This window comes from Nomascus leucogenys, chromosome 6, assembly GCF_006542625.1.
Source record: "Nomascus leucogenys isolate Asia chromosome 6, Asia_NLE_v1, whole genome shotgun sequence".
NCBI lineage: Eukaryota > Metazoa > Chordata > Mammalia > Primates > Hylobatidae > Nomascus > Nomascus leucogenys.
In genome coordinates, this window is record NC_044386.1 from 40,082,262 (window position 1) to 40,370,619 (window position 288,358).

Here is a 288,358-nt window from a genome sequence, read left to right on the forward strand (position 1 = left end):
ACCGCCAGCTCCGCATAGGAAGCGGAGCCGCCAGACAGCACCCGGAACCTAATACCAGCGAGGCTAAGACCGAGCTCGGCCCCCTGCCTCCTGAGAGAATGAAAGTCAAGGCCGGGCGCGGTGGCTGAAGCCTGTAATCCCAGCACTTCGGGAGGCCGAGGCTGGCGGATCACGAGGTCAGGAGATCGAGACCATCCTGGCTAACACGGTGAAACCACGTCTTTACTAAAAATAAAAAAAAATTAGCCGGGCGTGTTGGCAGGCGCCAACTAGTCGGGAGGCTGAGGCAGGAGAATGGCCTGAACCAGGGAGGCGGAGCTTGCAGTGAGCCGAGATCGCGCCACTGCACTCCAGCCTGGGGGACAGAGAAAGATTCCGTCTCAAAAAAAAAAAAAAAAAGAGAATGAAAGTCAAAAAGCACGAATCTGAGACGGTCAAAATTAGTAGAAAAAAATACATAACATTGAAATAAAAATAAAAATGTGAAATAATGAAAGTCTGAAATGCAAGTAAAAATGAAGAACACATCGGTAACGCTGTCCTCAGAGCAAGACACAAAAATAATTTTAAGATAAGCAAAAATTACAGAGAACCAACCCTACAAAGAAGAAATTTCAAATATGGCTAAGCGATGCAATGCCTACCATTAAAATATTTCTGTCAGATCTAAACCCCTGCAGGTTGCTCCTGTCATAATTTGCTACGACAAATTAGCCACGGTTAAACGTGTTTAGCTACGTCTAAAAAATCGCAGTAGCTGCTATATCCCGATTTGGTCTATAGGAGGAAAAAGTCTCAATGGGCAGGACTTGCTATTGTCAAAGGGAGCTTGGTAAAACTGAGAAATCGCGTTGGTAAAACTGAGAAATAGCCACGGTTAAACGTGTTTAGCTACGTCTGAAAAATCGCAGTAGCTGCTATATCCCGCTTTGGTCTACAGGAGGAAAAAGTCTCGATGGGCAGGACTTGCTATTGTCAAAGGGAGCTTGGTAAAACTGAGAAATCGCGTTCGCCGGCATTTCCTGACTTCCACGGGAGTTTTAAAACACACAAGCATAGCTAAGACGGGACTCGATATTGCGAAACCAAACTTGGTATAAGAGCTCCCAACACTGCTAAACTGGTCATCACTAAACTTTAAAAAAAAAAAAAAAAAAAAAACGCATTCGCTGGTACCCATATTTCCACAGGAGTTAAACATTTCTTGCGCAGCTAAAGCAAGTCTTACCAGGAGGAAACCGGAACTTGCTAGGACTAAGAAACTTGAGGCTAGGCTGACTCCATGGTTGCTATGATTAGAAATCCGAGCCTACTGGAAACCCGGAGCTGCTGACAAACGAGTCACAGAGTGACTTCGCCTTCGCATGGGGAAACGTTGACTTCCTACGGCCTAGATATCGCAGCCAGGGCTAGACCGGTGTTTGTCTGAAGTCAGGACTTGGTTGGGCTGAGAAATCACATTTTGGCTATTCCCCTACTTGGGCAGGGGGTGGAAATCCCAGGCGCCGCGAAATCGAAACTTGCTAGGACCAAGAAGCCAACGACGCGCGAAACCGTGGGGTCCTGCGGCAGAGACGCCAGCGGCGCCGCCACAGGACTGCGTTCTGGAGGCCGAGCCGGAACCCGTGCGGCGGCGGCGGCGCTGGGAAGAGACTGTGCCCCTGCAGCTCCCCTGTCACCGGCTCCGAGGAGCGTCGGGCCCCCCCCCCGCCCAGCCCTGCAGCACCCATCCGACAACGCCAGACTGGGCGCAACTGGGGCAGCTGCGACTTTGAATCTCCCACATCCGCGGCCTGAGGGCTGCCGCCACCGAGAAATGGAGGCACAGAGCTGTGAACAAGAGACCACGGCTCGGCGAAATGGCGGTGCCAGGAGCCTGAAAGGGAATGCAGCCGGCGGGGTTGTCAAGGACGACATTTGTTTTGGCGCGACCAACGGTGCTGTCACCAAGAAACCGTCGACTCTGAGAAAAAAAGAGAAGTTCGGCTGCCGAGAAACTCCGTGCAACAAGTGCTGTGACAGCAAAACCGCCGGCTCCGCGCCGCTGGCGAAAGAGCCAACGGAAACGCCGGGTGCTGCGACCGCGACGCCGGCACGAGAGGGCCTCGGATGGAGAAAGCCCGGCACCGAGACGAGGAAACTGTGCACAGCACAACTACCAGTTGACACCAACAGAAAAGTGTCTGGTCTGCTCTCTGGGAGAAAGCGCGGATCAAAACCAGCAACTCAGTGGAGCGAACCCCGCAGCCACTGAAGGAGTTGCCCACGTGGCGGTGGGGCCAGGGAAACACCGCGATGTGGACGATAGCCGTGGGGGATACGACAGAGAAACATGCGCGGCCACAGAAGTACATCCAGCTCCGCGCAACCAGTGGTTCTGCGATCCAGAAACCGCCAGACGGGCTCGACTAGAAACTTCTAAAAAACTGTCGTCCCATAGCAGCTTTGCTACCCACGACAGACAGTCGCCTTTAGAGAGCACCTAACGGTGCTGAGACCGGCCTGGGCCAGCAAAAGCGCAGAGCGGTGCCGGTGCCAAGAAACGCCGGACTTGGTGAAACCAACCTTGTGACCACCGATTCCACTGGCTTCGCAGGACGCAACGGGCGAAGGCGCGGCGGAGAAACCGCAGGCTCCCTTCACCGATTATGCTGCGGGCTGGGGATGGTGGGGGGCACCCGCGAAGTTGTGAAACCAGCGGCGCTGGGACCCAGCGATCACCTGCCTGTAGCAAATGCCTGTGCAGTTGCAAAAGACAACTTTTGGCGGAAAGAAGGCTGCCGCCAGAAAGCATGGGATAACGCTGACAAAGGCGTGGCGTTGCCGGTGAGAAACCGCCGGCGCTGGGAAAGGAACGGTGCAGCGACCGACCAACTGCCCACTCGGTGCCACCAAAGTGCTATCGGCTCTACCCACTCTGTCCCCCACGGGCTTAGGGAAGTCTGTTGTCTTTTTCTTTTCTTTTTTCCTCTGTCGCCTAGGCTGGTGCAGTGGTGTCATCTTGGCTCAGCGCAGCCTCGACTTCCTGGGATCCAGCGATCCTCCCGCCCCAGCCTCTAGAGTACCTGAGTCCACAGGTGAGTGCTACCACCCCCGTCTAATTTATATATATATATATTACATGTTACATATATTATGTAATATATAATATATTACATATTGTATATAACATGTAATATATAATATAATTATATAATATATAATGCATATAGTATATGATATATAATTTATATATCATATACTATATAATATATCACATATTATATATTACATATAATATGTCATACATGACACATCATGTTATATATAATATATGATATATAATATATAAATTATATCATGTATTATATAATATATAACATATTGTATATGTAATATAAAATATTATATAATAAACATTATAATATAGTTTATTATATAATATAATAAACTATTATATATGATGTGTCATATATGATATATTATATATGATATATCATATTATATATGATCATATATCATGATATATGATCATATATATCATATTATATATGATATATATGATCATATGATATATATATCATATATATCATATGATATATGATCATATATATCTTATATGATATATGATATATTATATGTGTATTAGTGACGGGGGTCTCGCTACGTTGCCCAGGCTGGTCTCAAACTCCTGAGCTCAAGCGATTCGCCCGCCTGGGCCTCCCAACGTGCTGGGATCACAGGCGTGGGCCACCGAGGCCCGCAGGAAGTCTGTATTGTTCTTGCATTCCACCCAGTGCATTGCGCAGGAGGAGAGTATTCGGCTTATGCGCCGAGAACCAAGCAGATCCTGTTGGTCCCAGGAACAAAGTATAAACCATTCTGGTCGCCAACAGCTTCCCATGCCGGTAACAGCCATCCAACCTCCGTGATTTGGCTTTTCCAGGCCACCCCTCGCTCCCAGGCTCTCCTCCCGGTCCAGAGCCCACAGGATCCTACAGGAGGGGCCGACAAGGGCTTGCCCTTGAAACTTGAAAGTCTCGGGCTAAGGTTCCCTAGGAGCGTAAAAGGCACAGCGTTTTCTGATCGCAGCTTCAGGTCTCCCCGGCCTGTCCCGGTACCTCTCCTGCGGGACGGAACTCTGTGGGAATCGCTCGTTGATTCTGATGGTTAACTCTGTCATATGTCCTTGATATTGGGCATAGGAGTTGGAAGAGGGCAGGAGAGAAAAATGAACTGCAAGACTCCAGCACAAGAGGTGGGATTGATGGCAGACGTCTGCTCCCTCTCCAAACCTAATGAACATCTCAAAGTGCCATCCACTTTCCTATACCCTTGATCTGTGAAATGGATCACTGACGCTTTCTCTGTCTTTCTAGAAATGCAAAACAGGTGAATTTTCAAGCGCTTGAATTCTCTCTCACACTTTTCAGTCAAGAGTGGGGCTATAAACTCCTTCCTCATAGGAAATAAGGAACTGCCACTGCTTGGAAGAAAAACATATTTTTCCCATAAGCTTTCACATTTCCCCCAAAAAAATTACACATCCAGATGTAATCCCCCCAAGAGACTTACAGACCCTACCAGGAGCGTTCCCACGCGAACGCATCATCTCCCAATCGCATCCTGAGAACACCATGCAACCAATTCCACCCTTTTCTGGATGAACCTGGGCAGAGGACAGGTGCAGAGGAGCCCAGAGATGGGCCTTGACAAGTCAGGAGACCCAATTTGGGGTCGCAATTCTCACTCCCCAGGCGTTTGCTTTGAGCTTCCCCTCCCACTATACTACTACTTCTGCTACCTGGTTTCTCCCTGGTATTTGAGTATCCTCCAATTGCCTTCTGGTCTTATAGACGGGAGAATAAAGGAAAAATGGCATCGTTTCCACCTTAAAAGTTACAAGCACTTCACCAGATGGAATAGCCTAGGTAGAGCCTTTTTAAACAAATGGCCGCCCACTGCTTCACCCTCCTCATTTCCACCTCAGCAAAGCATTTTAGCAGAAAAGCTGACCCAGAGCAGTAGCTCCCTCCTGTAATCCCAGTACTTTGGGAGGCTGAGTCAGGAGGATCTCTTTAGCCCAGAAGTTCAAGACCACCCTAAGCACAAAGCAAGATCCTGCCTCTACCAAAAAAAAAAAAAAAAAATGAAAAATTAGTCGGATTTGGTCTTGAGTGCCTGTAGTCCCAGCTACTCGGGAAGCTGAAGTGGGAGGATCTCTTGAGCCCTAGAGATCCAGGCTGCAGTGAATGATGATCTGAGACTGCACCACTGCAGTTCAGTCTGGGTGACAGAGGGAGACGTTGTCTCAGAAAATAAAATAAAAAATAATATAGCTGGGATTACAACCTCTGTAAGAAGGGGTCACCTGAGACATTATTACATATACCATTAACAGAGGAAAATGCTGCAAATTATACCGTGTCCCAATGGTAAGAGGCCACCCACTTAAAAATATGTACATATTTCAGAGATACTAAATGAGAAGGCCGGGCGCGGTGGCTCACGCCTGTAATCCCAGCACTTTGGGAGGCGGAGGCGGGTGGATCACAAGGTCAGGAGATCGAGACTACAGTGAAACCCTGTCTCTACTAAAAAAAAATACAAAAAATTAGCCGGGTGCGGTGGCGGGCGCCTGTAGTCCCAGCTACTCGGAGAGGCTGAGGCAGGAGAATGGCGTGAACCCGGGAGGCGGAGCTTGCAGTGAGCCGAGATCGCGCCACTGCACTCCAGCCTGGGCGACAGAGTGAGACTCCGTCTCAAAAAAAAAAAAAAAAAAAAAAAAAAAAAGAAAAAAATTTACCCTAGAATTGATTAAATTCAGGTATCCACTCCTTTATTTTCAATCTTTAGTGCCATTTTTTAATTTGTTTATGTCTTGAAAATAGCATAGAGATTAGAGTTGTGATTTTTTATTTTTTAAATTATTTTTATTTTGTTCACTTGTTTATTTATTTTTGAGACAGAATCTTGCTCTGTCGCCCAGGCTGGAATGCAGTGGCACGATCTCAGTTCACTGTAATCTCTGCTTCCCAGGTTCAAGCCATTCTTGTGCCTCAGCCTCCAGAGTAGCTGGGACCACTGGCTCCTGCCACAACACCCGGGTAATTTTTGTATATTTAGAAGAAACGGGGTTTCACCATGTTGGCCAGGCTAGCCTCAAACTCCTGGTCTCATGTGATCCACCCACCTCGGCCTCCCAAAGTGCCAGGATTACAGGCATGAGCCACCATGCCAAGCCGAGTTGTAATTTTTTGAAACCTATTTTTTTATTGTATTTGTTTTTTTCACAGTGTAGCTCAATACACTGAAATGGTTGAGTAAGTGGGAAAATCATCTTCCCCACTCCTCCAGTATCTGTAAGGTGCAATTTCTCATAAACACTTTCAGCTTCCTGCCTCTCCTTTTAGTTCTCCTCACATACTGTGTGGTTTGTGGCATGAAAATCATTATTTGTGACAGACACCATGCAAACTATATTTTGTGCTTTATCTTGTTTCATTCTCAACCGAAAAATGTGGTGAGTACATGCTTTGTGCTGGGCTTGCTTCTCAGTTCTCTCCATTTTGTAGATGCACAGCCTCACTTAGGGAAGTTGGAGTGTATATAGCTCTGTCTGTGGCTGAATAGATAAATGTAATTTTAGCATTCGGAGTTAAGAAATCAATTATTGGTGCAAATTTAAGGCTCATCTTCTAATGTAGTGTGTGTGTTTGTGTGTGTGTGATTTTACTGTGTCCCTTCTCCCTAACACTCCAGTTCAGGATAGTAACCTACGTTCTGAGTTGATTATTCTGGACACACTCTCTCAAAATATGACTGTTGGACACCAGAATACACAACCCCAATATACCAATATACCAATATACCTCTGGCATATTGATTATTTCAGGCCTAGCATGGTAGCTCACACCTGTAATCCTAGTGCTTCGGGAGGCCAGGAGTTCATAAGCAGGCTGGGCACATAGGGAGTCCCATCTCTACAAAAGTATTTTTTAAAAATTAGCTGGGTATGGTGGCATGAGCCTATAGTCCTGGTTACTAGGGAGGCTAAGGCAGGAGGATGGCTTGAGTCCAGAAGTTTGAAGTTACAGAGAACTATAATCATGCCACTGCATTTCAGCCTGGGTGAAAGAGTAAGACCCTGTCCCTAAAACAAAAACAAAATAGAGCTGGGAACTGGTGGCTCACGCCTGTAATCCCAGCACGTTGGGAGGCCGAAGTGGGCAGATCACTTGAAGCCAGGAGTTTGAGGCCTGGCCAGCATGGTGAAACCCAGTCTCTACTAAAAATATAAAAATTAGCTGGGTGTGGTGGTGCATGCCTATAATCCCCGCTACACAGAGGTTGAGGCACGAGAATTGTTTCAACCCAGGAGGCAGAGGTTGCAGTGAGCCCAGATCATGCCACTGCACCCCACCCTGGGCGACAGTGCAAGACTCTGTCTAAAAAAAAAGAAATTAAATTTTAAAAAAACAAGATGAGAGAAAACCTTCATCTGTACTGTACTGCTGTACTCCTTACTCCTCTTTATGACAGAACAACACAGAAAGATAAAGACAAAGAAAAGATTATTCTGGGAGGAAAGGGGATGAAACAACATGATTCATACTACAAAGTACCAAAAAGTACACCAGAGTTGATACACCAGCACTAGTCCCACAAATCCTTTTCTCCCATCAGTCAATATTTTGGACAGGAAAAATACAGAGTGATATTTACTGTCTACTTCACCACATTCCACAGAGTGGGGCCTGGAACCTGCCTGGTAAAAATTCTTTATCCTTATGCTGGCTGATCAGCTCCTGGTTTCCCTCAACTGTGGGCTTCCAAAAGAGCCAAACTTTGGGTTCCTGCTCACAGCACCAAATCTTCAGGGGCCAAGGGAAATCTTTCTCTTAGCACTCTGAAAGTTTGCTCTAAAATCAACTCACAGAGGCAGATTAATAGGAGAAAACACATATAAAATGTATGATTGCCCAGCCCCTCAGTGAGGTGCAGGAGGTTATATACCATCTTGAGGTTACAGAAAAAAGTGCATCATGGTAAAACAGGTTATAGGAGGGAGAAAATTTTTACGGTTTCAGGCTCTGTTAATCCTTCCTAGATCCAGACAAGAGAAGGCCTGTATGAATCAATGCAGATTTTCTACAGATGCAGATTTTTCCCACAAACCACAGCATTGCAGGGCTACTTATTTTGCTGGTTCTCTGACAGCCATCTGAAAATATGTCAAATAAACATATTTTGGGGTTAAACATTTTTATTTCTTTCAAGATGGAATATTAACTGTGTATGTCTCTTATAGATACAGCTTTAAATAAATAAGGGAATCCACTTTTCTAATTTGTTATGTTTTGTTTTAATAATGACAAGGGGTTAAATTCTTAAAAGATTTTCTGCATCTACTGATATTATCACATGGTTTACTTCCTTTTTAATGTTAATGTGTTGACTAATATTAACTGATTTTCAAGTGCTAAACCAATATTGAGTTCATGGAATAAATCCCACTAGATCATGATGTATTTTTTAAAACATATATTGCTGGATTCAGTATGCTAATACATTATAATTTTTAACACCTGTGATCATGAGCGCTCTTGGCTAACCAAAAAATTGGGGGATTGACAAGAGTGATATACAAAATGGGCATACAAATATTCATACTTGCTTGATACTTAAAAGGGCCTTTTAATTTTTCTGCCCTGCTCAGGCAGACTTATTAAATACTGGCATCATGTCTCATTCGGGGCCATTCAAAGGTCAATAGTGACCTGAATCATTCTATTTTTGTAGGCATCCTCATAATATTTTCAATACAGATTGAATTATTTAGGATTCAGTCCGGAGAAGAAAAAAGTCAAAGCATATAAGGTAAACAGAGAGGAATATTTTATTGGCCTGGCTTCCACAGGAAGCATTAGCTAAAGTGAAAACTTACGTGACACTTTTAAATTCAAAAGTGGTTTTTTTAAGAAAGTGGGACTTAAAAGACAGGGTAATTGGAATAGGAAGGAGTAAGAGACAATTCAATGGTGTGCTACTGAGGCAAAAAATTTAAAAATAAATATGCATTCATTCACTCCAAGAAAAGTAACAGGCAGGGCAAGGATTAAAAAGAAAAGAACAAGTTTTCCTCTGCCTAGCAAGCTCACTTCAAGGACAGTTATAAGATACCCCTGTCCGGAAAGCCAAGGCCAAAGGAATGGGCTCCAGACACCCACCCCTGCTCCAGAGAAAGGTTGAATGAAAAAAAAAAAAAAGAGAAAGACAAATTCTTTTACCGTTACTGCTCTTCCAGGCTTCTTAAGCAAGATTATGTTTTATAAATGTCTGTATTTAGCCAGTTCTTGTTTTTCTTTCAATACAGGCACAAGACCACCGGCTATGCAAGGCCACAAGTTATGCTATGCTATAGATTATGTGACCTATCATATGATTAGCTGCTTTTGTTTTACTTTTGTAAGCCAGCTTATAAAAACCCCACTCTGTCTTTGTTCTAGGCTCAGCTTTTTGGATGCAAATCCACTGAGCCAGTGCGTACCTAAAATAAACAATCCTCCTGTTCTCCATATCAGTCTCTCTGGTCCTCAGTTTCCCACAATACTACCTCATTGGCCCATACTGGGTATCACGCAGGGTCAGAGGCGAATTTACCATGCAGCTAAGGAAGCTTAGCTTTTAGGATCCATTTGAACAGGTCTGTAATTTTGTACTCAAAATTTTTATTTTTTTTCTTAAAGAGAATCCCCCACTACTTTTATGAACACTGGGTTCTATTAACTGAACCTACCCTGAACACAACAGTTTGCCTGATCACATGGAACCATCTTCTGGGAAGCCCTGTCTATGACAGCTTCTAAGAATAATCCACTTAGGATGAAAGAAAGGGGAAGAATATATCCACTGTGGGAGAAATAAAACAATCCTGACAACAAAAAGACCCCTGTGTACCCAATAGAAGAGAGGGAGAACACTAGTATTGAATTAGCCTTAACAGATTTACATGCATATAAGGTAGCATGACAACTATAAAGCTGGGTCATATCTCATATGCTTTGAACAAAGAATGGGGAAGAATGAGAACTACTTTTACTGCTTCAAAAGAAAAGAGGGTATACCTTGTGACAGTTTCCCCTATACTGAGAAACCCTCAGCTCATCCTTGGAGGTGCTGTTAAAAAACATCTGGATCTTATTTTCCTATGGCCTTAGGTACATTCTGGAGACCGGGCTTAATCCCTAGAAAGATTATATTTCCACTGTTAGAACAAAGACTCAGAGTTGTTACCATGTTGAATGTAATATCACTGTTTTCTTTCTTTTGTGGTTTTTAGGAACAGAAACAACACACTCAGACTTGAGAAACTGGTCTGGTTTAAAAGGGTTCCTGGCCTTACAGGTGAGTAAGAAATGTCACTTCCTGGCAGGCCAAGGAACATCAGGATATTTGGAGGACCTTGACAAGGGAAGAATTCACTGAAATCTATAGGTATTCCAGGCAAAGTGTGATAGCAAGATCCTGGTATGGTTTCCTAGCCTTGAGAGGCTTTTAAAAGTCTAATTTGAGATTCCTTATTAAGAGATCCAGAAAAGCCAACTTAAAGACAGCCTATGTGGTAAAACACTATTCCTGCTGCACTTGTGTAAATATTAGGCCAATTTTAAAGACACTAAATTTATTTTGCAAACAAATTACTCTTACTAATACTTTGATAATGTTTGATAAAAAGGGAGTAAGTATAGAGAAAAAAAATTTCAGAGAAAAAATCTATAGTGCACCTGTTATTAGACTCTAGCTCATTGTTTTTGAGGTTTTGTCATCTACCTGAAATCTAGACTGGATCTTGAATTTTTTGTTTCCTGTAATATCTGGCAATGGGCTGCATGTCAGAGCTCACACCTGCAATCCCAGCACTTTGGGAGGTCGAGGTGGAAGGATTGCTGAAGCCCAGGACTTCGAGACCAGCCTGGGCAAAAGGTGAAACACCGTCTCTACAAAAAGTTCAAAAATTTGCTGGGCATGGAGGCATGTGCTTGTGGTTGCAGCTACTTGGAAGGTAGGTGGAAGGATTGCTTGAGCCAAGGAGGTTGAGGCTGCAGTAAGCCTTGTTTGTGCCACTGCACTCCAGCCTCAATTACAAAGCAAGGACCCCATCTCAAAAAGAAAAAAAAGGCTGGATGCATTGGCTCATGCCTGTAATCCCAGCACTTTGGTAGGTTGATGCAGGTGGATCACTTGAGGCTAGGAGTTCGAGGCCAGCCTGGCCAACATGGTGAAAACCCATCTCTACAAAAAATACAAAAATTAGCTGGGTGTGGTGGTGCGCGCCTGTAATTCTAGCTACTCGGGAGGCAGGGGCAGGAGAATTGCTTGAACACAGAGGTGAATGTTGCAGTGAGTGGAGATGGTGACACTGTACTCCAGCCTGGGTGACAGAGCAAGACTTAACCTAAAAAAAAAAAAAAATCTAGCTATGGCTCTTAAAACTAATATTTCTGATTTTTCTTCTACCCTTCTGCCTTGAACTGCTGAAATTAAACTACACTTTTCCTGAAGTCTTGTCAGCTGAAGCTGGATGGGTTAATAGAGACTGCAGAGAAATATCACCACTCATACATGGACTACTCAGAAATTTCACCAGAACACCTCATGCAAACTGCAAACCAGGAAATTCTGTCAGACTGCCACTGCCTGCCCCCATTCAAACTGAAGATACTTCAAGCTCAACATCTAAAAATTTCTGACTGGCTGCCCTCTGGACTAAAAAAACTGAGTTTATAGTCAGTTCCAAACATTAACCTTTGTTTTTCTCGTTTCAATGAAATTTTTTTTTTTTTTTTTTTTTTTTTTGAGACAGAGTTTTGCTCTTGTTGCCCAGGCTGGAGTGCAATAGTACAATCTCGGCTCATTGCAACCTCCACCTTCTGGATTCAAGCGATTCTCCTGCCTCAGCCTCCTGAGTAGCTGCAATTATAGGAATGTGCCACCACGCCTGGCTAATTTTGTATTTTTAGTAGAGACAGGGTTTCTCCATGTTGGTCAGGCTGGTCTCAAACTCCCTAGGTGATCCACCCGCCTCGGCCTCCCAAAGTGCTGGGATTACAGGCACGAGCCACCACACCCAGCTGGAAATATCTCTTATTAAATGAATGATTGCTTAGGCCTAACTTTGGTGGATGCCATTCTGCAGTCCCACCACCTGACTTGAGACAGTCCTGTTAACTGTTTAACTGGACTGACCTATTCTCAGGACTGAGAAACTGGTATAATGACTAGATAATACAGCGACCCAGTTCCTGAACTGAGAAACTTTATAAGGAGGTTTCATGGTACCTTGGCAATTGAGAAAACCACAGAAGCAAGAAGGTCAGTATTACCACAACCACTATGCCTTTCTGTGTAGCAGCTGGCCATAAAGGAATGCTCTGACCTACCTCTCCTGAAAGTAGGGCATAAAGCCCTTATTCCAGAGGAGTACTTCCTTACCCAGAAGCCAAAAGAATCTGAACAGAGAGCCATTTCTGGGTTCCCCAGTGTCCATTTATTAGCACTAGATAATACACTTATTGTCCAATCATACTTCTACATGACTTGTCCATAGAATCCAAGCCTAAAAATACATACTTTTCATTGGGTCTTTGGTCCTCATTTCTGAGGGCTCTCTTGTCATGGAAAACTTTGTTAAATAATTTTTTAATGGTTTTCTCTCGTTAATCTGTGTTTTGTTGTAAGATTGCAAGCCATAACCCTGGCAATGGGTGACAAAAAGCTATTAACTTCTTCTCTCCTACAATAGACACTGTTAGTAACTGGACTCTACCCTCCCATGGAATTTCCCTCACTTCTTCTTTCTTGCATGATTCAATCATAACAACCCTGCTGACTTTCAATTGTGCCTACAATTTTCACCTTAATCCTACCAGGTCCTGAAGAAATTTTTCCAGAAAAATTAGTGATCATCTCCCAACTATTTGGATTTTGGTGTCTGCCATTCTGTATATGACAGAACATACTATAAAAGCACAGTCTGTACTGGACAGAATCATATACTCCCTTTCCTAGACAAGCCACATAGCTTGGCCTGATCTGGAGGCTAAAATATGGAGCCCCATTCATCATCTTTGGAAGAGCTGTCTTGAAGGCAGCATGTCCAGAGCCCCACATGCCACCTGGCTTAAGCCTAAAGTAAGCTAGGATTGGACACAGGACAACTTCACTGCACTGAGCCACCACTGCCAATGTCCCCAGTTCTGTGCACATATGAAGTGCAGTGCATTCAGGCTGCCATGCTGGGCTTACATAGGCTAGAGTCACTTCTGAAGTTTAAAGGGGACGAAAATGTTGTTGAGACCCACACTCTGGGGCCAATGGCTGAAACCACAGAAGAGCTACACTCACTTGAAAAATAAGTGTATGCTGAGATCATTCGAAGATGGCTGAATAGGAACAGCTCCAGTCTAAAGCTCCCAGTGTAAGCAACACAGAAGACGGGTGATTTCTGCATTTCCATCTGAGCTTTGAAGAGAGCAGTGGTTCTCCCAGCACGGAGTTTGAGATCTGAGAACAGACAGACTGCCTCCTTAAGTGGGTACCTGGCCCCCAAGTAGCCTAACTGTGAGACACCTCCCAGTAGGGGCCGACTGACACCTCATACAGCTGGGTGCCCCTCTGAGACAAGGCTTCCAGAGGAAGGATCAGGCAGCAACGCTTGCTATTCTGCAATATTTGCTGTTCTGCAGCCTCCACTGGTGATACCCAGGCAAATAAGGTCTGGAGTGGACCTCCAGCAAACTCCAACAGACCTGCAGCTGACGTCCCCGACCGTTAAAAGGAAAACTAACAAACAGAAAGGAATAGTATCAACACCAACAAAAAGGACATCCACACCAAACCCCATCTGTAGGTCACCATCATCAAAGACCAAAGTTAGATAAAACCACAAAGATGGGGAGAAACCAGAGCAGAAAAGCTGAAAATTCTAAAAATCAGAGCATTTCTTCTCCTCCTAAGAATCGCAGCTCCTCGCCAGCAACTGAACAAAGCTGGACAGAGAATGACTTTGACGAATTGACAGAAGTATGCTTCAGAAGATTGGTAATAACAAACTTCTCCGAGCTAAAGGAGGATGTTCAAACCCATCGCAAAGAAGCTAAAAACCTTGAAAAAAGATTAGCCGAATGGCTAACTAGAATAAACAGCATAGAGAAGACCTTAAATTACCTGATGGAGCTGAAAACCATGGCACAAGTACTATGTGATGCATGCACAAGCTTCAGTAGCCGATTTGATCAAGTGGAAGAAAGGGTATCAGTGATTGAAGATCAAATAAATGAAATAAAGTAAGAAGTTTAGAGAAAAAAGAATAAAAAGAAATGAACAAAGTCTCCAAGAAATATGGGACTATGTGAAAAGACCAAATCTACATTTGATTGGTGTACCTGAAAGTGACAGGGAGAATGGAACCAAGTTGGAAAACACTCTTCAGGATATTATCCAGGAGAACTTCCCCAACCTAGCAAGGCAGGCCAACATTCAAATTTAGGAAACACAGAGAATGCCACAAAGATACTCCTCGAGAAGAGCAACCCTGAGACACATAATTGTCAGATTTACAAAAGTTGAAATGAAGGAAAAAATGTTAAGGGCAGCCAGAGAGAGGTCAGGTTACCAACAAAGGGAAGCCCATCAGACTAACAGTGGATCTCTCAGCAGAAACTCTACAAGCCAGAAGAGAGTGGGTGCCAATATTCAACATTCTTAAAGAATTTAAGAATTAAAGAATTTTCAGCCCAGAATTTCATATCCAGCCAAACTAAGCTTCATAAGTGAAGAAGAAATAAAATCCTTTACAGACAAGCAAATGCTGAGAGATTTTGTCACCACCAGGCCTGCCTTACAAGAGCTCCTGAAGGAAGCACTAAACAACTGCTACCAGCCACTGCAAAACATGCCAAATTGTAAAGACCATTGGTGCTAGGAAGAAACTGCATCAGCTAACAAGCAAAATAACCAGCTAACATCACAATGACAGGATCAAGTTCAAATACTAACCTTAAATGTAAATGGGCTAAATGCCCCAATTAAAAGACACAGACTGGCAAATTGGATAAAGAGTCAAGACACATCAGTGTGCTGTATTCAGGAGACCCATCTCACCTGCAGAGACACACATAGGCTCAAAACAAAGGGATGGAGGAAGATCTACCAAGCAAATGGAAAACAAAAAAAGCAGGGGTTGCAAACCTACTCTCGGATAAAACAGACTTTAAACCAACAAAGATCAAAAGAGACAAAAGAGAAGAAGAAGGCCATTACATAATGGTAAAGGGATCAATTCAACAAGAAGAGCTAACTATCCTAAATATATATGCACCCAATACAGGAGCACCCAGATTCATAAAGCAAGTCCTTAGAGACCTACAAAGAGACTTAGACTCCCACACAATAATAATGGGAGACTTTAACACTCCACTGTCAAAATTAAACAGATCAACAAGACAGAAAGTTAACAAGGATATGCAGGACTTGAACTCAGCTCTGCACCAAGCGGACCTAATAGACATCTATAGAACTCTACACCCCAAATCAACAGAATATACATTCTTCTCAGCACCACATTGCACTTATTCCAAAATTGACCACATAATTGGAAGTAAAGCACTCAGCAAATGTAAAAGAACAGAAATTATAACAAACTGTCTCTCAGACCACAGTGCAATCAAATTAGAACTCAGGATTAAGAAACTCACTCAAAACCGCAAAACTACAGGGAAATTGAATAACCTCCTCCTGAATGACTACTGGGTACATAAAGAAATGAAGACAAAAATAAAGATGTTCTTTGAAACCAATGAGAACAAAGACACAACATACCAGAATCTCTGGGACACATTTAAGCAGTGTGTAGAGGGAAATTTATAGCACTAAATGCACACAAGACAAAGCAGGAAAGATCTAAAATTGACACCCTAACATCACAATTAAAAGAACTAGAGAAGCAAGAGCAAACACATTCAAAAGCTAGCAGAAGGCAAGAAATAACTAAGATCAGAGCAGAACTGAAGGAGATAGAGACACAAAAAACCCTTCAAAAAATCAATGGAATCCAGGAGCTGGTTTTTTGAAAAGATCAACAAAATTGATAGACCACTAGCAAGACTAATAAAGAAGAAAAGAGAGACGAATCAAATAGATGCAATAAAAAATGAAAAAGAGGATATCACCACAAATCCCACGGAAATACAAACTACCATCAGAGAATACTATAAACACCTCTATGCAAATAAACTAGAAAATCTAGAAGAAATGGATAAATTCCTGGACACATCCACCCTCCCAAAACTAAACCAGGAAGAAGTTGAATCCCTGAATAGACCAATAACAGGCTCTGAGATTGAGGCAATAATTAATAGCCTACCAACCAAAAAAAGTCCAGGACCAGACGGATTCACAGCCGAATTCTACCAGAGGTACAAAGAGGAGGTGGTACCATTCCTTCTGAAATTATTCCAATCAGTAGAAAAAGATGGAATCCTCCCTAACTAATTTTATGAGGACAGCATCATCCTGATACCAAAGACTGGCAGAGACACAACAAAAAAAGAGAATTTTAGACCAATATCCCTGATGAACATCGATGCAAAAATCCTCAGTAACATACTGGCAAACTGAATCCAGCAGCACATCAAAAAGCTTATCCACCATGATCAAGTTGGCTTCATCTCTAGGGTGCAAGGCTCATTCAACATACACAAATCAATAAACATAATCCATCATATAAACAGAACCAAAGACAAAAACCACACGATTATCTCAATAGATGCAGAAAAGACCTTTGACAAAATTCAACAGCCCTTCATGCTAAGAACTCTCAATTAACTAGGTATTGATGAGACTTATCCCAAAATAATAAGAGCTATTTATGACAAACCCACAGCCAATATACTGAATGGGCAAAAACTGGAAGCATTCCCTTTGGAAACTGACACAAGACAGGGATACCCTCTCTCACCACTCTTATTCAACATAGTGTTGGAAGTTCTGGCCAGGGCAATCAGGCAGGAGAAAGAAATAAAGGGTATCCAATTAGGAAAAGAGGAAGTCAAATTGTCCCTGTTTGCAGATAACATGATTGTATATCTAGAAAACCCCATCGTCTCAGCCCAAAATCTCCTTAAGCTGATAAGCAACTTCAGCAAAGTCTCAGGATACAAAATCAATGTGCAAAAATCACAAGCATTCCTATACACCAATAACAAACAGAGAGCCAAATAATGAGTGAACTCCCATTCACAATTGCTTCAAAGAGAATAAAATACCTAGGAATACAACTTACAAGGGATGTAAAGGACCTCTTCAAGGAGAACTACAAACCACTGCTCAATGAAACAAAAGAGGACACAAACAAATGGAAGAACATTCCATGCTCATCGATAGGAAGAATCAGTATTGTGAAAATGGGCATACTGCCCAAGGTAATTTATAGATGTTTTTTCTGTTTTGTTTTGTTTTGTGAGATGGAGTCTCCCTTTGTCGCCCAGGCTGGAGTGCAGTGGCTCGATCTCGGCTCACTGCAAACTCCGCCTCCCGGGTTCATGCCATTCTCCTGCCTCAGCCTCCCGAGTAGCTGGGACTACAGGTGCCCACCACAATGCCCGGCTAATTTTTTTGTATTTTTGTTTAGTAGAGACAGGGTTTCACCGTGTTAACCATGATGGTCTCGATCTCCTGACCTCATGATCCGCCCACCTCGGCCTCCCAAAGTGCTGGGATTACAGGCGTGAGCCACCGCGCCCGGCTGGTAATTTATAGATTTAATGCCATCCCCATCAAGCTACCAATGACTCTCTTCACAGAATTGGAAAAAGCTACTTTAAAGTTCATATGGAACCAAAAAAGAGCCCATATTGCCAAGACTGTGGGGGACAGAAAGAGAGATCAGGCTGTTACTGTGTCTATGCAGAAAGAAGAAGACATAAGAAACTCCATTTTGTTCTGTACTAAGAAAAATTCTTCTGCCTTGAGATGCTATTAATCTGTAACCCTAGCCCCAACCCTGTGCTCACAGAAACATTTGCTGTGTTGACTCAAGGTTTAATGGATATAGGGCTGTGCGGGATGTGCTTTGTTAAAAATGTGTTTGCAGGCAGTATGCTTGGTAAAAGTCATCACCCTTCTCTAGTCTCGAGTACCCAGGGACACAATGCACTGTTGAAGGCCGCAGGGATCTCTGCCCAAGAAAGCCTGGGTATTGTCCAAGGTTTCTCCCCACTGAGATAGCCTGAGATATGGCCTCATGGGAAGGGAAAGACCTTACCATACCCCAGCCCGACACCCATAAAGGGTCCGTGCTGAGGAGGATTAGTGAAAGAGGAAGGCCTCTTCGCAGTTGAGACAAGAGGAAGGCATCTGTCTACTGCTCGTCCCTGGGAATGGAATGTCTTGGTGTAAAACCCGATCGTACATTCTATTTACTGAGATAGGAGAAAACCGCCTTATGGCTGGAGGTGAGCCATGCTGGCGACAATACCGCTCTTTACTGCACCGAGATGTTTGTGTAAAGTCAAACATAAATCTGGCCTACGTGCACATCGAGGCACAGCACCTTTCCTTAAACTTATTTATGACACAGAGTCCTTTGTTCACGTTTTCCTGCTGACCCTCTCCCCACTATTACCCTATAGTCCTGCCACATCCCCCTCACCAAGAGACTAGAGATAGTGATCAATAAATACCAAGAGAACTCAGAGACCACAGCTGGTGTGGGTCCTCCATATGCTAAGCGCTGGTCCTCTGGGCCCACTGTTCTTTCTCTATACTTTGTCTCTGTGTCTTATTTCTTTTCTCAGTCTCTCATCCCACCTGACGAGAAATACCCACAGGTGTGGAGGGACTGGCCCCCTTCAAAGACAATCCTAAGCAAAAAGAACAAAGCTGGAGGCATCATGCTACCTGACTTCAAAGGATACTACAAGGCTACAGTAACCAAAACAGCATGGTACTGGTACCAAAACAGAGAGATAAACCAATGGAAGAGAACAGGGCCCACAGAAATAATACCACACATCTACAACCATCTGATCTTTGACAAACCTGACAAAAACAAGAAATGGGGAAAGGATTCCCTATTTAATAAATAGTGCTGGGAAAACTGGCTAGCCATATGTAGAAAGCTAAAACTGGATCCTTTCCTTACACCTTATACAAAAATTAATTCAAGATAGATTAAAGATTTAAATATTAGACCTAAAAACCATAAAAACCCTAGAAGAAAACCTAGGCAATACCATTCAGGACATAAGTATGGGCAATGACTTCATGACTAAAACACCAAAAGCAATGGCAACCAAAGCCAAAATAGACAAATGGGATCTAATTAAACTAAAGAGCTTCCGCACAGCAAAAGAAACTACCATCAGAGTGAACAGGCAACCTACAGAATGGGAGAAAATTTTTGCAATCTACCCATCTGACAAAGGGCTAATATCCAGAATCTACAGAGAACTTAAACAAGTTTACAAGAAAAAATCAAACAACCCCATCAAAAAGTGGGCAAAGGATATGAACAGACACTTCTCAAAAGAAGACATTTACGCAGCCAACAGACACATGAAAAAATGCTCATTATCACTGGCCATCAGAGAAATACAAATCAAAACCACAATGAGATACCATCTCACACCAGTTAGAATGACGATCATTAAAAAGTCAGGAAACAACAGATGCTGGAAAGGATGTGGAGAAACAGGAACACTCTTACACTGTTGATGGGAGTGTAAATTGGTTCAACCATTGCAGAAGACAGTGTGGCAATTCCTTAAGGATCTAGAACTAGAAATACCATTTGATCCAGTCATCCCATTATGGGGTATATACCCAAAGGATTATAAATCATGTTACTATAAAGACACATGCACATGTATGTTTACTGCAGCACTATTCACAATAGCAAAGACTTGTAACCAACCCAAATGTCCATCAATGATAGACTGGATTAAGGAAATGTGGCACATATACACCATGGAATACTATGCAGCCATAAAAAAGGATGAGTTCATGTCCTTTGTAGGGACATGGATGAAACTGGAAACCATCATTCTGAGCAAACTATCGCAAGGACAGAAAACCAAACACCACATGTTCTCACTCATAGGTGGGAACTGAACAATGAGAACACTTGGACACAGGGTAGGGAATATCACACACCCAGGCTTGTCATGAGGTTGGGGGAGGGATGAGGGATAGCATTAGGAGGAATACCTAATGTAAATGATGAGTTAATGGATGCAGCACACCAACTTGGCACATGTATATATATGTAACAAACCTGCACATTGTGCACATGTACCCTCGAGCTTAAAAGTATAATAAAAAAAATTTAAAAAAGAAAGTAGCATTTTAAAAAACAACTTCCCAATAAATAGCCTATAAACAAAAAAAAAAAAAGAAAAAAGAAAAATAAGTGTATCCTATAGACAACATAATGGGCCATGACCCAGCCAGGAGATGCCAACCTGCGAAGCTGGACAGATAGATGCCTAGAGCAGAGCCCAGGCTGCCCACAAGAAATTGCTGAAAACTAAGGCTTAGGACAGAGTGGATCCCAGAGAAGAAAGGAACCCCAGTCTTGGTCATGACTCATGGCACCACTCCTTTATAACAATGCCCTGGAAGAAGCCCATGCACCCCAGTGGGAGCCCTCATGCAGTTCTTGGGGACTTTCATGGGACTGTGCCCTGCCTTGAGCTGGAAGTCTCTGCAGTAGAGATCCTTCCATATTTTGTTCTTCATCTTCTGAATGCTTTCAAGGTTTTTCAATTGGAAAAATTCTATCTGCATAATCAACAATGTGCTAAGGAACTCTACTTTCAGATCTTAGAATTCATAGTTCTTTGTACATGAGGATTAAAGCATTCTTCTATATTCTCCACCTGTGAAATAGATTTGAGGTTGGTGGAGTCAGGATTGTAAACACATACAGGTGGGCAGGGGCATGAAAGGGACTGGGGCCCAGATCAGAGCTGGAGGCTGAACTCCAGGGAGCCTTTGAATAGCTATGGATATCACCAGGGTGGGAAGGGACAGTGGTCCACTGTCCTGGGATTCTCTTGAAACTGAGCTTGGCCTCCCTGCTGAGAGCAGAGAACAACCGTCAATAAATATTCCTTCAATGGTCTGAAGTTTACGTTTACAGGGTAGAGGTGGAAATTAAATTTAGGGGGCCATGAGGGAGACCCCCAGCCCTGTGCTTTTTGAATTGACAGCCATGGCATTTCAGGGCATCAGCTCCAGGTCAGGCATTCTCAGGCAGTTGCATAATTCTGCCAATGTGGGTCCCGCCCACCTCAAAAATCCACATGGATTGGATCCAGCAAAACCAAATATTCAGCAAAACTTCAAGATCTGGCAACACTGAAGGCTCAAGTACATCACTGGTGCATACTTGGCCCAAGGAGGCTATTCTCTCACAATCTCTACCCATCTCGGGGCCTGCAGCATCTGAGACTCACTCCTTCCTGCAGGTATCCCAGGAAAAAGATTTATGCATCCTCATAGGTTCAACCTGCAGTGTGTCATGTACAGAAAAATGGTTGCCTTCAGAAAGAGATGAAAAAACATGCAGTAGCAATCACCCTTTGGACTTTGAAACTTTTCTGTGACCTTAGATGTCAGAAACTAAAACCCAGAAACTTGGTGTTGGCATTAATTTGGCCTAGCTATGAAGACTTTTTTTTTTTTTTACATAGTGGCAGTTCTGAATTTGAATATAAAGGAGCTTAGGTGCTACAATCTGAATGGAACGTGGGAATAAAACTGTCTTTGCCTTGTACTTCTTGTTAGATTAATTAAATACCAATTATCAGTATAAGAAAATGGCAATAAGTTGTCAAAGTGGAATTGGAAAGTGTTTTTGTGATTTGGATATGAAGCAGGCTTCCCATGTGACCATTCTCTCTTCCTATTCTAACAGTCTGCTTTTCTTTCTCTCCCTCTCTTCATTGATTCTTCTAGTGGCTGGTGTTTGGGTACTCTGGGAACTGAGCTTTCATCTCCTATGTTAGCCATAGAGATGAGGGCTTTGAGGGCACCATGGAATCCGATTGTTGGAAATGGCTCATAAATCACAGGCACTTAAGCCCAACAGAGCTTAAAGGAAAGGAAAATTTAAAAATCAGGTGCAACAAAAGCAAAATGAGAAAACTGCTAAACTCTACAATTCTATAAAGAAGAATTGCATAAAAAGGAAATAACAGAAAAAGGTAAGAAAATTTAAAAGGATATCAGAAAATATAGCATACAGGGTCAGAAAGATTTGAGAATCTGACGAGATGGTTTTAGAAGGCAAGATGGGGCCGGGCACAGTGGCTCACACCTATAATCCCAGCACTTTGGGAGGCTGAGGCGGATGGATCACGAGGTCAGGAGATGGAGACCATCCTGGCTAACACGGTGAAACCCTGTCTCTACTAAAAATACAAAAAAAAAAAAAAATTAGCACGTGGTGGTGGGCACCTGTACTCCCAGCTACTCGGGAGGCTGAGGCAGGAGAATGGCGTGAACCCAGGAGGCGGAGCTTGCAGTAAGCCGAGATCACGCCACTGCACTCCAGCCTGGGAAACAGCAAGACTCCGTCTCAAAAAAAAAAAAAAAAAAAAAAAAAGAAGGCAGGATGGGCCGGGCGCGGTGGTTCACGCCTGTAATCCTAGCACTTTGGGAGGCCGAGGAGGGCCGATCACCTCAGGTCAGGAGTTCGAGACCAGCCTGACCAACATGGAGAAACTCCATCTCTACTAAAAATACAAAACTAGCCGGGCATCGTGGCGCGCGTCTGTAGTCCCAGGCAGGAGAATTGCTTGAACCCGGGGAGGGGGTGGGGCGGAGGTTGCAGTGAGCCGAGATCTCGCCATTGCACTCCAGCCTGGGCAACAAGAGTAAAACTCGATCTCAAAAAAAAAAGAAAGAAAGAAAAGAAAAAAAAGAAAGGCGGCAGGATGGAATTTGGAAAAAAATAACATTTAAAAAATAGAAATGTAAAGGCGGATGGCAGGACAGAAACTGAACAACAGGAAATGGATACCATGCATCTCTGAAATAACTGTTGAAAATCGGTGTGTCATTTTTAAGGTTTAATGCATTATTATAAACAAGTGGATAAACAAATATAAGTGCATATACCAGTTATGAAAACATGTCTTAAAATAAGGACTATGATTAGGACTTATCTATTACTCAGTGTCATGCTTCTAATGGCCAGTTGTGTGTTTTTTTTTTTTTTTTAAAGAAAGAAAAGCCCCTATAAATGTGGCTCCTAAATATCCAACCCTCGACGTTGTTCCTTTGCAGGAGTCTCTTCCTTTTGGCCGGCTGCTGAACCTAGGGAGGCAGCGTGGGATGGAGTTGGCACACATCCTGCAAGTCCACGACCCATGAAGAGCCGCTATGGTACCACTAGCAGTGCTAGGACCCAGAAACTAGCGAAACTGTTTAGGAGAAGCTGCGGGCTGGACCCACCAGCGGTGCTGCCAGGGACCGCTCACTTGTCAAAGCAGGATTGACCTCCTGCTTTGACAAGTGAGCAGTGCTGCAACTGAGAAAGTTCCAGTCTGAGGAACCAGGGGTACTGGGACACAGGAAAAGGAGTTAGCCAGCTTGCTTTAGGCACACAGTAAGGGAAGGGTCTCCAGAGAACCTCTGGAATAAAAGAACTTGCACAGGGGCCTGGCCTAAATATGCCCTTGCTGACTAAGGGCTCGCATATGCACTGGGGGAATGGGGGTGGAGCCACCAGGAATTCGCGCCTTATACAAACAGGGAACCTAGCCCCATCAGCTTTTATATAAAAGCCCTTGTATTTAAATATTAACGGGGCAACCAGAAACCTGCTCTCAGGACCCCTCTTTTTGCTGTGAGCTTTCCTTGTCGCTTAGTAAATTCTACTGCATTCACTCTTCGATATCTGCGTGCCTATTTCTTCCTGATGGTGAAACAAAAACCTGAACGTAGACGGGCGCAATGGCTCACGCCTGTAATCCCAGCACTTTGGGAGGCCGAGGTGGGTGGCTTACCTGAGGTCAGGAGTTCAAGACCAGCCTGGCCAACATGGCGAAACCCTGTCTCTATGAAAAATACAAAAATTAGCTGGCAGTGGTGGCGTGTGCCTGTAATCCCAGCTACTCAGGAAGCTGAGACAGGAGAATCGCTTGAACCCGAGAGGCGGAGGCTGCAGTGAGCAGAGATGGCGCCATTGCACTCCAGCCTGGGCGACAGAGCGAGACTCCGTCTCCAAAAAACAACAACAACCTGGACTTAGCTGAGCTGAGGAGCCAAAATCCTGCATCAATATCAAGTGTCACACTTAATAGCGGTGTATCCTGCGGCAAACTTTATTTTTGGCGCAGTTAAGGCATTGCTACTAAGAAACTCGTCTCTGAGAAATATCGGTGGTTGGAAGGTTGTAGGGTGCTTCCACCGAGAAAGCGCCTACCCAGTGAAATACGCCTGTGACAGAAAAACCGAGGCCAAGCCCTGCCAGCAGTCTTGCCCAATCACGGTGCTGAGACAGTGAGACAGCCAGCCCGGGGAAAGTAGCCGTGCTAGGACACAGGAAACGATACCACAAAGAACGTCTGAGTCTTGTGAACGAGGAATGTTGTTTTGTTCAGCGCTACCAAGAGCGCAGCAACCAAGAAAACACGGAGTCGCCGCTAGTGGCCAAAGTGAGGATGCGAAACCGCTGGCTCGGCAAAAGAGCAGAGCCACGGAAGAGAACGCTAGCGGTGGGGCACCAGTTCGCCTTCAGTGCTCACGGGAGAAGGCAAGTTAGAAAGAACCTGAGACGTGACACTGAAAATCAGTAGAAGAAATACGCCACATTTATTCTACCGGGGAAGTCAGTGGGTAAGAAAAAAATACCGTAACATTTAAATTAAAAAATAATTAAATTTTTAAAAGCAAATATAAATGAAAACGAAATACACCGATAACCTCGCTGCCAGAACAAGATACACCAAAAAAAAATTTTTGAGTATGCAAAACATACAAAGCATCCTACAAAGAAATTGCAAACAGTGTCGAATGGTGCGATCCTACCATTATATTTGTTAGCACTAAACCCGTGCCTCTTGCGCCTATCCGAAGTTTCCTCGGATTAAGAAGAAACAGCCATGGTTAAACCGGTATTTGCGACACCAACAATTATCTGTAGCCTACGTACCCCAACTTCTACATGACTGAAAAATCGCCAGCATAGCCAGGGCGAGACTATTGCGAATTCTAACTTGGTATGATTTAAAAATTCCAGACACTGCTAAATTCTTTTAAGTTGCATTCTCCAGTACCTAGATTAATACAGGAGTTATAAACCGCACGCATGGCTATAATGGGGGTTCCTATTACGGAACAGGAATTTGCTGCTACTAAAATTATGTAGGCATGGTTAAAGCCAGAATTTTCACAACTAGAAATCGCAAACTGGAATAACTCTCAACTTGCTACGGTAAGAAATAGCTAAACTCTGAGTTGGTCAGATTAAGAAATCAGGAGTTTGAGACCAGCCCAGGCAACATGGCGAAACCCTGTCTCTGGGAAGGATACAAAAAATTACCCGGGCGTGGTGGCGCGTGCCTGTGGTCCCAGCTACTCCGGTGGCTGGGGTGGGAGGATCGCTTCAGCCCGGTTGGCGGAGGTTGCAGTGAGCCGAGATCGCGGCACTGCACCCCACCCTGGGCGACAGAGCCGGACCCCGTATCAAGAAAGAAAGAGAAAAGAAAAAGAACCAAAGAAAAAGAAAAGAAGTCACCATCGCACAGTTAAGTCTGCCTTGCTACAGCTAAACAGTGACTTCCTAGGACCAAGAAATCGCAGCCAGGACTAGACCGATGTTTGCCCTAAATCGGGACTTGCTTAGGCTGAGAAATCACTTTTTGGCTAGTGATTTGGACAAGAGGTAGAAATAGCAGGCACGCGAAATCGAAACTTGCTAGGACCAAGAAGCCAACTACGCGCGAAACCGCAGGGGCCTGCGACAGAGACGCCAGCGGGGCCGCCAGGGGACTGGGTTCTGGAGGCCGAGCCAGAACCCGTGCGTCGGCGCTCGCGGCGCTGTGAAGAGACTGCGCCCGCGCAGCTCCTCTGTCTCTGGCTAGGAGGAGCGGCGGGCTCCCCCGCCCAGCGCCCGCGTCGCCCGGGAACCCCAGACTCTGCGCAACTGGCTGCGACTCCAAATCCCTCAGATCGGCTACCAGAGCGCTGCCGCCACCGAGAAAATGGAGGCACCGAGGAACAAGCTGTGCGGCGACCAAGAGAACTCGGCTTGGCGAAATGGCGGTGCCAGGACCCTAAGAGTGACGCCAGCCGGAGGAGTTCCCAAGGACAACACCTATTTTGGCGCAACCAAAATGTCAACGGAGAAAATGTCGACCCTCGGAAAAGAGAGGTTCTGCGACCGAGAAATTCGGTGCAACAAGTGCTGTGACAGAAAACCCCCCGCTCGGTGCTGCTGGCGAAAGAGCCAACAAAACGTTGGGTGCTGCCACCGTGACACCGACTTTAGGACACCGGCCTCGGATGGAGAAAGGAGGGCACGGAGCCACCACATAACTTCCTAATGTCTCCAAATAGCGAAAGTGCTAGCCGGAAACTGCTGGCTGGGTTTACCTATTGGTGCTCGCGTGGGACCAGCAGATTCGAGAAACCAGCGGGACTGGAACCTAGTACACTTCGGCAGTTGGGAAATGACTTACCAGGACAAATACTGCTTCTGGCTCGATGGTGCTGCCCATGAATATCCGCCGGCTCTGAGAAACGAGCTGCACTGTCAGTGAGAAACCGTGGGCACTGAGAAACGAGCGGACTGCAAGTGATAACTGCCCACCCAGTGCCACTACGACAAAGTGCTGCTGGCACTAATCCCACCCTCCGTCCTCAAATCAATCCCCTCCCGCCTAAGAAGACCTTTATTTTTCATAGCGAAGTCATACTGGGGGCCCCATCAACCGACCCCTTGCGATGTGCATGGGAAAAGGAGGCAGTATAGGGACCGAGAATCGGGCGGATTGGGCTGGCCCTGGGAACAAAGTAAAAGCCATCCGGGGTCGACAACCGTCTTCCACTGCAAGAAACAAACCTTCCAGTGGCTGGGCTCCGCCCTTCTCCTTGGTCAGAGCCCTCCAGGCTCCTACGGGCGAAGCCAACACCTCATCCCTTTGGAACTTGAAGCTGTCAGTCCAAGACCTCCGTGGAGAGTGAAAGACACAATGCCGCCTGACCCAGGCTTCAGGCCTGCCCCGGCAGCTAGGTACCTCTCCCTCTCCCCTTGAAATCCTCAAAGGGCAGTTCCCGATTTCTATCACCTTTGACCTTTGAAATTCATCCCTGATGTCTTCTCCATCTTTGGGAAGTGCAATGCAATTTCAAGCTCTTGAATCTTCCCTCTCCCACATTTGTCAAATATACTGATGCTACAAACTCCTTTCTTACAGGAAGCCCCAAACTGCCATTGAGCAGAAGGAAAACATCCCTTTCCAGAACCTTTCTTGTTTTTCTAAAAATCTGCACTTTTGGAAGTGATCCCCCAAAGAGACCTCCAGACTCTACCATTAGTGCCTCCCGCTGAACTCATCATGTCTAATCCTCACCCTAGCTTATCCTGTTCAAATCATTTCCATCTTTTTCTGGATGAACCTGGGCGGATGTCAGACCAGAGAAGAGCACAGAATGTACCAGAGAGGTAAGAAGACCCATTTTGGGCTGTCACTTCTCACCCACTCCCAAGATGGTCACCTCCAGTCTTCCCCTCTATACCTTACCCTATCTTCAGCTAGCCAAAACCTGCTCTGGTACTTGAGGCTTCTTCAATTGCCTTCTTTTGCAGGCAGTAAAATAAAAGAAAGAGGGCAGTGTCAATAAAAGAAAAGTTACAGCCACTTTATCTAATTGAAGATACTGTGCAGAGCTTTTGAAAAAAACAAAATATCTCACCCACCATTCCTCTCTCCGTTTCCACTCTAGTTCCTATTTTAGCAAAAATGCTGGGATCAGCACCTCTGGAGGGAAGGGGTCACTCTTCCAGGTTAGGAATGTGGACAGGAGTTATGGAGCTTACTTCCCTAAAGGAGGGGGCATTCTAGTTCCGGCATTCAGATTCTGTATGATTCCAGTATGGTGTTTGTGTGGGGTGGTCAGAGAAAGGGCAAGTCGGGAACTGTATATTCCTCAGCAAGAGACTATAAGACATTTGCATTTGGAAAGTCAGGAGAGATGCTGATATAGTTTGGCTCCGTGTCCCCATCCAAATCTAACCTTGAATTGTAATAATCCCCATGTGTCAAGGGTGAGACCAGGTGGAGATAATTGAATCAAGGGGGTGGTTTTCCCCATGCTGTTCTCGTGTTAGTGAGTGGGTCTCACGAGATCTGATAGTTTTATAATTGTCTGGCATTTTCCCCTGCTGGCACACATTCTCCTGCAGCCCTCTGAAGAGGTGCCTTCCACCATGACTGTAAGTTTCCTGAGGCCTCCCCAGCCATGCAGAGCTGTGAGTCAATTAAACCTCTTTCTTTATAAATTACCCAGTCTTGGATGTTTCTTGATAGCAGTGTGAGAACAGACTAATACAGATGTGGTAGAGTTGGGTGCTGGGTGGCAATGTCAAGTGTATGCAGGTTCTAGACACCAGATCAAATCTAGAATGCAAACTGTGGGACACAAACCACAAATGATGTCCAGCCTTTAATACTTTCTTTCATTGTTTGTCATATAGAAGAAGAAACAAAGAATAAAGAAAAGCAATTTTTTTGAGACAGAGTCTCGCTCTGTTCCCCAGGCTGGAGTGTAGTGGTACAATCTCGGCTCACTGCAGCTTCCACCTCCCAGGTTCAAGTTATTCTCCTGCCTCAGCTCCCAAGCAGCCAGGATTACAGGTGCACACCATCACACCTGGCTAATTTTTGTATTTTCAGTAGAGACCAGGTTTCTTTTTTTTTTTTTTTTTTTTTTTTTGAGATGGAGTCTCGCTCTGTCACCCAGGCTGGAGTGCAATGGTGTGATCTCGGCTCACTGCAACCTCCGCCTCCCGGGTTCAAGCGATTCTCCTGCCTCAGCCTCCCAAGTAGCTGGGACTACAGGCACCCGCCACCACACCCAGCTAATTTTTATACTTTTAATAGAGACGGGGTTTCACCATCTTGGCCAGGATGGTCTCAATCTCTTGACCTTGTGATCCACCCGCCTCGGCCTCCCAAAGTGCTGGGAATACAGGCGTGAGCCACCGCGCCCGGCTGAGACAGGGTTTCACTCTGTTGGCCAGGCTGGTCTCAAAGTCCTGACCTCAAGTGATCCACCTGCTTCGGCCTCTCAAAGTGCTGGAATTACAGGCATGAGTCACAGTGCCCAGCCGCAAAGTATATTTTTGTAAAATTTTATCAAGATAAACCTAGCTAAACCAATTAATAATAACAAAACTTGGGTTATTATTGACTAAAGGAAGGTGGCACAAAATGGAAACATTTTTAAACATTCAAAAAAAAAAGACTGGTCAGGCGCAGTGGCTCACACCTGTAATCACACTTTGGGAGGCCGAGGTGGGCAGATCATGAGGTCAGGAGATCGAGACCATCCTGGCTAACACGGTGAAACCCCGTCTCTACTAAAAATACAAAAAATTAGCCGGGTGTGGTGGCGGGTGCCTGTAGTCCCAGCTACTCGGCAATCTGAGGCAGGAGAATGGCGTAAACCCAGGAGGCAGAGCTTGCAGTGAGCCAAGATTGCACCATTGCACTCCAGCCTGGGCGATAGAGTGAGACCCTGTCTCAAAAAAAAAAACAAAACCCAAGGGTAGTCTTTACACAGAAGTGGTATGCACAGGTGAATTGTCTGGGAAGTCAGGATGTTGCACAGAAGCTATGCAAGTCATAGATTAGAAAAGCAAGAATCCACATTCATGCTTTCCAGCATAGATGAGGAGATACTTTTTCTCCACCTTCTTAGATTCAATGGCTGGGCAGGGAGTGCTGTGAATTCATCTGACAACAGGCAGATTAACAGGAGAAAAGGAATATAAGTTTTTTAATTTTTTTTTTTTTTTGAGACAGTGTCTCACTCTGTCTCCCAGGCTGGAGTGCAGTGGTGCCATCTCGGCTCACTGCAAGCTCCCACCTCCCGGGTTCACACCATTCTCCTGCCTCGGCCTCCTGAGTAGCTGGGACTACAGGCGCCCGCCACCATGCCCAGCTAATTTTTTTTATTTTTTAGCAGAGACGGGGTTTCACCTCCCAAAGTGCTGGGATTACAGGCGTTAGGCACCATGCCCGGCCAAGTTTTTTAATGTTTAATGTGCATGGAGGCATCATAGAAAGAACTGAATATCCAAAAGTGTGGTGAAATTTGAGACTTTAGATACCATCTTAATGATAGTGGCAGGAGGCAGACAAATCCTAAGGAGACAAGGGTGGGTCCCTGGTGAAACCCCACCTTCAAACCAAAGACAGTTTAAAGCATGAAAGCCAAGCTATAAGTCTCCAGTAAATCCATGGACCGGATTAAGAATCTCTCTTCCCCTTTAGCGCACTTCCCTCTGATTGATCCACACACTTCACCTAGTGCACTTTCCTCTGATTGATCCCCACACTTCACCTATTTTACATATACCTGCCCTTCCCTAATTGGTTTTTTACACAGTTGTGCCCATCTTTGAGTGGTGCCTTTGTTTTAGCCTTTTTTGCATATGCACAAACCAATCAGCATGCACTCCCCCATTCTGAGCCTATAAAAGCCCGGGACCCAGCCACATTGGGAAAGAGGCCATCCAACTTCTGGTGGGGAACCATCGTTGAATCCCCTCTCCACTGAGAGCTGTTTTGTGGCTCAATAAAACTCCTCTCTGCCCTTCTCACTTTTTGATTCTCAGCGTAACCTCATTCTTCTTGGATGCAGGACAACAACTCAGGACCCACCTAACATGGGTACAAAGAAGGCTGTAATACAGGAAGCAGCTGTTGGGCCAAGCCAGCCCTGGAGCTGTAGGCCAGAGCGAGACCACAGGACTGACAGAGCTGTTAACATGCTGACATCTTTTGGGCTGCAGAGGGCGGGACTGAAAGAGCTATTAGCATGTTGTAACACCCATTCTGGGGCTTTGGGGTCACGGGCATCCCTGTTTGGGTGCCATCACATTCCCCTCATCTGGATGCCAGAGTCCACCATAGGAGTCACTTGCAACATGCCTGGTCCAGCCACAAGTCCCACACAGAGCCTGCTCCTGTGCTGGTGCTTGGAGCAACCAGTGGAACCCCACACTCACTAGCTCACACACCCCTCCTGCCAGGGGCTGAGTGCACAGTCGCGGTGGCCATAGGATCTGCACCAGAAGGCATGCCAGGCACAGCCCAGCAAGCTGAGTAGATGGGGCATCTCCTGTGGTTAGCCTGGGCTCCAGCAAGGCCTGGGTAGGGCATCACCAGCCAGACGTCTCTGGCTGGCAAAGTTGCCGAGAAAAATCCTATGTCATTAAGGAGATGGGGAGGGGCAGAGGGGCACTTATGGAAATATGAATTTTTTTTTTTTTTGAGACAGTCTCGCTCTGTCGCCCAGGCTGGAATGCAGTGGCGCGATCTCGGCTCACTGCAAGCTCTGCCTCCAGGGTTCACGCCATTCTCCTGCCTCAGCCTCCCGAGTAGCTGGGACTACAGGTGTCCGCCAGCACACCCAGCTAATTTTTTGTATTTTCAGTAGAGACAGGGTTTCACTGTGTTAGCCAGGATGGTCTCGATCTCCTGACCTCGTGATCTGTCTGCCTCAGCCTCCCAAAGTGCTGGCATTACAGGCATGAGCCACCGCACCGGCCACAAATGATTTTTTGGAAGATAAATGGTCCTTTAGAAGAATAGATAAAAGATATGACAGTTTTTAGAGAATCTCTTTTTTGGGTAGGGTGGGTGTAATCACCCAACGGTTTCATCTTGCCCATTGTCCACAAAGGCCAGTGCACTGAGAACAGCAGCTTTTTTGCAGCAAAGAAAGACTTTAATAATCGCAGGGCTGGCCAAGTGGAAGGACAGGAGTTCATTCTCAAATCCATCTCCCTGAGAATTCTTTTTTTTTTTGAGACGGAGTTTCACTCTAGCCCAGGCTATAGTGCAATGGCACCATCTTGGCTCACCACAACCTCTGCCTCCCAGGTTCAAGCGATTCTCCTGCCTCAACCTCCCGAGTAGTTTGGATTACAGGCATGCGCCATCACGCCCAGCTAATTTTGTATTTTTAGTAGTGATGGGGTTTCTCCATGTTGGTCGGGCTGGTCTCGAACTCCCGACCTCAGGTGATCCTCCCGCCTCAGCCTCCCAAAGTGTTGGGATTACAGGCGTGAGCCACGGCACCCGGCCAGGCTGAGAATTCTTAAGACAGGATTTTTTAAGGATTGTTTGGTAAGCACGGGGCTAGGGGATGGATTGATGTGTTGGGTACTATGGGGAACATGGAAGTGGAGAATAGTGTGGACTTTTGACAGGATGTCTGCCTAGGAGTGGAGTTGGGCATGAGGACAGGACTAAAAAAGAGTGAGTGAAGGAAAAGGTATGCAGGGAGGAGAAGAGTGGAGGGGTGGCTCGGGGTTTGGAGACTTGCTCGTCAATTCCCACAACAGAGACTTGGGAGGACTGGGTGGGTCCTGAAAAATTAGGTAAAGCAGAGTAGGTTGCCCGGTATTAAATAAGAAAAAATACTGGCCTACCTGCCACCATCAGGGTTACCCTTGTCTTAGATGAAGCAATGGTAGTTGCCGGGGCGTCCGTTCCAGGGCACCATCAGTCTTCAGTGGCAAGGCCGGTGAGATCCGAGTAGGAGGTTTTGGCCAGCTCAGGAAGGGATGGGAGTGGTCCTTGCGGGGGCTGCTCACAGTCCAACTTCCAGTGGGGTCCTCTGCAGAGAGGGCGTGGCCTGGTGGGCTTACCTGGGTTTGGGCATTGTCTAGACCAGTGGCCTTCATTGCCATACTTGAAACATGCGCCAGGTGGAGGTGGATTGCCAGGAGGCTTCAGTGTGGAGCTGCGGCCCTGTGGGCCTGCAGGGCCCCTGATGGCAGAGGCAAGCATTTGAAACTCCGCGTGTTTTTGCCTTTAATTTTCCTTGTCACGATTGTTAAAGACTTTGAAGGCTAAATTAAGAAGGTCTCGTTGTGGGGTTTGAAGGCCATCATCAGGCTTCTGAAGCTTAACACCGAATATCGGGTGGATTGGGAAATGAACTGAAGGTTTTAAATAGTGGTTCCTTCTGGGCTGGTTGGGTCTAGGTTGGTATATTTTCTCATGACTTCAGTTAAACGAGAGAAAAAGGGCTGTTTTTTCGTCAGGATCTTGGGGGATTTCTGAAAGTTTTTCATAGTTTATCGCTTTATGGACACCCTTTTTGAGTCCTGCAAGGAGACACAATCGTGGTCTCAATGGCGGCGTCTAGAGGCCCTGTCTTGATAATCCCAGTGGGGGTTCTGGTTGGGGACTGCCTGTGCGCCAGTAGGCTGGACAGGAGCTTGGTGATGAATTGATCAGCATGCGCCTGAACTAGGGTCCAGATATGGTCCCCGTCTTCTGGGGTGAGGGTGGAAGAGAGGATAACGTAGAGGATATGCCAGATTAGTTCATAAGACTCGGTAAGGTACTGAAACTCCCTAATATAAGAGGTCAGGTCTTCTGGAAATGAACGGAGTCTTTTGTTAATTTGAGAGAGATCAGTGAGGGAGAAAGGAACATGAACTCTAACAATACCTTCAGTTCCTGCTACTTCCTGAAGGGGGCACTCTAGCACAGGCACTGAAGTAAGGGCGGGACATGGCCAAACATGGCACCTGAACGAGTGTGGACAGGAGAGAAGGAAGAACCTGGAAGTGGTTCCTGCTGAGTGAAGGGGAAAGGGGGGTTGAGTTAACAAGCAGTGGAGGATAGATAGGGGCGTAAGGTGGTGGGATGGGTTTACAAGCCTCAGGAGAGGGCAGTGGGTGAGGAGAATGGGTACAGGCAATACTAGAATTGTCCTGAGGAGGGGATGGTGTAGGAAAAGAAGCAGATACTGCTGACTGGGAAGATGGTTGCTGGGAAGATGGTGGCTGGGAAGATGGCGGTTGAGAAGACAACGAGGAAGCTTGGGCTAAAGTAGACGGTTGAGAGGAAGAGGCAGGGGTTGGGAGGGGTGGACAGCAGTCTGCTGGATCTAACGAGGAAAAAGAGGCAGGGTTGGGAGGAGAAAGGCAATCAGGGTGGCAAGAATGGAGGAGAAGGATTTGAACAGATGAGCAAGAATTGCAGAGGTCGGGTTGTGATCTGAGTGCAAAAAGGCCTGGACATAAGGAATTTCTCCGCATTTCTCTAGTCGTTGGCAATAATTGCTTAAGTCAGTTAAAATTGTAAAGTCGAATGTTCCATTTGCAGGCCATTTGGACCCATTATCCAATTCGTATGTGGCCAGACTGAATTGCAAAAAAAGACAAGGCACTTAGGGTGGATATTTTGCCTGAGACCTAAGGTTTGAAGGTTTTTTATGAGGCAGCCTAGAGGGCTGTTTTTTGGAACGGAGGACCGGGAGTTTCCCATAACAGAGGGTAGGCTTGGGAGAACAGGAAAAAAGGAGACCGTCCTGGACTGCCAGAGGGAGACGATAAAAGGAGCAATCATCACTGCTGCCTTTTTCATTCTTGGAACGGGATCAAATGGATTAGAGGCATCTCCCTAAGACCAGATGATCAGATGATCAGCGAGTGCCTGGCACACTCTGGAGCCTTGCTGGACCAACGTTGGATTTTTGGACCGTAGAAACCAAGAGAGGCCATGTGGCTTTTCCCTTGTTAACTGGGCTCCTAGGGAAACTTACCAATAGGCAAGATCAGTGACCAATGTGCATGCACAGAGAGGCGACTGGAGGCTGAGGAGCTTCCTTTGTTCTGCTGCTGTGGCCTGTTCTCCAGGGTGGAGGGGTAGGTCCATGGGGGATGTGGACCAGAGCCCCTCCCTGGTTTTGGCACTAGATGTAAGGTTCTTGTATTGGTTCGGACCCCGAGAGCACACGAAAAGACAACACGAGGAGGTGTGGAGCAACATGCTGTTTTAATGAGCATGTGGGTGCAGGTGGGCTGAGGCCTAAAATGGCATCAGCCCCAACTGAGGACGGGACAAGGGGTTTATAGTCTTCTGTAAACAGGAAGTGTCCCAGTCTACCGTGGCTGCTAGGTAGTACGCGACGGCCTCTTTCTCGATCTTCAGGGGTATGTGTCTTCTGGCCAGGGTACGTGTCTTCCTGCTTCTGCTATCTTGCTGACACACGCTGCTGGCGCAAGTGGCCTTGTGCCTTGGGACTGGGCCTGAGAAGGGAGGAGTTACTCATCCCTTCAAGCTTTCGGTTCCCAGGGAGAATCTTTCAAGTATGAACCTGGTCTTGTGAAAGCAGAGCTCCAGTTACAGTGTATCCCGAATCCATGAATATTATGATGGTGCTAATTTGAACCACTAAGAGGCCTTGTGAGAGTCTCTTCTTTCACAGAAAATGTGGGGAACACAGAGAGTGTCTTTCTGGATAGACATACCCAAGAAACTTCCGCTGAGGAAAGTGAAAGCAAAGCTACAACTTATCCCAGAAAGGGGAGTGCGTATGTAGATGGCGATAAGTAATATAGCCTGAAGTATTCACATGGATATAATTAGAGTTAGGGTTATAGTTAAGGAGGAAGGGAAGGGAGACAGAAAGAAAGCAAGTAAGAAAGGAAGCAAGAAAAGATAAAACTGTGTCCTAGTTTCTTACTTGTATTAAAGTATTTTTCTAGATATCATTAACCAAGATAAGGAATGCCTAAAGAGAGGCAGGCTTGATTTAGAGTTGTCTAAGGGCTTCCAAAAGAGCTGTCTAGTGAATAAGAAGGAATCCAACCATGGAGCATCGGAGTCTAAGTTGGATGTATAGGTTTCTGTGTCTTCGGTATTGTCTTGTATTTTAAGACAGAATTAGATGTGCCCATCAGAAATGAGTGTATGGCATGAAAAAGTTGCAGATGGTAGGCCGCAGTGAACTCCAATTGTTTGGAAGGCTTAACTTGAACCTTCCTAGGCTAGAGAATTTTAAATGACTGAGATGTTTCTAATGTGCCTAGAACTTCTTTTCTAATGAGCCCAGGGAGGGCTAGAATCTCTTATCAGAGTTAGTCTGAGATGTAAAGGGGATCAGGATGTGCCACCCCAATATATGCCACTTTAGCCTATGGATTATTTTGAGCAGTTAAAAAATTAGAAATAGCAGGCCTGGGCCGGGCGCGGTGGCTCACGCTTGTAATCCCAGCACTTTGGGAGGCCGAGGTGGGCGGATCACGAGGTCAGGAGATCGAGACCACGATGAAACCCCATCTCTACTAAAAATACAAAAAATTAGCCAGGCGTGGTGGCGGACGCCTGTAGTCCCAGCTACTCGGAGAGGCTGAGGCAGGAGAATGGCGTGAACCCGGGAGGCGGAGCTTGCAGTGAGCCAAGATTGCGCCACTGCACTCCAGCCTGGGCGACAGAGCGAGACTCCGTCTCAAAACAAAACAAACTAACAAAAAAAAATAGAAATAGCAGGCCTGGTGCAGTGGCTCATGCCTGTAATCCTAGCACTTTGGGAGACCGAGGCAGGTGGATCACCTGAGGTCAAGAGTTCAAGACCAGCCTGGCCAACATGGTGAAACCCCATCTCTACTAAAAAAAAAAAAAAAAAAAATACAAAAATTAGCCAGGCGTGGTGGGGCACACCTGTAATACCAGCTACTCAGGAGGCTGAGGAAGGAGAATCACTTGAAGCCAGGAGGTAGAGGTTGCAATAAGCCGAGATCGTGCCACTGCACTCCAGCCTGCGTGATGGGAGCGAGACTCCATCTCAAAAAAAAAAAGAGAAAAAAAGAAATTAGAAATAGCAGACATATGAGGATCTCTGACCTCCCTTTCCTGCTGAAAAGCAGGGCATACATTTTGCTTTTGTAAAAAAATTTCCATTTATAAAAGCTTCCACCTCTCCCCTACCTGGAAGAGAAGGAAACTCTTCTACTCTAATACTTGAAGGGGGCCTGCCTCTCCACACCTGTGGGTATTTCTTGCAAGGTGGAGATGAGACACAGAGACAAAGTATAGAGGAAGAAAAGTGGGCCAAGGGGACTGGCGCTCAGCAAGTGAGGACCTGCACCGGCACTGGTCTCTGAGTTCCCTCAGTATTTATTGATCACTATCTCTACTACCTTGGCGAGGGGGATGTGGCAGGACTATAGGGTAATGGTGGGCAGAGGGTCAGCAGGAAAACGTGTGAGCAAAGGACTCTGTGTCATAAATAAGTTTAAGGAAAGGTGCTGTGCCTGGATGTGCACATAGGCCAGATTTATGTTTTGACTTTACACAAACATCTCAGTGCAGTAAAAAGCAGTATTGCCGCCAGCATGTCTCACCTCCAGCCATAAGGCGGTTTTCTCCTATCTCAGTAAATAGAATGTACGATCGGGTTTTACACTGAGACATTCCATTCCCAGGGACAAGCAGGAGACAGATGCCTTCCTCTTGTCTCAACTGCAAAGAGGCCTTCCTCTTTCACTAATCCTCCTCAGCACGGACCCTTTATGGGTGTCGGGCTAGGGGATAGAGGTCTTTCCTTTCCTACGAGGCCGTATCTCAGGCTATCTCAGTGGGTGGAAACCTTGGACAATACCCAGGCTTTCTTGGGCAGAGGTCCCTGTGGCCTTCCGCAGTGCATTGTGTCCCTGGGTACTTGAGATTGGAGAATGGTGATGACTTTTACCAAGCATACTGCCTGCAAACATTTTTACCAAGGCACATCCTTAAATCCATTAAATCTTGAGTCAATATAGCACATGTTTCTGCTAGCACAGGGTTGGGGCTAGGGTTACAGATTAACAGCACCTCAAGGCAGAAGAATTTTTCTTAGTACAGATCAAAATGGAGTTTCTTATGTCTTCCTTTTTCTTTTTTTTTTTTTTTTTTTTAATTTATTTTTTATTTTTTATTTTTTTTATACTTTAGGCTTTTAGGGTACATGTGCATAGACACAGTAACAGTCTGATCTTTCTTTCCCCCACAATGCTTGTTTGAGGACATGTATTATCACCAGAGAGGACTTGAGACTGCATAACAAACCTTACTTGCCAGACATTTCCTAATCACTTTCTCACTGTTTACTCCCTCCCCTGATAATCGCAAAGCTCCCTTTTCCTTTGACTATTCTATTCTCTTCACAATGTATCACCCGTTGTTAAATGGTGTATAGGCCCCTAGCCCTAAACTCCTACTTGGGTTTTCACTTCTCTTTTGTGAAGCCTCCTTATGTATGCAAAATAAAATTTTTCTACTGTTAATCTGTCTTTTATCAGTTTAAGTGACAGGCTGGGCTGGGCGCGGTGGCTCACACCTGTAATCCCAGCACTTTTGAGAGGCCGAGGTGGGCAGATCACGAGGTCAGATCAAGACCATCCTGGCTAACACGGTGAAACCCTGTCTCTACTAAAAAATACAAAAAATTAGCCAGGCGTGGGTCGGGCACGGTGGCTCACGCCTGTAATCCCAGCTCTTTGGGAGGCCAAGGCAGGCGGATCACGAGATCAGGAGATGGAGACCATCCTGGCTAACACGGTGAAACCCCGTCTCTACTAAAAATACAAAAAATTAGCTGGGTGAGGTGGCAGGCACCTGTAGTCCCAACTACTGGGGAGGCTGAGGCTAGAGAATGGCGTGAACCCCAGGGGACGGAGCCTGCAGTGAGCCGAGAACACGCCCCACTGCACTCCAGCCTGGGCGACAGCGAGACTCCGTCTCAAAAAAAAAAAAAAAAAAATTAGCCGGACATGGTGGCGGGCACCTTTAGTCCCAGCTACTCAGCAGGCTGAGGCAGGAGAATGGCGTGAACCCCGGAGGCAGAGCTTGCAGTGAGCCAAGATTGTGCCACTGCACTCCAGCCTGGGCAACAGAGCGAGACTCCACCTCAAAAAAAAAAAAAAAGTGACAGGCTCTACACACTGAATTTAAGAAGGTAGAGGTCAGGTTTTTTCATCATCTACAAAGGTATTCTGCTTCTAAAATGAGTTAGAACAATAGATTTGACCACAATCAGATGGGCATTAAGGGTAGGAAAGAAAAGTGGCTCAAAGCAGCCTAAGGAATGTAAAGTATGCAAAATTTATCAGGCTCAGAGAGACTTGAGCCAGAGCCTTTAGTCACATCCCTCTCAGCCATACCCAGGAATAATTGTTTCAAGGCATTTTGACAGGGGCAGCAACTCAGCTCTTGCCTGTAATCCCAGCTACTCAGGAGGCTGAGATGGGAGGATCACATAAGCCCAGGAGTTTGAGACTGCAGCAAGCTATAATCAGGCTACTGCATTTCACCCTGGGCAACAGAGAGAAAACCCATCTCTAAAAAATGTTAAGATAAATAAAAAATAAATAAGCAAAAAATAAATTTGGGGCCAGGCGCGGTATCTCACACCTATAATCCCAGCACTTTGGGAGGCCGAGGCGGGTGGATCACCTGAGGTCAGGAGTTTGAGACCGGCCTAGCCAACATGGTGAAACACCGTCTCTACTAAAAATACAAAACATTAGCCAGGTGTGGTGGTGGGCGCCTGTAATCCTAGCTACTCGGGAGGCCAAGGCAGGAGAATCACTTGAACCCAGGAGGTAGAGGTTGCCGTGAGCCAAGATCGCACCATTGCACTCCAGGCTGGTCAACAAGAGCGAAATTCCATCTCTGAATAAATAAATAAATTTTGGTGTTTTTTTTTCTTTCCTGTTGTTTCCAGACTAATAGCCTAAAATGTTACCACAAGTTGGGCAATGTGAGGCTCACCCATTACCTTCTTTTTCCTGAAATTAGTGACATAAAGAAAAATGTATAGCCAACAATAGCTTATGTTATTTTAATAAACCAATGTAAAATTGTGTTTGTTTGTTTTGTTTTTGAGACAGAGTCTTGCTCTATCACCCAGGCTGAAGTGCACCCAGGCTGAAGTTGGAGGCTACGGTGAGCTGCACCACTGCACCACTATGGGAGGCCGCGGGGAGCAGATTGCCTGAGCTCAGGAGTTCGAGACCAGCCTGGGCAACGTTGTGAAACCCCATCTCTACTAAAACACAAAAAGTAGCCAGGCCTGGCGGCATGTGCCTATAGTCCCAGCTACTCAGGAGGCTGAGGCAGGAGAATTGCTTGAACCCGGGAGGCGGAGCTTGCAGTGAGCCGAGATTGTGCCACTGCACTCCAGCCTGGGTGACAGAGTGAGACTCCATCTCCAAAAAAAAAAAAACAAAAAAAAAACCAAAATATAAGGTGAAGAGCCAAGCAGGGTGGCACATACCTGTTGTCTCACCTACTCAAAAGGCTGAGGCCAGAGGAGGATTGCTGGAAGTGAGTTCAAAGCCAGCCTAGAGAATATATTGAGACTCTGTCTCTAAATTTTATATATATATATATATGGTGAATTCACCTTTACCATATCTTTTATGTACAAGCAATGGGATTGATTAGCAAGTAATGGGACTCTGAAATCAAAGGGGTAAATTTGGGTAGATCTTTATAAATATAATAATCATGAACCCCACAAATCTCTCTAAGCTTCCTTTAAAAAATAGACTTTCTGTCTGAGTAGGTGGGTCCTTTTTTTTGTTTGAAGATACTAGAAAGCTCTTACTTGAGCAGCTCCTAAAAGAATGTCAATTCAACGGAAGTCTCATAGCCAGTATAACTAATTCTAAACCCCTAACTAGAGTCAGATACTAGGATACCCCTAAGGGACAACAATGAAATCTGAATTTGGGTGTCATTGCTTACATATCAAAACAGTTGCAAAAGATAGTTAATTTATTAGAAACCATATGAATTTGTATGAAAATGATTTTTTAAAGTGCTATATCAAGAAGACTAGAACATAATGCAGAACAAATAAAATTTACTTATATGGGTGCCAAGAATAGAAATTCTGGGTTCCACATACATCAGCATCTAGAATAATCTGCAGTAGGTATGGATGGTTGATTGAGGACTTTATTCAATGGTAGTCTACAAAGAATAAGACTGAGAAGTAAGAACTTTCCTGTTAAAATGGAAAGAAACAAGTTTAGGAATATCTCATAATCCACTGATTCCATTCTTAGGTCTATATCCAAGGGAAATTCTTGCACATGTACACAAGGAAACATGGAAGAGAATGTCCATGTATGTACTGTTCACAGTAACAAAAATTTGCTGAGGAGGAAGGAACTGAAAGTCCAACAATAGAGCAGATAGAAAAGAACATATTATATTCACAGAATGGAATATTTTACAAAAATCAGAATAAACTACAACATTACTTAAAATCATGGCTGCATTATAGCAACATAATATTAAGAGAAAAAGTTTAAAAGACTACATAGAACTGTCAATTGAGGAAAATGACAAGACAAGTCTCAATCATTTTAGGAGGTTTATTTGCCAAAGTTAAGGACATGCCCGGGAGACAGGTCTATGCCTTTCTCTGATGATGATTTTGAGGGCTCCAAATTTAAAGTGGAAAGGGCAGGATATTTAGAAGCGCACAGTTTTCACATAAACCAAAGGGGCAGAGGAAAAATATGAGGAATCTGCATTTTACATAAGATAACAGACAAAATGGGGTAGGGGAACAATCAGATATGCATTTGTGTCTGGCGAGCAGGGTGACTGCACATGTAAAGATAAGCTATCAATTTGCATTGCCGTGGTGAAGTTTTAACAGCTCACCAGGAATTTCCTTGTGGGCAAAATATGGGAGAGGTATGTAGCTTTTCATCTTGCAGCCATCTTATTTAGGAATCAAAAGCGGGAGGCAGGTTTGTGTGACCCAGTTCCCAGCTTACCTTTTCCCTTTGGCTAAATGAGTTTGGGGTCCCAAAGTTTAATTTCCCTTCACAGAACACAATTTTATTTTATAAAATTAACAAAAACACACAATATGTAGATACATATTGATAAAAATAAAACTATGTAAAAAGGTGAACAACAGAATATTCAATTTAGTAATAAAATAACCAACTGTGGATGGTTATCTTGAATTGAAGGGTTGGAAATAAGGGATACAGGAAAATCACACACAATAAACTAAATTGGAAGATGGGCCTAATGCTAACACCAAAAATGGACCTCTTGACACTGAACGGCAAAATTGCATTTATCTATCCAGCCTCAGGAAGAGTTACACAACCTCAAGTTTCCTCAAGTGAGGCTGTGTGTTTACGAAATGTGGGGCATGGAGAAGCAAGCATAGCACAGTTTTCCAGGAGGAGTTGGCTTAATAAAAGAGGGTGGAATGTGAGGGGCCAAACTTTTCATGTGCAGATCCCCTCTCAAACTCTACAACCAGATAATTCATTAGTTTAGTGGTGAGAACTAAAAGATGAGACATGAAACTAAAATTATTCAGGTATAATTGTACCTTATAGAAACTGGACAAGGGGGATGCCACTTTTCCCACTTATACAATCAGTGTATTGAACTACCCTGTGAAAAGATAAGTACAATTGCATTAAGTAAGTAAACTACAGCAAGGTATGGGGTCACACAGTTGTAGTCCCAGCTACTCAGGAGGCTGAGACAGGAGGATTGCTTGAGCTCAGGAGTTAAAGGCTGTAATGAGTTATAATCATGCCACCGCACTCCAGCCTGCGTGACAGAGTAATACTTTATCTCTTAAAAAATAAAGAGAGAAATAAATTATAGCTTCAAACTCTATGCTATTTTGAAGACATAAAGTAAAATGATAAAAAGAGTTGAAAATAAAGGAGTGGACAAAGATACATCGGAATCTAATCAATTTTTTAAACTTTTATTTTAGGTTCAGGGGTACATTGGGTACATTTTAGGTTCAGGTGGGTGGAGGGATGTCTTTTAGTTCTGTCCTTTGTCCAGTACCCATGAAGATAAGCTGTTAATTTACATTGTTAGGGTGAAATTCAACAGAACTATTTTAGGGTAATGATATCAAAGTCCACAAGAAATTTCCTTGTGAGCAAACTGTGAAGATGGTATATAGCCTTTTGTCTTTGTAGCTATCTATTTAGAGGAAAAAATAAGAGGCCATTTTATGTGACTTGGGTCCAAGCTTGAATTTTCCCTTTGACTTAGGGAATTTGGGGTCCTAGTATTTTTATTTTCCCTTCCTAGCTGTTATATGTAAGTTGCTCTGGTGATTTTTCCTGAAGTTTATATTGCCTAACTTCAGTTGGCAGGGCTTTAAGAAAAAGCACAATTTTAATCTTTAGTGAGTCTAACCAAGAAAAATGGAAACATCAGTTCGGAGACTTGTAGAGACAAAAATATTTAGTATTTGGTGTAAATTATAGCCAAATAACAAAAACTCAAAAACAATGGGCAGGGCTAGAGTCTAATAACAGGTGTACTATAGTGTTTTTTCTGAAATGCAATTTTTTTTTTTTTTTGAGGTGGAGTCTTGCTGTGTCACCCAGGCTGGAGTGCAGTGGTGCTATCTGCTCACTGCAAGCTCCGCCTCCCACGTTCACGCCATTCTCCTGCCTCAGCCTGCTGAGTAGCTGGGACTACAGGTGCCCGCCACCACACCTGGCTAATTTTTTGTATTTTTAGTAGAGACGGGGTTTCACCATGTTAGCCAGGATGGTCTCGATCTCCTGACCTCATGATCCGCCCGCCTCGGCTTCCCAAAGTGCTGGGATTACAGACTCGAGCCACTGCGCCCGGCCCCCGCAATTTTTCTTTCTTTAGTCTCTCATTTATACCAAAGATAAATCATAGTAAGACGAATTTATTTGTAAAATGTTTTAGTCTTACTATATTTGGCCTGATTATTTGCATAAAGTATAGCAAGAATAGTGATTAGTGATATAGGCATTTTTCAAGTTGGTTGCTAGAACTTTTTCTTTCTTTTTTTTTTTTTTTTGAGACGGAGTCTCGCTCTGTCACCCAGGCTGGAGTGCAGTGGCGCAATCTCGGCTCACTGCAAGCTCCGCCTCCCGGGTTCACGCCATTCTCCTGCCTCAGCCTCTCCGAGTAGCTGGGACTACAGGCGTCCGCCACCACGCCCGGCTAATTTTTTTTTTTTTTGTATTTTTAGTAGAGACGGGGTTTCACCGTGGTCTCGATCTCCTGACCTCGTGATCTGCCTGCCTTGGCCTCCCAAAGTGCTGGGATTACAAGCGTGAGCCACCGCGCCCGGCCTCTTTTTTTTTGTTTTTGAGATGGAGTCTCTCTCTGTTGCCCAGGCTGGAGTGCAATGGTGCCATCTCGGCTCACTGCAAACTCTGCCTCCCAGGTTCAAGCGATTCTCCTGCCTCAGCCTCCCAAGTAGCTGGGATTATAGCCACCCACCACCGCACCCGGCTAATTTTTATCTTTTTAGTAGAGACGGGGTTTTGCCATGTTGGCCAGGTTGGTTTTGATCTCCTGCCCTCAGGTGATCTGCCCACCTCGGCTTCCCAAAGTGCTGGGGTTACAGGCATGAGCCACTGTGCTCAGCCACTAGAACTTTTTCATAAGGAATCTCAGGTCAGACTTTTAAAAGCTTCTTAAAGCTGAAAAGCCAAGCCAAAGATTTGCCATCAGACTGTGCTTATAAAACCAGTGTATAAAACTGTATAAAGTATGTGTGTATAAAACCAGTGAATTCCTCTGTTTTTGAGTTTCCCAAAATATCTGGAGAGTCCTGGGCCTGTCATAAGGTGATATTATTTACTTACCACAAGGTCAGGAACCTTGTAAGGGAGCCGTGTAGATGAGGCACCAAGCCAGTCTTTCCAAGTGGGCTTTTTATTTGCTCCATGAAGACAACCTAAATTGCTCAAAGCAGTCTGGTCATATCCAAAAATATATCATTTCAGTTAAAGCCTTGGTAAAATAACCAGTATCCAATTGTGAGCTGTTACAAAAGAAAGCAGATTCTTACTGAGTGTATGCAAATAACTATATTGCCATAAATTAAGAATACTCACAAATAGCTTCTAAATTTTGGAGAAATCAGGTAGAGAAAGGTAAATGTTTCCTTTTTTTTTTTTTGAGACGGAGTCTCACTCTGTCACCAGGCTGGAGTGTAGTGGTGTGATCTCGGCTCACTGCAACCACCACCTCCCAGGTTCAAGCAATTCTCCTGCCTCAGACACCCGAGTAGCTGGGACTACAGGCACGTGCCATCACACCTAGCTAATTTTTGTATTTTTAGTAGAGATGGGGTTTCACCATGTTGGCCAGGATGTCTCCATCTCTTGACCTCGTGATCCGCCTGCCTCGGCCTCCCAAAGTGCTAGGATTATAGAAGTGAGCCACCATGCTCGGCAAATGTTGCAATTTCATTCACAAAAGTATACTCTAACCAATTGTTGTAAACTATAAATATTAATGTTTAAAATAAAAGTTTTTCTTGACTCAAAAACAAAACACGAAAAGAATCGGCAATATTTTAAGCAAAAAAGTTACAAAAATTATTTTAGTCTTTTATCAGTTTAGTTCCATGTAATTCATTCCTTTTCTGCTTGAAGTTATCAACTTTAATGAACCTATTAACTTCGTTTACTAGAGTCTTGAAAATTTTCATGTTGTTCAATGTTATGATCTCCAAAGTTATCAAAAACCTGTATTCAAGAGTACTTGTCAGGATCCTTATTATGAATTTTTTTGAAGAAGAATCAAATTTTGGACTATAGCTGATTATAAACTGTCTTTCAAGAAGAATAAAAATAAAACAATAAATGTCTATGGATGGCAAAAGACTTAGAATAGCCGTAATTAAAGACACAATTGACGGCCAGGTGTAGTGGCTCATGCCTGTAATCTCAGCACTTTGGGAGGCCAAGGCGGTCAGTTCACAAGGTCAGGAGATCAAGACAATCCTGGCTAACATGGTGAAACCCCATCTCTACTAAAAATACAAAAAAAAAATTAGCTGGGTGTGGTTACAGGCACCTGTAGTCCCAGCTACTCGGGAGGCTGAGGTAGGAGAATGGCATGAACCCGGGAGGTGGAGCTTGCAGTGAACCAAGATTGCGCCACTGCACTCCAGCCTGGGTGACAGCGAGACTCCATCTCAAAAAAAAAGAAAAAGGACACAATTGACAAGAAAATTTGCTTATTTCTCTGCCATATAACAATTTAACACAATAATCATATGACTCATAACATAGGCCAAGACATATCATAATTTTAGGAATCTCATACAATTTTGGAGCACATATTAATAACACATTTCTGCAAATGTAACTCAAAGTTAAACACCACTTCTATTTGACAGTGTTTTCCGTATGATTTTTATATACCAAAATTAAAAGTTAGTTTCAGGTCAAAAAGACTTAATTTTAGAATATAAAATTTGATTTTGAGAAGTTTGTCAACTATTAAAGGCTTAAAACACTTGATAGGAAAATAAGAGAGGTTTCAAACCCTGTATCAAAATAGAATTACACATAAGTAATCCTTATCTTACACAAATAAGTTACTCATTTAGCCGAAGTGATAATTCAAAGATTTCAAAAAGCAAAAACCCTTACTCTTTGATAGAGAGGAGACTCAGTTCTCTAAACAATCAAAAAGACAAAGACAGCATGAGGCAAACTCTCTTTTTTTCTTTTGCAATGTATTTAAAAGGTGAACAAAAAATCTTGTATTTGTTATCTCTTATATGGAAATGTTGTTAAAAAATTTTTATCTCTATATCAGTATATTATTAATGCTAAAGCTAATTTTAGTGAAACCTTACGAACAGGTCTATCTAACCTCAGTTAGTTTTGACCACAGAAGATAAGATTTGTATAAACCTTTTATAACCTTTTATAATTTTTTAAATTTAGTTTTATCTATCATTAACTATTAAAAATTTAAAACGGTAAAACATCTAAACTAAGCTAGGTGTGGCAACTCACACCTGTAATCCCAGCACTTTGGGAGACTGAGGCCGGAGGATCCCTTGAGTCCAGGAGTTCAAGACCAGCTTGGGTAATAAACTGAGATCCCGTCTCTACAAAAAAAAATTTTTAATTAGCCAGTTATGGTTGTGTGCACCTATAGTCCCAGCTACTTGGGAAGGTGAGGCAGGAGGAACCCTTGAGCATAGAAGTTTGAGGTTATAGTGAGCTGATAACACCACTGCAGTCCAGCCCGGGCAACAGAGTGAGACCCCGTCTCAAAACCCACAAAACTGAACAACATTTTTCTTACCAACAACTATATTTTTATGTCTTTAAAATAATTTACTCCCAGGAATAGGCTGAGATAGAAAGATTCTTGTTGCCACACGTGGTTAAGGATGCTGTTTGTGCATACAGTGCCTCTGGTGACTTAGAAATTTGTGGGGATCACCAGTCACAGACCTCTTAATTTGTGACACCAAGTAGGCGGATAGGACTTTTCTAGCCCTAACCAGGCAACAAGGGTTGAGGCAACAAAAACCCTGTAGAGATGGGACTTTTTTATTTTTATTTTTTTTGAGACAGAGTCTTGCTCTGTCCCCCAGGCTGGAGTGCAGTGGTGTGATCTCGGCTCACTGCAAGCTCCGCCTCCCGGGTTCACGCCGTTCTCCTGCCTCAGCCTCCCGAGTAGCTGGGACTACAGGTGCCCGCCAACACGCCTGGCTAAATTTTTGCATTTTTAGTAGAGACGGGGTTTCACCGTGTTAGCCAGGATGGTCTCGATCTCCTGACCTCGTGATCTGCCCGCCTCGGCCTCCCAAAGTTCTGCGATTACAGGCTTGAGCCACCGCGCCCAGCCAAGATGGGACTTTTAAAGACAAACTACCTCGAGAGCTTGACACATTTGGAACAAAAAGTGTATTGCTTCAAATCTTATATGACTCTGGTTCCCAGCCATTTTCAGACTGGCCACCAGACATGATCCGAAAATCGTGCCACCCAAATGACGGAGACAGAGAGTGCTCCCACTTGGTCACAGGTCAAGCTCAAGGACATAAAACAAGACAAGAGGGGAACCTCATCCAGTTTTTATTTTGGAGACTCACAGCAAAGTTTATATGCTGCTCTGATCACAATCAAAACTGACCAGTTTTCAGGGTTGGCTTGACTAACGGGCTTATAGGAGGTTTAGACCCATGTTCCACCCTATGGTGTCCTTTATCACAGAACAACACAAAAAGACAAAGAAGAAAACTGTTTCTGGGATGAGAAAGACCAAACAATATGAATATTCATACCAAAAAGTACATCAGAGTTGTTAGACCCACTACTAGCCACACAAATATTTTTCTCCTATTAATCAAAATTTTGCAGAGGAAAAAGAGACATACAGTGATTTTTGCCATCCACTTGACTGGATTCCACAGAGAGAGAGACAGAGAGGCTGGTTGGTAAGAAAATCTTACCTTTCTGCCACCTAGTCAGGTCCTAGGTTCCCTTCACTGCAGTTTCCAGAACAGCAAAGAGACTTTGGGATCCTGCTGACAGCACCAAAACTGTAGAAGCTAAGGGAATATTTCCCTTCATCCTCTGAAGGTTTGATGAAAAATCAACTGACAAAAGGCCGATTACTAGGGGAGATGGCATAGAAATTTACTAGCATGCACTGGGGGAAAGTCACAAGTGATTATCCTAACAATGGGGCATGAATATTTATATACCAACTTAAGGTTACCAGAAAGAATGGGGGCTTAAGTCTGGCTACATCAATACAGGTTTTCTCTACAGATGAAGGTGTCTCCCCCACAAAACAGTTTTTAGGACTACTTCTGTTTGCAGGCCCTCTGAACCACTATCATGAAGTATGTCAAACAAATAGATTTTGGAGTGAAATGTTTTTATTTCCTCAGGAAACCAGCCCTAACAACTCTGAGGCAAGAAGAGGCTTCAGGACTGGATATGGGACTTATGTGACAGAAAGTCTCCTACCTCTTCAAAAGCGCAAACACGCTTTATTTCTGTTAAAGAAAAAAATGTAACACAGTTGTTAAGATGGTAAAGCAGACTTCATTCAGCATTATTGCCATAGGTGTACTTTGCAGTAGAGGATATACATTGGGATCCCAGCTCCTAATACAAGGAAAATAAGGGATTTACAGCCAAAGACTGAGAGGTAGGGATGGAACGTGGGGAAGGACAGGGGTTAGTGAATGGAAAATTACTAAAAGGATAGGTTAATTTTTTCTAAAGTGACCTAACAGTATTCTTGCTATAGGCAGACCAGGGTGATCAGATATCAATTAGAGAATAAGGAATGTGGTCAGATATCGAGGGTGAATCAGATATTGAAGATAGGGGATGCTGGCTAAAACTGGGCTCTTGAGGCAATGTCCAAGGTCCAAGCATAGGTGGGAAAGGGGAGAGGAGACTGTGTCTAGGGTTTGGCCAAGGAGGGTCTTTGTCAGTCCCTTCTACTTCACTCTGTAAAACCCCCTAGTAATTTTATTGGAACCTTAGGGAAGGTGTTACACAAACAATTTAAGCTCAAGGTTGCCAGGAGATTTTGACCCCTTCATCCTAGAAATTCATGTGGTGGCCACTGTGATGAAGGAAACCCACATATCTTGGAAGAGGGAAGGCTTTGCCCATTTCTCACAAATCTGCTCATCCAGAATTGGTCTCACCAGTTAGGAGACTCAATTCATTTGGACCAATGCTGTCTTTCCACTAGAACTTTCCTGGCTCTCCTTAAGCCCGTTTTCCCCACATGTGCTCTTCCGGAACTGGCCTCACCAGTTAGGAGACTCAATTCATTTGGACCAATGCTGTCTTTCCACTAGAACTTTCCTGGCTCCCCTTAAGCCCATTTTCCCCACATGTGCTCTTCCGGAATTGGCCTTGCTTAGTGACTTCTTGGTTCTCTCCGCTTCTTCCTCATGCATCTTCCCAGTTCAGCATGAGCCACCACACTGATCCTAGGTTGACCCTTTCTTCAACACCTGGAACAGCATCCAGGAACCTAGACAGAAGTCAATTTGGAGATTTGTTTGGCATCCTGGTCCCCACCCAAAATTGAGGTCCTAGCTCTGCAAACCCCGGAGTATTCTGGTATCTCCATCCTGCACTCCTGGCTTCTCTTTCCATTCCCAGCTTTCCTGTGGCACAGGAAGGTGCCTCCCCTTTGGCCCCACATCCCCAGTAACTTACTTGAGACAAAGTTGCAATGTAAAAAGCCATGTTTGCTCATTTCTTTTGCCAGCATAATTTCACAAAGCCCCTGACTCTGTGATGATGTCCTTCTATCTGGGAGAATGCTTTAAAAACAAAACGGGCTGGGCACAGCGGCTCACGCCTGTAATCCCAGCACTTTGGGAGGCCGAGGCAGGTGGATCACCTGAGGTCAGGAGTTTGAGACTAGCCTGGCCAACATGGTGAAAGCCCGTCTCTACTAAAATACAAAAATTAGCCAGGCGTGGTGGCAGGTGCCTGTAATCCTAGATACTCGAGAGGCTGAGGCACAAAAATCACTTGAACCCGGGGAGGTGGAGGTTGCAGTGAGCCGAGATCGCACCACTGCACTCCAGCCTGGGTGACAGAGTGAGAGTTTGTCCAAACAAACAAACAAACAACAACAACAACAAAAACAGGCAGGATACAGCACATTGCCCCCCACATCTCCTGTCTGAGTCACTATGTTCCTTAAAAGATAAATGGGCCGGGCTCAATGGCTCATGCACGTAATCCCAGCACTTTCAGAGGTCAAGGCAGGTGGATCAACTGAGGTCAGGAGTTCAAGACCAGCCTGGCCAACATAGTGAAACCCCATCTCTAACAAAAATACAAAATTTAGCTGGGCGTGGTGGCGGGTGCCTGTAATCCCAGCTACACGGGAGGCTGAGGCAGGAGAAACGCTTGAACCCAGGAGGCAGAGGTTGCAGTGAGCCAAGATCACGCCACTGCACTCCTGCCTGGGCGACAAGAGCAAAACTCCATCTCAAAAAAAAAAAAAACACATAAATGAACTCAGTCCTTGCACATAATATGTGACACATATTTTCCTACAGATAATATGTGACAGGGTTAATGATTATGCTCTATAATCTATAACCAGATGTACTCTTGCACCCAAGCATTGATGTGATTCTGCTTTAATGTAAAATCTGAGCAAGTTTGATGTAAGTTCTGAAGGCATACTGAAACCTCCATGACCTGTATATAAGTTATGAACAGAAACGGTGTTACTAAGCAGTCTGCAAAATCTCTCTAAAAGACTCCTCCAGGGCTATAAGTCCTCAGTCTGTAGTCCTCAGAAAGACTTCTAAATAAAACTAAATTTAAATCTTTAAAAGCTTGATTTTTTTTCTTTAGTTGACATTAACAAAGATTATCTCCTTGACCAATCTCTAGACAGGTTCCTGGGAGTACTCTTTACTAAGCTTCAACCTTGGTCTATAAAGACTTGAAAAACACTAACACAGTGTCTAACAGCTCCAGGCCACAACTCTGGGATGACCCTAGCCCTCCTTTAGATGCCTGACTGAGAAAGATCAAGGCTGCAAAAAGAATATACTGTGTGTTCCAGGCAAGACCTGAAAATAGGGCTCCTGTCTCCCAGCCTCTGTGGGAGGGCAGGAGCCTCGCTTTGTTTAGCCCCAGTTAGGAGACTCAGTTCATATGGACCAATCCTCCCTTTCCACTTTCTATAATTTTTCACTTTCCTGTTTCTACTCAGGTCTTCCTCACTCACACCCCACCCTATTCCCTCCGTCTCCCTTTAAAACACCCAGCCACCTCTATACAAATAAAAGTTGTGTTCATGCTGGACTCCTCCCTATTGCACCAAGTGCCATGCACCTGTCCTGGCCCAGCCCCCGGCCACCAGCTCCTCTGCTCCCTGTCCCTCCTCAGCAGCCAAACCAGAAACATGCATGGGTAAGAATTTTGCATTTTTGCACAGTTTTATCACGTGGGCAAAAACACATGTACAAAGTCCTCTGCAGGCACGATCTCTACCATTGTGTTTGAGCAAACCTAGAGGTGTCATGGTAACAATGCCTTTTGGCACAGGATCAGCCATTGAAGAGTCTCAGTGAGAGAAATCTCAAGGAGGCCAAAGGCAGGTGGCAGAGGCAGCCTTGCATCAACTCAGCCACTGCTCCTGAGCTCTACTGCCAACAAGACTTGGAACATTGGGTGGTGGCTGTTGGGAGGCAGGAGGAGGGTGATGCTTGGTAGGTCTCCATCATCTGATTTCTCAGGCTCCGGTTGTCTGTTCCTGGAGCAGGGTGATCCAGCCAAGTGAGGCAGTCAGGGAGTGCATTGGCAGGGCTCAAGGGAGGCTGTGACTTGGGGGCATCTCTGGGGGTATCTGTGTCTCCTCCTGGGTTGCAGTCATCGGTTCCTAGGTGGGTGGTTCTGTGCCCGGCCTAAAGGTGCTATGCACTCTGGGTTCCTGTCTCAGGTGGGCCCATTTCAGAAGTCCACAGGAATGGGAAAGCAATTCAATGTCCTGGTGGTCCCAAGAGAGGTGGCCCAGCTTTGGATAGAAAGCAGGCTGCCAGGGACTTGAATCGTCTGGTACACTGGAACATGCTCTACGGAATCCCAAGCCTCAAGCACAAGTTGTTGAAAGTGCTTCACATCTGTCCTGTTCCAGGTGACAAAGGATGAGTGCCCTTTTTTTGTGGTCTTCTGGCTGATTAGGCAGTCCCAAACAGATAGGGGCAAGCTGGGTGGTGACAGGAAGCCCAGAGCTGATCGCAACAGAAGAATGGTCTGGTGTTATAAACATAAAAGCCAATCACCTTTGATGAAATTTTCTAGAATGAAATCCTTTTGGTGACAGACTGGGTTAGAAGTTGAAAAGAAAAGTATTAGCTTCCTAGAAGGAAGCTCTTTTGGAGGACACTGGCTTGTAGAATGCTGATTATTGCCCCAAATCATGTAGGTAGTTCTGAAACCCAGGTCTCTTAGCAGAGGAATTCCTGAGCAGATGCCTAAGGACTGGTTTGGGTTTTGGATTAGAGGTGGGGCAGAGATAGTTGTACATTCCTAACTTGGACTTTCACAAGCCCAGTTTTGGCTTTTACTGATGAATTGCTAAGTTAGAAGGATTTCAGAATGTGTGTGTACATGTGTAATAGCAAGAAACCAAGTTCTCCGGCTGGCTGACTCAGTTATTTTATCATCTCTGAAATGGAAGTGAAATTTGCTCTCATTTTACAAGGTGGCTTTCATGAAGGCATTCCATATAAAAGTGAATATTCAACAGAGCATAGCAGAAAATAATTTGCTATTAATACTAATATCATTATTATTGATTTTATCATGGATTCAAAGATAAAGTAATGAAAACAAATGTAAAACAGTACCTTTCTTAGAGTATTCTGTCTGAAAGTGGATTGTGTTTCCTTCTCATATCATAGCCATAATGAAATTGTATTGTAATATGTTTTCATCTGAGTCAAACATTCTGTTTGCAAAAACATCAAGGGGTATGAGAACTAAAAATAAAATCCTAAGGCCTCCAACCAATTGAATGGACCCTCTATTGGCCAAGGGGACCCCGGAGAAACCTGAGTTCCTAGCTATGACAAGACAGGAGGTCAGACACAGCTTGTTACACCTACTCCCTTTTGCAGTTTAAACATGACTGACTAGCATTATTATTACAACAGGGATCATGAGACTGACAGAACAGACTCCTTGTAGCATAAAGACACCAAATTATAAATGAGACCTAAGGCTATGCCGGGCAAGGGTTAAATCACACATCTCTACACTTAAAAAACAAATTATGTTCTAACTACCACAAGGTTTTTTTTTGTTTTTGTTTTTTCTAGCAGCTAATCAAGCACTGGCCTCGAGATAATCACTATTAAAACCATTACAGTTCATCCATCGCCAGACAGTGACTAACTGAGGCCCTTGTTCCACAAGCTGTAACTGCAGCTTTGATTGGACAAGAGACTGATTTCAGTAACTTTCTCCTAATAAGAAGACCACCAGCATGGACTGTTCACAGAGGCTGCTCACTTGAGTGCCTTCATGTCCCTGCTTCACCTTTTGACATATATGGCCTAATTGTAATATATTTGAATGTTGTCTCCACCCCAGAATGAATATGGACTATATGTAACAGGCATATTTATTCAGTACACATGCATTAGGAACACATTCGTGAATATTTATATGCCTCCTGTAACCTGTTGAATATGTATACTTGGTCAACCCATTCAACATAAATCCCTGTTCCACCCTCCACTTCCTCAAAGTGCCTGCTTCTGTCTTTGGCTGGGGACTACACTTTCCAGCCTGTCAGAATAACCACCCTACAGGCCGTAACAATTTATAAGAAATAAAATTAAGTCTGGGCATGGTGGCTCACACCTGTAATACCAGCACTTTGGGAGGCCAAGGTGGGCAGATCACTTGGGGCCAAAACCAGCCTGGAGTTCAAAACCAGCCTGGCCAACACGGCAAAACCACGTCTCTACAAAAAAAAAAAAAAAAGAAGAAGAAAGAAATAAAGTTGTCCGGGGACAGTGACTAACACCTGTAATCCCAGAATTTTGGGAGACGGAGGCAGAGGGGTCACCTGAGCCCAGGGGTTTGAGACCAGCCTGGGTAACATGGAGAAACCCCATCTCTACAAAAAGTACCAAAATTAGCCAGGCATGATGGCACATGCTGGTAGTCCCAGCTACTAAGGAGACTGAAGTGGGAGGATCTCCTGAGTCTGGGGAAGCTGAGGCTACAGTGAGCCATGATTGTGCCATTGCACTCCAGCCTGGGTGATAGAGTGAGACCCTGTCTCAAAAAAAAGAAAAGAAAATCTCCTTTCTAAATTAATAATTGTGTGACTTTTTTAAGTTGACAGATACAAATACAGATTTTTTTGGTCAAATATCATTCTTAATGTAAAAGTCTGATTAGTTTCAACATTTCACAAGCATGTGTTGATATCCTTCCATATGCCAGATGCGGTGATGGGAGCCATATACACAAAGATGAAGGACTGGCTACAGCTTTCACACATCTTACAACCTACTGAGAGAGCAAAGACACAGTGAAGAGACCATTTGGAATACAGCCAAACTCCAAGATCATTGGGAGAGCTTATTTGAAGACCAGAAAGGTTACTGAACATGGTGACTCTCTTCAAAGCCAGACCTTTGTCCTTGAATTTAGGGCTTAAAAAAGCAATAGTAGGGCCGGGCTTGGTGGCTCATGCCTGTAATCCCAACACTTTGGGAGGCCAAGGTGGGCAGATCACCTGAGGTCAGGAGTTCGAGACCAGCCTGGCCAACATGGTGAAACCCTAGAAGTTTACCTAGTTGAAAGATTTATGAGACACTTAAGACAGAAGAGCTCTGCCTAGCTGGTTAAAATGGTGGGACAGACAAGATTTATTTGAGCTCAGCAGCACTTGAAGTCCACTGGAGAGGTGTAGAGCAGCTAGCCCATGTTATGGTTGCAATGGAAAAAAGTCAATAGGGTGAGAATCAAGAATGGATCCATCTTGTGGATGATGACATCATTCAGCAACAAGGTGCAATTGCTACAATAGAGGATCATATTTCCAAGCCAGGTCCAAAGAGGCATCAGGGCTGTCAAGCTTAGGTATAAATGTTGACAGAATCTTCCTTTGAATTACCTAAGGCTCTGAATTTCTGGGAAGATCTTGATGCCCTCTAACCACAGCAAATTAATGCTAGCTATACATTGAATCTGACAGTGGCAGCTCAAACAGATTTTAAACACATTTTGTATGTATCCATTCGTACACATTTACATATTAAAAACATGTCTTCAAGTTTGAGCTTTCTTGGTGTATCTTGGATACCTTTTGACATGGTTCTCTTTTTATTGTATATACTAATAGAGTGAGAACCTACTTATTACTTGGGGACTGCACCAAGCCATTCATGATAGCTCGACCCCCATGACCCAAACACCTCCCTTTAGGTCCCACTTCCAATATTATCAAATTCTTTTTTATTTTATTTATTTATTTATTTATTTGTTTGTTTTTTGAGATGGAGTCTCACTCTGTTGCCCAAGCTGGAGTGCAGTGGCGCGATCTCGGCTCACTGCAAGCTCCACCTCCCGGGTTCATGCCATTCTCCTGCCTCAGCCTCCCGAGTAGCTGGGACTACAGGTGCCCGCCACCACGCCCGGGTAATTTTGTGTGTGTGTGTGTGTGTGTGTGTGTGTGTGTGTGTGTGTGTATTTTTAGTAGAGACGAGGTTTCACTGTGTTAGCCAGAATGGTCTTGATCTCCTGACTTTGTGATCTGCCCGCCTCGGCCTCCCAAAGTGCTGGGATTACAGGTGTGAGCCATTGCTCTGTCCCGAACCAAATTTCAACATGAGATTTGGAGGGGGACAACTATTCAAACAATATCATTGAGATTTAAAATTATTAGGGAAGTTTCAGGGTTAGAGCCATGCTTCAGTTTAATCCTCAGTATAAGAATTATGTAGAACTAAGACAAAATGATGAGGAAAAGATTGCTAGAATAAGGAATTGTTATATATCATGGAAATATTGACACAAACCTATCAAAAATAATTGAGGGCCGGGTATGGAGGCTCATGCCTGTAATCCCAGTACTTTAGGAGGCTGAGGCAGGCAGATCACAAGGTCAGGAGATCGAGACCATCCTGGCTAACACGGTGAAACCCCGTCTCTACTAAAAATACAAAAAATTAGCTGGGCGTGGTGGCAGGTGCCTGTAGTCCCAGCTACTCAGGAGGCTGAGGCAGGAGAATGGTGTGAACCCGGGAGGTGGAGCTTGCAGTGAGCCGAGATGGTGCCACTGCACTCCAGCCTGGGTGACAGAGCAAGACTCTGTCTCAAAATAAATAAGTAAATAATAACAATAATTGAGGCTAGACGTGGTGGATCATGCCTGTAATCCCAACACTTTGGGAAACCAAGGCAAATCTTTGGTTTCTGATGACCCAGAAGTGTGAAAGTACAAAACTGGAAGACTATCGCATCCTTCTCCTCACTCTCAGCACAGATGTATTGTTTCACCATCTAGGAACTTGAAGGTTTGAAGGACTGTATGTTTATCTGCATGCAAGAACAGAGATCCCAGGTTACAGCCTGCCTGCACAGGACAGAAGTCTGGACAGCTTCCACGTGCTGAGTGATACTCAGAGAACACCCAGTTTTGCTAAGATGGGAACTACTCTGTGTGCAGGTAAATGACTGGGACTCAGAGACTTTCACATTGCCATGAGCATTTTGGGAGGCTATCCAGACAGGTCTGTCTGTGGACAGATGTCCCAGTTTCAAGTGCCTTCAAGGGAAGTGAGTGCTACAAACCACGTGGCTGAGTGAGACTAAGAAAAGCCAGAAGACCCAAGAGCTGGCAGACATGAGAGACTAGGGTCATGTTGTCCATGTGGACAGGGATCCTGGAACTGTGCCCTTCTCTAAGGGCTTTTCTTTCCTACGTAACGTCCCGCCTTCTCAGCACTGGTGCTATAGCCACCAGCCTGCCCAATGCTGAGTTCTTTCTTACTGCACATGCCACCTCTTGGATATCTTTCAAACCATGTATCCCATTTTATTTCCAAGGGCTTAATCATTTTGGAATTTGCAGTTGCACTCTAACTTATTTTTTCCCAATCCTTTACTGAAAAGCACATTTGGGCCGGGCACAGTGGCTCACGCCTGTAATCCCAGCTCTTTGGGAGGCCGAGGCGGGCGGATCACAAGGTCGGGAGTTCCAGACCAGCCTGGCCAACATGGTGAAACCCCGTCTCTACTAAAAATACAAAAATTAGCTGGGCATGGTGGCAGGCACCTGTAATCCCAACTACTCAGGAGGCTGAGGCAGGAGAATCATTTGAACCCAGGAGGTGGAGGTTGCAGTGAGCTGAGATACTGCCATTGCACTCTAGCCTGGGCGACAGGGCAAGACTCCACCTCAAAAAAAAAAAAAGGAGAAAGAAAGAAAAAACAAAAGGTCGGGCGTGGTGGCTCACGCCTGTAATCCCAGTAGATTACAGTAGTAATCAGTAGTAGAAGAAGTGTGACAATTCTAAATAGATCTACAAGCAAAGTTCTTTAGTACATTAGTACATGTCATTCATGAAGAGAGTTTTTCTAATTGAAAAATCTTTAAGTCATTCAGAAGAATAAAATTGAAAATGTTTCCAATAACTGAGCCCTAGAAGCTCTTAGGTCTGAAGGGTTCACTCCCAGCAAAGTCCACAAGGGCAATATGAGGGCCCTCACTGGGGTGTCTCTGCATGGGGAAGCGGGCAGTACTGTGAGCCAGGAGCAAGTCTGGGGTTCCTTTCCTTCCTGGTTCCACCATGTATTTAGCCTTTCTTCACTGCTTCAGGGGTGGCCTGTGCTCTCCAAGGCACTCTGGACATGTGTCTGTCCACCTCCCCAAGTGCTGGCTTTTAGCTAATGTAAGCCCCATTGGGATGCAGCATCTATATCTTCTGGAAGGAACTGCAGCATCTTGGCAATTTCAGTCATTGATTCTTAGGCAGGTGGGTCTCAGTGTTTTGGCCTCTCTCAACTCTGGGAATGTCTCCTTGCCCTGTGTATACCAACACAACAGCCAACATGCACGAGAGTTCAAAAAGGGCAGCTGGGGTGATACTTACCTGATTCAGTGTTTTCAAATTTCTGGCAGTTTCACCCTTAGGGAGCCAGTTTGCAGTTTGGTTCTTTGCAGTTTGGTTCTGAGAGCCATTCCTGAAGTTCAGTTGAAAATCTGCCTTCACCTTTCCATCAAATTTTAAGTTATCTTTAACCCCTAATAAATCTATATGCTTAAACTATTTGAGTGTGCTGTTTCTTCTCCTAAAAACCAGAAAAGGAAATATGAGTGATATCACATTCAATTTTATGTCTATAAACTTATTACATCCTTTTTAAAAATAATATTCTTAAAGAAATGAATCTAGGCCGGGCACGGTGGTTCACACTTGTAATCCCAGCGCTTTCGGAGGCCGAGGCGGGTGGATCACGAGGTTAGGAGATTGAGACCATCCTGGCTAACACAGTGAAACCCCGTCTCTAATAAAAATACAAAAAAATTAGCTGGGCATGGTGGCAAGTGCCTGTAGTCCCAGCTACTCTGGAGGCAGAGGCAGGAGGATGGCGTGAACCTGGGAGATGGAGCTTGCAGTGAGCCGAGATCGTGCCACTGCACTCCAGCCTGGGCGACAGAGCAGGACTCCATCTCAAAAAAAAAAAAAAGAATCTAGATTCCTTAATAAAACATGTAAATATTCAAGATATATTTTGTTTTTAGGATATTTTGAGAATGTTTATTTTTTATGATCACAACTTTTAGATAAGAAAAACACAAAAGAAGAAAAACTCTCAACATTTCATCTTGAAAGTTTATAAATATTTTTTCTTAATGCTCTCCCACAAAGAAGTAAGTAAAATATTTAAATGGACATTTTGATCTCTTTTGTACGTGTTAATTCCTGTCTTTTTTATTTTTATTTTTTTCATTTTACTTTGTGTGTGTGTGTTTTGACGGGGGCGGGGGCGGTGTCCCCGTGTTACCCAGGCTAGTCTTCAACTCCTGGCCTCAAGCAATCCTCCTGCTTCAGCCTCCCAAAGCCCTGGGATTACAGGCATGAGCCACCACGCCCTGCCAAATTCCATGAACACAGCGTTCAGAACAGGAGCAAGGAGCTCCTCCAATCCCTGCTGAGCACCGAACTAGTCCAGAAATGGGGGCATCAGGAGTGTGGTGTGCTTAGGAACTGGGAGTGCTCGTGGTTGGGTGGGGTGTGGGAGAGAACCATGAAACTGAAAGTGAAACATGAAGTTGAAAGTGCTGCTTCTTAGATGAAAATTGTCCAAGGAAAGGTTTCCCACGTAACCAGATTCCAGACCTACCCCAATCCCAAGTCCCAGGTGTACTGAGATTGTATGATTGAATTTGAGATCAATAATTACAGCTCCATTGTCACTGACCATGCTGGAGCCTCCCACACACAATCCCTAGTCTACAGGCCTACCCTGCCTGCAAACAGAAAAATGTCATTCTCTAAACCCGTGCTTGGATGACTGCAGAATAGGCCAGAATCAGACGTCTGTCCCCTACCACTTGCTCTTCTCCAGCCCGATTATTTGATCCAAAGCATTAAGAAGCAGGAGAATGGTAGAGATGGCAGGGAGAGCAACAGGAAGGCTTCAGAAAGGCGCCCTGACACACTCAGACTAAATGTTAGGAGGACCCAGTAGAGGCATTTCAGGGCTAAGCACAGTTGCGGGGGCTGTTGTCTGCTGAATCTTTTGGCAGCCCAACCCATGTCCGCAATTTTGACTTCTGGCAGCTCTCTACCCTTGGCCGGCTTCCCCCTCCCAGAAGCCCTCAAACCCTGACCACAGACAACCCCACCACACACCCCTTGGCCAACAAAGCCAGGATACCCAGGACCAAGGGCCAGTTCCCCCAATGAGCCTCCCCACCACCACCCACCCCGCCAATCTCCTCTTTCCTCAACAACCAGCCAGGAACACAAATGTAATCCCAGCACTTTGGGAGGCAGAGGTGGGTGGATCATAAGGTCAGGAGTTCGAGATCAGCCTGACCAACATGGTGAAACCCCGTCTCTAGTAAAAACACAAAAATTAGCCAGGTGTGGTGGCATGTGCCTGTAATCCCAGCTACTCAGGAGGCTGAGGCAGGAGAATCGCTTGAATCCGGGAGGAGAAGGTTGCACTGAGTCAAGATTGCACCACTGCACTCCAGCTTGGACGACAGAGCAAGACTCCGTCTCAGAAAAAAGCCTACATGAGTCCTGATGATGGCCTTGGAAAAGATGATGAGGGCACAGGATCTAGGAGCTATCCGAGCAAGTGAATCTAGGGAGAAAAATAATGTGGAAGAAAGAAAACTGAGAGGACAGGAAGCCTTGGTTGGGAAATATAAACAACAACAAACCAGGAGAATTGAAGAGTGAATCAAACTACAATGGACATGTCACCTTTTGTCCACTAGAGACACTACTGCCACATGCCCTCCCTCCCAACGGTAACCTAATTCATTTGCGGGGGGGCGGGGGAGTGGGGAGAAAGACAGTTTGGCTTTGGGTTCCTGCTGGTAGATCCATTCTGTCCTTGGTCCTCGTCCCCTTGGTTTTGTATCTTTGAAAGCAGGGAATGGCACTGAAGAGGACTAGCGGTGCGATCCTGCATTTCAGTTGAAGGACCAAATCTCATCTCTCCCAGTGTTGGGCCTGATGACTCCTGCACTACTTGATGATCTCGGGTGCCTTGAGGGGAAGACCATGGACTTCGCTGGTTTCAGCAGCCCAGCGGATTTCAGCGTTTGATAACCTGGAAGTTTTGCTGCCCACTCACTGTGGGAGAAAAGCAGTGGGTCCTGCACGGGCCGAAGAACCACTAGAGGGCAGCAGCACACCAGGCTCCATAAGACTTGCTGCGTGTCGACCCTGGCCCATACAGTGCTAAGAGAATTGATCAATGCTGTCGTTCTAAATTCAGCCACGAGGAGATGGTGCTGCTTTCCACAGACTGGGATGTTTCTAGAACTTTCTAGGACTTTCATGTCTAGCATACACCTGAGATGACTCTAGAAAGTCCCTCAATGAGTCAACCCTTGGTTTTATCCCTAACAAAATGGGTTCATGGGGTCAGGAGTTGAGGTATTTACTGCCTTCCCTCCCACTCCACACACACATCCTTTATGCTTAGATTTTTCCATACCAGAAATTTGAATCATGTTGGGAAAGCATGAAAGACAATCATCCACTGTAAGTTTAGTAACAGTTTGGCAAAGCCTGAAAATTATGTGTAAAATAGTGCTTTAGGAGTTCTAGAAACTGAATAGCAAACTCATTTTCTGGTATCTTGACTTTCAGAAGGCAAATGAATCATTCTTAAAACAGTTTAGTTTAAAAACAAATGTCAACAAACATTTGTTGAGTGTCCGCCATGAAGCAACCACTATACTAGGCTCGTAGTACAAAGATGAATAAGACCAGGGCCAAGACAAGCATTTGGGCTGAGGGAGACAGCAGGCACATTTGACGTGACACTTCTTATATGTGGAAGGCCTCACAGATAGTGCTACAGTGACAGGACTGAAAATGCTAATTCTTCAACTTTAAATTTTTGTCCCCCTAGGGCATGATGACTTATTAACAATATGTCCTTTCTTAGAATTCTGAAAATTAGCTTTTGAAAAGCATGATTATATTGTATTATATTCTGATTTGTGAAAAAGTAGAAATTTGTTAAACGTAAATATTTAAAATAGGCTACAATTTTTGGAAACTTGGGATTTCTTGGTGTTTTTTTTTTTTTTTTGAAATGAAGTCTTGCTCTGTCCCCCAGGCCGGAGTGCAGCAGTATGACCTCGGCTCACTGCAAGCTCTGCCTCCTGGGTTCACGCGATTCTCCTGCCTCAGCCTCCAAAGTAGCTGGGACTGGGACTACAGGCACCCGCCACCACGCCCGGCTAATGTTTTTGTATTTTTAGTAGAGACAGGGTTTCACTGTGTTAGCCAGGATGGTCTCAATCTTCTGACCTCGTGATCCGACCGCCTTGGCCTCCAAAAGTGCTGGGATTATAGGCCTGAGCCACCGCACCTGGCTGATTTCTTTATTTTTTAATATACCAGGAACCTCTAAAATGAAAGTGGCCCTGATGACGTCTAGGAGACCACAGAGAAGATATAGTCTCAGTTTCCTCAAAAAAATTCTAATCTAGGGGAGAGAGACACATTAACAGGCCACTTTAGTACCGTGTAAGAGGAAGCTTTCTTAAGCCCATGCATGAATCCTTTAAGACAAACCAATACCAACAATTTGCCAAAAACATGTCCTAAACTGCACTGCTCAGTGCTGAGAGAAAGCATGCTGAATTTTTAAAAATTTTTTTTTAGTCAGAGCCATGAGATTGCTGAATTTTATCATTCTATGTATTCTTTATTTTTCAATTAATTCCATGTCCTATTCTGCTATTCTTATTTTTTCAGTAAAGATTCTAAATGTGTTGATAACGGCTACCTTGTCTGTTTTTATGTAACTAATGTCATCTTATTAAGTGATATTATTAGTAATCTCTATTTCAGGAAAACACAAGTTATTTGATTAGAAGTATATTCAAATCAAGGGCCTGCACTAAAACCATCCAGATCTTCTCCCTATCACAGGTTATCAATACAACCCTCAATGTCTCTATCTTCACCACTATAATGTTATTTTTTGGCCAAGACTCTGTTTGCTTGGCCCTCAAAGAAAACAACAGGAGCTTAAAAGATTCAGAAGAACCCAATGAACATATAAGAAAGTGTTACCTTCATCACTAAAAATAATGCTCTGGACTCTAAAGTTTACACACAAGGGGTGATGAGAGAGGGAGCCTGACTAAACTCATGCTTTCTCATTATCTCTCCCTGGTTTTCTCCTAGGCTTTTGAAACTCATTGATCACTATCTCTATCAAGCTAGCCATGAGCATGGGCACTGATTCCCTCTTAACTCTGTCTGACCCAACTAAGGACAAAACATTGATTACCAACTTACACAAAAATGGAATATTTAAAGGAGTCTTTAGTGATAACATCTCAGAAATGAACAATGAGAATAAATCCAAACAATCTTTTTTTTTTTTTGAGACAGAGTTTTGCTTGTTGCCCAGGCTGGAGTGCAATGGCGTGATCTCAGCTCACCACAACCTCCGCTGCCTCCCGGGTTCAAGCGATTCTCCTGCCTCAGCCTCCCAAGTAGCTGGGACTATAGCATGCACCATCATGCCCGGCTAATTTTGTATTTTTAGTAGAGACAGGGTTTCTCCACGTTGGTCAGGCTGGTCTCGAACTACTGACCTCAGGTAATATGCCCACCTTGGCCTCCCAAAGTGCTGGGATTACAGGTGTGAGCCACCACGCCCAGCTCCAAACAATCTTAATAAAGAGGAGGCCTCAGATGTGGGTTAAAAGCCTAAGGTGCTACACCTTAGGAATAAAGGAGAACTGGTAATAAACTAGTCCTCAAAAGGAAGTAAGTTAATCTTCGAATTATCTCCATTTCTTTATTTTTTATTTTTTTTTTTTTGAGACAGTTTTGCTCTGTTACCTAGGCTGGAGTGCAGTGGCGCAATCTTGGCTCACTGCAACCTCCACCTCCTGAGATCAAGTGATTCTCCTGCCTCAGCCTCCCGAGAAGCTGGGATTACAGGCATGTGTCACCATGCCCGGCTAATTTTTGTATTTTTAGTAGAGACAGGGTTTCACCATGTTGGCCAGGCTGGTCTCGAACTCCTGACCTTGTGATCCGTATGCCTCAGCCTCCCAAAGTGCAGGGATTACAGGCGTGAGCCACTGCACCCAGCCGAATTATCTACATTTCTAAAATTGAATTAAGGTTATCCCAATTGCCAATACCCCTAGCTGCCAACCAAAAGCAAAATTCTTCTATAGAGAAAGATAAAATTATTGCAGGCCTTAAATTATTTGTAAAAAATTTCACATACAGTGTCCAGCATTCAATTTAAAAAAAATGATTAGGTAAGTAAGACAATAGAACAACATGAAGAAACACTGAGAGAAGCAACAACGAAACAGTCTCTAGATACTGAGACATAGACTGTAAAATACCATTCAATACGAATAAGAAAATAAAAGACAAGATTGAGAAACTCATAGCAAATTAGAAATGATAATAAAGAAGCAAAAATAACTAAAACATAAAGCAGCCATGGCCAGGCACGGTGCTCACGCCTGTAATCCCAGCACTTTGGGAGGCCGAGGCAGGTGGATCACTTGAGGTCAGGAGTTTGAGACCAGCCTGGCCAACATGGTGAAACCCCGTCTCTACTAAAAATACAAAAATTAGCTGGGTGTGGTTGTGGGCGCATGTAATCCCAGCTACTCGGGAGGCTGAGGCAGGAGAATTGCTGGAACCTGGGAGGCAGAGGCTGCAGCGAGCTGAGATTGCATCACTGCACTCAAGCATGGGTGACAAAGTGAGACTCTGTCTCAAAATAATAATAAATGAAACATATAGCAGCAAAATCAATAACTCAATGAGTTTAACAGAAGATTAGCACAGCTGAAGAGAATTAGTGAACTGGAAGAAAAATCATAAGAAAATGTCCATGAGGAAACAAGGAGAAAAGACAAGAGATGGGAAATACAGAACAGATGGGAAAAGACATAGAGTGTACAACAAGAAAGCCTAATAAACGGGTATTTGGAATCTCAATAGGCGGTTGAGAATTGAGCAGCAGCAACATAAAAAATATTGTGCCACTTCCTTCTGTCCTCTGTGGTTTCTGATCAGAGGTTTGCTGTCATTTGAACTGTTTTTCTCTGTAGGCAAAGTTTTGGGTTTTGTTTCTTTTTCTGACTGCTTTCAATAATTTTTTTTGCCTTTAATTTTTATAAGCTTAATTACGTTTCTTGGTGTTGATTTATTTTAGTTTATACTTTCTAGGGTTTGGTCAGCATCTTGAATCTTACCAAATCTTACCAAATTTGGGATGTTTTCAGCCATTATTTCCTCAAGTACTTTCTCAGCCTCACTCTTTCTCCTCTCCTTCAGGGTTTCTGAGAACACAAATGTTAAATCTTCTATTACAGCCCCACAGATTCCTGATGCTCTACTTATTTTTGGTTTTCTTTTTTTTTTTCCCCCATCAATTTTTTCTCTGCTCTTTAAATTGGGTTGTTTTGATTCTTTTGTTTTCTACTTCACTGATTCTCTGTATTCTCTAGTATGCCAGTCAGCTCATCCACTGAACTTTTAATTTCAGTTATTGAATTTTCAGTTATAAAATTTCAATTTGCTTCTTCTTTATATTGTCTATTACTTTACTGAGGTTTAAAAAAATTGTTTCGGCCAGGCACAGTGACTCATGCTTGTAATCCTAGCACTTTGGGAGGCCGAGGCGGGCGGATCACGAGGTCAGGAGATCGAGACCATCCTGGTTAACATGGTGAAACCCATCGCTACTAAAAATGCAAAAACAAAATTAGCCAGGCATGGTAGCGGACGCCTGTAGTCCCAGCTACTCGGGAGGCTGAGGCGGGAGAATGGCATGAACCAGGGAGGCCAAGTTTGCAGTGAGCCAAGATTGTGCCACTGCACTCCAGCCTAGGCGACAGAGCGAGACTTCATCTCAAAAAAAAAAAAATGTTTCAAGCATGTTCATAATTTCTCCTTGAAGTATTTTTTATCATGGCTTTTATCATGATTTTGTCTACTAATTACAACATCTCTTTTATCTGTTGGCATGTATTTATTATATTTTACATTTAGTTTGAGAGTTTCCTGATTTTTGCTTTGAAGTATGAGTGATTTTAAAAATTGAAACCTGTATATTTTCAGAAGTTATGAGCCTCTGAGTTTTCTTTGAACCATCTGTTTTACCTGGCTTTTTATGACACTGCTCCCATAGAGGAAGGAGGTGGGATGCCAGCTCATTACTGCTACATGGAGGTAGAAGTCCAAGTTTCCCACCTGACCTCCATTTGACACCCAAAGAGGAGGTTGCACCTGGTTATTACTGGGCAGAGCAGGAGTTCTGGCTCCCCTCATGGCCTGCATCAGCACTGCAAGTGAAGATGGTCCTATTCCTGCAGAATAATGGTGAAAGTCCTGACTCTCCATCAAGCCTCCTCTGACATTACCTTAGGAGAAGAGGAAAGAGAACCTTGTTACTGCTGGGTGTGGATGAAAGTCTGAGCTGCTACTTGGCCTCTGACACCACCCTAAAAAGGTGGGAATTGAGGTGCCTTGTTATAGCCTGAAGAAGGCAGATGCTTAGGCTCCTCACCACAACAGGTCTCGCTCTGTCACCCAGGCTGAAGGGTACTGACTTACTGCAGCCTCAACCTCCCCGGGCTCAGGTGATTTTCCCACCTCAGCCTCCTGAGTAGCTGGGATTACAGGCGTGCCACCACACTTGGCTAATTTTCATGTTTTTGGAAGAGATGGGGTTTTACCATGTGGGCCAGGCTGGTCTTGAACTCTTGAGCACAGGCAACTCGCTGGCCTCAGCCTCCCAAAGTGCTGGGATTACAGGTAGGAGCCCCTGTGCTGGCCACCACAGCCTTTCTGACATGGATGCAGGTGGGGTCACATTTCTTACTGTGGTATTTGGCCTCAATACTATGACTTTTGTCTAAAAGTTTTGTTTTGCTAGACAGCCCCGTTCCTGAGCCTTTGGCTAAGGAGCAGGCTTTCGTTAAGGGTTTTGTTTTTGCCTGTGCTCATTGGCATTCCTGGCTTGCCCAGCTTCTTTAACTCAAAGTCTGTGACATGTAAAAAGAAAATTCAAGGAGTTTGCCACTGTGTCATTCTTCAGATTCTGAGATGCCTATAGTCAGTTTGCTTTTTTCTCTCAATCTTTCGGGTTTTTTTTTTTTTTTTTTCTTTTTTCACTCTGTCCCTCAGGCTGGAGTGCAGGGGTGCGATCTTGGCTCACTGCAACCTCTACCTCCAGGGTTCAAGCGATTCTCCTGCCTCAGCCTCCGGAGTAGCTGGGGTTACAGACGCCCGCCACCACAGCCGGCTTATTTTTTTGTAGAAGTGGAGTTTCACCATGTTGGCCAGGCTGGTCTCAAACTCCTGACCTCAAGTGACCTGCCCACCTCGCCCTCCCAAAGTGATGGGATTACAGGCATGAGCCACCGTGCCCAGCCAATTTTGTTTGTTTTCTAGATCATATCCTCTGCACTCCGGCCTGGGCAACAGAGCAAGACTGTCTCAAAAAAAAGAAAAAAGAAAAAAGTGATGAACTGGGGCACTCCAGCGCTAAGAGGTAGAGGAAAAGAGGTTGATCCACAAAAAGATCAAGGAGCAGGGTCCAATGAGTTCCATGTTTGCAATAAAAATAAAACAATAAAGGCAGCAACACTTGGATATTAGTGGACCCTTTGACAATAACAACATCCTGGAGGTCTCCAATTTAGGAGAGCAGCAACTATTTCCACACCTGGTTGTTAGTGCATTTCATATTATTATGCCAAGATGGGACAAGAGCCAAACTTGGACAAAGGATTTAGCCGCCACTGGGAACAACACTGCTGAAAAGAAAACGTCTGGCCTGGTGTGCAATCCCTATTTAGCACACTGTCTTCTGTGATTTTTGCTACCTGGGCCCTGTCCTGCCTTCTTTCCCAGCACCACAGGAATGATGCAGTACTCTCCAAATTGGGAGTTTCCAAGCCAGAATTAGTTTACTAAGTAAAGGCCAATATCCACCAGCTGGGAAACAACTAAGTAACTTTCCTTAAGTGTGTGCTACTTTCCTGAGTCCAGCAGGTTGCCTGAAAAAGAAAAGAAGGAAATAGCCCTAACAATTGTGTCAGTTTCTTACTTGTGGCATATGTAAAATATCATGTGCTCTTCCAAAAAAGTTTGGACCTGTCATGATCCTTTTTTCATCTTGCTGCATCTGAGGGCTCATTGGGGATGCCCTGAATTTTCAGTTCCTTTGGGCAAACACAAAGACAAGCTAATTTTTTGTTCCATAAATGCTTTTTTTTTTTTGAGACGGAGTCTCACTGTCACCCAGGCTAGAGTGCAGTGGCGCAATCTCAGCTCACTGCAACCTCCACCTCCTGAGTTCAAGCGATTCTCCTGCCTCAACCTCCCGAGTAGCTGGGACTACAGGCGCGTTACCACACCCGGCTAATTTTTGTATTTAGTAGAGACGGGGTTTAACTATGTTGGCCAGGCTGGTCTCGAACTCCTGACCTTGTGATCCACCTGCCTTGGCTTCCCAAAGTGCTGGGATTAGAGGCGTGAGCCACTGCATCTGGCCACTTTTTTTTTTTTAATCCAGCAGGTAGAATGCAAATTTTATGCTAGAATACAACGATAATGACCGCTTGCTGAAAGCTGATGTATACTAGCTATTAATCCAAGTGTTTCCTGTATGTTACCTCATTTGCTTCCCACAACACTGTTTCAAAGGTGAGGAAATGGAAGCTTAATGCAGTCAAACTACTTGCCTGAAATCACCCAGCTATTAGGTTGAAACAAGATTTCAACTCAGAATCCCAAACCAACCTTCTTAACCACTCTGTTATTTCCTTCCTAATGTTGCCTTAAAACCTATAAAAGTGCCTGGATAAAACTAGGATAACCAGAACTGTTTGTTAATTCTAAGTTTGAATAATCTATTTTGATTCCACAGAAAATCTATAAACCTGCTTATTAACTGGCACAACATCTGCACCACAGGGAACTGTGTTTTAACACTAACTAATTCTAAGTCATTTACCATGTACCTGACTACGAATGTTACTAGTGGAAATCATAATGTCCGGCAGATTGCTATCATATAAATTCCTGGCCACCAACTCCTACTGCATGCTATTACTGCTGTGCTTCCTGTTGATGCTACTGTGTTACTACTGTGTCCAGGGTCCATTTCAAATCCTTTCCATTCTGTTCTGTGGTAGGCAGCATCTATGATTGTTCTCAATGATCATGCTTTCTGCTATTTCTGCCTTTGTGTCATTACTTTCCTTTAAATGTAGGCTGACCCTGGTGGCTTGCTTCTAAAATATAGAATATGGCAAAAGTGATGGAATGTCACTTCTGAGATTGGAATACAAGAAGACTTTGGTTTCTGTCTTGCTCACCCTTTCTTGCGCTCTCACTCTGATTGACTCTAGCTGCCATGTCCTGTGGAGAGCCTGGCATGAACAGAGACCTTGCAGAGAACTGAAGCCTTCAGTCTAAGAGCCAGGGAGGAACTGAATTCTGTCAAGAACCACTTGAGTGACCTTGGAAGCAGATCCTTCCCCATTGGAGCCTTGAGATTAAAGCCACCTTACCTGACAACTCGATAGGAGCCTTGTGAGTGACCCTGAAAGCCCAACTATGTGACACTTAGATTTCTGACCCACAGAAAGTGTGAAATAATAATATTGTTTTAAGCCACTAGGATTTGGGGTAATTGGTTACATCGCCTTCGATAACTAATACATCTTCCAGTCTCAAACTTCTCCATCCCCAACACATAAACACTTTTTCTCTCCTATTCTTGACTTTTTAGTAGATGACCTGACCATCTATTTCAGGAAGAAAATAGAGCTCTTCAGTTTGATAGGAATTTCCTTAACTTCTTGAAAGCAAATCTACACTCCTGATAACTTTCAATCCATTAATCCCTCTCTTGTACAATTAGCTCCTTTTCCTCTTGTACTTTCATTTTCTTCCTCTGCTGGATCCTTCCCCCACACCATTTAAATAGCCTAAGTCTCTCCCATCCAAACACACAAAAATAGTAAAACTGGCTAGACTCTATAGGTACTCCTTTCAACTCTTCTCTCATTTTTAAATGAAAGTTCTAAAATTGCTGTCCCAATTTTCCTAGCTATTCCTTAACCTACCTGAATATAGACTTCTCACCTCCCCTCTCTTCCCCTCAGAACTCCATTAAATCCTTTCTTGCTAAGGTCTTCTGCCAAAGACATTCATGATGCTAAATATACCAGACCATTTCCAATCTTTTTTTAGCTTGACCACTTGGCAGCATTTGGCACTGCTAACCACACCTTTTTTTTTTTTTTCTTGAGATGGCATTCTGCTCTTGTTGCCCAGGCTGGAGTGCAATGGCGCCATCTCGGCTCACCGCAACCTCCGCCTCCTGGTTTCAAGCGATTCTCCTGCTTCAGCCTCCAGAGTAACTGAGATTACAGGTGCCTGTCACCACCACACCTGGCTAATTTTGTATTTTTAATAGAGATGGGGTTTCTCCATGTTGGTCAGGCTGGTCTCAAACTCCTGACCTCAGGTGATCCTCGGCCTCCCAAAGTGTTGGTATTATAGGCATGAGCCACTGCACCTGGCCCACACCCTCTCTTTTGAAACACTCTCCTTTCACGGCCTTATTGATGTCATACTCTTCCAGTTTTCCATCTTTCTTCAACTGCAGTACTCAGTCCTTTCAGCTTCTTCCTTTTCTACTCAATCTATAAACATTGATACTTTTTAGATAAAAAGTCCTACACTCTCTTCCATTCTGACCCTATAGACTAGGAGTCCCAAACTCAAATGCCTTTAGGGACTAAGCAAATAAGGAAAATGAATGATAGCTGAGTCTAAAACATTAGAAATTGGTGGGGATTATAGTGAACTGGACAGCTCAAATCCTATGTAGAAAAGGGTTCTCCACTTGGTTAAATTCAATTGCTGTAAAAGAACAGTGGCCCTATATACTGGAATTTCCAAAAAGCTTATTTTTGTGTCCAATTTCTTCATCTTAAGAAATACCGTGGCCAGGCTCAGTAGCTCACGCCTGTAATCTCAGCACTTTGAGAGGAGGAGGCAGGCGGATCACCTGAGGTCAGAAGTTCGAGACCAGCCTGGACAACATGGCAAAACTCTATTTCTACTACAAATACAAAAAATTAGCCAGGCACGGTGGCGGGCTGTGTGAATAATAACAATTATAATATTTAATTTAATTTATGTGTTTTTTTTTATTTTTTATTTTTTTGAGGTGGAGTCTCGCTTTGTCACCCAGGCTGGAGTGCAGTGGCGCGATCTCGGCTCACTGCAAGCTCCGCCTCCCAGGTTCATGCCATTCTTCTGCCTCAGCCTCCCCAGTAGCTGGAACCACAGGTGCCCGCCACCATGCCCGGCTAATTTTTTTGTATTTTTAGTAGAGACGGGGTTTCACCGTGTTAGCCAGGATGGTCTCGATCTCCTAACCTCGTGATCTGTCCGCCTCAGCCACCCAAAGTGCTGGAATTACAGGTGCAAGCCACTGCTCCCAGCCTATTTTTTTTTTTTTTTTTGAGATGGAGTCTCCTCTGTCGCTCAGGCTGGAGTGCAGTGGCGCGGTCCCAGCTCACTGCAACCTCCGTCTCCTGAGTTCAAGCGATTCTCTTGCCTCAGCCTCCCAAGTAGCTGGAATTACAGGCGCATGCCACCATGCCCGGCTAATTTTTGTATTTTCAGTAGAGACAGGGTTTCACCGTGTTGGTCAGGCTGGTCTCAAACTCCTGACCTCATGATCCACCCGCCTCGGCCTCCCAAAATGCTGGGATTACAGGCATGAGCCACCAGCTGATGATAATATTTTAAAACACCAATTCAATCTACAAGCTGCTAGCCTGTCACTCCTGCAGACTCTCTTTAAACAATCCCATCTATTCTTAACACTTCAATATTCCCTTTATGCTGTAAACTTGCAAATCTCTATCTTTACGGTTAGTCTTCTTCCCTAAACTATATATAGGCCCATATATCCAAGGGCCTCTAACATTATCTCCTTATAATAACACCTCTCGTTCCATCCTCTACCCCCATCCAGCTCCGCCAGTTGTATTTCCTATTTTGGTAGATGGTACCAACAATCTACTGGCTCAAGCCAGAAATCCAGGAGCCATCTTTGACTATTCCTTCTCCCTTGTCACCAATATATCCAGCAATATTTATTTAGTATCTATGGCATGCTTTACAGCCAATGTTGGTTCTATCTCTAGATTTTTTTTTTTTTTTTTGTGAGACAGGGTTTCACTCTGTTGCCCAGGCTGGAGTGAAGTGGCACCATCTTAGCTCACTGCAGCCTCAACCTCCCTGAGCTCAAGCGATCCTCCCACCCGTCTTCCAAGTAGCTGGAACAATAGATGCACACCATCACTAATTTTTTTGTATTTTGTAGAGACGATGTTTCACCATGTCACCCAGGCTGGTCTTGAACGCCCGGGCTCCAGCGATCCTCCCCGACTGGGCCTCCCAAAGTGCTGGGATTACAGGCCTGAACCACTGCGCCCAGCCTATCTCTAGATTCTGACCAGCTCTCTAATTCCATTTTCCCCCATGGTTTCATCTACATTACTAACAGTCTCCCACTTGATCTCTACTCCTAGCAGCTTGTCCCATTTAATCTGTTCTCCAAATTGGGGCTAGAATTATCTCTTTAAAAAGTAAATCTTAGGATGTCACCATGCGTCAAGGATTCCCCTTGCAAAAATAAAATCTAACATCTTCAGCCTGTTTATAAGGCACCCTTGTGCGTCTATCCAGCAACACTGTTTCAGTTTCCTGACTGCTATAATCTTGGTGCCTTCTCATGTGCTATACTTTTGGCTAAGAACACTTAGACTTCACATCACTTAAAAACATTTTTTGTTTTAATACAGATGGGGTCTCGCTATGTGCCCAGGCTGGCCTCAAACTCCTGGGTTCAACTCCTCCTCCCCAACTCGGCCTCCCAAAGTGCTGAGATTACAAGCGTGAGCCACCGCGCCCGCCCACATCTCTTCTTACAGGTCAGCTGGCTTTCCTTGACACCCAGTTACTTCGTTCTTCAGGTGTTGCAAAACTCATCAGTAAGCACCTAGGCAATTACTGTTCAAAATATCTATGCACTCTACCAGACTTAAGGTTCAGAAAGGCAGAAACCACATATACCTTGTTCACAGCTGGACTTCTCAGTGCCTAGTACTAGGATTCTCAATACATGTCTGTTGAAGTTATGACTACATTATTAGCATATAGCTATTTGAGTTCCTCCGTAATCCCAATTCTCAAGTTCTTTGAGAGAAAAAAAACAAGTAAATCTCAATTATAGAATTATCCTCAAAATGTATTTATATATAATATTTCTTTGGAGGAATTAAGGAAGCAGTCACATGCAGCTGACTGTGAGTCACTGGACTTTTTCTTTTTTTGAGACGCAGTCTCGCTCTGTCGCCCAGGCTGGAATGCAGTGGCACTACCTCAGGTCACTACAACCTCCACCTCCCCGCTTCAAGCTATTCTCCTGCCTCAGCCTCCCAAATAGCTGGGATTACAGGCGCCCGCCACCATGTCCGGCTAATTTTTGTATTTTTAGTAGAGACGGGGTTTCGCCATGTTGCCCAGGCTGGTATCGAACTCCTGATCTCATGTGATCCGCCCGCCTAGGCCTCCCAAAGTCTTGGAATTACAGGCATGAGCCACTGCGCCGACCTGGACTCTTTAAAGGAGTGGGGAAGGCCTGCAGTAAGGGGATCCGGTGTAAGTAATTCTGAGCAGCTCCAGGTCCTGAGCCCAGCAAGCACGTGCTGCGGCCGGGCGCGGGGAGGGCGCGATTCGCGGAGGAAGATTCCGGGCGGCCCGAACGTGCTCGCGCCCGCCGCTGCCGGCGCCGCGGCCGCCCGGGTGCCCAACCGAGCGCACGTGCGCCAGCGGGGCCCAAGCAGAGGGGGTGCCCTGGCTCTCACGAAGAAAATGGAGGGCGACCCACAGGTTAGGGGTCAGGAAAGGTGTGGGGCGCATTATGCCCTGGGAGGGGAAAGCACGGAACAAGAGGCTCTGAGGGACGGAGAGGAAGGAGGGCGGCTCACGAGCTAGGTAAGGCGGGCCAACCTAGGTCTTGGAAGGAAGGGGGCGGGGCGGGGCGGGGCGGGGCGGGAGGGGCCGCGCAGCAGCTAGGCTGTGAGGACGGTTGGCGAGTTCATTCTGGGCTCGGGTTGGGAAGTGTCCGCCCCTGGAGTCAAGCTGGGGAGGGTGAGAGGTGGAAGGGCGGCGACTTAGGTTCCCAGCTTCTAGCACTGCCAGGCCCTGCACGAGCCCAAGCCCAAGAAACCGCTGACCGGTTTCTTTTCAGAGAGCAAGCCCTCGCCCTTCGTGAGCGCCAAATCCCCGCGCTTGGCCCCGCCCATCCACTGAGGGGTGTGGGTAGGGGCGTGTTCCGTTCCCTTGCTGGTCGGCGCCCGGAAGGCGTCCGCGTCAGCCGGAGCTCGACGCGGTGACGGTGTGCGTCGACGTAAGTGACGCGCAAGCCTGGGCCGCTCCTCCTTCCCTCAGTGAGTGCCGGCCCGGTCGGGGCGGGGGAGAAGAGGGGGGGCGGGGGAGGGAGAGGCGACCCGAGAGTCGTTGTGGGTCGCGGGCCGGACCGGGTCCCGGGGCGGTGGGAGCCCCGGCCGGGCAGAAGGGCTTGGCGGGCCGTTAGAGGGCCGCCACGGCTGTCGAGTCCCCTCCCTTGTTGGACTTGCGCGCCCCGGCGCTCGGAGCCTCCGGCGCTGTGCCCACCCCGCTCCAGCTCGCGTCTCCCGACTCCAATTAGGTCAGGCTCGGAGTCCCGCGGCCGCGGCTCCGGTCTCAACGCGCCGCGGCCGCTTGGCTCGCCTTTCTTCCCTCGCCTTCCTCTCCTCTTGCTTCACCCTCCCCCCTTCTTTTCACGTTGCTGGGTTTTTTTGTTGTTGTTTTATGCTTTAGGGGTTTTGTTCCCCGGCTCGAGCTCATGGGTGTACATTATCATGCTCTTCTTTTGTAGAGCAGCCCGACGGCCATGGAGGCTGAAGAGACGATGGAATGCCTTCAGGAGTTCCCTGAACATCATAAAATGATCCTCGACCGATTGAATGAACAGCGAGAGCAGGACCGGTTTACTGACATCACCCTAATTGTCGATGGTGGGTAGGGCAGTGGGTAGAGGAGCAAATTTTTGGCTTCAGTTTTTTTCTGTCCTTCGGACACCCGCCTTTTTTTTTTTTTTTTTTTTTTTTACCCATCCTCTATGGTCTCCCTACCGAAGTCTGCAGAGTGTGTGCACTGGGACCAGATTGCACTTGTCAGTGTCCACTCACACAGAGCGTGCTGCAGAAGGCTGGTTGGTCAGTCATGCTTTCCACGTAGTCTGGTGTTCATCTCATTTTAACTTCTTACATCCTGTTGAGTGCAAGATGATGTCGTTGGGGACAGGATGTCTCAAAATGTTTGGTTGATAGAATCTTGTTGGTAAGCTTTGAGAAGTCCCTTACGGGAGTCATTTGGGAAGTGTTGATTTCTTTTCTAGTTTCCCAAATGGTCTTGAAGGGAGAATGAGGGAGATTCCTTTGCAGCACTCATACCCCCTTTGAGAATCTCCAAAATAAAATGGGGTCTTTACCAGTCTTAGGAGTTGCCTCTATAATGGAAGGAAATCCAGCTTGGGTATGTTTTCTGTTTAGTGAAAATAGGTTTCTCAAGTAACCTGTTTTTAAAATTATGGGTCTACCATAGATGGAGCTTCCAAATATTAGGCATATTAAAATGTTTTTCATAGGAGACATATCCAGCTTTGTGCTTACGGCTTTTTCTCTCTTTCCAAATGATAATGCGACCTTTTGGGTTGTCCTTTTATTTAGCAGTTTCAACTGAGTTGGATATGCTTCTCACTACTTAATTGGAAATAACGAAGTGTCAAGAGGCTCCTTACCTACTGTTGTAAATTAGCCTTTTTAAAACTAAAGGGGTGTGAAGTGAAGATTTAGCTTTATATCTAATTGAGATTAACATTTGCCAAGATAGCTGCCAAGAATATCCTGCATTTAGTTCAATAATTTCTATAGTTATGCAATGAAGGAAGACCTATTTTGCTTTATATGATTTTTAAGTCTTTTTTATAGTCAATACATTTGATTTTCGTGCTTGTGTATGATTTTCTTTTTTTTTATTTTACCTAGGACACCATTTTAAGGCTCACAAGGCTGTTCTGGCTGCTTGTAGTAAGTTCTTCTACAAATTCTTTCAGGAGTTTACCCAAGAACCTTTGGTGGAGATAGAAGGTAAATGATTGTTGTTTTTTTTTTTTATTTAATAAATCAAAGAAGGCATTTTATTTAAATGCTTGTTTTAAATACAATGCTTAGCAAACAATTGGTGGAGCAGTTTTAGACAGTTTAGCAAGACAACCATAGGAAATAGGCATCAGTAATTCCTATAGGTAAAGGTGGATAAATTGTTCTTTTGATACCTGAGAAGTCTTACTTTCAGTGAAGTGCTTGGTTGAATGATCTGCCAGGAAAAACTTAGATGGTAGATGTTGGTCTTTTCCATTGTGGAAACTGGTGGTCATTGTCTTTTGAAAACACGTATTAAACGTGAATTACTATCTTTGTTCAGTGGGCTTACGTTTCAGACTGGTGGAGATGCTGCAGGTTACAGTAGAAGCTTCTACTGTACTCTAGCGGAAGTAGTGATGTACTAGCAGAGGTACAGGTGACATGCAGTGTGAAGTGGGCTGCCATAATAGGGAGAAAGCTAGGAAAAATGAGCTGAAGTAGCATTTAGAGGAAATTCTGACTTTACAGTGGGATGGATCACTACCTGTTACCTTGAAGCAAAAAGTGATTTTTGTACTTTCTAGACATTTTTCTAATAATAACCTGCCAAGTGCCAGGCGTTGTGATATGTAGTTTTGTGTATCGTCTAAGACTCACAGCAACCTTTGGTGTTGGGCAGGATGGCTTGTGCTTGTAGTCCCAGCTACTCGGGAGGCTGAGGCAGGAGGATTGCTTGAGCCCAGGAGTTCGAGGCCAGCCTGGGGCAACATAGATCCTGTCTTGTCTTGTCTTGTCTTTTCTCTTCTTTTCTTTTCAAAAAGGAAGTGGTGTTATTTGTAATAATTTACACTTCAGGAGACAGGCTCTAAAAGGTTACTTGCCCAGGGTTGCCCAACTAGCAAGGAATTAAGTTTGTGCTATTAATGACCATGCTTTTTCTTCTGCTGCTGCAGTAACTCCTCCCCTACCACCAGCATCAAAATCTAAAACAGCGGGAAATAAGTGTTTGCCTACGTAATTACAGAATTTTAGCTTCTTTTAGGGTTCTTGGGTTTTGGTTTTATATCTGTTTCATTGTGTACATATTCTTTGTTCTGAATGGGTTGTGTAGAAACATTCTTTTTTTCCCTTTGATGCCTAGGGGAGTAAAGAAAACAAAAAAGAGTTAAGAATATTCTTTAATTCTGGTATATTCCAGTTTAGCATTATAGCTGATATATTTGCAGCTAGAGTATCTTTTAATATCTATAATCAGGACAGAGATAAAATTATGAAAATCCACAAAACTTCATAAAGTGAGACTCTTAACTGCCCAGATAGTGGTTTCTACTACAAAGCAATCCTCCATGAATTCATTCACACCTGAGGCTTATTAAATACGTGACCCCCCAGGCCGGTTACTTTACCTCAATTGCATACTTTTCTCCTCATCTGAAAAGTGGGTTCATAGGATTATAAAGACTAATTGCGATAACATGCAGAATGCCTGGCATAATATTTGGTGCATTGTCAAAACTTGATAAACAGGGTCCGGTCTAAGAAACATTAGGGAGACCTCTTCTCTACAAAAAATTTAAGAAATTATTAGCTGAGTCTGATGGCACATGCCTGTGGTCCCAGCTATTCAGGAGGCTGAGGCCTGGGAGGATTGCTAGGGCCCAAGAGGTCAAAGCTGCAGTGAGCCATGATTTTGCCACTGCATTGTAGCCTGGGCGACAGAGCAAGGCCCTATCTCAAAAAAAAAAAAAAAGTCAGTTTATCATATTGAATACCTATAATATATTATGTACTATGTTAGGACCCAGGAGATGAAGAATTAATGAATAAGATGTCCCTTAAAGAAGTCGGAAAATTTCATAGCAGGTGAGCAACAGGCAAATAAAGGAGTACAAAAAGTATTGCAAAGACTATTACTGTGAAATGGTACCACTGAAGAGGGAGAATGAGTGGTTTGGTCTTCCTTAGAGAGGAAAGATTTCAAAGAGGAGTTTTGAGTCTGAGCAGAATTTTTTTTTTTCTTTTTTTTGGAGATGGATTTTAGCTCTTGTTACCCAGGCTGGAGTGCAATGGTGTGATCAGGCTGGTCTCGAATTCCCCACCTCAGGTGATCTACCTGCCTCTTCCTCCCAAAGTGCTGGGATTACAAGCGTGAGCCACCATGACTGGCCAAGTCTGAGCAGAATTTTTAAGTCTTAAAAAATAAGTGGCCTGGCCGGATGCGGTGGCTCATGCCTGTAATGCCAGCACTTTGGGAGGCCGAGGCGGGCAGTTCATCTGAGGTCAAGAGTTCCAGACCAGCCTGACCAACATGGTGAAACCCCGTCTCTACTAAAAATATAAAATTAGCCAGGCGTAGTAGCGGGCACCTGTAATCCCAGCTACTCAGGAGGGCCAAGGCAGGAGAATCGCTTGAACCTGGGAGGCGGAGGTTGTAGCGAGCCGAGTCACGCCATTGCACTCCAGCCTGGGCAACAAGAGTGAAACTCTGTCTCAAAAAAAAAAAAAAAGAAAAAGTGGCCCAAGCTGGAATATTTGTTGCTGGTAGAATGAGCACACATTACCTGGAGAAGTAGAAGTAGAGCCTGGTCTTCTGAAGACTAGTCACCTTGAGATGTGGCACGCATAAGTCTTCAGTATTTGAACTCTAGATAGATAAGAAAGCAAAACAGACACACACTTTATTTCTGTCATTTGGTCAGATTCAGGTTTAAATAATTAATTTGGCTCAGTATCTTAAGCCCTTAACTTTGGGGTTACTGTACTGTCTAGCAAGGTCACCTGGCTGTGGAGAAAGCCCTGGGCATATGGTTAGTTAGAAAACTGAGTTTTAGCCCTGGCTCTAACTGTTGGTGTGTTGTGTGACCGTAGACATCTTGGCTTCCTTTATTTTTCATGTCACGTAATTTTGGAGTATGTCATGGACATTTGAATATTTTGTTACAAAACTGGATACTGTTAAAATCCTCTGGAAAATATTTTTGGTTTTTTGGTTTTGCTTTAGCGGGCAGTTAACCTGGTTAGGTTCAGACTGCCTCTGTGGGCTGTGGATCCAGTTTGAACTTAGTTTTCAAAATATTTGTATTGCCGTTTAGGTCCCAGGTGTGCCATCCATGCCATTGTGCAGTTCTCAACGCCTTTGCTCTGCTGCCTTGGGTCAGTTCACACATGGGCATCTTGGTGGTAAACTTGAGATTGTATACACAAATTTAGAGGACGTTTCTCCTCTCCATGACTTCCCTTGTACACAAGCTCCCAAGAGTTTCTTTTTTTTTTTTGAGACGGAGTCTCGCTCTGTCGCCCAGGCTGGAGTGCAGTGGCGCAATCTCAGCTCACTGCAAGCTCCGCCTCCCGGGTTCACACCATTCTCCTGCCTCAGCCTCCCGAACAGCTGGGACTACAGGCGCCCGCCACCACGCCCGGCTAATTTTTTTGTGTGTTTTTAGTAGAGATGGGGTTTCACCATGGTCTCGATCTCCTGACCTCGTGATCCGCCCGCCTTGGCCTCCCAAAGTGCTGGGATTACAAGTGTGAGTCACCGCGCCCGGCCAGCTTCCAAGAGTTTCTTTTCGTGGTTCTTTGGTGAGAAAACTGGGATTTTAACTTTGTGCTTTCATATGTTTTCTGTAGAGGGGCTCATTTCCTGGACAAAATGGAGAGAGAGAAAAGTTAGAGAAAAAAATAAAATGAATTCCGTCTTCCATATTCTTCTGATCGTCGTCTTTTTCCTAGTTCTTTTGTCAGAAGAACTTTTTAGAGTTTAGGAGACAGCCACCAGCCACAGGTGTACAGACTTAGGATTGGGGCTTGCCTTGAGGCAGAGCTAAGAGAGAAGAAAAATTACCAGATACCCACCCCTCCCCATTGTCCCTCTCCCACTCATCATCTTTTCTGGTTCTCTAGCCAGAAGGAGTTTCTCTTGGAACTTTGTCTTCACTCACTGCACAGTTAGTGAGATTTGGGCTGTCCTCAAGTCTAAGCTGACATATGTGGGAGAAAAAAACCAGGAAACTCACTACGGTTTTGAGTTTTGATTTCTCTCCCCAGTCTGCTTGCTTCAACTTAACTTTTCAGAGTTCTTGTATATTTGTTTTATGTATTCTTTCCAGGATTTTTAGTAGTAATCAATGGACAAGATAGGGTGGAATGGTGCTTTCTCCATCTTAGCTAGAACTGGGACCCCATCCCCCACTCGTAAAATATAAATAATGACTTTTAGCATGGCACATTAGATGGACATTAGAGACACCAGGGAAGCTATTACAAATATAAATGCCCAGGTTGTATCTCCAGATAATTAAAAGTCTTTCAGGAGTGGGATCCAGGCAACTATATTTAAAAATTCTCTAGGTTCTTGATATGTAGGTTTTGGTCTGAGGACCACTACATGGGGATCATTTGGAAACTTGTTAGAAATGTAGACTCAGGTTCCATTCCAGACCTGCTGAATTGGAACAAGATCCCCAGGTGATGCCTACGCACAGTAAAATTTGAGCAGCACTGCCCTAGCATGATTCTAGTGTGCAGTCAATGTTGGGGACCACTGTGTTACAGGATTGCGTAAAAGCAAATGACGTGTATATAAATTTAGATTGTAATATTCTCTATGAGTATAAACTCATTAGGTGCAAGCTGAGCTCACCCTCCGTGTTTTCTGTGTTCCTGGTTAAAGTAAGTTACCTTTGATGAGAACCACAGGTTCATCTTTGACTTCAAATCAGATTTGTTGCTATTGAAGCTAATTAGATCCCAGCTCAGCTTTGTGGCTTGGATTCACACCATATAAAATCTTCAGCAGACATTCATTCCTTTGTTCAGAACACACAACCTTCTAACCCGAACCTCCAGTTTTCTAAATTCATTCTTTTTCTACTTCACCTGAAACCACAGATCCATGGCACTTAGTTTCTCTGTAACAGCAGCTCTACCATAGTGTCCAGAAATTTTAGCCCCTGCTATCAAGGACAAAACATCCTTGTACATGTTTATACATCTTTTTGAGTAGGAGTTTTCCACCAGTTGCAGGGATTCCCTGAGTCTAGAGTAATGCCAGAATGCTGCCCCCTTTTACTCCTTTCTAAGCATTTCTGTCAGGGAGAAGACTCAGATTCAGTTGTTCACTTTAACATTTTCCTTAGATACTCTCTTAGAAAAGTTGTATTCTGCACACTTCTGTTATGAAGGGAGTAAGGGATTGCTGAGATTTGTTAAGTTACCAAACTAGTCTTGATAGACGTATAATTATTATGTATCTACCATCACTTCATTTAGCTGGGCAAGTGTTAATCAGTTTGGTTCATGTTAGCTAATTAGGTCACTGGTTTGTTCCTAGGACAGTGTTGGGCTGGTCATATAAGTTAGAAGCACCTGGGGGCCAGGCGCGGTGGCTCATGCCTGTAATCCCAGCACTTTGGGAGGCCGAGGCAGGCGGATCATGAGGTCAGGAGATCGAGATCATCCTGGCTAACAGGGTGAAACCCCGTCTGTACTAAAAATACAAAAAAAATGAGCTGGGCATGGTGGCGGGCAGCTGTAGTCCCAGCTACTTGGGAGGCTGAGGCAGGAGAATGGTGTGAACCTGGGAGGCGGAGCTTGCAGTGAGCTGAGATGACGCCACTGCACTCCAGCCTAGGCGACAGAGCGAGACTCCATCTCAAAAAAAAAAAAAAAAAAAAAGCACCTGGGGTGCTCATAATAAAAAAACAAAAACCCAGATATTTATCCCAGTTTTGATTCCAAAGATCAGGTACCAGTACTTTCTTTTTGGAGACAGGATCTTGCTCTGTCACCCAGGCTGGAGTGCGGTGTACCATCATGGCTCATTGCAACCTTGACCTCCTGAGTTCAAGCAGTCCTCTCACCTCAGCTTTCTAACTAAAGGCACATACCACCAAGGCCAGCTAGTTTTTGTATTTTCATTTATTATTTATTATTGGTACTATTTTCGAGATGGAGTATCACTCTGTTGTCCAGGTTGGGGTGCAGTGTGGTGTGATCTTGGCTCAGTGCAACCTCCGCCTCCCGGGTTCAAGCAATTCTCATGCCTCAGCCTCCCAAGTAGCTGGAATTAAGGCTTCCGCCACCACGCCCAGCTAATATTTTTTGTATTTTTAGTAGTGACAGGGTTTCACCATGTTGGCCAGGCTGGTCTCAAACTCCTGACCTAAAATGATCTGCCTGCTTCAGCCTCCCAAAGTGCTGGTATTGCAGGCATGAGCCACCATGCCCAGCCTAGTTTTTGTATTTTTTGTAGGGAACAGATCTCACTACTTTGCCCATGCTGGTCTTGAACTACCGGCCTTAAGCAATGCTCCTGCCTTGGCCTCCCATAGTGCTAGGATTACAGACATGAACCACCACACCCAGCCCTTGGTACCAATACTTTATTTAGTCTATAGGTGATTCTCATCAGTCAAGACAGGGAGCTAGGTCCACAATTCCTTATTCAAATCTTCTCGGAGGCCAGACATACTTCTCAACATTCCAGATTTTAGAATTTTTCTAAGGGTAATGAGAAACATAATACAAATACTAATAGTTTAGCGGCATAGCATATTAGTATTCACTATAAGTGGGATAAAGACGACATAGCCTCATGTCAGTTGAGATCAAATTTTGCTGCCAGATTTATGGAGAAACTTCTTTTTTTGTTTGTTTGTTTGAGATGGAGTCTTGCTCTGTCACCCAGGCTGGAGTGCAGTGGCACAATCTTGGATCACTACAACCTCTGCCTCCTGGGTTCAAGCGATTCTCCTGCCTCAGCCTCCCGAGTGGGTGGGATTACAGGTGCGTGCCACCACGCCCAGCTACTTTTTGTATTTTTAGTAGAGATGGCGGGGTTTCACCATGTTAGTCAAGCTGGCCTCAAACTCCTGACCTCGTGATCCGCCTGCCTCGGCCTCCCAAAGTGCTGGGATTAGAGGCATGAGCCACCACACCGAGCTGAAACTTCTGGTTTTAAGAGAAATGGGAGGCCAGGCACGGTGGCTCATGCCTGTAATCCCAGCACTTTGGGAGGTCGAGGCGGGCAAATTGCCTGAGCTCAGGAGTTTGAGACCAGCCTGGGCAACACGGTGAAACCCTGTCTCTACTGAAAATACAGAAACTAGCTGGGCATGGCAGCGTGTGCCTGTAGTCCCAGCTACTGGGGAGGCTGAGGCAGGACAATTGGTTGAACCCGAGAGGTGGAGATTGCAGTGAGCCGAGATGAGGCCACTGCACTCCAGCCTGGGCGATAGAGCCAGACTCTGTCTCCAAAAAAAAAAAAATAAAAGAGATACAGGACGGTAGAGGCAATGTGGCTGAGAGATAATAAAGCAAAATCAAAAAGATTTGTCATTGATTCAGTATGGTGGTGAGGGAGAGAAATAATGTATGCGTATTGTGAGATGAGTAATATAAGAGTAAGAGCAGATTCAAAATGATATTTTTGCTTTGATAACTTTCTTCTACCATCAAAATTAGTTTTCCTGAACGTTAATAGTGCTGGTTGTTAAATGAGAAAAGTTTTGAAGTGGTTGATGCTTCGATTCTTTTACCACATTTGTTAATTTTAATTTTTATTTTTTTTGAGACAGCGTTTTGCTCGTTGCCCAGGCTGGAGTGCAATGGTGTGATCTCGGCTCACCGCAACCTCTGCCTCCCGGGTTCAAGCGATTGTCTTGCCTCAGCCTGTCTAGTAGCTGGGATTATAGGCATGCGCCACCATGCCCGGCTAATTTTTTGTATTTTTAGTAGAGATGGGATTTCTCCATGTTGGTCAGGCTGATCTCGAACTCCCGATCTCAGGTGATCCACCCGCCTCGGCCTCCCAGACTGCTGGGATTATAGGCATGAGCCACCACGCCCGGCTATTTTGTTTTTCGAGATGGAGCCTCACTCTGCCGCCCAGGCTGGAGTGCAGTGGCACGATCTCAGCTCACTGCAACCTCCGTCTCCCGGGTTCAGGTGATTCTCCTGCCTCAGCCTCCTGAGTAGCTGGGATTACAGGAGCTCACTACTACACCTGGCTAATTTTTGTATTTTTAACACAGATGGGGTTTCACCTTGTTGGCCAGGCTGGTCTTGAACTCTTGACCTCAGGTGATCTGCCCGCCTTGGCCTCCCAGAGTGCTGGGATTACAGGTGTGAGCCACAGCGCCCAGCCTCCAAGCTTACCACTTTTTTTATTTTGAGATGGAGTTTCGCTCTTGTTGCCCAAGCTGGAGTGCAATGGCGCGATCTCGGCTCACTGCAACCTCTACCACCCAGGTTCAAGCGATTGTCCTGCCTCAGCCTACGGAGTAACTGGGATTACAGGCGTGCACCACCACACCCGGCTAATTTTTTGTATTTTTAGCAGAAATGGGGTTTCACCATTTTAGCTAGGCTGGTCTCGAACTCCTGACCTCAGGAGGCTTCCTTGGCCTCCCAAAGTGCTGGGATTACAGGCGTGAGCTACCGCACCTGGCCCTTACCACATTTTTTGACCACTTTTGTGTTGACATGGCATATGAAGTTTTCTCCAAGTGGAAGATCCCCCTCAAAAGATTGTCAACAAGTGTTTGGACTTGAGCAGGAAAGCAGAGGAACAATCATGAAATTCTAATATATTTGAGAATCCTAGTGGTATTAAGATTTTCTAGCTAATATAGTTTACATCCTTAGCATGTGGTTCCCTCAAGAGTTCAGCAAAGTCTTTCTGGTAAAAATATTAATAAAGGTCAAGATGTAAATTGGAAGAATAAGCAGTAATTCACCCATCCTACCACCAGAGAATAACATGGTAGGCATATGTGCGTGTGTACAAAAAAATAAAATGGGGGGACTTTAGAATTATGAGTAAGAGATTGTGAACCTATAGTGAATGAGAACATGTATCTTCAAACTTTTCCAAGCAAGAAGGAAAAGTTTGAAGTTTTTATCCTGTTAGTATCCTATTTAAAATCTTTGTCATAGACTTAGGAGTCAGACCATCTGGGTTTTATCACTTTATAGAGTTGTTATGAGGATTAAGTGAGTTAATGCTTGTAAAGTATTTAGAGCCTTGCTTTTTATATATATAGTAAGTGTTATGTATGTGTATTTGATTAAAAATCAAAATTTCATTCTACTTTGGAAACATTTACACATTGTTTTAAAGAGGATTTTTCTTGTGCTTTTAAACTTTTGGCCAAAACTTCTGAAAGACAGCAAAAGCTAGTTGTGTTTTCCTTGGGCTACTGTCATATACTAAAGAATAAATGAAAGCAACAAGGAGAAAAAATACAAAGGGAACCAAATAAAACTAGCCCTCAGTGAGTCCAGTTATTTTTGTTTGCTTATTTGGTAGTGTAACTCGGTCTTTTTATATTTTATGGTGTTTCTCAATATTCAGATTGCTTTTAGACGTTTTGAAAATGAGTTTGCTGAGGCTCAGAGGTTCTGAATTGCCCCAGCTCACTCAGTTCATGGAAGAGCTGTGAGTAAAACATGAAAGTTCTAACTTCCTGAATGGTATCCTTTCTTTTTTTTTTTTTTTTTTTTTTTTTTTTTTGAGACAGAGTCTCGCTCTATTGCCCAGCCTAGATTGCAGTGGCATGATCTCGGCTCACTGCAACCTTCACCTCCTGGGTTCAAGCGACTCTCCTGCATCAGCCTCCCCAGTAGCTGGGATTACAGGCACGCGCTACCACACCTGGCTAATTTTGTTATATTTTTGGTGGAGTTGGCATTTCACCATGTTTGCCAGGGTGGTCTCGAACTCCTGACCTCAAGTTATCTGCCCACCTCGTCCTCCCAAAGTGCTGGGATTACAGGTGTGAGCCACTGCGCCCAGCCAGGAACCTTTCTTTACACAAATAGAGGATGCCGCTTTGAACACTTAAATGATTTTCCACCAGCATTCTTAGTGTTGTCCTGAGGGCCGCATTCAGATGTGTAAAACAGATGGGAAGAACATATTTTTGTGAATTGCAGTTTTACCTATTGTGTGCAGTTTGGACTTGGGCATTTCTTAGCCTAAAATCTATGTTAAATGTAGATTTTCTTTTTGTTTTTCTTAATAGTGTCTCATAGCCTTTCATTAGCAGACTGAACCAATAATATATAGCATTGAGAGATATAAAGAAACAGAGTATCACTTTAGGACTAAATTTTAAACACAAAACCGTCAAAAGTATCAATGATAAATGCATAATTTTGAAAGTGACTTTAGGCCTGGCGTGGTGGCTCACACCTCTAATCCCAGCACTTTGGGAGGCCGAGGCGGACGGATCATTAGGTCAGGAGTTTGAGACCAGCCTGGCCAACATAGTGAAACCCCATCTCTACTAAAAATACAAAAAATTAGCCAGGCGTGGTGGTGGGCACCTGTAATCTCAGCTACTCAGGAGCCTGAGGCAGGAGAATCGTTTAGATCCAGGGAGGCAGAGGTTGCAGTGAGCTGAGATCACGCCATTTCACTCTAGCCCAGGCAACAGTGGGAAATTCCATCTCGAAAAAAGAAAGAAAAGAAGATGACTTTAGTATTTATTCATTTATTCCTGCTTTGTGTTCTTGCATTTTTAGGAAGCACTGTTAGGTACTGTGATGTGAGTATACAGATCAAAAATCACTTTCCTCAAGTAGTTTACAGTCAAGAGATGTCCATGAATTGTCATTATCAGAATGGGTACAGAGTTTACAGAGTTGAACCTTGGAGAATTAAAGAATGTTTAATGGTTAACCCATTTATGCCTGAAATCGCAGTTTTTTGAATTTGAAAAATCAGACCTTGGTGATGACCTGGAGCAGTAGAATATTAATAACTCCCACATACTTAGCGTTCAAATAATGGAACACTAGGCATAAATGGATTAAATAATGGAAGGAATAGAAAGTGTGAACAGACCTACAACTGCCATAGAGCTTGTATCAGTTGTCAGAAACCTTCCAACAAAGAAAAGCATAGGACAAGATGGCTTCATTGATTAATTCAATGAAATGTTAAAAGAAAAATTAATGCCAGTCCTTCTCACAGCCTTCCAAAAAAACCGAAGAGGAAGGAGTATTTCCAAATTCATTGGTAGGCCAGCATTACCCCAGTACCAAAGCAAGACAGGCCACAAAAAAGAAAACTATAGCCCAATATCCTTGATGAATATAGATGCAAAACTTTGCGGTGAAATACTAGCAGACCGATTCTAACAGCAAGGTACAGGTATCATATTCCATGACTAAGTGAGATTTATCCTTAGGATGCAAGGATAGTTCAACATACGAAAATTAGTTAATGTTATGTACCATACTAACAATAAAGAAGCAAAATGACATGAGCATCTCAATAGATGAAGAAAAAGCCTTGGAGAAAATTTAATACCCTTTTCCAGTAAAAACTCTTGAACAAATGAGGAATAGAAGGAAATTATCTCCACATAATAAAGGCCCACAGCTAGCATACTCAACGGTGAAAAACTGACACTTTTTTCTCTAAGATCAAGGAACAAGACAAGGATGCCTACTCTTATCACTTCAATATAGTACTGGAAATCCTCGCTAGAGCAATTAGGCAAGAAAAAGAAGTAAATGCCATCCAAATAAGAAAGGAAGAAATCAATCTCTTTTTGCAGATGACATCTTATATATAGAAAACTTTAAAGACGACACAAAAAACTACTAGAACTAATAAATTTAGTAAAGTTGCAGGGTACCAAATCAGCATACAAAAGTCAGTTGCTTTTTTTTTTTTTTTTTTTTTGGAGATGGAGTTTCACTCTTGTTGCCCAGGCTGGAGTGCAGTGGTGTGACCTCGGCTCACTGCAACCTCCGCCTCCTGGGTTCAATGATTCTCCTGCCTCACCCTCCTGAGTAGCTGGAATTACAGGCGCCCCCCATCACACCCAGCTAATTTTTTTGTATTTTTAGTAGAGACAAGGTTTCACCATTTTGGCCAGGCTGGTCTCGAACTTATGACCTCAGGTGATCCATCCGCCTCAGCCTACCAAAGTGTTGGATTGCAGGCCTGAGCCACCACACCCAGCCATCAGTTGCGGTTTTTTTTTTTTTTTGAGACCGAGTTTTGCTCTTGTTGCCCAGGCTGGAGTGCAGTGGCACGATCTCAGCTCACCACAACATCCGCCTCCCAGGTTCAAGCAATTCTCCTGCCTCAGCCTCCCGAGTAGCTGGGATTACAGGCATGCACCACCACGCCCGGCTAATTTTGTATCTTTAGTAGAGACGGGGTTTCTTCATGTTGAGGCTGGTCTCGAACTCCGGACCTCAGGTAATACACCCACCTCGGCCTCCCAAAGTGCTGGGATTATAGGCGTGAGCCACTGCGCCCGGCCATCAATTGCATTTTTATACACTAACAGTGTACTATCTGGAAAGGAAATTAGGAGAACAATCCCATTTATATTGACACCATAAAGAATAAAGTAACTAGGAATAGGCTTAACCTTTCACCTTCTTAGGTGAGAGACATGCAATATGAGAATCATAAAACATGAAAGAAATTGGGCTGGGCACAGTGTGGCTCACGCCTGTAATCCCAGCACTTTGGGAGGCGGAGGTGGGTGCATTGCTTGAGGTCAGGAGTTCAAGACCAGCCTGAACAACATGGTGAAACCCTGTCTCTTCTGAAAAAAAAATACAAAAATTAGCTGGGTATGGTGGCCCATTCCTGTAGTCTCAGCTACTCAGGAGGCTGAGGTTGCAGTGAGCCTAGATTGCACCACTGCACTCGAGCCTGGGCGACAGAGTGAGACTCCGTCTCAAAAAAGAAAAAAGAAACTAAAGACACTTAATAGATCTTCGTGGATTTAGAACACTTAGTATTGTTAAATTGTCCATACAGATTGAGCATCTCAAATTTGAAAATCTGAACTGCTTGCCAGGTGCAGTGGCTCACGCCTACAATCCCAGCACTTTGGGAGGCCGAGGCGGGCATATCACAAGGTCAGGAGTTCAAGACCAGCTGGCCAACGTAGTGAAATCCTGTCTCTACTAAAAATACAAAAATTAGCGGGGCATGGTGGTGTGCCTGTAGTCCCGGCTACTCGGGAGGCTGAGGAAGGAGAATCACTTGAACCCGGGAGGTGGAGGTTGCTGAGATCGCACCTCTGTACTCCAGCTTGGGCAACAGAGTGAGACTTGGTCTCAAAAAAAAAAAAAAAAAAATGAACTGCTATAAAATTTGAAACTTTCTGAGCATCAACATGACTCAAAGGAAATGCTTGTTGGAGCATTTTGGATTTCGGATTTTCAGATTTGGGATGCTCAACCTGTGTCAAGTATAATGCAAATATTTTAAAATCCAAAACAGTTGTGAATCCCAAGCTTTTCATATGAGGGATATCCAGCCTGTATTACAGAAAATGGGCTACAGATTCAATACAATCCCTCTCAAAATCCTGATGGAATTTTTTTTCTGTTTTATGGAAAGAGGAAAAGCAGTTCTAAAATTCATACGGAACCACAGAAAATCATGGACTAGCCAAATCAGTCTTGAGAAAGAACAAAGCTAGAGGCATCATTTTTTTTTTTTTTTTTTTTTTTTTTTGAGGAAGTCTTACTCTGTTTCCCAGGCTGAAGTGCAGTAGTGTAATCTTGGCCCACTGCAGCCTCGGCCTCCCCAGTTCATATGATTCTCTTGCCTTAGCCTCCCAAGTAGCTGGGATTACAGGTGCGTGCCACCGCCCCCAGCTAATTTTTTTTCTTTTTTCTTTTTAAGTAGAGACGGAGTTTCACCATATCGACCAGGCTGATCTCGAACTCCTGACTTCAGGTGACCCACCAGCCTTGGCCTCCCAAGGTGCTGGGATTACAGGCATGAGCCACTGCGCCCAGCCAACATCATACTTCTTGATACCAAAGTATTTTACAGAGCTACAATAACCAAAACAGTATAGGACTAGCTTAAAGAGACATAAAAACCAATGGAGCAGAATAAAGAGCCCACAAATGAAAACATGCAGATAATATGGTCAACTGATCTTCAAGGATGCCAAGAATGCACAATAAGGAAGGAATGTTTTCTGCAACAAATGATGTTGGAAGAACTAGGTATTCACATGAAAAAAGATGAAATTGGACCCCTATTCTCTACCATAAAAAGAAAAAAACTCAAAATGAATTGGAGACTTAGACATAAGATCAAAAAATGTAAATCTCCAGGAAGAAAACATGAGGGGAAGCTTCACGACATCATTCTTAGTGATTTCGTGGATGTGACATCAAAAGCACAGCCAACAACAGAAAATAAGACAGGTGGGATTACATCAAACCAAAAAGCTTCTGTACAGCAAAGGAAACAACTGAGTGAAAAGGAAATCTAAGGAATGGGAGAAAATATTTGCAAAACCAAATAAATGATAAGGAATGAATCCCAAAAATATATAAGAAACTCCCACAACTGATAGTAAAAAATATCTGCCCAATTAAAAACAGTCGAAATGATGCAGAAAAAAATTAAATTAAAAATGTTTTTTTAAATGTGCTAAGAACTTGAATAGACATTTCTCCAAAAAGAGCATACAGATGGCCAACAGATACATGAAAAAAATGGTCAGTATCACTAGTCATCAGGGAAATGCAAATCAAAACCACTATGAGGTATCAGTCACTTCACACCTTCCAGGATGGCTATCAAAAAAAAAAAAAAAAAACTGGTATTGGTGAGGATATAAATAAATTGGAATCCTTGCACAATGTTGGCAGGAATAGGTGCAGCCATTATGGAAAACAGTATGAATGTTCCTTAAAAAATTAAAATACCATACAGTTCAGCAATCCCACTTGCTGAACATTTATCCAAAAGAACTGAAATTCAGGATCTTGAAGTTTTAGCAGTCCTATGTTCATTGCAGCACTATTTACAATAGCCACAAGAGGAAATAAATACTCATCAACGGATTAATGGATAAAGAAAATGTAGTATATGTATCCAATGGAATACTATTCAGCTCTTAAGAACAAGGATATTCTGCATATGCAACCATATGGATGAACCTTGAGGACATTATGCTAAGTGAAATAAGCCAGTCACAAAGACATACACTGCATATTTCCATTTATATGAGGAATCTAAAATAGTCACTTTCAGTCATATGAGCTATCTCAAATAGATTGAAAGAGTGGAATAGGGGTTGCTAGGGGCTGGGAGGGAGGAGGAAATGGGCAGTTACCAATCAGTGGGCATAAAGTTTCAATTGAGCAAGATGAATAAACTAGAGGTCTGTGCAACATTGTACCTAGAGTCAACAACAATGTACACTTAAAAATGTGTTAAGTGGGTAGATATCATGTTCTTATTACAATAAATGTTAAAAGGTTTCATTGAACATGTGATATTAAAGTTGGACCTTTAAGGGGTGGGTGGTAGGATGAGTATAACCAGAGATAAAATGATTAAGCATCCAACTAGGAGGGTATTAATAAAGGCAAGTCAGGCTGGGCGCGGTGGCTCACGCCTGTAATTCCAGCACTTTGGGAGGCTGAGCGGGCAGATCACCTGAGGTCGGGAGTTTGAGACCAGCCTGACCAACATGGAGAAACCCCATCTCTACTAAAAGTTCAAAATTAGCCAGGTGTGGTGGTACCTGCCTATAATCCCAGCAGCTCAGGAGGTTGAGGCAGGAGAATCTCTTGAATCTGGGAGGCAGAGGTTGTGAGCCAAGATCACGCTGTTGCACTCCAGCCTGAGCAACAAGAGTGAAACTCCGTCTCAAATAAATAAAGGCGAGTCAGCTATTAGTGCAGGGTTTGTTTGAGAAATAGTATATAGTGTGTGTGTGATGTCGTTTAAAATTTGGAAGCTAAATTGGAAAATAATGTGAAGGGCCTTGAAATAAAGTCAGAGAGGTACTAAATTTTGTTTGCTAAGTTGTGAAAAGCTATTGAAGATTTTGGAGCTGAGTTGGCACAGCTGTAATCTCCCTGGCAAGAAATGTAGCATGTCTGACATGTAATAGCCAATTCATATATTTGAGTGATAGAATCTTACTGTTCTCCAAGAGCCTCAGGAAATCTTCCGGAAAAATATTAAAGTAGTTTAAGATTTTCCAGCTAGGTAGTGCTGAAATTTGGCTGTAATATTACTGTATTGCTAATGAGAATTCTTCCAGAAAATAGTTTTCAAAAATAAATACTCATCAAGCTCCAAGCCCTGGGCTTTTCTTTCTTTACTAAACATTGTAAGATTTGAGTCAATATGATTACATGCTCTAATGTACATCTTCTTTACAGGTGTTAGTAAAATGGCCTTTCGCCATTTAATTGAGTTCACATATACAGCAAAATTAATGATACAAGGAGAAGAAGAAGCCAATGATGTATGGAAAGCAGCAGAGTTTCTACAAATGCTAGAAGCTATCAAAGCCCTTGAAGTCAGGTACTTAATTTCTTTAATGGGTTTCAGATAGTCATATTCAGTCATGTTCATTCTGTTAGTGAAGAACTTATAGTATGTGTCATGCCATGAAGAACAAGAGTTCTTCAGAAGAATTAAGAATATTTAAGGATCTATAAAAAATTTTTCTGGATACTGATTGTTCTTTCATTTGACTTTGATTTTCTGTTCATGTGTTAAAACTGCTAATATTAAAGTAGCATCTTTGCTATGTAATAAAATAAGTCTAGACAGCTTTTTAAGGATCTGGATCCTTATAAACTGTTTTGTTGGATTCAAGTTATTGTTTGTACCAAGCGTTATCCTACAAAGGGTTTGGCTTACAAAGATTAACATAATACTGTTTAAGGAAATAGGTGGAAATAAATAAATTGGTGGAATAAGGAGATAATCATTTCAAGTTAGAAGTATGATAGCCAAAAACGCATACCATAAGGTCTATAGTAGATGCGCTAAATCTAGCCCTAAGTGCACCTAGTTCAAAGAAAAAGAGTATTGAGTTACATTATTCCTTGTTAGAAGATGAGAGCAAATCAATTGCTGAGGAGCCATTCCTAGTATTAAAATTTCTCCTGAGAAGTATTAAGAAAACATTAGGCCAGGCCCAGTGGCTTACGCCTGTAATCCCAGCACTTTGGAAGGCTGAGGTGGATGGATAGCTTGTGCCCAGGAGTTCACAACCAGCCTGGGCAACATGGTGAAACCCCCTCTACAAAAAACACAAAAATTAGCTGGGCGTGGTAGTGCATGCCTGTGGTCCCAGCTACTCAGGAGCTGAGGTGGGAGGATCACCTGAGCCTGGCAAGGTTGTGGCTGCAGCGAGCTGTGATCACGCCACTGACTACATACCAGCTAGGGGAACAAAGTGAGACCCTTTTTAAAAAAAAAAAAAAAAAAAAAAAGAGTAAACATGAAAGGATATAATGAACAAAGACCTCAACATCCTTACTTGATGAATAATGGCAGTGTAACATAATTACTAAGAACAAGAGCTCTGGAGTCAGTTTCCCTGGGTTAACATCCTGCTTCTACCACTGTGTGGCCTTAATTAAGTTATTTAACCCTCCTGTCAGCTGTGTCCTCCTCTGTCAAATGAGAGCAATTAACGGTACTTTCTACATGGGATTTGATTAGTTGTGAGGGTTGAATGAATTAATGCATGCAAAGCATTTTGCATGGTGTCTGGCTAAATGACTCTGAGTACTCTAAGTATGAACTATTACCTCCTGGTACTGTTTTTTATGTTTCTCAATACAGATCATTGGCGTGATGCCAAAACAGTTTGGTAACATCAGTTTCACATGGCGGCACAATGATTTAATCTTAACTCACTGTTGTGGTTTAGTTAAAAGATAAAATTTATTTCTCTGAGGACTCTACTGGAATTTTATTTTTTTGAGATGGAGTCTTGCTCTGTCTCCCAGACTGGAGTGCAGTGGCACAATCTCGGCTCACTGCAACCTCCACCTCCTGGGTTCAAGCAATTCTCCCTGCCTCAGCCTCCTGAGTAGCTGGGATTACAGGTGCCCGCTACCATGCCCAGCAAATTTTCGTATTTTTAGTAGAGGTGGGGATTTCACCATGTTGCCCAGGCTGGTCTCAAACTCCCAACCTTAAGTGATCTGCCCGTCTCAGCCTCCCAAAGTGCTGGGATTACAGGTGTGAGCCACCGTGCCTGGCTGAATAAAAGTTTTTTTAAGAGATAAAAATTTAGATGACTCTAAGAATACTGAACTGTACTCGTCCATAAATATCATCTATTAGTTTGACAGTTCAAGATTGAACCTTTCTGACAAGAGCTTGATACGTATATATATTCTTTGATGCTTAGCACCTGGCATATAGCAGGTGTACAGGAAACATTTGTGAATAGATAGATGGATACATGCCAATTAAAACCAGATCAGTACTCTTGCAGAGAGACCTGAGCATGGATGTCAAAATAGAGATGCGTTCTGACGATATAAACCTGATCAGGCCATCTCTTCTCAAAAAGATTAAAGGAAATATATATGGATGGGGCGATGTCAGATTTGTGGTTAAATCTTGAATGAGAGCCTTCCAAAAGAATGTTCTCTGTGGCCCTTTTGCTGCTCATGATAGTGAGTGGTATGTCACTTTGGAGAAGGTTCAAGACTGGGATCCCAAGCTTGGCGCAGTGGCTCATACCTGTAATCCCAGCACTTTGGGAGGCCAAGGTGGGTGGATTACTTAGACCTCAGGAGTTTGAGACCAGCCTGGGCACCATGGTGAAATGCCAACTCTGAAAAATACAAAAATTAGCTGGCACTGTGGCATGCACCTGTAGTCCCAGGTACTCAGGAGACTGAGGTGGTAGGATCGCTTGAGCGTGGGAGACTCAGAGGTTGCAGTGAGCCGAGATTGCACCACTGCACTCCAGCCTGGGTGAGAGTGAGACCGTCTCAAAAAAACAAAAAAAAAAAAACAAAAAAAAAAAAACTGGGATCCCAGTAGTACCTAAAACCGTCAGTGCTTTTCAGTATAAACACAGTAACATGTTGAATTGTTTCTTGAACCAGATAGGCATGTAATATGTTCTGAAGAGTTCCCTTTGAAAAGAGGAAGACAGTAGTATTATATGTTGGCTGTTTATAATAATGCAGTGTTTAAGCTTCTACAGGGATGGTTTCTGTTGACTTTTTTCCCCGTGCATGAGCCGTATTTTACTGTTTCTTTGTATGTCTCATCATTTTTTTTGTTAAAAATCAGATTTTTGGCCTGGGCACAGTGGCTCACACCTGTAATCCCAGCACTTTGGAAGGCCGAGGCGGGTGGATCATGAGGTCAGGAGTTCAAGACCAGCCTGGCTAAGATGGTGAAACCCCGTCTCTACTAAAAATACAAAAAAATTAGCCAGGTGTGGTCGTGGGCACCTGTAATCCCAGCTACTTGGGAGGCTGAGGCAGAGAATTGCTTGAACCGGGGAGGTGGTGGTTGCAGTGAGCTGAGATCTCACCAGCGTACTCCAGCCTGGGCGACAGAGAGAGACTCTGTCTCAAAAAAAAAAAAAAATCCAATTTTCAAAATGAAAAAAAAAAAAAAAGTTTTTTTTTTTTTGGTTTTTTTTTGTTTGTTTTTTTAAGATAGAGTCTTGCTCTGTTGCCCAGGCTGGAGTGCAGTGGCAGATCTCGGCTCACTGCAACCTCCGCCTCCCGGGTTCAAGCAATTCTCTCCTTCAGCCTCCCAAGTAGCTGTGATTACAGGTGCCCACGACCACACCTGGCTAATTTTTTTGTATTTTTAGTAGAGAGGGTGTTTCACCATCTTGGCCAGGCTGGTCTTGACCTCCTGACCTCGTGATCCACCTGCCTTGACCTCCCAAAGTGCTGGGATTAAGTTTTATTTAGATCCCGCCCCCCACCTTCCTCACCCCCATTCTGTCTCTCAGACGTGATTTGTTTGCGTTTGGTTTGGTTTTTTGAGACAGGGTCTCGCTCTGTCACCCAGGCTAGAGTGCAGTGGCACAGTCTCAGCTCACTGCAGCTTCAACCTCCCGGGCTCAAGAGATCCTCCCACCTTAGCCTCCCAAGTAGCTGGGACCACAGATGCTTGCCACCATGCCTGGCTAATTTTTGTATTTTTTTGTAGAGACAGGATTTCACCATGTTGCCCAGGCTAGTCTCGAACTCCTGAGCTCAAGAGATGTGGCCACCTCAGCCTCCCAAAGTGCTGGGATTACAGGCATAAGCCACCATACTTGGCCAGACATGGTTTCTTGCTTTTTTTTTTTTTTTGAGACAGAGTCTCACTCTGTTACCAGGCTGGAGTGCAGTGGCGTGATCTCGGCTCACTGCAGCCTCTGCCTCCCGGGTTCAAGCGATTCTCTTGCCTCAACCTCCTGAGCAGCTGGGACTACAGGCACACACCACCACGCCCAGCTAATTTTTGTATTTTTAGTAGAGATGGGGGTTTCACCATGTTGGCCAGGATGGTCTCGATCTCTTTACCTTGTGATCCGCCTGCCTCTGCCTCCCAAAGTGCTGGGATTACAAGCATGAGCCACTGCGCCCGGCCCCAAGCTTTTATTTAAGTGCAGTGATCCAGGATGGATTTTAGATCTTGTTGAAAGCAGCCACATCCATTGACTGCACATAGTCCTCAGAAGCAGTGATCTGCATCTCCACTGTTGCAAATTTATCATCTTCGACTACACACTGTATTTGAAGTTTCTTAATTTCCTATCCCACTGGAACTAGTTTAGATGAGGCAGACATCGTTTCTTATTGTTACTGGTTTAGCGACTTTCCTGGACTTCTGTAATTCCTTTCACGTAATTCTGTACAGTCTATATTTTGTGTGTATGGCCATTGAAGTCTCTGCATAGGTAGTTTACTGAACAAACTGATCATTGGACAGAAATTTTCTTAAATGTCTTAAAGCAGTACGTCTCTACATTTTTGTTGGGGAGCTCTTTATAGAGCACACTATCAGTGTCCCATCAAGCAGTTTATAACTGCTTTAGCCTTTACTTGCTGTGTTAACAGAACCTCAAGGTCAGATAGAGATGGGAGTTGCTAAGATCTTTCCTGGACATGTATACAGCTCTGTACATGTGCATGGCCTTCTAGGTTCTCTGGAATGTGTCAGAGCCTTTTTTTTTTTTTTTTGAGACGGAGTCTCGCTCTGTTCCCAAGGCTGGAATGCAGTGGTGCCATCTCGGCTCACTGCAAGCTCCGCCTCCCGGATTCACGCTATTCTCCTGCCTCAGCCTCCTGAGTAGCTGGGACTACAGGCACTCGCCACCACGCCCGGCTAATATTTTGTATTTTTAGTAGGGATGGGGTTTCACTGTGTTAGCCAGGATGGTCTCGATCTCCTGACCTCGTGATCCACTCGTCTCAGCCTCCCAAAGTGCTGGGATTAGAGGCATGAGCCACTGTGCCTGGCCTTTTTTTTTTTTTTTTTTTTTTTTTTTTTTTTTTTTTTTTTTTTTTTTTGAGACAGAGTTTTGTGTTGGCATGATCTCGGCTCACTGCAACCTCCACCTCCCAGGTTCAAGTGATTCTCCTGCCTCAGCCTCCTGAGTAGCTGGGATTACAGGCGCTCACCACTATGCCCAGCTAATTTTTTTTATTTTTAGTAGAGTTGGAGTTTCACCATGTTGGCCAAGCTGGTCTTGAACTCCTGACCTCAGGTGATCCACCCACCTCGACCTCCCAAAGTACTGGGATGACAGGCATGAGCCATCGCGTCCAGTCTGTCAGAGCTTTTTAAAGCCCCCTATGAACATCTCATTCTTCAGTTTCTCCTTTCAGTTTTTGTTCAGCTTCTTGATAGCCCAAACTTGTAATGCCACCACAGTAGTTGCAATGATAAACAGTTGCCATTGATTGTTTTTTGACAAATGTCTTGTGGTTACGGCTATTTGAAAAGTGAGCTGTGAGTCAGATCAAATCTCCAAATATTTTATCCTTAGATTTATCTTTTAAGGAAGTAGTACATGTAAAGCTCTTAAAACAATATCTGCCACATAATAACATGATTATGCATATGTTCTTTTCATTTCTTGGAATGCCATCTGTCTGCTTGTTCATGGCAAAATTTTACTCATCTTTCTGGTCTCAGGTGAGAGCCAACAACCTGTTCTCTGAAGCTTTTCCTTACTGAGCCAAGCAGGTTGACTTAGGTACTTCTATTATTCTGTATTTTTATGTTTTACATTTTCCATTACAACAATAATCATATTAGTGTTCCCACATTTTTCTAATAGTCTCCAACCTCTCTGAGGCAGGGATTATCTGTTTTTTTTTTTTCATCTTCAGGAGGCATTTGTGGATGGGTTTGAAAAACTACCTCGAAATTATGCCTCTTAGACTCAGTTGCCAGGTTTATGTCCATTCCCTCATAAGCCTCTAAAATCTCTTTCCTTGCTGTTCAGTTGTGAATACAGGCTGGCTTATCCCACTCTGCAAAACAAAAGCCTGGTAGCAGCGCTTTTTCTTGTTCTTTAATTATTCCTGTTTGGGATGGGGATCTGAGTTCAGAGGTCATACCTATAGTTAAGACAAGCGTAAGAAAACTGGCTAAGAAGTAGTTTACGGCCGGGTGCAGTGGCTCATGCCTGTAATTCCAGCACTTTGGGAGGCTGAGGCAGGTGGATCACTTGAGGTCAGGAGTTTGAGACCAGCCTGGCCAAAATGGTGAAACATCGTCTTTACTAAAAATATAAAAAATTAGCCGGACATGGTGGCACGCCCCTGTAATCCCAGTTTTCACAAGGCTGAGGCAGGAGAATCGCTTGAATCCAGGAGGCGGAGGTTGCAGTAAGCAAGATCGCACCACTGCACTCCAGCCTGGGTGACAGAGTGAGACTCCATCTCAAAACAAAAAAAAAGAAGTAGTTTACAATTTACCAACACTTGTACTTGAACAAAAAGAAACCATACTTTTTCAACATAAGATGCACAATTTTTTTCCTCATTTTAATATATTTCAAATAGGAATTCCTTTTAAAAGTGAGTGGCCAGGCAAGAGTTAACAGTTAGTTTCAACTGTTAATAAATTCTAGTAGTTATTTGTGTTAGTGATACCCGACAAGTTGAGTTTGTCATTTAAAATGTCTTCCAACTGATTATACCGTGAGTTGATCCTTAAGCGGAAAGTTGTGGTAGAATTGGTATTGGAGCATTCCAAAGTAGGGTATTAATTTCATATTAATGGAACAAATATTTGTCATCAAAGGAATGACCACAAAAGCAATAACCAAGGGCTTCATGGGACCTTAGGAAGACATATGATTTAACAGGCTTAACAATTTAGGAATAAAAATTAATTTAGCTGGACTACTTAAGGCAACTGTATAACTATTTTGCAAATACAGAAGGTGCATAAGGTGCTCTTCTCACATATGCAGTATGGAATTATTTTTGGAATATCGTGTAAACTTTTTGAATGACACCAAAAAAGAAATTAGGACCTCATTTTGCTTTGCTGAAATTACATTACTGTTAACTTAAAACTGTATGGCCGGGCGCAGTGGCTCACGCCTGTAATCCCAGCACTTTGGGAGGCCAAGGCAGGCGGATCATGAGGTCAAGAGATCGAAACCATCCTGGCTAACATGGTGAAACCCTGTCTCTACTAAAAATACAAAACAAATTAGCTGGGTGTGGTGGCAGGCACCTGTAGTCCCAGCTACTCGGGAGGCTGAGGCAGGAGAATGGCGTGAACCTGGGAGGCGGAGCTTGCAGTGAGCAGAGATTGTGCCACTGTACTCCAGCCTGGGCGACAGAGCGAGACTCCGTCTCAACAACAACAACAACAACAAACTGTATGAGTCGGGCGTGGTGGTTCATGCCTATAATCCTAGCACTTTGGGAGGCCGAGGCAGGCAATCACCTGAGGTCAGGAGTTCGAGACCAGCCTGACCAATATGGTGAAACCCTGTCTCTACTAAAAATACAAAAATTAGCCGGGCATGGTGGCGTGCGCCTGTAGTCCCAGCTACTCAGGAGGCTGAGACAGGAGAATTGCTTGAACCCTGGTGGTAGAGGTTGCAGTGAGCCGAGATCACACCATTGCGTTCCAGCATGGATGACAGAGACTCCATATACACGTATATATACATATATATGTATATGTATATATACAGTGATACAGATACGACCACAATCAAGATCAGGGGAACACTTTTATCATTCTAGAAGCTTGTCTCATGATTCTTTGCACTTGATCCTGATCTCTAGCCCCAGGCAATCATTGGTCTGATTTTTATCACTAGTTTTTCTATAGTGTACCGTACAAAGTTCATGTTTGACTTTATTTACCTTAGCATTGTGCTTTAGAGATTTGTCCAGGTGGTTGTGGATGTTATTTTGTTCCTTTTCATTGCTGAGTAGTATTCCACAGTGTGGGTATGCTACAGTTTATCTGATGACTTTTGCGTTTTTTTTTTTAAAGTTTTTATCTATTAAAATAATGCTGCTGTATACAAATCTTTGAGTGGATATATGCTTTCATTTCTCTTAGTAAACATCTGGAAGTGGAATAGAACTTAGTTGTTTGGTATGTGTACGTTTAACTTTGGAAAACAGTTTGGAAGTTTTTTAAAAAGTGGTTTTATGGCTGGGTGTGGTGGTTTATGCCCGTAATCCCAGCACTTTGGGATGCCGAGGCAGGTGGATCACCTGAGGTCAGGAATTTGAGACCAGCCTGGCCAACATGGTGAAACCCATCTCTACTAAAAATACAAAAAAAATCTGGGTGTGGTGGTGGGCACCTGTAATTCCAGCTACTTGGGAGGCTGAGGCAGGAGAATCACTTGAACTTGGGAGGCAGAGGTTGCAGTGAGCCAAGATCGTGCCATTGTACTCCAGCCTGAGCGACAAGAGCGCTTTTTTTTTTCCTCAAAAAAAGAAAAAAGTAGTTTTATATGCTGGGCATGGTGGCATGTGCCTGTAATCCTAGCACTTTGGGAGGCTAAGGTGGGAGCATACCTTGATCCCAGGAGTTCAAGACCAGCCTGGGCAACATGGTGAGACCCTATCTCTACAAAAAAAAAAAAAAATTTTAACTAGCTAGGTGTGGTGGCACATGCCTGTAGTCCCAGCTACTTGGGGAGCTGAGGTAGGAGGACTGCTTGAGCCCAGGAGGTTGAGGCTGCAGTGAGCAGTGATCGTGCCGCTGCACTCCAGCCTGTGCAACAGAACGAGACCCTGTCTCAAAATAAAAAGTGGTTTTATCCATTTACATATTTGAGTGCAACACAACTACTTATACCCTGTCTTCACCAGCACTTGATATTGTCAAAGGTTTTTTAAACTTTAGGTCAGGAGATGACAAACATTTTATTAAAGGGACATAAATATTTAGACTTAAATGCCATATAGTCTCTGTTGCAATTACTCAGATCTGCTGTTGTAGCAAGGCGGCTATAGACAGTATGTAAATGAATGGGTGTAGCTATGTTTTAATAAAACTTTGGCATAAAACATGCTACTACTGTTAGGCCAGAGTTTGCTGACTCCTGCTTTAGTCATTCTAATTGGGTATATAGTGGTATGTTATTGTAGTACTAATATTTTTAAAACTTTAATAAGGTATAATATATAATCTGCACATATTAAAGTACACAGTTTGATGACTTTTAACATGCATGTACATTCTTGTGAAGCCATTATCACAGTGATAAACACATCCATCACTCTCCAGTTTCCTTGTGCAATTTTGTAATCCATTCCTCTCTCCCTATTCCTATCTTCATCCCTACAATTTTATGTGCATGTAATAGTATGGTAGTGCTTGTCTAATTTCTTCCACTTGCCATAATTATTTTGAAATTCATGCCGGGCACAGTGGCTCACGCCTGTAATCCCAGCACTTTGGCAGGCTGAGGCGAGCAAATCACCTGAGGTCAGGAGTTCAAGACCAGCCTGGCCAACATGGCGAAACCCCGTCTCTACAAAAATTAGCTGGGCATAATGGCGATGCCTGTAATCCCAGCTACTTGGGAGGCTGAGGGGGGAGAATCGCTTGAACCTGGGAGGCAGAGGCTGCAGTGAGCTGAGATCGTGCCATTGCACTCCAGCCTGGGAGACAGAGGGAGAAAAAAAAAAGGCTGGGTACGGTGGCTCACGCCTATAATCTCGGCACTTTGGGTGGCCAAGGCGGGTGGATCAAAAAAGAAAGAAATTCATGTATATTAGTGTGCGTATAAGTAGTTCATTCCTTTTTCCTGCTAAGTATTCCGTTGTATGGATATATCACCATTTGTTGATTCACCTGTTGATGGACATTTAGGTTGTTTCCAATTTTTGGCTATTACAAATAAAGTGGTTATGAATGTTTGTGTAACAAGTTTTTGGATATATTCTTTCATTTTGCTTGGTAGATACCTCTTAGAATAGCCGGCTTGTATGGTAAATACATGTTTAATATTTTAAGATATCGCTAGACTCTTTTTCAGAAATGGTTGTGCCATTTTACATTCCATTCTGCAGCCTATGAATGTTCCAGTTTTTCACAGCCTTGTTAATACTTGATATGGTCAGGCTTTTTTATTTTAGCCGGGCTGGTAGGTATATGGTGGTTTAAATTTGCATTTCTCTAATGACTAATGGTGTTGGATATTTTTTAATGTGCTTTTTTTGCCATCTGTTTGTATTCCTTGGCAAGGTGCCTGATCAAATCTTTTGCCTATTTTTTAAAATGGGGTTATTGTCAAGAAGGGGGCAGCATTGCAGGGGTCTGATTTTTTTATCCTGTTTGCAAGGTAGTAACTTTATAGCTAACAGTTTCATGGATGCCGGCAAGAGACATGAGACTCTTGAGTCAGAAAAGGGCTTGATTACTTAAAGCAAAGCAGCATGAGTTCCATGTTTGTATCAGTGTTTCTTGTTCCCTGTCCTCCTAGTCCCACAGGGGTGACACAGTGGCCTAGGTATGTACCGTGCTCACAGTTGTTTGCATCACAGTTGAGGAATTCTGAGCTTTAGGAAACCCAAATCTTCTATAATGAGCTGCAAGCAAACCTGCCTAACCTTTGCTGTAGAAGAAACATTATTATACTGGACAATAAATAAACTTACTCTCCACTCTGGAAGAGGACAGGCTCTGTTTTCCAAAGTCCTTTTCTATACAGATAACTTTGAAAAGATAGTCCAAAATAAAAGGCTCTCAATGTCTTTGTTTATAAGACATGCAGGAACATGAGTATCCATGGAGAGTGGTCTTGTTCCATATCCTTGTTTCTGTATTATACTGGCTGGTACTGAATTTTCCCCATAAGTACAGCACTTCTTTAGCCACTCTGATTAATCTGACCATAGGGACCAGGACCTGGCTGGGTGCGGTGGCTCACGCCTGTAATCCCAGCACTTTGGGAGGCCGAGGTGGGCAGATCATCTGAGGTCAGGAGTTCGAGACCAGCCTGGCTAACGTGGTGGGACCCCGTTTCTACTAAAAATACAAAAAAATTAGCCGGGCTTGGTGACGCATGCCTGTAATCCCAGCTACTCAGGAGGCTGAGGCAGAAGAATTGCTGAGGCTGCAGTGAAATGAGATCACGTCATTGCACAATGGCTTGGGCAACAAGAGTGAAACTCTGTCCCAAAAACAAACAAAAAACACAGGGACCAGGACCTAATCCATTCAGTTTTTCTCATACTGGATTTATTTAAGGATTTATTGAAGTCAACAGAACTTCAAGCAGCAGGATTTGGCCACCCTGCCGTGTTGACCTTAATCATGCACCCACCACACTAAGGTTCATTCTGGACTCAGCCAACTGAACAAATCCCTAGAAAAACAGGTGACTTTCTTTTTCGGTTTCTGTATTGACTTTCCCACTTAGCCCTGGGCATTAATCTAAGTATAGCAAGATGTTTTACAATTGTACAGGCCCACATTGTCCCGTAGGGAGGATGTCTACTAGGGCAAGTTTTTCATTCATAATAAACCTGGCCCCAGTGGCTTGAAGCTGACATAAATGCCTTCCAGAGCCCAAGTGATACCAGTGAACATATCAGCTTAAGTCATGCACAATGTTGTACCACTTTTTTAATTGGATTACTCCTATTAGGGAAAACTGCCCACAGGATGTGCATAAATAAGTTATTATTCTAGGAAGCATCCTTTTGAGAATTTCTAACCAAGAGTATCCTTAAATGAGACCTCCACAGTCACCCGAGGGCTGCTTGATCTTCCTTAAACACTTGATGGTCTCCTGTAACCACCTCTTAGGTGTAAGTCATCATTTTGTTTTGTTTTTTTGAGACGGAGTCTCACTCTGTCACCCACGCTGGAGTGCAGTGACGCAATCTCAGTTCACTGCAACCTCTGCCTCCCGGGCTCAAGCAATACTCCTGCCTCAGCCTCCCTAGTAGCTGGGATTACAGGCGCCTGCCACTGCACCCTGCTAATTTTTGTATTTTTAGCAGAGATGAGGTTTCTCCATGTTGGCCAGACGGATCTCCAACTCCCGACCTCAAGTGAGACACCTGCCTCGGAGTCCCAAAGTGCTGGGATTACAGGCGTGAGCCACCGCGCCTTGTGAGTCATAGTATTTTTGTGAGGCAAGGAAAGTAGTACCTGGCTTCCACGCAAGAAGCACAGTCCCAGGGGCACATAGGAACCCTGAAAGAAAAGTACTGTTTGCAATTGTTCATGCCTCCAAAGTAGGACCTGCATTAGTGTAGAGGCACAGATTGACATGGCCTCCAATGTAGTCTCCTTTCCCAGGTCAATTAGAATGGTAGTCTAGTTCTGGTTTTTGGAGAGACTGTGAGGACAGGACAGTCAGTTGACTTCTTTCCTATTTATTTATTTATTTATTTATTTTTTGAGATGGAGTCCCGCTCTGTCGCCCACGCTGGAGTGCAGTGACGTGATCTTGGCTCACTGCCTCCACCTCCCAGGTTCAAGTGATTCTCCTTCCTCAGCTTCCCCAGGAGCTGGGACTATAGGCACGTGCCACTAGGCTGAGCTAACTTTTGTGTTTTTAGTGGAGACGGGGTTTCACCATGTTGGCCAGGCTGGTCTCGATCTCCCGACCTCAAGTGATCCGCCCACTTCAGCATCCCAAAGTGCTGGGATTACAGGTGTGAGCCACCACGCCCAGCCAAGTCTGTCCTGTTTATCACAAGTTCCTGAATGCCAGCTGAGTTGAGTAGTAACTCCACCTCATGGACTGATCTCAGCTATGAGAATGGTAGTGGAGCATGGTGTTTTGCCTGCCACACACAGGAGTCATCCCCAGCTGCTTTTAGAAGACATGTTGGTAAAGTTAAGGGAAACCACTTGGCAGGGAATGACAAACACAGCAGTCAGTTTAAAAATGCTTATAGCCGTTGGAGAGACCTGCAACTGAGCATTTTTCTTAACTTGAAGGGTTCTAGAGGCAGTTCTGAAAGACAAAGTTGGTTTGTTTTGTTTTGTTTTTGGAGACAGGGTCTCACTGTGTCACCCAGGCTGGAGTGCAGTGGTGCAATCACAGCTCATTGCAGCTATAACTTCCCAGGCTCAAATGATCCTCCCACCTCAGCCTCCCAAAGGAGCTGAGACTGTAGACATATGCCACCATGCCCAGCTAATCTTTTATAATTTTTTGTAGAGATAGGGTCTTATTGTGTTCTCCAGGCTGTTCTTAAACTCCTGGACTCAAGCGATCCTCCTGCCTCAGCCTCCCAAAGTGCTGGTATTATAGGTGTGAGCCCACCACGCCCAGCTTGACAAAGATTGTTGTCCCTCCCTGCCCCATATCTTCTGGAGTCGTAAGATGTTTCTCTCCCTAGATGGCAAGGTTGTCATTCCTCCTTCACCTCTTTTCCAGTCATCCCGTCCTCTTACCCAGACCTTTCATCTGGTATGGTCAGGTACAAGAAGGGCAAGGACATTTAAAACTTAAGAGACCCATTATATTTCCCACTTTGGCTCACATGGGCTATTATAAGTGAGTGTACTTGGCAAGCAGTGAATTCAATCAAGTGGTCAGTATTCCTATAAGATGATGTCACTCCATTAAGAGAATCCAGATGGCTGAAGTAGAATGAAGTTCGAATTTTCTAACCCTGGCTTTGACCAGGCTGTCACCTTTAAGAGGTACCAGGCTATTCCAGGATTATTGTTGGGAAAAGAAAATGTTTAAGAATGTTCAGGGCGGGCCAGGTGCGGTGGTTAATGCCCGTAATCCCAGCACTTTGGGAGGCTGAGGCGGGCAGATCACCTAAGGTCAGGAGTTCATGACCAGCTCTGACCAACATGGTGAACTCCCATCTCTACTAAAAAAAAAAAAAAAAAAAAAAAAAAAAAAAAAAAAAAAAAAAAAAAAAGAAAATGCAAAATTAGCTGGGCCTGGTGGCACGTGCCTGTGACCTCAGCTACTTAGGCTGAGGCAGGAGAATCAGTTGAACCTGGGAGGTGGAGTTTGCAGTAAGCCGAGATCGTGCCATTGCATTCTAGCCTGGGCAACAAGAGCGAAACTCAATCTCAAAAAAACAAAATACATATTCAGGGCACAGAATCCTACTTTTTCAGATTGGGTTTATATTACTTCCCTCCCCTTCTGTCTTCATCATTATCCAGGAAGTAGCCAAGAAGACATGATCCCTTTCTAGGGACAGCTAAATTCAGTGATCAAACTGCTTTACTCAGATTTTTGGACAAAGAGGAGGTGAGGGAAGTAGAGTCGGAAATCATTTTGAGTCAGTGTTTGAGAAAGCTGTTGCCATACTCAACAAGGTACTCAGTATCTATGGATGGTGGCATGAAATGTCCATCAGTACCTTGACTGTTATTCATTAGCTTTTGTGGTCATTTTTGTGTATGTGATAAAGCTGAACCATTATCAGACTGCAGATGGTCTAGAAAGGTGAACATAAGACATAGATTAGTTTCAAGAGCCACAGTAGTGTGGCCAGAACCAGCTGATGAAACTGGAACAGCAACAGTGTAACCTAAAGAAGTGTCAGCACGGTGGGGTGGAGAGGGGCTCACACCTGTAATCCCAGCATTTTGGGAGGCTGAGGTGGGCAGATTGCCTGAGGTCAGGAGTTTGAGACCAGTCTGACCAACGTGGTGAAATCCTGTCTCTACTAAAAATACAAAAAAATTAGCCAGGAGTGGTGGCATATGCCTGTAATCTCAGCTGCTTGGGAGGCTGAGGCAGGGGAATTACTTGAACCAGGGAGGTGGAGGTTGCAGTGAGCTGAGATCACGCCACTGCACTCCAGCCTGGGCTACAGAGCAAGACTCCGTCTCCAAAAAAAAAAAAGAAGTGTCAGAAATGTCGGCAATGGTGAAGCACCACTGATAGCCCTGCAGTGGGGTCACAGCTTCAGTATAGTCAGTCTGCAGGGAACAGTCAGAGACAGTGCTCTGTGACTGTTATGTGATCCTTTGCTATGAGACAAGCAGACCAAGTTGTAACAGGTGTCAAGTCTGACGTTAACAGTGGCAGACTTCTGCATAAGAAACATAGGGTCCTCTAATTTGTGCCCAGTCTCTGGTGGTGGTGCATGTGTTACCATATCCAGAATAATGTTGGCTGTAGGCTTCATTAGTGGCAGTCTGGGCAGTGCAGGCTTGGTTAGCATCTTGATTCCAGTTGGTCTCATTAGAGAATAGTCCCTTATCTTGCACATCTAAATGAGTGACCCAGAGAGTTCCGGCAACAGCTGCTGTTTTTTACACAGTTGTGGCCCCAGAGGCGTGGATGTCTTTAATTTGCCAAGTCTTCCAAGTAGCAGACTAAACAGCTAGACCATTGGCAACAACGTAAGTGCCAGTAAAAATATAGCAAGGTTAATTTGGGGGAATGTTGACCAGAGTCATGAGGACAGCCTTGAGTTCTGCCCACTGAGCAGAATGACCATGTCTGCTTTGGGTTTTCATTGTTGGTGCAGAGGCTGAGCACTTGCAGCAGCCCAGTGAACACCATCAAATTTCAGCTTAGCCAAGCCATCAGTTAATTAAGGGCTCCATTAATCTAGTGACTTTGCTTTGGGCAACAGTTGGGGAGCTGCTTTTTCATGATGGCCAAGGGGGCCCACTACTTTCTTAAATATACCATTTATATTTGACAAGTGATACTTGGTGGGCATTTCTCACCTTGTTAGTCATGAAGTTTGAGTTGACTCACCCCCAAATGGGAGTATTAGACTGGAGAACCTCAGGGCCTGCATGGGTGGTTAGGGATCAGTTTCAACAAGAGCCCAACAGCAAACTAATTTTTTTTTTCTCAGTTTTGGTGTACTTTGGGAGCTGTGTCAGGGTTCAGCAAGTCCAAAACCCAAGGAATAACCGTTGGGTAGAGGCTGCCTCCTTTTGCTAGAAGCTCTAATCTACAAAAGCATCAGGCTCAGACTAGTAGCTCAAAGGGTTCATTAGCATTGTGGGGCCCTAAAGGTAGAGAGAGAATGCACTGCAGTTCGATTGTTAACTTCCAAAGCAGCCTGTTGGTTGGAGCCCCACTTAGAGGTTGCTGTTTTGCTTGCAGGTTAGCTGATAGAAAGGAGAAAGTAGAATGCCTAGGTAAGGCACATACTGTCCAGCACCCAAAGAGTCCAATAGGATGCTGGGCTTTAGTTTTGTTGGGAGGAGAGTAGGAGAAGAAACAGTTTTTCTTTTACTGCTGGATGGATGGAGTGTTGTGAATCTATAAACTTTACCTGATGAATAGGCCTCTGAAATTTGCTGGGGTTTATCAGCAACCCCTGCTGATGGAGGTGTGATAACATTGCAGTCAGTCTTTGAGACTGAGACTTCTGATTTACCAGTCAATAGGATATCATCAATATAACATAAACTAGACATCAGAAGATAGAGACACTGCACTAAATCCTGACCTCACCACTAGTGGCAAATGCCAGGGAGGTTTGCTCCACTGTTCTGTTAGCTTTTCTTCCCAGTTGGGGTGATTCCCTGTGGTACTTCTGGGATGAAGAAGTATAAATGCACTTCCTGCTGTACATTCACATGTTGAAGCAACAACAGTATACATAGAATCAGCCGTACCACAAGGTCAGGATAGCGTCCCGTTGCTGCTGTGAACCATGCGCAAACCCCATCAGTTAAAAAATGCAAGTCCATCCTCTCCCCATGGAAAAGTGGTATGGTGAGTTTGGCACCTTAATCTGACATAGCCATGGAAGTTTGAATCCTCCCATTCCTGAGTTTTCCCCAGTATACTTGGATGAGTATATTGCTTTCAGTCCCCTTTGGGAATAGGGAGAATTTGGCTCCACTCCTAATTATCTTTCTCCTAAAAGCACTGAAGTCAAAGGAGAGGGTAGAGGAGGAGGAGATGTGGAGGGAGAAAAGTGACTGTGCCAATAAGTAAGGCACGTTTACTTTTGGTTTCAAGCAGCACAGAAGCTGCATGTGGCTTGACTAAACAAACCTCCAGTGTTTTCAGCCCACCCAGTGACCTCAGTCAGTGTAATGTCATCCCTGCTGACACCCATCTATTTCAGCTTCGGGGATTCCTTGATTCATCGGCTCCCTGCGTATTACTTTGCAGTTGGGGTTATGAGGTTTATGTCTTTTTGACTTGACTCAGGTTTGACTTGGACAGTAGTGACCAAAGAGTACACCTTGGTGAGGCGCAGTGGCTCACGCCCATAATCCTAGAACTTTGAGAGGCCAAGGTGGGAGGACCACTTGAGCTCAGGAGTTTGAGATCAGCCTGAGCAACATAGTGAGACCTTGTCTCTCTACCCCCACCAAAAAAAAAAAAATTACACCTTAATTCTGGACATTGCTGCCCTGTTGTTATTCTTTTGCCTGGTTTTAACATAAAGGTTAGGGAGCTTTTCAGCAGCATTGACCACAAGAATTCATATTACTTTGGATCCTTTTCTCATTCCCCAGTGAGAATCTTCATCAGCATCGTAAACCCAATTGGACTGGAAGGCTCTATATATTCAGTATCTTATCTATGGTTTCCCATAGGAGTTTGTCTCAAAGAAGAGGGCCCTTATAGAAGCCAAGACTGACTGCAAAAAAACTTGGAGACCTTTTACTGTCCTCTCCAAATGAATCAAAGGTGGGCATGATAAACTGCAGAAAGGACAGAGCCCAAAGCTGGCCCAAGTTTTATCATTCTTCCTCGATAAGCATTACGTTCTCCCCTCATCTCCCATGTGAACAGTCCAAAGCTGTGACTCACCTGGCTTCTGCCTATAGCAATCGCAAATTTCCCTTCTTTTACATTCATTGTAGGTGCATGTTATTGTAACTTGTCTGAAAAGAGGCAGAACCTTCTGTCCCACCCACCCATTCCCAATGAATCTTAGTATGGTTGTTAACCATGGGGCAGACATGGTACCAGATTGATAAAAGAGTCTCTCTTTTTCCCACAGAAGAGTTTGCAATAACCAGGGCACCATTTCAGCAGCTATTCTTGAACTTGCTGCCCAATACTCTTCCTGCAACGACCTTCCAAGTTTTGCTTCATTAATAGGTACTTTTGTTTCCTAAAGCTACTACTGTAACAAAGTACCATAAACTGGGTGGCTTTAAACAACAGAAACGTGTTGTTTCTCAGTTCTGAAGGCTAAATGTCTGAAATCAAGGTGTTCATAGTGCCATGATCCCTCCTCCCAAGACACTAAGGGGAGCATCCTTTTTGCCTCTTCTGGCTTCTGGCTAAAAGGTGTTTCTTGGCTTATGGTAGCAGAACTCCAGTCTCTGCCTTCATCTTCACATTGCCATCTTCTCTGTCTTCATAATGGCTTTCTCCTGTGTCCAGGTTTCTTCTTCCTTGTGGAGACACTAATTGTATTGAATTAAGGCTTGTCTTAATAGCCTCATTTTCTTTTTTGAGACTGAGTTTCAGTCTTACTGCCCAGGCTGGAGTGCAGTGGTGCCATCTCGGCTCACCGCAACCTCCACCTCCTGGGTTCAAGCGATTCTCCTGCCTCAGCCTCCCGAGGAGCTGGGATTACAGGCATGCACCGCCATGCCTGGCTAATTTTGTATTTTTAGTAGAGACAGGGTTTCTCTGTGTTGGTCAGGCTGGTCTCAAACTCCCGACCTCAGTTGATCCGCCTGCCTTGGCCTCCCAAAGTGCTGGGATTACAGGCGTGAGCCACTGCACCTGGTGTTGTTTTTTTGTTTTGTTTTTTTTGAGACAGTTTCACTCTTGTTGCCCAGGCTAGAGTGCAATGGTGCGATCTCGGTTCACCACAACCTCCACCTCCTGGGTTCGAGCGATTCTCCTGCCTCAGCTTCCCAAATAGCTGGGATTACAGGCATGTGCCACCACACCCGGCTAATTTTTGTATTTTTAGTAGAGATGGGGTGTCTCTGTGTTGGTCAGGCTGGTCTCGAACTCCCAGCCTCAGTTGATCCGCCCGCCTCGGCCTCCCAAAGTGCTGGGATTACAGGCGTGAGCCACCGCGCCCGGCCAGACATCATCTTAACTCAGTTATATCTGCACACTTATTTCCAAATAAGGCCTATTCAGAGATACTGGGGCCAAGACTTCAACATACCTTTTGCGGGAACACAATTCAACCCATAATAATAGGCAGTAAAGTAGAGGGCCATTTATTGCTTTGTTGACTGTACAGTGTAGTCAACATGTTTGCGGCTGGTTCCCGTGGACTTCCCTCAAATCCGATCAGTTGCTCTGTGATGCCTTATCCTTCCTTTTCCAGAAAGCCTTTTTTTTCCCCCAGCATCTTATTCTCAATGCCAGAAAACTGGCAAGAGCTATGAGGGATCTGAGATTTTACTCTACTTGCAAGCCTACAAGTTTTCCTGCCACAGTGTCATGGATGCTGGAAGAAGACACAAGAGTCAGAAAGAAAGGACCTTATTACTCTCTACATAGCAAGCAATATAAATTTCATTTTTATACCAGTTTTCCCTTCCCCTCAAGTCCCACAAGAGTGACATAGAGTGAGGCCGGGCGCGGTGGCTCACACTTGTAATCCCAGCACTTTGGGAGGCCGAGGCGGGCGGATCACGAGGTCAGGAGATGGAGACCACGGTGAAACCCTGTCTCTACTAAAAAAAAATACAAAAAATTAGCCAGGTGTGGTGGCGGGCGCCTGTAGTCCCAGCTACTCGGAGAGGCTGAGGCAGGAGAATGGCGTGAACCCGGGAGACAGAGCTTGCAGTGAGCCAAGATCACGCCACTGCACTCCAGCCTGGGCGACAGAGCGAGACTCTGTCTCAAAAAAAAAAAAAAAAAAAAAAAGTGACGTAGAGTAGCCCAGGTGAATGCATATGATTGATTTATATTACAGCTGAAGAATCTCCAGCTTAGGAATCCCAAATTTTTTATAGTGGGCTACAAACAAACCTGCCTAACGTTTTTCCCAGAGTGGGGGTATTCTCTTTATTATATTGGACAATAAACCTGCCCTTTCGTCTCCTATACTATACTGCAAACATCCAAACCAAAAGTTTTCAATTCACAAAATGTGAGGAAACTGAAGAGGCTCAAGAATTGTCTCCCAACAGGTGTTGTCTTTTACTGAGTTTATTGAGTTGTGAGAATCCTTTCTTCACTCTAGGTATAAGATCTTTAGGCTGGGCACAGTGGCTCTTACCTATAGTTCCAGCACTTTGGGAGGCCGAGGTGGGCAGATCACCTGAGGTCAGGAGTTCAAGACCACCCTGGCAAACATGGTGAGACCCCGTCTCTACTAAAAAATACAAAAATTAGCCAGGCATGGTGGTGGGAGCCTGTAATCCCAGCTACTCGGGAGGCTGAGGCAGGAGAATCACTTGAACCCGGGAGGCAGAGGTTGCAGTGAGCCAAGATAGTGCCCCTGCACTCCAGCCTGGGCCACGAGAGAGAGATACTCCGTCTCAAAAAAAAAAAAAAAAAAGATCTTTGACAGATATTTTCTTCTGGCCTGTGGCTTGCTTTTTTATTAACTGTATTTCAGAGGTCAGTTTTTAATTTTGATGAAATCTATTTTATCAATTTTTGCTGTTATGATTTCTGCCTTTTGTATGCTGTTTAAGAAATCTTTCAGCTGGGTAGGCTGGGCGCGGTGGCTCAAGCCTGTAATCCCAGCACGGCGGGAGGCCAAGCTTGGGCAGATCACAAGGTCAGGAAATCGAGACCATCCTGGCTAACACTGTGAAACTCTATCTCTACTAAAAATACAAAAAATTAGCTGGTTGTGGTGGTGGGTGCCTGTAGTCCCAGCTACTGGGGAGGCTGAGGCAGGAGAATGGTGTGAACCTGGGAGGCAGAGCTTACAGTGAGCCAAGATTGCGCCATTGCACTCCAGCCTGGGTGACAGAGCAAGACTCCATCTCAAAAAAAAGAAAAGAAAACAAAAAAGAGGTCTTTCAGCTGGGCACAGTAGCTCATGTCTGTAATCCTAGCACTCTGGGAGGCCAAGGCAGGAGGATTACTTGAGCTCAGGAGTTCAAGACCACCCTGGGTGACATAGTGAGACCTCGATTCTATGAAAAATAAAATTAGCTGAGTGTGATGGCATGCTTCTGTAGTCCCAGCTGCTTGAAAGGCTGAGGTGGGAGGATCACTTGAGCCCAAGAGGTTGAAGCCACAATGAGCCAACATGACACCACTGCACTCCAGCCTGGGTGAGAGAATGAGAAATCTTTCACTAACCAATGTCACTAAGGTCTTCTCCTGTTTTCTTCTAGAAATTTAATAATTAATTCACATCACTTGAATTTAATTATTAAATTTAGGTCTGTGATCCATTTTGAATTAATTTTTCATGTATGATATGAGGTAAAGGTTGAGGCTTTTTTTTCCCATGCACATAATTGTTCCAGCACCACTGTTAAATGATTACCTTGAAACTTTTTTCTTTTTTTTTTTGAGACAGTTTCACTCTTGTCGCCCAGGCTGGAGTGCAATGGTGTGATCTTGGCTCACCCTAACCTCCGCCTCCTGGGTTCAAGTGATTCTCCTGCCTCAGCCTGCCGAATAGCTGTGATTACAGGCGTGCCACCACACCCGGCTAGTTTTGTATTTTTAGTAGAGACGGGGTATCCCCATGTTGGTCAGGCTGGTCTCGAACTCCCAACCTCAGGTAATCCACCTGCCTTGGCCTCCCAAAGTGTTGCGATTACAGGCATGAGCCACCGCACCTGGCTGGCACCTTTTTTCCCCAAAAAAATCAGTTGACTAAGCGTGGGTCTATTTCAATGGACTTTATTCCATTAATCTTCGTGTCTATGCTTTCACCAGTACTATTGTCTTAATTACTGTAGCTTTAAGTCTTGAAATCAGGTAGGATAAGCCCTGCAGTCTTGTTTTCTAACTGTTTATATAAATTTTATTGCCACTTTATCAGTTTCTTCAAAAAAGCCTGGTAGGATTTTCTTACAGATTTTTTAAACCCCTACGTTATGTATTTCAGGAACAAAGAAAACTCAGCTCCATTAGAGGAAAATACCACAGGAAAAAATGAGGCCAAAAAAAGGAAGATTGCAGAAACTTCAAATGTTATCACTGAGTCGTTGCCATCTGCAGAATCAGAACCTGTTGAAATTGAGGTAGAGATTGCCGAAGGCACCATTGAAGTGGAAGATGAAGGCATCGAAACATTAGAGGAAGTGGCTTCTGCCAAGCAGTCTGTAAAGTACATACAGAGCACAGGTTCCTCTGATGATTCTGCTCTAGCACTGTTGGCAGATATTACCAGCAAGTACCGTCAAGGTGACAGAAAAGGGCAGATTAAAGAAGATGGCTGTCCATCTGACCCCACGAGCAAACAGGTAGAAGGTATTGAAATTGTGGAACTTCAGCTGTCACATGTGAAGGACTTGTTCCATTGTGAGAAATGTAACCGTTCATTTAAATTGTTTTACCATTTTAAGGAACACATGAAATCACACTCCACTGAGAGTTTCAAGTGTGAAATATGCAATAAACGATACCTTCGAGAGAGCGCATGGAAACAGCACCTAAATTGTTACCACCTTGAAGAAGGTGGAGTCAGTAAGAAGCAAAGAACTGGGAAAAAAATTCACGTATGTCAGTACTGTGAGAAACAGTTTGACCATTTTGGACATTTTAAAGAACATCTTCGAAAACATACAGGTAATGAGCAAATACTTTGTTAAGATTTTTTTTTCCCACATGCACTTCAAATTTAAATATCTAAATCCGTTTTTAAAAAAATAGTGCCTCAGAAGCCATCTAATGTATTATCTCTAATGTGTAGTCTAAGTACACGTTGTTTTTATAGTATTACATGTTCAAATATTGGTGCTTTAAATGCAAATCAGTATCAACTTTGGAAGTAATTGTTACTTTTATGCCTTGCCCAATTTTTATATTTTTCAAAGAAATAGAGAAAATAGTTTGTGATTTATTTCCTAAAGATTATAAATAATTAAATCGTATAGTGAGACATTACCATTTCTATTTTTACATTTCTTGTGTCGTGTTACTTAGAGTACATTTACAAGCAATCCCTGACAGCCGGGTGCGGTGGCTCACGCCTGTAATCCCAATACTTTGGGAGGCTGAGGTGGGTGGATATCTGAGGTCAGGAGTTCAGAGACCAGCCTGACCAATATTGTGAAACCCCGTCTCTACTAAAAATACAAAAAATTAGCTGGGTGTGGTGGCAGGCGCCTGTAATCCCAGCTACTTGGGAGGCTGAGGCCGGAGAATTGCTTGAACCCGGGAGGCAGAGGTTGCAGTGAGCCAAGATCGCCATTGTACTCCAGCCTAGGCAATAAGAGCAAAACTCTGTCTCAAGGAGGAAAAAAAAAAAAAAAAAGCAATCTCTGACATGTTTATACTTCTTTTCTTTTCCTTTTTCTTTTTGGGAGATGGAGTCTTGCTCTGTTGCCCAGGCTGGAGTGCAGTGGCACGATCTTGGCTCACTGTAACCTCCGCCTCCTGGGTTCAAGCGATTCTTCTGCCTCAGCCTCCCGAGTAGCTGGGACTACAGGCGAGCACCACCACGCCTGGCTAATTTTTGTATTTTTAGTAGAGACGAGGTTTCACCATATTGGTCAGGCCAGGGTGGTCTCAAACTCCTGACCTCGTGATCCACCCGCCTCGGCCTCCCAGAGTGCTGCGATTACAGGCATGAGCCACCACATCCGGCCCATGTTTATACTTTTTAATGTACATTGAGTTACCTGCTTTGGCACAGCAGGTTAGTAGGCAATGTATGTCCATCTCTCTCTACCTTTTCAACAGCAAATATGTCAGGACTGGCGGACATCCAGGGAGCTGAGGAGAATAAGATATTTTATACTTCTCTTGGGAGCCATGCAGGCTTGATGGAAATGTCCCGAGAAATTTACCTCAGGGCCTCGCCCACATAGTTCTTCATCCACTATTCCAGTCGTCTCCCTGTCAAGAGTCCCTGACCGTGCTCAGGTCTCTTGCTTGCTTCCACTCCCCAAACAATCTTTGCTGGGTCTCCTACACCAGACACAGTAGCTACCACCAACGAATTGAATCTTGGATAGTCCCTAAACCTACTATTACAAGGGTATGGAGAGAGCAGTTAATACAGCATGCTAAGTGTCAGACTTCTGGACATCTGTTCCCAAGTCTTTGTTATATGTGGTGGTTAAGGCTGTTTAGACTTAATACAGTAAATATAACATAGATATCCTACAGTATTCAGAATCTTTCTCTTTGATGCTGGAGTTTGGAGAGCTTCTGGTAAAAGTTTTTTAAAATAGGTTTGTCACTGTCACTTGGTATACATCACTTGAAATTAAGGAACCACATAGATTCAGATGATGTTACCCCCCTCACTGTCCAAACTTACTGTCAGTATTCGAGGACTGAGTAAATACAGGAATAGCAAAGGGATCTTGTACTTAAGGCTCAGTATGGATTTAAAAGTCTTTAAGGTACTAGTTTGGATAACTAATAGGCGTTTATGAAATCTTTTGGGAAAATGCTTTCTGATTTCAAACATAGGTATATAGTCTACTTTTGAACAACATGGGTTTGAACTGTTTGCATCCACTTATATGCAGATTTCATTCAACTAAATATAGATCAAAATTATAGTATTCCCAGGATGCAGAACCCATGTATGTAGAAGACCAGCTTTTAGTATGTGTGGTTCCACAGGGCCGGCTGCAGGACTTGAGTGTGCGTGGATTTTGCTATACGAACCAATCTCCCGCATATACCAAGGGATGCCTACCTGTTTTATGTAATTGGAAACTGCCTATAGTTATAATTTTTGGTCCTTAGAAAACGAATAATAGTCTGTTGGTGAACATTTTTGTGGTAATTGGGTTAATTATGCAAAACGATTGTTATACCAGCAGCACAATACACAAACGTTGGTAAGTAACTTGCAAACTTTGATAGCAGTTTCCAATACCCCAGCAGATAATCAGGATAATCAGTAGCTTTTATAGCCTATGAATGTGAAAGTAGCTGCAGTTACCTCTTTTACCCAAAACATTGCCTACTGACTTTTACCTCTTAGAAAATAGGACAATATGGACCACTTTGGACGTCTTTAAATGTGCCTCTCAGGTCTTAGATTTTTTATTTTGGATTGGACAGCAGAATATAGGGTTAAAGTACATTATGTTGTATGTCTTTGTCTTTCCCTTAGAAATGATGTGAGATAAGTAATTTAAGTAGTTGTTATAAATTACTGAACCATACCCATTGGAGGAACAGTTGAGCACATTAAGCAAACCGAACCCCCACTTCATTGTTTTTTAACTTCAACCAATTTCTATACTGGTAATTAGTTCTAAGATAGTAGTTGTTCTCTTCTCTCCTCTCTCCTCTCTCTCTCCTTTGAAACAGGGTCTTGCTGTGTTACCCAGGCTGGAGTACAGTGGCGCAATCATGGCTCACTGCAGTCTCGACCTCCTGGGCTCAAGTGATCCTTCTGCCTCAGCTTCCTGAGTAGCTAGGACTACAGATGTGTGCCACCATGCCCAGCTAATTTTTCTATTTTTTGTAGAGACGTGGTTTCACCATGTTGCCTAGGCTTGGAACATAGGCATGAGCCACCATGCTTGGCCCTGTATTTCTTTCTTTTTTTTTTTTTTTCTTTTTTTTTTAGCTTTAACAACAGGAATTCATTTTCTCACAGTTCTAGAGGTTAGAAGTCCAAGATGAATCTGTTGGTTTCTTTCAAGACGTCTCTTTTTGGCTTGGAGATGGCTACCTTCTCTCTGTGTCCTTACATGGTTTTATCCTCTTTGTGCATGCATCTCTGGTGTGGCCTTGTATTTCTTAATAAGACTGGGAAGTCAAAATTACTTCTTGATCTGTGGGCTGCAGAATGGCTGTTGTGTTTGACGAAAAACAATATTAATCTCCTTGTACCTCTCCCTCTGAACTCTTGGGTGACCAGCTGCATTGTCAGTGAGCAGTAGTATTTTGAAAGGAGTCTCCTGAGCAGTAGGTTTCAACAGTGGGCTTAAAATAGTCAATAAACCATGCTGTAAACAGATGTTCTGTCAACCAAACTTTGTTCTTCCATTTCTGTAGCCCAGGCAGAATACATGTAATAAGATTCTTTGGGACCCTGAGATTTTTGGAGTGATAAATGACTGATTGGCTTTAACTTAAAGTAACCAGCTGCATTAGCTCCCAACAAGAAAGTTATCTGTCCTTTAAAGCTTTGAAGCCAGTCATTGACTTCTCCCTATGAAAGTCCTAGATAGTATCTTCCAATACAAGGCTGTTTTGTCTACATTGAATATCTGTTGTTTCATGTAGCCACCTTCATCAGTGATCTTAGCTAGGTATTCTGGATAACTTGCTACAGCTTCTGCATCAGCATGTGCTGCTTCGCATTGCACTTCTATGTTATAGAGATGGCTTCTTTCCTTAAATTTCATTAACCTCTTCTAGCTTCTACCTTTTCTGCAACTTCTTACCTCTGTCAGCCTTCATAGAATTGAAGAAAGGGCCTTGTTCTGGGTTAGGCTTTGGCTTAAAGGGAATGTTTGTTTGGTTTAATCTTTTATCCAGGTTACTCACTCTTTCTCCATAAGCAGTAAGGCAGTTTTGCTTTCTTACCATTCATATGTTCATTAGTGTAGCACTTTTAATTTCCTTAGAGAACTTTACCTTTTCAGTCACAACTTAACTACCTGGCATGGGAGACCTGGCTTTCAGCCTGTCTACTTTTGATATGCCTTGCTCTCACAGGCTTCATCACTTCTGCCTTTTGATTTGAAGTGAGAGACACGTGACGCTTTTCTTTTCTTTTCTTTTTCTTTTTTTTTTTTTTTTTTTTTTTTGAGACAGTCTCGCTCTGTCACCCAGGCTGGAGTGCTGTGGCGCAATCTCGGCTCACTGCAAGCTCTGCCTCCCAGGTTCACACCATTCTCCTGCCTCAGCCTCCCAAATAGGTGGGACTACAGGTACCCGCTACCACTCCTGGCTAATTTTTTGTATTTTTAGTAGAGACAGGGTTTCACCATGTTAGCCAGGATGGTGTGATCTCTTGACCTCGTGGATCCACCCCCCTCGGCTTCCCAAAATGCTGGAATACAGGCAAGAGCCACCACGCCCAGCCATGACTCTTTTTTGACACGGAGTCTCGCTCTGTCGCCCAGACTGGCGAGCAGTGGCGTGATCTCAGCTCACTGCAACATCCGCCTCCCGGGTTCAAGCAGTTCTCTGCCTCAGCCTCCTGAGTAGCTGAGATTACAGGCACCCAACATGAGGCCCGGCTAATTTTTTTTGTATTTTTTAGTAGATACGGGGTTTCACCATCTTGGCCAGGCTGGTCTTGAACTCCTGACCTCGTGATCCACCCGCCTCAGCCTCCCAAAGTGCTGGGATTACAGGCATGAGCCACCGCATCCGGCCGAGACACGTGACTTTCACTTTAAACACTTAGAGGCTGTTGTAAGGTTATTAATTGGTCTAATTTCAATATTGTTTCAAGGAATAGACTTGAGAGAGGGAGGGAAGAGAGAAAAGCTGGTTGGTGGAATAGTCAGGATGCATACAACATTTATCAGTTAAGTTCTTTGTTATAGGTGTGGTTCAGGGCACCCCAAAACAATTGGAGTAGTAACATCAAAGATCACTGATCACAGGTCATTATAAGAGATAATTTAAAAATTTAAATTTAAATTTGAAATATTGCAATAATTACAGTGACAGACATGAGGTGAGTACATGCTGTTGGGGAAAATGGCACCAATAGACTTGCTTTACACAGGGTTGTCACAAATCTTCAGTTTTTCAAAAAGTCCAATAAAGTAAAGCACAATAAAATTAGGTCTGTTTGTAAGCAGTTTTAAACTATGTTTAAGTTAATAAAAAATGGTTCATTTTTCCTTGTAACAAACTGTGAAGACAGGAGACAGTCCTCTTCCTGTTTCTTATTCTCAAAACATATACCCCATTAGTTTCGTATTTTGCATATTTTTATTAGTTTAATGGTTTGGTTTCTTGTATGTTCTTTTTTTTTTTTTTTTTTTTTTTTTTTTTTTGGGACAGAGTCTCGCTGTCGCCCAGGCTGGAGTGCAGTGTCGCGATCTCGGCTCACGGCAGGCTCTGCCCCCCAGGGTTCACGCCATTCTCCTGCCTCAGCTGGGGGACTACAGGCGCCCGCCACCTCACCCCGCTAATTTTTTGTATTTTTAGTAGAGACGGGGTTTCACTGTGTTGGCCAGGATGGTCTTGATCTCCTGACCTCGTGATCCGCCTGCCTCGGCCTCCCAAAGTGCTGGGATTACAGGTGTGAGCCACCGCGCCCGGCCTCTTGTATGTTCTTAAAGCGTGCACTGTAATCCGTGGCTTGATTTGTAAAATTTTAGCTAATTTTTGTCCTCTGAATTTATTTTTATTTGGAAAATAGTAATGATAATGCCATATACCACTAGGCCATGAATATAAAACAGTTTTAGAGTCCCTGCCTAAAAGGAGCTCAGGATATGCTGGTGGGGGACAAGCATGTACAATCTGTGTAACATGTTAAGTGCTGACCAAAGTAAGCAGAATCCCGTGGGAATGCCTGCCTGGGTTGCTTGTTTGTGATGGAAGAGACAAAGGTGATATCTTAGTCTGTTCTGTTGCTTATAACAATACCTGAAACTGGAGAATTCATAAAGAAAAGGAATTTATTTCTTACAGTTCTGGATGCTAAGAAGTTCACTGTTATGAGGCCACATCTGGTGAGAGCCCTGCCAGTGGCGACTCTGCAGAGTCCTGAGGCCATGCAGGGCACCACATGGTGAGGGAGTTGTGCATGCTAGCTCAGGTTTCTCTTACTCTTCTTTTAAAGCCACCCATCCCATTCCCATGATAACCCATTAATTCATTGATCTATGAATGGATTAATCTCTTCATGAGGGCAGAGCCCTCATGATCCTATCACCTCTTAAAGGTCCTACCTCTCAATAGTACCAGATTGGGGTTTCAGTATTAACCTGAGTTTTGAAGGGGACAAACATTCAAACTATAGCAGGTGGCTTCCGGGGGTCGTTACCCTTTGATGACTCAGAAAGGAAAAGGAGTTAGCCTTGAAACAGGTATTCCAGGCAAAGGAAATGAAACATACACAGTCACAGAGGAATGAGAGGAAACAAATTGTTTGGATCGCTGTTAGTAGGGCATTATGGCCAGAGGGTTAGGTTCAAGTAGAGGAATGCCAGGAGATGTGGCCAGAGGGTTGGAAGGGCTAACCATGTGACATGCACTTGGCCATCATATGGGAGATCTAGAGTGGAGTAAGGGTAAGAAAGAGGGAGAGTAATGAGAGATGAGTTTGAGATCATGTAGTTATTTTCATAAATATCATTAATGAGTTTCAATAATATCTTGGAAGACTGGGTCATTTTAAAGGAGTTTCAGCCAGGCAGAGATCTCATCAGATTCATATTCTAGAGAGATGACTGGCAAGATAGATTGGAGTGGGTTGAAACCTGTTAGCTCAGTGAGGAATCTTGAAGTTGTCTAAACCAGAATGGGAGGTTGGGTAAACGCAGTGTCAGTGGAAAAGAGATATTTGAGTAACATTAGGTAGCCTGGATCAATAGGATTTGGTGGTCGGTGAGGTGTAGGAGTAAAAGAGCTGGTGAGTCCCAGCTTTCTGATTTGGATGGCTGTTTGATTGGAGGCTAATTAACTTAGAAAAAAATATGTAGAAGAGTAAACAGATGGGGAAGGAGGGAAATACCAGACATGTTGACAGATATACCTGTGGGACACACAGTGTCAAACAGAACCTAGAGGTAACCTTTAGCCATGTTTTCAAACAATTACTCCCTAGTTTCCAAGAAAGGTAGTGTGGAATCATAGAGGGAGTGTGTGTCCAGAAATCAGAATTTCAGTTCCATCTCCAGTTCAGCATTTGCCAGCATGATGAACTTGACCAGTCACTTTGTCTTTGGGCTTTTCTTGTCTGTGTAAATAAGGATAAAGATACCTACTTTATAGGGTTGTGACAAATAAGAAAACGGTGAAAGCACATTGAAAACTGTACTGTCCACACATCTAAGATAATATGTTGCTATTTCTACGTTTTACTGAGCTTACTAAATTTTTTAAGTAGGAAAAAGCTCAGATGGCACACAATGAAAATTGAGTCTCGTTTCTACTCAATTAGATCCCTTGAAGTAACTAGTGCTATCCTTTTCTGATTTATCAGATACATTCCTTGCATTTTCAGGTAGCCATAGAGACTCAGGCACGCATGCTTTTGGGAAAACAAACGAGCATGCGGTAGTACAGTATTATGCCATTTAATTTATCTTGGAGTCATTTTAAAAAATATGTAACTTGAGTATTTAAATTTTCTTCCTGTGGCTGCACAGTATTTTAATCTATGGGTATATCATCAACTACTATTGATGAACATTTAGGTTGTTGCTAGGCTTTTGGTATTACAGACTACGCTGTAGTAAGCATACTGGTACATATGCCTTTTCATATGTTCAAGTAATTTCTTTTAAGAGCAGAATTGCCAGGTCAAAGAATATGCACTTTTTTCTTTTTCTTTTTTTTTGAAACAGAGTCTCGCACTATCACCCGGACTGGAGTGCAGTGGCGTGATCTAGGCTCACTGCAACCTCCACTTCTGGTTTCAAGCAATTCTCCTGCCTCAGTCTCCCAAGTAGCTGGGCTTACAGGCACCCGCCACCACACCTGGCTAATTTTTTGTATTTTTAGTAGAGACGGGGTTTCACTATGTTGGCCAGGCCAGTCTCAAACTCCTGACCTTGTGATCTGCCTGCCTCAGCCTCCCTAATATGCACATTTTATATCTTGATAAAGATTATCAAATTGTCATTTAAGGAGAGGCTATGCCAATTTGTTTCCAGGTCTCACTGATAATGAAAAATTATTCATTGATATGAAAAATTATTATTGATAAAACCACTAAACCATTTAATAATAATATTGCCAATTTTGGGAGTTGCAAAGAGTTTCTGTATTACACTAATTTGAGCTCATTAGGTCTTTTCTCTCAAATTAACTTTTCATCACATAAAAATTGTACAAAATAAGCTATAAATGTTTTGTCAGATAATACATATAGCTCAATTACTTGACTGTGTCATTGTATTTAAGTGTGAGGCTCACGTCTAGGACCTCCTCATTACTGGGGCTCCACCTTCCATCCTGGAATCATTCAGTTATTTACTCCTACCCGCTGGTTGCTGAGCATTGCTGTAGAAAATTCGTATCTCAAACCTTAAGTTAAGCACTTTAGTGTCTGATTTATCTCTTTTTCCTAATTGCTATTTCAGAGCTTCCCCATATATTCAAGACCTCTGTCCACACCCCATCTCCAGCAGATTACTTATCTTCCAACCCCCAACTTACCTGTAACAGCATTCATCTTTGTCCCCTCTGTTTTTTTTTTTTTTTTTTTTTTTTTTTTTTTTTTTTTTTTTTGAGATGGATTCTCACTCTGTCACCCAGGCTGGAGTGCAGTGGTGCAATCTCGGCTCACTGCAACCTCCGCCTCCCAGGTTCAAGCGATTCTCCTGCCTCAGCCTCCCGAGTAGCTGGGACTACAGGCGCCTGCCACCATACCCAGCTAATTTTTTTTGTTTGTTTTTGTATTTTTAGTAGAGATGGGTTTTACCATATTGACCAGGCTGATCTCGAACTCCTGACCTTATGATCCGCCTGACTCAGTCTCCCAAAGTGCTGGGATTACAGGTGTGATCACTGCACCCAGCAATTTTTTAAATTTTTTTTAAAATTTTTTTGAGACAGAGTCTCGTTCTGTTGCCCAGGCTGGAGTGCAACGGCCTGTTCTCGGCTCACTGCAACCCCTGCCTCCCGGGTTCAAGTGATTCTCGTACCTCAACCTCCCAAGTAGCTGGGATTACAGGTGCCCGCCACCACCCCCAGCTAACTTTTTTTTTTTTAGTAGAGACGGGATTTCACCATGTTGGTCAAGCTGGTCTCCAACTCCTGACCTCATGTGATCCACCCGCCTTGGCCTCCCAAAGTGCTAGGATCACAGGTGTGAGCCACCGCACCTGGCCTGTCCCCTCTTCTTTTATTCTAGAGAAAGAGGTTTCCCTTTTCTTCAAAGCCAATTCTAGATCCCATGCCTTGATGTCCCTCTAAAACCATGTCCCATCTGTCATTCCATCTCCTTTCTCCTTTGCCTCTTTGCCCAACAACAAATAAATAATGGATGTCTCTCCTGGCTTAAAGAATCCTGTTATTGGCTGGGCACAGTGGATCACTTGAGGTCAGGAGTTCAGGACCAGTCTGACTAACATGGTGAAACTGAGTTGAGATCATGCCATTGCACTCCAGCCTGGGCAACAGAGCGAAACTCCATCTCAAAAAAAAAAAAAAAAAGAATGCTATTATTGACATGCTCCCCTCTAGCTAGTCATCTCTCTTGTAGGCCGTTTTATTTTTATTTTTTTGAGATGGAGTCTCGCTCTGTCGCCCAGGCTAGAGTACAGTGGGGTGATCTCAGCACACTGCAACTTCTGCCTCACGGGTTCAAGCAGTTCTGTCTGAGCCTCCCAGGTAGCTGGGACTACAGGCTCGCGCCACCATGCCCAGCTAATTTTTGTATTTTTGGTAGAGTCGGGGATTTGCAGTGTTGGCCAGGCTGGTCTTGAACTGACCTCAAGTGATCCACCCGCCTCGGCCTCCCAAAGTGCTGGGATTACAGGCATGAGCCACTGCACCCAGCCGGCCGTTTTATTTTTAAATAGAGATGGAGTCTCACTATGTTGCCCAGGCTGTTCCCATCAAGCAATCCTTCTGCCTTGGCCTCCCAAAGTGCTGCTGGGATTACAGGCGTAAGCCACCATGTTTGGCCTTGTAGGCCTTCTTAAAGGAATTTTGGTACTGACTGTTTTCATGGTCATCCTTCTCACTCACTTTTGCCCCATGGCAGTGGGCCTTCTGATCCAATTACATCACTGGTTAAAGTAATTTCCTTGTTTTCTTTCCTTCTACTTCTGGCTATTTCATTTCCTTCACTGGCTCATCTACCTGCTGTTTTAACTTGGTGTTTAACTGGGTTCTGCCCTTGATTTTTGTTATCATACAACATCCTCAGAAATGTTTTCCTATCTGGAGGTTTTTACTGTCACTTAACCCCTAATTTGGCCAGGTGCGCTGACTCACACTTACAGTCCCAGCACTTTGGGAGGCCAAGGCAGGCAGATCACCTGAGGTCAGGAGTTTGAGACCAGCCTGGCCAACATGGTAAAACCCCATCTATACTAAAAATACAAAAAAATAGCCGGGCGTGCTGGCGCACACCTGTGATCCCAGCTACTCGGGAGGCTGAGACCCAAGAATCACTTGAACCCAGGAGGCGGAGGTTGCAGTGAGCCGAGATTGTGCCACTACACTCCAGCCTGTGTGACAGAGTAAGACTCTCAAAAAAAAAAAAAAAAACCCTAATTTATATATAAATCACCCTCTATTTGGCTCCAGAATTACCTTTACAGCTGTCTACTGGACATCTCCACTCTGTTCTGAGAACCTTCAACTCAGCAGACACAAAACTGAATTTATAGTCTTTCCCAGCATATCCTGCTCCAAACCTACGTGGACTCCTGTGTCCTGTTTCTTTATTCTCATTGGTATTTTAAGCCAGGGATCTGAGAATCTCCATCACTGATTCCTCCCTCCTTACTCCTCACCCACCGTACTGTTTTATACCTTCGTGCCTCTTTTTTTTTCTCCTATTTCGTTCCAGGCCGAATTGACCCCCTCCTCTGTGCTGCTGCAGTACATACTCCATCGCTCTTTTCTGTGACAGATCTTTTACAGTGCATTGCATTTGTTTATTTTCATGTATTTCATCTTTATACCTTGGCCTTTGATAGGAAGTTTTTTGCAAAGAAGGGCAGTTTATCTTCTTACCTTCATCACCTAGCACATGGTCTAGCACATGGTAAGTGTGCAAAAAATGCAGAAAGGATAATGATGCAATTCCGCAAAATAGAGATTGATCATGATTTTTATCTAAGGGAAAATAATTTTTTTAAGAAGTGCAAAGATGTGGAACATAATTTAGATGCAAATTGTATTTATCTTTGTCAAAGCATATATACAACTAAATATTAAATTTTATTATTTTTGCTACCTCTAGAAAAGTCTTTGGAATATGGTGAAAATATTTGAATTATGAATTGTGATTTCTCCTTTTAGCAATTTAGTATTAAAATTACCCAAAAAGAAAAAGTAAACGTTTAAAATTATTTGCTCTTAGGATTTTTCATAATTTGCCAACGTATCTTTTTTCCCTTCTAATAGGTGAAAAACCTTTTGAATGTCCAAATTGTCATGAACGATTTGCTAGAAATAGCACTCTCAAATGTCACCTCACTGCATGCCAAACTGGAGTAGGGGCAAAAAAAGGAAGGAAGAAGCTCTACGAATGCCAGGTATGTGCAGATAACATGCATTCAGTTCTTAACAAAGGAGTCTTGTCTTTGCAGTCATCAAAAGCAAAGGGAAACAGAGTCTCAAGCAAAGGTATAGGGGCTGACGGTCTGGAAAGAAATGAGAATAAAGAACATTATTGTCTTGGGGACTAAATTAGTTTTTTTTAACCCAACCCTAGATGACACCAGTGTCAATAAAAATTATGTCCTAAATAACAATCTGGAACTATAGTTAACCATGGAGCAATTATTAAAATTTGGGGTAGGGATTGGAGGAAGCATTTCAGCTGTAATTAGATTTTTTTCCCCCATGATTAGTGTATTTTTATATCAAATATCAAACAATTATTACATTATTTGATACAAAAATACAAAAAATACATTATTTGATAAATGTTCTATGTTATGGGAGAAATTAAAATATTGTTACTTTATGTTTCTAGAATTTATATGATGTTTAAACAATGAAGGCAGTATTGAAATGTTTCTCAAAATGTATTTAGGTGGCCAGGCACGGTGGCTCACACCTGTAATCCCAGCACTTTGGGAGGCCGACGTGGGTGGATTGCCTGAGGTCAGGAGTTCGAGACCAGGCTGGCTAACATACTGAAACCCTGTCTCTACTAAAAATACAAAAGTTAGCCGGGCGTGGTGGCAGACACCTGTAATCCCAGCTACTTGGGAGGCTGAGGCAGGAGAATCCCTTGAAATCAGGAGACAGAGGTTGCAGTGAGCCAAGATCGCACCATTGCACTCCAGCCTGGGCGACAAGAGTGAGACTTTGTTTCAAAAAAAAAAAAAAAAAAAAAAAAAAAAAAATTTAAGTTACTAGCTGTGTCAGCTAGAAGTCCAAATGAACCAAAGAATTATGAAATAGCTTGGACTAGATTCTATTGCAGGTACCATATTTATAACATTTACAGAATAAGCCTTCAACCTTTTCTTTACAGAGAATAAATGCATTCATATTTCCTTCAGTTTGGATATAAGTATTGTCTACATCATGTTTTTGGTTATTTCAGGTCTGCAACAGTGTGTTTAACAGCTGGGACCAGTTCAAAGATCACTTGGTAATACACACTGGAGATAAACCCAACCATTGTACTTTATGTGATTTGTGGTTTATGCAAGGAAATGAATTAAGGAGGCATCTCAGTGATGCTCACAATATTTCAGAGCGTCTAGTAACAGAAGAAGTTCTTTCAGTAGAAACACGTGTGCAAACTGAACCTGTAACATCAATGACTATTATAGAACAAGTTGGGAAGGTGCATGTGCTACCATTGCTTCAGGTTCAGGTGGATTCAGCACAAGTGACTGTGGAACAAGTCCATCCAGATCTGCTCCAGGACAGCCAGGTGCACGATTCACACATGAGTGAGCTTCCAGAGCAGGTCCAAGTGAGTTATCTAGAAGTGGGCCGAATTCAGACTGAAGAAGGTACTGAAGTACATGTAGAGGAGCTGCATGTTGAACGGGTCAATCAAATGCCAGTGGAAGTACAAACTGAACTTCTAGAAGCAGATTTGGACCACGTGACCCCAGAAATCATGAACCAAGAGGAGAGAGAGTCTAGCCAAGCAGATGCTGCTGAGGCTGCCAGGGAAGATCACGAAGATGCTGAGGATTTAGAGACCAAGCCAACAGTGGATTCTGAAGCAGAAAAGGCAGAGAATGAGGACAGAACAGCTATGCCAATTTTAGAATGAAATTACACATGAATATATTTTTTAATTTACTTGTTGGGTTTTTGAACTGATTATGGGCAGTATGACTGTCCTTAAGCCTAACAGACAAGTGGACCAAAGTTAAGCTGTTTCCTGTTGTGCTGAACTGTTTCTGTTGAAACACATTGATTCCCCTCCCCCTACTTAATGCCACAGAGGAGGGATCTTTTCCATAACTGAAGGGGAGTTTTGAGAAGTATATTTCTGGAAACTTAAATGGATTATATTCCTATTATATAGTTGGGTACGAATGTATCTATTTTCATTGTGGTAAAAGTTCTTCCTTTTCTCTTTCCCAGGTCATGTTCTTCCTCAAATTTTTTCCATATTGTAAAATCACAAACTTAAATCATTAGAATACAAGTTTATGTATTCTAATGCATGTTAGAAAATTGAATAATATAGGAAACACAAGGCTGCATGATGAAAAGTGCATTGTTACTGTGCAGTTAAAGTTTGGCTTCTGGCTTTCTTTAGTTTGAACAAACGTTCTTGTCTACCCCAGTAGTCACAGATGCCGTCTTTGCAACAGAAAGAGTGGTGGTGACAAAATTTCTAGAATGTTAAAAAAAAAAAAAAAAAAAAAATCCACACCCATGTGCCTTCTCAGAACCAACTGAACTTCTGTAAAGCATCTCTGGTTCTTTCAAAGTTTGTGTTGTAAGGAGCAATGTAGATGATGCTATAATACTTTATATTTTTGCTTATAATGACAACCACCAAGTTCTTTTTCACTTAAGTTAGGTTAAGAAATTTTATTTAATGGCCACTGAAGGGCCATTTTCAATTGGGAAAATTTATTTACATCTGTGGTAAACTTTATTTTGATGAAAAGTTGCACTAGTATTTTACCACCAGATGAAAAAAAGGTGAAGCAGCATTTAAAAATTAATGTATTTAAAATAAAGTACAGAGAAAGACGTGTATAATTATCAGGCTTTGTTTTGAATGGAATCTTTTCCCCCGATCCTTAATGTAAAGATCTTGTGCTATAACTTTTAAAGCCATACAAATAAGAGTGCTAAACTGTGGACTTAAAAGTAGGTGTGTAAATATTTTTAATCAGTATTACTTGGAAAATAAAATATAACAAACACATAAACCAATATGCTATTTTCTTTACCTGTTAAATATTGGGAGTTCTTTACATTTTTTAAGTAAACTTTAAAATTATGTGTTCATGACTCTTTTTTAAAAAACTACCAGTGTGAAAGTTTATATCTGGGCAGAGATAGTTCCTCATGTGTCTTTACTCGTGTTAACATGACTGATGCATGAATTGTGATAAATTTTTAATCACACCTCCAACCCCCAAAAATCAGCTCAAAAGCATGGAAGAAGTTCATATTCTTTGTGTTAATAGTTCTTACATGGTAGGCACAACAGCAGGAATTCTCCACTTAACTGTGTCAAATGTAAAAGACCAATGCGATTAGCTCCCTTTGGTAATCCTGATGTTAAATGCTATCACATTAACAAAAATACACTGAAGAGAGTGGCTTCCCACCATTGGAGAAGTCAGATTTAGATATAAATCTGAAGATAAAGCCAACCATTGTATTAAGGAGGCCGTGTTTTTAAGATCAAAACAGGGGTGTGAACACTTCCAAGTGTGTACTGTTTGGTAGTTGGGTACCTACTGCAAAGCTTATTTAACAGTATATTTTTTATTTGAAATTGGAAAATACCGATAATATAATTAAATTATATCCCAGTGAATTTTCAGTTTGCCTTAGGATGCCAATGTTCCTGAGTTAAGAAAAAAAAAACCCTAACAGATAGTGGTCTCAAATATGTAAATTGCTAGTTAGTATCTAGTGAATTTTGAATGCTGAAAATAGGGCACACCGTGCCCTTAAGCTAAGGTATGAAACAAGGATTTTAAAACGAGTTCTGACAACAAGGTAAAGATCAAGGGCAAAGGCACATCAAAGTGTTAAAATTATTGAGTTTTCGCATTTGTCAAGACCTTTCGAGGCAGATGTGAGATGCAGATAGAGTTCATTTTTCTTTTCCCAAAAGGTATAGAAGCTATCAGTGTACCCAGAATGCTAGTAAATTTGATTGCAAAAGTAGAGGAAAACTATCTACTGGTGATAAACTGTATGTTGAATAACATTTTGTAGTTGGAAAGCACTTTATGTAGAACATAAAACAGCTATTAACAACTGACGTATATTTGCTTCAAGTACTGAAGCAAACTGGATATTTAGTCCTCCAGTATTCTACTCTATTTCTACTGGAGTTTTAAGATAAGTCTACGGTATGAGCTACCAAGTTGGACAGTAGAGTGCGCAATGATGATCACATAGAAATAAGTCCCAAGTGCACTGAGAACAATGAGAGGCTTTTCTATATTCTCCGTTTCAACAGCAATTCTCAGACATCAATTGGGTGTCTTAATTCAATCTGACACCACCCAGATTTAGAGCAAGTTAAGTGCTCAGTACCACAAAATTGCCCCCACTTCAGACACCAGCCACAAATGCGATCAACAGGCTACCCGCCCAGCCAACTGTAACTTTACTGTTCTTATGGGCTTCCCATCCCCCCAAGTTCAATAATGCATTGAAACAACTCAGGAAAGCACTATACTTAACGACTACAGTAAGTATACAATTCAGGAACAGCCAAATGGAAGAGATGCATAGAGTAAGGTGGGAGGAGGGGGTTGTGGAGGAGAATAGTAGAGGTTTCTCTGCCCTCTCTTGGCATGCCACTTTCCCAGCATCTTGATGTGTTCAACTCAGAAGCCCCCTTACTGAGGTTTTATAACCTAGACTCATTAAATTATTGGCCACCGGACTCAATCTCCAGCCCCTCCTCTCCCTGGAGGTCTCAGGTGGGGGTAGTAATTGTAGCCCTTTAATATGATTGGTTCCTCTAGTGACCCGCGCCCATCTTGAAGCTATCTAGGGGCTCTCTGCCAATAGTCACCTCGTTAGCATAAACTGGTAAGGTCAAAAGGGGCTTGTAATGAATAACGACATTCTGGAAATTCCAAGGATTTTTGGAGCTGTGTGCAAGGAACCGGGGAGAAAAACCCAAATCCATTTTTTTGTTTTGTTTTTAGACAGTTTCACTCTTGTTGCCCAGGCTGGAGTGCAATGGCGCGATCTCTGCTCGCTGCAACCTCCACCTCCCAGGTTAAAGCGATTCTCATGCCTCAGCCTCTCGAGTAGCTGGGATTACAGGCATGCGCCACCATGCCCGGCTAATTTTTGTATTTTCAACAGAGACGGGGTTTCACCATGTTGGTCAGGCTGGTCTCGAACTCTCGACTTCAGGTGATCCACCCACCTCAGCCTCCCAAAGTGCTGGGATTACAGGTGTGAGCCACCGCGCTTGGCCTATTTTTTTTTTTTTTTATTATACCACACCTATCATCTGAGATTGAAAGAAAAACTAAACTGAATACATTAGCAATACATTTAAAAGCTAGACATCTTTTGGATATGTACAAAACCAGAAGGCTCTTGTAGTCTTACCAGTTTGAAAAGGCTACCTGGCTGGAAATGGTGGCTCACGCCTGTAATTCCAAAACTTTGGGAGGCCAAGGCGAGCAGATCACCACTTCAGGAGTTCGAGACCAGCCTGGGCCAACATGGTGAAACCCCATCTCTACTAAAAATACAAGATGAACCAGGCATGGTGCTAGGCCACAGAGCAAGACTCCGTCTCTAAATAAATAAGTAAATAAATAAACAAAAATAAAAAGGCTACCATACTCAGATAATACTGAATGTAGGAACATTTGAGAATTTGAATGCTGCTGCTCCCACTAGTTTGAACTTGGAATTAAAGATTTCATTATTAGAAGGGTCCATGAAAGTTGTCTAGACTAACTGCCCATTTGGATTTTAATTCACATTTTCAATTTAACATGGGTTGATTGTTTTAAACAAGTGATTCTATGATCATTAAACTAGTCACACAAAAAGTATTTTATAACTCTTACATGCAAAATTACAAATTCCTGACCTAGAAAGTTTAGCCTGATTTTGTTGGAGAAAACGTAATAGCTTTGAATTCATTAGGTTAACACTGACCTTTGTGTTAATTACATCAGGAGAGGGAGGTCTAGACTGTTTTTCTTGTGTAGTCTGCTGAGCTGTGCTATACCTCTTACAGGATTTGTCATAAAGAATTCAAATGAGAAGTAGGAATTAAACCCTCATCACCCCACCAGTTAATAAAATCCTTCATAGTTAGAAGCCCAGACATCTATTACTTTAAAACCTATAAAAAACAAACAAAAAAAACCAGAGGCCGTCATAATAGTTTGGACTTCTTAAAACTCTACTCCCAGGCCGGGCGTGGTGGCTCACGCTTATAATCCCAGCACTTTGGGAGGCCGAGGCGGGCGGATCACGAGGTCAGGAGATCGAGACCACGGTGAAACCACGTCTCTACTAAAAATACAAAAATATTAGCTGGGCGTGGTGGCGGGCGCCTGTAGTCCCAGCTACTGGGAGAGGCTGAGGCAGGAGAATGGCGTGAACCCGGGAGGCGGAGCTTGCAGTGAGCCAAGATCGCGCCACTGCACTCCAGCCTGGGTGACAGGGCGAGACTCCGTCTCAAAAAAAAAATAAAAATAAAAAACTCTACTCCCTGCCCTACAAATGTAACTTCATTAATTCTATTGACATGGTAAAGAAGGCAGCATGTGAATTCAATCTTTTTCTCTTTGCCCTTCCTGCAATTCAATCTTCTCTTTGCGCTTCCTGCAACCCAACATGTCCCTATAAAAACTTTTTTTTTTTTTTTTTTTTTAGACAGGGTCTCGCTGTGTCACCCAGGCTAGAGTGCAGTGGCGCAATCTCTGCTTACTGCAACCTTTACCTTCTGGGCTCAAGCAATCCTCCCACTTCAGCCTCCTGAGTAGCTACGACTACAGGTGCGTGTACCACACCCAGTTCCTTTTTGCATTTTTTGTAGAAATAGTCTTTCTGTGTTGCCCATGCTGATTTAAATCTCTCGGGCTCAAGCGCTCTGCCCGCCTCGCCCTCCCAAAGTGCTGAGATTACAGGCAGGGGCCCTGTGGCCAGCCGAATATGGCTTAACTATTCAACTGAAGCAATATCCTCTCCTTTATATTTGTACCAAAATGCAGTCTGGGAAAGAAAAATTTTATTGTAACGTAATAGCTATTCTTTATGATTTTGAATACATTTAGTTATCTCAATGACTTCACTGAAGTTACTGTATTATTAGCTATCATTTTATAAACAGAGGAAAGGAAGAGAACGAGAAGCTGAAAAAACAGTTTGTTGGAAGTGGAGCCAGTATTTGAACTGAGCAGGCCAGACTTCACAGACTACACTCTTGGTCACTAAAATAACTCGCCATGAGATTTCTCTGTGGTTGGCCACTTTGGATTGCACAAAGCATAGGACAATCAGCTACCTTCTTTTTTGGAATCCATACCAGCTCTTGATGGAGTTGGAAGTGGAGGGGACAAGAGATCAGAAAAGCCAGCAAGATACATGCAGCCAATTGCCTTTTAGTATCTTCTTGCCCTGAGACTACATCATTTAGGGAATGGTTCTCTAACTTCAGCAAACATCAGAATCTTGTTGAAACACACATTGTTGGATCCCACACCTGTTTCCGGTAGAGGGTGTCCAGGTTCTTGGCATCTTGAACAAAGAATTGGACAAAATACACAAAGCAAGGAAAGAATGAAGCAACAAAAGCAGAGATTTATTGAAAATAAAAATACACCCCACAGGGTGCGAGCAGGCCCAAGCATAAGGGCTCAAGGGCCCTGTTACAGAATTTTGGAGAATTTAAATACCCTCTAGAGGATTCCATTGTTTACTTGATGTATGCCCTATGTAAATGAAGAGGATGCAGTAAAGTTACAAAGTCATTTACTCAGCATATGCCCTATGGAGAGGATATTTCCTGTGAATTGGCCTTAGGTTCCCTGCCTCTAGACCCTATTTTCCTGCCTCATCTCCCCACTGAGAGATGTGATCCTCATAAATCTTTATGGGAGGAGGAGGGACCTATGGTCTTTCTTCTGTAACTGCTACATGCTGGCTTGGGGTGTAGTCCCTACCTATTGGGGATAACGGAACTCTCGCTTTGCTCTGTCTAGTGGAGGCAGGGTAGCTTCTTGATGGCCACGGGTGGTTTCTTCACCTGGAAGTGGCTGGAACCTTTGTTGCATAATCAACTGAAACTTCATAGTCTCTAGGCAAGAGGAAATGAATTTAATTAAAAGATTTAGGCAGGGCGCAGTGGCTCACACCTGTAATCCTAGCACTTTGGAGACAGGTGGATCGCCTGAGGTCAGGAGTTCAAGACCAGCCTGGCCAACATGGTGACACCCTGTCTCTACTAAAAATACAAAAAAATTAGCTGAGCGTGGTGGCAGGCGCCTGTAATCCCAGCTACTAGGGAGGCCGAGGCAGGAGAATCGCTTGAATCCAGGAGGCAGAGGTTGCAGTGAGCTGAGATCGTGCCATTGCACTCCAGCCTGGGCAACAAGAGTGAAACTCCGTCTTAAAAAAAAAAAAAAAAAAAAGATTTAATGGGAACTTCATGGGGTGGATACCTATGCTGTCAGGAATGTGTGTTATAGAGATTTGCAGGAGAGGACTGGGCGCAGTGGCTCATGCCTGTAATCCCAGCACTTTGGGAGGCCAAGGCAGGCAGATCACGAGGTCAGGAGTTCGAGACCAGCCTGACCAACATGGTGAAACCCTGTCTCTACTAAAAATACAAAAATTAGCCGGGCGTGGTGGCGCACAAGCCTGTAATCTCAGCTACTCAGGAGGTTGAGGCAGGAGAATCGCTTGAACCTGGGAGGCAGAGGTTGCAGTAAGCCAAGATTGTGCCACTGCACTCTAGCCTGAGTGACAGAGCGAGACTCCGTCTCAAAAAAAAAAAAATAAAATAGAATAAAATAAAATAAAATAGGAGAGATTTGCAAGAGAAAAAAACAAAACCTGGCTTGTTCTAGAATCTATGTGTTTCTTTAAAGTCTTAGCACAAGCAACTCCATTTTGGTTTGGTTTGGTCTACTGGGGCCTAGTGCATGAGCTTAGTCCAAAACAATAGCCTCCCAGAATTTTGTTTAAAAAACCCCTTTTGGGGTAGGTTCTTACTTTGGTGAGAGTGTGACCAAAACTTAGGGCCTTAGTGCCACTCTCAGTTACCTTCATCATGGGTTTCCAGTCTTAGCACGTCATTTATAGGTTATGATGTCTTCCTAGTTGCACATTTTTTTCTTTTTTTTTTTATTTTTTGAGACGGAGTCTTGCTCTGTCGCCCAGGTTGGAGTGCAGTGTTGTGATCTCGGCTCACTGCAAACTCTGTCTCTCAGGTTCCAGCAATTCTCCTGCCTCAGCCTCCCAAGTAGCTGGGATTACAGGTCCTCACCACCACGCCCGGGTAATTTTTGTATTTTTAGTAGAGGACGGGGCTTTGTCATGTTGGCCAGGCTGGTCACAAACTCCTGACCCCAGGTGATCTGCCTGCCTCGGCCTCCCAAAGTGCTGGGATTACAGGCATGAGCCACCACACCCGTCCGGTTGCATATTTCTTTCAGCTCCTGTCATTCCAGTTGAAGAGAGATCATAGGACATTCTAGAGATGGCTGCATGCAAGCGTTTAAAACCTGTGAGAGAATACAGCACACCAGGGAGACTATTATTATGACCATTGGGAGGATAATACCAAGAGTTCGAAGTATGCTCCTTACCTGAGGTTCCCATAAACCAAACCTCCTAAAATCAAATTGATCAAAGAATGACTTAACTAAGCAGTTTCTTTGTTAATTTGCTACACCTGAATTTCTTTCTTTTTTTTTTTTTTTTTGAGACGGAGTCTTCCTCTGTCGCCCAGGCTGGAGTGCAGTGGCGCGACCTCCACTCACTGCAAGCTCCGCCTCCCGGGTTCATGCCATTCTCCTGCCTCAGCCTCCAGAGTAGCTGAGACTACAGGTGCCCGCCACCAAGCCTGACTACCCGGCTAATTTTTTTTGTATTTTTTTTAGTAGAGACAGGGTTTCACCATGTTAGCCAGGATGGTCTCAATATCCTGACCTCGTGATCCTCCTGCCTCAGCCTCCCAAAGTGCTGGGATTACAGGTGTGAGCCACCATGCCCGGCCTACAACTGAATTTCTATAATACCTGATGTTTTCTCCAAAGGCCATGAGTGCCAGCAGCTGCACAGATACTTCTCTGTTCAGCTAATTCTATCATAACTTTCACAAGAGAATACAAAGTCTGTTGTGTAACTGTAGCCTTTACAGTAGAATCTGCGTAGGCTGGGAGCGGTGGCTCACGCCTGTAATCCCAGCACTTTGGAAGGCAGTGACGGGCAGATTACCTGAGGTCAGGAGTTCAATACCTGCCTGGTCAACATGATGAAACCCCGTCTCTACTAAAAAAAAAAATACAAAATTAGCCGGGCATGATGGTGCATGCCTGTAATCCCAGCTGGTCGGGAGGCTGAGGCAGGAGAATCACTTGAACCTGGGAGGCAGAGGTTGCAGTGAGCCGAGATCGTGCGGTTGCCCATTGCACTCCAGCCTGGGCAAAAAGAGCGAAACTCCACTCAAAAAAAAAAAAAATCTGCTATAGAGCCTATTATGGGGGATACATTTCTTTTATTTATTTATTTATTTATTTATTTATTTATTTATTTATTTATTGTTTTTGAGACGGAGTCTCGCTCTGTCGCCCAGGCTGGAGTGCAGTGGCGCAATCTCAGCTCACTGCAAGCTCCGCCTCCTGGGTTCCCGCCATTCTCCTGCCTCAACCTCTCGGAGTAGCTGGGACTACAGGCGCCTGCCACCACGCCCGGCTAATTTTTTGTATTTTTTAGTAGAGACAGGGCTTCACCGTGGACTCAATCTCCCGACCTCGTGATCCGCCCGCCTCGGCCTCCCAAAGTGCTGGGATTACAAGCATGAGCCACCGCGCCTGGCTACATTTCTAATTATTGCCGTTTTTACTCTAAACCATGGAAAAATGACCTAATGAATGATGTCCTAGAAGAGTGAAGGCCTTCCAGGAATGTTCTCTCTAGACCACAATGTGGGTTAAGAGGAGTTAGCCAATGTTCTGTTTCTGACTGATTATGAGGCAGCATATGTACCATTAAAGTTTGTTACCTACATTGGGCTGTCATTTTTTTTTTTCTTGAGACAGAGTCTTGCTCTGTCACCCAGGCTGGAGTGCAGTGACGGGATCTCGGCTCACTGCAACCTCCACCTCCTGGGTTCAAGCCATTCTCCTGCCTCAGCCTCCCAAAGAGCTGGGATTACAGGTGCCCGCCACCATGCCTGGCTACTTTTTGTATTTTTACTACAGACAGGGTTTCACTATGTTGGCCAGGCTAGGCTGGTCTCTAACTCCTGACCTCAAGTGATCCACCTGCCTCAGCCTCCCAAAGCGCTGGGATTACAGGCATGAGCCACCATGCTTAGCCTTGGGCCTACTATTTTTTATCTATCAAAGTATAAGGTTATCCATGTATAAGGATGGCTGTAGACTTCTTCACAAATAAAAGTATACCCCATAAATGCACATAACAGATCCCTTTTCACTTTTATTGTTCATAGAGGCATAAGCAAGAAGAAAAAATTCGGAGTTTCATGATAGAAATCTTAATCTGTGAACATGGGAAAAGTTGTTCACATCAAGGATGCCATCTTCTTCTGAGGAGAAACTTCCCTGGTTAGTCTTACCCCAAGGGTTCCAGTGGATGTACCACTCCAAGAGTGTGGAGGGACCCTTCTTAGTTGTGAGATTATGTATCCACAGTTCAAGGTTCCGAGGTTTTATTGTAGTGCAGATGGCAAGAATAGTTTTTCTTTAATGTTCTCAGAAGATTCAAACCATAAAAAGCTTGCTTTCCCTGGTGAAAATACACTATAGCATAATAATTTACCATTGTAACATCAGCCCTCTTCCATGGGAGAGCTTGTATACCACCAGAAAACATACATTGAAAATAATAATTGAATGAAATCCCTTTATAAAATGTTTAAGGCCTGGCACGGTGGCTCACGCCAGTAATCCCAGCACTTTGGGAGGCCAAGGGGGGCAGATCATGAGGTCAGGAGATCGAGACCATCCTGGCTAACACGATGAAACCCCGTCTCTACTAAAAATACAAAAAATTAGCCGGGTGTGGTGGTGGGTGCCTGTAGACCCAGCTACTTGGGAGGCTGAGGCAGGAGAATGGTGTGAACCTGGGAGGCAGAGCTTGCAGTGAGCGGAGATTGCACCACTGCACTCCAGCCTGGGCGACAGAGCTAGACTCCGTCTTAAAAAAAAAAAAAAAAAGTTTAAAAGGCCCATCAGGTGACCAAATATACCTGAAGCTTTGTTTTTTCCAGGAATATGGGATCAAACATTGGTTATAAACTATTTTAGTAACTTACAAGTCACGACACCAGTGTATTCAATTTGGATCATTTTATCTTTTCCATGATGAGTCATGGAATGCAGAACTATTAATAATAAAAGCTTTAAGGACTCAGGAACGACAAGGTGTCTATCCTGGTTCTCCATGAGTCCATGCTTAATTAACATTAGACTTATATCCTCTTGAATACCAGTAGTTTTTGATAACTGATGGGTTATCATGGGTGATTTGACTTAGACCATGGAGTTTATTTAAACTGTTTGTTTGTTTATTTATTTTCGAAACGGAGTCTTGCTCTGTTGCCCAGGCTGGAGTGCAGTGGTGTGATCTCAGCTCACTGCAACCTCTGCCTCCTAAGTTCAAGCAATTCTCCTGCCTCAGGCTCCCAAATAGTTGAGATTACAGGCCCACACCACCATGCCCAGCTAATTTTTGTATTTTTATTAGAGATGGGGTTTCACCACATTGGCCAGGCTGGTCTCGAACTCCTGACCTTGTGATCCACCCGCCTCAGCCTCCCAAAGTGCTGGGATTACAGGTGTGAGCCACTGCGCCCAGCCTAAATTGTATATTTAAACAATTTTAGTATCAGCTGGTTTAACATGAAAATCTGACAAAGTATTTCCTTGGTATTTAATTAATTTTTTTGTTCTACTTGGGTTAGTAGCTTTATGCAAGGATATTTGGTTATTTCTGTGGTTCACAATAACTTAACATAATAACCATAATTATAATTGATAGCATATACTTAGACATTAGAATTTTAGAAATCTCATACATATTGAGTATACTCAACACACTTAAAGTATCGAGAAGCCTAAAATCCAAAAAATTAGTTTAAGGTTAAAAGGCTAAGGCCTGGTGTGGTGGCTCACACCTGTAATCCCAGCACTTTGGGAAGCCAAGGTAGGCGGATCACCTGAGGTCGGGAGTTCCAGACCAGCCTAATCAACATGGAGAAACCCCGTCTCTACTGAAAATACAAAATTAGCTGGTCATGGTGACGTATGTCTGTAATCTCAGCTAGTCGGGAGGCTGAGGCAAGAGAATCGCTTGAACCTGGGAGGCGGAGGTTGCGGTGAGCCGAGATGGCGCCATGACACTCCAGCCTGGGCAAGAGTGAAACTCCATCCCCACCCCCCACCAAAAAAGAAAAAAAAAGTTAAAAGACTAGCGTGCTCCATTAATTGCTGTGGGCCCGACAAAGATAGCTTAGGAATTCCATAAATAGAACAAATGATGGCTTGCTAGAAATGCATAGGAAACAAATTAACTATCCACAGAACCGAATTAGATCCTTAAATATATTTTTTTAAAAGTTGCCAAACTGCTGATGCATTTCTCTACAATACTTCTTACTTTAATTAAGACTAAGAGTTTTAACTGTGAAAATGTTAATTAGCCAAATGTCTCCAATTCTCTATTAGGTTTTAAAGAATATTTTATTATACAAACTTTTCCCATAGTTTTCTCCCCTACTTAATGATTCCTTACTACATCGTTTCATAAATAACCTTTCCACATCTGTAATTTGAACTAACTTTTTTTTGTTTGTTTTTTGTTTTTGAGACGGAGTCTGGCTCTGTCGCCCAGGCTGGAGAGCAGTGGCGCGATCTGGGCTCACTGCAAGCTCCGCCTCCCGGGTTCACGCCATTCTCCCGCCTCTCAGTCTCCGGAGTAGCAGGGACTACAGGCGCCCGCCACCAGGCCTGGCTACTTTTTTTTTTTTTTATTTTTTAGTAGAGACGGGGTTTCACCGTGTTAGCCAGGATGGTCTTGATATCCTGACGTCGTGATTCGCTCGCCTCGGCCTCCCAAAGTACTGGGATTACAGGCATGAGCCACCGCGCCTGGCCTGAACTAACTTTCGGATAACTTCTGAATTAGACAAAATTATTCTTTTTCTTACTAATAACATAACGGTTTCTGGCACATTTTGTAAACAGAATTATGTGTTAAGGATAATTCTTATCCTTGGTAACTTAAAACTTTTGTGAGACTGTAAAAAGCAAGAAATCCTCAACTATCAGATACAGGCATTTATACATAAGAACGATTCCACAATTTTAGAAACATATTTCCCCATATCACAACCCTTTCTTTTTTTTTTTTTTTTTTTTTGAGTGGAGTCTCGCTCTGTCACCCAGACTGGAGTGCGGTGGGCAATCTCGGCTCACTGCAAGCTCCACCTCCCAGGTTCATGCCGTTCTCCTGCCTCCGCCTCCAGAGTAGCTGGGACTATAGGAGCCCGCCACACCACGTCCGGCTAATTTTTTTGTATTTTTAGTAGAGACGGGGGTTTCACTATGTTAGTGAGGATGGTCTTGATCTCCTGACCTCCTGATCCGCCCGCCTCGGCCTCCCATAGTGCTGGGATTACAGGCATGACCCACCGCGCCCGGCCACAACCCTTTCATAATTGGAAATGACCCAGATATTAAATGAGCGTCAGAAATAACTCTAAGATTTAAATTTACGCGAAAAGTTTACCTAAGGCTGGGCGCGGTGGCTCACGCTTGTAATCCCAGCACTTTGGGAGGCCGAGGCGGGCGGATCACGAGGTCAGGAGATCGAGACCACGGTGAAACCCCGACTCTACTAAAAAATACAAAAAATTAGCCGGGCGTGGTGGCGGGCGCCTGTAGTCCCAGCTACTCGGAGAGGCTGAGGCAGGAGAATGGCGTGAACCCGGGAGGCGGAGCTTGCAGTGAGCCGAGACTGCACCACTGCACTCCAGCCTGGGTGACAGAGCGAGACTCCGTCTCAAAAAAAAAAAAAAAAAAAAAAAAAGAAAAAGAAAAGTTTACCTAAAATATTTATTCCATTCACTATACTCAATTCTTTCACTTTTTTTGTTTGTTTGTTTTTTTGAGACGGAGTCTCACTCTGTCGCCAAGCTGGAGTGTTAGTGGTGCGATCTCGGCTCACTGCAACCTCTGCCTCCCAGGTTCAAGCTATTTTCCTATCTCAGCCTCCCGATTAGCTGGGACTATAGGCACTCGCCACCACGCCCAGCTAATTTTTGTATTTTTATTGGAGACGGGTTTTCACCAGGTTGGCCAGGATGGTCCCAATCTCTTGACCTCGTGATCTGCCTGCTTCGGTCTCCCAAAGTGCTGGGATTACAGGGGTAAACCACCGTGCCTGGCCAATTCTTTCACTTTTAACAAGGGAGCCAGGAGACATCAATTAACATGTAAAATGAACATTGATTAGGTCAGAAAGGCCAGGGATGGGGCTTGGGGCTTCCAGGTCACAGGTAGGTGTGAAAGGAATGGTTTCATTCTTTTGAGTTTCTGATGAGCCTTTCCAAAGGAGGCAATTAGATATACATTTATCTCAGTGAGACTGAACAGAATAAGAGGCAGGCCTTCCCCAGGCAGCTCCCAGCCCAAATCTTCTCTTCAGCCTAGTAATTTTTGGGGGGCCCAAGATATTTTCCTTTTATAAATTACTCTCATTCGTCTAAAGAAAGCACACAAACCAAGATTATTTTGTTTTGGCTGGGCTTATAGTTTTATAACCTTCTATGCCAAACACTGACATCTCAAAATATCTAGCAAAGACAAACATAAAATTCAGACAAAATGTATGCTGACAATTCTGAAGGCATTTTTATTTTTATTCCACCAATAATTTTAAAGCTAGCTTATATACACCATGGAATACTATGCAGCCATAAAACAGAATGAGTTCATGTCCTTTGTAGGGCATGGATGAAGCTGGAAACCATCATTCTGAGCAAACTATCGCAAGGACAGAAAACCAAACACCGCGTGTTCTCACTCATAGGTGAGAATTGAACAATGAGAACACTTGGACACAGGGTGGGGAACATCACACACCGGAGCCTGTAGTGGGGTGGGGGAGGGGGGAGGGATAGCATTAGGAGATATAACTAATGTAAATGACGAGTTAATGGGTGCAGCACACCAACATGGCACATGTATACATATGTAACAAACCTGCATGTTGTGCACATGTACCCTAGAACTTAAAGTATTAAAAAAAAAAAAAAAAAAAAGGCCAGACGCGGTGGCTCACGTCTGTAATCCCAGCACTTAGGGAGGCGGAGGCAGGTGGATTACGAGGTCAGGAGATCGAGACAATCCTGGCTAACACAATCCTGGCTAACACGGTGAAACCCCGTCTCTACTAAAAATACAAAAAATTAGCCGGGCGTGGTGGTGGGCGCCTGTAGTCCCAGCTACTCGGGAGGCTGAGGCAGGAGAATGGCGTGAACCCGGGAGGCGGAGCTTGCAGTGAGCGCCACTGCACTCCGGCCTGGGTGAAAGAGCAAGATTCCGTCTCAAAAAAAAAAAAAAAAAAAAAAAAAAAGCTAGCTTATTTAGTTAAGTTATACTTAAGTCATGTGAACTTTAAAATTGCTTAGGCTTCTTTACTTAATTTATGAGTGCTCTTTTACTTATAAGCCAATTTTGGTAGATACAACATATAACAATAAGTGTACATACAAATAAACACATCTAAACACGTATATGCACACACAAATGAAGATCCAATAGCTTGGAATCTTAGACATGAGATATCACTCCTGTTGTCATGTCTGTAACCCCATCATTTTGGGAGGCTGAGGTGGGTGGATCACCTGAGGTCAGGAGTTTGAGACCAGCCTGACCAATATGATGAAACCCCGTCTCTACTGAAAATACAAAAATTAGGCCGGGCGCGGTGGCTCACGCCTGTAATCCCAGCATTGGAGGGGACGAGGCGGGTGGATCAGGAGGTCAGGAGATCGAGACCATCCTGCCTAACATGGTGAAACCGCGTCTCTACTGAAAATACAAAAATTAGGCCAGGTGCGGTGGCTCACGCCTGTAATCCCAGCACTTTGGTAGGCCGAGGTGGGCGGATCACGAGGTCAAGAGATCAAGACCACGGTGAAACCCCGTCTCTACTAAAAACAAAAAAAAATTAGCCAGGCGTGGTGGCGGGCACCTGTAGTCCCAGCTACTCAGGAGGCTGAGGCAGGAGAATGGCGTGAACCCTGGAGGCGGAGCTTGCAGTGAGCTGAGATCGCGCCGCTGCACTCCAGCCTGGGCGACTGAGCAAGACTCCGTCTCAAAAAAAACAAAACAAAAACAAAAACAAACAAACAAATTAGCCGGGCGTGGTGGCGGGCACCTGTAGTCCCAGCTACTCGGGAGGCTGAGATAGGAGAATAGCTTGAACCTGGCAGGCAGAGGTTGCAGTGAGCCGAGATCACGCCACTGCACTCCAGCCAGGGCGACAGAGTGAGACTCCATCTCAAAATATATATAAATAAATAAAATAAATAAAAATAAAAACAGGGTCGTTATGCTAGTTTTAATTCTTTCAGTTTAATTTTTTTTTTTTTTTTTTTTTTTTTGAGACGGAGTCTTGCTCTGTCGCCCAGGCTGGAGTGCAGTGGCGCGATCTCGGCTCACTGCAAGCTCCGCCTCCCGGGTTCACGCCATTCTCCTGCCTCAGCCTCCCGAGTTGCTGGGACTACAGGCACATGCCACTACGCCTGGCTAATTTTTTTTTGTATTTTTATTAGAGACAGGGTTTCACCGTGTTAGCCAGGATGGTCTCGATCTCCTGACCTCGTGATCTGCCCGCCTCGGCCTCCCAAAGTGCTGGGATTACAGGAGTGAGCCACTGTGCCCGGCCTTTCAGTTTAATTTTTATTGGATTTAACAGAAATAAGAAGGAAAGCAGAAAAAATTGCTAAACCTCAGAAAAAAGTTTTTTTACAAGAAATATTAGTTCTTACAAGTTTCCTAAAAAGTTAAGAAGGGATTTTAATAATACTATTTGTTGCAAATAAGTGATTCAATTTTAAACTATGAATTCACCCCCTGCTGTGAAAGATACTGAAAGCGGCACTCTCAAACCTCTTGATTTAATTATATTTGCATTATCATAAAGTCAGTGTGCAGGTTAAACAGTTGATTAGATATAGTGCAAGAGAAAATTCATGAACAGAAGATAGATCTGAAGGAATTACCTAAAATGTAGCACAAAATATTAAAAATCTAGAGAATATGAGAAAAGACATGAAATAGAATGAGAAGGTCTGACACACATAGTATAAAATAGAGATTCCTGAAAGAAAGATAAAATTTGGGATTGGTTCTGTTATGGACTAAATTTTCGTATCTCCCAATTCATATATTGAAATCTTAACTCCCAATGTGATGGTATTAGCCTAAAGTCTTCAGTAACCTTTTAAGCTACTAGAACCTAGCATCAACTCTGCCTTGTGCATGCTCTTTGGGGTGTGATGGTGAGGATCTGTGTCACAGACAGCCTCTGTCAGATTGGGTGTTTGAGGCTCTTGGTTTCTAGGCAAGTTCTCTATGAAACTTTATTCTGTGTATTTGAATTCAAGGGGTCTTTTATATCTTTAAAAATATGTAGAGTTTCTCCCTGCATTTTATTGCATTAGAAAGAAAATAGACTGATGGCATGTACTATTTTAAAGATTACTCTTAAAAAAAAAACCTCTTGTCTTTTGAGGAGGGGATGTCTCTTTAAAAACAAATTTTCTCGGGAGAACCCTTGTTCTACATAAATAGATGACCACTCTCAGAAGCCAAGGCAGTAGTTGTTGCAGGTTCTTTCAATTTTCTTTCCAGTCTCAACGGTCAGTGCATGGAGCTGTCCAAGGTTTTTATTTCTTGCCCTTCCCGTTCCTGACCCCTTTAATCATCACACAAACAGGCAGCAGAGAGAAAGTAATAAAGAACACCAACTCTGGAGTCAAACAAACTGAGTTAGAGTCCCAGAGCCAGCATTCAACAGTTGTGTGATCTTGATCAAATCCTATAACCTCTCTGGGCTTCAGTTTCTTCATCTATCAAAACAAGGATGACAGTAACAGTACCTAACCCATAGATTATCATGAGGATTTAATCAGTTACTCTTTGTAAAAGTGTTTATTACAATGCCTGCCAAATAGCAAAAAAGGAAATTTGGGGTTCCCTAATTTCTACCATAAAAGATTTGTCGACATGGGTTATTTTGCTACTTAACACTTTTGCTCTTGTAAATATTGCTCTGGCAATCAATACAGGATGGAGAGCAGGAGGAAGTAGAAAGAATGCTCACAGAACTATGACTTAGGGTGTCTAGTCCTGGCTCTGCCATTAATCAGTTGTGTGACCCTTGCTAAGTTAACTGACCCCTCTGAACTCAGTTTTTTTTTTTTTTTTTTTTCTCTCTGTAAAAGGAAGGGCTTAAGCTTCAGTAAATAACCGGTATGTTTTAGTATTTTGCGAATCCTATTTCCAACTCTACGTTCAATCCAGTGACGGTATTTCTAGTTTGTAAACTAGAAAAATAATTTTTGGCATCTGAGGGTCACAGCCGAGAGTATCTCCACAGCAGGAGATTAGGGAGCCACTGACAAAGTAGCACCAGGGGAACCGATGTATGCCAGGAATCCAGGCAGAGGGTGACATTAGCACTTCTTTCTGCAGAACCTAAACCCTGCCCGACTCACCTGGAGGAGCTGTCACGGTGGTTTGCTGGAAACCCCCTCTCTGTTGGGAGGATTACTGGGTCACGGTCTCCCAAGGACATGGAAACCCTTGCTGAAGCGCTGGAACCGCTCTGCACGAGGCGTACGTCGGTGGGAGCTGTGTCAGCCCGCTTTCGGCCGTGTCGCTGCTCCCATCCAGGCTCTAGAAAGGGTCCTCTTTGCGTCAGGCCCAACCACCCCCCTCCACGAGCGACTGCACTGGGTGTCCCTGCGCCGCGAGTCCCCTCCCTCTCGCCCCTCCCTCCTGGCTGCCATAGAAACCAGCCTACGAGGTCCAGGCCGGCGTCCTGGTGCACTACCGGCCCCCCTTTCCTTCCTTCCCCAGGCCAGCCCGCCGCTCCGGATTGGTCCTTCAAGAAACGCTGCGGGGCGTCTCGGTCCCCGCTGCGGAACCGGCCTAGGCCGGAGGGCGGGGTTTGCCCTGGGCCGCTGCCGGTCAGGTCTGCCGCCCCTGACAGCTCCATGAGCCTCAGGCGCGACAGCGGCGCCCTCACCTCGGGACATCCACACACCGACCGCTCCTGCTCCAGAGGCAACCACCCCGCGCGACTAGCCTGGCGCTGTGCAGCCAAGCCCAAGAGCTGGCGTCGCCACGAAGGTAAGCGAGGGGCTGGGGGACTCGCCGCCAGCACCCTCACCCCGCCACCCTTCCTCTGCTAGGCTGCAGACCTGGGTGGCTGAGGAGGAGGCGCCTCTCCTCCCCGCGACCCAAGGGAGAAATGGAGCCCTGCCACGGGGTGTCTGCGAAGTGGGGTCAGAAGAAGGTTAGGCACTTTCTGGGGCGTACCCCCACACCTGCCCAGGACGATCCGCACGCGAGAGGAGGGGGCATTAGAGCCAGGGCGAGGGCGTGCTCGCGCGTGTGTGCCCGTATCGTGTGCGGTGCCCGTGTCATGTGCGGCACCCATGTCTATGTGTGCGTGTGTGTGCACCCATGTCCCTGTATGGTGTGGACACTCGTGTCTGCGTGCGCGTCCACACGTGAGCCGAGGAGGGCAGCTTAGCGCCTAGCGGTGCACACAGCGGGTGCGCTGGACCAGAGCCCTAAGGCACCAGCCCAGATCTGGAGAGTTTGTTACAAGGGCAGAGGACCGGCGTGACCTCCCCACGCGCGCCGGCCGGTGCTGGTGGTAACTGACATCTAATGCCTGTGGCCCAGGAGAACAAAACCTTCCATTGCACCCCACGCCGCGAAGCTCCCCAGAGAAAGGTGCTTCTTTTGGAAGACCGCACGAAGTAAAGAAGAGCCTCGTTTCCTCTTCCCGGATATCCCTCCAGGAATGTTAGAAGCTCCAGGACTCCTTGATACGACCAGGAAAAGATCGCAAGCGGGTCTTTAAAATATCGATTCCAGCCAGCTTCTGCGTGCCTGACACATCCGGGCAGATGGAGAAGTCAAGGCAATAGATAACATGGGCAGCAAAGATTCTGCTATGGCACTTTTTTCCTTTCCGTTTTTTCCTTCCCTCCTTTTCCCTCTTCTCCCTCCCTCCTTTCCTCCTCCTCCTCCTCCTCCTTCTCCTCTCCCCTTCTCTTCTCCTCCTCCCTCCCTTTCTCCCTTTCTCCTCTCTTTTCCCCTTCCCTCCCCTGTTTTCGTCCTCCTGAGTATAGTAGACAAGAGGGCTCTCTGTCTACCTACCCTCCCCCACCCCATTCCTCATCCCATTTCAAAATAAGAGCGAATGAATCACATTCTAGGCTCTTACCCATGCGGTTCTGACAAGTTTGGAAATTACACAAATCGCGTTTGCAATCGAGGCCCCGGGAATCCAAAAGGGAAACAAACAAAACCAGATGAAAAAAAGTGATTCCAAGTCAAGATTTCAAATGGGAATCTAAGGTGAATATTTGTTTATGGTAATAAGATTTTTTTAATGTTTAAAAAGTATGTATCACACTAGCTTGCATCGTCAGTAATCCATGTGATTCACAGAACCGCTTCAAAAGATGGTTTCTGTTAGCGTTGCAACGGCACTTCTAATTCTGGTTGTCATGGTTACTGAAGAAGTCGCCCTGCACTATTGAGAGGCTGTCTAGTTAGAACCAGGAACTGTTCTGGAGAGGACCTTCTCTTGTACCCTCCACCATGGTAATAATTGAGTTTATGAAAATGTACTTACTTTTTCCCTTAAAGTACTAAAATCCCAAGGCATGTTTTTTTTAAAAATTTTTTTTCAGAGTTTGCAGTCTGTGCAACACAGCTTTCCGCTCAGACAAATGAGAGTAAACACTGCCCTCCAGCAAGTTAAATGGCCCCAAATAGTCATGCTGCCCAGCTCTCTTCCCACAGCTCACTGCACGAACAGAGGACAGAGGAGGGTGTTAGATGTTCCAGGAATCCTGGCCTGAGCCCAGATCGCCCTCTCTATTTAGCATTTACATTTGGAAGCCTAATTAGCTTTCTAATTAGGAGATGGGAGAATGTAGGGAGGGGGTCCTGGGAGAGGCTAGTGGGGAAAAAGCTGAATCCAACTCCCCATGGACTGGTGTTTGGTGTGCCATTGAATTTGCCTAGTAAGCCCTTATGGATTTATTTTTAGCTGGACCACTGTTAAATGGTAAGCCTGGAAAAACCTTCAGAGAAGCCTCCTTCTGTGTTAGGAAAAAATGTGGATTGGATATTTGGTTTGAGGTGTGTGCTTTTTTTCTAACTACATTTAAAATAAAGACAGGTTTATATGAAATCTGAATTCCCCAGTAGTAACTACAGATGGGTTATAGTGCCCTTTATATTCTTGGTTTAACCCTAGGTTTTTAGTTGAGAAAGCTTAATTTGGGGCAAGCAGTGGTACCATTTCAAATACTTTTATCAGCAAGTGTTGGTTTCTTTAAAGAACCATAATTCATTACACACCCACAATTTCTGAGCTTCAAATTCTAACATTGATAGCACGTGATTAGACAGCTTGAAGCCCTCAGACTTACAGTTTTGTTTTATTTTCTTTTTGTTTTTAGAGACTGGGTCTCGCCATGTTGCCCAGGCATGTCTCAAACTCCTGGGCTCAAGGGATCTTCCCCCCTCAGCCTCCTGAGGAGCTGGGACTACACGTGCATGCCAGACTTTTCATACACTTTTTAAAAAACCAAAGCAAAGATTTTTGTCTTAGTAGGTTAATGTTTTTAGTCACATATATAGTTTCAGTTTGAGAAACTTAAAAATTAAAATATAACATTAAATCCAACTTCATTCTTTGAATCTGATCACTGTATTTCTCTAGGGATTAAAGAGTTTTAATTCGTTGGTTGATTTTCTTTCACTTGTTGAAAGGACAAACTGTCCATAAAATTTGTTTCATTCTGTATTTTGTCGTTTCTTATTGTCTTTCTAGAAAGTCTCTAGAATTGAAGTTTTAATTTTCAGGAGAAGAAGAAAATATTCAAATTGCTTATGAAGATAATAGTCTACAACTTGAATTAACCACATCATAGTTCTTAAATTACTTTCTCTCAAGAACTTCAAGGTTAGCTTAGCCATTACTATACAGCATCCTGAGGAATATTAATCAGTTTTACAGATGGACAAGTTGTGTTCAAAAGCCAAGTGATAGGTCGGTGCCGTGGCTCAGGCCTGTAATCCCACTACGTTGGGAGGCTGAAGCAGAAGGACTGCTTGAGCCCAGGAGTTCGAGACCAGCCTGGGCAACATGGTGAGACCCTGTCTCTATAACATTTTTTAAAAATTAGCTGGATGTAGTGGCACATGCCTGTAGTCCCAGCTACTGGGGAGACTGAGGGAGGAGGATTGCTTGAGGCTGGGAGATTCAAGGCTGCAGTGAGCTGTGATTATGCCACTGCATTCCATCCTGGGAGACACAGAAAGACTCTGAATCCAAAAAAAAAAAAAGCGATTTCAGCTAACCACTTGGAAAATCGAGACAAAAATCTAAATTGTCTGACATGAGCATTATGAATATGAGCATTAGCCAAGACTTAGAGAAATTCAGGGTGTGGATAGCGGGAAGAATTTAAGATTAGACAGCAAAATAAAACTGTTAAGGGGAAAAAACTGTTAAGGAGAAAGCAGATTAATAGAAAGAAAGTAAAAGCGAAAACATCAAGTGTAAAGAGGGTTGCACAGAAGGAAAACCAAGTTGCAGAATAGGAAACTAAAAAGAACTCCACTCCCCATCTTCCACAGAGAACATTGATGGTTTTCCAGAAAGCAGTAAGTACCCTATTTAGCAAAATCGTGTGACTTGGGAGGCCTTGGCGGCAGATCTTAGTTCATTCTGACTCTCTGCCACCCATCCAAGTGGTGTGGGCTGAGGCAGCTTTCTTTTCCGGTCTCCTGAACTAGCTGCTCATTAGACCTTTTCTCCCTAATCCTAAGGCCACCAAGAAGCTTTCTGCATCTCTATTTGTTGGAATTATCTAGTTGGGATAATATATGGATACACTTGATTACATAATTGCATCTGAAATTTTTCTTTTTACTTTAAAAAATTGTTCAAATTGTTATCATCATAATGCATTCACCTAATTTTATGAGAGTATATTAAAAGCTTATAACTGGCCGGGTGCACTGGCTCACGCCTGTAATCCCAGCACTTTCGGAGGCCGAGGTGGGCGGGTCATGAGGTCAGGAGATCGAGACCATCCTGGCTAACACAGTGAAACTCCGTCTCTACTAAATATACAAAAAGAAAAAATTAGCGGGGCGTGGTGGTGGGCGCCTGTAGTCCCAGCTACTCGGGAGGCTGAGGCAGGAGAATGGCTTGAGCCTGGGAGATGGAGCTTGCAGTGAGCCGAGATCGCACCACTGCACTCCAGCCTGGGCGACAGAGCGAGACTCCGTCTCAAAAAAATAAATAAATAAATAAATAATAAAAGCTTATAACTAAAACAACAGTCCCAGTCTCCAGAGGCAATCATTTTGAACTCTTGGCTGTTTAATCACTTACCTCCCTATGTCCGAATAATTAGCTTATATTGTTGTTTTTTCTTTTTTTTTTTTTTGAGACAGGGTCTCACACTGTTGCCCAGGGTGGAGTACAGTGGTGTGATCACAGCTCACTGCAGCCTTAAATTCCTGAGTTCAAGCAATCCTTCCCCCTCAACCTCTTGAGTAGCTGGAGCTATAGGTGCATGCTACCGTGCCCATGCCCAGCTTTTTTTTTTTTTTTGGTAAAGACAAGGTTTCACTATGTTGCCTAGGCTGGTCTCAAACTCCTGGACTCAAGCAATCCTCTCACTTTGGCCTCCCAAAGTGCTGGGATTACAAGCATGAGCCACCATGCCTGGCCACTGGTTCTTGATTTATCAATTTTGGACAGAATCTATTGACTTATTTATTTTTATGTTTCATTTAGAGACAGGATCTCACTCACCTAGACTACAGTGCAGTGGTACAATCATAGCTCACTGCAGCCTAGAACTTCTGGGCACAAGTGATCCTCTCATTTCAGACTCCAGAGTAGCTGGGACTACAGGCATACACCATCATGTCCAGCTAAGCTTTTTATTTTTGTAGAGTTGTCGGTGGTGGGGGGGAGCCTCTCTATGTTGCCCAGGCTGGTCTTGAACTCCTGGCCTCAAGCCATCCTTCTGCCTTGGCCTCCCAAAGTGCTGGGATTACAGGCGTGAGCCACCATGCCTGGTCAAATTAGTTCGATTCTTGGCTAATAAAATACAGCTTAGTCATTTTTAATCATGAAGATTTTTAAAGAGCCTTTTAAACTTTTTGGAAATTTGAAATGTAGCCAAATACTCCCTCAGGTGTAATCAACAGCACCAGCCCTTGAGCTCCTGTATAACACAGAGGTACTGATTTTTCCACCCTTTATACTGCCTCAATTTCCATGATCCATACTCCATACCCTCTCTCCCATTTTACCATTTCCCTAACCTACATTTCTCTATCTTTCAGTACTTGCTGAATCACACCTGCAAATTCCTTCAGGCCTTATCTCCTTTCAGATGTTCTCTTTGGGCCCCACCCTGTCTGTATCTATCTCTAGTTTCGCCTTTGGCCATTATATTTAGATGATCTGTTTATGCATCTACCTTGCCCCACTAGCTGTAGATTTAGTTATATCTACATTGTTCCTGGGAGTAACTTGTACACTTAAACGTGGAGGACGGAGCTTAAAAATAATGTTTGTTGAACACTTCATCTTGATATTGAAGGAGTATTCCATGGTAGAGTAAGAGGGGTAGCAACCTCACATTGCTTCGAGTAGGGGTGAGGGCAAGGAAGTGGGGGGAAAACATGATCTATTTCTTTCCTTTTCTTTTCTTTTCTTTTTTCTGATGGAGGAGTCTTGCTCTGCGCCCTCACCCAGCCAATATGATTTCTTTCTTCTTTCTTTCTTTTTTCTTTCTTTCTTTCTCTCTTTCTCTTTCTTTCTTTCCTTTCTTTCTTTTTCTTTCTTTCTTCTTTCTCTCTCTCCTTCCTTCCTTCCTTCCTTCTTTCCTTCCTTCCTTCCTTCCTTCCTTCCTTCCTTCCTTCCTTCCTTCCTTCCTTCCTTCTTTCCTTCTTTCTATAGTGAAAACTGTCTTTATTTTTATTGCCTTTTATTTTCAACAGTGATTACTTGAACTTAAAAAAAAAAGAGCGGACTTTATTAACTAATGGTTACTGAAAAGCCAAACCTTTCCAGCCCACTTCATATTCTCTTTTAACCATTTCAGAACATGATCTATTGCTTATCCTCCTACTTTCTAGCAGCGTCTGTTTACGGGGGATTGCCTGTGGCACACACAGCTCCTGCTCATGAGACAAGGTGAAGAAGCCTCATCTATTGTGTGTGAAGCACAGACCCTGAGGTCAGACAGTCTTGGGCTTGAAATTAAACTTGGATGTTAATTGCCTGCATGGCTTTGGACAAGTTACCAAGTCCTTCTGAAGTTTAGTTTCTTCATCTGAAAAATGAGGATAATAGCAGGCACCTTTTAGGGCTGTTGTAAAGATTTTTAAAAATATGTATAAAAGGCCAAGCACAGTGGCTCACACCTGTAATCCCAGCACTTCGGGAGGCCAAAGTGGGCGAATCACCTGAGGTCAGGAATTCGAGACCAGCCTGATCAACATGGAGAAACCCCGTCTCTACCAAAAATACAAAATTAGCTGGGCGTGGTGGCACATGCCTGTAATCCCAGCTACTTGGGAAGCTAAGGCAGGAGAATAGCTTGAACCCAGGAGGCAGAGGTTGCAGTGAGCTGAGATTGTGCCATTCATTGCACTCCAGGCTGGGCAGCAAGAGTGAAGCTCTGTCTCCAAAAAAATATATATATATATTATATATATGAAAAATGTATATATAAATGAAACTCCATCGCTACTAAAATATATATATATGTATAAAGTAGTTGAAATGAAATAATGACTAGTCTTCTAAGTTAGGAATGCTTTGGGCTGCAATTAACTAAAGAATCTTCCTGCTTAGCTACAAGTTTATTTTTCTTGCAGAAGAAGAGGTCTAGATAAGCAATTAATAGCTTTGTTTTAGCTGCCATCACCGACCTAGTTTATTCCTCTTTCTGTTCTGCTATCCATCCTTTTGCCCTCATATTTTTCACTTCATGGTCTCTAGGTGGCTACTACTCCTCTGTAAGTTCCACACAGGAAGAAAATGAAAGGAGCTGCTCCAGCTGCAACTATCCTCTTTCAACAGGAAAGCACTAATTATCAGAAACACCACACTAAGGTCTCACTGGCCAAAACTCTGTCTCAGAGCTATCCCTATCTTTGAGGGAGAAAGGGAAACTGGGATCGCCAGCTACTATAACAGAAGGCAAAGAAAGGAGAAGAGAGTTAGTAGTGATGTTGAGTGAGCCAGGCTGCAGTGATGTCCGCCACACTATCACTTATTGATAGGGTGGCCATATGTCCCAGTTTGTCAGTGCAACCCCGGTTTACACCTGTTGTCCTAGTGTGATTGTTATTATTATTTTTTGAGACAGAGTTTTGCTCTTGCCCGGGCTGGAGTGCAAAGGCGTGATCTCGGCTCACTGCAGCCTCTGCCTCCTGGGTTCAAGTGATTCTCCTGCTTCAGCCTCCTGAGTAGCTGGGATTACAGGCATGTGCCATCACGCATGCTCAGCTAATTTTGTATTCTTAGCAGAGATGGGGTTTCTTGGTCAGGCTGGTCTCAAACTCCTGACCTCAGGTAATCTGCCCACCTCGGCCTCCCAAAGTGCTGGGATTACAGGCGTGAGCCACCACGCCCGGCCAGTAGTAGTTATTAAGACAGCTAGAACACAACCGTAAGATACACAACAAGTCAAGTTTACATGCAGTGATTGCCTGTGTGGTACAGGCAGGAGGTACACTGAGTTTACAAGGGAGAGAAATGAGTATGAATTGACAAAGAGTTGAGGTCAGCTGGTCTGGATGGAGAGGAAATACATGGGGAAAGTGTAACACCAAGGCGAGAGAAGTAACTGGGTTGGACCCAGTTTAAAATACGCAAAAATGGCTGGGCGCGGTGGCTCAAGCCTGTAATCCCAGCACTTTAGGAGGCCAAGGCGGGTGGATCACGAGGTCAGGAGTTCAAGACCAGCCTGGCCAACATGGTGAAACCCCGTCTCTACTAGAAATACAAAAATTAGCTGGGCATGGTGGCAGGCGCCTGTAATCCCAGCTACTCGGGAGGCTGAGGCAGGAGAATCACTTGAACCCAGGAGGCAGAAGTTGCAGTGAGCTGAGATCTTGACACTGCACTCCAGCCTGGGCAAGAAGAGTTAAACTCCGTCTCCAAAAAAAAAAAAAAAAGTGGTGTAATTTGTGTTTGTGTATTTACTATCACTGATAGTTCCAATGGCTTTTTTTTTTTAGATGGAGTCTCACTCTGTTGCCCAGGCTGTAGTGCGGTGGCTTGATCTCAGCTCACTGTAACCTCCGCCTCCTGGGGGTTTAAGAGATTCTTCTGCCTCAGCCTCCTGAGTAGGATTACAGGCACGTACCGCCATGCCTGGCTAATTTTTGTATTTTTAGTAGAGACGGGGTTTCACCATATTGGCCAGGCTGGTCTCGAACTTCTGACCTCAAGTGATTCGCCCGCCTCGGCCTCCCAAAGTGCTGGGATTACAGGCATGAGCCACCACACCCAGCCTGATAGTTCCAATGGTTAATTCAAAAACAAGGCACAGTCCAGGCGTGGTGGCTCACGCCTGTAATCCTAGCGCTTTGGGAGGCCAAGGCGGGCAGATCACCTGAGGTCAGGAGTTCAAGACCAGCCTGGCCAACTTGGCGAAATCCCGTCTCTACTAAAAAATACAAAAAATTAGGCAGGCGTGGTGGTGGGTGCCTGTAACCCCAGCGACTTGGGAGGCTGAGGCATGAGAATCAGTTGAACCCAGGAGGCGGAGGTTGCAGTGAGCCGAGATGGTGCCACTGCAGTCCGGCCTGGGCAACAGAAAGAGACTCTGTCTCAAAAAAAAAAAAAAAAAGTGACAGCTGGGTGTGGTGGCTCACGCCTGTAATCCCAGCACTTTGGGAGGTTGAGGCGGGTGGATTGCTTGAGCCCAGGAGTTTAAAACCAACATAAGCAACATGGCAAAATCAAATATACAAAATTTAGCCGGGTGAGGTGGTGCTTGCCTGTAGTCCCAGCTACTTGGGAGACTGAGGTGGGAGGATCTCTGGAGCCCAGGAGGTCGAGGCTGCAGTGAGCTGTGATTGCACCACTGAACTCCAGCCTAGGTGACAGAGGGAGACCCTGTCTCAAAAAAAACACAAAAAACAACAACAAAAAAACAAAAACAAGGCACGTCAAAGAATCTTCCTTACTAATTCTCCTGCCTGCTCTTGCTACTATCACTGACTTATGCCATCCCAAGCTGATGCTGGACTTCATGGCAGTGGCCTGTTTCGTAGTGTTAGGTTCCACTGCACACCAGAGGGAGGCAGAAGTGGAATTAGGTGAAACTGGACCCCAGACTGGCCTTGTCACTCACTAGCTCTCTGAGTTTGGACAAATGTCTCATCCTCTTTAGTAATCTCATGAAGGCAGTGAGAATTTTAATATCTATCTTATAGAGTTTGTTGTAATGGTTAAATTAGTCACATAAGCATATGCAGCACAATGTCTGGTGTATAGTAAGTGCTTAATAAAAGTAGCTTTTAGTATACTTTCCCTGTTACATTGAATAAAATGCTAGCAACACTACTCTAACACCAACTAAAACAATGGCTACTTCCAGCTGGGTGTGGTGGCTCGTGCTTACAGTCTCAGCACTTTGTGAGGCCAAGGTAGGGGGGACCACTGGGGCCCAGGAGTCAAGATCAGCCTGGGCAACATAGCAAGACTCTATTTCTACAAAAAATAAAAATTTAAAAAAATGGCTACTTTCAAGTGTCCTTCAAAAAGTGCTACTGCTTTGTGGTTTATATCACCTTTCACAAATGATGTTTTACTTCTTGTTTGCTTATTTTTGTTTTGTTTTGTTTTGTTTTGTTTTGAGACAGAGTCTCGCTCTGTTGCCCAGGCTGGAGTGCAGTCGTGCGATCTTGGCTCGCTGCAAGCTCCACCTCCCGGGTTCACGCCATTCTCTTGCCTCAGCCTCCCAAGTAGCTGGGACTACAGGTGCCCGCCACCACGCCTGGCTAAATTTTTGTATTTTTAGTAGAGACAGGGTTTTACTGTGTGAGCCAGGATGGTCTTGATCTTCTGACCTTGTGATCCGCCCGCCTCGGCCTCCCAAAGTGCTGGGATTACAGGCATGAGCTTCCGCCCCCAGCCAGCTTGTTTTTACTACTAATATTTATTTGGTGCCTACCATATCCTAGGTTGCACTACATACTAGGGAATATTGAAGATATGAAGGTAAATAAGCAGCAGCAGATCAGTCTTAGAGAGGCTAAACGTAATGAAAATATAAATTTATACTCTGTCAGTTCAAAGTGTGAGCAGAGTTCAGTGGAAATAGTAAGATGGAGCAATGAACTCTGGGTAAGTAGAGAAAAGAAAATGCCACTGGGCGGGGTGGCTCTATGCCTGTAGTCCCATTACTTTGGGAGGCCCAGGAGTTCAAGACCAACCTGTGCAACATATTGAGACCTTGTCGCTACTAAAAATTTTTAAAAAATTATCCAGGAGGGGTGGTGCGTTCCTGTAGTCCCAGCTACTTGGGAAGCTAAGGGAGAAGGATTGCTTCAGCCCAGGGGTCGAGGCTGTGGTGAGCCATGATTGTGCCGCTGCACTCCAGCCTGGGTGACAGAGTGAGACCCTGTCTCAAAAAAAAAAAAAAAAAAAAAATATAGGGTTGGGGAGAAAAAAAGAAAATTTAGGAAAGTAAATTAGGAGGCTCTTGAAGGCTAAATAAGAAAAGAGCAAGTGCTAGTCCTGGCCTCCCTGGTGCAGCGCACTCCCTGCCGGCTGCAGCCTGACTCGGCCCCCCAGTCTCCCAAGGCCACTCCCCCAGGCATGGCACAGGGTCTCGCCTCACTAAGGCAGCAGCACAGCACGCTTGACTTCATGCTTGGTACCAAAGCTGATGGTGAGACCATTCTAAAAGGCCTCCAGTCCATTTTCCAGGATCAGGGGATGGTGGAGTTGGTGCACACCTGGAAGAACCATGGCTATTTAGCAACCTGCACAAACAAGAACAGCAGTTTTGCCAATTTGAGAATTTACTCACATGGATTGTGTTGCTGAATCTTCAGAGTTACAATGGTGATGCACAAGGCAAAGAAGAGATCGACGGTATTTTGAACAAAGTAGAATTGAGTCAGGACAGTACTGGGTGGGTAAAACGATTACCACCCATAGTTCGAGGAGGAGCCATCAACAGATATTGGCCCATTACCGACGGGCGCCTGGTTGAATATGACATAGATTGAGGTGGTGTGTGACGAAGATTCATCTTATCAAAATATAAAAATTCTACACTCGAAGCAGTTTGGAAATATTCTCATCCTGAGTGGGGATGTTAATTTGGTAGAGAGTGATTTGGTGTATACCTGGGCCATCATGGGCAGTGGCAAAGAAGATTACACTGGCAAAGATGTACTCATTCTGGGAGACAGAGATGGGGGCATATTGTGTGAAATAGTCAAACTAAAAGCAAAGATGGTCACTATGGTAGAGCTTGATCAAATGGTGATCAATGGATGTAAGAATATGCGAAAAACGTGTGGTGATGTCTTAGACAATCTTAAAGGAGACTGCTTTCAGGTTCTAATAGAAGACTGTATTCTGGTACTGAAGAGGTACACCAAAGAAGGGAGATAATTTTATTATATGATTAATGATTTGACAGCTGTTCCAATCTCCATGTCTCCAGAAGAAGTTTCCACATGGGAGTTTCTCAGACTGATTCTTGACCTCTTAATGAAAGTATTGAAACAGGATGGGAAATACTTTACACAGGGGAACTGTGTCAATCTGACGGAAGCGCTGTTGCTCTGTGAAGAACAGCTGGGGCGCCTGTATTGTCCTGTGGAATTCTCAAAGGAGATCGTCTGTGTCTCTTCATACTTGGAATTGTGGGTATTTTATACTCTTTGAAAGAAAGCTAAACCTTAAAGATGAATAGCGCCTAATCACATGTGCTGCAATAGCCTTCCTGACCTCCATATGCTGTACATGACATCAAAATGAGTCAGGCAATTGATTGTGAATTCCTCAAAGTTTTCCTTTTTTTTAATTATAATTTTTAATTTTAAAAAGCAAATGGAAAATATATATTTTGATGAGCTTAGGGTGTTATTTTTTTGAAAGTCAGCTGAAGGATGGTTAGACAGCACGACGAAGACAGCTAAATACACTGACCCCCCGTGGAATGTGATTTTTGTTCCTTTTTATTTCTCTGTGGGCTTTTGTTTTTGTTTTTGTTTTGGTAGATCTTCAGTTTGGATGTTTGGAGGAATGAACATTGTTGTTTTGTGCTGAAGGAAAGATCTTGATGGTGTTTCTTTCCCCAAGAATTGACTTAGGTATTAAAATTTGGTGCTTTCAAGAGAGAGTTAAAAAGATGAATAGGAATTGCTTCAAATGAATAGGAATTGCTTCAATTAAAATTACAAAAGAGAAAAAAAAAAGAAAAAAGCAAGTGTGGTTGGGTAGAGTGGCTCATGCCTGTAATCCCAGCACTTTGGGAGGCCGAGGCGGGCAGATCACAAGGTCAGGAGTTCGAGACCAGCCTGACCAATATGGTGAAACTCTGTCTCTATTAAAAATAGAAAAATTAGCCAGGTGTGGTGGCAGACGCCTGTAGTCCCAGCTACTCGGGAGGCTGAAGCAGGAGAATCGCTTGGACCAGGAAGCAGAGGTTGCAGTGAGCCGAGATCGCACCACTGCATTCCAGCCTGGGCAACAGGGCGAGACTCCATCTCAAAAAGAAAAAAAAAAAAGAAAAAAAAAAGAAAGAAAAGAAAAGATCAAGTGTGTTCCAGTTAGGGAAAACTGGGTATGTAAAACCACGTGGGCATAAAAGGACATCTTATGATAGGGGAAATAAAACTTAAGGAATAAATAGTATAATTGAAGCAGATCTCAGAACTTTCCTTCAAGGCTGGATATTTAACTGCAAGTCTTTGATCTTTGGGGGAAAGGGACTAGAGATGGTTGGAATCCTGGGTAAACACTGACCTTTTAGTATCCTAGAGGTGAGATTTAATTCACTGCTAATTAGTGTTGGTTTTGGCTCCCCTAGGGAAGTGTAAACATAAAGAAGGCAAGGAGCAGGAACTCGGGCAAAGGCAAGTCCATGGGTGTGTACATTTCCAGAACTACTTGGAGAAATTGAGAAGTGCAAAGAAGGTCTTGAAAATAGAACAGGAATGATGTCTCATGCTTTAAAATAAAGTAAATTGTGCTGGGAGCGACTAACACTTCACACCCTAAAAATAAAAGCAGAGGGAAAATGGAGCCTCTTTTACTGTTGGTGTGATCATTTTAACCTCGGCAGCCTTCCAAGGGAAAACCGTAATCAGGTTGTTTTTATTGTCTGCAGGCTGGAGCAAATGCTGGTTTGTAAACATTGTAATGCCTCCAACTCAGTAGCCTTAGGAATGTGTACCCGCATTTGAGGTATGCTTCACTGGGAGCCCTAAGAGTGTTGTGCAAAAGCAATGGGGCAGCTCATCAAACCCACAATGTTTCAGAAATTTTCCAGGTAGAGAGGTGCTCTGGTTTAGGGGCACATTGAACAAACCTGCTTTTGTTTCAGGAGAAAACACTGGAAAGGGTTTTGCTTTTTTTATTTGGTTGCTTTTAAATTTTTGCCTTTTATTTTTCTTCATAGAACAGTTGTTTGTGGTGATTTTTTTTTTAACCAAAAAAGGATGTTTATGAGAGAAGTATCCATTTCTGTATCTTCTGGTATCCATGCTACCTTTATTTATTTATTTTAATTTTATTTTATTTCTTTTGTTTTTTGAGACACAGAGTCTCGCTCTGTTGCCCAGGCTGGAGTGCAGTGGCATGATGTCAGCTCACTGCAACCTCCACCTCCCGGGTCCAAGTGATCCTCCCACCATAGCCTCCAGAGTAGCTGGGATTATAGGCGCCACCACGCCCAGCTAATTTTTGTATTTTTAGTAGAGATGGGGTTTCACCACGTTAGCCAAGCTTGTCTCGAACTCTTGACATCAAGTGATCCATCCACCTGGACCTCCCAAAGTGCTGGGATTACAGGCATAAGTCACCACACCCGGCCCCATGCTACCTTTAAAAACATCTGAACAATTCAAGTCAATTCAGCCAGTGGTTACAGACTCTTCCCTGGTGCCCAGAATCTGAAATGAGTAAGATCGAGGACCTGCCCCACAGAAACGCACATTACGGTGGGGAGGACAAGTATGTACACAGTAACTGAAACACCAGACAGGATTTGAAGATGTTGGAAATACCAGAGGAAAAGCTGAATTCTGCTTAGGGTATTAGAAAGAGAAGAGACCAGGAGGGGAGGGGAAGGGAGGAGAGGGGAGGGGAGGGGAGGAGAGGGGAGGGGAGGAGAGGAGAGGGGCAAATTTAAACTGAATTTGAATAATAGGTAGAATTTCAACCATTAGATGGTTGTGATAAGAAAAGGAATAAAATTAATCTCTTGTAAAACAAGAATTTAAAACAAATTTTGTGCTCAGTAACAAAGTAAAACCAGTTTTTATTTATTTATTTATCCATTCCATAAACATGTATTGAGTATCTATGAGGTGCCAGGCACTGTTCAGAGATAGAGATACATAAAACATCTTCCCTGCCCTCAGGTGAAGAGAGATGTGCACATAAAAGCTTATACTACAGAGAGTCAATTATCAACAGAGGGGTGCATAAAATACTCTGGGGCACCACGGACTGGAGGGAGTCAGAGACTTCACAGAGAGACTTGGAGGTTCAGTGGGGTATGGGTTGAGGACAACATTATATGCAGGGGGAATGTCATGTATTGTCATGTACAAAGACATAGAAGCATGAAACTGCATGGGATTGTAGGGGAGCCAAGGGGAAAGTTCCCTTTACCCTCTGCAGATTCACTGAAAAGTCACTGACGTGAAGCAGATTAATAGGAGAAAAGGCATGCAAATTTGTTTAACATGTATACAGGGGGGCTTCAGAATTAAGACCCAACCCCCCAGTGAGGTACAGAAGCTTATCTACCATCACGTCTTGATGTTACAGAAAGAATGGGGACTTGGAGCTGGGTGTGGTGGCTCACGCCTGTAATCCCAGCACTTCGGGAGGCCAAGGCAGCCGGATCACTTGAGGTCGGGAGTTCGAGACCAACCTGGCTAACGTGGTGAAACCCCCATCTCTACAAAAAATACAAAAATTAGCTGGGCATGATGGCAGGTGCCTGTAATCCCAGCTACTCAGGAGGCTGAGGCAGGGGAATCACTTGAACCCAGGAGGCAAAGTTGCAGTGAGCCAAGATTGCGCCACTGTACTCTGGACTGGGTGATAGAGCGAGAACCTTTCTCAAAAAAGAAAGAGGAAAGAAAGAAGACTTGGATTCTGGCAAAAGAGATTATTGGGGGGTGGTGGAAAGGAATTCTCTTAAGGGGCAATGAACCAATAGGGAACAGAGATTAACTTGTAAATAGGTCTGTTTGACAGTGAAAGGTTTTGGTCTGCTCAGTTGTGGTTACATTCTTACTCTTGTGGTGGGGAAGAAAAAACAATTGTTCTCCTTGGGTCGGGATCTTAGGCAGATAGGAGCTTCAGCTTTCCCAAAGAAGTTGTCTGTCTAAGATCCACACCCACCAAGGTCTTTGGGAACGACCATGGGGACTGGGGGGAATGTCAGTGAGACCTTGCAGTTTCTTCAGTTCAGCATGTCAATGTATCATATTTTGGAATATTGGCTGCTAAGCCCCAACAGGATGTTTGTGAGACCTCAAGTACTTGGAGACATCTCAAATATAGGGCATATGGAGGGGGGCAAGTGGGAACAGGGGAGATGAGAAATGAAGCTAGAAATAAAGCCAAGAACTAGATCTTGAGGAGCTTTCTAGACCATGCAATGGAAATATAATTTTATCCTATAGACATTTTAATGAAGGACTTTAAGCAGGGCAGTACTATGGTAAAATCTACATTTTGGAATAATCACACAAGTGGTTTGCTGGAGAATGAAATTGAGCTGGGAATAAAATTAAGATGGGAAGTAGGGAAGCCTGCTAGAAGGTTCTTTCAGAGGCACAGGATGGGATTAAGACCATTAGAGTCCATCACCCTTCATCAAACCACACATGCAACTCAAAATTCAAGCAAAGCTAACCATATAAGACTAACAAAAACAAAATTCGGATTTTTCTTAAGATGATTACCTAGATGCATTGAGAAATATATATATTGAATATAAAAGTATTTTAAGACTTTTATTTCCCCCTCTCTTGGATGCCCCTGGTCTGCTGGTGCCTTAAAGCATGTGCATCTCTACCTACTGTGGGATCCCAGGATGGAAATGTAAAAGGATTAGGGTGGTGTGGAAGTGGGAGGATCAACAGGATTGGGTGAGGGGAAGGTAGAGGACAGGAATGGCACCTAGGTTTCCTGCTTGGCCAATGGATCGCACATCATTTCTGGGTTTCTGTTCCTTATCCTTCCCAACACATGACAGAGGTCTCCTCCCAGAGAGGAATGGTCCCAACCTGTTCCTGTTGCAGAGGCCATCTATCCTTTGAGCTTAGTCCAGGCTCCAATAGGGATTTTTAAATACTCTCACGTGAGGACCAAAAAGAAATCCCTCCACAGTCTTTAAAATGCTCAGGACCAGAGTCCGCCTGTAACATACCATGGTTTCAGCACCGTTGTCATGACGCTCCAGAAGCAACCCTGGGGCTCAGGAGAGGAGGGCTCAGCAGGGCTCCCTCATTCCTTCCTCCCATCTCTAGTCCTCCTCCTTTTAGTGGCTCCTGTGTACAAAGATAACCCAGTCCCCTCAGTCACTCTGGGACTGTGGCTCAGTGACAAAAGGAGAAGATGCAGCCTGATAGAGACACCAACTCTAAACGTCTGGGAACAAGGCTCCAGGCAGCAACTAAATATAGCACTGCGATTGCTCCTGAATGTTCTAGAGCCCCAAAGACTCTGTTGGGAAGCATATTCTCACCATGCACTTGGGTCTAGTGTTCATTGCACTGTTTCCTTTCAAGAGCCTCAAAGCCCTAACTTCAAGAGCAAACAAAAGCAAATTTAGAATGTGTACCAGATATATTCTCAATTATAGCTTCAGCTTCCCCTCTGTGTTCGCCCAGGTGCAGAGTACCTCCCATATGTGCAGAGTATGGGCTCCCATATGTGCCATTTACTGTTTTTCATCAATATTTAAGCATCCACCTTTGCCAGAGGGTGTATTCAGGCAACTGGTAACTATGCCACCATTACAACCACTTATTTGGTGCCTGATACCATTTTTTCTAAGTCATCCTATTTCTGGATTCAAAACTTTGAAAAAAATCTCCATTTTTTTCTTCTTTCTTTCTTTTTCTTTCTTGTTTCTTTTTCTTTTATTTTCTTTTCTTCTTTTCTTTTCTTTTCTTTTTTTCTTTTCTTTTCTTTTCTAGATGGGGTCTCATTCATTGTCACCCAGGCTGGAGCGCAGTGGCATGATCTTGGCTTGCTGCAACCTCCACCTCCCAGGTTCAAGTGATTCTCGTGCCTCAGCCTCCCAAGTAGCTGGGATTACTGGCACGCACCGCCACATCTAGCTAATTTTTTTTTCTTTTTGAGACGGAGTCTCGCTCTGTCACCCAGGCTGGAGTGCCGTGGCACATTCTCTGCTCACTGCAATCTCCGCTTCCCAGGTTCAAGTGATTCTCCTGCCTCAGCCTCCCGAGTAGCTGGGATTACAGGCGCCTGCCACCACACCCAGCTTATTTTTGTATTTTTTCAGTAGAGACTGGGTTTCGCCATATTGGCTAGGCTGGTCTTGAACACCTGGTCTTAAGCAATCCTCCCACCTCGGCCTCCCAAAGTGCTGGCATTACAGGCATGAGCCACCACACCCAGCGAAAAATATCTCAGTTTTGGAATGCTGGACTCGACCATCCCAGGCAGCTGAGCCAGTTGACTGTATCAGGGAGGATTTACTTTTACATACATGGTTATCAGAGACAGGCCACATTCCCAGATCACAGTAGAAATATATGCATATTTTTAGCCCTTAAACCAAGAAAATCTGTGTTGTAATTATAAGTAGGCAAAGCAATATCATCATCAACAATAAAAACACACCCAGAAGTATACATGGTAAACGAAAGAACTTGAATTCTCCACTTCTACCCCAATTTCGTTTCCTTCCTTCCTGGCAACAACTGGGCCTTCATTTGTGCAGAACTTTTCTTGAACTTTGCAAGTATCTTTCCTTATTTATGAATAGATGTCCAATTACATGAATAGTGACTATCATGAAGTTCTCAGAAATGTGCCCATTTTGTGGACTTCATGGTTATTTAACTTACACCCTCCTTATCTTCACACTTATAAATAATTCTTAAATTTCAAGCTGAAGTTGTGCAGAGGTGGGGGTAGATGTGAACTGAGAATCAGAAACCTTCTCCATGCATACTTCTGAATATTATTTATGTTCAGGCTGTGATCTTTTTGTAGTTTTCTGCATTTAAATAATGTCCAGTCTCTAGAGCTCAAGCTTTGCTCATAAGCTGCCCTGTGAGATGACAGGTCCTCATTATCTGCTTTCACTTACCTCCTTGGGGAAATGTTTTCAGCCAAAAATACCGGGTCAATTAGCAAGTACTATGGAATAGTGTGTAATTCTCAGAACTGGCTCCCAAAGCCCTCTGGCTCCCTGGTGAGCAACCCTTAAATGCCTCTCCAACATTGTGTAATCACTTCTTCAATCAGCCGCACATCAGTTCCCGCTCTGGGGAGGGAAGTGTGCCTAATTACACTTGCCTTTCTCTTCATCACTCATGAAGGATGAAGGTCTTCTGTGCGGATGCCTCCTGGGCCCAGCAGTTCTTGGAGTAGTAAAGGCTTAGCCAGCAAAAGGCCCATCTTTTTTTCTTTTTTCGAGATGGAATCTGGCTCTGTTGCCCAGGCTGGAGTGTAGTGGCGCAATCTCGGCTCACGCAGCCCCCGCCTCCTGGGCTCAGGTGATTCTCCTGACTCATCCTCCTGAGTAGCTGGAATTACAGGCGCGCGCCACCACGCCCAGCTAATTTTTGTATGTTTAGTAGAGACGATGTTTTGCCATGTTGGCCTGGCTAGTCCCCAATCCCTGACCTCAAGCGATCTGCCCACTTGGGCCTCCCAAAGTGCTGGGATTACAGGATTACGTGCCTGGTCCCATCTTTTACTTTTAACAAGCAGTTTACTTTGCTTTCCCAAGCCAAGTAGACCTGCATGAGCTTTGACTTCATGATTCTTGTTCTTTAGTGGATTTACGTTATTATTACTGTGCTCCTTTCAGATGTAGGGCCAGTTTGGATTTGACATATTTTCTCTTCCTGTAAAGTCCAGAATGACTGCAGATACCTACATAATTTATGGTTTTCCTGGCTCCCCAGGAAATATATCACTGGGGAGGCAGGCACTCCCCAGAGGCTTTTCTGTTTCCTATCATGATGAATATTTATTTGATTTGAAAAAACCAACTCATTCTTTTGATCTTGGTGTACATAGAGGTATATACCTATAAACAAATGTAAATATCCTTTATTGCCATTTTATTTCCTGAGTAGCATTTTAAAATGTAGTATTGTTTTGTATGGACTAAATAAGGCTTTTTCTGAAGACCCCAGGCATGGTTTTCTGTGAAGTGAGTTGAGGAAATGGAAACTGATGAGTCTGACTCTGTGTTTGCTCAGGGCTGGTACTAAGTGAGCCCCCTATGAATTTTGAACTGTCATTCATGATAACTGAGGAAAGAAAAGCTGTATCAGGAGAGAAATCAGATGCGATGACCATGAACACAAAAGGCTGCCTTTTTTCTCTGAGATGCAGGATATGCATTTAAATGTTAATCTCTTGAGATGAGTGCATTTCCTATCTTTTGGTAGTGCAATAAAGAAAGGTATCAGAGCTTGAGTAAAAAGATACAGAAATATTGGCATTTAGTGCATGAAGGCTTTTTGGAAGAGGTGAGCAAGAAGTATTTTGGTAACTGTGGACAAATCATGTAACCTTTTTGTTCTTTTTCTCCTAATCCATAAAGTGAGGAGGTAAGGAGGAGAGAAGCACTGAGGTGTCTTCAATTTCTTGCCTTCCCCGATTGTATAAGTCTCTATATTTTGGACAGTTTGAGCAAAGACCAGTAGGCAGGATCTAAATAAAAGTATGAAAATGGAGATACTTGTTGAGAATGTAAGCTGGCTGGAAAATGTGGGCAGAGATGGGAATGACAGAAAGAGAACATAAATGGTCTGGAATCAGAAGTTATATTTAATCCAAAAATGTGGTCAAGGTAGGAAAAGGATTTTGGGAGCAGCTGGCTGGATGGTTTGCATGAAGTGAATATTTTCTAGTGTGACATTTTAATTCCTTTAGTTATTTTAACAGCTTTATTGAGATATAATTCAGATACCATACAATTCACTCATTTTAAGTATACAACTCAATAGTTTTACATATTCAGAGAGTTGTGCATACACCACCACAATCAATTTTAGAACATTTTCATTACCCTAAAAAGAAACCCTGCTTTGCTTAGCCAGCTTTACCAATCTCTCCCCTCATACTCCAGTCAACCATGAATCTACTCTCTGTCTTTATAAATTTGCCTCTTCAGAACATTTCATGTAAATGGAATCATACAGTGTGGTCCTTTGTGACTGGTTTCTTTCACTTAATGTAATGTTTTCAGGAGACGTTCATGTTGTAGTATGTATCAGTACTTCATTTCTGTTTATTACTGAATAGTATTCCATTGTATGGATTACTACATGTATTTATCCATTCATCAGTTGATGAATATTGGATTGTTTCTACTTTTTGGTTACTATAAATAAAGCTTCTATGAGCACTCATATACAAGTTTTTGTGTGGACATGCAAAAAAAAAAAAAAAAAAAAGTCCTGCACCATATTACATTCCAACCAGCAGCATATTAGGGTTCCAGTTTCTCCACACCCTTGCCAACACTTGTTATTAATTATCTTCTTTATTCTAGCAGGTATGAAGTGGTATCTGATTGTGGTTTTGCATTACCTGATGGATAATGATGTTGAACATCCTTTAATGTGCTTATTGGCCATTTGTGTATCTTCTTTGGAGAAATGTCTATTCAGATCTTCTGTCTATTTTTGTTTTTTTTTTTTTGAGATGGACTTTTGCTCTGTCACCCAGGCTGGAGTGCAGTGGCACTATCTTGGCTCACTGCAACCTCCGCCTGAGTTCAAGAAATTCTCCTGCCTCAGCCTCCCGAGTACCTGGGATTACAGGTGTGTGCCACCATGCCTGGCTAATTTTTGTGTTTTTAGTGGAGACAGCATTTCACCATTTTGGCCAGGCTGGTCTCGAACTCCTCACTTCAGGTGATCCACCCACCTCGGCCTCCCAAAGTGCTGGGATTATAGGCGTGAGCCTCCGTGCCCAGACCTCTATTTTTCTTTTTTTGAGACTGAGTCTCACTCTGTCACCCAGGCTGGAGTGCAGTGGCTTGATCTGAGCTCACTGCAACCTCCATCTCCTGGGTTCAAGTGATTCTCCTGCCTCAGCCTCCTGAGTAGCTGGGATTGTAGGCACCCACCGCCATGCCCGGCTAATTTTTGTATTTTTAGTAGAGATAGGGTTTCACCATGTTGGCCAGGCTGGTCCTGAACTCCTGACCTCAAGTGATCTGCCTGCCTTGGCCTCCCAAAGTGCTGGGATTACAGGCGTGAGCCACTGTGCCCGGCCTCCTCTGTCTATTTTTAATTGGGTGATATATTAGTATGTTTTGCATTGCTATAAAGGAACACCTGAGACTGGGTAATTTATAAAGAGACCTATTTGGCTCACAATTCTTTTTTTTTTTTTTTTTCTTTTTTTTTATTATTATACTTTAGGGTTTTAGGGTACATGTGCACAATGTGCAGGTTTGTTACATATGTATCCATGTGCCATGTTGATTTCCTGCACCCATTAACTCGTCATTTAGCATTAGGTGTATCTCCTAATGCTGTCCCTCCCCCCTCCCCCCACCCCACAACAGTCCCCGGAGTGTGATGCTCCCCTTCCTGTGTCCATGAGTTCTCATTGTTCAATTCCCACCTATGAGTGAGAACATGCGGTGTTTGCTTTTTTGTCCTTGCGATAGTTTACTGAGAATGATGTTTTCCAGTTTCATCCATGTCCCTACAAAGGACACGAACTCATCATTTTTTATGGCTGCATAGTATTCCATGGTGTATATGTGCCACATTTTCTTAATCCAGTCTATCGTTGTTGGACATTTGGGTTGGTTCCAACTCTTTGCTATTGTGAATAGTGCCGCAATAAACATACGTGTGCATGTGTCTTTATAGCAGCATGATTTATAATCCTTTGGGTATATACCCAGTAATGGGATGGCTGGGTCAAATGGTATTTCTAGTTCGAGATCCCTGAGGAATCGCCACACTGACTTCCACAATGGTTGAACTAGTTTACAGTCCCACCAACAGTGTAAAAGTGTTCCTATTTCTCCACATCCTCTCCAGCACCTGTTTCCTGATTTTTTAATGATGGCCATTCTAACTGGTGTGAGATGGTATCTCACTGTGGTTTTGATTTGCATTTCTCTGATGGCCAGTGATGATGAGCATTTCTTCATGTGTTTTCTGGCTGCATAAATGTCTTCTTTTGAGAAGTGTCTGTTCATGTCCTCTGCCCACTTTTTGATGGGGTTGTTTGTTTTTTTCTTGTAAATTTGTTTGAGTTCGTTATAGATTCTGGATATTAGCCCTTTGTCAGATGAGTAGGTTGCAAAAATTTTCTCCCATTCTGTAGGTTGCCTGTTCATTCTGATGATAGTTTCTTTTGCTGTGCAGAAGCTCTTTAGTTTAATGAGATCCCATTTGTCGATTTTGGCTTTTGTTGCCATTGCTTTTGGTGTTTTAGACATGAAGTCCTTGCCCACGCCTATGTCCTGAATGGTATTGCCTAGGTTTTCTTATAGGATTTTAATGGTTTTAGGTCTAACATATAAGTCTTTAATCCATCTTGAATTAATTTTTGTATAAGGTGTAAGGAAGGGATCCAGTTTCAGCTTTCTACATATGGCTAGCCAGTTTTCCCAGCACCATTTATTAAATAGGGAATCCTTTCCCCATTTCTTGTTTTTGTCAGGTTTGTCAAAGATCAGATAGTTGTAGCTATGCGGCATCATTTCTGAGGGCTCTGTTCTGTTCCATTGATCTATGTCTCTGTTGTGGTACCAGTACCATGCTGTTTTGGTTACTGTAGCCTTGTAGTATAGTTTAAAGTCAGGTAGCGTGATGCCTCCAGCTTTGTTCTTTTGGCTTAGGATTGACTTGGCGATGCGGGCTCTTTTTTGGTTCCATATGAACTTTAAAGTAGTTTTTTCCAATTCTGTGAAGAAAGTCATTGGTAGCTTGATGGGGATGGCATTGAATCTATAAATTACCTTGGGCAGTATGGCCATTTTCACGATATTGATTCTTCCAACCCATGAGCATGGAATGTTCTTCCATTTGTTTGTATCCTCTTTTATTTCATTTAGCAGTGGCTTGTAGTTCTCCTTGAAGAGGTCCTTCACATCCCTTGTAAGTTGGATTCCTAGGTATTTTATTCTCTTTGAAGCAATTGTGAATGGGAGTTCACTCATGATTTGGCTCTCTGTTTGTCTGTTATTGGTGTACAAGAATGCTTGTGATTTTTGTACATTAATTTTGTATCCTGAGACTTCGCTGAAGTTGCTAATCAGCTTAAGGAGATTTTGGGCTGAGACAATGGGGTTTTCTAGATATACAATCATGTCATCTGCAAACAGGGACAATTTGACTTCCTCTTTTCCTAATTGAATACCTTTTATTTCCTTCTCCTGCCTGATTGCTCTGGCCAGAACTTCCAGCACTATGTTGAACAGGAGCGGTGAGAGAGGGCATCCCTGTCTTGTGCCAGTTTTCAGAGGGAATGCTTCCAGTTTTTGCCCATTCAGTATGATATTGGCTGTGGGTTTGTCGTAGATAGCTCTTATTATTTTGAGATACGTCCCATCAATACCTAATTTATTGAGAGTTTTTAGCATGAAGGGTTGTTGAATTTTGTCAAAGGCCTTTTCTGCATCTATTGAGATAATCATGTGGTTTTTGTCTTTGGTTCTGTTTATATGTTGGATTACATTTATTGATTTGCGTATGTTGAACCAGCCTTGCATCCCAGGGATGAAGCCCACTTGATCATGGTGTATAAGCTTTTTGATGTGCTGCTGGATTCGGTTTGCCAGTATTTTATTGAGGATTTTTGCATCAATGTTCATCAAGGATATTGGTCTGAAATTCTCTTTTTTGGTTATGTCTCTGCCAGGTTTTGGTATCAGGACGATGCTGGCTTCATAAAATGTGTTAGGGAGGATTCCCTCTTTTTCTATCGATTGGAATAGTTTCAGAAGGAACGGTACCAGTTCCTCCTTGTACCTCTGGTAGAATTCGGCTGTGAATCCATCAGGTCCTGGACTCTTTTTGGTTGGTAAGCTATTGATTATTGCCACAATTTCAGAGCCTGTTATTGGTCTATTCAGAGATTCAACTTCTTCCTGGTTTAGTCTTGGGAGGGTGTATTTGTTGAGGAATTTATCCATTTCTTCTAGATTTTCTAGTTTATTTGCATAGAGGTGTTTGTAGTATTCTCTGATGGTAGATTGTATTTCTGTGGGATCGGTGGTGATATCCCCTTTTTCGTTTTTTATTGCATCTATTTGATTCTTCTCTCTTTTCTTCTTTATTAGTCTTGCTAGCGGTCCATCAATTTTGTTGATCTTTTCAAAAAACCAGCTCCTGGATTCATTAATTTTTTGAAGGGTTTTTTGTGTCTCTATTTCCTTCAGTTCTGCTCTGATTTTAGTTATTTCTAGCCTTCTGCTAGCTTTTGAATGTGTTTGCTCTTGCTTTTCTAGTTCTTTTAATTGTGATGTTAGGGAGTCAATTTTGGATCTTTCCTGCTTTCTCTTGTGGGCATTTAGTGCTATAAATTTCCCTCTACACACTGCTTTGAATGTGTCCCAGAGATTCTGGTATGTTGTGTCTTTGTTCTCGTTGGATTCAAAGAACATCTTTATTTCTGCCTTCATTTCATTATGTACCCAATAGTCATTCAGGAGCAGGTTGTTCAGTTTCCATGTAGTAGAGCGGTTTTGAGTGAGTTTCTTAATCCTGAGTTCTAGTTTGATTGCACTGTGGTCTGAGAGACAGTTTGTTATAATTTCTGTTCTTTTACATTTGCTGAGGAGAGCTTTACTTCCAACTATGTGGTCAATTTTGGAATAGGTGTGGTGTGGTGCTGAAAAAAATGTATATTCTGTTGACTTGGGGTGGAGAGTTCTGTAGATGTCTATTAGGTCCACTTTATGTAGAGCTGAGTTCAATTCCTGGATATCCTTGTTAACTTTCTGTCTCGTTGATCTGTCTAATGCTGACAGTGGGGTGTTAAAATCTCCCATTATTATTGTGTGGGAGTTTAAGTCCCTTTGTAGGTCACTCAGGACTTGCTTTATGAATCTGGGTGCTCCTGTGTTGGGTGCATATATATTTAGGATAGTTAGCTCTTCTTGATGAATTGATCCCTTTACCATTATGTAATGGCCTTCTTTGTCTCTTTTGATCTTTGTTGGTTTAAAGTCTATTTTATCAGAGACTAGGATTGCAACCCCTGCCTTTTTTTGTTTTCCAGTTGCTTGATAGGTCTTCCTCCATCCCTTTATTTTGAGTCTATGTGTGTCTCTGCACGTGAGATGGGTTTCCTGAATACAGCACACTGATGGGTCCTGACTCCTTATCCAGTTTGCCAGTCTGTGTCTTTTGATTGGAGCATTTAGCCCATTTACATTTAACGTTAATATTGTTATGTGTGAATCTGATCCTGTCATTATGATGTTAGTTGGTTATTTTGCTCGTTAGTTGCTATAGTTTCTTCCTAGTCTCGATGGTCTTTACAATTTGGCATGTTTTTGCAGTGGCTGGTACCGGTTGTTCCTTTCCATGTTTAGTGCTTCCTTCAGGAGCTCTTTTAGGGCAGGCCTGGTGGTGACAAAATCACTCAGCGTTTGCTTGTCTGTAAAGTGTTTTATTTCTCCTTCACTTATGAAGCTTAGTTTGGCGGGATAGGAGATTCTGGGTTGAAAATTCTTTTCTTTAAGAATGTTGAATATCGGCCCCCACTCTCTTCTGGCTTGTAGAGTTTCTGCTGAGAGATCAGCTGTTAGTCTGATGGGCTTCCCTTTGTGGGTAACCCGACCTTTCTCTCTGGCTGCCCTTAACATTTTTTCTTTCATTTCAACTTTGGTGAATCTGACAATAATGTGTCTTGGAGTTGCCCTTCTCGAGGAGTATCTTTGTGGCGTTCTCTGTATTTCCTGAATCTGAATGCTGGCCTGCCTTGCTAGATTGGGGAAGTTCTCCTGGATAATATCTTGCAGATTGTTTTCCAACTTGGTTCCATTCTCCCCATCATTTTCAGGTACACCAATCAGACGTAGGTTTGGTCTTTTCACATAGTCCCAAATTTCTTGGAGGCTTTGTTCATTTCTTTTTATCCTTTTTTCTCTAAACTTCCCTTCTCTTTTCATTTCATTCATTTCATCTTCCATCAGCGATACCCTTTCTTCCAGTTGATCGCATCTGCTACTGAGGCTTCTGCAATCTTCGCGTAGTTCTCGAAACTTGGCTTTCAGCTCCATCGGCTCCTTGAAGCCCTTCTCTCCATTGGTTATTCTAGTTATCCATTCTTCTAATTTTTTTTCAAAGTTTTTAACTTCTTTGCTGTTGTTTTGAATTTCCTCTCGTAGCTCAGAGTAGTTTGATCGTCTGAAGCCTTCTTCTCTCAACTCATCAAAGTCATCCTCCATCCAGCTTTGTTCCGTTGCTGGTGAGGAACTGCGTTCCTTTGGAGGAGGAGAGGTGCTCTGTTTTTTAGAGTTTCCAGTTTTTTTGGTCTGTTTTTTCCCCATCTTTGTGGTTTTATCTACTTTTTGTCTTTGATGATGGTGATGTACAGATGGGTTTTTGGTGTGGATGTCCTTTCTGTTTGTTAGTTTTCCTTCTACCAGACAGGACCCTCAGCTGCAGGTCTGTTGGAGTTTACTAGAGGTGCACTCCAGACCCTGTTTGGCTGGGTGTCAGCAGCGGTGGCTGCAGAACAGCGGATTTTCGTGAGACCACAAATTCAGCTGTCTGATAGTTCCTCTGAAAGTTTTGTCTCAGAGAAGTACCGGGTTGAATGAGGTGTCAGTCTGTCCCTACTGGGGGGGTGCTTCCCAGTTAGGCTGCTCAGGGGTGAGGGACCTGCTTTAGGAGGCAGTCTGACCGTTCTCAGATCTCCAGCTGCGTGCTGGGAGAACCACTACTCTCTTCAAAGCTGTCAGTCAGACAGGGACAGACAGGGACATTTAAGTCTGTGGAAGTTCTTGCCGAGTTTTTGTTTGTCTGTGCCCTGCCCCCAGAGGTGGAGCCTACAGAGACAGGCAGGCCTCCTTGAGCTGTGGTGGGCTCCACCCAGTTCGAGCTTCCTGGCTGCTTTGTTTACCTAAGCAAGCCTGGGCAATGGCGGGTGCCCCTCCCCCAGCCTCGCTGCCGCCTCGCAGCTTGATCTCAGACTGCTGTGCTAGCAATTAGCGAGACTCCGTGGGCATAGGACCCTCCGAGCCAGGTGCGGGACACAATCTCCTAGTGTGCCGTTTTCCAGGCCCGTTGGAAAAGCGCAGTTAGGGTGGGACTGACCCGATATTCCAGGTGCCGTCTGCTTCCCCTTTCTTTGACTAGGAAAGGGAACTCCCTGACCCCTTGCGCTTCCCGAGTGAGTCAATGCCTCGCCCTGCTTCGGCTCGCGCACAGTGCGCTTCACCGCCTGTCCTGCACCCACTGTTAGGCACTCCCTAGTGAGATGAAACCAGTACCTCAAGCAGAAATGCAGAAATCACCCGTCTTCTGTGTCGCTGGGGCTGGGAGCTGGAGACCGGAGCTGTTCCTATTCGGCCATCTTGGCTCCACTTCTCCTGGCTCACAATTCTGCCAGCTATACAAGAAGCATGGTACCATCATCTGCTCAGCTTTCGGTGAGGCCTCAGGAAGTTTGCATTCATGGTGGAAGGCAAGAGGAGCCAATATGGCACATGGCGAGAGAGGGAGTGAAAGAGAGAGGAGGAGGTGCCATGCTCTTTAAAACAACCAGCAATCCGTGAACTAACAGAGTGAACTCACTCGCTAACACAGGGGACATGAAGCAATTCATGAGGGATCCTTCCCCATGACCCAAACATCTCCCATTGGGTCCCACCTCCTTCAAAACTGAGGATCAAATTTTTCTTCTTTGCTTTCTTTCTTTCTTTTTTTCATGACAGAGTCTCATTCTGTCTCCCAGGCCCCAGTGCAGTGGCACAGTCACATTCACTGCAGCCTCAACTTCTCAACTCAAGAGATCCTGCCACCTCAGTGCCCCCACTCCATCCCCCATGAGCTGAGACTACAGGAATGATATGGTTTGGCTGTGTCCCCACCCAAATCTCATCTTGAATTGTAGTTTCCATAATCCCCATGTGTCATGGGAGAGGCCAGGCAGAGATAATTGAATCATGGGGACAGTTTCCCCCATCCGTTCTTGTGATAGTGAGTGAGTTCTCATGTGATCTGACGCTTTTATAAGGGGCTTTTCCTGCTTTTGCTCAGCACTTCTTGCTGCTATCACGTGAAGGAGGACATGTTCGCTTCCCCTTCTGCCATGATTATAAGTTTCCTGAGGCCTCCCAAGCCCTGTGGAACCATGAATTATTAAACCTTTTTCCTTTATAAATTACCCAGTCTCAGGTATGTTAGCAGCATGAGAAAGGACTAATACAAGGCATGAACCACCACACCTGTCTAATTCTAAAAATTTTATTTGTAGAGACAGTGTCTCACTATGATGCACAGGCTGGTCTCAAACTCCTGGGCTCAAGTGATCCTCCCACCTCAGCCTCCCAAAGTGCTGGGATTGCTGGTGTGAGCCACCGTACCTGTCCTGGGGATCAAATTTCAACATGAGATTTGGAGGGGACAAATATCCAAATGATATCAGGTGATATTAAAACAATTATTGAGTTGTGTTACTTACAGATTCCATATACAAATACAAGTACCTTATTAGACACACAATTTGCAAAAATGTTTCCTGCTCTGTGAATTATCTTTACACTTTCTTGATTGTGCCTTTTTTTTTTTTTTTTTTTTTTTTTGTGAGATGGAGTCTGGCTCCGTCGCCCACAGGCTGGAGCGCAATGGTGCAGTCTTGGCTCACTGCAACCTCCACCCCCTGGGTTCAAGCGATTCTCCTGCCTCAGCCACCTGAGTAGCTGGGACTACAGGCGCGTGCTCCCACACCCGGCTGATTTTTGTATTTTTAATAGAGACAGGGTTTCACTATGTTGGCCAGGCTAGTCTTGAACTCCTGACCTCGCGATCCGCCCGCCTCGGCCTCCCAAAGTGTTGGGATTACAGGCGTGAGCCACCATGCCCCAGCCAATTGTGTCCTTTGATGCATATGATTTTTAAATTTTGATAATGCCCAGTTTATGTATTTTTTCTTTTATTGCTTATATTTTTGTATTTTTGGTTTCATATCTAAGAAACAATTGCCTAATCCAAGGTTGCGAAGATTTATGCCTACGTTTTCATCTAAGAGTTTTATATCTTTAGCTCTTACATTTAGGTCTTTAATGCATCTTGAATTAAATTTTGTTTATGGTCTAAGGTAAAGGTCTAACTTTATTCTTCTGCATGTGGATATCTTTTTTTTTTTTTTTTTTTTTGAGATGGAGTCTCACCCAGGCTGTAGTGCAGTGGCACCATCTCGGCACACTGCAACCTTCACCTCCCAGGTTCAAGCGATTCTCCTGCCTTAGCATCCCGAGTAGCTGAGATTACAGGCGTGCACCACCACGACCGGCAAATTTTTGTATATTTAATAGAGAAAGAGTTTCATTGGCCAGGCTGATCGCAAACTCCTGACCTCAGGTGATCCGCCCGCCTCGGCCTCCCAAAGTGCTGGGATTACAGGCGTGAGCTGCTGTGCCTGGCCCACGGTGGCTCTCTTTAATTATTTTGTAGTTATATATTTTTATTTTCTTAACATTTGCTCTAAGGCATACAATATAAATTTTAACTTAATCAAAACCTAGTTTAGATTTATACTAACTTCATTTCAGTGAGATCCAGAACTTCATTCCTTTGTACCTCCATTTCCTCCTTTCCTTCATTATGCCATTATTGTTATATGTATTACATCTGTATATGTTAAAAATATGACACATGGTTATAATGATTACTTTATATAACGTTAAGTGCTTTGAAGAAGCTGAGAGAAAAAGGTAGTAAGCATAGGGGGGTCATGAGAGAAGGCTGTAAGCATAGGGTGGTCATGATAAGCCCCAAGAGTGCAGAGATGCTCTCTGCTCTGCCCTCATGACATCCCCTCTCCTGGAACAGTGTCTGCCACATATGGGTGCTCACTTGATACACAAATTAATGAATGATGATCTCCATATAGACATTAATAAATGAACTCCCAGCAAGTCCCAATAAGGTGTGGAGATAAATAAGGAAGAGATTAAGAGAATACTGTTAAGTGCGTTGTGGTGCTGTTGGGGCAGAGAGAAAAGAGTGCCTTTCTGATTTATCAAAAGAAAAACCTTAGGCTGGGTGCTGTGGCTCATGCCTGTAATCCCAGCACTTTCAGAGGCCGAGGTGGGCCGATCACTTGACGTCAGGAGTTCGAGACCAGCTTGGCCAGCATAGTGAAACCTGAGCTGGGTGTGGTAGTGCATACCTGTAATTCCAGCTACTCAGGAGGCTGAGGCACTAGAATTGTTGAACCTGGGAGGCAGAGGTTGCAGTAAGCCAAGATTGCGCCACTGCACTCCAGCCTGGGTGACAAGTGAGACTGTCTCAAAAAAAAAAAAAAAAAAAAAATAGAAAAGGAAAGGAAAAAGATAGAAAAGAAAAGAAAAACCTTAGACGAATTAAATTTAAAGAGTTTAATTGAGCAAAGACCGATTCTCCAATTGGGCAGCCCCTGAATCAGAACAGGTTCAGAGAGGCTCCAGGGCAGCTGTGCGGTCAAAGAAGATTTATGAATAGAAAAAGGAAAGTGATGCACAGAAAACGGAAGTGAGGTACAGAAACAGCCGGATTGGTTATAGCTCAGCGTTTGCCCTGTTTGAACACAGTTTGAACAGTTGGCTGCCTTTGATTGGTTGAAACTTGATGACTGGCACAAGGGTAGGTTAATCTGTTTATGCATTTAGTTAGGTTACAGTTTACTATTACAGAGAAACCATTAGGCTGAACTTAGAATATTTAAGCAGGCAGCTTTAGGCTAATCTTAACAGATACAAGTAGCTCCTTGAGGACAGGAACTATGTCTTATGCATTTTATGTCCAGCACAGTGCTTGGCATGTAGTAGATGCTCAGTAAATGTTGAATAAACGGATGAAGCATTCTGTGGTTAGTGCAGATCTTGGAGGAGGAGGCATGAGAGTTTCAGTCCCTTTGCTTCCCAAGTGGACAGACACGACCTCTGGCTCATCTCAGTGTCTATTATGGCTCTACACTGGTGCTGCTTCTGGGGTACTGAGGCCATCTATTTCGTTTGTGAAAAAGTTATTCTGGCCTTGCCTTATGTCCCACATTCCCCCAGGGTATTGTCAGCTGCCTTTGTGAATTCTGAGCAGGATGTCCAATCACTGAAGAATGAGAAATACAATCTTATGGTTTAAGACAGAGCAGAGGAAAGACAGGATGAATTTATAATAATCAAACTGGTAGGTTGCTGGGTGGGCAGTGAGAAGAGAGAGACGAAAACTATTAGTGATAGACTAAGGCAACTGAGAGAAAACCTGTGGTATTCCACATTTATTTACTCATTCATTCACCCCTGAAACATTTATCAAAAGCCTACTTTGGGCCAGGTGTGGCTCACACCGGTAATCTTAGCACTTTGGGAGGCCGCAGTGGGAGGATTGCTTGAGCCCAAGAGTCAAAGTCAATACTGGGCAACATAGGGGGACCCCATCTCTACAAAAAATGAAGAAAAAAAATTAGCCGAGCATGGTGGCGAATGCCTTTAGTCCCAGCTACTTGGGAGGCTGAGACCGAAGGATCACTTTAGCCCAGGAGTTCAAGGCTGCAGTGAACTATGATCTTGTTACTGTACTCCAACCTGGGCTACAGAGTGACCCTGTCCCTTAAAAAAAAAAAAGAAAAAAGAAAGCCTGCTTTTTACCAGGCTAGAGACAGCATATAACAAAGTGTTCAGCTTACCTTATACCAAGTATTAAATCCTGGACATTAAAAAAATGTTAGGTTGTGCTGGGCACAGTGGCTCACACCTGTAATCCCAGAACTTTGGGAGGCCGAGGTGGGCAGATCACGAGGTCAGGAGTTTGAGACCAGCCTGACCAACACGGTGAAACCCCATCTCTACTAAAGACACAAAAATTAGCCTGGCGTGGTGGTGCATGCCTGTAATCCCAGCTACTCAGGAGGCTGAGGCAGGAGAATCGCTTGAACTTGGGAGGCGGAGGTTGCAGTGAACCGAGATCGTGCTACTGCACTCCAGCCTTGGCAACAGAGCGAGACTCCATCTCAAAAAAAAAAAAAAAAAAGTTAGGTTGTTATAAAAACATTCAGGAAATAACTATATAGCACACAGTGGTGCTTAAGAACCCTGAGGCTGGGGCCTCCCTGCCTGGGCTTGAATCCCAGCTGGGGAGAGTCGCCTGATAGCATCTCCCTGTGCTGACTAAAGCTCCCTGTTCTGTAAACCTGATATATTAGCACCTACCTTCTAAAATTCTTATAAGGATTAAATAGTTAATACACATACAGTATCTAGAATAATGTCTACCGCATAAAATGTGTTATATAAGAGCTAGCTGTTATTGACATAATAATTATTATTAAGGGCCAGAATAGTTCATTGAGATTATCCTCTAAATTTCAATAAAATTTTGGATATCTCATTTTCCATGTTGCCTTGCTACCTGGACATTTTCATAGTAACAGCCATGTATGTACATATCTATCATACAGCTTGAGCTATTAAGAACCGACAACTCTCTTCTTATTAATGTTACTTTCCTTTTGTTAAATGATTACCATGGCAAAGAGCTGTTTTCTGCCTTTGAAAAATCAGCTTCACTCCAGAGGTTACCATAACAGAGAAGAAAATCTGATAGGTGGGAAACCTTTGAGCCCCTAGATGGATAATTCAGAGGGCAGGAAAGCAGCTGCTTTTGTTTCAAATTAGGTTGACATAAATGAATTCCTGCCTGAGATTTCAACGCTTTGGCAGATCAATGGGCTCAGGAATCAAAGGCATCAAAGGTGATGTTTCTAATGTAAATGTATGAGCCTTTTAAAACACTAATTAAAGACTGTCCCTAGTCGGTTTTATTGTGCAAAAATAGCAGCATCATGAAAGATTCTTTCTGAGGCTTAAAAAAAAATCCATTGATTAGAAAGATACAGTAGAAAGCTTGAATATATTACTTTATTTTCATCACTGAATACAAGAACCTATGCACTGTCCTCTCGCCCCTAACACCCCAAATCGAAGTGCCCCATAATCTAACTGCATTGCTTGGACCCCTGAAGTACAATTCATTTGTACAATTAAGATTTGTTAGGCTGAGGCAGGAGAATCGCTTGAACCCGGGAGGCAGAGGTGGCAGTGAGCTGAGATCATGCCATTGCACTCCAGCCTGGGCAACAAGAGCAAAAAACTCGTCTCAAAAAAAAAAAAAAAAAAAAAAGATTTGTTTTACTGTAGAACTATAAGGTCCGTTCCAGTCAGTTTCCTTAGTAGAAACACAGAATGTACAGCTGTCCCTCAGTAACTGAGGGATTGATTTGTTGACCTAAAAGGAAGAAGCTGAGACAAAATTAATATAAGTAGAGGGTTCATTTGGGTCAAGTTTAAGGATTACAACTCGAGAGCACTGATTCAAGTTGCCCTGAAAATACATTCTGATTAACAGCAATAACAAGTGAATTTTTTTTCTTTTTTTTTTTGAGACAGCTTCTCACTGTTGTCACCCAGGCTTGGGGGCAGTGGCATGATCTTGGCTCACTGCAACCTCCACCTCCCGGGTTCAAGCAATTCTCTGCCTCAGCCTCCTGAGTAGCTGGGATTACAGGCGTCCACCATAACACCCAGCTAATTTTTGTATTTTTAGTAGAGATGGGATTTCACCATCTTGGCCAGGCTGGTCTTGAACCTCTGACCTTGTGATCCACCTGCCTCGGCCTCCCAAAGTGCCAGGATTACAGGCCTAAGCCATCGCACCTGGCCACAAGTGGATTTTTAAAAGGGGGACAGATACAAAAAGAGTGGCTGATACAAAGTTGTTTTCCAGGAATTCTCATTCATTTACAGAAATAACATTGATTAGCGATTGACTATATATTCTTAAGCTACAGTGTCAGGGTTATAGTGGCCAGTGTGGAATTATTAGTTTAGTTTTTAGCTAATTGTGGCAATAGCAAGCAGTGTCAAGAGATGATTGCATATTGCACCACTACACTCCAGCCTGGGCAACAGAACGAGACCCTCTTTCCAAAAAAAAAAAAAAAAAAAAAAAAAAAAGAGAGATAACTACATAGCTCAAAAAGGCATGATTACTGTCTTATTTTAATATCTCTCTGGACCTAACAATTAAAAGGACTTGCATTCCTCAGATAAAAGTTATTTTCTGGGCCGGGCGCGGTGGCTCACGCTTGTAATCCCAGCACTTTGAGAGGCCGAGGCGGGCGGATCACGAGGTCAGGTGATCGAGACCACGGTGAAACCCCGTCTCTACTAAAAATACAAAAAAATTAGCCGGGCGTGGTGGCGGGCACCTGTAGTCCCAGCTACTTGGAGAGGCTGAGGCAGGAGAATGGCATGAACCCGGGAGGTGGAGCTTGCAGTGAGCCGAGATTGCGCCACTGCACTCCAGCCTGGGCGACAGAGCGAGCCTCCGTCTCAAAAAAAAAAAAAAAGTTATTTTCCTTTTTTTTTAAGTTGAACAATTTTAATTAAGTTACTCGTAAGCAGTAAAATTTTATGCAGTTTCATGAAAAGTCCCATGTTTTGCATGCTTAAATTATGTTTCATTGTCTTTACTTGAAGGTTTTGAAGGTGGGAACTTCTGCTGAATCTTTCTAGTGGTTGAATAAAGTACATATTCTGGGGTGCTACTCACAATGAATTTATGGCTTGTCCAAATAAATTTACTAGCAATAGGTGATTTTATAGGAGGATCTTCAGTCATACAGTGAAGCCAATGAAGCCACTCAAGAGGCACCAGGCTTCCATTCACATCTCAGGATGTGCTTCTGCCATTCATTTCAGTAGCATATATAACCTCTCTGTGATGGCCAGAAAACTGCTTGTTGTCTTCGTAGTATTTGCTTCCTTATTTGTCTTCAAAGTCAAAAAGGGTCACCACCCTTAAGAGGCTGACAACCTGACAAGAGAGACAGCCTGATACAAAAGTCATAACTGTACAAAGTTGTGGAGAAAATCACAATGTTAACTGCAGGTGCTGGAAGTACAAAAGAGAACTCTACATGGTTTATGGTGAGTGGGTCGGTGAGGGAAGCTTCCTGAAAGAAGTATCACTGAAATGAGTCTTAAAGGAGGAGTAGCAATTTGCAGAAGGTAGGAGCACGCCTGGTGCCTTCAAGTAAGAGTGGAGGAGACCAGCATGGCTGGAGTGTAGTTTCAAGGGTGTGATTGAGAATGACTTTAGGAAGGATGGGGACCATATTGGGCAGGGCCTTGAATGCCCTTTTAAGGGTTTTAGCTTTTACTCTAAGTGAGATGGGAAGCCATCAAAGGGTTTTGAGTAGAGAAGTGACATGATTTGATATTTTTAGAAGGATCTTCCTGGATGCTTTGTTTGAAACAAACCCTGTTAAAGGTGGGCAGGAGGCAGGCAAGGACAGAGGCTGTAACTGTAACAGGATCAAAAGCCAGTAGTGGCTTATACTTGATGGTCAATGACTGTGTTCTGGAAATATTTTGAAGGTAGAGCCAATGGGATTTGCTGACAGATTGGGGTATGAGAGAGAAAGAGGAGTGAGGATGTTTTGCTTCAGCTAGAAGGATGTCTTGCCATTTAACCAATATGGGGAAAACTGTGAGAGGAAAAAGTCTGGGGAAGAAAATCGGAAGTTTAGTTCTCGTACTTTAAAGTAAATTTGAGAGATTACTCCCCAAAGGACAGTAGTTTTTCCTAAAGAGGAACTAGATGGAGGACATGGTGAAGATAGAGTCATCTTCTGAGTGTCAAGTATAATGCACTCAGCATGATGCGTGTGATGGCAGGTAGAGCTGGTGGATGAACCCCTCAGTGCATGGACCCTGCTCTCAAGGACAGCTTGTGAGGAGGCTTAACTCACACAAATGAGCTAGAAAGATATGAAGTCAAGGACCAGATTATGGGATACAGATCTCAAGTGGCACAGGATAGTAGCAGAGGGAAATGTGAGTGTGGTAGTCAAAGTAGTCTGAAGTAGTCAAAGAAGGCCTCTAGAAGGCAGTGGGGGCAGGAGCCGTCCTCACAGTATGGGGATGACTTGGACAGAGTGGAAAAGGGTCAAGATTGTGAGAACAAGCAGGTTCCATTTGGGGCACAGATAATCCGTGCCTAGCTGGAAGAGTTGCTGGGAGGATTTTAAAATAATTGTTTCACCGGGCGCAGTGGCTAATGCCTGTAATCCCAGCACTTTGAGAGGCCGAGGAAGGCGGATCACTTGAGGTCAGGAGTTCAAGACCAGCCTGACCAACATGGAGAAACCCTGTCTCTACTAAAAATACAAAATTAGCCCGGCATGGTGGCGCATGCCAGTAATCCCAGCTACTCGGGTGGCAGAGTCAGGAGAATCGCTTGAACTGGGAGGCGGAGTTTGCGGTGAGCCGAGATCATGCCATTGCACTCCAGCCTGGAGACAGAGTGAGACTCTGTCTCAAAAGAAAAAAAATAATAAAATAAAAATAAAAAATAAAATAAAAGAATTGGTTCTTGGCACATAGTAAGCACTTGATAATAGATAGCTAACAATATTTCTTATACTGGGGGAATAGCTGGAGATAGAACTGTGTAAAACTCTCTCGAATCCAACCCGTCTTCCATATCCCTGTGTTTCCCACTCCTTTGCTACCCTTTGCCCTTTTTCCTTTCCTGGGTTGTCCTCTAACACTTCCAGTAGAGCACCTTCAAATATGACTTTCTAGGTTGTCTGAGGGGAGAAAGGGAATCGGGCTATGCTATTTCACAAGTCCATCTAGGGTTTATTATGGGTTTTTTAAAATTTATTATTTATTATGGGTTTTTATTATTTTTATGGGTTTTATTAATCTCATCCATGTGGATATTACAAAGGTCCAGAAGGGGGCAATGTGATACTTGGACTTAAGAGGTTTTTTCACAAATGTTTTGCAATTCACCCCATATTGACTAATCCAGGATCTCAGAAGGGCAGGGCTGGAACGATCTGTAAATATCATAGGTTCCAACGTTCTCACTTGCCAGTAAAGATACTGAACCTAGAGAGTGGAAAAGACTGGCTCAAGATCACAAAGACATGTCGTGGGAAAGCTGAGACTGTAACCTTGTTCTGACCCTGAGTCTATATTATTCCATGACCTCACTCGGTTGTTTAATTTGGGGGAATCTCCCTCAAAAGCAGAGTTTCTCAAAACTGTGTTTGTACTGATAACTTTTAAAGGAACTAAATTCTCATAACTCCTTGGTTGAGACCTTTTTTTTTTGACTTGGAGTCTCACTCTGTCGCCTAGGCTGGAGTGCAGTGGCACAATCTCGGCTTACTGCAACCTCTGCCTCCCGGGTTCACACCATTCTTCTGCCTCAGTCACCCGAGTAGCTGGGACTACAGGTGCCCGGCACCACACCCGGCTAATTTTTTGTATTTTTAGTAGAGATGGGGTTGCACCATGTTAGCCAGGATGGTCTCGATCTCCTGACCTCATGATCCGCCCACCTCAGCCTCCCAAAGTTTTGGGATTACAGGCGTGAGCCACCGTGCCTGGCCGAGACCTATTTTATTATAAATAAATATAAACGAAAATTTTACATTAAAGATACTGAAAATGTACAAATATAAAACTCCAATTTAAATTTATTTTCCCAACCAGGTGCTGTGGCTCACTCCTGTAATCCCAGCGTTTTGGGAGGCTGAGGCAGGCAGATCACTTGAACCCAGTAATTCAAGACCAGCCTGGCCAACATGGCAAAACCCTGTCTCTACAAAAAAACCCTAAAAATCAGCTAGGTGTGGCAGGGCACATCTGTGGTCCCAGCTACTTGAGAGGCTGAGGTGGGAGGCTCTCTTGAGACCAGGAGGTGGAAGTTGCAGTCAGCTGAGATCTTTCCACTTTACTCCAGCCTGGGTGACAGAATGAGACTCTGTCTCAAAAACAATTAATTAATTAATTAACTTTCTTTTCCTTAAAGCTTGTATACATATAAAGCAAAACAAATTTTACTGAGTTAAGCACACAAAAAAACCTTCAAACCCATGAAATTTAGATTAACAGTATTACATGAAAAATATAGGTGACATTGTTTTGTCGAAATTAATTTGCTACTCACAAGTGAATGTAGTACTTTTTAAAACAATAACACGCTTACTGGCTTCACCTTAGTTTCTTTAACATGACCAGTCCTCAATAAAGACTTTTGGGCCAGGTGTGGTGGCTCATGCCTGTAATTCCAGCACTTTGGGAGGCCAAGGCAGATGGATCACCTGAGGTCAGGAGTTCGAGGCTAGCCTGGGCAACATGGCAAAAATTAGCCAGGCATGGTGGCAGGAGCCTGTAATCCCAGGTACGTGGGAGGCTGAGGCAGGAGAATCGCTTGAACAAGGAGGTGGCGGTTGCAGTGAGCTGAGATCACGCCATTGCATTCCAGCCTGGGCTACAAGAGCAAAACTCCATCTCAAAAAAAAAAAAAGATTCTTTAATTTAATTTGCCTGAAGGTATAAATAATTGGAAATATTTTGATGTATCAGAAAACTAAAATCAGGAATCTCTGTCATTGGTCCACTGTACTTTATATCTACCTATCTAAACCTCTATAGACTATACAGATAGATGTAGACAAGACAGATAAAATCTGTCTCTATTTATACATATTCATCAATATCAACCTATATCTGTATCTTTTTTTTTCTTTTTTAAATTTTAGCCTTTTTTTTTTTTTTGAGATGGAGTCTCGCTCTGTTGCCCAGGCTGCAGTGCAGTGGCACGATCTCAGCTCACCACAACCTCTGCCTCCTGGGTTCAAGTGATTCTTCTGCCTCAGCCTCCTGAGTAGCTGGGACTACAGGCTTATGCCAACATGCCCAACTAATTTTTGTATTTTTAGTAGAGATGGGGTTTAATTACGTTGGCCAGGGTCTCTAACTCCTGACCTCGTGATTCATCCACCTTGGCCTCCCAAAGTGCTGGGATTACAGGCGTGAGCCACCATGCCCAGCCTAATTTTAGCCTCTTTTATTTTTTTTAAGAGTGAGGACTTCCTTTGAAATATCTCTATCTTTACCTATAGATAAACAGATACCGATTACATATAAATTTCAAGTTATAAAACTAATTATACATGTTATAAAACATTCAAACAACCCAGAAACAAATGGAGTAAGAAATGAAGCCCTCTTGCACAAACATTGGGTTGCCATAACAAAGGTCGAAACAATAAAGCCTTAAAGAAGATAGAATCTTGTATCTGTCACGTCATAATATACAAGATAGCAATCCTGGGTTGATCTGGTGACTGTGTAGTGATGGCTTTAGGCTCCTTCTCTGTGGCTCTGCGATTCTCAGCACATGGCTTCCATCTTGGTCCAAGGTGGCTGTTTCCATTTACCCCACTGTGTCCACATTCTAGCTTGCAAGAAGAAGGAAGAAGGAACGGGTGGGAGGTCATGCTTCTTTTTTTTAAGGTCACAACATGGAAGTCACATATGTCACTTCTGCTCACAGCCCATGACTGGAACTCAGATACATGGCCAAACTAAACTATAGCCAAAACTGGGAAATACAGTCCTCAGTTGGATAGCAATGTGCCCAGCTAAAACTTCTCTGTTATAGAATAGTGGTTTTCAAATTTGACTGCATGACAGAATCACCTGGAAAACTTAAGCAAATAGACACCTCCCACTCCACAGGCCAATTCAATCACAGTATTTGGGGGGCAGGGCCTAGACTTCTGCATTTTTTGAATGCTTTCTGGTGATTTTCATGCAGGTTAAGGCTGAGAACCACTGCTATAGAAGAAAGAACAGATGAAAGGGGGATAACTAACAACCCCCATCACACTCATTTTCACTCCTCCCCAATTCTGTACCTCACACTCCTTCCCCATTTGTCACCCACTAGTTCAATCTGCATTTTACCAGAGCTTTTTTTGTGCATGTACAAGTACGCACTACATACATATGCACGTGGTCTGTCCTGACACCCAGTAGTGACTCCAGCATTTCTATATGGGTGTGTCTTGGAATAGTAATATTACTAGAAGAGGCAGGAGCCTCTGTATTTGCATGGCACTTTACACTAATCAAAAAATATATTAATTTCTTGGCTGGATGCTGTGGCTCACACCTATAATCCCAGGACTTTGAGAGGCTGAGGCGGGGGGGATCACTTGCACTCAGGAGTTCAACACCAGCCTGGGCGACAAGTGAGACACCATCTCTACAAAAAATAAAAAGTTATCTGGGCATGTTGGCACAAGCTTGTTGTCCCAGCTACTCAGGAGACTGAGCTGGGTGGATTGCTTGGGTCCAGGAGATCGAGGCTGCAGTGAGCCATCCTCTCATTACTGCAGTCCAGCCTGAGTGACAGAGTGAAACTCTATTTATCTCTTCCTCTATCCATATCTATATATCTATATTTATAGATATATAATTTTCTTATCTGTGTCAAAGAATGAGGGCTAATGAAGAATTTGTGGTGGTGTGAAAACTAAAGCCATCTCTTGGTTTAGCCCCTGCAAGCATCATAATATTGAATCACTTACCTTTTCCCAGTGGTCTGAAATGCCATCTCTATTACATATTAAATTTCCATATATATGAAGATTTTTTAAAAGTATTATTTATTCTGTTAGTTCAGATTGTTACTACATATTTGTTCACTTTTAAAAAACATTTATTATTATTATTATTTTTAAAACCCATCACAGAAATGGACAGTTTGGGTCTGCAAAAGCATTCATGTTTTAAAGCACAGGTCAGTAATTGTATATTAGAGCATACACCGCTACACACAAATTAACTGTTCAGACCACGGCTTTTCAATGTTTAAAACAGAATAAGCTTCCCTGTAAAAGCAGCATCTTTGTGACATTTTCACTTTAGTATTCCTCTCTTTCTTCCTCACCTTCTCCTTCAACAGAATCTACACCAACCTCCTTATAATCCTTCTCAAGGGCAGTCATGTCCTCACCAGCCTCAGAAAACTCTCCTTCCTCCCTTCTCTCACCCATGCACCAGTGAACAAAAGCATCTTGACATACATTCAAGTCAAACTTGTGGCCCAGGCAAGCCCAGGCCTCAGCAATGGCTGTGGTATTGCTCAGCATGCATACAGCTCTCTGTATCTTGACCAGGTCTCCACCAGTCACCACAGTGGGAGGGCTGGCAGTTAATGCCAACCTGGAAGCCATGGGGGCACCAAACCACAGATTGGATGATATGCTTGGTCTTGATGGTGGCAATGGCAGCATTGACATCTTTGAGAACCATGTCGCCATGGTAAAACAGGCAGCAAACCATGTATTTACCATGGCAAGGCTCACATTTCATCATCTGGTTGGCAGGCTCAAAGCAAGCACTGGCAGTCTCTGCTACAGAAAGCTGTTTCATGGTAGGCTTTCTCAGCAGAGATAACGGGGCATATGTGTCCAGAGGGAAGTGGATGGGGGGATAGGGTACCAGCTTGGTCTGGAATTCTGTCAGATCAACATTCAGGGCTCCATCAAATCTCAGGGAAGCAGTGATGGAGGACAAAATTTGACCTATCAACCTATTCAGTTTAGTATAGGTTGGGCGTTCAGTATCAAGGTTCTGTGCCAGATATCATAGGTGGCCTCATTGTCTACCATGAAGACACAATCAGAGTGCTCCAGGGTGGTGTGGGTGGTGAGGATGGAGTTGTAGGGCTCAACTACAGCTGTGGAAACCTGGGGTGGTGGAGTAAATGGAGAACTCCAGCTTGGACTTCTTGCCGTAATCAACCGGGAGTTGTTCCATGAGCAGGGAGGTGAACCCAGAACCAATTCCTTCACCAAAGCTATGGAAAACCAAGAAGCCTCGGAGATCCATGCACTGGTCAGCCAGTTTACAAATCTGGTCCAAAACGAAGTCAGTGATCTCCTGGCCAATGGTGTAGTGCCTTCAGGCATAGTTACTGACAGCGTCTTCCTTGCCTGTGATGAGCTGCTCAGGGTGGGAGAGCTGGTGGTAGGTGCCAATGCAAACTTCATCATCAATTACCATGAGTTTCAGGTCTAGAAACACTGCCCTAGGCACATGCTTGCCGGAGCCCATCTCACTGAAGAAGCTGTTGAAGGAGTCATCTCCTCCCCAAGTGGTCTTGTCACTTGGCATCTGGCTGTTGGGCTGGATGCCATGTTCCAGGCAGTAGGGCTCCCAGCAGGCATTGCCAACCTGGACACCAGCCTGGCCAATGTGATGGAGATGCACTCACGCATAATTACTGCTTCGCGGCTGCCGAGCAGATGGTGGAGACAAGGAGAGGTTGTTGCTTCTTACAGTGCGACTCTTAGGTGGTTGGTATAAGAGAACCTGCCTATTATTTTCTTTCCTTCTTCTAAGGCAAGAGTGACACTTAAAAAAAAAAAAAACTTAACCTTCCTCTTGTCCCTAACAACTGCCACCTCTCACTTACCTCCAGTGCTGGGTAAATATTTAAAAATTATCAGATGGGTTGCTTATTCTGTGTGAAGGGATCACTTACCAGGTATGAGAGGCTCCTAATAAATGTTTCAAATCCACTTGAACATTTTATGATGATAAAACTAAGAGCTTTTGCTCCACAACACTCTTTTCCTTATCCATGGCCATAGCCTTGCGGCCTGTTACCCTGATAGACTTTCTTGAGTTTTGCTCAAATAGAAAACGAGGTTTTCTAACACCCCCTAAGGGCATCGCTCAAGTGTTCTCTGCTTCTTAGTGAGCACACTACATTAGAGCTGAAGAAAGTTATAAGACAGCAAAAGAGCAGTTTCTGCTTTGACTTACAAATATTTTTAATTCCCTAAAAATAAACCATGAGCTGCAAACGGGTATGAGTGTTCCCGCACCGTTTCCTAAATTAGTTATTTCTGAGCAGATGAAGAATACATTTTGTTTTGCTGCTCAGGGCCACCTTCTTGTGATTCAATACATGATTCCATTCAGTATCTTAATTCCCATCTTCCTCAGAGAAGATGGGAAGATTTGTGTTTTGGAAATGAATTATAAATGAGATGAAAATTTTCATTGCAGAAACTCGGGTTTCTATTGGGACATGACTTCATTCTCTACCTCAGATCTTTGAAATTCACGGTTTCACATGTTGTAATGTTTACTTAAATACACAGTTTTCACCTTCATAGAGCTAATAGTCAAGAAATCAAGGGCAACTGCCTTAACTTCAGATGGTTTTGGTTTTTGTATCTGTGAAAAGGGAATGACAATACCTCACTTTACAGAGTTGTCATGTCGTGTCATTCATTCAGTCAGTCATGCATGCATCTAATGAGCACTGTTGCCTGTTGTAAAATGCCTAGCATCTTATTACAAATATTATATTTTTTGATGTGGCTAATTTTAACAATTATTTTAAAAATTGTATTACAAGCAATTTTAGATATACACAAAAATGGTGTATAGAACATTACAACCCTCCATGTACTCATCATCCAGCATAAAAAATTCCCAGCTCATGGCTAATCTTGTTTAATTTAAACTCCCATTGGCTGGGCATGGTAGTACATGCCTGTATTCCCAGCCCTTTGGGAAGCTGAGGTGGGCAGATCAACTGAGGTCAGGAGTTGAAGACCAGCCCGGCCAACATGGGGATGGGGACTTATTTTACTGTATTTTATTTATTTTGTATTATTTTGACACAGTCTTGCCCTCTTGCCCAGGTTGGAATGCAGTGGCACGATCTTGGCTCACTGCAACCTCCACCTCCTGGGTTCAAGTGATTCTCCTGCCTCAGCCTCCCGAGTAGTGGAGATTACAGGCGTCTGCCATCACACCCGGCTAATTTTTGTATTTTTAGTAGAGGCAGGGTTTCACCATGTTGGCCAGGCTGGTCTCAAACTCCTGAGCTCACATGATCTGCCCATCTTGGCCTCCCAAAGTGCTGGGATTATAGGCGTGAGCCACCATGCCCGGCCTATTTTAAAGCAAATTCCAGACATATTATTTTGTCTGACAATAATTTTTTAAGGATTAGTGTTTGATCCCATTCAAAGCTTAATGAAACCTTTTTAACCATTTTAAACTACATTTATAATTTGTTTCATTTCCTTTTAAAAACTTTGATAATGAAACTGCTTCCAGAATACTAGCAATTCTTACAAATATAATGATTTAAACATATAGACAAGGGTGAACCTTAAGCTCTTTTAAACACATTTCATTCAGTGCTATTTTAAAACAATAAAAGTTCAACTTAAAATCACAAATCTAAATTAATTATCTAATTCTTCATTTTAAATTAGAGTCACAAAACTATTTTGTTACTTTATTATGCCAAATTATCTTCACATAACAAGTACATTGAAATACCAATTTCATACGAGTTCATAAGACAAAAATATTAATACTGGAGGGTTTGAGTCTCTTAAGCATTTTTGTTTTTAACACTGAATCTTCCCAAGGTTAAGAGATACTCAATTGTCAAGCTACTACTGTGTCATCCTAGACCCCACAGATGGGTAACTCCCACCCCGTCTGCTGCATTAGTGGATTAAACTCAACTATCTATTTTCTGTTTCATTCTATACTGAATCGTTTTCATAATCTTCCTGTTGGGACCTGAATTCTTACAGATATTTGACAGCTTTGTCCACCTCTGAGGTTAGAGTCATAAGGAAAATGTCAATGACAAAAATGTATTCAGTAAGGATGAATTAGATGGTTAAATAAACTTGGGGACCACTGAATTAAACAGACATTTGTTTGTGCGTGCGGTTTTAAAACTACAAGACTGTAAGGTACTAATGCAAATATCTAAGAGGGGTATAATGTGCAGCAGTTCCAGATGTATTTGACTATGGACCTATGAACTATTCCCTCCCCATCTTTTTTTTTTTTTTTTTTGGATGATTCTCCCATGAAACCTAGAACAGAGCCTGGAAATGGCCAACCTGGAGGCCAAATCTAGCCTGACCCTTCAGTTTCACTTGGCCAGTGTTTTAAAAGTAGTTAATCTATACTTTAAAAATTGAGAGTTGATGGGCATGGTTGTTCATGCCTGTAATCCCAGCCACTTTGGGAGGCCAAGGAGGGTGGATTATTTGAGACCAGGAGTTGCAGACCAGCCTGGGCAACATGGCAAAACCCTGTCTTTACAAAAAATAACCAGGCATGGTGGTGTGTACCAGTAGTTCCAGCTACTCAGGAGGCTGAGGTGGGAGAAACACCTGAGCAATGGGATGTCAAGGCTGCAGTGAGCTGTGATTGCACCACTGCACTCCAGCTTGGGTGAGAGTGAAATCCTGTGTCAAACAAAAAACAGAACAAAATTTAAAAACCACCAAAAAAACATAAACATTAAAAAAAACAGAGTTGCCAGGCATGGTGGATGGATTGCACCTGTAATCCTAGCTACAGGGAGGCTGAGGCAGAAGGATTTCTTGAGGCCAAGAGTTCAAGACCAGCCTGGACAACATAGTGCGACCCTGCCTCTAAATAAAAAAACAACTAAAAAATAAAACATTGAAAGAGTTTACCAAAAATTTCTTAATTGCCTGTTTCTTTTCAAGAATTATTAGATCTGGCAGAAGTAAACCTGCATTCTGGCATGGCTGCCCTGGCTGGAGCTGAGCAAGGGCTGCTTCACCATGCCAGGCGTAGGCACTGCACTTGGTCACTGACGTAGAACTCCTGCACGGTTCTAGGCGTTTGAGTCTGTGGCGTTGATGGCAAAGGGAACCTCAAGGGTGGTAGAAGCATATATGGGAAGAGCTGATGTAAATCCATCAGACTGGATGGACTGTCCCTGGATGCTGGGTGTGAACTGGATGAGGGTAGACCGGGGCTGAGTAGCCTCCCTCTGAGACCAAGTAGGGGAGAGGTGGTGTCACAGAGCAGAAATGCTGTCCTAGAAACCAGCCCATACTGACTGCTTTTCCATTTGCTTTGGAATTTCCCCCATTGCACTGCATGGGGATCTTGACATGCGTGCTGAGAAATAAAGAGCTAAGCTAAAAGCAAAGATGATGCAAATGATTTCAAAATGGTAAAATAAACTTTCAAATGAGATGAATTTGCTAACTATTCTCCCTGAGGGTGCACCTGCCCGAGAAGGATTATAACTGAGGACTAGCTGTCTTGAACCTTGTTGCCACACATAGAGAAAATCCAGCTTTTCTTTTAAGGAAACCAGTGCCTGGCCTTGCCAACCAATGAAAAGGTTGCCTAAGAGCCTTGCCCAGAAGTTTTGTAAGTTAAACTCAGAGAGAAAAAAGGTGAGATGGTTTTCACTGATATTATTTTCACAGAGGGTTATAAGTCAAGAAAATGAATTACCAAGTAAGCTCTGTTTTCTTTCATCTTATTTAATGCATTGCTATACAGCAACAGCAAGCTAATAATTAAGGACCATTCTACCTCCTCTAGAGGCTTTGCTCTGCAGTGATGTCACTCCATAATTTTGTCTGGTTGAGTTTCTAAGCTCTCATTAATGTCCATAAAAATTGGTCAAAATCTAAAGGGCAAAAGGCAAAAGAACAACAACAAAAAACTCACTTACATCTGAAATTTCGTTTTTAATTAGGTATGTGATCACTTCCATTATTTGCTTAGCTTTCAACATTATGAAGCTTGATGTTTTGGACTCTACTAGAAAGTAGTCAAAAATATATACTATTTAGAGCAACCCCACAACCTGTGCTTCAGAACTCCTATTTCTAGATTTCTAAGGAAGATCTCTAGGAAAAAATTATGCAAAATAAAAATGAGTATTAAAATACCCACAGATACACACACCCAAACGGGATTTATCTTTTCTTTTAGATTTTTTCCTTCTACTTTTTATTCCATTAGAATGTGTAAGAATTCAGAGTTTTTTCTCACTGTACTGTTTTTTAAATTTCTGAGATTTGCTGGCAATTCAGGTACAGCAGAAACCATATGCTTTACTTTATTGGGAGCATAATAGTGTAACAGGAAATTCTAATAATTAGATGTTGGACTTTCTGAGTTGATTACCCAGCTTTCGTGTCTTCTGTATTGCTTATCTCTTCTAGATTTTTCTTTCACAATTCTTCAATTTAATTTTTTTTTTTTTTTTTTTTGAGACAGAGTCTTGCTCTGTCGCCCAGGCTGGAGTGCAGTGGCACGATGATCTTGTGCCAGGATGATCTTGATCTCCCGACCTCGTGATCCGCCTGCCTTCGGCCTCTCAAAGTGCTGGGGTTACAGGTGTGAGCCACCGCGCCCGGCCAATTTAATTCTTTAATTTCCAAGATAGCTCTTTCTTGTTGTCTGAATTGTCTTTAAAATTTTTGTTGTTGTTGTTTTTAGCATTTGTTCTGGTTTTATGGATCCAATACCTTATCTTTTATCTTCTGCTTCCTCATGGCTCTCCATTTCCTTCAAGTTACTTTTTGTTGTAGAGGTTGTTTAGGTTGAGCGTGGTTTCTTTCTTTCAGTTTGGAGCCTTTCCTCAGATGTCTCATGCCTCTTGACTGAACATTTATTCAGTCATTCATTCTAAGCCGAAGGCACTGAAACTTGGTTGGAAGCTCCCTGCCTGTGCATGAAACTGGCACTTGGAGGATTGTGCAGTAGATGGCTATGTGGCTTTTTTGATGGAGAACTTTCAAACGTAGGTTTCAGAAAGTCTTTTCTCTTGAGTTAGTCTATCCAAAAGAGGAGTAGCCAACCTTGAGGTTTTTAAGCTTATTTTCCTCCGTTCTGGGAACCGAGAGTGCAAGGAGAAGAGAATGAGGGATTCTACAACACAGACTTTTACCTAATCCTCTGTCCTGTGGCTTGTGTTCCTGAGCTGGGGTGGGGTAGAGAAAGTAACAACCTATCTTTGAGGAGGGAAAGGCTGGCGGGGGTGGGGGGTGGGGTCTCACTGCTCTACCTTCAAATAGTTTCCATGACTTTGATCCTGCTTTATTCCTCTAACCTTTGAGGTACTTGGTCTCTTATAGTTTGAAGCCTTTTTGAGCACTCAGAAAGGTGAATCTCATTGGCATGCCCTTATGTAAGAATTTAGGTTGCAGTTTTCTTCCTTGTCTTTGCAAAGTTGCTTATCACTAATTTTCTTTCCATCTCTCCATCTCCCCAAAAATGTATTGACATTTCTCTGCTGCTATCTCCTCTCTTATTTTTATTTATTTATTGTTTTAAGTTGGAGTTTCACTCTTGTTGCCCAGGCTGGAGTGCAATGGCACAATCTTGGCTCACTACAACCTCCGCTTCCCGGGTTCAAGTGATTCTCCTGCCTCAGCCTTCTGAGTAGCTGGAATTACAGGTGCCCGCCACCATGCCGGGCTAATTTTCTTGTATTTTTAGTAGAGTCAGGGTTTCACTATGTTGGCCAGGCTGGTCTCGAACTCCTGACCTCATGATCCGCCTGCCTCGGCCTCCCAAAGTGTTGGGATTACAGGTGTGAGTCACCGTGCCTGCTCTTTTTTGAGATGGAATTTCGCTCTTGTTGCCCAGGCTGGAGTGCAATGGCGCAATCTTGGCTCACTACAACCTCCGCCTCCCGGGTTCAAGTGATTCTCCTGCCTCAGCCTCCCAAGTAGCTGGGATTACAGGCATGCGCCACACGCTTGGCTAATTTTTTGTATTTTTAGTAGAGACGGGGTTTCACCATGTTGGCCAGGCTGGTCTCGAACTCCTGACCTCAGGTGATCCACCATGCCTGGCCTCCACTCTTATTCTCTTTATCCTCATGGGTTTGTACCTTTCCTCCTCTTATTTTGTCATTTTGAGGTTTTTTGTTTTTTGGAATAAAGTAGAAATAAATGAGATCATTAAATTCTCCATATTTCACCAGAAGTCCTGAATTATCTTTTTATTTTAAAAGCAATCCATTAGATATTAGAGAATCAGGTATGATAATTTCCCTGTGTAACCAAAAGTAAAGCAAACTTATTGTACACCAACTATATAAGGTGGCAACACATTAAATATTTTTAATTGTTTCCTTTTTCTTTTCTTTTTTTCTTACTTCTTTGAGACAGAGTCTCGCTCTGTTGCCCAGGCTGAAGTGCAGTGGGGTGATCTTGGCTCACTGCAGCCTTGACTTCCCAGGTTCAAGTGATTCTCCCACTTTGGCCTCCTGAGTAGCTGGGACTACACGTGTGTGCCACCCAGCTCATTTTCTTTATTTTGTTTTGTAGAGATGGGGTCTCACTGTGTTGCCTAGGCTGGTCTTGAGCTCCTGAACTCAAACCATCCACCCGTCTCAGTCTCCCAAAGTGCTCGGATTATAGGTGTGAGCCACCACAACCAGCCTATTTTCTTTTTAAAGGTAAATATACGCACATGAAAAAAATGTAAATCATATGAAAAAGTAAGCAGTAAAAGGTATACCTGTTTTTCCATTCCATTCCCCTGTCCAACAAGTCCCTTCACCAGATGCAATAACTCTACCTGTTTTTACGGATTCCCTCCTCTTTCTTACACTTTTCTTTTTTTTTTTTTTTTTTTTTGAGATGGATTCTCATTCTGTTGCCCAGGCTGGAGTGCAGTGGTGTGATCTTGGCTCACTGCAACCTCCTCCTCCTGGGCTCAAGCGATTCTCCTGCCTCAGTAGCTGGGATTACAGGTGTGTGCCACCATGCCTGGCTAATTTCTCTGTATTTTTAGTAGAAACGGGGTTTCACCATGTTGGTCAGGCTGGTCTCGAACTCCTGACCTCAAATGATCCACCCACCTCAGCCTCCCAAAGTGCGCTGGTATTACAGCCGTGAGCCACCATGATCGGCCCTTTCTTACACTCCTGATTATCACTTTATAAATACTCTTCCCACCTCTTAACAGTATATCTTGGATACTGTAACTCATTCTTTTTCACATCCATCTTTATGTGAGAAATACACATCTTTGCACATGTGTGCAAAGAGAAATTCTAGAAGTAGAATTGTTGAAGCAAAGAACACATACACTTGTAAATAATAGTTACAGCCAAATTAACCTCCAAGCAATTGTACCAATTTATACTTTCAGTAACAATGAATGAGAATTCCTGTTTCCCCATACTATCTCTCACCATTGCACTATCAAAATTTTTTTTGCAGCTTTCAAATTTAATATGTGAAAAATCTAATTTTAGTGTAGTTTATGGGTATTTCTTTAAGTAAGGTTGAATACATTTTTATGTATTATGGAGTCATTTGTATTTTCTGTGAAATGTCTGCTCATGTTATCATTTTTCTTTTTTGGGAGGATATTGGTATTTTTCTTTTTTTTTTCTTTTTTTTTTTTGAGACGGAGTCTTGCTCTGCCTTTAGGCTGGAGTGCAGTTGTGCTATCTCGGCACTCGGCACTGTCTCACCTCTGCCTCCTGGGTTCAAGTGATTCTCTTGCCTCAGCCTCCTGAGTAGCTGGGACTACAGGTGTGCACCACCACGCCCAGCTAATATTTTGTATTTTCAGTAGAGACGAGGTTTCACCATGTTGGCCAGGAAGGTCTCGATCTCTTTACCTCGGATCCCCCACCTCAGCATCCCAAAGTGCTGGCATTACAGGAGTGAGCCACCGCGCCTGACTGGATATTGGTATTTTAAAAATCGATTTGTAAAATGCTTTACTTAGAAAATTGTTTATTTTTTATTTGTTTATTATATTTGTTGGAAAGTTTTCCCTATCAGGTTATCATTTGATTTTTGCCTGTCTGTTTATGATACTTTTGGGCAAACAGAAAATTACAGTTTTATGTAGTCAAATTCAATGTTTTCTTTAATGGCCTTCGCTGAGATCATAAAAAAATTTCTGATTTTTTTCTAGTATTTCATGATTTTGTTTATATTACATTTACTTAGATGATTTATTTGGAACTTATTTTGAAGTAGGAGTGAGATAGGGGTTTGGCTTTTCCCCCAATTGGCTTGCTAGCTGCCCCAAGTTGCAATTCATCCTCAATGCAAACCACAGCAACATTTGTAAAAGTGTAACAAAAACACTTTATCAGATCTAAATGGAAGATTAACTGTCTCCTCGACCACTAAGGCAAGACAATTGGTTCAAGACCGTTTTGCAAGAAGTTTCATTTGTAGGTGTTAGGGTATGTAATTCAAGACAGAGACTGATCATATTTGGCAATTGTATCTGTGCCCTCCCTCTCTGTTGAATTGGGAAGGGAGGGAGAGGAATTCCTGGGAGGCACCTGAAGTCTCAAACTCTACTGTAAATCCCAGGGCCTGACTAGAGCTCAGGATATAGAGCCCAAATCAGGAGAGTTGGGGAACAGGAAAGCAGAGAACAAGCCCTGAAGCAGCAGCTGGGCAGGAGATGGAGGGGAGCAGGTGCAGAGGGAGGCAGGAAGCCTGGTGCCTGTGGGCAGCTGATTCTATCGAAGGGGCAGGGATGGGGGAGACTTGCATTTCTAAGCAGTTGTCACAATTCTCAGGGGGATGATGGACTTTAGACTAAGCTTTTAACTCCACAAGAAGATGGGGCCAGGAATTCTAATAGCTAGTAAAGGGTAGCCCAAATCTTAGAAATGTGGACTGGAATAAACTGAGATAGTTAAATTCTGGGATAGTGTTAGTAGTTAAAAAATACAAATATTTACCTCTACTAAATCTTACCTAAGTGTAATGGTGGATTAATTGGTAAATTAGTTCATTCCAAACTTTTATCAACTACTGCGCAGAACTCCCAGAGACAGAGGGAAGAGTAAAGCACAGGTTCCTGCCCACCTGGTGCTTTTTTTTTTTAGACGGAGTTTCACTCTTGTTGCCCACGCTGGAGTGCAGTGGCACGATCTCAGCTCACTGCAACCTCTGCCTCCTGGGTTCAAGCAATTCTCCTGCCTCAGCCTCCCAAGTAGCTGGTATTACAGGTGTGCGCCACCATGCCTGGCTAATTTTTGTATTTTTAGTAGAGGTGGCGTTTCACCATGTTGGCCAGGCTGGTCTCAAACTCCTGACCTCAGGTGATCCACCCGCCTCAGCCTCCCAAAGTGTTGGGATTACAGGTGTGAGCCACTGTGCCCCACGCCCTCCTGGTGCTTATGTAGTTGTGGCCCAAGTACATTAGTGACAAGGACAGCACAGTAATGAGGACACAGAGCCAGTAAGTTCTTCAGAGAGTCTGTTAGAACACAAAGTGATCAAAGTGATCAAGTACTGCATTCTATGGAAAATCTAAATTTTCTTTTTCCTTAGGTTAAGCTAAAGTTTCTTGCAGAATTACTACTTCATTCTAGTCTGTCATAAGCTGCATGGTGTTTTTCTGCCAGGAATCTGGGGAGATCTAGTGCCACTTGACCTTCACAGAGATTCTTAACCTGATGGGTTTCAGAATGTCATCTTAAAATTGGATGCAAATGGTATGGGTGAGGTTTTTTTTTTTTTTTTTTTTCCTCCTGGGGATAAAGTCATAGGTTTTGTTAGCATCTCAAAGGAATCTGTGACCCCAGGATGATTAAGAATCAGTGATTTTGGCTGAGTACAGTGGTTCACACCTGTAATTCCAGCACTTTGGGAGGTAGAGGTGGGTAAAGAAAAGGAAGAAGAATCAGTGACTTAGATTTTCTTCACTCTAATTAAGAACATTTACCTTTTTTGTTTGTTTGTTTTGTTTTGTTTTTTTGAGACAGGGTCTGGCATTGTCACCCAGGCTGGAGTATAGTGGCTTGATCTCAGCTCACTGCAACCTCCACTTCCTGGTCTCAACCCATCCTCCCACCTCAGTCTGTAGGTGTAGCTGAGACTACAGGCACACACCCTGCTAAGGGGTACACCACCACACCCTGCTAAGGGGACCTTTATCTTAAAAATGTTTTTAAAACACATCCTAATCGGTCTCTAACCTAGAGATGTGCTTAGTTACTGATACCTGGTCCCTTTTAAGCCTATGTTCTTCATCCTTCTTCCAGATTCCTTTCTCCCTATCCAGAAATAGGAGCAGTACTGGGCATCAACCTTCTCTTTACTTCCCTTATTTATGTTTATTTGGCAACCCCATACTTAACCTTAAGTATAAGGTTAGGAAGCCTTATTTGTACTTAATTGTAATAATGTGATATTATTGAGCAGAGTTGGAAATCCATACTTTCAAGGCCGTCTCTCATGTTTTCAGTCAAATTTTTGGTTTGGAATGCTCAAGTCCAAAAATCAAGTTTAACACATATTTACTTAGTAAACACTTTCTATATGTAAGAACTTATACTCCATTTTGAAGGAGAGAGGAGGGGAGCAGGACATACATACGAGTCAAAACCAGTTCCCACCTTCATTGAGATGGGACATTCTGGAAAATGCACGAAGCGCTGTGGGAATTCAGAGAGGAAGAGAGTATTTCCTGCTGGAGAGTGCAGAAAAAAAACATCCAGAAGACATCGTAGGTGGGCAGCATTTCTTACCACTGGCAATGCTGTAAACCCTCCTTTTCCACATCTTCAAAGTAAGGTGCTGGGCCTAGACACTGACGCCTGCTCAGAAAAATTCAAAAAGTAAATGTAGGAGGAAAAATCAGCCTTTGTCATAAAATGACATAGAAAGAAAGAGTGGAAGCAACTAGTATAGGACAAGTTGTACAAGAACATAAAGTAGTAAAGGAGATAAAATATTATTATTTGAATAAATATGAGAAATTTCAAAAACGATTAGTAATCCAGAATCTTTCATCATTGTTATCATATTATTTTTAAAATTTGGTTTTAAAGCAACACAAGGCAATATGCATATTTTCTTAAACTTTAAGAAATAGAAAAATTGTTTTGCTAGAAATATGTACAGACCTTAGGGACTTTTCTAAAATGTAGGTTGAGAGGTGTGTGTATATACTCTTTTCTTCTTACTAGATCACATGTAATCAAGCATCTACTACTGATATGAGTCATAAATTTGTGGAGTACTTTTAGATCAATGCTTACAAAGCAGTTTCACATTCATTACAAATCCTGTACAGTACATTAGCATAGGCTAATAAATTTCTTACTCTCTATTCTTAGGTTGAACCAACCAAATTTTCGAGACGGCTCACGGCTTAGAGGAAGGCTCATCTAAATAAAGGCCGGCTAAAGTGACATTGCAGGGATTAAATCCTTCTCTGGCTGCCTGTGTGACCAGAAGGCTTATTTGCAAGTTTCTTCTTTCCTGGGGTCCGGATTATTAGGTCTCCAGCGCCCTGCGGCTTGACAGCAAGAGAAGCATGAAATGAAGGTCAGAGATGAGATCCCGCAGCAGGGACTTGGGGGCCTCCCAGGGGCATTTATGCACTAGAGTGCAAGATTCTCTGGCCATTAAGGGAAATAGCAAACAGAAACCTTTGTCCTGGGGCACAGCCACCTACCACAAAGCATCAGACTCCGTGTCTGGCCAGAAAGTTCCTGGAGTCCCATCAGGGCAGTGGGTATGTAACATGTACCTAATTGTACAGCTAAAGCTTGCAAGTTCAACGTGAGGGAAGGTGGGAAATGTCTTGAGTGAGGCGAGCAGCTCCTGGCTGGGCTGGGCAGACTCAGCTACCACGTTCACTGCCCTCCTCTCACTAAAGCCGAGAGGGAGGCTGCTCAGCTCTCAGGAAAACTCTCTTGAACCCTGGGCATCTGCTGTCCTCAGTTGGCATCTCCCACCCTCTGAGCCTCTTCTGCTCCTGCACAACCTGCCTCTTCGCTGAGATGGAGACGTGAGCCCCCGTGGACGATGACTGCAGTGTATATGAATGGAGGTGGCCTGGTGAACCCCCACTATGCCCGGTGGGATCGGCGCGACAGTGTAGAAAGTGGCTGTCAGACTGAGAGCAGCAAGGAGGGTGAGGAGGGACAGCCCCGCCAGCTGACGCCCTTCGAGAAACTGACACAGGACATGTCCCAGGATGAGAAGGTGGTGAGGGAGATCACGCTGGGAAAACGGATAGGCTTCTACCGAATTCGAGGGGAAATCGGAAGTGGAAACTTCTCCCAAGTGAAGCTTGGGATTCACTCCCTAACCAAAGGTAGGATCCGACTTCCCAAGGGTCATCCCTGGCAGTATTGGGACCTAGTGTAGGAGCGGGGTTAGGTGGCCAGGGCCAAGGAAGCAAGTAAAGTGACCTCAGCAGAGCCCCTGCAAGGCCCACATCCTGTGCCAGCCGCCTTCTGTGGTCTTCTCAGTTAATTTTCACAGTAACCATGTGAGGTCAATATTTGTTTCCATTTTGCAGATAGAGAAACTGAGATCCAAAGAAAGTAAATGTGTCTTCAGTTCTATCTTAGGGGTTTTTGACTCCAAAAACCCTTCCACCATACCATGCAGATAAACCTACTCAAACATAAGAAGAATCTGTCCTCTCCGGTGAGGCCCTTGAGAAGTGGAGTGGAGTGTGGCTTGGAACCAAGCCACCTCATCTCTCAAGCCACCTCATCTCCCAAGCCCATATTTATAGTTTCCATTTATATTTGTGTCTCAGTGACAATGGCACAGTGTGGCACAGGAGTTCCTCCCGATGGGCGCTGTCTCTGGATAGCAGGTCCAGTTTCCCTTCCATCCAGAGGCTGCTACTTCTGTCATATTTGAGAAAAAGCGATTTGATCTCAGAACCTTTTCTGCTCAGTGCACCCTGTCCTAGCTCTCATTGTTGGCTCCTCACTCCCCATTTGCTTGGCTACCGGACACTCTGAGATTCTGGACTAGCAGTACCCAGCACTTTGGCCTCAGGGAGAAACCATATGGAGAGCCCAGCACCCCTTTGCTGCTCCGACCCCATTGTGGGCACTTCCCCAAGGTACCTGTAACTTAGCAGAAGTCTGGGGATTATCGTAAAGCACTTACAAGACAGAAACAGAACACCTTACAACTCGGCATAATTTACTGAGTCCTAAAACCCATGGACTCTACCATCTCCCGAGAGTCCCTGATTGACATTTTCTCTGCTTGGACTCAGCCAGCCACCATGTCTCCAAGGCCCCTCTTTTCTTATATTATAGTTGTTTTTTGCTTCCTTTTCTTCTCCAATCCCCAATCCCATGCCCCTCCAATCCCTGTGGCTGGCCTTTATAGAAAAAGCTCCACAGACATGTGTGCATGCATGTACCTCCCCACCACAACTGACCCACGCACTCCCAAGTCACTGGAGTTTCACGTCTTCTATACTCTTGCTCTGAAGCCTGTGTATCTGGGTTCATGTCTTCACATCTTGGCTACTCTACTTACTCATCTGGGTAAATTACAGTACTTGTCTGAGCCTTAGATACTTCATTTATAAAATGCAGCCAATAACTGCTTACTTCATAGGGTATCATAAGGATTAATAAGTGCTCAACAAATGTTAGTTAGATGCTTAATAAGCCTTGCCTTGCCTTGCCTTTGTGCAACCAAAGATCAACTAAAGTATCTTTATCAGAAGTTCATTCCTGCCCATCCCAATACACAAACTGAGATCAATGCAGCTGCCATGCCCTACAGCCATAGTTTTCAACTGACTGCACGTTAGAATTACCTGGGAAGGTTTAAAAAGAGAATTAGTGCCTAGAACCCATGCTCAGAGCTTCTGATGCGATTGATCTAGAGTGGGACTGGGCATGGGTAGTATTTGGAAACTCTCCAGGTGATTCTAACTAACATGTAACACTAAGAAATACTTGCCTACAGCAACTTGCACATACTGCCGACAGCTTTTAAAATAGTACTTTTTTGGTAGTTGCCACAAATGGGTAATCTAAGTATTATTTGTATTTTAAAATCAATTATGAGGTATTGTGTCAGGTTTCCATGCTACGTTTAACTTTCAAATTTCATTTCACTTGAGAGAATATTCATTTATTATTCATTTAGGTGAACAATAGAAGCACTATATTAGGCCTTGGGGGATATAAAGATGAAATAGATACAGCCTTCGTCCTCAAGGATAAGGGAAGAGAAGATGTGTACAAATAAGTATAATACAAACCAGAATTTGAAAAACATAGAAGAGAAAAGCTATGAGCTTAAAGCAAGGAAAGAGACTCTTCCACCTTAGGACTATGGTGAAAGGATTTAAGTGAAGATCAAATTTGAGCTACACCTCAAGGAAAGATAAGATTTTGGATAGGCAGTGATTATAGGACAGAAGAGGGTTGGGGGTTAGTTAGAGGAGAATGTGAACAAACGCATTAATGTGGGGAAATGACATATAGTACAGTTACCCTAACAGTAGGGGAAGTAGGGTAAAGGGCTGGAAAACTTAGTTGTGGCTGAATCATAGAGGACTTTGAACGTTATCCAAGGATTTTGGATTGTTTTTCTTACAATGAAGACTTTAAAATTTTTGTGATTAGAATTGGGCTTTCGTAAGGTTAACCATACAGTGATGAGAATGAAGGTTGAAAAGCAAGAGATGCAGGAGACAGGGAGCTATCAGGAATCTATGGTGATGGTTCAGCCACAGGGAAGAATATCCTGAGCTAGGTGGATGTCAGTCAAAATAGAAAAGAGGAAGGAGTTGGTGATGCCAAAGAGAAGAATCTGGAGGATTGGTGTGTTAGTCAGTGTTTTCCAGAGAAACGGCACCAATAGAAAAGAGAGACAGGGAGAGAGAGAGAGAGAGACACTTAACAAGGAATTGGCTCACACAATTATGGAGACTGCCCCCAAGATCCATAGTCAGCAAGCTGGAGGCCCAGCAGAGCCAGAGGTGTAAGTTCCAGTCTGAAAGCCAACAGACTCAAGACCCAGGAAGAGCCACGTTCAGCTTGAGTCTGAAGGCCAAAAAAGACCAATGTCCCAGGTAAAGGCAGTCAGGCAGAAGCAGTTTCCACTTGCTCAGTCTTTTTTTTTTTTAATCAATTAATTAATTATTTTTGAGATGGAGTCTCACCCTGTCACCCAGGCTGGAGTGCAATGGCGTGATCTCAGCTCACCGCAACCTCTGCCTCCCAGGTTCAAGTGATTCTCCTGCCTCATCCTGAGTAGCTGGGATTACAGACATGCGCCACCTTGCCCGGCTAGTTTATTTTTATTTATTTATTTATTTATTTATTTATTTATTTATTTATTTACTTGAGACAGAGTCTCGCTCTGTTGCCCAGGCTGGAGTGCAGTGGCGAGATCTAGGCTCACTGCAAGCTCCGCCTCCCAGGTTCATGCCATTCTCCTGCCTCAGCCTCCCGAGGAGCTGGGACTACAGGCGCCCGCCACCACGCCTGGCTGATTTTTTGTATTTTTAGTAGAGACGGGGTTTCACCATGTTGGCCAGGATGGTCTCGATCTCCTGACCTCGTGATCTGCCTGCCTCAGTCTCCCAAAGTGCTGGGATTACAGGCATGAGCCACCGTGCCTGGCCGGATTAGTTTTAAATATGCTAATGGAATCATTCACTGTTGCTCCATGAACACTATGATTTTTCAATGTCATTAAATATAGATATTTTTTGATATCTCTATTTATGTGTATATATTATCTATATATGTGTATTTGTTATCTATACACTCATCTTTTAAAGAGGACATATTGTTTCACATATAGCTGTGGCATAAATTCTTTAACAGCCGCTATTGGTTAACATTTGGATCATTTCTAAAGTTTTGCTGTTAATTATAATGCTACAGAGATTATTCTTCCCCATACTTCTTTGCATATACGTATGATTTCTCTCAGCATACATTCCTAGAAGTTAGCTGTCTTGGTCAGAGGGCACGCATTGAACAATTTTAACACACAGCACCAAAAGAGCAGCTTTTGAATCCTTACTCATAGAGTACACCTATCTGTAACTCAAATCTCATAGGGACTAATGTTGCTTTTTGGTAATCTAGAGCCAGCATGAAAGACAAAAGATAAAACACATAGGGCGATGAAAGGCCAAAAATCGAGACAGAAGATGTGATTTGGAAGGTTACAAGAGAAGTTGGATAAAGCCAAACAAGGAGAGGAATTTAGAAAAAAGTGTCCAATGCTGCAGAAGGGTCACAGAGCTACAGTCTGAGCAAAGGCTACTGCATAAGGCCAACTTTGAGCAGTTTCATACAAGTGTGGGTTCAGATGTTAGATTCCAATAGAAAGGAAGCAGGATGGGACAGTAGGAAAAGTGTGGACTTGGGGACCAGACAAATTTATCTGAAATACTCATTCAATAATTTACTAGGCTTCTGACTTTAGGCATATTAATCTCTTTGGTCCTCAGTTGCCTCAGCTGTAAAATAGAGATAATGATTTTTAGAATTGTTGGGGAAATTGGAAATAATGTATGTGAAGTACATGACATATAGTAACCACTCAAAATGGTAGCTGTCATTGCTATAACGTTACTTTTTAATTAAACTTATTTCAAAAGGGTATTTAATGTTATTACAACAACAAAAACCAGTATCACTTACTACTAATAGAAGGTGATGGTAAAAATAAATATAATGCAAACAAATTAAAAAATATTAAAGGAAAATTACAAGTAACAAAGTAATTTTTAAAACATGCTAGCAATCAATCTCAGACTTTCTCTTTGCCTTAATTAGGAGAATTAAAGGAGAGCTGAAATGGGAATCATGTTTTTATGCTGTGATTCAGTGCCATTTAAGGCTGTTTCCATGCCCTAAAATCATTTCAACCTCATGAGTCTTAAAGGTTCCACTTTGGGAAACACTGACATCATCTAGTCCTTCCATGTTTTACAAATGAGGAAATGGAGGCTCAGAAAAGGCTGTCCCACGGTTTAGAACCTGTTTACAGGAATTCACATGGAATTGAGTACTCACATGTATTGAGTACAGGGGAATTCTATGGACCCACAGCAGGGAAGTAGGGCCGGGTCTTAAGACGATATTCTTTCGATCTTCACTTTCTCTGGGGCTGTGGGCTTTCTCATTTCTACTTTTCTTGATGAGTTTGTTTCATCTTTATACCTCTTTCTGCAAAAAGGTTTTCCACACTTAATTATCAGAAGGTATATCATGGTCAAAAATGGTTGTTGCCAGTCCCACATCTACATAAACTCTCAACGTTATTGACCATCTCCATCCCATGTGTTTCATTCTGTTTCACTTCAAATTTTAAAGAGAAAGAATATACTTGATTACTAGCCAGCTGAAAATGAACTACCTTTGAGTCAAGGGCATGCCCACGTCAGTGAGTTGTAGCCCTTTGAGTCACGTGAGCCACTACTGTCTCAGCAGAGCCAAAGGTCCAAAGAAGTCTCTGAGAAGGGAGAAAATTGACAGACATATCCACCATAGAGACATTAGCTAGCTAAGTTGAGAAGTTTCTACAAGCCGGGAGCAAGACAGTGCCCAATTCTGTAGACAGGATATTATGTGAAAGGACACACAAAAAAAGGTGGAATAATAATTGGTGTTTATATACTGACTTACTTCTCGGGTTCCAAAGACTTCTTGTCTGTTGTATTACAAAATTAACTTCATACTTGTCCCCGTGAGTTTCAGAGAGCATGGCATTTTCCCGCTGTGTGGGTATGGGTGGGTGCCTTGTGTGGCCTCACTAACATGCCCTCCTTATACCTAACCTGCTACAGAGTAGCTCTGTTGTCAAAGAAACAGTCTCACCTGCTGGTTCTGGGACAGTATGTACAAAAAGGGGCAGGAAAATAGATAGCAGTTTGTACAAATATGGCCCCCACACCAAAACAACTTGCCCAGAATTGTCATCAGGTTTATCTAGGAATATAAGGACAGTTTGAATAAGATAATAGAGGAGATTCCCAGGAAAGCAGAGAATTTCAATGCCAGGAGTGGGCAGCTCCCAGGACAGTAGTCTAAAAAGTTAAAAAAAAAAAAAATAAAGAAATACAAAGCACCAAGTGCTCTGGATCTCTACAAAGGAGGTTCCAATATGGGTCCCTGCTGGCTGGGGTTTATTTTTATAGCTCACAGTTTGGAATTCCCTTGGGCTCTCCAAGCTGCTAGTGAAGGTTGACAGTCATCATGAGCCTCCTTTTAGGCTGATTAGAAATTTCTCATAAGAGATGATACACTTGGCTTCTGAATATTTTATGTCCCATCTGTTGTCACAAACAAAAGAAGTGGCAGCGGATGTGGGTGTTTTATTTCTGTTGCTGCCCTTCTGACTTCTTCCTTCTGCTACTCTAGTCTCATGTTTCTAGGATCCTTTCTTCCTCCCACTTTATTTATCTATTTATCTATTAATTCATTCTTTCCTTCCTTTTTTTTTTTATCTTTTGAGGAAGAGTTTTGCTTCATTGCCCAGGCTGGAGTGCAGTGATGCGATCAAAGCTCACTGCTGCCTTGGACTGCTGGGCTCAAGTGATTCACCCATCTCAGCCTCGCAAAGCACTGGGATTACAGGTGTGAGACACCATGACTGGCCTTCATTCCTTTATATATATATATATATGTAATATATAATTTATATATATAATATAAATTATATATATATGTGTGTGTGTATGTGTGTGTGTCTGTCTGTGTGTAAGCACGTGCCTGATAAGGAACTTACAGCAGTTTAACGGAGGCAGACAGGAAACAATTGATGAGTGCTGTCCAGAGTAAGGCAGCAAGAATGTGCTTACCTGTGCCCAGTGAATCCAGGAAGGGTCTATTGAGCAGGAAAGGCTTGTGATGGGTCTCGAGGGCTGAGGAGCAATTTCACAGGAGAAGGGGGAAAGAGAACTCCAGAAAGAGAGATAGGATGTAAAGTACATAGAAGCATGAACCAGTGTGGGGAGTATTTGGAGATTTAAAAGTAACTCAGCAAAGCTAGAGCGTGAGGTGCACCCACAGAGCTATGGGAAAGAGATAAGGTGGATGGGGCTTGATCATGGAAAATCTTCTTGCATATCTGGATTTTGTCATTTAGGTATTGGAAAGCTATTGAAGAGCTTTTTTTTTTTTTTTTTTTTTTTTTTTTTGTTGAGACTGAGTCTTGCCCTGTCACCCAGGCTGGAGTACAATGGCGTGATCTCGGTTCATTGCAACCTCTGCCTCCCGGGTTCAAGCGATTCTCCTGCCTCAGTCTCCTGAGTAGCTGGGATTACAGGCACACACCACCATGCTCAGCAATTTTTTTTTTTGTATCTTTAGTAGAGATGGGGTTTCACCATCTTGGCCAGGCTGGTCTCGAATTCCTGACCTCGTGATCCGCCCACCTCAGCCTCCCAAAGTGCTGGGATTACAGGCATGAGTCACTGCGCTCAGTCGTTTAGGAGCTTTAAGCAAGCCATTAATGCAAGTGATTAATATGATCTTATTTCAGTGAGGAATGTGAATTGAAGTTGGAAAGTAAGGAGAGTCAAGGAAGTCAGAAAAAACTGTTAGTCAAATGGTCCAGATGGATGATGATGTTCATCTCAACTAAGGAGAAGTGGCAGTGAGAATGGAGAGAAGGGGATGCATTTGAAACATGTCTTAGGATATTGGAAAACCTTGTGATCAATGGCATGGGTGAGAGCAGGACGGGACATGGGAGAGGAAGAACTGACGATGACTCCGAGTTTCCAGTTTTAATGCCTTACCAGTAAATAATTACAGGAGAAGTGGATTTGAGAGTAAATATTCGGAAGCACTGACTTGGAGGTATATGGAATTCATGAAATGAATGGGTCTAGCAGCTTTCTTGGAGCCCAAGAGAAAGTATGATACATAAAGATTTGAGGCTTAACAAACTCTGGGATGTAGTGAAAATCTTGGGAGTCCTAGTTACAAGCTCCTTGGTGTCAGATATTATATCACATTGATCCTTAAAGTTCCTCCATGTGTGTTATAAATAATAAACACTCGACAAATATTTGGTGAATTAAGTTAGTATAACTTCTCATGAAAAGCCAGGAGTGGTGGAGGAAGAAATATTCGAGGGAGCAATGCATAGCAGCACCTTCTGGTAGGTGCTGTATGCTATGATCTCCCTGGAGGACAGGGCTACAGCACGAACTCAGTCTGTAGCAGAGCTTCATAAAGATAGCCCAATGGTTTTGTCTTGTTTTGCTTTTTCTAGAGATGAAGTCTCAACTATGGTTATCCAGGCTGTTCAAGAACTTCTGGGCTCAAGCAATCCTCCTGCCTGAGTTTCCTAAGTAGCATGGGGGACAGCTATGCACCACTGCACCTGGCTGCTCACTGGTTTTAAAAATTGATTCCCCCCTCTTGAATACATTCATTGAAATAGCAATTCGAAATTGTATTTTCTTACTTTAAAAATGGTTAGTGATTTAGTGAATTCACCCTTAAAATAAATCATATATTGGAAATACTATAACCAAAAAAAGTTCATTGTCGTGTTATTTATAGTGTCGAGAACTAGTAATAACTTATGGGATCCAATGATATAGGAACGGTCAAGTAAAGCATATACAGTGGACAGCCATGAGAAATCATGATTATGAAGACTCTGTGGTAACATGGAAGATGGGCAGGACATGAGAGTAAGTGAAAAGCCAGGTGCAAATCGAGTGCACACTATGATGATAATACTCCGGATTCTTCAGTGAGATTATTCACTCAACAAATACTTGTTTAGCACCTACTATGCAACAGCCACTATTCTAGAGACTGGTGATACAGAAGTGAACAAAATAGACAGCAATCTCTGTCCTTATGGAACTTACACTGTAGTGAGAGGGAAGCCAGACAAAAATAAATGTGTAAAATATTCATTGGATTATGTAGCGATATGTGATAAGAAAGAAAAGAGGGCCGGGCGCGGTCGGTCACGCCTGTAATCCCAGCACTTTGGGACGCCAAGGCGGGTGGATCACGAGATCAAGAGATGGAGACCATCCTGGCCAACATGGTGAAAACACGGTTCTACTAAAAATACAAAGATTAGCTGGGCGTGCTGGTGTGCGCCTTTAGTCTCAGCTACTCGGGAGGCTGAGGCAGGAGAATCGCTTGAACCCAGGAGGGGGAGGTTGCAGTGAGCCAAGATCGTGCCAGAGCCAGACTCCGTCTCAAAAAAAAAAAAAAAAGAAAGAGCAGGAGGGGAGATGGAAAGCATTGAGCATGACAGTTTTTAGATAAGTTGGCCAGGACAGCCTTACTGAGGAGGTGAGAATTAAACTGAAAGAAATGAGGGAAATGGCTATGCATGGGGGAACTCCATCAAGCAGAAGGCATGGCAGGCGTAAGGGCGTCCAGATGGGAGACGCCTGCAGTACTCTTGAAACAGCTGAGGGGAAAGGGCAGAGAGTAACAAGGAACAGATTGTGGAGGACCAAGTTTGTCAAAGTAAGAAGTTTGGCTTTACCTGGGATTTTACAGGAGCCATCAGAAGGAACTGGGGATTTCACAAAGGGAACCAGGGATTTCCTGGGATTTCACAGGAGCCATCAGAGGGAACTGGGGAGTGACATGATCTGGCTCATGCTTTAACAGTATCACTCTGGCAGCTTTGTTGAAAATAGACGCAGAAGGCAAGAAAGGAGAGATCAGTTAGGAGCCTATTGTATTAATCCAGGCAAGAGATAAAGGTGGTTTGGACTAGGAAGGTAGCAGTGGAATGCTGAGAAGTGGCTGGAGCTTGGTGATATTTAAAAGGTTAAAGATAGCAAGATTTGCTAACAGATTTAAAGTGGAATATTAAAGAGAAGAGTCAAATACTCAAAAGGTTAGGTAAACACAAGAACAGTTTACATTGACTGACATGGGGAAGATTTTAGGAGAAGCAGGTTTGGGTCAGGAGAAATCAAGAGCTCAGTCTTGAACATGTGATGTTTGACATGCCTATTACACATTTATGACACTACAGAGCAGACGTTGTGAGTGCCTCCCCCATGCCCCCTTGGGCCTTACCCTTTCAGTGCTTGCAGGACTGACCTTCCACTGCTAGTTTCTCTGTCTCTCTGCCTCTGGGCTTTCTCTAGCCGTTGGAGCCTACTCTGCATGCATGGTAGCCCAGAAGTACAGAATGCACTTCCTGGTGGAGTGGCCAGCAACTACTGACTGGTAGAAGTTAATGTATAAATACTCCAGTTCTCTCACTCTCCTAACAATGAAATTCAGGCATAACTCTTAGCAGGATTCACTGGACACTTGTTTAATAACACCCTCTATGGGCTGCCTTTCTTGTCTCACTTCCCCATTCTTCTACTAGGGTTTTCTAGGATCACCTCCCTCATAAACTGCTTGCACTTGGACCTCTGCCTCGGAGTCTGGCTCTGGCCGAACCCAAACTAAGACGACACCCAAGTGAGCAGGGTATTTATGCATATGGAATCACCAAGGAGGTGATTGCAGAGAAGAGGGCTAAGAACTAAGCCTTCAGGTATCCAACATTGAAAAGGAGGCTAGGGAGGTGAAAAGGAGGCTAGGGAGATGAAAAGGAGGCTAGGGAGGTGAAAAGGAGGCTAGGGAGGTGAAAAGGAGGCTAGGGAGGTGAAAAGGAGGCTAGGGAGATGAAAAGGACACAGCTAAGGAGTCTTAAATGAAGTGGTGAGAAGTAGGAGGAAAGCCAGGAGTATGGGTTGTCCTAGAAACCAAGTGAAAAAGGTGTTTTTAAGAGGAAGATTGAAGCCTGAGAACTGCTCACTGATTTTAGCAATTTGGAGGTCATTGGTGACCATGAGGAGGGCATTTTTAGTAGCATTATCTCTTGGGTTCAAGAGAGGATAATGAGGGGAGAATTGAAGACAGTAAAGTGACTTTTTTTTTTTTTTGAGACAGAGTCTCGCTCTGTTGCCCAGGCTGGAGTGCAGTGGCGTGATCTCGGCTCACTGCAACCTCTGCCTCCTGGGTTCAAGCGATTCTCCTGCCTCAGCCTCCTGAGTAGCTGGGACTACAGGTGCGTGCCACCATGCCTGGCTAATTTTTTGTATTTTTAGCAGAGACGGGGGTTTCACCATGTTAGCCAGGGTGGTCTCGATTTCCTGACCTCATGATCCACCCGCCCTGGCCTCCCAAAGTGCTGGTATTACAGGCGTGAGCCACTGTGCCCGGTTTTGACCAACTCTTTAAAGGGGTTTTACTATAAAGAGAATGAGAGAAAGAGGTCGAATGCCAGAGGGGGAAATGGAGTCAAGAGAGGCTTTTTTGTGATTTTTTTATAACCTTTTTTTTTTTTTAAACCTGGCATGGTGGCACATGCCTATAGTCCGCAGCTACTTGGGAGACTGAGCTGGGAGGATCGCTTGAACCTAGGAGTTCAAATCTAGCTTGGGCAACATAGCAAGACCCTGTCTTTAAAACCAAAACCAAAAAAACCACACACGTAACCTTTTTATGTTTAACATATATCAATACCAAAAAAGTATAAAAATAACGAGTATTCATTTCAATGAATTTTCCAAACTGAAAAGACCCATGGAAGCACCACCAACATCAAGACACAGAACACTTCTGGTACTCAGAGCGCTGCCCTCCACCTGCTCGTCATCCTCCATTCTATTCTCTACATCCTGAAGTGTAACCACTATTCTGACTTCTAATACCATAGATTGCTTTTGACTGTTTTAAACTTTACATAAATGGCATCATCCAATATGTATTCTTTTGTCTTACTTCAATTGTCCAATTTTAAGTTTGTAACTACCATCCATACTGTTTTATGTAGTTTAGATGTTTCATGCTCATTGCCATATATACAGAAATTCATTGTATGAATGTAGTACCACAATTTATTTATCCATTCAACTGTTGATGATGTGACTAGTTTCTAGTTTCCAGTTTGGGGCTATTATGAATAATATTGATGTGAACATTCTAGTACTAGTCTTTTTGGTAAACTTTTTTTTTTTTTTTTTTTTTTTTGAGGCAGGGTTTTGCTTTGTCACCCAGGCTGGAATGTGGTGGCACAATCACAGCTCACTGCAACCTTGACTTTCTGTATTCGAGTGATCCTCCCACCTCAGCCTCTGGAGTAGCTGGAACCACAGGGGCATGCCATCATGCCTGGCTAATTTTTAAAATGTTTTGTAGATATGGGGTCCTGCTATGTTGCCTAGACTGGTCTCAAACTCCAGGGCTCAAGTGATTCTCTTGCCTTGGCCTCCCAGAGTGTTGGTATTACAGGTGTGAGCCACTGAGCCTGGCTTATATGCATTTTTATTGGGGACATTTTTACTTATAAATTTTTTTCAATGACTTTTGGGATACAAGTGGTTTTTGGTTGCAATGATGAACTGTATACTGGTGAAATCTGAGATTTTAGTGCACCTATCACCTGAGTAGTGTACATTGTACCTAATACGTAGTTTTTAATCCCTCACCCCCTCCCACCCTACCCCTTCTAAGTCTCCAAAGCCCATGCCTTTTCATACCCATAGCTTAACTCTCATTTCTAAGTAAGAACATACAGTATTTGATTTTCCATTCCTGAGTTACTTCACTTGGAACAATGGCCTCCAGCTCCATCCAAGTTGCTGCAAAATACATTATTTTATTCTTTTTCATGGCTGAGTAGTATTCTATGGTATATATACCACGTTTTCTTTACCCACTCATCGGTTGGTTGGCACTTAGGTTGGTTCCAGATCTTTGCAATTGTGAATTGTGCTGCAATAAACATGCATGCAGGTGTTTTTAGATATAATGACTTCTTTTCCTTTGGGGAGATACCCAGTAGCGGATTGTTGGATCAAATGGTAGATCTACTCTTAGATTTATATTTTAATTTACTTTTAGATTTTAGATTTAGAAATCTCTGTTCTGTTTTCCATAGAGGCTGTACTAATTTACATTCCCACCAGCAGTGTATAAATCTTACCTTTTCATCACATTCATGCCAACATCTACTGTTTTTTGACTTTTTAATAATGACCATTCTGGCTGGGGTAAGGTGGTATCTCACTGTGGTTTTAATTTGGATTTCTGTGATGATTAGTGATGTTGAGTGTTTTTCCATATGTTTGTTGGCCATTTGTATGTCTTCTTTTGAGAAATATTTATTCATATCATTTGCCCACTTTTTGATGAGATCTTTTTTTGTTTGTTTGTTTGCTAATTTGTTTGAGTTCCCTGTAAATTCTGGATATTAGTTCTTTGTCAGTTACCTAGCTTGCAAATATTTTCTCCCATTCTGTGGATTGCCTGTTTGCTTTCATGATTATTTTTTCTGTTGTGCAGAAGCTTTTCAGTTTAATGAGGTCCCATTTATTTATTTTTGTTTTTGTTGCATTTACTTTTGGGATGTTAGTCATAAATTCTTCATCTAAGTCAATGTCCAGAAGAGTTTTTCCTGTTTTCTTCTATAATTTTTGTGGTTTCAGGTCTTAGATTTAAGTCTTTAATCATATTGAGCTGATTTTTGTATAAGGTGAGAGTGATCCAGTTTTATTCTCCTACATGTGGCTATCCAGTTTTCCCAGCAACATTTATTAAATAGGATGTCCTTTCCCCAATTTATGTTTTTGTATGCTTTGTTGAAGATCAATTGGTTGTTAGTTTTAAAAAAAGAGAAAAATCTACGAGTCTTTTGAAGGAATCTTTAGGGTTTTCTAGGTATATGATCATATCATCAGCAAACAGAGATGGTTTGACTTTCTCTTTTCCACTTTAGATGTCCTTTATTTCTTTCTCTTGCCTGATTGCTCTGGCTAGGACTTCCAGTACTATGTTGAATAGAAGTGATGAAAGTGGGCATTCTTGTCTTGTTCCAGTTCTCAGGGGGAATGCTTTCAACTTTTCCCCATTCGGTATGATGTTGGCTTTTGGTTTGTAATATATGGCTTTTGTTATTTTGAGTTATGTTCCTTCTATGCCTAGTTTGTTGTCATTGTTTTTGTCATAAAGCAATGCTGGGTTTTGTCATGACATTGTTTTTGTCATACAGCAATGCCAGATTTTACTTAATGCTCTTTCTGCATCTATTAAGATGATCATATAGTTTTGTTTTTAATTCTCTTTATGTGATTTACCATATTTATTGACTTGCATATATATATATTGCAGATTTTTTTATTATTATACTTTAAGTTCTGGGGTACATGTGCACAATGTGCAGGTTTGTTAAATATGTACACATGTGCCATATTGGTGTGCTGTACCCATTAACTCATCATTTACATTAGGTATATCTCCTAATGCTATCCTCCCCCCCCCCCCAATGACAGGCCCTGATGTGTGATGTTCCCCACCCTGTGTCCAAGTGTTCTCATTGTTCAGTTCCCACCTATGAGTGAGAACATGCGGTGTTTGGTTTTTTGTCCTTGCAATAGTTTGCTCAGAATGATGGTTTCTAGCTTCATCCATGTCCCTACAAAGGACATGAACTCATCCTTTTTTATGGCTGCATAGTATTCCATGGTGTATATGTGCCACATTTTTTTTTTTATTATTATTGTACTTTAACAACTTTGTCTCGTTGATCTGTCTAATGTTGACAGTGGGGTGTTAAAGTCTCCCATTATTATTGTGTGGGAGTCTAAGTTTCTTTGTAGGTCTCTAAGGACTTTCTTTATGAATCTGGGTGCTCCTGTATTGGGTGCATATATATTTAGGATAGTTAGCTCTTCTTGTTGAATTGATCCCTTTACCATTATGTAATGGCCTTCTTTGTCTCTTTTGATCTTTGTTAGTTTAAAGTCTGTTTTATCAGAGACTAGGATTGCAACCTCTGCTTTTTTTGTTTTCCATTTGCTTGGTAGATCTTCCTCTATGCCCTTATTTTGAGCCTATGTGTGTCTCTGCACGTGAGATGGGTCTCCTGAATACAGCACACTGATGGGTCTTGACTCTTTATCCAATTTGCCAGTCTATGTCTTTTAATTGGAGGATTTAACCTATTTACATTTAAGGTTAATATTGTTATGTGTGAATTTGATCCTGTCATTATGATGTTAGCTGGTTATTTTGCTTGTTAGTTGATGCAGTTTTCTCCCTATCATCGATGGTCTTTACAATTTGGCATGTTTTTGCAGTGGCTGGTACCAGTTGTTCCTTTCCATGTTTAGTGCTTCCTTCAGGAGCTCTTTTAGGGCAGGCCTGGTTGTGACAAAATCTCTCAGCAATTTTTGTCTGTACAGGAATTCTCCTTCACTTATGAAGCTTAGTTTGGCTGGATATGAAATTCTGGGTGGAAAATTCTTTTCTTTAAGAATGTTGAATATTGGCCCCCACTCTCTTCTGGCTTGTAGAGTTTCTGCCGAGAGAGCTGCTGTTAATCTGATGAGCTTCCCTTTGTGGGTAACCCGAGCTTTCTCTCTGGCTGCCCTGAACATTTTTTCCTTCGTTTCAACTTTGGTGAATCTGACAATTGTGAGTCTTGGAATTGCACTTTTCGAGGAGTATCTTTGTGATGTTCTCTGTATTTCCTGAATTTGAATGTTGGCCTGCCTTGCTAGGTTGGGGAAGTTCTCCTGGATAATATCCTGAAGAGTGTCTTCCAACTTGGTTCCATTCTCCCCGTCACTTTCAGGTACACCAATCAGAGGTAGATTTGGTCTTTTCACATAGTCCCATATTTCTTGGAGGCTTTGTTTATTTCTTTTTACTCTTTTTTCTCTAAACTTCTCTTCTCACTTCATTTCATTCATTTGATCTTCAGTCACTGATACCTTTTCTTCCACTTGATCGAATTGGCTACTGAAGCTTGTGCATGCATCACATAGTTCTTGTGCCATGGTTTTCAGCTCCATCAGGTCATTTAAGGTCTTCTCTATGCTTTTTATTCTAGTTAGCCATTTGTCTAATCCTTTTTCAAGGTTTTTAGCTTCTTTGAGATGGGTTCGAACATCCTCCTTTAGCTTGGAGAAGTTTGTTATTACCAATTGTCTGAAGCCTTCTTCTCTCAACTCATCAAAGTCATTCTCCATCCAGCTTTGTTCTGTTGCTGGCAAAGAGCTGCATTCCTTTGGAGGAGAAGAGGCACTCTGATTCTTAGAATTTTCAGCTTTTCTGCTCTGGTTTCCCCCCATCTTTGTGGTTTTATCTACCTTTGGTCTTTGATGATGGTGACCTACAGATGGGGTTTTGGTGTGGATGTCCTTTCTGTTTGTTAGTTTTCCTTCTAACAGTCAGGACCCTCAGCTGCAGGTCTGTTGGGGTTTGCTGGAGGTCCACTCCAGACCTGTTTGCCTGGGTATCACCTGCGGAGGCTGCAAAACAGCAAATATTGCAGAATGGTAAATGTTGATGCCTGATCCTTCCTCTGGAAGCTTCGTCTCAGAGGGTCACCCAGCTGTGTGAGGCATCAGTTGGCCCCTACCAGGAGGTGCCTCCCAGTTAGGCTACTCAGGGGTCAGGGACCCACTTGAGGAGGCAGTCTGTCCGTTCTCAGATCTCAGACTCCGTGCTGGGAGAACCACTACTCTCTTCAAAGCTGTCAGACAGGGATGTTTAAGTCTGCAGAAGTTTCTGCTGCCTTTTGTTCAGCTATGCCCTGCCCCTAGAGGTGGAGTCTACAGAGGTAGGCAGGCCTCCTTGAGCTGCGGGGTGCTCCACCCAGTTCGAGCTTCCCAGCTGCTTTGTTTATCTACTCAAGCCTCAGCAATGGCGGACGCCCCTCCACCAGCCTTGCTGCCACCTAGCAGTTCAGTCTCAGACTGCTGTGCTAGCAATGAGTGAGGCTCCATGGGCCTGGGATCTTCTGAGCCAGGCGCAGGATATGATCTCCTGGTGTGCCATTTGCTAAGACTGTTGGAAAAGCACAGTATTAGGGTGGGAGTGACCCGATTTTCCAGGTACCTTCTGTCATCGCTTCCCTTGGCTAAGAAAGGGGATTCCCCAACCCCTTGCACTTCCCAGGTGAGGCGATGCCCCGCCCTAGTTTGCCTCACACTTTGTGGGCTGCACCCACTATCCGACAAGCCCCAGTGCGATGAACGCTGTACCTCAGTTGGAAATGCAGAAATCACCTGTCTTCTGCATCACTCATGCTGGGAGCTGTAGACTGGAGCTGTTCCTATTCGGCCATCTTTGAACCTCCCCCCTGACTTGCATATGTTAAACCTTCCCTCTGTATCTGGGACAAAGCCCATTTGATCATGATGTATTATGTTTTTGATTTGCTATTGGATTCTGTTTGCTAGTCTTTTGTTGAGGACTTTTGCATCTATGTTCATCAGGAATATTGATCTGTAGTTTTCTTTTTTGTTATGTCATTTCCTGGGTTTGGCACAGGGTGATACTGGCTTCATAGAATGAGTCTGGGAGGATTCTCTCTTTCTCAATCTCTGAATAGTTTCAATAGGATTGGTTCCAATTCTTCCTTGGCTGTCTGGTAGAATTCAGCTATGAATCCATTGGGCCCTAGGCTTTTTTGTTGCTGGCAATTTCAATCAGTAAATTTTACTTATTCAATCTCACTGCTTGTTATTTGGTCTGTTCAGGATTTCTATTTCTTCCTGATTTAATCTGGGATGGCTGTAAATTTCCAGGAATTTATCCATTTCTTCTATGTTTTTCAGTTTTCGTGAATAGAGGTGTTCATAGTAATCTCAATTGATCTTTTGTATTTCTGTTTCATTGGTTGTAATGTCTCTATTTTCATTTCTAATTGAACTTATTCAAAACTTCTCCCTCTTAGTTAATCTAGTTAATGGTCTATCAATTTTGTTTATCTTTTCAAAGAACCAATTTTTTGTTTTACTAATCTTGTGTAATATTTTTGTTTCAATTTCGTTTATTTCTGCTCTGGTCTTTGTTGTTTCTTTTCTTCTCTAGCTTTGGGTTTCTTTTGTTCCTGTTTCTTTAGTTCCTTGAGGTGCAATGTTAGGGTGTCAAGTTGTGATCTTTCAGACTTTTTGATGTAGGCATTTAGTGCTATAAGCTTTCCTCTTAGCACCACTTTTGCTGTATCTCAGAAGTTTTGATAACTGTGTCATATTATCATTCATTTCAAGTAATTTTTATCTTGATTTCATTGTTAACCCAAAATTTATACAGGAGCAGATTGTTTAATTTCCATGTATTTGTATAGTTTTGAGAATTCCTTTTGGAGTTGGTTTCTAGTTTTTTCCTACTGTGGTCTGAGAAGATACTTGATACGATTTTGATTTTTAAAAATTATTGATACTTGTTTTGTAGCCAATCATATGGTCTATCTTGGAATATACTGCATGTGCTGATGAGAAGAAAGTATATTCTATAGTTGTTGGGTAGGATGTTCTGTAAATATCTGTTAGGTCTATTTGTTTTAGAGTATTGTTTAAGTCATTGTTTCTTTGTTGACTTTCTACCTTGATGATCTGTCTGGTGCTGTCAGTGGGGTGTTGAAGTATCCCACTATTAATGTGGTGCTCATTATCTCTTTCCTTAGGTCTAGTAGTAACTGTTTTATGAATTTTGGAGCTCCATAGTTAGGTACACATATATTTTGGATTATAATATTCTCTTGTCAGATTAATCCTTTTATCATTATATAATTGTAACCACCTAACAGGTTATTTCTGCCCACTGCACAAGCAAAATCAATTCATGGCATTGTGGTGAAGAAAGTGTTTAATTGATGCAAGGCCAGTCATGCCATGTGGTCAAACCAGGATGGAGACATTACTCAAATCAATCTCATCAAATGCTTGTAGGTTAGGGGTTTTTCAAAGGCAGTTTGGGGGAAGGGATTGGGCTGACCAGACCAGGTGCTTGCTGCTGATTGTTTGGGTTGGAGATGAAATCACAGGGAGTTGAAGCTGTCCTCTTGTGCTGAGTCACTTCTGTGAGGCCACAGGAGTGGTTGGTGGGTCCATATGGGTCCAAGTGAAGCCATCGGTGTCAGACATGCAAAAAACCTGAAAAGATATCTCAAAAGGCTAATCTTAGGTTCTACAATAGTGATGTTATCTTCATGAGTAATTGGGGGAGTTGCATATCTGTGACCTCTGGATTAATGGCTGGCAATCATTTATATCCACACCTTAGCAGAATTCAGGCTCTTCTCCTCCTCCTAAGTCTGGTGGTCTCTCATTAGCTTTACAAAGGTGGTTGAGTTTTGGGAAAGATTATTATCATTTAAACTAAAAACTAAATGTCTCCCAAAGCTAGCTAAGACTAAGCCCAGGAATAATTAAGGCAGCTTGAAGGCTAAAGGCAAGAGGGAGGTTGGCTAGATCAGATGTCCCCCACTTTCATAATTCTCTCGGTGATATAATTTTTGCAAAGGTGGTTTTATAATGACCTTCTTTGTCTTTTTCTTTTTTTTTTAACTGCTGTTGCTTTAAAGTCTGTTTTATTTAATATAAGAATAGCTACTCCTAGCCAGGCATGGTGGCTCACGCCTGTAAATCCCAGCACTTTGGGAGGCCGAGGCAGGTATATCACCTGAGGTCAGGAGTTCAAGACCAGCCTGACAAAGATGGTGAAACTCCATCTCTACTAAATTTACAAAAAAATTTGCCAGGCATGGTGGGTGGCACCTGTAATCCCAGCTACTCAGGAGGCTGAGGCAGGAGAATTGCTTGAACCCGGGAGGCGGAGGTTGCAGTGAGCCGAGATTGCACCTTGCTCTCCAGCCTGGGTAACAAAGTGAGACTTCATCTCAAAAAAAAAAAAAAAGAATAGCTACTCCTGCTAGCCTTTGGTTTCCATATACACAGAACATCTTTTCCCACCCCTTTACCTTGAGTTTATGTGAATCCTTATGCATTAGATGAGTCTCTTGAAGACAGCAGATATTTGGTTTGTGATATTTTATCCATTCTGCCAATCTGTATGTTTTCAGTGGAGCATTTATGCCATTTATGTTTAATATTAACATTGAGATGTAAGGTACAATTCTAGTCATCATGTTGATTATTACCTGGATCCTTTTGTGTGTGTGTGTGTGTGTGTGTGTGTTATTTATTTATTTTTTTTAATTTTTTTGAGACAGCGTCTCGCTCTGTCACCCAGGCTGGAGTGCAGTGGCATAACCTCCGCTCACTGCAAGCTCCGCCTCCCAGGTTCACGCCATTCTCCTGCCTCAGGCTCCCAAGTAGCTGGGACGACAGGCACCCGCCACCATGCCCAGCTAATTTTTTGTATTTTTAGTAGAGATGGGGTTTCACCATGTTAGCCAGCATGGTCTCGATCTCCTGACCTCGTGATCCGCCCCCTTCGGCCTCCCAAAGTGCTGGGATTACGGGTGTGAGCCACCGTGCCCGGCCATGTGTGTGTCTTATTGTTTTATAGGCCCTGTGAGTTTTATGCTTTCAAGAGGTTCTATTGTGATACATGTCAACTTTTGGTTTCAAGATTTAGAAGTCCTTTTAGAATTTTGTGTATGGCTGGTCTGGTATTTACAAATTCGTTCATCATTTGCTTGTCTGGAAAATACTTTATTTCTCCTCCATTTATGAAACTTAGTTTTGCTGGACACAAAATTCTTGACTGACACTTATTCTGTTTAAGGAGGCTAAAGATTGGACTCTAATCCCTTCTGGCTTGTAAGGTTTCTGCTGAGGGGAAGATTTTTATTAATGACATAAATGTGTGATGATGGAAACAATCCAGTGGGAAGAGAAAATCAATGATGCAGGAGGGAAGAAAAAAAACATTTTTGGAGGGCTGTTCTTTAGTATATGAGAGTAGATGGAATCTATTCAACATGTAAAGGAGTCTTAGCTAAGCCTTAGATAGGAGTAGGAACTGTTTATCCAAAGTAAAATGAAGGAAGACAGATTCCAGTAGGTTGGAAGACATGGTGGGAAGGACTTGAGGAAATTCTCCTCTATTGCTTATTTTACTCAATAAAGTAGGAAGCAAGGTTACCAGCTATGAGTGAGGAGTGGAAGAAGGCATTAGAGACTTGATGAGAGAAAAGAAGCCATGAAAGAGTTATACAAAAGTGTATGAGGTTTATTGGACTAGGGAAAGTATGCCTGCCAGGAGCTTTAAAGGGCCACCTGAGGTTAGTGACCAGAAATTCAAAGTGAGACAAGCCACTATGTCCAACAGCATGGGTGCAGGCAGAGAGTAGTGGGAAGCTGCATTTAACCAGAGTCATGGTTTAGCAAAGTGAACACAACAACCTGGGAGAGAGACAGGGGAACTTAGGGAGTGCCCAAAGGCATGATAACATTAATAGAGATCCTCCTCCAGTGAATGTCACCAGCCTCCCAGTTGCTCAACTGAACTGAGAAACCTTGACCTTTTCCTCAACCCCTAACACCCAAACAACAAGTTGTATTGATTTCACCTCCTAAACATCTCCTCCTTTCCTCATTGGATTAAGCTACTGTAATTTGTCTTCATGTTTATGTCATTTCCCCCATAGCAGCCAGAGGTGATGTTTTAGAAATTACAAGCCTGATCATGTAACTCCCTACTTACAAGCTTCCAGCAGCTTCTTACTGCCCTTAATGTGAAATGACTCACAAGACCTTGGCTATGGCCAACTCTCCAGCCTCTTTTTTGGCTTATATTTTTCCTTCTTCCCCATATGCCAGCCCTACTCTCTTCTTTCAATTCTTCAAAGTCAGTCATCTCTGAGGGCGCATATACCCCCAGAGGATGCCCAAGATGATTCACTGGGATGAGGAAAAAAATACTAGAACTTCCTTTTATATTTATTTGTGATTATATATTTTTAATTTCTGTGATTATATATATTGAAAATGTGTAAATCAGTAGTACATGGATACACTTTATAAATACGTATACATATATTAGAGTAGTGCTCAAAAATGTTTTATTATGCACATGCAGTTGTAAGAATATGTACAGAGACCACATGTACCATTTACCCAGTTTCACACAAACTTGCATCTTGCAAACCTATAGTCATAACCTTGATATTAATATTGATCTAATTCACTGATCTTATTAAGATTTTCCCAGTTCTTGTATTCATGCATGTGTATGTATTTTAACTCTATGGAATGTTATCATATAAATAGGTTGTTATATTCACCACCACAGTAAAGATACAGGACAAGTCCATTATCACAAGGGCCCTTCAAGTGGCTCTTCTGTAGCCACCTCCTAACCCCCATACCCTGTCCCTGACTCCTGCCAGCTACTAATCTGTTCTCCATTTCTATAATTTTGTCATTTCAAGAAAATTACATACAAGAAATCATACAGTAGTAACCTTTTAGGATTGGCGTTTTTCACTCACCATACTTCTCCGGCAATTCATCTAAGCTGTTGTGTCAATAGTTGGTCAATTTTTATTGCTGAGTGGTATTCCACATATGAAGATACCACAATTTGTTTAACCATTCACCAGCTGAGGACATGTAGATTCTTTCCAGTTTGGAGCTATTATCAATAAAGCAACTAATGATGTTGAATATTAAAAAAATGTTTTATTGACAAAGGAAGACAATCAAAAAAGCTTGTAGACCATAACTCTAATGTTTCAGGTCTTTCCTACCCCAAGATCTTCTGTCCTACCCATCCCTACTTTTAGAACCTCTCCCTACTTTTCTCTAGCTAACTCTTGGACTCCAGAGAAAGTGTTAAAAGTTTTCCCTAACCCCCAGACCAGGGGTACATCCCCCTGTTTTATGCCCCCAATGCTCCTGGCACTTTTCCCCCTAAGCCCACTGTACCTGATATTTTCTATCTGCCCCTCCAGATCTACTCTCCACCCTTCTTCATTCTGCTCTCAGCCCAGGACTACATCAAATCTCCTTAGTCCTCTGGGTTCCAGTTGACTTGATCTCTAGGGAGGCTTTGCAGGGGAAGGAAGGAGAGGCAGGGCCTGATCTTATTCCCCCCAGCCCCTCACTGTAAGGCTGACTCAGGCAACTTGTGTGTCTAGAAGGAAAGCCTCAGCTTCTCTCTACACAAAACTATCTTCCTAGGTTTTGATATCTGCTCCCTTCCCTTTGTCCCCTTGGTCCTGTAGATGTATGTTGCTTGGTCTAATCTAGGTTTTAAAATTTGAATTAGTTGTTGATACTTAATAATTGGAAGATTTTGCATAAAATTTCAGATGTCTGGCTTCTCTTGAAAAGAAATCAGAAGAAGGTTTGACAACACTGAGCCTGCATTCCAAATAGTAACCATTGTGTGGCCTTGAGTAGAGCCACCCCTTCCACTGGGGCAGCTACTCTCAAGAATTCACCGTCCCCACTGACTCCCTGTTGCATACAATAACCTTGCTTTGCTATTACCACCCAGGCACTGGGAGTCCTGGTTTAAAGAATGTGTTGCCCGCTAGGTGGGACCTGTGTCAGACTTCTCATCAGATTTGGAGAAAGGGCATGCTGGCCTCTCCCATCTGTCTACTTCTCTCTCTCTCCCCTTGCACCACCAGAGCGTCCTCTCTCTGGGGTTTCTATCATCCCCTCCTAGACCCCCACTTGCTCCCAGGCTTGCTGCTCCTCTCTGCACTTCTCACATCTTGCCAGAGTGCTTTTTTCTTTTTTTTGAGATGGAGTCTTACTCTGTTGCCTAGGCTGGAGTGCAGTGGTGTGATCTTGGTTCACTGCAACCTCCCCTCCTCCAGGTTCAAGCAATTCTCCTGTCTCAGCCTCCCAAGTAGCCAGAATTACAGGTGGCTGCCACCGTGCCTGGCTAATTTTTTGTATTTATAGTAGAGACGGGGTTTCACTTTCACCATCTTGACCAGGCTAGTCTTGAACTCTTGACCTCGTGATCCACCCGCCTCGGCCTCCCAAAGTGCTGGGATTACAGATGTGAGGCATCACACCCGGCCCAGAGTGCTCTTTTTAAATGGGACTCAGATTACAACCCTTTCTCTTAAAACCTTGCTATGTTTTCTCATTGCCCTATAGTTAAAGCCTGCATTTCTAAAGCAATCTCCTGGCTTATTTGACTTTTACCTACTACCAGGCTGATCTGGGGCCACCCCTCCTCATTCTGCTTTTCCAGAACAGTGAGTTCCTTAAGCACACACCTTATGCCTCACCTGGGCATCACACTTGCCAAGCTCCTGGGCCAAGTATGAGGCCTCTCTCCTCACTTCCTGGTCACAATTTAAGTGCCCTTACCCAGAGAGTGCCTTTCCATTCTCTGTCTGTATCCCTTCCTAATAGGTGCTATGCTCGTAAGAAGGGACTTTTTTTTCAGTCTTTCTCTCACTGGACTGTGAGAACAGTGTTTGTCTTTTTCACTGCCTGGTGTATAGTAGGTGCTCATTGAACATTTATTGAAAGAGCAGATTTAGAGATCTAGCTCTTCATGGAATAGCAGTTTCTACCACTTAGTGACAATGTGGAATACCAGGGCTTCTCAAGTGTTTAGTATGATCATACATTTATGTTACGAGGCCTGCCTATAGGGTGATTGCACATGAGGTGAGGCCATTGAGGCACCTAGGGCAGAGGATTTAAGGAAGCTTTCACCCTTACAATGCCTCTCCTGACACATTCTAGACCTGGCTCTGGGAGGGAAGCCTTTGCTAAGAACCATGAAAGGAAAAGAGAAAAAGAAAATTAGGATGGTGCTGAAGGGAGATTTGTGATGGCAGCCTGACACCCATCACCTGATTGTTGAACACTCACTGTGGATAGAATGGTGTATGGTGGCCACAGGGAGGAGGGGGCAGCAGAGTGATGATACCTTAACTGACACCTGAGTCAGTGGTGGGAGAACTGAGGAGAAGCAGTGGGTTCTTCTACAGGAAATCGAAGGGTGGAATTCATTATTCTAGCCCTTAAAACAACAGCTTACCCAACATGCTACACAAAACCAGGTTTCTGTTTCAGATAAATAGGTGAAGGGACTCTTAATCCTAAAGACTGAAAAATAGAAAAGAAAGGGGAAGAAGAGTGCCCCAAGGATTGCCATTGGAGGTTCTTTTGCTGGGGCTGATTGCCAGCTGAGATTATTCAAGCCCCAAAGCAAACTTTCTGCTCCTGCTCCCTTAGAGCTGCCCTTCCACAGCTCAGTATTGCCTCCTGCAAGGGTGGGGAGCTGGCTACAGCAGACACCAGTGAACCCTTTTTCCATTCCAGAAGTCCCAGTGGACCTACTTTAATATATCAATAACACTCCTATTTTAAACTAGCTGTATCCATTTTAGTGCTAATAATCACAGTGCTAAAGTTCTTCAAGGTAGTTATTTTGTAAGTAGGTCAAACAGGTACTTTGGGAACCTGTTCCGTCTGTTTGCTTGCTGGGTAACCTCTTTGTTATCTAATTCAAAGTCTGGTACAGTTTGAGCCAAAACAAAAAATGAATGATGTTTCACTTTGGAGTCAAGATTCATTCATTTTCTGACATTAATCATTTTTGTTACACAATAAGTCTATATTCATGATAAAAAATAGAAAATACAAATAAGCAAAACTAAATTGAAAGGAAAACCATCTGTGATCTGCCAATTAGAAAATCTCTATTCTAAACATTTTGGTAAATATGCTACCAGATTTTTATCTATGCAAATATGTATTTGTATTTTTCCTCACTTGTATATTGAACATTTTTTCATATTAATAAATAAGTTAGCATCATTATTTTTGATAGCTTCATGGTGTGAAATTATAAAATTAGATCTACCACACTTTATTTTAACTATCTCTCTTGCTGGATACTTCAGCTATTCCCAATATCACAGAAGCCTTTTTATACATGCATCCTTGTACATGCGTCGGATTCTTTAAGATTGCCAAAGGTGAAATGGTTGGGTCCCAAGGTGCAACTGTTTTCTAGCATTTCAATACATAATACCAAAGTACAATCCAGAACCATTGTACCAACTAATGCTCCCACCAGCAGCACATTGCAGTGTTGATTTCCTCCTGGCCTCACCAGCACTCTGTCAACACCGGGTACTGGTGTGTCGTGTACATGACATTACATGCCAGGCACTGAGAGTGAAAGAAAACAGTTCATGATGAGAATGGGGCAAGAGAGGGAGATAAACAAGGGAGCTGACATCTACAGACCAGTTAGCTGAGATTACAGTACACTGGGGCTCCAAGTGCACAGAATCTGAACATCCTAGGACAAGTGTTACAGAGGCTTCCTGAAGAGGTTCATTCTGAGATTTACCCTGAAGGATCATCAGGAGTTAATGATGAGTATATTAAGCCATTCTCACATTTCTATAAAGAAATGCCTGAAATTGAGTAATTTTTTTTTCCCCGAGATGGAGTCTTGCTTTGTCACCTAGGCTGGAGAGCAGTGGTGCGATCTCAGCTCACTGCAACCTCTACCTCCCTGGGTTCAAGTGATTCTCCCGCCTCAGCCTCCCAAGTAGCTGGGATTACAGGTGGCTGCCACCGGGCCCATCTAATTTTTGTATTTTTAGTAGAGACGGGTTTTCACCATGTTGGCCAGGCTGGTCTCAAACTCCTGACCTCGTGATCCTCCCGCCTTGGCCTCCCAAAGTGCAGGGATTACAGGCGTGAGCCACTGCGCCCAGCCAAAATTGAGTAAAGGTTTTATTAGCTCATGATTCTGCAGGCTGTACGGGAAGCGTGGTGGCATCTGCTTCTGTAGAGGCCTCAGAAAGCTCCAATCATGGTGGAAGGTGGAAGGCACATCACACTGTGAAAGCAGGAGCAAGAATTGGGGGAACATGCCACAAGATCCTGTCACTTTTGAAGAACCAGATCTCATGTGAACTCAGAGCGAGAGCTCACTTATCACTAAGGAGATGGCCCAACCCATTCATGAGACATCAGCCCTCATGACCCAAACACCTCCCACCAGACTCCACCTCCAACATTGGGGATTACATTTCAATGAGATTTGGGTGGGAACAAATGTCCAAACTATATTGATGAGTAAAAACAAGAGTAAAGAACAGGGAAGGAATGATGGAGAGAATGATCCAGGTAAAGAAAAGCTTCCAGGCATGAATGTTCAGCACCTTTTCAGGGAGCAACAAAAAGTTCTGTAATGGTTGCAATGAAGGGTGCATGGGGCGTTGGGGATGGTGGACAGGAATGATGGACAGTGAGGCTGATGAGATGGGCTGGGTCTCATCAAGAAGTGCTCTCTGGGCTTAGCAAAGGAGCTCTAGCTTTATCTGTAAACTTTCCTTGGGAGGCAGGACTTGGCATCAAAACCTGTGTGTGGAAGACTCACACTGATCCAAGGGAAGGGCACTGACGCTGGGCTCAAGCATTGCTTTGTCATTCCCTGATGAGCTCTCTGAGCTTGGGAACAGCCACTCTGTGTCTAGTAAAGGAAAGGAGCTGATTCTGGTCCTCTCCAGTTCTCTCTATGCTTCTATGAATTCTGAAACATTTTTAACTTTTTTTCCTTCCAGAAAAGGTGGCCATTAAGATCCTGGACAAGACCAAGTTAGACCAGAAAACCCAGAGGCTACTATCCCGAGAAATCTCCAGCATGGAAAAGCTGCACCATCCCAACGTCATCCGCCTTTACGAAGTAGTGGAGACCCTATCCAAGCTGCACTTGGTGATGGAGTATGCAGGGGGTGGGGAGCTCTTCGGAAAAATTAGCACTGAGGGGAAGCTCTCTGAACCAGAAAGCAAGCTCATCTTCTCCCAGATTGTGTCTGCCGTGAAGCACATGGTGAGCAGGGGTGACGAGTGAGAACCTTGCTCCCATTCCACTGACATTGGGAGCACAGGGCTTTAGGTTACCAACCCTCAAGTGTCCCAGAGGGCTTTTGTCCTACAAAGCAGACAGTAGTCCCTTCTGAGAGTCAGAAGTCTGGCTGGGATCGTGCTCCTTGCCTGTGAAGCAACATCCAGGGATGTCCAGTTACACGACAACCTCCTAGCTTCTGCAGACGTTGGCAGGAATCACTGGGAGCAGCTGATGAATATCACCCACCCCCTGGCCATACCCATTTCTCCAACCTCATCTTCCACTATCTGGATAGCTGGCTCCTCACTGCTTCTTGGTTTTGCTTTCCTACTTTTGTCTAGGATGCCCTCATATGACATCTCATATTCTAAATCCTATCCACACTTAATGCCCAGCTTGGTTCTCTCTCTCTCTCTCCCACCCCCGCTGTCTGTGTGTGTGTGTGTGTGTGTGTGTGTGTGAGAGAGAGAGAGGTGTTCTTCAATCTCACATCAGTTATACTGATCTTTTGCCTTCAGTAAGATCCCCTAGCTCTTATTGCCTCTGTGCCCAGTAGATTAACACTTGGTTTTGTCTTTCTTTCTTTTTTCCCTTCCTTCCTTCTTCCTTCCTTCCTTCCTTCCTCCTCCTCCCTCCCTTCCCTCCCTTCCCTCCCTTCCTTCCTTCCTTTCTCTCTCTTTCTTTTTTTTTTTTTTGACAGAGTCTTGCTCTGTCACCCAGGATGGAGTGCAGTGGCATGATCTTGGCTCACTGCAACCTCCGCCTCCCGGGTTCAAGCAATTCTCCTGCCTCAGCCTCCCAAGTAGCTGGGATTACAGGCATGTGCCACCATGCCTGGCTGATTTTGTATTTTTAATAGAGATGAGGTTTCACCATGTTGGTCAGGCTGGTCTCGAACTCCTGACCTCAAGCAATCCACCTGCCTTGATCTCCCAAAATAATGGGATTACAGGCGTGAGCCACTGTGCCTCGCCAGTTGTGTCATTCTTATTTTAGTTCTTTGTTTACTTCTTTAGATAAATCTGGACTCCCAGTGCATACTCTGTAGTTCCCCCAAGAACTGGCTGTTTTGCTGCCTCCTTATTTTTGGCCGTATTGCGGGCCATACAGGAGGAACCTGACTTGCAGACCTGACTATCACTTTTACTACCAAAAGTTTTGTTCGGTCACCATCTTTACTCAGATCCCAGCTGAATGGTTCTGTCAGAAAAGAGACACTTGTCTAGGGTCTATATTAGTTGAGAGGCTATTTCCAATTCACTTCTCAGCCTGCATGGCTGTGGGAGCAAGAACTGGGATCAGTGAGCCACAGTGAACCTCATTACATGCCAGGCACTGAAAAAGTCAAATAAAACAGTCCATGCTAGCAATGGGGCAAAAGAGGGAGAATTTGCAAGGGAATCGGTGACCTAGAGGGCCCAAAATAGCAGTAGGGAAGGAGAGGAGGAAGAAAGAGAAGTGAGCCAGGGAGAAGAACTTGACTGTAGTGGTCGTAGGTGTTTCAGACCTGTGATATATGACCAATCATCATTTAAGTGGCTTTGGGCTGTGATGAGCTTTCCCAGGGCCAGAGAATAAGCCAGACCCATACCAAGTAATAGAACAGATGGGCAAAGAGTCTTCCACATTCTACTTGGAAAAGTGACCTGGTGGGAGAACAGAAGAGAATCCAGCAATAGAAGGTACAGATGTTAGTCTTCAGCAGCTCTACGCCCTGCCATTTCTCCAACTCTCTGCAAACAGGAAGTGTGTTTCATAGCCATAGATCCACATCTTATTGAGTTTGTTTATATGCCAAGACCATGCTGAGCACTGTTCTCATCATATACAGTTAGCATCATATATAGTTCTCACCACACCCTATGGTTATCAGTATCCCACTTTACAAAGAAGGAAACTGACATTCACAGTACCCAGCTGGTATAGCTGAACCTGGAATTGACCAGACTGTCCCCTCCAAAGCCTGGATTCTTATTCCAGGAGGGCCATCAGGAAAGGTGACAAACACAAAGCCATTTTCCAAGAGCCCTTGGGACTGAACAGGTCAAGGGTCCTCTGAAGATTGTCTGGATTCAGGATGCAAGGGTGGGAGTGGAGCATGTGCCCACACTCCACAGTGTGTTCTGTGGCTAGATCCTCGCCAATTGCAACCACCTCCCTTTGGCTGAATTCTGTAAAGATAAAAGAGTCCACCCCAAAAAGCGTGGCTGGAAAGTCAGGGGAGGCCTCCAAGCCTTCCTGGTCAAACGATCCATCAGCCAGAAAAATCCACGTATGACCTCAACAACTAAGGATTACTGTTTCATTGTATTTCAGAATGTGTAGTTTCATAAGATCTGGGTCTTATTTCTGGTGTTAGTTTCTGAGTCCACATGTGTGGAACAGACTCCAACCCTTACCACATAGAATAGGAACTTTGGTCTATTTGGGGAGGTGTGGGCATTACACTGGGCTAAAGGTTATGACAGGGTTTGCTATCGTGACTTAAGTTGATCCTCACTGAATTTGTTATTCCACCATCATTATCTCACTGTTTCAGAGCAACTGATACATTTTTATTTTGACATTTTACTGTAAAAATGACTTTTCTCTATGTCTTCTTCCACAGCATGAAAACCAAATTATTCATAGAGATCTGAAAGCAGAAAATGTATTCTATACCAGTAATACTTGTGTGAAGGTGGGCGATTTTGGATTCAGCACAGTAAGCAAAAAAGGTGAAATGCTGAACACTTTCTGTGGTTCTCCTCCCTACGCTGCGCCTGAACTCTTCCGGGACGAGCACTACATCGGCATTTACGTGGATATCTGGGCCTTGGGGGTGCTTTTGTACTTCATGGTGACTGGCATCATGCCATTTCGGGCAGAAACCGTGGCCAAACTAAAAAAGAGCATCCTCGAGGGCACATACAGTGTACCGCCGCACGTGTCAGAGCCCTGCCACCGACTCATCCGAGGAGTCCTTCAGCAGATCCCCACGGAGAGGTACGGAATCGACTGCATCATGAATGATGAATGGATGCAAGGGGTGCCATACCCTACACCTTTGGAACCTTTCCAACTGGATCCCAAACATTTGTCGGAAACCAGCACTCTCAAGGAAGAAGAAAATGAGGTCAAAAGCACTTTAGAACATTTGGGCATTACAGAAGAGCATATTCGAAATAACCAAGGGAGAGATGCTCGCAGCTCAATTACAGGGGTCTATAGAATTATTTTACATAGAGTCCAAAGGAAGAAGGCTTTGGAAAGTGTCCCAGTCATGATGCTACCAGACCCTAAAGAAAGAGACCTCAAAAAAGGATCCCGTGTCTATAGAGGGATAAGACACACATCCAAATTTTGCTCGATTTTATAAATTGCACTAGACTGCTTGTAATTAACCGAGATCATTGTTGCTGCTTCTAAATTTTTTTCAAGGACAACGTGAGTGGAGACATTTTTGTAATTTTTAAATAAACTTATATTTGAGATATGCATTTTTTTTCTCCAGAAAGTCTATTAGCTCAGATTCTGGCTTGATTTGGGATCTTGTTTTATTAGCAAATTTCAGCGTTCATTCATTTAATCAAATATTTATCCAGTGCCTCCTGTGTGTCAGGCACTATTTAAGGCGCTAGGGAAACAGCAAGAAATAAATAGGCAAGGTCCCTCCTCTCATGTGCAGGGCATTCTAGCCCAGGACAAAGGTACTAAGAACTACATTTTTTAAAAAAGGAAAAGATCAGTGATGGATGCCATGCAGAGAATTCAAAAGGGGTGATCTGATATCAGAGGCTTGCTACTTTGGATTAGTCATTAAGGAAGGCCACTTTGAGTACATATCAGTTTAAGATCTGAATGAGAAGCAGGAGTGACTCTTACAAAATCCCAGAGCATTCCAGGCAGCTAAGGGTTTCAGACTCAGTTCCACCCAAAACAGAGCCTAAGACAAAGGCTTCCATGTGAAGTAGTTTATTTGGGAAGTGATGCCAGAGGACAGGAGTGAAGGACAGAGGAAACAGGAAAAGCTAATACACAGACACATTAGCAAGTTAGCTAGTGCTACAGTTTCTGGTGCTTGGTTTTGCAGTATCCTCAGAGGAGCCTGATGAAACACATCTCAGGTGTCTGCCCTGGGTGTGAAAGGGGAAAGCATTTAACCATAAGCTCTTGCTCACTTTTGATCAAGGGTGGCCCTTTGTGTCATCTGCCCTGCACTCCCAGACTGCGCTGTGTGAGTGCCAAGTGGGTTCCCTATGCTTCCCTTGCCTTCATGTCAGAGAAGTCTTGGAGCAGGAGGGAAGAGGTACACCACCAGTATGATACCTCCTTTCTTTGCCTGCTTGTCCACTGGCATGGGGAGCCCAAAGTGACCATGTGAAACTTGTAGATTCCAATTCACTGGAACCCTTATCAAGTCCCCTGATGAAAGCATCCCTGATCCCCTGGGAACCAAACCTTTTAATCTAGCCTAGATTGTAGAAAAAAAAGAATAGAAATTAATCAAGTGAGTCACCAATTGCGTGATGGTGACAGGAGTCAATCTACTTCCACCTAGTGGTTTCCAGACCTGTGTGTTTTAATGATCGGGACATGTATCAGTCATTATTAAAGCACATTACTGAATCCTGGAGGACAGCACCCCAACCCTGCAGGCTGCTCTCTCACCTCTGGTGTCTTAGCTGAGTCATTCCATTGTTCTACTTATGTTGGCTGCTTCTGGTGTTGAGGTATATGGTAAGATGAGGGGATCCCGTTGTCATGTGCCCATTGCACCACCTCCTTTATCAAAAAAGTGGTCCTTGAGGCAATGTTTGAAATATCATGACAGTGAGTCAGGTATTCTCTATGTCTTTGTGTGCTTGTATGGAAAGACACATTGCAGGCAGAAAAGGCAAATCCATACTCTGAGATCAATTCCAATAAGGATGAATCACTCCTGGGCCCATCTGAATTCATGACTCCATGGATCTGATAATGCCCAGCTCATACGTTAACAGGTCTGTTTGCCTAGTCCTCGGTATCTCATAATCAGGTTCTCAGCTTCCACTGGGGCCCAGTAGCACATCAGGAGTCTCAGTAGTTCTGTCGCAGGAAGCATGGCGTTATCTCTTATTGGGGCTTTCCAGAGGCCCCCCACACACACGGCCTGAGTAGCAGTTTGCTCAGAAGCCAAAACTGCTGTAATCTTTCTTTTATGGGATCCACTTGAAACTGGCAGCCCTGTTAAATGGGTGGGAGGAATACACCAAATACAATATATGTGCTTCCAAAGTCCAGAGGGACCTACTAAATCCTATGCCTCTATGTTAGTGTTAAGAGGGGGGAGGTGCAAGAAATTGTTCTTTACTATAGAAGAAATATCTAGGCATGCCTCAACTCATTGGTCTTCTAAACTCTTCATCAATGTGGCATGCCCCAGATTCTTCATAGAGTCTATAATCCACACTCTGGCGCATGTAAGCTTTACTAGGGCATTTGTAATACTTGCCACTTCCTGATAGCCAATCCCCCTAGCATGCTCTCACAATATAGTGGGCCAGCATGATGTCTTGTAGAATGTCAAGATGATCAAGGTCCTTTTGGATTATATTGTGATATAGAGAAGGAGATTTAAGATTGTTTTGGGGCAATAGAGTAAATGAGAATCGCTCTCCATCCCAGAGAAATGTGAACCGCTTTTGATCCTCCTTTCTGATGGAAATTTAGAAGAATGAATTTGCCAAATCAATAGCTGCATATCAAACGCCAGAGGCTGCCAGTAAAAATACCACATCCAATACAGCAGCTACAACTGAGACTAGCAATAGTCCACCATCATTCTCCATTATCCATCTGCTCTTTTTAGAAGTCTGATGGTAACTTAAATGAGATTATGATGGAGCCCATTACACTTGCATCCCTAACATTTTTTGATGGTGACACTGATGTCTGCCATTCCTCATGTGGATTGCTCATGATTTATTAACATGGCCAGAAAGAGGTTTCCTCTTTCTCCCATAATGGTTGTTACTTCACAGGTCTAAGACCTCCTCAGAGGTCTAAGTATATTGATCCCACATATATACTTAGAGATTGGGAGAATAATTCCAAGGTGGGAACCATTGTGTGATAGACTTTGGCCCGAACTCCCTTTATCATATGGTTTCCATAACCCCTCATCTACATACAAAGCCATAATGGTACCCAGTTCTGAAAAATTCTGGGTATGTACATCATATATACTTGTGAAAGCAAGGCCTTTCCTCAAGACCAGTCCTCCTTTTCATTGTGCACTGGATCTGTAAATTAGATCTGGAAGGTGATGAAGAGACCGTGATTTTCCCATTGTGGCAGGCTACCTTAGCTTTATGCTCACCAGTTTTGTTTTTTCTTTTTTTGGTCATACAAGTCAAGTAACACACTAGTCAGCTGCCTCCCAAAATTCCATGATTTATTAGCCATTGTCACAAAGCCCTGCAGATCAAGGCAGCCTGATTGATTTCCACTCCAGCCTTACTGTTTATTATATTGTGTCCACCTTGCCTCTGACATTTAAGTAATAATACATGACCTCTAGCATTCTAGTCTCATCATCCTCACTGATGATATCATGCTCAATTCCATGGCAGAATTTCCTACCATCAACCCCTGCCTACAATGGGCAGCCACCACTGAGCTTTTCTTAGGTGCTGTTGCAACCCTCACCAGTGCATTCCTTTTTAAAAAAAATTGTTTTCTATTCATACACAATTGTACATATTTATGGGGTACATGTGATATTTTGATGCATGTATACAAGGTGTAATGATCAAATCAGGGTATTTAGGATACCCCATCACCTCAAACATTTATCATTTTTTGGTGTTAGGAAGACTTCAACTTTTCCAGCTATTTTGAAATATACAGCAAATTATTATCTATAGTCACCCTGCTGTGCTATCAAATAGTATAACTTACTCCTTCTAACTGTATGTTTGTACCCATTAACCAACCTGTCCATCCTCCACCCCTACCATCCTTCTCAGCTTATTAAGCACCATTCTACTTTCTACCTCCATGAGATCAACTTTTTAGCTTTTATATACAAGAACATGTGATATTTGTCTTTCTGTGCCTGGCTGATTTCACTTTACCTAATGACCTCCAGTTCCATCCATGATGCTGCAAATGACATGATTTCTTTTTTTTTTTTTTTTTTTTTTTTGAGACAGAGTCTCACTCTGTCGCCCAGGGTGGAGTACAGTGGCGCCAATCTCAGCTCACTGCAACCTCTGCCTCCCAGGTTCAAGTGATTCTCCTGCCCAGCCTCCCAGTAGCTGGGATTACAGTCGCCTGCCACCACGCCCAGCTAATTTTTGTATTTTTAGTAGAGATGGGGTTTCACCATGTTGACCAGACTGGTCTTGAACTCCTAACCTCATGTGATCTGCCCACCTTGGCCTCCCAAAGTGCTGGGATTACAGGCATGAGCCATCACACCCGGCTGATTTTATTCTTTTTTATGGCTGAATATTCCAACGTGTTTATATACATTTTCTTTATCCATCCATCTGTTGATGGAAACTTATGTTGGTCCCATCTTTGCTATTGAGAATAGTGCTGCAACACACATGGGAGAGCACAGGTATTGCTTTGATATACTCATTTCCTTTCCTTTGGATAAATACCCAGTAGGTGGACTGCTGAATCCCACGGTGGTTGTATTTTTAGTTTTTTCAGAAACTGCTATACTGTCTTCCAATAATGGCTGTACTAATTTATATTGCCACCAACTGTGTATAAGAATTCCCTTTTCTCTAGAAAAATACAAAAAGAAAACAAAAAATTCCCTTTTCTCTGCATCCTCACCAGCATTTGTTATTATCCTTTTGATAATGGTCATTCTAACTGGGGGTGAGATGCTATCTCATTGCGGTTTTGATTTGCCTTTCCCTGATAATTAGTGATGTTGAACATTTTTCCACTTACTTGGCCATTTGTATGTCTTCTTTTGAGAAATGTCTTTTCAGATCCTTTTCCCACTTTTTAATGAGATTATTATTATTATTTTTTGCTGTTGAGTTCCCTGTATATTCTGGACATTAGTCCCTTGTTGGATGAACAGTTTTCAAACCAGTGCATTTTATATTGCCTTAGTGAAGGCAATGTCTTCCTGAGGAATGTAGTTAGACGGTTGTTCAATCTCACATAATGAATCCATTCTAACATTCACACCTCCTGGAACTTTCCAACTCTTTCTTCAATACCATACCAAGGCAGTTCCACCATCTTCACCTCATTTACTGTGTGCCATAATCATATCCAAGCTTCAGCAGCCATCCCAACAGAATATTATGGCCAAATTCAGGTGTTGTTCACTTCTAAGTCATGGGTAACATTCCTACAGTAATCTTTTTTTTTTTTTTTTTTTTTTTTTGAGTCAGAGTTTCACTCTTGTTGCCCAGGCTGGAGTGCAATGGCGTGATCTTGGCCCATCGCAACCTCCCGGGTTCAAGCGATTCTCCTGCCTCAGCCTCCCGAGTAGCTGGGATTACAAGCATGCGCCACACGCCCGGCTAATTTTGTATTTTTAGTTGAGACGGGATTTCTCCATGTTGGTCAGGCTGGTCTCGAACTCCCGACCTTGGGTGATCTGCCTGCCTCAGCCTTCCAAAGTGCTGGAATTACAGACATGAGCCACTGTGCCTGGCTCCTATAGTAATCTTTCTTATCCCGCCTTATATTCTTCCCTCAACTTCCACCTTTGGCTTAACCCCTCAAAATCATTCACACACATTTCCCCCTGGTTCCTGACAGTACATATCAGGTTCTGCAGTTCCTTCAGTATCCACACTATTTTCCCCCAGACAGGGGGTTGTATTTCTCCACTCAGGCTCTACTGAGAAGTCACCCTGGTTCTTGGTTTGGAGAATAATAAGGGTTTTGGAAGAGAATGTGGAGGTCAAGAGCTGCCTCACTGGAAGTCTTGGCAAGCTCTTCAGGCAAGAGAGCATGAGCTGCTGCTGCCAGCCCCACATTAGGAAAATCCAGGTTTGCAATATTTTCAGGGTCATCCACTGTATTACTAACTTAGGTCTCAGTGTCCCATTCTCTTTTTGTCAAACCTAAACTTTCATAAAGGAAAATGTCAAGACTTAGTATTTTCCAATCTTACAATTAGATACTGGGCCTATTTCAGGTAGTTTTCTCTCCACTGCAGGAGATAAGGCTCTCCTTCAACCTTGCCTTAAACTGACAGTTGGCTGACTTGAGCCTGTTATTTTGTTTTCCAGGCTTCCAAAGCAATTAATAAAAGCTGGCCAAGTCCACAGTCTTTATCACTGCCCCTCTACTGTTCAAGTGCCATAGGTACTACAGGATCCAATGCTTCATCTTTTACCTACACCTACAGATGACAGTGTCAGTGGTGACTGTGCTGCTCCTGCATGCCACAGGCTATCACCACTTTGCTTACCAACACTGCACCAATGTTCTCCTGATGTCATCACAAATTCACAAACTTAGTGGCTTAAAACAACACAAATGTATCATCTTATAGCTCTGGGAGATAGAAGTCTGACATGAGTCTCAATGGACTAAAATCAAGGTGTTTCCAGGGCTGTGCTCCTTTCTGGAGGCTCCAGGGGAAGAATCCATTTCCTTGTTAACTTTCTAGAGGCTGCCTGCATTCCTTAGCTCATGGTCATCTTCCTTCATCTTCAAAGCCAGCAACATTGCATTTCTTTGGCCAACCTTCTGTAGTCGCTCTCCCTTGACCACCAGCCAAGAAAGGTTCTCTGCTTTTAAAGACCCACATGGTAAGGTTGGGCTTACACAGACAATCCAGGATAATCTCCCCACCTCAAGGTTCTTAACCTTACTCACACCTGCCTCAGACATTTAAGGTAGCATATTCAGATTCTGGGAACGGACAACTTTGGTAGGGGTTGGGAGGGCATCATTCTGCAATGAGGTTTTTGTCATTTGGTGAGTAAACCAGCTCCAATCTCCCATCCTGAATGCCTGCTTTCTAGGGCCATTCTGGGTACCAATGGTCTTAGTTTGGATTCCCCAAAAAACAGAGCCTGAGAGAAAAGCTTGAATGAAAGTCATTTATTTGAGAAACGATCCCAGGATGCAAGAAGAGATGCACAGGAGTGAAACAAAAGAGGAAAGCCAATATAAGGATGGTTATTGCCAAACCCGCCACAGAAGTCTCCTCCTCTTTTGAGGAGACTTATGAAATGCATTTCAGAACTGTCTGCCCAGGGGATGAAAGGAGTAATCAGTTACCCACTAGCAACTTTCCACCTAGGTCAAGGATGGCCCCATGGGCACCTAACTCTCCTGCACCTTTGGGCTGTGAAATTGGGAGTACCAAGCAAGTTCTGCAGACATTCCACGTCAGGGAGGCTGAAATGAAAGGTATACAGCTAGAATTCAAAGAGAGGTACTGTCATATTCTCTGAGAACCTGGTAAAAGACTTCATGGAATTAGTTGCCACAGCAGTGACTGGAGTAGAAGGCAGGGCAGACAAGATCTGAAGTGGGGCCCAACATTTCTGATGCGTAGATCAAAGGCTTAAGGCTGGAATAAACTCAGCATGTTTGAGGAATGCAAGAGAAGGGAGAGTGGGTGAAGACATACTAAGCCTTGGTGAGTATGGTACTGAGTTGAAGCAGGCAGAGATCAGATCCCACAGGGCTCTGCAAGGCTGAATAAGGAATATACATAGAATGAATAGTGCTCACTACTGAATAAAGTAGTCCAGGAAAGACATTCTTTTTAATATTAAAAGATAAAGCCCCAATATATAAACCATCTGAGGATTTCTAATCATAATCTTCAGCATCAAAGTACTGCCTTTGTAACATAATTTGGGGAGATGAAAACAAAAATCACAGATCAACTATTTTCTCCCACCACCAGTAAAGAAAAAATGAGGAACCTAGGACTTAAGGGCAGTTGCTAGAAATTTTAAAGAAAGGGTTCACCACTTTTATGTCAAGATTAGACAACTTTAAATTATTTAAAGATCCTGTTACCCTTGCTCTGTTGACTTCCACTTCAGTGTTTCAGGACACTCCAAGAGCAGACAAGAGATAAAGTGTTTCAACTGTGTCACAAGAGGACAGAAAGTGGCTGCTTGCATCTGTTTGGGTCTAGTGTCAACCTCAAACTTACTCATTAGTATCCATAAAAATAAAAACTTAGGACAACAAGTTAAGTGTACAAATAGAGGAAACACACATTCCATAAAGGAGAGGGGGAAAGATTGAATTCTTAAAGCCATACTAAATAATACCCTAGAATGTGCAAGCAGAAGTGACCTTAGAGAAGGCTAGCCTCTAAATGACCCAGAAAGTAAATTATTACTAAGTATGAAAGCCAGACATGACATGATGATAAAATATGAGCTGATCAGTATTAGAAAATATATAATTCGGTTTATTTCCTAATTCATAGAATCCTAAGAGTTGACAGTGCTCTTAGGGATCATCTAATCCAAAATTACTGCCAATGCAGGGATTCCTTCCATAAAACCCCTGGGGATCACTAGCAACATGGGACTTTTAGGTTGGAGGCTCTAGCTGGTAATGGGCAGTTCTATGTTCACCACTAAATTTGCTCTTGATTGCCAGCCCTTAGTCTTAGCTTTTTTAAGGAAAACAGTAACTCATTTCATAAATATTTATAGCAAAGTCTATATATGCTTGCCACCCAATTTGAGAGTTAATTTGTTTCAAGGGTAGCAATAATTATCAGTGTAAATTCCTCCATTCTAGATGAACAGCTCCTTAAAGACAAGACCATACAACTTGTACATTTTCAAATTTCTGCCTTAAGCAGAGCACCTTGCTTATATTAGGATTTCAAATGTTTGTGAAATGATAAATGAATGGAATGAGTGAATGAACTGAAATGAAATTAATGCCCATATTTAAAAATAGAATATTAGCTGATTTCTTGCCTAAGTTGTTAGTTCTAGAGTGAAAAAGAATACTCAAGTATCTGAAATATTTCTCTAAAACTTTATTTCAAAGTTATTCACCTCACCGTTAATAAGGTGTATGATTAATGCTCTGTGCCAGTATTTGTAGGCCTGCCCATTGCCGGCAATGGACTTTGAGAAAACCCATTTCCTGGCACCCAAAAGTTAAATTACTCTTTTCAAAACATACCGATCTCCCCAACACTTGCAAAAGTATTACATGCACCATTTTCCCACCATTCTTTAAATCAGAACTTACATTATTAATCTGTTATCAGTGAATGTTAAATGAAGTCATTTTAACAAATTATGACTGTACAAATCAAAATACTACTAGTTAATATTAGACAAGAGTATCATACAAACACTACTATTACATATTACCTTGCAATCTGAAACATTACATTTCATATTTGTGTATGTTTATTTTAGATAACTGAAACTTCACAGAATTTAACAGCAAATAAAGTTTAAAAAATTTAGTTCTGTACATTAGTTCCAACTATCTCTATTTTACAATCTATAAGGCTCATGTCATAGTTCAGCACCAAAAAGATCTACACAAAACTGTTTAACCAATCTTCTTATCTATCCTGTGTGATAGTTTTTGTTTGTTTTGTTTCTTTTTTAAGGTAAAAGTCCTACTTCAGACCTTGAAGTGGAATACTTCTAGTCAGACTAGGTAAAAACTTGGGTCGTACCTTATTTTCACTGAACAGATACCAAAAAAAAAAAAAAAAAAAAAAAAAAGGAAAAAAATTCACGTGTTACACCATGAATTTAGGTTGTCAGCCTATATGTTGAATTTATAACACTGAAGCATCAGAAATAGCCTAATAATGCCCTGCCCCTATTCTTCCCTTCCATTTTAAATTTTTAAAAAACTAACCAGAAAAATGTTTCATTTATTCTTTAAAATAAGGTGCAAAGAAGGATTGCAACAACAAACTCCCTCATCCACACCTCCAATAACATCTCACTGTTGTTCAGCATAATCTACCATGAACTGATTCAGGAGCATACCTAGAGCTATATTCACAGCTCCTGAATGTACCATGTTTTCTATACCAGAAGCCTGTTTAATGGTAGTGTTTCTCTGTTCAGAGGTCATTACAATAACTTTTGTCACTGCTGGCCTGGACTTAACATTCCAGATTCCAGAGCCAGTGTTTTATTGTCCCAACTCTTTTCTTCCTCTTTAGGATTTATCAATTTTAGAAAAAGGGCATGTTTGTTTTGCTATTTTCAAAGGGTTTGTGCATATCACATTTTACCACATTTTACTCCAATTTTACCACACTGGGAATGTTGTCACATTCCCCAAGCTAGAAATGTTTTCCAAAAACCACAAGTACTTTCTGTAATCTTGTTGTTCAAAGTACAAAATTCTTACATGTTAAAAAATTTTTTAATTGGAGATTAGTACCTCTGCTTTCTTCTGACAGAAGTACACAATTCATTATACCATGTTTAAAAACCAAACATCATGCATACGAATGGCCAAAGAGGTATGAAGTTTTACAGAGCCCTTAACATCATTCGAGTACATTTGGCATTGGCCAGACCACAACAGGAAGCATGTCAGCAAATTAAGCAAAGAGACTTTCCCAAGTACACGATAGTCATCCAGGCTCCATGTCAGTCACATAAAAATTTACGTAACATGTAATTCTTTAAAATTATCCCCAGATATCCCATGCCTCCAACCGTTCCCATACTCCCACCCCCATGCCCACCCCCACCCTGAAGTCTTGCACCTCACAGAGTATCTTAATGTTCCCCATTACTAATGACAGCTGCTTCAGGTTCTGCTGCTGTGGCGGGGAGTCTTGGTACTTTCTTGGCAGGGCTTGGAATATGCTAAAATGAAAGGAAAAAAGTTGATGGCTCTTATGATTCTTTCCTCCACAAGAATCATGGCACCAATTAAAGTTTCTGTAAAGAAACTTAATAAAGGACAACTCTGGAGAAGTTTATGCTAAATATATATTCTATATAACTTTTCATGAAAGGAACTCAACACCCATTTTTCACCTTATGGTGAATTTAGTATACAATTATCCATATGGTGGGGAGAGGAAGCCTGCCACAGAGACCCACCACATACAGTATTTTACTTGTTACATCTTGTATTTGCAACTCAAACAGTGGCGGTTTGACTTGCTGCCTAATTTGTATAGTAGCAAAAAGCAAGACTATCCATTTACCAAACTTGTAATAAGCAGATAAATAAGTAGTTTCAAGGTTATAAAGTCCTTAGTTTATAACCCGGCTTCACCACTTACTAGCTATAATCCTGGGCAAGTAATGTAACTTCTTGGAGGCTCGTCTCTAAAGGGAGGACAGTATCATTTACAAACTTCAAGGAGGTTGTTGTAAGGATTAAATAAGAAAATGTAAGTAAAGTGCCTAGCAGGTAAGAGGAATTCAAATCATAGCTATGATTGTTACTTCTTGACAATTTGAGGACAGATTTTGACCATGATCTGGGATGTGAAAGGATCCTTGTCCCTCTACTCCATCTCTCACAAAGACACACATCACAAATGAACCTTCTCTCTATATCAGTCTTCCTTTAAATCCTGGTATCATTAATAAAACCTAGTATTTACTGTATTTTTTTTTTTTTTTTTTTTTTTTGAGATGGAATCTTGCTGTTGCCAGGCTGGAGTGCAGTGGTGTGATCTCAGCTCACTGCAACCTCTGACTCCCTGGTTCAAGTGATTCTCCTGACTCAGCCTCCTGAGTAGCTGGGACTACAGGCACGTGCCACCAAGCCCAGCTAATTTTTGTATTTTTAGTAGAGACTGACCTCATGATCTGCCTGCCTCAGCCTCCCAAAGTGCTGGGATTACAGGCATGAGCCACCGCACTCGGCCTTTACTGTATATTCTTTAAACATTAATAATTCAAATGCAAAACACTTTATACAATTGGAAATAGTACAGCTAGAATCTACTCCCAGAGCCCTTACTATGAATTACTCTTCTTTACTAACATTTATTTAAGTTGCTAAATCCCAGTTAGGTCTCCTAAACCCTAAGATATGGAGATGGGAACTCTTTTACTTACCTCAGTTGCTGTGTTTGAATGCATAAGTCCTACTCCTTCATCCAAAGTGTCATCATTTGGAGTGGGACGCCGAGCGTAAGTTCTTCTGTGCTTCTCATCCACCCTAACTAAGTACCACGTTCCTTCAAAGAGTGAATCTATTGAACCCTGGGGAATATAGTTGACTAAAGGAAAGGGAGAGAATATCTACAATTAGTTATGATATACAATTCATCTGGTAATAAAACTAAAGATAAGTTTCATATATCCCAATAATTTTCACTGACATCAGATTAGTACTGAGTAAAGTCTTGATATCCTTATCTTATATGTAGCATCCTTAATGATATCAGCCCTCCAAATAAGCTTTTGGGTTAACTTAAAGAACATTTAATATTTTTACCCAAATGATGGGTGTCCTCTCTGAGCTTCATGTTTTCAGCAAAGACATCTGGTGCCACACAAGTTCTTGAATCAAGCCTTGATTTAAGATCACATAAACTGGCTGTTATTTTATCAAGAGCAGATCCTAAAACAGGGAATAATTCAACATGAAAAGATTTTTTTGAAAAATCATGTCCAAAAGAAGCCTAAGTAAATGTTGCCAAATGAGACAAAACAACTTTTCATTTTTGTTAAAACTACTGGCTATTGATTAGTTAAAAGATAAGATGATACCTATTTGACAAATCTCCTATGATATCAGACTAGAAATCTATTATTGAGTATCTGCCACTAGACAAGTTAGGAAATAGGTAGAATTTGAAACTAAAAATAACTTGTCTACAATTAATCCATGGTATAATTATTTTATTATTATTATTTTTTATAGAGATGGGGTCTCACTATGTTACTCAGGCTGGCCTTGAACATCTGGCCTCAAGCAATCCTCCCACCTCAGCCTCCTGAAGTGTTGGGATTATAGGTGTGAGCCATTGCACCTGGCCCATGGTATAATTTTAAAAAGTAATGTCAAGTTTTCATCAGTTTATCTCTACATTTTTGCTCTTTCCTGCTCAGGGAAAGCACAAAAGTGACCTTAAATATAGCCAAGACCATAAGCCTATAAAAATTAGATAACTTAGTCCTATCCTTTATCCAGATAAGGTAGAATTTTTTTTTTTTTGGATAGATTTTTAGGGCAGAGAGTAAAAACCTACTGAAAGAAATAATGAAGACTAAAATATTGTAACAATCTGTGGGACAGATTCAGGTGCTCACTTGAGAAGACTGCTAAATCAACTTCCCCAGAGTAGTTCTCAATACATTCTTTTTTTTTTTTGAAAGAGTCTCGCTCTGTCATCCAGGCTGGAGCACAGTGGTGTGATCTTGGCTCACTACAACCTCCCTCTCCTGGATTCACGCGATTCTCCTACTTCAGCCTCCCGAGTAGCTAGGACTACAGGCATGCACCAACTCACCCAGCTAATTTTTGTATTTTTAGTAGAGATGGGGTTTCACCATGTTAGCCAGACTGGTCTCAAACTCCTGACCTCAGGTGATCTGCCTGCCTCGACCTCCCAAAGTGCTGGGATTATGGGTGTGAGCCACTGTGCCCAGCCTCAGTTCTCAATACATTCTTGTTGAAAGATTCAGCACTTACCCGGTGTAGCATCTTGTGTGACTTTAAGAGAGTACAGAGTGGCAGCCAAACCAGAACCATAAGAAAACACTCCAATTCTCTTCCCTGCTAATTGCTGAGGTGAGTACCTATGTAGGGTGTAACAATAGTTAAGAAGTTTAACTGATCCAAAGCTACAGTGTGTGGGAAGCTATACAAGTAGCAATAAAAATTTAGGCTGTAAGTTAAAGTAGAATCTAACTTAAAGTTTTAAGGATCTAACTCAAAGTGTTAATATTACAGTAGGGAATCTAACTTAGTTTTAATATTGCAGCACATGAGTTTTCATCTTGTGGGGAATGACAGAGCTTGTGGAAGTCATGCCACAAAACAAGTTACTTCATCAACCAGGTATTTATGGTTCAACTGCAGGTCAAGAATTAAAAAACCATGAAAACAGAAGCCGGGAAAGCCAGTATGAAATTAACAAATAGTTCTGGAAGAACTGTAGCCTCAACCCATACATCTTTCAAGTCAATGGACAACAGCAGATTAGAAAGCCTCAAGATAAAATTTTCTGTGATCTACCACCAACATGCTTGACACCAGATTTGGTCTTAGAAATCTAACATCTCCCAAATAAGGGGAGTTAAGTAGTAGGTGAAATTTATACTTACTGTGCTAGAACAGATGCAAGGGAACCATATACTGAAGATGTGTACATATTTCCATTTTGATTTGATACAAGTAAAGATGCCTTTGTTTTCTGACTGAACAGTTCAGAGCTAGCCTTCATAAATGCCTTCTCCACATCTCTATCAAAGTAGGTGTCTTCTAATTTAACATCCCTGAAAGATTTATTTTACAGTTTTACAGTGTTCAAAGCCTATGTTTTTATTACACTAAACAGCAGGCCTAATTAGGATTCAAATATTTAAGTGTATATAATTGTTTTCTCATTTATTAAAAGCCAAGTAGCAGCAATCTAATTGCTAGAGAAATCATAATAGTTGTATATATATGGTTCTTTTTCTCAAAAGTTTTCATAATCAAGTTAAGACTGCTTGATTTGAATAGGTTAATAGACCCACTGTAGCTTTATTGTCACTGAATAGAATACTATTTCAAGTCCATAATAATGTTTATTTAGTTAGAAAAGTCATGGTATTACAGGAGCCAAGTTTTAAAAGTCAAGTATAATTTTGTCAGATAGAGAAAGGACACACAAGAGACACAGGGAGAAACAAAATGAGTTGAACACGCATAGCATGCTAGGGAGCCTAAAGTGAGAAAAAGGCAGGTGGAGTACAAATGGTGACTTCAGCTGTGGCAGTGTGCAGGATGGAAAAGGGCATGGGGGCAGGGGTGCTGAGAGAGGTAAGGAGTTAAGAGGCTGCTGTAGTGAATATAGGCCCTTGTGCAGTTATTTTATCAAGACAACATGAATGGAGCTAAAAGAAAGAAATCAGAAAATCTGAATAGAAATGTCTAAAGAATTTGTGCATGTAACTACCACCTCTCTGGACTTAGATTCTTCACTGATTGAGACACATAGATTAGACCGGATGACTTCTAAGATTCTTCTGACTCTCAATTTCTTAGGTCTGTACAAATAACAGCTTAACAGATATTAAAAATGTTCTAATATAGAAGGAAAAAACTCATAGTAGCTCCTCTTACCCAAAGGCTTCCAGGCCACTATAGATACTATTTTTATCTCTATTCTGGTCATTAAGGAAGTCATTCAGCAACATCCGAGCTAGAGATTTCTGAACCAGTTTACAATATGGTGAGTGAAAGATCATGAAGCCAAAATCATTCAAGGTAAAATCTTTATCATTTCCCTCTGAAAGAGAAGTCCAAGGAAACTATGAAATTCATATAAGCCATGAAATTTTAAAGTTTGACTTTAGAATAAAGCTAGGATATTTGTATATGTTTAAACAGCAACCACAAATACACTGTATAATGAAACCTCTCTATACCTTAAAATATACATTTAAAAAGACACTGAAAGATGAAACAATATGTACTATGTCACTAATTTTCAAATTTAAGAGTCATACACATTAGCAGGTTACATAATCAATTTAGTGGGTCAGGATTAGTACTTTTTTTTTAAATAAAAGAGTATTTTAAAAAACAAAATGCAGTAGAAAAATAGCAAACTGCATAACTTGCAGCAAGGGTAAGTAATGTCATGACATTTTTGTTTCAGTCTGGCATACACATACAATGTAACATGTACTTCTTACTGTAGGTCCTAATAAAAAAGTTAGAAAACCACTGTTCTGTTAATATATACTGCAAGAATGCTTCTTATCCAGAGCCACTAGATTCACTGATATTTGTCATTGAATATGATTTTTAACCCTTTCTCATAACCTCTAAAAAGCAAAGTTGGACTATAGAAAAAGTATACTTTATGTAATAATGTGTTATGATAGCACTAACTCAAATACTGTCCTTTCAGTGCCTCAACAAATTTCCAGATTAATGATGACAGTAAAAAAAACAAATACAAATTCACAGGTCAAGTGCAAAGAGATTATTTTTGGGGGAAGATCACTTTAGTAGTTCATTTTCATTAGTTTTCCCTGAATCACAGCTGTAGTCCAAAACTTTGTTAAAATACCTCTCTCAAAAGATGAACAAAATTCAACTTACCTTCTTTTCTCCAGTTTGGTTTTCTTACAAGAGGTAAACCGACCTAAATATTTTTGCAGAGATACACCTCAGTTCCAAAGTTTACCTCTTCTAGTAAATTACACTTTCCCAGAAACTATGGGAAAACGTTGTTTGGTGAATGAGGAATTAATGGTAAAAGGACATTAAATGAAGAATGCCCACAAAGGAGTTGCTTACCAAAGATACCTAGTACATTACACTGCTCTCAACTGATACCAAAACCAAGGAAAATGGGTAAAACTTACCTTTCTGCCACTGGGCACGGATCTTTTTGCAGTAGACAGAATAGCAGCGGTCTAATGCACTGAGGTAGCACTGTATAGAGAGTTTTCCATCTACTATAGGATATTCAGATAGCATATCAGGCTTGTAAAAATCATAGGCATGTTGCATATGTGTCCCACGAAGCCCTATTAGAATCCAAAAGGAAGATGTCTATGTATTTCTGCTTCTTGATGTCTGTATGTTAGTAAGTATGCTGCATTATCTAAGGACCCTCCTTAACTATCTGATCAATTCTCACCACTTAGAGAAATCACAAGGTGAAGCCAATATAAGTGAAATGATACATAACAGTATCCATGGACAGTCTTAAGACTCCTTTGGTATACAACTTTCCATACCAGTTTCATAACTCTAACAGAGATCACAGTTACTCTACTATACTGAAAACAAATTAAACTTGCCAGTGACTATGAGCAAGTTACTATTTATCATTTAAACCCTACATTAACCCACTTCTCTGTAAAGTGGGTGACACCACCTACCTCATAAAACTGCTATAAAGATTAAATACAGGCCAGGCACGGTGGCTTACGCCTGTAATCCCAGCACTTTGGGAGGTTGAGGGGGGCGGATCACCTGAGGTCAGGAATTTGACGCCAGCCTGGCTAACATGGTGAAACCCTGTTACTAAAAATACAAAAAATTAGCCAGGCATGGTGGTGCGTGCCTGTAATCCCAGCTACTCAGGAGGCTGAGGCAGGATAATCACTTGAACCTGGGGGCACAGGTTGCAGTGAGCTGAGATCGTGCCATTGCACTCCAGCTTGGGCAACAAGAGCGAAACTCGGTCTCAAAAAAAAAAAAAAAGAAAAAAAACCATAAATATGATAACACACATAAAGCTCTTAGCAAGTAGTACCTGCATTTAATGACTATTAAGTAAGCAACAGCTCCTATTTCTATTTTCAAATTTCTCAGCATATTGTGCTAAAAAAAAAAAAAACAAAAATGCTTTCCTAAGCACTTACCTCGTTCAAAAATCAAAGGAGCATTTGGCCCAATTAGCAGAGCTACTGCTCCAACTCCACCTGTAGGTCTAGCATTTCCTGTGGCATATACAGCAATATCTCCTGCAACTACCAGGGCATACCGTCCTGAAAAATATTTTTTGTTATTTCACAAGAAGGAATTCAACACTATAACCATACATGGAAACTGAAGTCTGTTATATTTTCCCCAGAATATGCTTTTCCCTTCTTTGATAAAGAAAGAAAATGCTCTAATTTTTTTTTTAATTCATCTGCCAAGGCTCTGTCATCCATCTGACTAAATTTTGAATAGACCATTTGTCCTACAAGATAAGATAACCAATTCACAATTCGGATAACGACAGACAGGTATAATATCTTTCTTAATATATCCAAACAAGGATAAATTACAAAAGTTTGCATATTGCATTAATTAAAGTGTCATTTGGGTCTATTGAACCTTAGAAAAAAATTTTGGGGGACGGCGGGGAATAGGCATGTAACATACCATCCCAAGAGCTGGACTCAATCCAGTTAACAGCATTGAAGACAGCAGCTGTGCCTCCATAGCATGCATTAGTTGTGTCGATTCCTTCTATATCTGTATTCCCGGACTCTTCAAACAGCTGCATCAAATTAGTCTTCACAGACTTTGATTTGTCGATGATTGTCTCTGTTCCAACTTCCAGCCGCCCAATGCAATCATAGGAAAGGTTATTTCTCTCCATAAGATTCTGAACCACAGTCATGCAAAGAGAGTTAATATCTTCTCTATCTGTGCAGAAGCCCATCTTGGCCTGGCCCAAGCCAATGGTATACTTCCCAGCATCTACACCATCATATTTTTCCAACTCTGCTTGATCAACATATTGAGAAGGAAAATAGATCTCAAGGGCAACAATTCCCACATCTTTTGGCCAGCAAGCTTCTGCATTCAAAGGAAGTGATCCAGGCATGGTGAAAGAGCTTTAGAAAGGAGAAACAGAAAAAAACATTGTTTTAGGTTATAAGTTGCTGGTTTTCAACTTCGAAATTGAGAAATAGATATTAAGAGTTTAGCAATCATCTGAAGTATTAGTTTAGTTTCTTTAGGTTTAGTATTTAGGGCACTCAATTGTGCACATGTGAAGTAGCAATTATTATATGAATGGAATATTATCATTTAAAATTATAGTCTTTTAGAAAGGCTTCCACTTTATTCAAAATTGGGCATCTCTAGATTTAAAACATGATTATTAGAGGTAAACAACATGCAAATAAGATTTTCTACATTGTAAAGAACTGTAAGATAAAATACAATGATAATTTAGAAATATGGCTGACAAATCAGAATTACCTGACCACCCGAAAGTTTTAATAAATTAGGCCGGGCACGGTGGCTCATGCCTGTAATCCCAGCACTTTGGGAGGCTGAGGCGGGTAGATTATGAGGTCAGGAGATCGAGACCATCCTGGCTAACAAGGTGAAACCCCATCTCTACTAAAAATACAAAAAAATTAGCCAGGCGTGGTGGCGGGTGCCTGTAGTCCCAGCTACTCAGGAGGCTGAGGCAGGAGAATGGCGTGAACCCGGAAGGCGGAGCTTGCAGTGAACAGAGATCACGCCACTGTACTCCAGCCTGGGTGACAGAGCAAGATTCCATCTCAAAAAAAAAAAAGAAAAAGTAAAAATCAATCAATCAATCATTTATTCATCATAGATAAACCAGTCCTCTTTTAAAAAAGGGACTAAAAAGTGGTGTCTAGATTCACTTACCAATAGTAACAAAAATTGCTAGCTATTCAAGACCATTGTTGGGCATTTAACTTATCAGAGCTTCAGCTTCTTTAACAGGTTGTATTAGTCAGGAAAAGAAAAATTACTCTAGATATTTCAAACAGAGGGGAGTTTTAATGCAGGGAAATAGCTACAAACTTGTTGGCTGGGCTGGAAGAACAAAGCGGGAAAGGTGGTTTTCCGATCCCATGTGCCTGCACTACCAGCTACAGTACTAGTACCTCTGCTGCTGAGCTGGAACCCAGAGACCCAAAGTCCCACTGTTGCTGCCGCCACTGACAAGAACAAGAGAGGTACCTTCTTCCCACCTTCTAATATTTCTTGAGTACTTCCATCAGCCCTCTAACCAGAACCCAGATGGCATAAGAACCAATGAAATGTAGTTGTGAGGCTTTGAAGAGTGGCACAGCTCCTCAGTTTTACAGAAAGAATCCTAAAACCTAAAATTCTACAACTCAATTTCCTTTTTAGGTATGACATCATTGGATGGTGCTACTTAGGTGGCAGAATTTCATTGACCCAAAGGTCTTGGTTTATGAGTTACCTGGGCCGAACTGATTCATGAACATTCTGTATCACTTGTTTGTCAACCCACCACTAATTTGATACTTTAAAATGAAAGTCAAATCCTGTATTTATGTCATTTGTCCTCTGATGCTCTGCAATTAATGGTCTTAAGGGGCCAGGTGCAGTGGATCACGCCTATCATCCTAGCACTTTGGGAAGCTGAGGCAGGAGGATCACTTGAGCCCAGGAGTTTAAGACCAGCCTAGGCAACACAGCAAGACTTTGCCTCAACAAAAATTTTTTAAAAAATGAGCTGAGCATGGTGGTGCATGCCTGCAGTCCCAGCTACTAGGGAGGCTGAGGCAGGAGGATCACTTGAGCCCAGGAGTACAAGGGTGTAGTGAGCTGTGATTGCACCACTGCACTCCAGCCTGGGTGACAGTGAGACCTTGTCTGTAGAGAGAAAAAAGAAAAAAAAAAAAAAAAAAGACTTAAGGGATACCAGTTCGATCTTCCTTCCAAACAGAAGAATCTTTTTTTTTTCTCATTCATCCAAACAATGCCAACATGTTACATGCTAAACATTAGGGATGTTTAATGGGAGACTTCCTTATCCTCTCAAATATTCACTATTTTATGGGATAATAAGAGAAAAACACATAATAATAAACAGGTAACAACATTGAGAGCCACATTATATAATGGAGAACTACCTAACCCAGCCTGGTGGTAGGGCAAGGAGTGTTAGGAAAAGCATCCTGGTTATAGGGGCCTGACGTGAGCCCCAGGAATAGGTAGGAGTAAGCAGTAAAGCACTGAAGAAACGGAGGGTAGTAGATTTTCAACAGCGTGGACACCATGAAGAAAGGCAAGCTACAAGGAATTACAAAAAACTTTACTTGTCTATTGGAATGAAACATGAGCTGAGTGGATCAGGTAAATAATAGATTAGGATAACTAGGTAAGGGTTAGGTCATGAAGGTTCTGGTATGCTGATGTTGAGGGCTTCAAATTTATCATGAAGATAGTAAGAAGCCATCAGAGAGTTTAAAAAAAGGAATAACATGGTGATATCAGTTGTCAGGTCAGTGTTTTTCCAACTCCGGAATCAATTTAGTGGATGGCAAGCACACATTTAAAAAAATCAAACAGAAAAGAATACAAGATATAAGATTGCATGGCACAGGGTAAATGTAAAGATTTTTCTTGAATCAACCTTTTGTTTTAATTATTCATACATATATAAAGTATACATAAGTTGCAATACAAAGTGCATTTTTACTGGGGGCCACAGTCAAAAAAGTTTGACAGCCACTGTTTTATCATCACTAATGCTGTTTTACAGTCACTGGTGCTGTGAATGGATGAGTTAGGAAGCTGACATGGCAGTCCAGATAAGACCTGGGTCATGAACTAGAGCATTTACTACATGTGAAATGAAGAGGAACAGCCTCCAAAAACACGGAAAAAGCAAAAGAACTAGCAGAAACTGTAACTGACTAGATGTTAGGGAAAGAAGAAAATGTATAGAATGACTTCCAGATTTCCATCCTCAAGTGTTTTATGACTTGATAAGCACAGTGTCAGATACACTAAATGAACAGAGATCCTCTCCACTTTGTTCTACCCCACTTCTTCCACACAAACCCTGTTTCCTTTATGCCCTTTTCCCTGGTAAGTGGAGTTCAGCCAAACCAGTGCTCAGAACCACCACTGAGGAAGTGAAGAGATCAGGCTCAGACAAGCTGCTTTCGTTCCTGTCATTTCACCAACATCTCCATACATTTTTCCAGTTTGGTCTTCCTATCTACTTCCTTCCTATATGGGACTTAACACAAGATTCTTAACTTTCATGTATGCAATTTATACTCGAAAACACACAAAGAGAACTACACTAAAGTCAACATCAAGGATAAATGCTAAATACTACCCAATCTTTCCCCATCTTACAACTACTTACCTACATAACCCTCCCTCTACTCTTTACTCTCAAATTATTATATTCTTTATCCAAAAACATTTAGTGCTTTCTTCAACAACCCACCTCGTGCTTCTGCTTATTGAAATCCTTTATGGCCCTAGATCACATAGGTCACATTTTACCCATGAAACCTTTCTAAATTACCTTTTGCATTTCTTGCCTATCCTTCTACACCATCATACTTCATCAATTAAAAGTCACTTTTTTGGGTAACATTTCAGAAATTGGGATTCCTCTTACAATTGCTATCAGACAGAAGCCAATTACGATGTTGTCATTGCTTACACATGGGAAAATAACAAAACTGCCAGCATGACATTTGCAGATGACAGTCAACAGCCTGAAAGAAATTCCCAGAAATGATACTGGAGCACTCATTTCACCCTCTAGGAACCAAATGGACTGGGAAGGAAGTAAAAGGTGGTGAATCCCTAAGCAGGAGTCAAAGTAGGCTGGCTTTGCATAATTGCAAAGCTGAAGGCCAGCACCAAAACCTTCACATTCTTTTTTGGGCTCTTGAAAGGAATGCTACATCACCAATTCTCTTGGCGGCACAGAGGATGTTTAATGGAAAATTACAGGTATTAACAACTCTGACTCCAAAAACAATTCAGGAGGCAGACTCTAAATATGTGAAATTTAGCAATTCCTTATGTGTTTTTTCACTTGTGTTTTCCATCTTATCGAATGTGAAAGTGACATATGACAAAAATCTATGTCTAACTCTAAAAGAGCTCTTTAAAAAATTCTAAGTAATCAAAAAAGCATTGTATCTTAATTTAATTGGCAATGGAGCATCTTAATTACATCCTAGATTCTTCAGATAGTATGAAATACAGCATTCAGTGCTTCAACTGTGTTACTTCCCAAACATCTGCCTGTATTATGGATTGAATGTCTGGGTTTCCCTACCAAATGCATATGTTGAAGCCTTAACTCTCAATGTGATGGCATTTGGAGATGGGGCCTTTGGAAAATAATCAGGATTAGATGAGGTCATGAGGATGGGGCCCTCATGATGGGATCAGTGCCCTTATAAGAAGATACCATGAGAGCTTGCTCATGCTGTCATACTCTCTCTGTGCCATGTGAGGACACGGGCAATCCAGGAGGAGAGCCCTCATAGGGAACCAACCATGCTGGCACCCTGACTTCCAGACTGCAGACCTATGAGATCATAAATGTCTGCTGTTTAAACCACCTAATCTATGGTATTTTGCTGTGGCACCTAAGCAGATTAAATAGTCTGGTCACCTCAACTAAGTCCAAGTTCCTTAAGGTCTCCTCATGTCTTAGACTACTGTATGGCCCGTTTTATGAGAAATAGTATATATACCACTGCTACTCAATTCCACAATGGAAAGAAAAATCCCTAAACACAACAATCTACTTCCGAATTATATCCTCTTAATTCCTAAATTACTGGCCATATTTCTGTATTCAATACAGGAAAAACAATGTCATCACCAACATTCAGGGACAGGGGCATAAAGAAAGACTAAGGGAGGCTCATTCTTGTTAAGACCTAAAGCTAGGGAGGATAAAGATAAGGCTTTTACATTCCTACTCCATTAATCTTCAACTCCTTTCCTGTGTCTACAACTCAGATGGAAGACTACTGATTTTCTGGATATGAAGCACTTGAAATGTTCTACATCCATCCTCACTCTGAGCTTCAACAAACTCTCCCCATCAATTTTTTGATAAAGTTGGTGCCCACTTTGCTGAAGTTGAAATGAAAATAAAAAAGGGCTGTCTAATATGCCACTAGGCATGGATTCTAAGTTTATAGCAAAATAAGATACTGGAGAGTCCACAAGAAAGAGCCCTACAACTACTGTTACCAGAAAAAGACTAGTCCATAGGCTTATAAGCTCCTACATATGATCTCTTAAGTCACCAAAGTAGGAGTAACCACCTTCCCAGCCTTTCCCACAAGGCTACCCTTTAGATTCTTTTCAACTCTTCAAACTGCTTTAAACATGCTGAAGACAGTATGGTCTTCCTTGCCTGGCTCAGTGGTTTTTAACACTATTGGAAATAAAGTGAACAGGTAATGTATCTTTTTGAAGGTATAAACCAGTTTGCAATATACTTGTACTCACTAATAAATTCAGTTTAGTCTTTTAAGAGCATCATGTAGCAACACTGGCAATATATTTAATTATGCTTATAATGCTTGTACAATTCTCTATAAAAAGCTATAATGCGAGGCTTCCATTTCAGAATTAATCTGTATTTGTCACAGTCTGACCAGCTCTGATCAATTCTTTGTATTATAGTACTCCTAAAATAAGGTACAGCTCTATGACTCCTAAATGTCCTACATTAAATACATGACATGTTTCATTTGAAAACAAACAAACAAAAAACGTAGGTTAACTAAAATAACCCACATACATCAAATGGAAAGTGAAACACGATTCTGACCTTGATGGAAAAAAACCTTTTTACATTGTCCAACTCAGTCAATATTACTCATTCTCTGAGGGTTTCTGACAGCCAATGTGTTTCCCATTATGTTCTTGGTAAAAAGTCATCTAATCTGAAATATTTAGCCTTTGGTTCAAATTGAGAAAGAGAGTGATTAAGTTGACAGGAAAATTAATACAGAGAAATAATTGCTTCCATGACATTTAGAAGAACAGAAAGTTAATAGTTTCTGGTCTCAAACGTTACTTTTTTTTTTTGAGATGGAGTTTCACTCGTTGCCCAGGCTGGAGTGCAATGGCGTGATCTCGGCTCACTGCAACCTCTGCCTCCCAGGTTCAAGCAATTCTACTGCCTCAGCCTCCCAAGTAGCTGGGATTACAGGCGGGTGCCACCACACCCAGCTGATTTTGTATTTTTAGTAGAGATGGGGTTTCACCATGTTGGTCAGGCTGGTCTCAAACTCCTGACCTCAAGTGATCCACCCGCCTTGGCCTCCCGAATTGCTGGGATTACAGGCTTGAGCCACCGTGCCCAGCAAATGTTACTTTTAACTATCCTATTGAGCATGTGCTCTTACATTGTCCTTTCAAATGCTCTCTGAAATAGGCTAGATATAGCTAGATATAAATTAGGGAAAAAAAGACTAGCTACAGGTCTGAGGTGCTCACATTATGGTATTCACTCTTTACCCTACCAGAGAATAGAATATTCTGGTTAATTCACTATTTAAGAATAAAGAGGCCAGGTGTGATGGCTCACACCTGTAATCCCAGCACTTTGGGAGGCCGAGGTGGGCGGATCACTTAAGGTCAGGAGTTCAAGACAAGCCTGGCCAAAATGGTGAAACCCCCTCTCTACTAAAAATACAAAAATTAGCTGGTTGTGGTGGCGGGCAACAGTAATCCCAGCTACTTGGAAGGCTGAGGCAGGAGAATCGCTTGAACCTGGGAGACGGAGGTTGCAGTGAGCCAAGATCGTGCCACTGCACTCCAGCCTGGGTCACAGAGTGAGACTCCACCTCAAAAAAAAAATTTTTTTTAATTTAAAAAAAGAGATAAATCACAAAAAGTTTCTAAGTAGAATATAATTTTAAAAATCTGGTGGTTAAAAAAATTACATGTGTTTTTAATTTTTTACAGATAATGCATTTTATTATTTTCAGAGTACTATATTCACCATAAAATAAGTCTAAAGAGAATAATGAAGACTCTGTATTTATAATAAAATATATATATTTTCTTTTTAAATTCCATCCTTAAAAAATGAAAGAAAAGGCAACTTTCAGAGAACTTGGTAAACCTTTCAAGTCTTCCAACAAAGTAGTACCAACAGAGGACTAAAGTCTTAAATAAGTCTCATTAAAGTGAGGGCTCACTCCCTCTGGTGGACAAAAGAAACTCCATATCCTATTTCCAGAGTCAGTAAAACAAGGTAAGGCAGCCTTGTTAATGTTTTCTGAATGTTTCCTGCCTAGAATACATAAAAGACCTATATAGTTATACTGAGAATAAATCTGGAAATGAAAGAGAACTGGAAAGGGGAAAAAAGGGGGAGGGAAGCTAGCTGAGGATACTGGTGCAAGGGAAGTCCTAACCTAGCTCCTCAATGGCTGTGTTGGGGAGGGACTTCAGCATCAGTCCCTCCTAATTGAGCTCTGCCTCTGCTCTCTTCTCTGTCACAGGCCAACAGTTCTTTCCAAACTGCATGTCTAACCATTGTCAAGATGTTGCAGGTTGAGCATTCCTAACACAAAAATGCAAAATCTGAAATGCTCCAAAATCTGAAACTCTCTGAGCACCAACATGATGCTCAAAGGAAATGCTCATTGGAACATTTCGGATTTTGGATTTCCAGATTAGGGGTGGTATGTTTTCTCAAATATTCCAAGATCCAGAAAAATCCAAAATCTTTAACACTGCTGGTCCCAAGCATTTCAGATAAGGAAAATTCAATTGATATTTCAAACTCTGCCAAGTTTCTCCTCCATTATTTAGGCTTAGCCTCTCTGCATTAAACAAGGAGCTTTTGGAGAGCAGGAACTGTGCTTTGTTCATTTTTGTGTCCCTGGTACCCAGCCCACTGTTCGGCATATGGTAGACGCTAGTGTTGAATAAATGAAATGGTACTAGACTTCTAATCTAAAGTCATTAACACCCATAGGAAATCATAATCTTGAAATACAAAAAAAGCAGAATCGTAAGAGAAGCACTCCCTGACAATATGAGAAAGCAATGGCTGCAAATAATTAGATTGCCAGTTGAAACACATTTGCAATTACTGTCCATTCTCACATAATTTTTTTTTTTTTTTTTTTTTTTGAGACAGAGTCCCACTCTGTCACCCAGGCTGGAGTGCAGTGGCGCAATCTCGGCTCACTACAACCTCCGACTCCTGGGTTCAAGTGATTCTCTTGTCTCAGCCTCCTAAGCTGCTTGAATTACAGGCACCTGCCACCAAGCCTGGCTAATTTTTTTGTATTTTTAGTAGAGACTGGGTTTTACCATGTTGGCCAGGATGGTCTCGAATTCCTGACCTCAAGTGATCTGCCTGCTACAGCCTCCCAAAGTGGTGGGATTACAGACATGAGCCACTGTGTCTGGCCCATTCTTACATAATTTTAAACATTCATCCACAGCCCAGATACATATCTTTTGGGGCTGTAATTTAAAAAGCACTAATGGCAGACATGCTTACTTCTGATTGTTTCTGATTAAGTAGTTCATGTAGTTACATTTTATTATATGTACTTTTTCTCTTATGAGTGACCACTAATTTTTAAAATTTGTTTCTAGATTTTAAACATTAGTCTAATAAACATAAAATTAGTTTCCTGAAGCATTACAGCATTAACAAAATTTTAAAGATGAGGTAGATCCCTAAAAGGGGTTTTAAGAACATATGGCACAAACAAATCGTTATTTGCTCTAGGATACCAAATTTCCTCCTTCCATTAGAGAGGAATACTTTCCTTAAGCAGCATGACAGGATGCCATACCTGTGTGAAGGATAGAGAACTGCAGTCTCCAGGTCTGTCACTGTTTCCTCCTTCGGGCACTAGGAATTTCAAATAAGAACTGCTTTTAAAGTTACAAATCACTACCCAAATTCAAATACTAATGAATCCAATTCAAAGTGAGTTAAAATAAGCAATTCCTTATCCAATTACATTATGCAGAATAGAATTTGACATTTGCTTGGAAAAAATCATACTTAAAGCTTATAGAACATTTTCCCCCTTATTTTCATAGCCCTTATAGTGATAGGTTCAGTCCTGGTAATAAACAGATATAAGAAGCCTACTACTGCGGGAAGGAAAAAACAAAAAAACCTCAAGGAAATAAGAAGCCCATGTCACCAATTGAGGCTTTAAACCAAGGTTTTCAAGAATTGGGGGAAAGGAATATAAACCAGCAGTAATGAGTTAGCAAATTTCTAGAGTAAAGAGATCTATGCAGTCAAGAGCCTGCACTGCATGTAACAGATTGTGGCTTTGGCAGCAATTTTGGACCTCAGTTTCCTCATCTATAAAATGAAGCTAATACAGTTGCCCTCCCCAGATCATTGTGAAGGATTGCTGAGATGATAAAATATGTGAAGACACTTTGTAAGACAAAGCACCAATACATTGACTATTACCTTAGTTCTTATAGTTCTTATAAGTGTTTTTCAAAGAAAATAAAGGTATTTTTTCTAGCAAGACCTAATCATTTTCAACACTGCCACCTTCACCCTCCCAACCTTTTATAAAGTGATTTTCCCTCTTACTGCTTATGTTAAAAAATTAAGCATTTAGACAAAGGAGCATTAAACATTATTATGTAAATTAAGTAGAAATAATTTGAGAAGTTGACTGGAACATATTCTTCAGTCCATCTGTTTTGAAAGACTGATTGTTACTTGAGATGACAGCTTCTATGTTTAACACAGCATACACCATTTCCTCTGCTCTCTATTTAATCACTGGCAAATTTAGCATCTGCCCTTAATGGATTCACTGGTGACTACATTTGGATGTTATTAGTATTTAATAAAGCTTTACTTTTTTAACATAATTACATAATTTAAGAGCCCTTCACAGCCGTAGCGCCTTTTACTTCATTAACTAAGTTTACTATCCACCTACGCCCCCCACCCCATGAAAAGAAATAGATCTTGAGTTTTGTAGGCAAAGAATACTACAATATTCCAAAAATGTCTCTAATTACAGTATTATACATACTTTGAGAAAATAACCTATCTTTTGTTCTTTATTATCTCAAATTATGCCTTTGTCTTCTGCAAATTAAGCAGACCACAGAGACCAGTTCTTGAAAAACATGATTCCTTCTCCATGTTAAGACTACTTAAATAATAATATTTCTTCTTGATGTTCATGTATGTATATGCATTTGACACTACTTGTATCAAGGAAATTTTCCTTGAACTGCCTATATTCTGCCTTTCCTTGCACTGCCTATATTCCCTCAATTTTTTTTTTTTTGAGACAGGGTCTCCCTCTGTCATCCAGACTGGAATGCAGTGGCATTCCAGTCACTGCTCACTGTAACCTCGACCTCCCAGGCTCAAGTGATCCTCCTGTCTCAGCCCCCCAAGTAGCTGGGACTACAGACGCATGCCACAATACACAGCTGATTTTTGTATTTTTTGTAGAGATGGGGTTTTGCCATGTTTCCCAGGCTGTTCTCCAACTCCTGGGCTAAACCAATCCACCCACTTTGGCCTCCCAAAGTGCTGGGATTATAGGCGTGAGCCACCTTGCCTAGGCCCCTCTTTCTATTTTGATTACTTAAATTGGAAAGGGAGGTTAGGTGGGAGACACACAGGGAACAAAGAAGAAACAAATAGAAGATTCACAAACGACTGCTTGGCCGGGCGCGGTGGCTCACGCTTGTAATCCCAGCACTTTGGGAGGCCGAGGCGGGCGGATCACGAGGTCAGGAGATCGAGACCACGGTGAAACCCCGTCTCTACTAAAAATACAAAAAAATTAGCCGGGCGTGGTGGCGGGCGCCTGTAGTCCCAGCTACTCGGAGAGGCTGAGGCAGGAGAATGGCGTGAACCCGGGAGGCGGAGCTTGCAGTGAACCGAGATTGCACCACTGCACTCCAGCCTGGGTGACAGGGCAAGACTCCGTCTCAAAAAAAAAAAAAAAAAAAAAAAAAAAAAAAAAAACGACTGCTGTGCTACTTAAGGATTTCTCTACTTTGGCTAAACCAGTATTGCCAAAGTCTCAAGCAGATCACAAGCTTATTTCTAACAAGTCTTTTCAGAGTAAGTGACAGAGGGAATCAACATGGGTCAAGAAGCAGTTAATGAATGGCAAGTAGCCAGGCAGGTTACCACAAAGCAGGTTTGCAGACTCATGGGATGAAATATAGGCACTTTGAGTCTGGCAAAGACTAAAACACAAGAATGATAAGACTCCCTAGGGCCAATCAGATTTATGCAATGGTAGTTTCTTCTGGAGTTTACTCAGTGTTCTGAATACTTCCTTCTGGCTCCCTCCTTAGCCTTAATTCAAACAAGTGGTTGGAGAAGTTCATCGCCTACACATTTTGGTATGTAAACTATAAAATATAAACAGTTACCTGTTGATCTTCCTCATTGTTACAGGAGATAAATCTAGGAAATTAAGAACAAGTTGGCAACCTTTCCTCCTCAGGAGCGAGCAAGTGAAAACTAATGTTAAGAAAGACTTGCTCAAACCTGTAGCCTCCGGTATAGTTCTCCAAGTAAAAAGCAGGGACATCCCTGCCTCCTCCCAGAGTTACTGGTCTGCCTATCAGAGATTCTACCTATCTTCAAGGCCGTGTTCTAAGTCACCTCTTCCTGGAAGGTTTCCTCGATAAATCACACAGCAAATAAGTTTTCTAATCAGGGACCTGCACTTCTACAGAGGTAGGTCATTCATACCCAAGTCTACATAGCCTACTCTCTATGGAAAACTAGTTATGGGCAGTCTCCTTATCCATACAGGATTCCTACACTTCTACTGGGAGAGGGGCTATATATTTTGATTTTTTGAAATCCCTTTGAGACCTTGAAGTAAAGCATACTCAATTGTCACATTTTTCAGTGGCTGAATTTGGAGTTATAACTATTAGAGGACAAATCTTTTAGATTTAATACTTATAGCAGCCCTCAGTAGTAAGTGCTTTCTGCTATCACTTTTTAATTTTTTTTTAAATTTGTTACTGCTCCTTGCAGAGCAGGGCTACTCTATAGGTAGTGTGTCCAGAGTAGCCTGCTATCACTTTTGAGATGAGCTGCAGCACCATAATGTCTAGTTTAAAGAACTTGGCTCTCTACTGCTACTGTTCAAGGCAAATGGTAGGTTTCAATTGTTCCCAGATTCCAAGGTGAAAAATGTAAGAAGTCCATATGGAATCAGAAAACATTTGTTGGTCTTACAACCATTCCCATATGCATCCACACACAACTACAAACCCTGCAAAGATGAAGACAACACTTCAAGCTTTCAAAGATTAGCCTCTCCGCTACTGGTGTAACTACACTCAGTTGACAGACATTAAGTGAACATCAACACACGCCATGCATTAGGATGAAGAGATTAAGAATCTAGTTCTAGCCAGGCATGGTGGCTCATGCCTGTAATCTCAGCACTTTGGGAGGCCAATGTGGACGGATCATTTGAGGTCAGGAGTTCAAGACCAGTCTGATCAACATGGTGACACCCCATCTCTCCTAAAAATACAAAAAAATTAGCTGGGTGTGGTGGCACATGCTGGTAGTCCCAGCTACTCGGGAGGCTGAGGCAGGAGAATAACTTGAACCCAGGAAGCGGAAGTTGCAGTGAGCCGAGATCACGCTGCTGCACTCCAGCTTGGGCAACAGAGAGAGATTCTGTCTCAAAAAAAAAAAAAAAAAAAAAAAAAATCTAGTCCTATCATTAGAACAGGTAATATGTATCTCAGCTTTTAAATCTATACTACCTTCTTGAAAAACATAAAAATATCACACATCCTTCTATGATATTTGGTTCCACAGTAACCCAGCATAAAATTATAAGGCTATATTCCTTTCTAAATGAAACTAATTGGAGAGTCTGATATGTAGCAAAACAAACTTCTCATATCCAGTTCCACTGGATTATGGAAGATCCAACCAGGTTTTAAATGATTCTAGAGGACACAGGAAACTGATGTTACAACAATATCTGGGGTTTTTGCATTTATTTCTTCTGAGAAAAGCTATCTAAAATCTAAGTCAAAATCTCAAAATCAATCCACAATTAAAAGAAACAAGACGTAAAAGCAATCTGGAAGGATATTTAAGATGAAAAACAAAACTAAAACAAGGCCCAAATGATGTGGCCTACGGCTCCAAACATAAAATATCCTTTTACACTCCCTCCCCACAGCATAAGTCAGACCTTCTGAGTGCTGGGGTTACTGATGATTACACTAGAATTGAGCTGAACTAAACTAGAACTGAATAGAGGGCAAACTTACAAACTTAGGTGAGAAATATCTACAAAGGTAGACACAAAGAAAGCCTTTCTCTCTTCCCATAAGGTATGCTATCCCTGCCCCCTTCTTCACACAAAAATAACTGCAATTTTAAAATACACTTTAAAGAACACAAGCTGCTTAGGTATCTCAAGTGCAAAGAACTACTGACACGGATAATGTTAAGGACTTTCAACTGCCTCTCATCTAATAGTATCTGTGCAATAAAGTCCAAAACCCATCTCAGAAGGAAAACTCTGTTAATTCTAGGAGCACTTCCATTAGTCTTAATTTTGTTGTTTATCTTGTCATTGTTTTTCATGATTCATGCCTGAAACAGAGCAAATGTTAGTTAGCAGCAGCCAGAACACATCATCCTACTGCAGCAGGTGGCAAGAGCATCCTCGGGAAGGTGGGGAGCTGCAGCAGAGGTGAGCAGTGAAAGCAGCTAGTGATGCCTTTAGGCTAAGGCCATAGGGACAAGCATGACAAACAGGCACAACCTCACATTATTTGTTCCCCAAATCCCCTCCTCCAGAGTGGATCAGAATAATCGTTTCTCTATCACTGGTCAAGGCCAGACGCGCGTTTTCAAAGACTCCATATACTTGCTTTGAAATATCCTTAGCTTAATCCAAAACCTATTTGTGTGAGGACTCTGTGAGTGCCTGCCCATTACACTGTATCACCTAAAGCTGGTCCCGAAGGTATTAGCCGGAGAGAGATGTGGGATTTCAGAACACCAAGGAAGCCTATTTTTTAAAACGTAGACAAAAAAAAATATGGAGGCAGGAAGGCGGGAGGCAGTGATCTATGCGATTTGAAGCAAGTACAGACTGAGCCCCAGTACTTGGCCAGGTCTAAATCACGGTTGTGAACGCTTTCTTGCACCTGAGCTGAGGAAGAAAAGTAATGCTACCCACTTCCCTTCTTTCCATCAACTCTGTATGTGGCAGCAGGACACACCCCCTGCAAACCTACCAGCCTCCGTCTAAAGAGGATCTTACCCATCCTTTGGCGTCCACCCTTAACCAAGGCTCTGGAAAAGCCTTGGTAGCCCAACTCTCCTCTCCCGCTCCTGACACCCCCCACTCCTCTCTAGGCGGTCACAGCTGCCTCTCTGGCACCTCCAACTCCTATGTCGTTAGAACACCTAGACCTCAACGCCCTCTCGCGTTCTCCTCTCCGCGACTCGCCTGTGTTCTCGGCTCTTCTCAGATCCGCTACAGTCGGCCTCAGGTCCCTCACGAGGGAGCCCCCGCCCGGCCCCGCTCACGGTGCCCCATCCTCCCGGGCAAGATCCACGCCTACGTCCTGACCCAGAGCCCAGCTCCTTCGGGCCTAGTCAAGGACACCGCCTCTCTCTGGCCCACACCCCGCCCGCTGCACCGCCGCAGCCCGGCTCTACTCCTCCGCGCGGGACACTCACCAAGCGTGACCGAGCGGCAGCAGAGGAAAGGGAGTGAGCCACGAAAGGACAGTCCGCGGCGCCTCCCCTTCGCCACCAGCTTTATAGCCGCCAACCCACCCGACTCCGGCACCGCCGAGAGTCGCTGGGAGGCGGGACGGTGGCTCCAGCAGCCAATCGCGACCGGTAGAGTTGCCCGGCAGCGCCCGCCCCCCCAGCCCGGCTTCTACCAATCAAAAGGAAAGTAGAGGCGGCGGCTCGCTAGGATTTTCCCTCGTGGCTGCAAGGGCGGGGAGAAGGGGCGGGGACAAAGTCTCAGGGCCGAGGAAGTGGTGTGAGAGACTGACGTGGGGTGGCACGAGAGCCCACTTGCCAATGACGGAGCTGCGAGATACGGCGAGAGCCAACGGGAGCGGAGTGAGAGGTTCTCGGACCAATTGGGACTAAGTGAGAGGAGATGCGGGCCAATGGGTACTCCGCGTCCCACCGCTGGAGAGATGGTCAAGTGTGGGAGGCGAGTTGGTCCCAGCTTGGGAGGCTGTCAGGTTGCCTAGCAACCAGAGCTAGGCTTCACCTGAAAGATTTCTGAAATGCTGTACTTGATTTGAATTCAGTCTTAACGTTTTCTAGCAAAGTGGGCCTAGATTACAAATTGGAGCAGAATACTTCACCCAGAACTTGTATATGTGTAAATATTCTAAATACCCGATTTGTAAATACTCAAATATTGTCTCCTTTATTCAAAACTACCTTGACTTAAAAAAACAAAACAAACAAAAGTGCTCTTGAGACAAAGCTTTCTAACTAAACCTAAAACAAAATGGTTTCAGGACTAGGCATCCGTGGGGAGGGTGCAGAGCCTTGCTGTGAAGGGAAGTTGATACTGAATTCAAGGATTTTTGCCAGGCCGTGCACTCTGAGGAAAGGGACTCCATTTGGCCCGTTCCCCACTGTATCTTCTAAGCTTCATATGTGGTAACTGGAAAGGCCACGTAATTGTCGGCATAGTAAATCCATCGGATACGGACTGCCTAACTCCCCCAGCAAATAGAGAGGAGCAATTCAAGCTAGAGGAATTCACTGAAACACTATTTGGGGGGAATCCAAAGGAGGACACTTGTGGCTTTGCAATAAACTCTGCCTCTATCTGGTCAGAGAGAGAAGCCATAATACTTAGCTTTGGTGGGGGACCATGAGTGAGGTTCGGAGTTGTTTGTATCTCTCCCCATCTCAGTTTAATTAACAAGAATGCTATTGATAAGGGGTCATTGGTAATTCTGTGATTCACACAACTATTGTTATGGGAGATTTTTTTAATCACTATAGATGCTAACCTAGTAAGACACATTGTCAGCAGCAAAGTGGCAAAACAATTGGAAATGGAACCACTGTGAAGTGGTGGCATAAATGACTTGGGGGAAGAGGACCATTCAATAATGATTTCCATTCCACAGTATTGCCCATGACTCATTTCATATGTACATAAAGTAACTAGATAGTAAACAGAGAGAGAGAGACATTGCCTGATTGTGATCAACAGCAATTTGGGGTTGGGGATTGTGATCAACAGCAATTTGGGGTGGGGTAGGAGATTAAAATTCTTGGCATATTGGAATATGCTGAAAGGCAGTAAGGACAAACACAGGAAAGATGATACAGTTTTGTCCTTAGAAAGGAATTGCAAATAATTCCAACTCCAGGAGTACACAATGGGAAATGATTAGCCAGACAGTCATGAGAATGACCATCTTACACAACTGGAAATTTTTACAAGGAACAGACCGTCTTTTGATCACGTTAATCTTCAATTAAGCAAAGTGAGCATGATTATTGATTACTGGGAAGCCAAGCAAAGGAGAACAAAAAGGGTTAGTGATTAGATACAGAAGATCTTGTTATAAATAACATTTCCATGCCGCAAAAGAAATAGCACTCAAATATAAAATTTTCTTTTTAATTCTCAGCAAGGCAAGGTACTTCTATAGAAGGGTGCACCCTTACAGATGGAGCAATGGTGAGTGCGCACTTGGACAAGGGAGGGAAAGGGGTTCTTATTCCTGATGCACATGGTCCCTACTGCTGTGTCATTCCCCTATTGGCTAGGGTTAGACTGCACAGGCTAAACTAATTCTGATTGACTAATTTAAAGAGAGTGATGGGGTGAGTGGTTTGGCGGGAAAAATGGTTATGAAATGAGTTAGGGTGGAGAATGAATTGTAATGAGTCAAGGTGGAGAATGAGTCAGGTTGGAGCAGGTAATCAGAAAAGGTTGCTTTACTAGGAAGTTACATTTAAAAGTAGAAGGCAAAGAATGGAACATACTGACATATTAATTCTTTGAAGAGAAATTTAGAATTCATATTTAACAACTTCCTCCTCTTGCATTTTTCTTACAGCTTTCTCTTCAAACTTATTTAACATGTCTTGACTTAGTTGTTCTTCTTGATTTTCCGAAAGAAGAAGCTTTTCTGGATGAGGTGGAGGATAGTTAAGGGAGGTTTTAGTAAGTAGTGTTTCTATGAGCCTCTGCACCAATCCACAGATGCATGGTATGACACAGCACCTGACAAGAATAAGTACACCTATTATGACTATGAGGGAGGTAAGAATTGGGGCTATTATTCCTTTCCATTTACCGAACCACTTTTCTAGCCATCCTGTAAAGGGGTCATTTACCCCTGAGTTGCTGGCTAACTCATTGGCTAGAGCAGTCAGACCTTGCAATGCCTTTGTTATACTTCCATTAGGGTTGGCGTTGTTTGGGATGAAGGTGCAACATTGAGTTTTAATCATGACGTAAACTCCTCCTCTTTCTGCTAATATCATGTCTAAGGCTATCCTATTTTCCCAAGCCATCTGGCTAATAGCCCCTTAATTGCTCAGCTATTCCTTTAACAGCATCTCTAGTGTAGTTAACACATCGCTGTTGGTTGTAATAGATGTCATTTATCCAATCTACATGTTTATTAATTGTCACCCACCAAAATATTGACTCAAATCTGCAGCTATTTGATTTCGGGCTTTAATTTGATCTGGTATTCCTTGTGGGACTCCAATTGTGTCTAAATAGACGTGAGAGTCGAAAGACCCATAAGGGGCTTCTCTTGCTTTACGATGTCTTATTTTTCCTTCCTCTGGTTGATAAAATGCCAGGGTGAAAGGGATAGCCAACTGGACTAAAGCACAAGTGTCACTCCAGTTATTCAGCAGAGTGTCCAGTAAAGATCCACCACAATACCACCACACATCCACTCAGGGATGAACAAGGGCTGACTGATTGGTAAGCTCTTGAAAATTCTTAAGCTCACTGCATCCTTTCAGGTCTCCAAGGAATGCTGTTTCCTCCCTGTTGTGAGACACACGAAGTGAACTTAGTGTTGGGAGATGGAAGCTGAATGGCCCTTGGGGGCTGACCCACAGGGTGTCGGACTTTGGGATATAGTAGAGAGAGAGCTTGGCACGACTTGTTACCCCAGGCTGTAGAATTCTGGAAAAGAGCTATCATGCAGCCCATGCCCAGTTGACTGGAGGACCACCTTAGTGGAAAGAGGACAATCTGGGCCTCTGGCCTGCTGTGTGCACAAGCATAACAATTGCTTTTGTTTAACGTGTGGATGGAATATTTGATCCATTCCAACCAGGCATTTACATCTTGGTATCCTGTCTCAGTTGCCAAAGTTTGTTTTAAGTCTTTAACTTCTACCATCGCTATCTTGGCCTTGTCGTTAGATGGAGGAGGAACAATGGTTCCGTTGTGAGAGGTTTTGGAAAAAGGCTTAAAGGCAGGTGCAGGCGGCAGAGGATCAAAAAATGCATTTCAAAGATCCAGTAGGGTCTGTCCCTGACACCTAGCCCCCATGCCATAAAACCGGCTTAAAGAAGGGAACTGGCTTAGAAAAGGGGAAGAACTTTGGGGGCTCGAGATAATAACCTATATAGGATTGCACTGGTTTAGCTGACAGTTAGCGGGGGCTGTCCATTTAGTAAAATGAATGTATGGTTTTAGGAAATTACAAAAACTGGTCAGGGCAGTCCATCCTTGCTCTTTGGTGGTCCGCAGAATGTTGGACCAACTACAGCACAATAGCTCTGCGTCGGCGGGGGCAAGACTCCTGGTTGTCAATGGGGTCTTTATCAAAATCTCCCCGAATTAAATGGTCCCAATTCACTAATGCCCAGTATGAGGAGAGCCAGGAGGGACAGAGGTACTTTTCCGAAGTAGAGAGCTGTCTTTGACTTGACAAATTCCCACACGGTATAACAAGGCAAGCATCAAATGCAATAGTTTGAGGTGAAATTGACTTGGTTATGTTAATAACTAGATGATCAGCGATAGAGTGAGGAAAGAAGAAAGTTAATAGAATAGATGTAAGAGAGTTAAATTCTTCTTAGCTTTAGTTTGGTAGGGTTTTCCCCTGGGACTATGGCCACTACTCTGAAGGGGGTGGCACTTTCTTGACTCAGGCGTGGTGAGTCCATCCTCTCTCTGCTGTGCGGGCTGCAGTTTCAGTAGTTAGGAGCACTAAGTAAGGACCTTCCCAGACTGGCTGAAGTGTCTCCTTTTTCCAGCTCTTGATGAGGACGTGATCCCCAGGCTGATGTTGATGCACCGGGAACTCCAAGGGCGGCACCTGTGCTAATAGACCTTTAGTTTTAAGAGAAGAGAAAGTAGAAGATAGACCAAGCATATAATTTTTAAGGAATTGATCTTTTGTTTCAAAGGTAGGAATATCAGCAGTAGAGTGCAAATATGGTAATCCATAGAACATCTCATAAGGAGAAAGACCAATGTCTTTCCGTGGTGCAGTTCGAATTCTCAGCAGGGCAACAGGAAGACACTTGGTCCATGGCAATCGAGTCTCTAAGACTAATTTGGTTAAGTAGTTCTTTAGAGTCTGATTCATTCTTTCTACTCTCTCTAATCAGGGTGGGTGTCAGGGAGTATGGTGTTCCCATCTAATATCTAATGTTTGGGATAGCTTTTTAATAATGTGTGTGGTGAAATGAGTTCCATTGTCTGAGTCAATATTTTCTATTGGTCCAAACCTGGGTACTATATTTTCAATTAGGGCCTTAACTGCGTTATTGGCTGTTGCATTTGAAAAGGGGATAGCTTCGACCCAGTGAGTGAGGTGGTCTACTATCACTAGTAAATATTTTAGATGACCTGTTGGAGGCATTTCTGTGTAATCAACTTGGATACTTTGGAATGGCTTTAAGCCTGGATTCCTTCCCCTGAGTGGTAATATTTTTGTAGTATGTCTATTAGTTTTCTTACATACTAAGCAACTATCTGTAACCTGTTTGGCCAGGGTATAAATTCCTATACAACCATAAACTCTGAGAATGGCATCACACATGGCCTGGGGCCCCCAATGGGTCCCCTGATGTAGTTGGGATAAGACTTCCCTCATAAGGGGTTTAGATAACATTTCTCTCTGGTCTGGCAGTATCCACTTTCCTTCTGAATTCTCTTTAGCACCTATTTTTATTAGTTTATCTTTTTCAGTGGAAGAGAAAATGGGGATTATGGTAGGAGGAGGGAGGTAGGGAGTTAAGTGAAAAATACACATTCAAAAGACACAGCAGCCTGCTTGGCTACCTTATCTGCTAGGTTATTTCCTCGACTTTCAAAAGAAAGACTTTTCTGGTGTCCGGGAACATGGACAATAGCTATTTCTTCCGGCAACTGAAAATTATTCAATACTTGGGTGATCAGCTCCTTGTGAACAAGGTCTTGACCTTTACTATTAATGAGACGTAGTTCAGTCCAAATTTTCCAAAACATATGGGTCACCCCAAAGGCATACTGGAATCTGTATAGATGGTTCTTTCCTGGTTCTGTAAGTACTTTAAGGCTTGGCTGAGTGCAAACAGCTCACATGTTTGAGCAGACCAACTGTTGGGCAATTTTCCTGAGTCTATTTCTATGAGAGTTTCTCCGTCAATCACTGAATACCTACTGTGTCTTTTTCCCTCAATCACCCGGGAGGAATCATCTATGAATAAGTGCCATCCAGTCCGGAAGGGGGTTTCTCCTAGGTCTGGTTGAACCTTTGTGTGGTGATCAATTAAATCTAAACATGTGTGTTCCCTCCTTAGATTTGGATTCCTTGTTAAGAAACCTGCTGGGTTGAGTATCAGTAGTCAATGTTAAATCATCCTTTTCTAACAGAATGGCCTCATGCTTTAAGATTCTTGGTTCAGTAAGCCATCTCCCTGCTCTCTGGTAGTTCTAACTTGGTGAGGTGTGCTTACTGTCAATTTTCCTCCAAAGGTTAACTTTCTGCTTTCCCTGACTAGTATTGCCATAGCCACGATGGACTGGATGCATTGAGGCCATCCACAAGTGACTGGGTCTAAGACCTTTGATAGGAAGGCTACGGGCTGCCAGTGGCCTCTGTATTCTTGAGTCAGCACTCCTTTTTTTTTTTTTTTTTTTTTTTTTGAGACGGAGTCTTGCTCTGTCGCCCAGGCTGGAGTGCAGTGGCACAATCTCGGCTCACTGCAAGCTCCGCCTCCCGGGTTCACGCCATTCTCCTGCCTCAGCCTCCCGCCGTAGCTGGGACTACAGGCGCCCACCATCACGCCTGGCTAATTTTTTTTTTTTTTGTATTTTTAGTAGAGACGGGGTTTCACCATGTTAGCCAGGATGGTCTCGATCTCCTGACCTTGTGATCCACCCGCCTTGGCCTCCCAAAGTGCTGGGATTACAGGCTTGAGCCACCGTGCCCAGCCAGAGTCAGCACTCCTAAAGCTACCCCACTGTACACATTAACAAAAAGGTGGAATGGCTTTTCTAGGGAGGGTAAGGCTAAAACAGGCCATTCCACCTTCTCTGTATCTTAACCAGATATAAGAATGTCATCCACTTACTGGAGAAGGCATATTTGTTCTGGGATGACAACTTTTTCTAGTACTTCTTCTAAAATTTGGCCAAAAGGATTAGGGGAGTCTGTGAACCCTTGGGGCAAGACTGTCCATTGATATTGTTGTTTCTGCCCTGAGTGGGGATCCTCTCACTCAAAAGCAAATATATCTCAGCTATCTTCAGTCAGGGGCCATGCCCAAAAAGCACCCTTCAAATCTATTACAGTAAACCATTGATGATTATATGGAATCTTGCTAAGAATGGTGTAAGGATTGGGGACAACAGGGTGGGTAGTCTGGACTATTTGGTTGATAGCTCCAAGGTCCTGTACTAGCTGATATGACCCATCTGATTTATTTACTGGCAGTATTGTGGGGGTGTAAGGGGACGTACTGGGCTCAAGAAGCCCATCCTTAATAAGGCCTTCAATTATAGGTTTCAACCCTATCCTACCTTCTAGGGGAATAGGATATTGCTTCCTTCTTACTACTTCTCCCGGGGTTTTTAGCTTGATGTGGATCAGAGGGACTTGGAGTTTCCCTTGGTTTCCTTCTTTGGACCAGACATTAGGATTAATATATTTTTCATCTGCAGTGGTGAGTGTCAAGTGCGTCCGTGTGAAGGGAGTCCACCAACAGGCTTTGTGTGAGCAACAAGGCTGTCTATGTCACTTGGGGGCAAGTGGGCTGAGTCCAAAAAGAGAGTCAGCAAAGGGAAATAGGCGTGGGGCAGTTTTATAGGATTGGGAAAAACAGTGGAAAGTTACAGTTAAAGGTGGTTATCTATTGTCAGCTGAAGAGGGGTCACAAGGTGCATGGTGGGGAGATCATAAGACTCATTGTCCAGAAGAAGAATGTCACGAGATCGATTGATCTGTTGGGGCAGGGCAGGAACAAGTCATAATGGAATATTGTAAGGTTGGTCAATCAGTTAAGACAGGAGCTGGCTGTTTCACTTCTTCTGTAGTTTTGGGTTGCCCCAGACTTCTTGGCTCCTGCAGGCCACCTGGACATATATGTGCAGATCACAGGGGTTACAATGGCTGAGCTTTGGCTCAGATACCTGACATTCCTGTCTTTTTATTTATAAAATATAAAGTTATAAGAAAAGATAAAGAAAATATAAGTTTTATTGGGGTTTATTGGGGTTGGGGTGATGTTTCTCGGGACTGCTTCAACGTGACCAGGGACTGCATGGACACCTTAAAGAAAATTTTACAGTGAGTTACAAGGAATAGAAATTTAGGCTGTGCGGAGATCTTGGGGCAGAGAATGGTACCATGGGGTTGTTAAAAGTGGCATTTGTCATATAGAATTATTGGTGATGGTCTGGATGCGGTTTTGTATGAATTGAGAAACCAAATGGAAGACACAAGGCCCGAATAAGAGAAGGAGAAAAACAGGTACCAGGGGACTAAGAATAGGGAGGAGCCAAGACACCCAGTTAGAAAGTCTCCAGGTGGGTCCAGCGTAATTATTTGCCTGGCTGGTGAGTTATCTTTAAGCTTTTTGATGTTGTCATATACCAGGCTGGATTGGTTTAGATAAAAACAACATTCTTCATTTAAAAATATACAGTCCTCCTTTTTTAGCAGTGAGTAGGTCAAGGCCTCAACTATTTTGGAGGACAACTGTGGCTAAGGAGTTGACCTGGGCCTGGGCCTGAAGGGCTGATAAAGTTTGTGATATATCTGTAATGCTAGTAGAAAAGTAATTAGAAAGGCTACAGAAGGTTGTGACAGAAGCTGAAATGCCTGCTATTCCGGCTCCAAGGGCAATAGTAGAAGCAGAAAGTCCTAAACATACAAGTAGAGGGATTAGAGGAATAACTCTTCTCTGTCTGGTTGGTGTCATGAGGGGGACAGAAAGTTGTTCGGTCCCATTTACAAATTGAATTTTGGGAATAAGAAAAACTAGTGTACATATACCTGTCCAATTAGCAGGTAGACACATGTAGATGGAGGAGCCACAGAAGAAGAAGAGGACTTCTGCAAGGCAAAATTGGAAATGCAAAGTGAGAAGATGAGAAGGAGTAGTAAAAGAGGTGTCTTGTACCCAGACTCCTAAGGATCCAGCTAGGGCGGCAGCCGTCAGAGGTTGTAATGGGGACTGATGAGGTAACTGTGTAGATGGGGAGATTCGATTCTCATGGTGTCAGAGAAAGAGTCGAGTGTCTGTGAGCAAACTTTCACTGTTATTTATGGGGCTGGATATAAGTAAACAAGAAGAGGGCCTGGGAGGAGAGTCTGAAGAACAAGGGAAAGGTAGCCAAGGATGGAGTGAAATGCAGAGTAAATGTCTTTTTTTTTTTTTTTTCATTAATCTAGGTTAGATCTTTATTTATTTATTTTTCTTTTCTTTAAAAAATATATATAGTAATTATTATACTTTAACTTCTAGGGTACATGTGCACAACGTGCAGGTTTGTTACATATGTATACATGTGCCATGTTGGTTTGCTGCACCTATTAACTCATCATTTACATGAGTTATTTCTCCTAATGCTGTCCCTCCCCCATCCCCCCACACTACGTCAGGCCCCAGTATGTGATGTTCCCTACCCTGTGCCCAAGTGTTCTCATTATTCAATTCCCACATATGAGTGAGAATATGCGGTACTTGGTTTTCTGTCCTTGCGACAGTTTGCTCAGAATGATGGTTTCCAGCTTCATCCATGTCCCTACAAAGGACATAAACTCACCATTGTTTATGGCTGCATAGTATTCCATGGTGTATATGTGCCACATTTTCTTAATCCAGTCTATCATTGTTGGACATTTGGATTGGTTCCAAGTCTTTGCTATTGTGAATAGTGCCGCAATAAACATATGTGTGCATGTGTCTTTATAGCAGCATGATTTATAACCCTTTGGGTATATACCCAGTAATGGGATGGCTGGGTCAAAAGGTATTTCTAGTTCTAGATCCTTGAGGAATTGCCACACTATCTTCCACAATGGTTGAACCAATTTACACTCCCACCAACAGTGTAAAAGCGTCCCTATTTCTCCACATCCTCTCCAGCACCTGTTGTTTCCTGACTTTTTAATGATCGTCATTCTAACTGGTGTGAGATGGTATCTCATTGTGGTTTTGATTTGCATTTCTCTGATGATGAGTGATGATGAGCATTTTTTCTTGTGTCTGTTGGCTGCATAAATGTCTTCTTTTGAGAAGTGTCTGTTCGTATCTTTTGTCCACTTTTTGATGGGGTTGTTTGTTTTTTTTCTTGTAAATTTGTTTGAGTTCTTTGTAGATTCTGGATATTAGCCCTTTGTCAGATGGGTAGATCACAAAAATTTTCTCCCATTCTGTAGGTTGCCTGTTCACTCTGATGGTAGTTTCTTTTGCCATGCAGAAGCTCCTTAGTTTAATTAGATCCCATTTGTCAATTTTGGCTTTTGTTGCCATTGCTTTTGGTGTTTTAGTCATGAAGTCCTTGCCCATGCCTATGTCCTGAATGGTATTGCCTAGATTTTCTTCTAGGGTTTTTATGGTTTTAGGTCTAACATTTACGTCTTTAATCCATCTTGAATTAATTTTGTATAAGGTGTAAGGAAGGGATCCAGTTTCAGCTTTCTACATATGGCTAGCCAGTTTTTCCAGCACCGTTTATTAAACAGGGAATCCTTACCCCATTTCTTGTTTTTGTCAGGTTTGTCAAAGATCAGATGGTTGTAGATATGTAGTGTTATTTCTGAGGCCTCTGTTCTGTTCCATTGCTCTATCTCTCTGTTTTGGTACCTGTACCATGCTGCTTTGGTTACTGTAGCAGATAGGGTGATACCTCCAGCTTTGTTCTTTTTGTTTACACTTGTCTTGGCAATGCGGTCTCTTTTTTGGTTCCATATGAACTTTAAAGTAGTTTTTTTACAATTTTGTGAAGAAAGTCATTGATAGCTTGATGGGGATGGCCTTGAATCTATAAATTACCTTGGGCAGTATGGCCATTTTCACGATATTGATTCTTCCTATCCATGAGCATGGAATGTTCTTCCATTTTTTTCTGTCCTCTTTTATTTCATTGAGCAGTGGTTTGTAGTTCTCCTTGAAGAAGTCCTTCACATCCCTTGTAAGTTGGATTCCTAGGTATTTTATTCACGTTGCAGCAATTGTGAATGGGAGTTCACTCATGATTTGGCTCTCTGTCTGTTATTGGTGTATAGAAATGCTTGTGATTTTTGCACATTGATTTTGTATCCTGAGACTTTGCTGAAGTTGCTTATCAGCTTAAGGAGATTTTGGGCTAAGACGATGGGGTTTTCTAAATATACAATCATGTCATCTGCAAACAGAGACAATTTTACTTCCTCATTTCCTAATTGAATACCCTTTATTTCTTTCTCTTGCCTGATTGCCCTGGCCAGAACTTCCAACACTATGTTGAATAGGAGTGGTGAGAAAGGGCATCCATGTCTTGTGCCAGTTTTCAAAGGGAATGCTTCCAGTTTTTGCACATTCAGTATGATATTGGCTGTGGGTCTGTCATAAATAGCTCTTACTATTTTGAGATACGTTCCATCAATACCTAATTTATTGAGAGTTTTTAGCGTGAAGGCTGTTGAATTTTGTTGAAGGCCTTTTCTGCATCTATTGAGATAATCATGTGGATTTTGCCTTTGGTTCTGTTTATGTCATGGATTATGTTTATTGATTTGTGTATGTTGAACCAGCCTTGCATCCCAGGGATGAAGCCAACTTGATGGTGGTGTATAAGCATTTTGATGTGCTGCTGGATTCAGTTTGCCAGTATTTTATTTAGGATTTTCGCATGGATGTTCATCAGGGATATTGGTCTAAAATTCTCTTTTTTTGTTGTGTCTCTGCCAGGCTTTGGTATCAGGATAATGCTGGCCTCATAAAATGAGTTAGGGAGGATTCCCTCTTTTTCTATTGATTGGAATAGTTTCAGAAGGAATGGTATCAGCTCCTCTTTGTACCTCTGGTAGAATTCGGCTGTGAATCCATCTGGTCCTGGACTTTTTTTTTGGTTGGTAGGGTATTAATTATTGCCTCAATTTCAGAGCCTGTTATTGGTCTATTCAGGGACTCAGCTTCTTCCTGGTTTAGTCTTGGGAGGGTGTATGTGTGCAGAAACTTATCCATTTCTTCTAGATTTTCTACTTTATTTATGTAGAGGTGTTTATAGTATCCTCTGATGGTAGTTTGTATTTCTGAGGGATCGGTGGTGATATCCTGTTTATCATTTTTTATTGTGTCTATTTGATTCTTCTCTCTTTTCTTCTTTGTAAGTCTTGCTGGTGGTCCATCAATTTTGTTGATCTTTTCAAAAAACCAGCTCCTGGATTCATTGATTTTTTGAAGGGTTTGTTGTGTCTCCATCTCTTTCAGTTCTGTTCTGATCTTAGTTATTTCTTGCCTTCTGCTAGCTTTTGAATGTGTTTGCTCTTGCTTCTCTAGTTCTTTTAATTGTGATGTTAGGGTGTCAATTTTAGATCTTTCCTGCTTTCTCTTGTGGGCATTTAGTGCTATAAATTTCCCTCTACACACTGCTTTACATGTGTCCCAGAGATTCTGGTATGTTGTGTCTATGATCTCATTGGTTTCAAAGAACATCTTTACTTCTGCCTTCATTTTGTTATGTACCCAGGAGTCATTGAGGAGCAGGTTGTTCAATTTCCATGTAGTTGAGCAGTTCTGAGTGAGTTTCTTAATCCTGAGTTCTAGTTTGATTGCACTGTGGTCTGAGAGACAGTTTGTTTTGATTTCTGTTCTTTTACATTTGCGGAGGAGTGCTTTACTTCCAACTGTGTGGCCAATTTTGGAATAAGTGCAATGTGGTGCTGAGAAGAATGTGTATTCTGTTGATTTGGGGTGGAGAGTTCTGTAGATGTCTATTAGGTCTGCGTGGTGCAGAGCTGAGTTCAAGTCTTGGATATCCTTGTTAACCTTCTGTCTTGTTGATCTGTCTAATATTGACAGTGGGGTGTTAAAAAAACTACCATCAGAGTGAACAGGCAACCTACAGAATGGGAGAAAATTTTTGTAATCTACTCATCTGACAAAGGGCTAATATCCAGAATCTACAAAGAACTTAAACAAATTTACAAGAAAAAAACAACCCCATCAACACATGGGCGAGCAATATGAAAAGACACTTCTCAAAAGAAGACATTTATGCAGCCAAAAGACACATGAAAAAATGCTCATCATCACTGGCCATCAGAGAAATGCAAATCAAAACCACAATGAGATACCATCTCACACCAGTTAGAATGGCGATCATTAAAAAGTCGGGAAACAACAGGTGCTGGAGAGGATGTGGAGAAATAGGAACACTTTTACACTGTTGGTGGGACTGTAAACTAGTTCAACCATTGTGGAAGTCAGTGTGGCAATTCCTCAGGGATCTAGAACTAGAAATACCATTTGACCCAGCCATCCCATTACTGGGTATATACCCAAAGGATTATAAATCATGCTGCTATAAAGACACATGCACACGTATGTTTATTGCGGCACTATTCACAATAGCAAAGACTTGGAACCAACCCAAATGTCCAACAATGATAGACTGGATTAAGAAAATGTGGCACATATACACCATGGAATACTATGCAGCCATAAAACATGATGAGTTCATGTCCTTTGTAGGGACGTAGATGAAACTGGAAACCATCATTCTCAGCAAACTATTGCAAGGACAAAAAACCAAACACTGCATGTTCTCACTCATAGGTGGGAATTGAACAATGAGAACACATGGACACAGGAAGGGGAACATCACACACTGGGGCCTGTTGTGGGGTGGGGGGAGGGGGGAGGGATAGCATTAGGAGATATACCTAATGTTAAATGACGAGTTAATTGTGCAGCACACCAACATGGCACATGTATATATATGTACAAACCTGCACCTTGTGCACATGTACCCTAAAACTTAAAGTATAATAAAAAATTTTTTTTAAAAAGGTAAAATGTATGATATGGTAAATATGAAAACTTTAATATTTCTTGATTTAGATATTTCTTTCTTGGTTCTCCTAGTTTAAGTGAAGAAAAACATTTATTGCTGTATTAACCTTTTTGTTTTGTGGACTTTAATTCTTTAAAAGTAGAACTTTGTGTTTCATCTCTCTGCTGAACATGAAGGTGCTACAGGATACAAAATCGTGGGTTTAGGCATGACCTGTTTTTTCGTTTTTTTTTTCAGATGGAGTCTCGCTCTGTCAGTCAGACTGGAGTGCAGTAGCACAATCTCAGCTCACAGCAACCTCTGCTTCTCGCGTTCAAGAGATTCTCCCAAGTAGCTGGGATTACAGGTGCCCGCCATCACACCCGGCTAATTTTTGTATTTTTAGTAGAGATGGAGTTTTCCCATGTTGGGCAGGCTGGTCTCAAACTCCTGATCTCAAGTGATCTGCCCCCTCAGCCTCTCAAAGTGCTGGGATTACAGGCTGAGCCACCGCACCAGGCCAGCATGACCTGTTTTAATCCGTGCAAACATGTGGCTACTTGCACTAAAGCAACAAATAGTTGTAGTGCACATTTGCCCTTTTTTTCTTGACTTCTTAGTATGTGGATCTCTTTTCTATATTTAGAGAATTCCCTATGAACATTTCTTGCTGTCTTCCTTCCACAATAAGAAGATGGGAGCAACAGATAATCACTTTCCCAGATCACCCAACAGTTGGAAAGAAAGCACATGACCTGGGTTCAGCCAGTCAGATGCATCTAAGTGGGACTTTGAATCTGAAGCTAGTGTTGGAAGGAAGCAAGCCAAGTGGACAGTTCTTTCTGACAATGGCTGCCGTGGCTGCCCTGTCTGTTATCTAGGGGCAAAGGCCAAGAGAGTATTCAGGACCAGTGGTGCAAGCCACAGCACCAGCATCCTGCAGAGGAGATAGGTCTTTCCTGACTGGCATGATTATGGCTGCTGTGCTGAATGACTAGCAACCCTTCCTTTCTGCCCATTTTCTAGACCTGATTCTTCAGCCTTCTTAGAAATTCTGAGATGCCCAGTATCATTTTAATAAATCCTTTTTCTGTTTAAACCAATTGGAATTGGTGTCTGATACAATGGCTGTCTAACTATGTCTATGGTTGCACCTTTTGAAATTTCTGTACATAATTTATGTTAAAAAAAAAAACCATACAAATGAATGAACAAAAATCCTTTTGTCATCTGCTGCCAAGGTGCTGAGTTCTTCCGAGGAAGCTAAAGCTGACTTGGAGTGAGGCCCTCACTTGATCTGACAATGAGCACCACTCCCAGCAGCATCAGCCCCGTACTCGCCTGCACCATGGACTCTGTCTCTGAGCTCACCTGCATCTACTCAGGCCCCATTCTGCATGTTGAGGTGACCATCATGGAAGATAAGATAAATGCCACCATTAAAGTAGCTGGTGGAAATGTTGAACCTTTCTGGCCTGGCTGTTTTGCAGAGACCCTGGATAATGTCAACATCAGGAGCCTCACATGCGCTGGAGAGGCTGGTGGACCTGCTCCAGCACCTGGTTCTGCACCAGTGGGAGGTCTTGCTCCCTCCACCACTGCAGCCCAAGCTGAAGAGAGGGAAGTGGAATCAAAGAAAGAAGAATCCGAGGAGTCTGATGATGCATGGGCTTTGGTCTTTTTTGACGAAATATCTTTTGTAACATGTTCAATAGAAAACCAAACTCTTAAAAAAAAAAAAACACAACCTCTAATGTTATTTCATGACCCATATAGGCACTAGGAGATTATGAACATGGGATTTTAACTGATATGTGTTGTAATCCAACTATGCCTGTGTCTTTTTTTATACATCCTTGTGAAATCCAGAAAAGTAATATGAAAATGGCATGGACCTTGTTGAAGGGAGTGGCACATGGAGAGCATCATTGTAAAATACTCCTGGTGTCTCCATACCCACTTACTCTCTCCTTCTCCAAGAGGAAAGACTGATTTACCTAATTTAAGGGTTGGAAGAAGAAACCAGGAAGTTGTGGCCCCAACCCATTCCTCTCCATCTTAGGAGCCACCGCCAGACTGCATGAGCTGTGTTGCCCTTACCATGTAGTAAGCTTGGAGTACCAGCCCTGCCCTTCTGAAAGAGGCTTGTCCTGGTGCACCCTTCCCTGTGCCTGAGAGGGTGAGTCTGCAGTTCAGAGGTTCAGCGTTAGGAAGCCCACTGATGCTGTACACACCTGGATCATGTCCTTTACCTTGACTCTTAGCAGGAATATAGGCTATACTTTAGTCTGACTCGGCAATCGTTTAAGAACTTGACAGGAGAAGAGGACAGTTTTTAAATGTAGCACTGGCAGACTCAAACAGATTTGTACAAATTATTCCATTTGTACTTTCAAAGTAAAATTCTAGGCTGGGCGCAGTGGCTCACCGTGTAATCCCAGCACTTTGGGAGGCTCAGGGCGGGTGGAACACTTGAGGCCAGGAGTTTAAGAGCAGCCTGCCCAACATGGTGAAACCTTGTCTCTACTAAAAATAGAAAAATTAGCCAGCCATGGTGGCGTGCACCTGTAGTCCCAGCTACTCGGGAGGCTGAGGCAGGAGAATCACTTGAATCCAGGAGGCGGAGGTTGCAGTGAGCTAAGATTGTGCCATTGCACTCCAGCCTAGGTGACAGAGGGAGACTCCATCTCAAAAACAAAAAACAAAACAAAACAACAAAATAAAGTAAAATTCTAAAAATTTAATGTGTATCTAGTTTGCTACTCTTTTCTTCTTGTCTCAGTCTGAATCCAATCAGGAAAGAGGAAACACATAATAATTTAAACAGGAAAGGTTTAATATAAAGAATTACACACTAAATGATGAGATTGGTGTACCTAGATTGAGTAGTCGAGAGAGAATTCTAAAGAATACAGGAACAGCAGATATAAAGAGCAGGCACTATCCCTAGGTCTCTTAGGTGAGATGGAGCATCCAAGGAAAAGCCCCCGCACTCGGCTGAGAGCCAGACTTTGCTGGAGAGAACTTGGCTGTGGCTCACGGAAAGGCACAGAAGTCACTGTGGTGGCATGTCCTCTGGAATTTGCGGAAATTTATCCTCCAGGGTGCTGGGGAAAATTGTTGGGGCTCACCAGAGGCATTGGGCTACAAAGCTGCTCAAGACCGGGGGCTGGTGTTGGGAAGGGGAGTGCTGCTGGCCTCTGGGGGCTACTGCCTCATCCCACACACCACACACTAAACTCTTGCAGGAGCCTGCTGAGAGAAGCACAGGGAATCAGAAAGCAAAACCCCTTTTTCCCTCTTGCAATGTCTTTCTAGAACCCCTCCACTGACAAAGCTTAACATCGTGCCAGCTGGCAAAGGAAAATCCTTTGAAGATCCCAGAACTGTTTTCACAGCGCAGGGAAATTAACAGAGTGAATTTGAAGCTGAGAGGAAACAAACCCATAACCAATACCCCTAGATATTGATTTGGCTTTATTTTATGGTGATATTAAGTTAATTGTATCTTCTGACACTAATAGCCACTTTTGAAAATTCAGAGTAATCCAGCACTAAAGTAGTGAATGTCTGTGCTTACCCAAAGGCCTCTTCTGGGAATCTGGAGTTGAATTTTTGTATTTTCTGTTGTTCCCATAGGGAATATTGAGATTTTTTTTCTTTTCCAGTAGCTGGTTATGTACTCAGACGATACTGATAGGTTCTGCTAGATTTTTCAATCACTCTTTTATTTCCTTCCCAAGAAAATCTTGCTCCTGTTGTTTCCTCTCTTAGGCTTCCTATTCTTACGATTTTTTACAAAGTCCATGTACTATCATTTCAGTCAGTTTTCACAAGGGAGTAAATGTCAATGTATATTCAATTCATATTTTTACTTGGAAGTCTCTGTCCTGGTTTTAGGTGCCTCGTCTGCTAAAGAAGGTAGCCCACGTGCTGTCATCCTGAGAACCTGTTAGCAGTCCATGCTGCCCCCAACTTCATAGAGCACGTGTCACATTCTTAGGAGTCCCATGGAAGCCCCATCCCATTTGAGGGAAGGAAATCAAAGCATACCTCTCTCCAAAGAAAACTTCCTCACCTAACTTGTCTCTTGAGCACTCCTCTTTCAACTCATTCAGGGTTCGGCCAGAGAAACTGAACTAACAGGAGACACATAGTCAAAGATTTACTTCAAGCGATTGACTTACACAATTGTGGGGACTGGCTAGGCAGATCCGGAAAGCAAGCCCTCAGGAACAGCAGGCTGGAGCTTCAAGCAACAGCTGCAGCTGCACTCCACATGTGGAATTGCTTTTTCTTCAGGGAAGTCTCAGCTTTGCTTTTCAAGCTTTTCAACTGGTTGAATCCAGCCCATCCAGATTATCTAGATAATGTCCCTAATGGCAACTGCTATGAACTTTATGTCTACCAAATTCCTTCTCAGCAACACCTAGATTAGTGTTTGATTGAATAACTGGGAATTGTAGAGTAGCCTAGCCAAAGTCGACCCATAAAACTGACCATCACACCCTTATTATGAGTTGGGTGTTTTTAGAATTGTGAATCCAAACCAAGGCTTGAGCATTTCCTTTGAAAATTTGCATCTCCAGCATTTCTTTTTTTTTTTTTTTTTTTTTGAGAAGGAGTCTCGCTCTGTCGCCCAGGCTGGAGTGCAGTAGCGCAATCTCGGCTCACTGCAAGCTCTGCCTCCCGGGTTCACGCCATTCTCCTGCCTCAGCCTCTCCGAGTAGCTGGGACTACAGGCGCCCGCCACCACGCCCAGCTAATTTTTTGTATTTTTAGTAGAGACGGGGTTTCACCGTGGTCTCGATCTCCTGACCTCGTGATCCGCCCGCCTCGGCCTCCCAAAGTGCTGGGATTACAAGCGTGAGCCACCGCGCCCGGCCCATCTCCAGCATTTCTTATAACAAATAATATTTTTCCAAAAAGTGACCCAGAAGTTGGAAGGAGCTCTTCACAAATATGATAGTGTTTAATGACTGGACATTGGATGGTGGACTTTTTTCAGTTCAAGGATAATTTCTACAGCAGAATAAAAACTGCTGTCAAAGAGCTATTGCCAACTATCAACGGTGATACAAGGATGTTTTTTGTTCAACTGAAACCCAGCTGAATTTATAATTATGTAGGAAATAAACAGTTAATATGCTTATATAATAGAAACAGTACCACACATTGTAACTAAATTATACTATGTATGCCTACACTACCATTGTAACTTTTGGAATAATGATTATACTATTTGCCTTATTGCTTTTTGAAGTATGGGTATTTTAGTGCATACTTTGTAGACCTCAAAACCCATGAAGGGTCTCAAAGAAGCTGGCAGGATAAAAGCCTGCTGCGGATGTCTTTTTACTCTCATAGATTGGGATTACCTAAATTCAACCTATTCTCTGTTTACAGACTCCAACTAGAGCGGCTATGCGATTTTATGTCTTTAGACTCTTTGTTTTTCATTTCTCCCTCTCCCTCCCCGACCTTTTTAAAGTAAGCCACAGCTTTTCTGATTGAAAGAGTGAAAGGCCAGTGCATCTAATGACAAACTGATGATAACCTCATATTGACAGTAGGGGGTGGGGTGGGGTGGGGTGGGTGGGAGGATCAGCTGTCATCAATTTGCACAGCAAGTATTATCTCCTGATAAGATGCTGGTAAATGCAGGGGAGTGAGACTCATTGCTCACCTTTGGATATGAAGTCTATTAGGGAAGAAACGGTGCCACTATTCCCTTAGATGCTACAGTATCATAGCCTCTTCACCCAGGTGTCCCAAAAGCTTGGCGAGAAGATTTCAGCAAACACGTCTTACAACATGAGGAGGAGGAGTCTAAATCAGTCAGGGGATAAAAGTATCGAATCATTGACAACACACACTCGACGTTAGTTCTTAGGAGGGTTTTGTTTTTTAGCTTGAAGATTTTCTTTTAATATTCAGTTTTTTTTAAAAAAAATGGATCTACACTGTTAACTGACAGAGACTCCACTGTGATTCACTTGTTTACTTAAAAACATTTCAGGGATGTCTGTAAATTTCAGTGTTATATGTCATGAAAAGTGGTGTGGATTGATCTAAGGAGGGACCAGAAATAATTTTTGCTCTTCCAAATACTGAAGGAAAAAAGATAATTGATTTATACTGTGTTTAAAAAAAAAGTATTGATAAGCCCCCCAGGACATTTAATCTTAAAATTTATTTTAAATATATTCTTTTATTATTATAAGGGAAATACAGATGGCTGATAAAATACCAAAAAGATGCAAAAGCAGCTTAAATTTAAAAGCACAAAGAGATTCTGGCTTGCAGTGCCACAATCTCAATGTTTTTATAGTTGCTGAATTACTAATGTGATTATTGAGTTTACAGATTTAAAAACTGTCACTGTTAAAGTATCCATTCCTTTTATGAAGTCAAATTTATGCTGCCTCAGAAATCCCCGGGTACTGACATGGTAACACCGAAGCAAAGAAGTCATTTTGAAATATTGGTGAGTCACGAAGATTAAAGAAAAGGATCAGTTTGCAGATACTCATAAAAAGAAAGGGTTATTGAAATAATTACTGAACAGCACATTTACTCTCTAAAAAGTAGTTTCATATGGGTTGAATTTTTAAGATCGGATTATTATAATTTTGATATTTGGTCAAAATTTTGTACCTTAGGTTATTCAGAGCCAGATTTAACATCATGAATATTATGTGGCTTTGTCTTTACTACAGATATGTGGAACTGTAACCAGATACATTGTTCTCGGCCGGGCGTGGTGGCTCATGCTTGTAATCCCAGCACTTTGGGAGGCTGAGGCGGGTGGATCATGAGGTCAGGAGATTGAGACCATCCTGGCTAACACAGTGAAATCCCGTCTCTACTAAAAATACAAAAAATTAGCCGGGCGCGGTGGCGGGCTCCTGTAATCCCAGCTACTTCAGAGGCTGAGGCAGGAGAATGGCGTGAACCCAGGAGGCGGAGCTTGCGGTGAGCGGAGATCGCGACACTGCACTCCAGCCTGGGCGACAGAGCCAGATGCTGTCTCAAAAAAAAAAAAAAAAAAAAGATATATTGTTCTCTAAAACTTGTTGATTGCAAAATACGGTTCTATAAACAAAACCCATATGTATATATAAATGTTAATTTTGCAGAAGTTTGGAAATTATAACCATAGCATTTAAGTTTGAGTCTGTATTGGACAAATAAACACCATGTTTTTCAAATGATTTAAAGATTACTTTTATTTGCCTCTTAAAAACAAAAAAGAAAGAAAATCTGCATCTCATTCTGACACTCACTTTAGAACTTTATACTTATCATACTAGGTTAATTTCCATATGTACCATCTTGATGATCAGGATAAGAGCGTATTCCAGACTAATGGGCCTCCTGTTTGTAGAGTTTCCTGAAGTTCCTAGCTCACCTTCCTCTTGCTCCATAACTCACTGCTCAGGACATCTCCTGGCCTTCTTTGTTCTTTTAAGAAAAAAGTTCTGCAGTTAAGGCCTAACCCCTATGCATGTCTCATACCTCTTGGCTCACATTTAACCATTCTTTTGCCTATGCTTATGTTGTACTGCTTCAGCCCCACATTCTCTTAGACCACTTTGGATTTCCCAGTGTGTTCCCACCTCATTCAAGGGACATGCCTTCCTCCAATCTAGCTTATGTGCTGCCTCTACATTGTGGGTAGAGGGTGGCTCTACCTTCTCACCATTCTGAACTGGAGAACACCAAGCCAGGTAAAGTCCCACATCTTCTCTGCTAGTGGCACAAACCAGGCATTCCTCATTTCTTGGGGAATTAAATACCAAAGCTACAGCCATCCAAAGTTCTTTGTCCATAGTATCCTGGCCTTTTCTTGCAGAATTTTCTTACCAAACCAAATTATTTCCTCTTCCTCAACTTCAATCTATATATTCCCACATTTCTGACTTGACTTTTGCTCTTCTGTCTAGAATGCCTTGCCACCCCATCTCTACCCACCAAAGTCTGACCCATCCTTCAAAACCCACTGCAAATGATACCCCACCCATGAATCCTTTCTTGATATCTTTGACTGGATGTCATGTCGCCTTTCTCAACACCTTATACCTCTTATGGCACATATACTACCCTTACTTACATTATAGTTATTCCACATATTGGTGTTATTTCTCTCCCATCCCTACATTGGAAGCTCCTTGGGGACAGGTAGTATTCTTGCTCATGTTTCTATTGTCTTCAGCATCTAGCACAATGCCTTGCCCAAAGTAGATGCTTAAATATTTTCTGAAATAAAGGGAGTTGATCTGGGTAATTATTTCCCTAAAAATTATGTGTGATATATGTAGAAAGCTGAAACTGGATCCCTTCCTTACACCTTATACAAAAATTAATTCAAGATGGATTAAAGACTTATGTGTTAGACCTAAAACCATAAAAACCCTAGAAGAAAACCTGGGCAATACCATTCAGGACATAGGCATGGGTAAGGACTTCATATCTAAAGCACCAAAAGCAATGGCAACAAAAGCCAAAATTGACAAATGGGATCTAATTAAGCTAAAGAGCTTCTGCACAGCAAAAGAAACTACCATCAGAGTGAACAGGCAACCTACAAAATGGGAAAACATTTTTGCAACCTACTCATCTGACAAAGGGCTAATATTCAGAATCTACAATGAACTCAAACAAATTTACAAGAAAAAAAC

At 42.9% G+C, this 288,358-nt stretch overlaps 4 protein-coding genes and 3 pseudogenes across 15 annotated transcripts; 5 read left to right on the plus strand and 2 right to left on the minus strand.

The window, feature by feature from the left end:
* The first annotated feature begins 1,645 nt into the window (after window positions 1-1,645).
* Window positions 1,646-4,749, plus strand: LOC100592177. 2 transcript variants are annotated; one of them, XM_030814026.1, is made up of 2 exons: window positions 1,646-3,077; window positions 4,185-4,749. In XM_030814026.1, the coding sequence occupies exon 1, from the start codon at window positions 1,817-1,819 to the stop codon at window positions 2,252-2,254; it is 438 nt and encodes a 145-aa protein (XP_030669886.1). In that variant the 5' UTR covers window positions 1,646-1,816; the 3' UTR covers window positions 2,255-3,077; window positions 4,185-4,749. The 2 variants fall into 2 exon arrangements, with proteins under 2 accessions (XP_030669886.1, XP_030669884.1); XM_030814024.1 differs by having other exon boundaries at window positions 1,647-3,077; window positions 3,926-4,749.
* Window positions 4,750-73,958: 69,209 nt separating this feature from the next.
* On the plus strand, window positions 73,959-129,891 carry ZNF131 (zinc finger protein 131). Of its 9 annotated transcripts, none has more exons than XM_030814031.1 (8): window positions 73,959-74,193; window positions 75,119-75,257; window positions 76,290-76,391; window positions 92,568-92,712; window positions 114,546-114,903; window positions 115,006-115,228; window positions 126,857-126,987; window positions 128,010-129,820. In XM_030814031.1, the coding sequence occupies exons 2-8, from the start codon at window positions 75,134-75,136 to the stop codon at window positions 128,694-128,696; spliced, it is 1,770 nt and encodes a 589-aa protein (XP_030669891.1). In that variant the 5' UTR covers window positions 73,959-74,193; window positions 75,119-75,133; the 3' UTR covers window positions 128,697-129,820. The 9 variants fall into 9 exon arrangements, with proteins under 9 accessions (XP_030669891.1, XP_030669893.1, XP_030669889.1 ...); XM_030814033.1 differs by having other exon boundaries at window positions 73,984-74,193; window positions 114,546-114,910; XM_003277745.3 differs by lacking the exon at window positions 73,959-74,193 and adding an exon at window positions 74,541-74,648.
* Window positions 129,892-147,029: 17,138 nt separating this feature from the next.
* NIM1K (NIM1 serine/threonine protein kinase) lies at window positions 147,030-233,306 on the plus strand. 2 transcript variants are annotated; one of them, XM_003277748.4, is made up of 4 exons: window positions 147,030-147,228; window positions 201,598-202,583; window positions 229,541-229,809; window positions 232,436-233,306. In XM_003277748.4, the coding sequence occupies exons 2-4, from the start codon at window positions 202,292-202,294 to the stop codon at window positions 233,183-233,185; spliced, it is 1,311 nt and encodes a 436-aa protein (XP_003277796.1). In that variant the 5' UTR covers window positions 147,030-147,228; window positions 201,598-202,291; the 3' UTR covers window positions 233,186-233,306. The 2 variants fall into 2 exon arrangements, with proteins under 2 accessions (XP_003277796.1, XP_030669895.1); XM_030814035.1 differs by lacking the exon at window positions 147,030-147,228 and adding an exon at window positions 196,817-196,947.
* On the plus strand, window positions 157,850-159,564 carry LOC105740036 (annotated as a pseudogene).
* Window positions 188,427-189,928, minus strand: LOC100586563 (annotated as a pseudogene).
* Window positions 233,307-241,782: 8,476 nt separating the features above from the next.
* On the minus strand, window positions 241,783-266,063 carry HMGCS1 (3-hydroxy-3-methylglutaryl-CoA synthase 1). Of its 2 annotated transcripts, XM_003277747.4 has the most exons (11): window positions 265,913-266,053; window positions 260,010-260,068; window positions 250,825-251,282; window positions 250,317-250,442; window positions 249,309-249,473; window positions 248,056-248,221; window positions 247,053-247,223; window positions 246,418-246,524; window positions 245,218-245,343; window positions 244,836-244,999; window positions 241,783-243,623 (listed from the first exon to the last, which is right to left on the minus strand). In XM_003277747.4, exons 3-11 carry the CDS (start codon window positions 251,270-251,272, stop codon window positions 243,534-243,536), a joined length of 1,563 nt encoding a protein of 520 aa, XP_003277795.1. In that variant the 5' UTR covers window positions 251,273-251,282; window positions 260,010-260,068; window positions 265,913-266,053; the 3' UTR covers window positions 241,783-243,533. The 2 variants fall into 2 exon arrangements, with proteins under 2 accessions (XP_003277795.1, XP_003277794.1); XM_003277746.4 differs by lacking the exon at window positions 260,010-260,068 and having other exon boundaries at window positions 265,913-266,063.
* Window positions 266,064-281,025: 14,962 nt separating this feature from the next.
* On the plus strand, window positions 281,026-281,363 carry LOC100587227 (annotated as a pseudogene).
* Window positions 281,364-288,358: the final 6,995 nt, after the last annotated feature.

What these genes read in the sequence shown, in the direction of transcription:
- LOC100592177 (XM_030814026.1), top strand. Translation starts at nt 1,817, where the DNA reads ATGGAGGCACAGAGCTGTGAACAAGAGACCACGGCTCGGCGAAATGGC.
- ZNF131 (XM_030814034.1), top strand. Translation starts at nt 90,260, where the DNA reads ATGGAGCAGAATAAAGAGCCCACAAATGAAAACATGCAGATAATATGG. An exon ending in AACAACAGAAAATAAGACAG is followed by an intron (nt 90,591 to 92,567) that starts GTGGGATTACAT and finishes TCTTCTTTACAG; the next exon opens with GTGTTAGTAAAATGGCCTTT. An exon ending in ATCAAAGCCCTTGAAGTCAG is followed by an intron (nt 92,713 to 114,545) that starts GTACTTAATTTC and finishes TATGTATTTCAG; the next exon opens with GAACAAAGAAAACTCAGCTC.
- NIM1K (XM_003277748.4), top strand. Translation starts at nt 202,292, where the DNA reads ATGACTGCAGTGTATATGAATGGAGGTGGCCTGGTGAACCCCCACTAT. An exon ending in GATTCACTCCCTAACCAAAG is followed by an intron (nt 202,584 to 229,540) that starts GTAGGATCCGAC and finishes TTTTCCTTCCAG; the next exon opens with AAAAGGTGGCCATTAAGATC. An exon ending in TGTCTGCCGTGAAGCACATG is followed by an intron (nt 229,810 to 232,435) that starts GTGAGCAGGGGT and finishes CTTCTTCCACAG; the next exon opens with CATGAAAACCAAATTATTCA.
- HMGCS1 (XM_003277746.4), bottom strand. Translation starts at nt 251,272, where the DNA reads ATGCCTGGATCACTTCCTTTGAATGCAGAAGCTTGCTGGCCAAAAGAT. An exon ending in CTTGCATCTGTTCTAGCACA is followed by an intron (nt 246,525 to 247,052) that starts GTAAGTATAAAT and finishes CACCCTACATAG; the next exon opens with GTACTCACCTCAGCAATTAG. An exon ending in ATTCAAACACAGCAACTGAG is followed by an intron (nt 243,624 to 244,835) that starts GTAAGTAAAAGA and finishes CTTTCATTTTAG; the next exon opens with CATATTCCAAGCCCTGCCAA.